At 41.5% G+C, this 288,358-nt stretch overlaps 3 protein-coding genes across 5 annotated transcripts in view; 1 reads left to right on the top strand and 2 right to left on the bottom strand.

The window, feature by feature from the left end:
- The window catches only part of LOC134357442 (tudor domain-containing protein 7-like), a 126,981-nt gene extending 107,125 nt beyond the window's left edge, over positions 1-19,856 (bottom strand). Inside the window, exons 1-2 of one of the 2 annotated variants that reach the window (XM_063069026.1) lie at positions 19,715-19,856; positions 176-395 (exon numbers count right to left, since the gene is read on the bottom strand). In XM_063069026.1, coding sequence (XP_062925096.1) covers positions 176-388 — 213 coding nt within the window. In that variant the 5' untranslated portion in view covers positions 389-395; positions 19,715-19,856. Of the gene's footprint in view, positions 1-175; positions 399-19,714 lie in introns of both variants that reach the window. The other variant, XM_063069027.1, reaches the window with a different exon arrangement.
- Positions 19,857-67,868: 48,012 nt separating this feature from the next.
- On the top strand, positions 67,869-245,591 carry dennd4c (DENN/MADD domain containing 4C). 2 transcript variants are annotated; one of them, XM_063069024.1, is made up of 33 exons: positions 67,869-67,971; positions 123,275-123,591; positions 131,821-132,073; positions 139,072-139,141; positions 140,141-140,310; positions 142,044-142,285; positions 146,506-146,572; positions 146,703-146,761; positions 152,313-152,457; positions 152,554-152,729; positions 153,346-153,446; positions 154,884-155,102; positions 168,651-168,796; positions 169,286-169,324; positions 183,485-183,612; positions 192,840-192,969; positions 193,259-193,465; positions 193,777-193,905; positions 197,949-198,096; positions 202,037-202,162; positions 208,119-208,235; positions 213,429-213,566; positions 214,222-215,357; positions 219,415-219,592; positions 219,984-220,093; positions 235,581-235,756; positions 236,113-236,289; positions 237,081-237,261; positions 238,374-238,625; positions 239,406-239,523; positions 241,681-241,834; positions 242,110-242,174; positions 244,428-245,591. In XM_063069024.1, exons 2-33 carry the CDS (start codon positions 123,287-123,289, stop codon positions 244,562-244,564), a joined length of 5,799 nt encoding a protein of 1,932 aa, XP_062925094.1. In that variant the 5' UTR covers positions 67,869-67,971; positions 123,275-123,286; the 3' UTR covers positions 244,565-245,591. The 2 variants fall into 2 exon arrangements, with proteins under 2 accessions (XP_062925094.1, XP_062925095.1); XM_063069025.1 differs by lacking the exon at positions 67,869-67,971 and adding an exon at positions 67,982-68,120.
- Positions 245,592-265,159: 19,568 nt separating this feature from the next.
- On the bottom strand, positions 265,160-277,149 carry rps6 (ribosomal protein S6). The gene is made up of 6 exons (XM_063069023.1): positions 277,055-277,149; positions 275,197-275,328; positions 271,681-271,891; positions 270,406-270,552; positions 268,355-268,512; positions 265,160-265,296 (listed from the first exon to the last, which is right to left on the bottom strand). Exons 1-6 carry the CDS (start codon positions 277,058-277,060, stop codon positions 265,201-265,203), a joined length of 750 nt encoding a protein of 249 aa, XP_062925093.1. The 5' UTR covers positions 277,061-277,149; the 3' UTR covers positions 265,160-265,200.
- Between the last annotated feature and the right edge of the window lie 11,209 nt (positions 277,150-288,358).

Genomic DNA, 288,358 nt, shown 5'->3' with positions numbered 1-288,358 from the left:
TAGTATCTGAGCAACATACAAGACAAATGGAAAGTAGCCCAGCACAAGAGAATTCCTTGCAAATTAGTAAATATGTGCTATAGAATTAAATATGCAAGTCTGGAAAATTAATGAGACGCTGGGGTCGGGAAAATACAGACTCAACTGTAATGATAATTTTCAATTCATATCTTACCTCTCCATTTTTATTAACTGCAAACTGCACAACTGAGGGAATGCTTTTCAAGTAGTTCTCAAGGGTGGGAAATCCAAGCTGTTTATGAGGGATCACTTCACCTGTGAGTTGCTTATATTCATCCTGCAGTCTTGTGAAAGCCACACCATCTTTGCTTGACTGCAGCACTGCTCGCAGCATCTTAGCCACCAAGTCTTTTTCTGCTTCTGACATCTTCACCCTGCTAAAAAGCAAAAAGGTTATTCAGCATGTAAAATGCATATTGCATGTACAAATTCTCAGAAGGTTTCTGAATTAAATGAAAGATACCATTAAAATTTAAGCCATTGGTCATTTGGTCTATCAACTGTAAAAAAAAACAAATATATGGTGATATTAAAACAGCAGGATACTCCCAACTGCCAATTGCACATCGCTAACCAAGAGATTGAACAAAAGACCAGCTTGAATTACCTTGGTAGCTTTATATCACAAGATGCTAGAAGTAGAGATAAAAAGAAGAATTGCCATTGCCAAAAACAACTTCCAGACACATTTCTATAACAACAAGGCTTAGGCTACTAAAATGTTACATCTGGTCAATCTTGCTGTATGCTTCCGAATCATGGACTATAACACCAGAACTCCAAAGAAACTTAGAAGCAACTGAAATGTGGTTTCTTAGAAGAATGCTGAAAATATCATATAGAGATAGGGTAACTAATGAGACAGTACTCCAACATGCCCATACAAAGAGATCTTTAATGAGAACATTAAATGAGAGGAAACTTAATTTCCCGGGCCATGTCATCAGAAAGGGTGAAATAGAATGCCTTACATTACAAGGCCGTATACCTGGGAAACGCAGAAGAGGAAGGCAAAGAAGAAAATATACGGACACTGTGAAAGAACTAACAGATCTAAGTGAGCGAGATATCATTGACACTGCGTGGGATCGCTCGATGTGGAAAGCCATGATCGCCCAAGCGCGTAACGCACAAGGCACATGAAGGTGGTGGTGGTCAATTTACTTTGCACACACAAAAAAATAATTGGCAGTAACCCTTGAAATGCTATCCTGAGGCTCTACACAATACAGAAGAGATTCAACAGAAAGCTGGCATGGAACAGGAAAATACTTAAAACTGTGTATAACATATGGTTAATTGACACTTTCCTTGTGAATGTTGCTTATGTGATACTATTGAAACTAAGTATTTCATCGCACCTGTGCGTCAGTTTATTTGATCATGTTAGGGATCATTCTGGAGTTGTGACATTATGGATAGCATAAATCATAAACACGAGATTTTGCAGATGCTAGAAATCCAGAGCAACACACAGAAAATGGAGGAGGAACTCAGCAGGTCAGGCAGCATCCATGGAAATGAATAAACAGTCGACATTTCAGGCGAGACTCTTCATCAGGAGTGATGAAGTGTCTCGGCCCGAGATGTTGACTGTTTATTAAACCAAAAGATATAGGAGCAGAATTAGGTCACTTGGCTCATCGAGTCTTCTCCACCATTCCATCATGGCTGATTTATTATTGCTCTCAGTGCTCTTCTCCTGCCTTCTCCCTATAACCTTTGATGCCCTGACTAATCAAGAACCTATCAACCTCTGCTTTAAATATACTCAATGACTTGGCCTCCACAGCAGAGAATTCCAAATTCACCACCCTCTGATTAAAGAAATTCCTCATTACTATTCTAAATGGATATCATCCCTCTATTCTGAGGCTATTCCTAGATTCTGCTCCTAAATTCACCCACTATAGGATACAGTCTCCACAGCCACACTGTCTAGGACTTCCAATATTTGATAGGTTTCAGTGAGACCCCTCTCATTCTTCTGAACTCCAGGAATTACAGGCCAAGAGCAATCAAAAGCTCCTCAAATATTAACCCTTTCATTCCCAGAATCATTCTCGTGAACCTCCTCTAGACCCTCTCCAAAGCTAGCATATCCTTAAGGGGCAGAAAACGGCTCACAAAACTCGAGGTGCAGTCTCACTAGGGCGTTATACAGTAAAACCTCAGGATCACATCTTTGCTCTTGTATTCTAGACCTCTTGAAATGAATGCCAACATTGTATTGCCTTCCTTACCACCTGCAGTTAACATTTATGGAATCCTGCACAAGAACTCCCAAATCTCTTTGAACCTCATCTTCTCCCCATTTAGAAAATTGTGTGCACCTTTATTTCTTCTACCAAACTGCACGACTGTATCTTTCCGACACTATATTCCGTCTGCCACTTCTTTGCTCATTCTCCCAGTCTGTCCAAGTCCTTCTGCAGACTCCTGCTTCCTCAACGCTGCCTGCCTTCCACTCATCTTTGTGGCCAAGTTTGCAGATGATACAAAGCCATCAATTTAATCATCTAAATCACTGACATATAAACATGAAAAGCAGTCCTGATACCAACCTCTGTGGAACACCACTGGTAGTCAGCCAGAACAGGCCTCCTTTATTCACATTCTTTGCCTCCTGCCAGTCGGTCAATCTTCTATCCATGCTAGTATATTTCCTGTTATACTATGTGGTCTTATCTTATTAAGTAGCCTCATGTGTGGCACCTTGTCAAAGGTCTTCTGAAAATCCAAGTAAGCTACATCCACGTCTCTCCTTTGAGGGAACAACAGTCAGGATAGACAAAGAACACCAACACATTTGTCAGGCAAGATTCACCCTTAAAGAAACTATACTGACTTTGGCCTGCTTTAACATGCATCTCCAAGTACCCTGAAACCACATCCTTAGTAATGGACTCCAACATCTTCCTAACCACTGAACTGACCTATAATTTCCTATCTTTTTATCTCAATCCCTTCTTGCAAATTTCCCTCTGGAAGCAGTCCAAACTCTACTGACTCTTCAAAGATCATTACTAATACCTCCAGAATCTCTTCAGCCAGCCTCTTTCAGAACCCTGGGGTGCAGTACATGTGGTCCAGGTGATTCATCTACCTTCAAACCTTTCAGCTTCCCAAGCACCTTCACCTTAGAAATAGAAACTACACCCACTTCTACCCCCTGACACTCTTGAATTTCTGGCATTCTGCTAGGGTCTTCAACAGTGAAGACTGACACAAAATACTTATTCAATTTGTCCGCCACTTCTGTCCCCCTTATTACCTCACCAGCATCATTTTGCAGTGGTCCTATATCCACTCTCACCTCTTTTACTCATTACACTGTATATCTGAAAAAACCCTTTTGTATCTTCTTTGATATTATTGGCTAGCTTACCTTCATGTTTCATCTTTTCTCTCCTTACTGCTTTGTAGTTGTTTTCTGCTGTATTTAAAAGTATCCCAAATCTCTGACTTCCCACTAATTTTTGCTATTATTTATGCCCGCCCTTGCTTTTATGCTGTACTAGACAAAGGGGTGACCCGTTGTGGCACCCTTTGACAGAAGGGTAGTGCAGTCTGATATGAGCAGAATGAACATTAAATTTTCCTGAATGCTATTGGTATCATTTTGCTTTGGAAACTGAAGTAGAAAACCTCAGGTTATTAAAGAAGAATGACGCGTAGCAAAGCAAATATAGCTGCTCCTCATTTAACAAAGGACACTTTTGATGGCATCATTTCTGGTTTATCTGCCACCCTTGTGACTCTCGTTATCATTCTGGAGATGTGCAGCCCTTTCATCCCCCATCTCTTAATCTCTTCTGCTGTTTGTTGTTTGTCTCTGATCCTGGAGATGTGCATGCCTCTCCTCCTCTGTCTCGTCTTCTCTCATCTTTTTTTGTCCTGGCTCTGACTTTGTCTTTGAAAATGCAAAACGTGTTGGAAACCTTGAGGGGGAATGAGCTGGTGTGCTCAGAACATCACGCCAACCAATGAATGTAAAGGAAAAAGTTAGGTACAAAACTGAGATTAATGAAGTCCAGGGAATGGTAAACAGTCAATTTACAGGATTTGCTGTCAATTTGCTGGATGTTTGTAACTTGATATTCGAATAAAGGTATAGTAAATAGTATGACTAAGAAAAGCAATAGAACTTCATGGAGGGAGAAGTAGCCAACCTAGTAGATGACAATACAGCTGTCTGGAGGACCTCAAAAAGCAAGTGAGAACTAGAAGAAAAATTGTGCCAAATGGAAACCTCAACTAATTTAGTGGAAAGAACATTTTAAAGTGGAGAATAGGAGCGGTACAGTGGGATAGCTGGTAGCTGCTGCCTCATAATGCCAAATACGTGGTTCAATCTCAACCACCAGTACCATCTGCCTGCAGCTTCCATGTTCTCCCTATGATCATGGAGTCCTCCAACTTCTGCCATTAAATTTGTGTTACAGAAGTTAGATTCTGTGAACTGTAGAATCCAAGGGGAGATGGATGAAAATGTAGGGAGAATAAATTAAGGAACTAATGCAAGATTAGTGCAATGGGATGCTGATGGTGACATGGAGTCTGTGGGCCAAAAGGGTCTGCTTCCATGTTTTGAGACTATATTTAAAAAGCCAAGACCCCGCCCCCCCCCCCCCACCAGAGCTAGCACAGATAAGACTAGAACTGGAGCAAAAGAGTCACTATAACAAGCACTGAAACAAACATGATTCAGACAACAAAAAAAGGATTAATCTACAAGTTGTGTAGTTGAAAAATTAAAAAACTGAAACTACACCAGTGGATTATAGAGGCAAATAGAGGATTACGTATTGCACACTAGAAAAGATCAGTAAAACTGCAGATACTAAGTGACAGATTCATAACAGCCATGTTTAACATTGGCTAAAGGAATCAATGTCAAGAAAATAGAAAACAACAGGAATTCTGCAGATGCTGGAAATTCAAGCAACACACATCAAAGTTGCTGGTGAATGCAGCAGGCCAGGCAGCATCTGTAGGAAGAGGTGCAGTCGACGTTTCAGGCCTTATATACTTCCATCCCCCATCAGGATGGTCTCAAAGCTCTACGCTTCTTTTTGGATTCCAGACCTAATCAGTTCCCCTCTACCACCACTCTGCTCCGTCTAGCGGAATTAGTCCTTACTCTTAATAATTTCTCCTTTGGCTCCTCCCACTTCCTCCAAACTAAAGGTGTAGCTATGGGCACCTGTATGGGTCCTAGCTATGCCTGCCTTTTTGTTGGCTTTGTGGAACAATCTATGTTCCGTGCCTATTCTGGTATCTGTCCCCCACTTTTCCTTCGCTACATCGTCGACTGCATTGGCGCTGCTTCCTGCACGCATGCAAAACTCGCTGACTTTATTAACTTTGCCTTCAACTTTCACCCTGCCCTCAAGTTTACCTGGTCCATTTCCGACACCTCCCTCCCCTTTCTAGATCTTTCTGTCTCTGTCTCTGGAGACAGCTTATCCACTGATGTCTACTATAAGCCTACTGACTCTCACAGCTATCTGGACTATTCCTCTTCTCACCCTGTCTCTTGCAAAAACACCATCCCCTTCTCGCAATTCCTCCGTCTCCGCCGCATCTGCTCTCAGGATGAGGCTTTTCATTCTAGGACGAGGGAGATGTCTTCCTTTTTTAAAGCAAGGGGCTTCCCTTCCTCCACTATCAACTCTGCTCTTAAACGCATCTCCCCCATTTCACGTACATCTGCTCTCACTCCATTCTCCCGCCACCCCACTAGGAATAGAGTTCCCCTGGTCCTCACCTACCACCCCACCAGCCTCCGGGTCCAACATATTATTCTCCGTAACTTCCGCCACCTCCAACGGGATCCCACCACTAAGCACATCTTTCCCTCCCCCCCCTGCATTCCGCAGGGATCGCTCCCTACGCAACTCCCTTGTCCATTCGTCCCCCCCATCCCTCCCCACTGATCTCCCTCCTGGCACTTATCCGTGTAAGCGGAACAAGTGCTACACATGCCCTTACACTTCCTCCCTTACCACCATTCAGGGCCCCAAACAGTCCTTCCAGGTGAGGCAACACTTCACCTGTGAGTCGACTGGGGTGATATACTGCGTCCGGTGCTCCCGATGTGGCCTTTTATATATTGGCGAGACCCGTCGCAGACTGGGAGACCGCTTTGCTGAACATCTACGCTCTGTCAAACATCTACGTTCTGTCCGCCAGAGAAAGCAGGATCTCCCAGTGGCCACACATTTTAATTCCACGTCCCATTCCCATTCTGACATGTCTATCCACGGCCTCCTCTACTGTAAAGATGAAGCCACACTCAGGTTGGAGGAACAACACCTTATATTCCGTCTGGGTAGCCTCCAACCTGATGGCATGAACATCGACTTCTCTAACTTCCGCTAAGGCCCCACCTCCCCCTCGTACTCCAACTGTTACTTATTTTTATGCACACATTCTTTCTCTCACTCTCCTTTTTCTCCCTCTGTCCCTCTGAATACATCTCTTGCCCATCTTCTGGGTCCCCCCCCCCCATCTTTCTTCCCGGACCTCCTGTCCCATGATCCTCTCTTATCCCCTTTTGCCTATCACCTGTCCAGCTCTTGGCTCTATCCCTCCCCCTCCTATCATTTTGGATCTCCCCCTCCCCCTCCAACTTTCAAATCCCTTACTCACTCTTCCTTCAGTTAGTCCTGACGAAGGGTCTCGGCCTGAAACGTCGACTGCACCTCTTCCTACAGATGCTGCCTGGCCTGCTGCGTTCACCAGCAACTTTGATGTGTGTTTCAAGAAAATAGAGTTCAGAAGTTAAAATCTAAGCAGAGTTCCACCCACTAATTTTACTTTATTTTAAGATTATGAAAATATACAAAATACAGAAGTTTTGAGAAAGTGTTGTTGGGGAATTTCACAAGTTTTTAAAATAGCAATTTAAAATTCAATTATGTATCTGCATAGAATTTGTTCCTAGACTGCGCAAGTGTAACAAGGCCAGCTATTAAGCACTGAATGCTGGGCATTCCATGAATACCAATACTGAATCGACATGTGAACGCATCAAAATTAATTTGTAAAAAATAGAAATGAAGTGATGAGTCTACAAGAGAAACATCAGCTTTAATCCCAGGATTTTAAAAGAGGAAACACTAAAAATCTTCTAAACCTCCTGAAATGGGAACAATTCCTCTTAATAGGAAACTGCAATATCACCCCTACTTATATAATGAGAGAAAATGAGAGGCAATACAAATCTTCAAACATGAACACATTTTGATGAATAAATTGTTCTCGGGTTTCCAGTAAGGTACAGGTATTGATTATAACTGATGTTTCAATGACAAACTCTGCCATCTTCATTCTGGAAGCCCTAATAGAGTTTATTCATTATGTGTGTCTGGAAAGCACTAGATCCTTTCTCATGAATACATTTTGTTTTAAAGCACATCCAGTCTAGTCCTGAATTTTACAGTGTACAGTGACTGCCACTGTTACAGCTATCCACAACACTGGATGTAGCCTCCTATGTGTTGGTCATCTGTCAAAATTTTGTTTCTCATCTGGGAAAAACCCACTAAACTGAATTCAGAACTCAGTTCTTCCAGCATTTTCTGTGTGTTACTCTATCTTTTTAAAAAGCAGCTTTCCACAAACTACTTCTAGCTATGACTCCACTTTCCCTTTATCTGCTCCAGCATTCAATAACACATTTAAATTAAGCATCAATTCCCTGCACCAGCTTACAATTCCCTTATAATCCTTGAATACTCCTTTGACAAAATACTTCTATCAAGAAATACATTTAACTCCACGTCATGAAAAATTTCTGCTGTGAACCACCCAATCTTCGTCTTAAAGCAAAACTTGGAAAGCAGACTTTGAGAAGAAGAGTTATTCTCAGAGTCGCAAACAAGACCAAATCCAGAACAAAATTTATCTTTGTGTCTCAGGAGTTTATGTGGCATGGCTGCAAAGAATTTCCAGCTCAACAGATAAGCATTCACAAGATTAAGAAGTTTAAGGTGCTGAAAAAGAATAATTTCTTTGCCTTCAAAGCATTTATAAAAATTTATGATGGGTAATTAGGCAAAGCAATTCATGCACATGTGGGATTACGATCAGTACATTGCATGATTAAAAAGACCACAAAACCACAAGACACAGGAACACAGCCCATTGAGCAGGTTCTACCATTCCAGACCCAAGGAAATCTGCAGCTGCTGGAATTTCAAGCAACACATAAAAGTTGCTGGTGAACGCAGCAGGCCAGGCAGCATCTCTAGGAAGAGGTACAGTCGATGTTTCGGGCTGAGACCCTTCATCAGGACTAACTGAAAGAAGAGCTAGTAAAAGATTTGAAAGTGGAAGGGGGAGGGGGAGATCCAAAATGATAGGAGAAGACAGGAAGGGGAGGGATGGAGCCAAGAGCTGGACAGGTGATTGGCAAAAGGGATATGAGAGGATCATGGGACAGGAGACCTAGGGAGAAAGAAAAGGGGGAGGGGGGGAAAGCCCAGAGGATGGGAAAGGGGTATAGTGAGAGGGACAGAGAGAGAAAGAATGTGTGTATATAAATAAATAACGGATGGGGTACGAGGGGCATTAGCGGAAGTTTGAGAAGTTAATGTTCATGTCATCAAGTTGGAGGCTACCCAGACGGAATAAAAGGTGTTGTTCCTTCAACCTGAGTGTAGCTTCATCTTGACAGTAGAGGAGGTCATGGATAGACATATCAGAATGGGAATGGGACGTGGAATTAAAATGTGTGGCCACTGGGAGATCCTGCTTTCTCTGGCGGACAGAGCGTAGGTGTTCAGCGAAACGATCTCCCAGTCTGTGTCAGGTCTCGCCAATATATAGAAGGCCACATCGGGAGGACTGGACGCAGTATATCACCCCAGCCGACTCACAGGTGAAGTGTCACCTCACCTGGAAGAACTGTCTGGGGCCCTGAATGGTGGTGAGGGAGAAGTGTAAGGGCATGTGTAGCACTTGTTCCGCTTACAAGGATAAGTGCCAGCAGGGAGATCGGTGGGGAGGGATCTTGGCTCCATCCCTCCTCCTCCTGTCTTCGCCTATCATTTTGGATCTCCCCCTCCCCCTCTCAAATCTCTTACTAGCTCTTCTTTCAGTTAGTCCTGACGAAGGGTCTCGGCCCGAAACATCGACTGTACCTCTTCCTAGAGATGCTGCCTGGCCTGCTGCGTCTACCATTCCATCATGGCTAATTAATCATTCCTCTCAACCCAATTCTTCTGCTCTTCTCCCCATTACTTCCGACGACCTTGCTAACCAAGAATCTATCAATCTCCACTTTAAATGTAACCAATGACAGCCTCCACAGCCATTTGTGGCAATGTGTTCCACAGATTCACTATACTCTGGCTAAAGAAATTCCCCTTCATCTCTGTTTTAAAAGGACGTCCCTGTATTCTCACCAATGCCTTATAAAGCCACAGCATGACATCCTTGCTTTTATATTTCTCGTCCTCTTGAAATGAATGCTAACATTGCTTTTATCTTCCTTACCTTGCAAGTAAGCTTTTAGAGAATCCTGCACATGGACTCCCAAGTCTCTGATTACAGAATTTTCTCATTAAAATAGTGTACATCTTTATGCCTTCCACCAGACATGACCATACACTTACTAACACTTCTTTGCCCATTCTCCTAATCCATGTCCTTCTGAAGACTCCCTGTTTTGTCAACACCTCCTAGCTCTCCACCAATATTGGTAATGTCCACAAACTTGGCCACAAAACCATCAATTTCATCATCCAAATCACTGACATATCACTGACATATAATATGAAAAGAAGCAGTCCCAACAACAGCCCCTGTGGAAAACCATTAGTCACCACAGCCAAAAAGAATATCTCCCCCCCCACCACTTTGTTCCTACTCTTTGCCTCCTGCCAGCCAATCAATCTTCTATCCTGTAATACCATGGGCTCTCATCTTGTTAAGCAGCCTCATATGGGGCACCTTCTGAAAATTCAAGTAAATAACATCCACTGACTCTCCTTCTTCTATCTTATTATTTTCTCAAAGAATTCCAATAAATTTGTCAGGCACACTTTTCCAAGAAGGAAAATAACTGACTTCAGCCTTTTTATTTTAAATCAAGTGCCTCCAAGTACCCTAAAACCTGATCCTGAATAATGGACTCCAACATCTTCTCAACCACTTTAGTCAAGCTAATTTCTCTACAATTCTGATGTCTACTATAAGCCTACGGACTTTCACGGCTACCTGGACTATTCCTTTTCCCACTGTCTCCTGCAAAAATGCCATCCCCTTCTCGTAATTCCCCTGTCTCTGTCACATCTACTCTCAGGACAAGGCCATTCATTCCAGGACGAAGGAGGTGTCTTCTCTTTTTTTTAAAAAAAGGGGCTTCCCTTCCTCCACCATCAACTCTGCTCTCAAATGCATCTCTCCCATTTCACGCACATCTGCTCTCACCCCTTCCTCCCACCACCCCACTAGGGTGAGGGTTCCCCTTGTCCTCACCTACAACCCCACCAGCCCCCAGGTCCAACATATAATTCTCTGTAACTTCCGCCACCTCCAACAGGATCCCACCACCAAGCACATCTTCCCCTCCCCCCCTTCTGCTTTCCACAGGAATCGCTCCCTTTGCGACTACCTTGTCCATTCGTCCCCCCCATCACTTCCCACCAATCTCCCTCCCAGCACTTAACCTTGTAAGCGGAACAAGTGCTACACCTGCCCTTACACTTCCTCCCTCACCACCATTCAGGGCCCCAGACAGTCCTTCCAGGTGAGGCGACACTTCACCTGTGAGTCAGCTGGGGTGATATACTGCGTCCGGTGCTCCCGGTGTGGCCTTCTATGTATTGACGAGACCCGACGCAGGCTGGGAGACCGTTTATATTCCTGCTGGAGGAAATGAACATTTCTGGTCAAGACTCTGCATCAGGTGTGAGGCTGTAGAAGGAAGATAAGTTCAAAGGTGAGATAGAGGAGTAATAGAGGTGCTGGCAGGCAATATATGGAAGGACAGGCAGATGAAGCCACTTGGGGGGGGGGAAGGGTGAGGGGGAGTTTAGAGACAGGAAGATGAATACAGACAAGGGAAAACAGTAAGGGACCCCAAAAAAAATTGTTTTTAAATAAATAAATCAGACTCACTACTGAGTCTTACGACAAATCAAGAACCAAAACCTTGCTTTATTATCCACGGTAACTACCATCTGCTTCCATCTCTTTCAATCAGATTTATTATCACCGTCATACGTCATGCAATGTGTGTGGGGGGGGGGGCAGACAGTCTGATAATGTTCATAGACCATTCAGAAATCTGATAACAGAGAATAAGGTCACCCTGAAACATTCAGTGTGGGTCTTCAAGCTTCTGAAACTCTTCCACGATGGTGGAATTTATTATATTTTTTTTGAAAAGGGCAAGTCCAAGGTGGTGAAGATCCTTGTTGGTAAATGCCGCGTTACTGAGGCACTGCCTTTTGAAGCTATCCTCAATGGTTGGGGGGGGGGTGGGGGGGGGGGGAATTGTGCCATGATGGAGCTGGCTCAGACTGCAGCCTCTTGCGATCCAGTGCCTTGGAGCTTCTACACCAAACTGTGATGCAACCAGTCAAAATGCTCTCCACTGTACGTTTGTAGAAATCTTTGGTGACAGACTAAATCTCCTCAAACTCTAATTAAATATAGCTACTGGCATGCTTTCTTCTGGTTACATCAAGGTGTTGCGCCGAAGCTAGATCCTCTGGAGATGCTAACACTCGGGAAATTGAAGCTGCTGACCTTTTCCGCTGTTGACCCCTCAACGAAGGCCAGTGCATATTCTCCCATCTTCCTCTTTCTGAAGTCTACAATCAGTTCTTTGCTCTTGCTGACATTGCGAAGCCATTTAACCAGCCAATCCATCTCACTCTTGTACACCTCCTCATTGCCATCTGAAATTCTGCCAGCAATAGTGGTGTCATCAGCGAATTTATAGATTTAATGGATTCCTTTGGTAAATTCTGCTGCCAAATGTCTTCAATAGACTTTGCTGATAACAGATAAATGCTGCAAAGGCAACTGTCATCATTCTCTACAATGTGTTGTGCTGCAAAAGCTGCAATATTCTTGTTTGTACAGACAAACAATTACCTTTATATAATTTCTTTATCATAAATGCATCATTAAATTCAAGGTCAAAAATTAAGACAAACAATTCTCAGGAATACTTTAACATTGTGAATTTAAAAACACTCTACTTAAAAAAATGAGGATTAGTATATATTTAGAGCACATTCAACATGGAAAAAAAGAGTAAAGTCTTCTACATAACACTGGAATCAGAACTTGTTGCAGCCTGCATCCAGGTCAGGATCTAAACCAATACTGGAGTATGGCAGAAAGGAGGTACCACACTTCATTTCAGAGTCAGTACCATCCTTCATAACTGATTTACAGTACTAAATTCAGCAGCAATGCAAGTTTAAAATAATTCAATTTGACACAAAGTAGTTGCAAAAGTAAAAGGACCCTTTAAAAGTGCTGCAGGAATCTTTAATGCAGTACCCCTCATAATCCACTGTACGCCAGCATGAACCTGATAGGATGAGTGGCCTTTCTCTGAAGATATTAGTGCTACAACAACACAAAAAGAATACTGGAAGAAATTAATTTTTAAACAACCTTAAGATAGTTAAAATTCCTGACTAGTCACCATGTTACCAATCACAATATTAAAGTAGGGGACCCAAAATGCTTTTGCAGAAGTTAAACTTTTGAGGTTTGCAGACAAAAGTTTCAGAACATTAAAACATAAATACTGAAGACTTTATTACAAAGTGGTTCGAGTTAATAGAATTGAAAAGCAAAATAGCAAACAAAAGAAAACTGGATCAAGGTCATGATGGAATTTATTCACATTGGCATTGGTTAAAAGATTAATTCATGACAGAGCACCAGGATATCACACCTCACAAAAGATAAATGAAGAGGACCAGGCAAAAACAAGGTGACACTAAGGCATACAATTCATGTAGTAATTGAACACTGAATTCCCAAAAGACAAGTACAAGATTAGCCCACGACTAAAAGTAAAAATCATGTCTTTCAGTTTCAAGTTCAAGTTCCAGTCAACATATGGCACATAGGTTTTAGTAACGACACAATACATAGGGGCAAGGTAAGCCACTTGACTGTCAGAGCTTGCTGGTAATTGGTTACAGTATTTGTCACTCTAGTTCAGATCAAACAGGAATGGAGTATGAGTATGTACACATGTACACCATCACACCCCCTAAAAATTGCCACTTCATGCCTCAAATTACCTTGCCCAAAAGGAAATATGACAACCTAGGTTATCCAATCACTTGGACTCATTTTGCTGACAGTGAAGGTGTCAATGTTAGCTCAAAGGCTGAAAGAGGAATGGTCTATAAAAGGGATCCCCAACCTTTATCGCACTGCGGACCGGTTTCATATTGACAATATTCTTGCAGACCGGCCGACCGGGGGTGGTGGTAGGGTTGCCAACGGACAAGAGTAGCAGTCAAATACGCTGGGTTTACCCCAAGAAAGACTACAATGACCATGAAGCCTTGCGCAGTCACCAGCGCGCATGCGTGACTTGTGCATGCGTATATGATTTTTTTTTCTACCAATCGTTTTTGGCGATTCTGTTCGGGGGGGGGTGTGTTAATCACGACCAGAATATCAGTGCTAAGTGGCTAATACACTCAATTTCCTTTCTAAAAGGGTTTATCTAACAAATTTAATATTAAACACACAGCGCAGATTTTCCTCGCATGAATATAGTGATAAGTCAATTATCAGGGGAGCTTGAAGTGTTGAACGAACTTCCAGTAGAAGTGGTAGAGGCATTTAAAGAAAAATTGGACAGCTATATGGACAGGAAAGAAATGGAGGGTTATGGGCTGAGTGCAGGTCGGTGGGACGAGGTGAGAGTAGCATTCGGCACGGACTAGAAGGGCAGAGATGGCCTGTTTCCGTGCTGTAATTGTTATATGGTTATATAAGTCACTTATAAGTCAATAGCATCATAACATTTTAAGTAACATTTGGATATTAAACACGCAGCGCATATTTTCCCCATATGAACATATAAAATCATTGCAACACACCAATATCGCTGAATCAGTGGGAGCCCGGGGCTGGTTTCCCTACAACGAGACTGACCCGTCGATGGGTGATGTGAGACAGCGATACTCGAAGGGGGTTCCTTGTGTCCAGTCTCTTCCGCAATTTAGTTTTCGTTGCATTCATTGCAGAGATATGTTGGAAATGGAAGCAACGTTTTCAGTGCTTTCATGGCTATCTCAGGATTTTTAGCCTTGACTTTGATCCAGAATGCCGGCAGAGATGTTATGTAAAACATACTTTCCAGCTCATCGTCATTTGCAAGCTCGAGGAGTTGATCTCCTTCCCGCGCTGACATGGATGACGCGCGGGTAATAACCTCGCATGCGTAATGGCTCAACAGTGGGTGTGACAGGGAATGAGGAAAGGTGCAGCTGACTCCTATCGCCAAATCATATCGCTTCCTCGCGGCCCGGTAGTCGGGGACCGCTGGTCTATAAAGTGCAATCACTAAAATCAGATCCTAGATTCACTTAATCATTAAATAAAGTTAAACAGTTAAATACTCTGCCATTTGTGCTGAGAAACTCGCAGGTAAACAGAAGCAATAAGCCTTCAACATTGGGGGTTCAGAAAATGAGTTAACAGAATATCAGTTTCAAACATTAACAAAAATGCTGTCTTCCAGTTTCAAGATATTGTCCTCGACAATAACCCAATAGAAATACTCAAGTGCTCAGAGTAAACATGCAGTAGGAACTCTCACACTGAGGCATATTACACAACATGAAACTGTTCTTTCACTTTCATTTCAGTACAGTGCATTGGGAATCCAGGAAATTGCCTATGGTAGTTTACAGTCCACACCTAATATACAATGAGGGGATCTGTTTTGTTTCTGTATTAAGGACTCATGAAATATGCTGCATACAAAAATAAGCTTCCTGAACTTTCATTCCACTACAAAATCAAGAACATTCTTTCTTGATCCCTAATGTAAACAGCCATTTAAACCCCTCTCCAACAACTACAAAGAGGTAATGCATTTTCAAAAGAAGGGTTAACCTTAGTGTCAAGAAAATCACAGACATTTGCCACTAATGTCCTCCCCAGCTAACAAACAAGTGACTTTGTACAGCGTGTCCTAACAAACATCTGTTCAGGAGCACAGTGGCATCAGTGGCTGCTGCAGGTCATTTTCTAGAACCTGGGAACTTAGTTCACAGCTACATTTCCAACCTGTGAACTGTTCAGATTATAAATAGTTCGTAGAAACTGAACTTTCCCTTAAACCTAACCTTTACAGGACATCAAGATATGACCTCCATAAAGCTATCAGAGATGCTAAGAGACAGTATTAATCCAGCCATCAGCTGTGACAGGGCTTACATATTATAGGTTAACTAAGTCAGGCACCATCGCCAACAACACCACATACCTTCCAGCAACATACATCAAAGTTGCTGGTGAACGCAGCAGGCCAGGCAGCATCTATAGGAAGAGGCGCAGTCGACATTTCAGGCCGAGACCCTTCGTCAGGACTAACTGAAGGAAGAGTGAGTAAGGGATTTGAAAGCTGGGAGGGGGAGATGCAAAATGATAGGAGAAGACAGGAGGGGGAGGGATGGAGCCGAGAGCTGGACAGGTGATAGGCAGAAGGGGATACGAGAGGATCATGGGACAGGAGGTCCGGGAAGAAAGACGGGGGGGGGGGTGACCCAGAGGATGGGCAAGAGGTATATTCAGAGGGACAGAGGGAGAAAAAGGAGAGTGAGAGAAAGAATGTGTGCATAAAAAAGAGTAACAGATGGGGTACGAGGGGGAGGTGGGGCCTAGCGGAAGTTAGAAAAGTCAATGTTCATGCCATCAGGTTGGAGGCTACCCATACGGAATATAAGGTGTTGTTCCTCCAACCTGAGTGTGGCTTCATCTTTACAGTAGAGGAGGCCGTGGATAGACATGTCAGAATGGGAATGGGATGTGGAATTAAAATGTGTGGCCACTAAAGAAAGGGGCTTCCCTTCCTCCACTATCAACTCTGCTCTTAAACGCATCTTCCCCATTTCACGTACATCTGCTCTCACTCCATCCTCCCACCACCCCACTAGGAATAGGGTTCCCCTGGTCCTCACCTACCACCCCACCAGCCTCCGGGTCCAACATATTATTCTCCGTAACTTCCGCCACCTCCAACGGGATCCCACCACTAAGCATATCTTTCCCTCCCCCCCTCTCTCTGCATTCCGCAGGGATCGCTCCCTACACAACTCCCTTGTCCATTCGTCCCCCCCATCCCTCCCCACTGATCTCCCTCCTGGCACTTATCCGTGTAAGCGGAACAAGTGCTACACATGCCCTTCCTCCCTTACCACCATTCAGGGCCCCAAACAGTCCTTCCAGGTGAGGCATCACTTCACCTGTGAGTCCACTGGGGTGATATACTGCGTCCGGTGCTCCCGATGTGGCCTTTTATATATTGGTGAGACCCGACGCAGACTGGGAGACCGCTTTGCTGAACATCTACGCTCTGTCCGCCAGAGAAAGCAGGATCTCCCAGTGGCCACACATTTTAATTCCACATCCCATTCCCATTCTGACATGTCTATCCACGGCCTCCTCTACTGTAAAGATGAAGCCACACTCAGGTTGGAGGAACAACACCTTATATTCCGTATGGGTAGCCTCCAACCTGATGGCATGAACATTGACTTCTCTAACTTCCGCTAGGCCCCACCTCCCCCTCGTACCCCATCTGTTACTCTTTTTTATGCACACATTCTTTCTCTCACTCTCCTTTTTCTCCCTCTGTCCCTCTGAATATACCTCTTGCCCATCCTCTGGGTCACCCCCCCCCGTCTTTCTTCCCGGACCTCCTGTCCCATGATCCTCTCGTATCCCCTTCTGCCTATCACCTGTCCAGCTCTCGGCTCCATCCCTCCCCCTCCCGTCTTCTCCTATCATTTTGCATCTCCCCCTCCCAGCTTTCAAATCCCTTACTCACTCTTCCTTCAGTTAGTCCTGACGAAGGGTCTCGGCCTGAAACGTCGACTGCGCCTCTTCCTATATATGCTGCCTGGCCTGCTGCGTTCACCAGCAACTTTGATGTATGTTGCTTGAATTTCCAGCATCTGCAGAATTCCTGTTGTTTACATACCTTCCAGATCAGGTCTCGAACAGAAGGGAATTGATTGATATGTCACCTGCAATCCCAACTGTCACCAATGAACCTGAATCTACTGTCCTCAACACAGAGCAAGATCAGTTTTCTGGAAGGTGATCCAGTGGAAAGCTTCAGGTTCAGAAGGTGTTTCTGGGTATGTCTTTATACTGTATCACATGCCGATCAACTGGCAGACACTCTTTAACCTCTCCCTGCTTCAGGCTGTGCTTCCTTCCTGCTTTAAGACAACTGCTATCATCCTGGTTCTCAAGAAAAACAAAATAATGTACCTTAATGACTGTCTCGTGGCTCTAACATCTGCCATGAAGAAGTGCTTTGACAGGTTTCTAATGGCACACTCCAGCCTTCCAGACAATCTAGATACACGGCAGTTTGTCTACCAGCAAAACAAGTCTATGGGAGATGCCATTGCCCTGGCCCTACACTCACCTATGGAACATCTAGACAGTAAAGACACCTCCATCAGTATTCTGTTCATTGACTCCAGTTCCCCCTTCAATACTATAAATTCCAAGCAAACTCTTCACCGACCTCCAGACCCTGGGAATCTATGCCTGTGCAACTGGATCCTGACCAACAGACCACAATCAGTACCAATAGCCAACAACTATTCTAAACACTGGTGCTCCACAAAGTTGCATCCTCACGCCCCACCCCACACCCTCAACTGCACAGCTAGATTCTGCTCCAACTTCTTTTTTTAAAAAAAACAGCCCACTATGGTGGTATCACCAAGTTTGCAGAAGATACCACCACAGTGGGCCATATCTCAAATAACAATGAGCCAGAGTACAGGAAGAAGTTAGAAAGTTTAGTGACATTGTGTCACGACATTAACTTCTCCCTCCATGTCAACAGAAGAGCTGGACATTGAATCAGAATCAAGTTTACTATCACCAACATACATCTTGAAATCTGTTAACTTTGCGGCAGCAGTACAATGTAATACATGATAAATATAGAAGAAACTGAAGTATATATTTCCATTAAATGGTTGAATTAAAATAAGTAATGCATAACAGAAATTTAAAAAGTAGTGAGGTAGTGTTCATGGGCTCAATGTCCATTTAGAAATCGGATGGCAGAGGAGAAGAAGCTGTTCTTGAATCATTGAGTGTGTGTCTTCAGGCTTCTGTACCTCCTTCCAGTGTGAAGAGGGCATGTCCTGGGTGGTGGGGGTTCTTAATGATGGAGGTCACTTTTCTGAGACACCACTCCTTGAATATGTCTTGGGTACTACAGAGGCTAGTACCCATGATGGAGCTGACTAATTTTAACCACTCTCTGCGGTCTACTTTGATCCTGTGCAGTAGCATACTTCCCCCGCACCCCGCCCCCCCACCAAGTCTCCTCAAACTCACGATGACATACAGGAAGGAGATGCATGCACATACACATCAGTGGCATTTATGGTTGAGAGTTGAGCTTCAAGTTTTTAAGACTGAATATCAATAATCTGTCCTGGTCCAACCACGTGTAGGTCTCAGACCCCAATTGCACTTGTTTATCCACAACCATTTCGCCTGGTGTTTCTAACCATAAAGGATCACACAGCTTCCAAGCCAATGAAAACATAGTACACCATCGGCAGCCAGCTACATATTTGTGAAGTGCTTTTACAAAAACTATTTAACAAAATAAAATCAGACTAATTGCAAAACAGTTCATACACTATATTATTCACGTTGATTAGATCTGTACATTTCTATATTTTATGGTTTGATTGTTTCCTTGTTGCAGCATCGTGTCCCGCTAACACCCACATTCCTTAAACCTGCTCCCTGCCGAAGACCCACTCATCCATTACTGCGAGTCTTCACCAACTACCAACTTTCTCCTTTCTTACGCTACAGGGGTCAGACACTGTGGTTGTGCTGGAGCCACGTTCGCAGAGTTCACCCACATCTTAAACTCTCCCACCCTCTGGTGATCTGCAGTGCCTTTATCTCTCGTTCAACACATTTCATCCCGTTTCTCTCTGTTTACACAGCGTTCACCACCCCAGACCGGAACCCTTCAGTTTTTAAATTAGTCCCTGGTAGATTGCCCTCGCCCAACCCCTGTCATTAGTGCCGGGCTCTCCTCAAGCCTCTCCGGCCCTCACTCCGACCCTACGTTATTCCTTTGCCCACCCAGTACTAACCTCATCCCCTCGGTTGCCAGGGATCTCTCACAACCCCTTGGTGATCAATTAGTCTGCCGCGCCGCTTCTCCCTCCCGATGATCCGATAATGCCCCGACACTGTCAGCGCTCCAGCAGCCGCCCGGCGATTCCCAGCCGAACTTTCCGGCCTCCCTAAACAACCTCCGTTGCCCTCCCAACACTCCCCGTGCTTCATCAGTTCGTCCCCGACACCCTCACTGCCCCGTCCAGGGCACTTCTCCGACGCTGCCTGCAGTTGCCCTCACAGGACTCTCCGGGTGCGCCCACGCCCTCGGGATTCGGCCGGTACTCACCGCGGGGCGCGCCCTGCAGCCGCGCCGCCACCCGCTCCCTGCCCAACGGTTGGACCGTGTCTGGACCACCGGCGTGCTGGTACGCAGCCGACTCCACGGCACCACGAGAGATGCGCATGTGCGCACACGCCCCGCCTGGGCACCTGCCGTTGTTATCGAGGAGGTTGCGCATGCGCTGCTGCCGGCCGAAGTGGGGCGGCTGCAAGTTACATTAGCGAACTTCCAAATTGTAAAGAAGTTCAACAGCTTGAATACTAGTGCGTATAACACAAAGTGAAACTGTTCTTGTCTATTTCACTTTTTTAAAAAGAAAGACGGTTGTCGAAAGATCCCGTGGAAAGTTTCATTGGGATAGGGAGGAAGTGTACTGTAAGGGTGCCAGTATTGGTCAATTAGTGGCAAAGTGTGGAGTTAGCAAATCCTGTGGAGAAATATCCGGAATACAAACGGAGTTGACAACTTCGGCTCCAACTATCTTTTCAAGCTCACAATTTTCTCTGTTTTTAATATGTTTTATCACAGGAAACAAAGCCTCCGTGGCTTTAACATTGGCGAGGGTGTTAAACTTCAAAATAAATGTTATTATCAAAGTACATACATGTCACCATATACAACCCTGAGATTCATTTTCCTGCGGGCATACTCAGCAAATCTATAGAATAGTAACTCTAACGGGATCAATGAAAGATAAACCAGAGTGTAGATGACAACAAACTATGCAAATGCAAACATAAATAAATAGTAATAAATAATGAGAACATGACATAACAAGATAAACATTCCTTAAAGTGAGATCATTGGTTGTGGGAGCATCTCAATGGATGGGCAAGTGAGTGTAGTTATCCCTTTTGTTCAGGAGCCTGATGGTTGTGGGGGTAGTGACAGTTCTTGAACCTGGTGGTGTGAATCCTGAGGCTTCTGATTGCAGATTGAGAAAAGAGCTTGGCCTAGGAGGTGGGGATCTCTGAAAATGGTTGCTGCTTTCCTCCGACAGCATTTCATGTAGATGGGCTCAATGGTTGAGAGGGCTTTATCGGTGATGTACTGGGCCAAACCAACTACTTTTCGTAGGATTTTCTGTTCAAAGGCTTTGGTGTTTCCATATCAGGCCATGAAACAGCCAGTCGATACACTCTCCACTACATATCTATAGAAGTTTGTCAAGGTTTCTCATGTCATACCAAATCTCCGCAGATTCCTAAGCAAGTAGCGGTGCTGCCATGCTTTCTTAATAATTGCACTTACATACTGGGTCTAGGAGAGATCCTCTGAAACGGTAACACTGAGGAATTTAAAGTTGCTGACCCTCTTCACCTCTGATCCTCCAATGAGGACTGGTTCATGGACCTCTGGTTTCCCTCTCCTGAAGTCTACGATCCGTTCCTTTGTCTTGCTAACAATAAAAGAGGTTGTTGTTATTACACCACTCAGCTAAGTATTCAATCTCCCTCCTGTATGCTGATTCATCTCCACACTTGATTCAGTCCAGAACAGTGGTGTCATCAGCAAACTTGAATATGGTATTGGAGCCACACAGTCACAAAATGCTGGAGGAACTCAGCAGGCCAAGCAGCATCTATGGAAAAGAGTATTATCGATGTTTTGGCCCAAAATGTCAACAGTACTTTTTTCCATAGATGCTGCCTGACCTGCTGAGTTCCACCAGCACTTTGTGTGTGTTGCTTGGATTGCCAGCATCTGCAGATTTTCTCTTGTTTGTGATATGGTATTGGAGCTGAGCTTAGCCACACAGTCATAGGTGTAAAGCGAGTAGAGCAGGGGTGAAGCACACAGCCTTGTGGTGCACCTGTGCTGATAGAGATCATGGAGGAGATGTTTTGCCAATAGAACCTGAGCAGCTGACCTAATAAAAACATCTCTCTTGATTTAAGATTGGGCTTGTTGTGATTATTTTGCTGATTAGCTAGTCACCACTTAGTATGGAAGATGAGCTTGGGATTGACAGCTATGGACAAAGTACAGAAGAATCAGAAACAGGTTTAATATCACCATCATATCTCATAAAATTTGTTGTGTTGTAACAGTAGTACATTGTAATACATAATGTTTTTTAAACTATAAATTGCAATAAGAAATATATATATAAAAAATTAAGTACTTTAGTAGTTCAAAAATAGAGCAATAAAAATACTGAGGGGGTGTTTATAGGTTCATTGTCCATTCAGAAATTAGGTGGTAGAGGGGAAGAGGCTGTTCCTGAAACATTCAGTGTGTGTCTTTAGGTTCCTGTACCTCCTCCTCGATGGTAGCAATGAGAAGTGGCAGGTCCTGGGTGATGGCGATGCTGTCCCTTCTCAGTGATGGTAGCCCATGATGGAGCAGGCTGAGTTTACAACTTTCTGCAGTTTTTTTTCTGATCCTGTGCATTTGCTTCCCCCCACCCCCCCACCCCCATTCCGGGCAGTGATACAAACAGTTAGAACACTCTCCGTGGAAATTTGTGAGAGTCTTTGGTGACATACCAGATATATGGCCACTGTCTTTGTAATTGCATCAATATATTGGACCCAGGATAGATCTTCAGCGATTGTATGACAATAATGAAGTTCCGAAGTCAAAAAAGTACATTCAATTCTTTATTAAGAAACCAGCAAAGACGAAAATCGTATAGTGATAAAAAACGAACAAAACTAAAACTAGTGATATTATGAAATAAGAGGTCTAATAATAATATAATGATCTGAGCATTAGTTAGCATTAGTGGTCAAGCGTTAGTGGACTACTCCCTGGCTCTAATCAGACTAAACTGAACTTGGACTAATCATGAATACAGAACTGTATCCACTCACTTCCATAACACCACAACCCATGTGACAAATTACCCATAATAAACGCACAATACAGAATACAATACAGACAAACAGAAAATAGATACATAGCTCCTACAGAGAAATTGACAGCCAGGAACTTGAAACTGCCCACTCTGATCAGTCAATGAGGACTGGTGCGTGTTTCCCTGACATCCACAATCAATTCCTCGGTCTTAGTGATGTTGAATGGAAGGTTGTTGTTGCAACACTAGCTGATCTACCTTGCTCCTACATACTTCCTCGTCACCATCTGAAATTCTGTTGACAATGGTTATGTCATCAGCAATCTTATAGATGGTATTTCTGCTGTGCCTAGCCACATCCTCGTGAGTGTCAAGAAAGTAGATCCGTGGGCTAAGCACACATCCTTGAGGTGCGCCAGTGTTGATTGTCAGTGAGGAGGAGGTGTTATTTCCAATCCACGTGGACTTTGGTCTCCTGGTGAGGAAGTCAAAGATCCAGTTACAGAGGGAGGTACAGAGGCCCAGGTTTTGGTGGTAGCTAATTAGAACTGAAGGTGTGATTGTGTTCAATGCTGAGTTGTGATCAATAAACAGCAGCCTGATGTAGATATTGCTACTTTCCAGCTGACCCAAGGCCGAGTAGAGAGCCAGTGAGACTGTATCTGCTGGAGACCTATTGTTGCAATAGGCAAATTGCACCAGGCCCAGGTCTTTGCTTGGGCTGGAGTAGATTCTGGTCATGTCCAACCTTGCAAAGCACTGCATCACAGCAGATGTGAATGCAACTGGGCAAAAGGCATTGAGGCAGCTCACCCTTTGGGCACTGGTCTGATTGTCGCTGCCTTGAAGCAGGTGGGAACCTCCGACTGCAGCACCCAGAGATTGAAGGAGTCCTTCGGCACTCGGCAGTTTCAATGCCCTACGAGGTACACCATCGGGGCCTGATGCCTTGCGACGGTTCACCCTCTTGAAAGATGTTCTGATGTTGGCCTCCGAGACAGAAACCACAGGGTCATCAGCCCATCTGGGAGCGAAGCATCACAGCCATTCATGACGTTAGGTTTCGCCTTGTAGGAAGTGATGTCCAGCAAACCCTACCAGAGCTGAAGTGCATCCAATTCTGTCTCTAACTTCAATGAAAATTGGGGGTTTTTTTGCCCTTAAAATAGCCTTCTGTAGGTCATACTTGGACTTCTTGTATTACTGTTCTTAAATGCCACAGATCTAGCCCTCAGCAGACAACAAATCTCCTGGTTCATTCCTGCCTTTTCATTTGGATATGCTAATATGTTTTTGAAGGTACACAGACATCCACACAGGTCTTGAGTGTTGAATGGTCCCAGTGACACTATGTTTCAGCACACTCTGGTGATGATAGAGATGAGATTCTCTCACTGCCTAAACTTTACGTACTGAAAAAGTAGATTGAGGCATTCTGGGGCAACAAACAAAATGCTGGAGGAACTCAACAGGTCAGATAGCATCTATGGAGGCAAATGGACAGTCAATGTTTCCGGTCAAGACCCTTTATCTGGACAAGATCCTTCCCTCCACAGATGCTGTTGGAGCTGTTCAGTTCCGTCAGCGATTTATTTGTTGCTCCAGATTCCAGAATCTGCAGTCTCATATTTCACATTAAAGCATTCCATTTATGCAAATATGGTTAATTAACATGAATAATATGCATAATGTGAAATTCCTGCTTTGCCTTTCATGTGCCACCATATGCAGTATGTACTGTACACCTTCTGCAATACACGTTTGCTGGTATGTTTCTGCTGCTTTGGGGTGCCTACAGTGGATACTCCAGATTTCAGAAACATACAGGAGGACTGAGATCACTGCTCCCAGTATATCATAAATATTGGTGAACATCATGGAATATATATCATTGTGGAGCAAATATTGCATGGAAACAAATACATATTTTGCTTAGAAACACTGAAGAAAGTTGGAAATTTCATCAATGAAATCTGCCTCTGCCAAGAGTTCTGGCTTCCGAGTTCAGGAAGCGGTCCACGTTTTCTTGGGTTTTATAGTAAGCAAAGGAGGATAGATTGGTAGAACAGGTTTGTCCTGCTGATGTTGGATCCGTCATCTAGTACTGTATACCTCAGTGACTGAGCCAATGATGGCTTGGAACTTGGTCTCCAATGTGCAAGTCATGTGCCTTATCCACAATCAACTTCAGACACCCCAACACTAAACTGATTCCACAACCTATGGACTCACTTCCAAGTATTCTGCAACTCATGTTCTCAATATTTATTATTTTGGTTTCTTTTGTATTTGCGCAGTTTGTTGTCTTTTGCACATTGCTTTGTGCAGTATTGCATCAATTCTATTGTGTTTCTTTGTACTTACTGTGAAAATAGAATGAATCTCAGGGTAGTATGTAATGATATACATGTACGTTGATAATGGATTTACTTTGAACTTTGAACCTGCACCTTGACTGCTGAGATCCAAGTAACATTGGCTCTTGAGTGTAGAGCCTGTTGAGTGAATCTGAAAATTATCTCTAGTCCCGGGGACATTTGTCAGAAGTGATGTGCAACATGATCATAAAAGAGGTTAGGAAATGAGTCAGCAAAAATGTAGCCTTGTTGACACCACTCTCCACTGTTGTAAACCAGTGTTTACCATCATGCCACACATACCATTGTGGAGCAAATATAAGATTGGAAATCATTCTGATGAGCAGAATAATGAAAGGGTTGTTTCTCTGATGATGTCCACTGTGGCAGATAGCATAGGCAACCCTCTATTGTTACCATTATCGGATGTTTCCTTTCCCGAAGATGACATACCTGAAGTCCATTGATCTATCTCATCTTCCCAAATGTTATCGATTTGAGAATAGAGGCAGTTCATGGATTTCAGCATGGGTATCATCTAGTCCTGAAGCCTTATTATTATGGCCTTTTTAATTTCCTGGTGAAGGAGGGTAGCAAGGCTGAGGGATAGAGGCATGCGTGTGTATGTCAAGCACAGTCTCATGGATGAGGGACATCTTTCAAGTGCTCTTTCCACTCAGCATTGACTGCCTCTCTGTGTCTGGTGAATTCACCCTCATTCATAGCTCTCAGTAGGCTCCTGTGGTCACACAAACGAAGTCTCTGGAGAGAAATACTGGTTGCTATAAAGTAGTCTCTTTATTCAACAAAATGAGACAGAGAAGGCATCATATTGAGACTATTTTTGGAGGATAAAGGCCTGCGCTACACATCATAACTGTTTATATGCTACAGATCAAAGTGCAATTCCACATATACAGTCTTCCTTTGAACTACACACCACCCTCATACCTCTCTCTTCACACCCACATGACAGACACCCAAAAAACAAATTTAATCTGCATTTTCTGCTCTTCCAATTAACTGTGGTTCACAGTTCTTAGGAACCCATTGTTCAGACCTGCATTTTAGATTTAATCCATGTTTCATATTCACATTTGAAGACCAGTGGCTGAAGTCAGTTGCTGAAGTTATTTGCTATATGTGCTAATCCCAAAATTGCTCTAACAGACCCTCCTCTTGGCTCTCCTGGACAAAAATAAATTGTTCCAGGAAAGGCCAACTTTAAGGAGGATGTACTCAAATAGTGTAACAAAAATGCCCTGCTTCGGACTTCCTCCCAGTTATTTTATGTGCCTCTACATCTACCCTATCATCCCTAATGGCTACCTACCAAACGCTAAACAGGGAGATTGTTCCAGAAATTTGAACAACAGTCTTTAAAACTGCAGCTTTGTTTGTGTGCCTGTTGGCTGCTTCCCAGCTGGCCGACTGCAGCTTAATCACATTCTTTGTCATCACCCCTTCATTGTCTGATAGATAAAACTCTCTTTCCAGGGTCAGCAGCAAGGTAAATGCCCTCGCATCGATGCACAGGAGCGGTTGGGGTGGTCTCGATGTGAATGACTGCAAGGACCTCTCCCCGGTGGTACCCCCTTCTGAACTGTCCAGCCGATCACTGGCCCAACCGCTGAAAGCATTCACTCCCTGTTCAGGCTGGGGGTGACTGCCTTCCGATGCTGTGTGCAGTCTTTCTCAGTCTTCCTTGCCATCGAAGTTGTGGAACCTGATGACTCTGCTTTAACTTAAATCCCTCCCCATCTGTTTTTCCCCAATATATATTTTCTACTCTCTGCTATTCAACTAATCATCTACCTTCAGTGATCAGACTTCAAGACAGAGTACCGTTACCAGTACACTTTAACATGCTATTCATGGGTTTTCGTCACACTCTGTGTCTTCACCTTCGCATCAGCTGTGGTCAGGTCTGGGGTGACCAGCTGGTGTTCATCTCTTAGGTTCTCTGAACCTACACAGTTACTGGGTACACTTGATCTCCCACACAGTCGGTGGAGGCAAGAGAAAGGTGATTCGTACGGTTTAACCTGAGTCCAGTGTTTCCACTGGCTCCCTCGCCGAGTCTGCACAAAGACACGAGTTAAAAGTACCACCTGTGGTCCTATCCATCTGGGAGCAAACCCTAACTTTTAAGGCAGCACCCTGACCAGAACTTGGTCACTCAGCTGTGGGAGGGGTAACTCCTTTCCTTCTGGCTCTCTCTGATCAGCAGTATGTCGCTGCTGCTTTGCTCGATCGCTCAATGTGTTACCACGGTTATAGTGGTCCTTCACATCTCCATGTAATCGTATTAAATTTGCCGTTGTAGTTTCTTCCTGTACACTTGTAATTTCTGTTGCTTCTTGCTGTTCTGCTGCCCTCCTCACACTGATCTCTACCCACTCGCCCCTTCTGCCCCATACTATCCCCTTTCCGGTGTGCCTTTACTTTAATCACTGCTGCTTCCTCAGGCAGCTCCACTACTTCCAACATTTCCTGCCTGTGCTTGGCCCCTACCCTTGGGACCTCCTGACACAATTCCTGCACGTCGCCCTGTCTCTCCAATCACAAACAAGAGAAAATCTGCAGGTGCTGGAAATCCAAGCAACACACACAAAATGCTGGAGGAACTCAGCAGGCCAGGCAGCATCTGCGGAAAAAAGTACAATCAATGCTTCAGGCCAAGGCCACATAAGCAAGGGAAAAGCTGCAGGTGCTGGAAATACAAGCATCTCAGTCCGAAACATTGATTGTACTCCTTCCCATAGATGCCGCCTGGCCTGCTGAGTTCCTCCAGCATTTGATGTGTGTTGCCCTGTGCCTCCTCCCTGCTTGGGCTGCTGTCTTTCTATGGGGCATTTTAGCTGCTTTGCGGGTCACACATGTTCAGTCCCTGTCTTGTCCATGTTATTTCTCCTTTTCCTGCCTTACTCAGTCAGTCCATTCCCAAGATAATACAATACCTTCATTGTTTGGGAACACCCAAAAATCTACAGGAAGCTGCACTCCATCAATCTCAAGTACCTGGGGCTGACTTCTCTCCACCCTCATTGTTTCACCTCCTTCAATGGTAATGTAAATCACCTCTCCGGTTGTGGCAAGGGTAGTTCAGTTATCAATGTGTCCACTAACATTTCACATTGCTGGCCCCCTAATAAACCTCGGGTGTACGTCCGTGGATGACCACCACTGGCAACAGAGGCGTCCGTTGGCCATTTGTCTGACCTCTCCAGCTCTATAATCTGGTCAGAAGTCTAATCAGAAAGAGAGGGCACTGCCGTGGATTCTGCCTGTTTGGTGAATGATTCTCACCAGATCCCCCTCTTTTGAGGACACTGCCTCCAAACATGGCCCAACCATAACAAATCATCTCCTTTTTCTTCCCACATCTATTCCAGCAGTTCCTTGCCAGCTGCCCCAGCTGCTGGCACACAAGGCAAGTTCTCTGTGACATCACAGCAGCTATGGTCGCATCAGCCACTTTGCGACTTTCCCTCCCCTTCCTCTGGTCTATGTCACAAGTCTATGACACTATCACTGTAGGTCGATCCCATCGCTATCCCCAAATCGAAACCTGCCTGGTGGGCCATCTTTCAGCATCTTCAGGAAGACTGGGTCATTCCTCCCTGGATTATCCAAACCTAAATAAACTGCATAATCCATGGCTGGCTCTTCAGCTCTTCGAATCATTGTCATCACCTCCTCCAGTCTCCGCCCCAATTCCGCTTTAAAGAAGCGAAACCTCTTTCATTGCTGGCATTCCCGATAGTTGCCCATGTACCTGCACCTACTGGGCCATATTGTCCACAAATTCCACGGACACTTCACTTTTACCAACACATGTATATCTTTAGGGTGCATCTGGTGAACTTCAACCATTTCCTCGAGCTTGCATCAGAATTCTGCATTCCCGCAAGCAACCTTAAATAAGGGCAGCTCTGTCAAAAAGCTCTGTTTCTTCCCGGGGTGAATGGTTGTAATCAGAGTCAAGGGCTTGCTCGGGTCATCAGGGTTCTTGACCTGATGTTGCCTGACCTCAATAGGTGCCATCCTGACAGATACATCTCGGTAAAACTTCTCCCTGAAATATCTCCACACTAATTCCCACACAACGCAAAACATAAGTGACGGTTACCAGTTAAACAGTTCACACTTAAAACTGCAGAGTATATACTCCACAATCTGCCACTTATACGTGTCTAAACTCACAATACCCACTGTATTCCTTTGCGTCTGTTACACCAAGGAGCACACACTCACAAACACGCGTGCTAAAATATAGTTCCCGGAATGAGTACTGTATTCACGCCTCCTACTAGCATCCTGAACTTTCAATAATCACCCTTCGCAACTGGTGGCCTCATCTCACCAAATTAACACACAAAGTTTAGTCTCTTAAATGAACACACATGTATGCACACACACAACTTTTATATCTACCAGTTCAGTTCACCACCGCGTTCATGATACCGAGCGATCCTGTAGCCACTGACCTAAACAGGTCCAAGTGTGCATTCTAATTTTAAAAATACTCACTCATTTAGACCGCTGAGATCGTTGGTCATACAACGGGTCACAAAGGTACCCCGGACAGGCCCCCAAATGTTGTCCCCAAAGTCACTGGAGGGAAGTACTGGTCGCTACGAAGCAGTCTCTTTATTCGACAAAATGAGACAGAGAAGGCATCATATTGAGACCCCTCTCTGAGGAAAAAGGCTTGCCTGACTCAATGCTACATGACGTTTTATATGCTATAGATCAAAGGTCAATTCAGGCTAAAGGTCAAAGGACAATTCCATATTTACAGTTCTTTCTTTGAACTGCACACCACCCTCTCACTTCCCTCTTCACATCCACATGACAGACCCCCAAAAAACAAATTTAATCAGCATTGTCTGGTCTTCCAATTAACTGTGGTTCATGGTTCTTAGGAACCCATTCTTCAGAGCTGCATTTTAGATTTAATCCAGAGTTCAATTTGCATCTGAAGACTTGTGGCTGAAGTTATTTGTGCTAACCCAGACATCCCACCCTGCAAAAACTCATTTCAGGGAGGTAGCACCATCAATTTGCGGGAGACTCCCGGGAGAGGTGGGATGACTGCAATAGAGTAGCTCCTTAGCAGCTAGCCAGCTAGTTTAAATAACGTTAGCTATGCCTAATGAATGAATGACCCCCTGTTAAACTCACCTCAACATGTCTTTTACAGACTTAACCCACCATGGGCAATAGAAAAGTCACTGTTGCAAACAGTGCAGCGAGCAACACTGTCATTATTTTGACCCCTATTAGGCAGGGGTACACTTTAGTGTAGTCTGGGCTGACGTACGTTTTATATTTTGTTTTGGAACACTCTGCCACTCTGACTTTTTTTGGAACTCTCTCGCTCTCGCTCTCTCTCTCTCGCGTGCACTTTCTCTCTCACTCTCTCTCTTGCGCTTGCTTTCTCGCTCTCGCTCTCTCGTGCGCACGCTCTCTCGCTCTCTCTCGCTTGCTTTCTCTCTCTCTCTCGCGTGCACTTTCTCTCTCGCTCTCTTGCGCTTGCTTTCTCGCTCTCGCTCTCTCGTGCGCACGCTCTCTCGCTCTCTCTCGCTTGCTTTCTCTCTCTCTCTCGCGTGCGCTCTCTCTCTTGCGCTTGCTTTCTCACTCCCGCGCTCTCTCGTGGTCGCTCTCTCTCGCACTTGCTTTCTTGCTGTTGCGCTCGCTCTCTCGCGCGCTCTCTCACACTCACTATCAAAAAAATCAATTTCCGGGACATTGTTAATAATTTGCGGGCATCAGGGAGCCACTATTAATTTGCGGGAGACTCCCGGACCTTCCGGGAGAGGTGGGATGTCTGGCTAACCCCAAAAATGCTCTAACAGTTGCCGCACTGGACACCTGCCTTCCACTGCCTGTACAGATGTTCCTTTTGTCTTTGAACACCTTACATTTTCAACTGGTAGTATCTTGAGTTCCTGATAATTGTTATCAATTGGAGAAGTTTTCTAAGAGCTAGAATCAGCAAGAGGTTTATTATCACTAGCAAACATCGCGAAATGTGTGTTTTGTGGCAACAAGACATAAAGATGACTATTAGTTACAAAAATAAATGGTGCGGAAGAGGAATAGTGAGGTCGTGTTTGTAGGTTCTTGGACAATTCAGAAATCGGATCCCGAAGGGAAAGAAGCTGTTTGAGTCTGGTTCTTCAGGCTCCCGTAGCTCCACCCCAATGGTAGTAATGAGAAGAGGACATGTCCCTTCAGTAAGGAGCCTTCATGATGGCACTGCCTTTTGAAGGTATTCTCACCAGTCCGGAGGCTTGCGCCTGTTCTGGATCTGCCTAAGTCCACAACCCTCTGCAGCCTTTTGCGATCCTGCACATTGGAGCCTCTCCACCGGGCGGAGACGCAACCAGTCAAAATGCTCTTCACCATACAGCCGTAGAAATTTGCTGGAGTCTGTGGTGACAGAGTAAACCTCCTCAAACTTAAGGCTCATTTATTATCAAAGAATGTGTAAATTATGCAACCTTAGTGAAGTATAGCTGCTGACATGTCTTCTTCGTGACAATTAAGGTGGTGGGAAGATGGAGTAAGCGCAGATGTTCAGGAAATAGAGGAGATGTGGGTGAGGACAACATCAATGGTAGAGGAAGGGAAACCCCATTTTTTGAGGAAGGAGGACATTTCTGATGCCCTGGAAAGGAAAACCTCATCCTGGGAACAGATGGGGTGGAGACAAAGGAACTGAGAAAAGGGAATAGCATTGTTACAGGAGACAGAGTGGGAAGATGTATCGTCATGATAACTGTGGGAATCAGTAGGTTTATAAAAGATGTTGGTCGACAGTTTGTCTCCAGAGATTGAGAAAGGGGAGGAAGGTGTCATAAATAGACAAAGTGAAGTTAAGGGCAGGGTGGAAGTTGAAGATAGAGTTGGTGAAATCGATGAGCTCAGCATGGGTACATGAAGCAGCACCAAAATGCTCGTCAACGTAGCAGAGGAAGAGTTGGGGAACATTACTGGGAAAGGCTTGGGACATAGACTGTTCCATCGAGAACAGGGAGGGAGGTGTCAGAAATAGTCTAAGTGTCCATGATATCCACTCCATCCATTAAAAGTGGTCTTCCGTCATCCCAGTGGCCAAAAATTTAAATTCCAATACCCATTCCTGTTCTGACATGTTGGTCCATGGCCTTCTCTTGTGCCACGATGAGGCCATCCTCTGGGTGGAGGAGCAACACCTTATATTCCGCCAGGGGAACCTCCAACCTGATGCCATAAGTATTGACTTTTTCTTCGGGTAAGTTTTTTTTCCCTTTTCTTTCAGGTAAAATATTTTCCCCTCCCCCTCCTCTCTTCTTCTATTCCCCACACTGGCCTCTTATCTTTTGTCACCTGCCTATCAATTCCCCCGGGTGCCTTCTTCCTTTCCTTTCTCCTGTGGCCCACTCTCAGCTCCTATTAGATTCCTCCTTCTCCAACCCTTGGCCTTTCCCACCCACCTGGCTGCTCCTATCACCTTCCAGCTATCCTCCGTCCCCCTATCCCCACCTTTTTATTGTGGCATCTTCCCCCTTTTTTCCCAGTCCTGAAAAGGGTCCAGGCCAGAAACGTCATCTGTTTATTCATTTTGTGTGTGTTGATTTGGTTTTCCAGCCCCTGCAGACTTTCTCATGTTCATGAAGAAACAGTGGTAGGCAGCCATCGATCGCAGGGGATCATGGGTTTGGGCCTCCGGTGGACTGTGTCCTCTCCAGGGTTCAGGCCTGGGTGGGAAGATTTGAAGGACCGGCTGTTGCCCATGCAGCAGGTTCCCCCTCTCCACGTCACTGATGTAGTCCAAGGGAAGGGCAAGTGCCAATACAGCATATGAATAGACAACTAGCCAGAAAATTAAGTGAAAAAACAGGCCTGTCCTGAACTGCTCTTAAAGCGGCAGGCATATATATTAAACAAGGTGCTCATCGTGCCGGATGATGCTGAGGATGTTCTACGAGTCTGTGGTGGCCGGTGCTATCATGTTTGCTGTTGTGTGCTGGGGCAGCAGGCTGAGGGTAGCAGACACCAACAGAATCAATGAGCTCATTTGTAAGGCCAGTGATGTTGTGAGGATGGAACCGGACTCTCTCACGGTGGTGTCTGAAAAGAGGATGCTGTCCAAGTTGCATGCCATCTTGGTCAGTCTCTCCCATCCACTACATAATGTACTGGGTGGGCACAGGAGTACACTCAGCCAGAGACTCATTCCACCGAGATGCAGCACAGAGCGTCATAGGAAGTCATTCCTACCTGTGGCCATCAAACTTTACAACTCCTCCCTTGGAGGGGCAGACACCCTGAGCCAATAGGCTGGTCCTAGACATTTCATAATTTACTGGCATAAATTACATATTACTATTTAACTATTTATTGTTCTATTACTATTTATTATTTATGGTGCAACTGTAACGAAAACCAATTTCCCCCGGGATCAATAAAGTATGACTATGACTATGGCTATGACTAATACAGGAACACGAGAAAATCTGCAGATGCTGGAATTTCAAGCAACACCCATAAAAGTTGCTGGTGGATGCAGCAGGCCAGGCAGCATCACTAGGAAGAGGTACAGTCGATGTTTCGAGCCGAGACCCTTCGTCAGGACTAACTGAAAGAAGAGCTAGTAAGAGATTTGAAAGTGGGAGGTGAAGGGGGAGATCCAAAATGATAGGAGAAAACAGGAGAGGGAGGGATGGAACCAAGAGCTGGACAGGTAATTGGCAAAAGGGATATGAGAGGATCATGGGACAGGAGACCTAGGGAGAAAGTAAAGGGGAAGAGGAGGAATAAAAGCCCAGAAGATGGGCAAGTGGTATAGTGAGAGGGACAGAGGGAGAAAAAGGAGAGAAGGAAAAAGAATGAGCGTATATAAATAAATAACGGATGGGGTACGGAGGGAGGTGGGGCATTAGTGGAAGATAGAGAAGTCAATGTTCATGCCATCAGGTTGGAGGCTACTCAGACGGAATATAAGGTGTTGTTCCTCCAACCTGAGTGTGGCTTCATCTTGACAGTAGGGGAGGCTGTGGATAGACATATCAAAATGGGAATGGGATGTGGAATTAAAATGTGTGGCCACTGCGAGATCCTGTCCACCAGAGAAAGCAGGATCCATGTTGTCCATGTGGTCAACCAATGCCTGGGTTGATGATTCCACCACAGAAGAACGGTCCCCTTTGTTGAAGTCACAGTTGGTGACTTTTAAAGGATTTCGGAGGAAAACGGGAAGATCAACGGCATCAGTTCATCTGAAGCCTCAAATCTCTCCCTCTCTCTCTCTCTCCATCACCACTCAACTCAATACCACGAACTGGACTGAACTTTACTCATCACCGTAAGACTGTATCTATTTACCCCTCGACTTGAAGAAGCTTGGTTTTCATATATATTCCACACTTACTTATATATAATCATTGCTAACCTGTTTGATTCCTCTGCATTTATATTACTGTATTGCGTAGTTACCAATAAATATTATTAGTTAATAGCAATACCAGACACCAAAGTGTTTTCCATCTCTGCTGGTTCTTTAACCCGTCATGGTCACCCTATCCACTGCTTATTTCTCAATGAGGACTGGATGGTGCGTTTAGCTTCAACTTCAGCTTCCTGAAGTCCACAATCAATTCCTTGGTCTTACTGATGTTGAATACAAGGTTGTTGTTGCAACACCACTCAACCAGCTGAGCTACCTTGCTTCTCATCACCATCTGAAATTTCGACAACAATAGTTGTGTCATCAGCAAATTTATAGATGCCATTTGAACTGTGTCTAGCCACCACAGTCAAGGGTGTAGAGAGAGTAGGGCAGTGGGCTAAGCACACATCCTTGAGGTGCACCAGTGTTGATTATCAGTGAGGGGGAGATGTTATTTCTGATCCATTCAGTCTGTGGTCTCTCAGTGAGGAAGTCAAGGATCCAGTTGCAGAGGGAGTTACAGAGGCCCAGGTTTTGGAGCTTGTTGATTTGAACTGAGGACATCATTATGTTGAACGCTGAGCTGTAATCAATATACAGCAGCCTGATGTAGGTATTACTATTGTCCAGTGCCAAGTGGAGAGCCAGTGAGATGGTATCCTCTGTAGATCTATTGTGGAAGTAGGCAAATTGCATCTGGTCCTTGCAGAAGCTGATTCTGGCTTAAACACTTAATCATCATAGATGTGAGTGCTGTTGAATGATAGTCATTGAGGCAGCTCACCCTGCTCTTCTTGGGCACTGGTATGATTGTCGCCCTTTTAGAGGTGGTGGGAACCTCTGACTGTAGCAACGCAGAGATTGAAAATCTCCTTGAACACTCCCGCCAGTTGATTGGCACAGGTTCTCAATGTCCTATTAGGTATACCATCGGGCCTGACTCCTAGCGAGGCTTCACCATCTTGAAAGATGTTCTGATATTGTCCTCTGAGACAGAGATTTCAGGATCATTAGATGCTGTAGAAATTTGCAGGGATCTCCTGAAGACAATAACCATTTCTTTGTTGACATTAAGGAAGTGGCTATTTGCCTGGCACCAGGCCTCGAGCTCTTCCACCTCCTTGATGTAGCCCGTCTCTTCGTTGTTGGTGATGATCCTCACCACTGTCATATCATTCATGAACTTGACAAAGTATTTGGCCATGCAGTCATGAATGATCAGAATGTACAGCAATGATCTGAGCACACAGCCCTGTTGGGGATGATGGGGAGGCACGAATGGTTGTGCATCCTGACTATCTGAGATCTGTTGGTTCGGAAGTCCAACACCCAGTTGCACAGTGGTGTATCTAGACCGAGAAGTAAGAGTTTGTTCATCAGGGTCTGTGGGACAATGATGTTGAATACCAAACTGAAATCAGAAACAGCATTCAACATTCAAAGTCCAAAGTAAATTTTATTATCAAAGTACGTATACAGTATGTGACCATATACAACCCTGGGGTTCATTTTCATGTGGGCATACATGACCATAATAGAATCAATGAAATCCCACACCAACAAGACAAACAACCATTGGTAAAAAAAAACAATAAATGGTGCAAACACAAAAAGAACGAAATAATAACAATGAATATATAATAAATAAATAAATATCATGAACATGAGATGAAGAGTCCTTGAAAGTGAATCCATGGGTTATGGAAAAATTTCAGTGATGGGGCAAGTGAAATTGAGTGAAGGTGTCCCCTTTGGTTCAAAAGCCTGATAGTTGTGGTGTAAGAGCTGTCCCTGTACCTGGTGGTGTGAGTCCTGAGGCTCCTGAACCTCCTTCCTGATTGCAGCAGGGAGAAGAGAGGGCGGTGAGATTCCCTGATGATGGATGCTGCTTTCCTGCGACAATGTTCCATGTAGATATGCTCAACGGTGGGGAGAACTTTACCCTGTGATGGTCTGGGCCGTATCCACAAATTTTTGTAGATTTTCCTTTCAAGGGAATTGGTGTTTCCATAGCGGGCTATGATCCAGTCAGTCAATGTACTCTCCACCACACATCGATAGAAGTTTGTCAAAATTTAGATGTCATGCTAAATCTTTGCAAACTCCAAAGGTAGTAGAAGCACTGTTGTGCTTTCTCTGTAACTGCACTTACGTGCTGGGCCCAGGACAGGTCCTCTGAAAGATAACACTGAGGAATTTAAAGCTGCTGACCCTCTCCACCTCTGATTCCCTGATGAATTCTGGCACATGGAGCTCTGGTATCTTCCTCCTGAAGTCAACAACCATTGAGTGAGAGGTTGTTGTTGTGGCACCACTTGTCCAGGTTTTCAATCTCCATCCTATATGCTGGTTTGATTTGGCCTATGTCAGTGGTATCATCAGCAAACTTGAATATGGCATTGGAGATGTGCTTAACCACACAGTTATAAGTGTGAATTGAGTAGAGCAGGGGACTAAGCGCACAGCCTTGTGGTGCACCTTTGCTGATGGAGATTGTGAATTGTGGAGAAGATGTCATTGCCAATCCTAACTAATTGGAATCTGCTGGTGAGAAAATCGAGGGTTGAATTGCACACGGAAGTATTGAAGCCAAGGTCTTGAAACGTATTGATTAGTTTTGAGTGGATGATATTATCGAATGCCGAGCTGTTGTTAATAAAGACCATCCTGATGTATGCACCTTTGCTGTTTAGGTGTTCTAGGGTTGACTGAAGAGCCAGTGAGGTGGCATTGCCTGTGGACCTGTTGTGTAGGTAGGCAAATTGGAGCGGGACTAAGTCACTCCTCAGGCAGGAGTTGATATGTTTCATTACCAACTTCTCAAAACATTTCATCACTGTGGTTGGAAGTGCTGCTGGATGATAGTCATTGAGGCAGGCTATCAGGTTCTCCTTAGGCACCGGTATATTTGAAGGCTGCTTGAAGCAGGTGGGTACCTCAGACAGCCAAAGCGAGAGACTAGAGATCTCAGTGAACACACCAGACGGCTGATCAGCACAGGTCTTTAGTACTCTGTCAGGTACCCCACCTGGGCCAGATTCTTTCCATGTGATGCTTCACGTCAGCCTCAGAGACTGAAATCACAGCGTCATCGAGGGCTGTGGGAGTTTGTGATGGATTCTCCATGTTTAGAGTGAGCATAGAAGGCATTGAGCTCATCTGGAATCAAATCCCTGTTGCCCTCTATGTTGCTTGATTTAACTTTATAACCATTGATAGTACTCCAGCTCTGCCACAGCTGTCAAGCATCCTTCATTGCTTCAGGTTTAGTCTGGAATTGTCACTTAGCCCATTGAGGTGCCTTTCTGGAGATTGTACCTGGACTGCTGCAACTTTCTTGGTCACCAGACTTGAATGCCTCTGATCTGGCTCTCAGCAGATTGTGGATCTCATGGTTCTACCAGGGCTTCTGGTTGGGGACAACCCTGAATGATATTGTGGGGACATACATTTCTACAACTGTTTTTATAGAGTCCGTGACAACCATGATGCATTCATTCAAATTGACAGAGGAGCCCTTGCCCGGCCCAGTCCACCAACTCGGAGGAATCTCATAGCCGCTCCTCTGCCTCCTGCGACCACTTCTTTATTGTCTTCATCTCTGGAGCCTTGCTCATCAGTCTCTGCCTGTATGCAGGAAGGCAAAGGACAGCCAAGTGATCAGATTTCCTGAAATGCAGTCTGGGAATGGAACGGAAGCCATTCCATATTTTGGAATAACAATGGTCTAGTGCAGGGGTCCCCAACCTTTTTTGCACCGCGGACCGTTTTAATATTGACAATATTCTTGGGGACCGGCTGACGGGGGTGGGGGGGTGTTCAAGTTCAACAGTGCGTGACAGGGAATGAGGAAAGGTGCAGCTGACTCATATCCTTTCATATTGCCAAATCATATCGTTTCCTCACGGCCTGGTGGTTGGGGACCACTGGTCTCGTGTGTTGAGGCCTCTGGGGCTGCACGTTACATGCCGATGGTAACTGGGCTAGGATTTCTTCAAACAGAAATGTATCGAGGTAGGCTGTTGCTTGTTGAAGACGGCATCAGGCAGTATCTCAAGTGCTTGATTTATAGACAGCCGCTGGAGGTGTGCAAACCGTGGTAAAGATCATGAAGGAGGACTTCCTCGGTAAATAAAACAGACAGCATTTGATTGTTAGGTGCTCAAGTTTGGGTGAACACGAATTCGACAATACCGCCACATCAGAGCACCATATAAGTGTCCTTGTTTTCTCGGTGTGTCAGAGCCAGCCGCAAGACAGATGCTATGCTATGGCATCTGTCATAGAGCACCTCTGTCAGTGAGCATATTGGTGAGAGTCCGATGTGGCTGGACTGGAGTTTCTGATGTGTGCTGCCATTACCAGCCATTCATGTTGATTGGTGTCAGTGCCACTGGGTGGTAGTCGTTCAGCTCTGAAGGTGTAAAGTTCGTTGGTACAGGGATAATGACGGCTCATTTGAAGCATGTGGGGACAGCAGCCTGGATGAGTGAAGCTTCATGGGGTCTGCCTTCAAGGAAGAAATAAAGAAGCTTTGGATTATTATTTGTCACATGTACCAATATACAATGAAAAGCTTGTCTTGCATTCTGTTTATAAGATAGAATCATTACACAATGCATTGAGGTAGAATAAGGTAAAACAAAACAAGGCAGATCAAAGTGTGAAAGTTACAGAGAAAGTACAGTCAAGGGAAACAATAAAGTGCAAGATCATAGCAAGGTAGATTGTGAAACCAAGAGTCCATCGTCTTGTACAACATACCTATCGTCTTGTACGAGACGATGAACTCTTGTACAAAAGGTCCATTCGAGACTGACAACAGCGGGATAGAAGTGTCCTTGAATCTGCTTTCAGGCTTTTGTATCTTCTGCCCGATGGAAGAGAGGGAGTATCTGGGGTGGTTGGGGTCTTACTGGCTGATTTACTGAGGCAGCAAGAAGTATAGACAGGGTCCGTAGAGAGGAGGATGGTTCCTGTTACATGCAGAGCTGTGTCTCGAGCATTCTGCCGTTTCTTGCAGTCATTTACGAAGCAGTCGCCACACCATAACATTATATATACAAACAGAATGCTTCCTTACGCATTAATAATTGCATCTCTGATAGCTTTATGGAAGTTATATCTTGATTTCTTTTAAGGGTCAGGGTTATCTGATTTGAATGCTGTAGACCTGTATTTCAGAATAGAGTGGATCTCTTGGTTCATCTATGGTTTCTGGTTTAGAAATACCCGGTTGTCCTCTTTGGTACACTGTCCTCAGCACACTTGCTGATACAGTCTGGGATGTTGATGAAGTAGAGAGGTGAAGGAGCTCCTGGAAGAAAATCCAAGGGTTGATGCGTGGATTGTTGGAAGTCTAACAACTGATGACAGAGTACTGTAATCGCAGTGAGAACCTGAACTGCAGAAATGGTGCACTCACAAAGGAGATCTGGGATGGGTACATTTATTAGATTATAATCTGTCAAATCAAAAGGTGGCATGCTATTTCTTGATGTATTGTTTTATCCTTCATTATAAGAATAGAGAAAACCACAGAGAGACAAGCAAGAGCGGGTAGAAGAAAAAGATGACAGGCTCCTGTACCTCCTCCCTGATGGCAGCAATGAGAAGGCATGTCCTGGATGGTGAGGGTGGATGCCACCTTCTTGAGGCACCGAGTTCTGAAGATGTACTTGGAGGTGGGAAGCAGGTGTGCCTGCGATGGAGTCAGCTGAGTCCATAACGTTCTGCAGCCTCCTGAGAACTGCATCTTGGTGCTTCCATACCAGACAGTGAGGCAGCCAATCCAAATACTCTCCTCCCATACATCTGTAGACATTTGCAAGAGCCTTTAGTGAAATACCGAATTCCTATTTTAGTAGAGCCACTGGTGTGCCTTGTTTCTGATTGATCAACATGTTGGGCCAGTGATGTATCCTGAGAGATGCGGAAGCCCAGGAACATGAAGCTGCTCACCCTCTCCACTGAGTCCTCAGTGAGGACTGGTGTGTGTTCTCCCAATGTCCCCTCCCTGAGGTCCTCAATCAACTCCTTGATCTTCAATTCTATTGCTATTACAAAGGAAAAAGTGTTAGGCAAACTGAAAAGTCTTAAGGTGAATAAGTCACCTGGACCAGATGGACTACATCCCAGAGTCCTGAGAGAGGTTGCTGAAGATGTAATGGATGCATTGGTCATGATCTTTCAAGAATCACTTGATCCTGGCATGGTCCCGAAGGACTGGAAAATTGCAAATGTCACTCCACTCTTTACGAAGGAAGGAAGACAAAAGAGAGGAAATTATAGGCCAGTTAGCCTAACCTCAGTGGTTGGGAAAGTGTTGGAGTCCATTATTAAGGACAAGGTTTCAGGATAATGATAAAATAAATCAAAGTCAATATGGTTTCTGGAAAGGGAAGTCTTGCTTGACAAATCTGTTAAAATTCTTCGAGGAAGTAACAAGCAGGGCAAAGTGAAAGTTGCTAGATTCCTGATTGGTCGAGCATCAAGGGATATGGTGAGAAGGCTGGTGTATGGGGTTGTGTGAGATCTGGGATCAGCCATGATGAAATGGTGGAACAGATCCGATGGGCTGAATGGCCAAATTCTGCTCCTTTGTCTTATGGACTTATCTTCCTGTTGTTGATTGCAAGATTGTTGTTGTGATATCGCTCAATCAGCTGAACTATCCCACTCCTGAAAACTTCCTCGTCACAATTTTAGATTATGCAAACAACTGTGGTGTCATTGGTGAATTTATAGATGATGTTTGAGCTGTGCTTAGCCACACAGTCATGAGAGTTGAGAGAGTAGAGCAGTAGGCAAGGCCCACACCTTTGTTGTGCAACTGCGGTGATAAGAGCAAGGAGATAACTTTACTATTGATCCTCATTGACCATCCAGTTCCATGCCCTTCACTCGCTACTTCATTACCGTCAGGAGGTACAGGATCCTTGCGTTCTACACCACCAGGTTCAGGAACAGTTATTACCCTACCACCATCAGGCTCTTGAGTTGGGGCAGATAATTTCACTCAGCACAACTCTGAACTGATCCCACAGCTGATAAACTCACTTTCGAGGATTTTACAACTCATGTTCTCAGTATTGTTTCTTTTTTTATTTGCACAATTTGTCTTCTTTTGCACATTGGTTGTTTGACTGTGTTTAGTTTATGTATAGTTATCGATAAATTCTGACATTTTTCTTTGTTTTCCTGTCAATGGCAGCAGGAAAATGAATCTCAAGGTAGTACATGATTTCATAACGTCAAATATGAGGGGCGGCACGGTATCGTAGTGGTTAACACAATGCTTTACAGTTCCAGCGACCCGGGTTCAATTCCCGCTGCTGCCTGTAAGGAGTTTGTACATTCTCCCTGTGACTGAGTGGATTTCCTCCGGGTGCTCTGGTTTCCTCCCACAGTCCAAAGACATACCGGTTGGTAGGTTAATTGGTCACTGTAAATTGCTCTGTGATTGGGCTAGAATTAAGTCAGGGGTTGCTGGGATGCATGGCTCAGAGGGCCGGAAGGGCCTATTCCACGCTGCATCTCAACAAGTAAGTAAGTAAGTAAATAAATAAATAAATCTCTCTGGCTATCCATCTCAAAGGATGATGATGGTTCCTTTCCGTCAGTTAGTGGGGTTTAGGATATTCCACTCTTCAGAAAGGAACAGCGTGTGTGTGAGTGGATTTTAGGTGAGTAGGGGGTTGCACAGGTCCAGACCCACCCTCTCGACATCCCCTCCCGGACCCAGCGGCATGGTGGGGTCCAAGATGGCTGGGGGAAGTTCTGTTGCAGTGAATATCCAGACCAAGCTTCGATGCAAGGGATGCCCTTTCCGCGCTTCACGGCACGTGTTTGCTAGATGGCCGTTGACCCTACGAGAGGGTTCATCCGCCCTTTGACAGGTCTTGTTTTTTGCCCTACAGGGTGTCTAGTCACCCTCCTCACCAGGCAAGCCTGGCGGGGGAGCCGGTTTAGTCTCCGACTAACCAACCATGCGACAGGTAGTACTGGGTTACCTGGTACCAGTAGCACTCAGACCAGTGACCTGACCAGAACAAATAAATAAATAAATAGACACACAAACAAACAAATAAATAAATTAGGTAGGTAGGTAGATAGACAGCTAATTCTGCTTCGACCTTGATCTCTCAATGAGGAAATCAAGAATCCAGTTGCAGAGGGAGGTACAGGGGCCCAGATTTTGAAGCTTGTCTTTTAGTACTGAGGGGTGGATGGTGTTGAACATGGAGCTGTAACTGACAAACAGCAGTCTGACACATCTTTAATGATATCTTCTCCAAAGCCCTGTGGACAGCCTGTCATGGTCTGGTCCGTGAAGTCCGCATTCCGGTTCATGGTCCGGTCCGTAGACTTAGGACTCCGGGTCTTCCAGCAGTCCCCCGTTTGTTTGAGTTAATCACAGGCACCTGATTCCCATCTTGAGGCTTGGAATATAAGTAGCCTTGGGGTTGAGTGTGGGCTGCTGGTTTGTCTTGGCAAGATCTCCTGAGAGTAACCTGCTGGTGGAAGGCTAGAGTAGCTAATTTCCATCTTTAGGCTGCATTGGGGAACCATTCCCCCATGGAGCCTTGCTGTCAGTAGTTGGAGCTGTCTCTGTGGTATGGATCTGGCTGTTTCCTGGGCCAGCTGAGTGGCTGCCAGCTACTCTGAGCTAGGTAGGGATCCAGCTGTTTCCATAGCCAGCTGTGGTTGCTGGCTGAACTGAGACTTGGAGTACTCTGGAGCAGAGATGGAACTGTCTGTCATTCTTTGGTGTTGTCTTGAATTGTCCTTGTCTTTGTGGGGTAAGTCAGGCTGTTTTGCTGTTGCCCTGCAGGGGGATCTGCCTTGTCTTTGTCTCTGGTGGGTAAGTCTGGCTGTTCTGCCATTACCCGACAGATGGTTCTGTCCCTCCTTGGTGTGGAGAAGTTGAGTCCTGGCTTGTCTAAGTCCTGGCTCTGTCTATGTACTGTCCAGTCTCGTGTTAGTGTTGAGTTAAGGATGAGTCCTGGCTTTTCAAAGGATAAGTCCTGGCTTTCTGTTGATGTACAGTTCCCAGTTTGTCTTCGAGCTCCAGCCGCTGAGTTAACAGCCTTTGCATTTCAGGATAAAGATCCTGCAGCCAAGCTCCAAGAACCCAAGCCTTGAAGGTCCTGCGGCCAAGCTCAGGACCCAAGACCCCAGCCATGTCCTGTCCCATAGTCATGCCATGTCCTTGGCTGGTTCTGGGGTCTGAGCCTGAGGCAAGACCCAGGTTCTGGGTCCTTGTCTAGTTTTGGGCTTGAAGTCCAAGCCTTGTCTCCTAGTCCATGGTTCCTAGTCCTGGTCCCACTTTCCCTAGCCCAAGTCTGTGTTCTTGTCCCTGCTCCTTGCCTGAATCCTGTCATGTCCCTACTCTAGTCAAGTCCTGCTCCTTGTACTTCAGTGTCTGTGTCTTGCATTGGGTCCGTTTCCAGTGCCCCACTGTGACACAGCCAGTGAGACCGTGTCTGCTGCAGATCTGTTCTGTGATCGGGACGTGGCAGCAGGTCCTGCTCCCTGCTCATGCACGCAGGAGTTAATTCAGGCCCTGACCAACCTCTCAAAGCACTTCATCACAGTAGAAGAGAGTATTATCGGTCAATCGGCATTGAAGTGGCTCACTCTGCAGCTCCTGGGCACCGGTATTATTGGTGCCCTTTTGAAGGACACATAGTGAGGCTCCCTTGAGGCTATCTGATGAGCTGAATATTTTCAGTATTTTTGATTTGATCTTTTAAGACTCAAATAGTAATCCCCAGGATTAATAACGCCCGAGGTTAAGAAGGCTGCTTTCTCTTCGGGTGGCCTTGACCAAGCGGGACGGACTTGAAGCAATTACAGTGACCACGACACTTGATCTTTTTAAAGCCATTATTAGACCTGAAGACAAGATCAGAAACAGAATTAGGTTTATTGTCACTGACATACAGAATTGTGCAGAAGTCGTCTGTGTCTGTGTATTATATCTGGCAGAAGCAAAGGATGTTGGGAATGGTGAGGGTGGAGCCCCACAGGGGGAGTGTGGGACAGGTAGAAAAGGACTGCCAGAGGCAGGGGTGTGTGTGCAGACACAACTGTCCTTGAGACACCAGGCGAGGTCATTCCATTCCAGACATTTGGCTTATTGATCATCACAGAACGTCTGCTCCCTCCTCTCTCCCTGTCCCCTTCACACTCTCAGCCCACAGTTGAGACCCATATCAGAATCAGGTTTATCATCGTTCACTTGAATATTTTTTGCGGTAGCAATACATAAAGATTACTATAAATTGCAACAAGAATATAAAAATGTGGTGTAAACAGAGAGAAAATAGTGAAATTGTTTGAACTGTCGATCACGGACTCCAACAAAACCACAATCACCTTGAAAAGAAATCTGATGGCAGAGGGGAAGAAGCTGATCCTAAATCATTGGAGTGTGTGCCTTCAGGCTCCTGCACCTTCTCCCCGATGATGGTAATGAGATGCTAAGAGTCCTTAATGATGGATGCTCCCTTTGAAGATATCCTTGATGATGGAGAATCTAGTTTCTGTGATGGAGCTGGCTGAGTTTACAGCCCTCTACAGCTTTTTCAGCTCCTGTGCTTTGGCACCTCCAGAGCAACAGACACACAAAATGCTGCCCCTCTACACCCCCTGTCTGGCTTCACCCATCACTTTGTCTTCCTTATCCCAACTTTTTATTCTGGCATCTTCCCCCTTCCTTTCCAGTCCCGATTAAGGGTCTCGGCCCAGAACATCAGTTGTTTATTCATTTCCATAGATGCTGCCTGACCTGTTGAGTTCCTGCAGCATTTTGTGTGTGTGTTGCTCTGGATTTCTGCCATCTGCAGAATCTTTTGAGTTATCATTGAAACATCCATACTAGATGGTGATGTAACCGGTCAGAATGCTCTCCAAGGTACATTCGTAGAAATTTGCTAGTCTTTAGTGACATAACAAATGGCAACATTTTGAATGTATTTTGCTTTCAAATTATGAATATTCTTGTATTATCAAGTTCAGTGTGGAGAGCAGCAGTGGCAAAGCCCAGCATGCTTTCAGATCAATTTGCTTTAGCTAACAGCAAGACCAGCTACTGTATGATTGACACAGGAGCTACTCAGAATACTTGTGGATCTCAGCTGCATCCATTTAAGGGAATAAACAGTCAACGTTTCAGGCTGAGACCCTTCGTCAGGACTGGAAAGGAAGTGGGAAGAAGCCAGAATAAAAAGGTGGCGAGAGGGGGAGGATTCCAAGCTGGCAATGGATAGGTTAGACCAGGTGAGGGGTGGGGAGGCGGGAGGAAGTAAGAAGCTGGGAGGTGATAGGTAGAAGAGGTAAAAGGGCTGAAGATCTCCCATTCTGCCTGACTTGTTGCGCTTTCCAGCTTTTTGTGTACAGCTGAGATTTATTTGTGGCCACTGTTGACACCTGCTGGTCACTAGGGAAATAGCATCATTCTGTGACCCAAGAATATCTGATACTCATCCACAGAACATGGATACAGTACTTAATAATAAAGGCTTCTCAACTGTGTGGCTATTCTCACCAGGGGACATGAATCATTGCAATATTCAAAAACGTGAAGGAAGTTTTTGTCTGTCTCTATCTCACACTGCCAATACAATTATTTGGTCAACACACATCAAAGTTGCTGGTGAACGCAGCAGGCCAAGCAGCATCTATAGGAAGAGGCGCAGTCGACGTTTCAGGCCGAGACCCTTCATCAGGACAATTATTTGGTGTATACATTTGCGTGCAAAATTATAATTAATGCTCTACAGCAATGCCAGCTATGCAAAAGAGGACAAAATAGTGTGTTGAGCTGAAATCATTACAAGATCGCTAAGGAAATTCAAAGCCACCATCAGGAAAGAAAGAATAATCCAAATCTCAGAGTGAGCATTGGCACCAAAACTTTGCAAAGACAGAAGTACTGCATGTGGTTGGCAAAAAAAAAGGAAAGAGAAACAAACTCCACAGCTTAGGCAAGAACTACGGAAGAGAGAGAATGATCTTTTTCAGGAAATTAACTTCAAAAGAGTCAGAATCACAATCAGGATCAGGTTTGTTATCACTAAGTTACTTCAGAAAATATTTGTTGCTTTGAAGGTGGTACAGTACAGCACAGTACAGACCTTTTGGGTCTTTTAACCTACTCCAAGGCCATTCGAACACTGCTGAAGGGTCTTGGCCTGAAACATCGACTGTACTCTTTTTCCATAGATGCTATCTAGCCTGCTGAGTTCCTTCAGCATTTTGTGTGCAGTGCTTGGATTTTCAGCATTTGTGGCTTTCCTCTTGTTTGTCACTCTAACTCTTCCCTTCCACACAGCCTTTAACTAGTCTTTCATCCAGAGTCCCTTAAAAGTCCCTAACAGATCTGTCTACCACCACCCCTAGCAGAGCATCCCATGGACCCACCATGCTTTGTGTGAAAAACATACTTGACATTCCCCCTATACTTCCCTCTTTTCACCTTAAAATTATAGCCTCTCATATTGGCCATTTCCACCCTGAGAAAAAGGCACTAGTGTGCACTCCATCAATGCCCCTTATCTTCTCATACACCTCCATCATATCCTCTTAACGTAGTCATTTAGGTTAGATTAGATTCAACTTTATTATCATTGGGCCGAGTACAGATAGAAAGCCAATGAAATGCATTTAGCATCTAACCAGAAATGCAAAGAATAGTGTTCTTTACAAAATAACTGTGAATAAAAAAAGTGCTACAGCACACACATATAAAAGTACTGAGACAGTACAATACGGATGCAATACTGCTTAGCGCTGTGATGTGAGGTTCAGCAGGGTCACAGCCTCAGGGAAGAAGTTCTTTCTGTGCCTGCTGGTGCAGGAGCGGAGGCTCCTGTAGGGCCTATCGGATGGGAGGAGAGTAAAAAGTCCATGGTTAGAGTGAGATGCATCCCTGATAATGCTTTTCACCCTGCCCAGGAAGCGTTTATGGTAGATGTTCTCAATGGTGGGAAATTGGGTGCCGATAATCCGCTGGGCAGTTTTCACCACACGCTGGAGTGCTTTGCGGTCCGATACAGGACAATTGCAATACCACACTGAGATGCAGTTGGTGAGTATGCTCTCAATGGCACAGCGGTAAAAGTCTGTCAGTATCCTGAGACAGAGATGAGCTTTCTTCATGCTCCGCAGGAAATAAAGGCGCAGTTGCACCTTTTTGATGAGGATGGAGGAGTTCAGGGACCAGGTGAGATCCTCGGAAATGTGGACACCAAGGAACTTGAAGCTTGATACACGCTCCACTACAGTTCTGTTGATGTAGGTGGGGATGTGAGTGTGACTTCTGGCATGCCTGAAGTCCACAATGATCTCCTTGGTCTTCTGGGTGTTAAGGGCCAGACTGTTGTCGGCACACGAAGCAGCCAGGTGCTGGACCTCGTCCCTGTAGGCCGTCTCGTCTTCCCCTCTGATCAGACCAACCACCGTGGTGTCGTCTGTGAACTTGATTATGGAGTTAGAACCACGTGCAGGAACACAGTCATAGGTGAAAAGGGAGTACAGAAGAGGGCTCAGCACACAGCCTTGAGGCACGCCAGTGTTCAGGATGAGAGAGGAGGAAGAGAGGTTATCTAACTTAACTGATTGGGGTCTGTTAGTCAGAAAGTCCAAGGTCATGTTTCGGCATGTTAGCCTGTTCTATACTGTCCTCACATTCATCAAGGTCCTCCTCACTGGTGAACACTGAAGCAAAGTATTCATTTCATTAAGGACCTTTTCTACTTCCTCAGACTCCAGGCATATGTTTCCCCTTTTAGCCCTGTTTGGTCCTACCCTCACCTAGTCATCTTCCTGTTCTTCATGTATGTGTAGAACACCTTGTGATCTTCCTTAATCCTACTCGTCAAGGCCTTCTCACGTCCCCCTCCAAGTCCCTTCTTCAGTTCCATCCTGGCTACTTTTTAACTCTCAAGAGCTTCTTTCTTCCTCTTGACTAAATGTTCCACTTCACTCGTCAACAATGGTTCCTTCACCCTATCACCCTTTCTCCGTCTCAATGGGACAATCCAATCCATAACCCCGTGGAAGTGCTTCTTAAACAATTTCCACATTTCCCTGAATATATATGTTCCCAATTTGCGCTCACAAGTTCTTACCTAATAGCATCTTAATTTGCCCACCTTCCCCAATTACTTTTCCATACCATGTGTTCCTATCCTCTCCAAGGCCAGGGTAAAGATTAGTGAGTTGCCCCAGTCTTCAAAATGCTTACTCGTCAAGAGATCTGTCATCTGATGAGGTTCATTGCATAGTGGGATGCTTTATGAGATTGGCGGTGTTGTAACCAAATTTCCAGAAACAGAGACTTGTAAAGGAGTAAACAGGAATTCTGCAGATGCTGGAAATTCAAGCAACACACATCAAAGTTGCTGGTGAACACAGCAGGCCAGGCTTACTGTGGCTTCATCTTTACAGTAGAGGAGGCCGTGGATAGACATGTCGGAATGGGACGTGGAATTAAAATGTGTGGCCACTGGGAGATCCTGCTTTCTCTGGCGGACAGAGCGTAGGTGTTCAGCAAAGCAGTCTCCCAGTCTGTGTCGGGTCTTGCCAATATATAGAAGGCCGCACTCGGGTTGGAGGAACAACACCTTATATTCTGTCTGGGTAGCCTCCAACCTGATGGCATGAACATTGACTTCTCTAACTTCTGCTAATGCCCCACCTCCCCCTCGTACCCCATCCGTTATTTATTTATATACACACATTCTTTCTCTCTTTTTTTTCTCCCTCTGTCCCTCTGACTATACCCCTTGCCCGTCCTCTGGGTTTCCCCCCACCTTGTCTTTCTCCCCGGACCTCCTGTCCCATGATCCCCTCGTATCCTTTTTGCCAATCACCTGTCCAGCTCTTGGCTCCATCCCTCCCCCTCCTGTCTTCTCCTATCATTTTGGATCTCCCCCTCCCCCTCCCACTTTCAAATCTCTTACTAACTCTTCCTTCAGTTAGTCCTGACGAAGAGTCTCGGCCTGAAATGTCGACTGTACCTCTTCCTAGAGATGCTGCCTGGCCTGCTGTGTTCACCAGCAACTTTGATGTGTGTTGCTTGTAAAGGAGTGTAAGTTTGATCATTTTTAAAGTGTTATATACACACACATGTAGGACCAGAACTCATTAGGTGAGAAAACACTAGAGTGGAAAGCAAACACACAAGAGCTCACACAAATTCAGAAGTCTAGAACAGACTGACCATGCCCTACCAATAAACTGTAGTAACAAGCTTTTTGTCACCGACTCTCATATTTCCATTTATGACTGTCAATTTTTTTTTTACTTTCAAACAAAAGTAAGAACAAAGACAGTTTACATTTAGGAAAGATCACAGAAGTATTGGTGAAAACATTAACATATGTAAACAGCAGGAATTTTAAATGAGAGGTGAACTCCAGATGGAGCAAATGTATGTGGCCAAGAAGAGAGGTAATCAGTAATCAGGAATTGACGTGATGTAGCATATGTGATCAGCACTTGGAGATGAGTTGATGTTTATGGATGCTATAGAGTGGGATTTCATGTTAGCTGTATCAATGATGAACAATATTAGCAAACCCAAAACCAACCACCTTTGCCTTTGACACCACTTCCATCAAAGCTCCATGCTTTATATTCCACAGACTGCTTGGAGGCTCCCTTTGCCCAAAGCCAACTGAGATTTCAATGTTGTTCCTCTGCGTCAAACAGAGTTTACTTCCAACTCTGAAAACTGATGTGACTTTCAGTCTAACTCAGCCAGACGCTGAAACTCTTGACCATACTCTTTTTACTTCCAGATTTAGTCAATCCAAAGTTTTAATCTTGTTTAAAGCATCTGTAAATCACAGTTCTTACTATTTTAACAGAGACTGCAGACAATAGCATCAGGAGGAAGAAAAAAAATTGTTGAAGGAACTCGACAGGACCTATGGAGGCAGAAGGATGGTTGACGTTTTGGGTTAAGGTATCACATCATGACTGAGTGTCAAAGGAAGGTCACTAATAAAAGCGGTGTGAGGGAAGGGGATGAAGCGGGCTGGCAAGACAGCTAGAACCAGACAGATGGAGTCAGGTGGTGGTAGAGGGAGGCTGGAAGACAATGAGTGGAGACATGAGACTGTAGATTCTGGAATTCTGGAAGTAAGGAAGATAAACTTTTCTATCCTCTAACTGGTTCTCGCTGCTTCTCTTCCCTCCATTACCTGCTTCATTCCAGTACCCGTAGCCTCTTATGACTGTACCTATCACCTTCCAGGTTCATCTCTACCTCCACAGACGCTGCCTGCCCCACTGAGTTCCTCAGCAGTTTGATGCCTACTTCAAGTTCAACAGATGTCACTGAATTACTATGCATTACTTTGCATTTCCAGCAACTGTTTACCCAGACACATACACTTGGGGGCGCTTGTGTTTCTTTACACTTGTGAACAGGTCTGCATATAAAGTCCAAATGAGTTACCTTAATTTGATGGGAGTGACACCAAAGTAATGTTTCTTGCAACTAAAGTTGTTCAAACTGCATTGCTATATGATAATTTATGAAGGAAAAGCAAAGCCAAGTTCAAATTTCACACATCAAAGTTGCTGGTGAACGCAGCAGGCCAGGCAGCATCTCTAGGAAGAGGTACAGTCGACGTTTCAGGCCAAGTTCAAATTTGACTGGCAATGCAAATTCTTTAATTGGTACCGTGAAATATTCAAAAGTATCAGAGGAAAAAATTCGGTGTAATTAAAATGGATAGGTTGTCAAACTGCTATTTATTTCAAAATACTGTATAATTATGTAGGATTATTTAATAGGAATAAATTCAACTATGCTGACACTGAAGCTTTGACAAATGTTTATAGATGTGTAGTGGAGAGTATATTGACTGGCTACGTCATAGTTTGGTATGAAAAGAATGGAAAATCCTATAAAAAGCAGTGGATTAGGCCCAGACCATCACAGGTAAACCCTCCCTGGCATTGAACACATCAACATGAAATGCTGTCATAGGAAAGCTGCGTCCGTAATCAAGGATCCCCACCCCCCAGGTCATGCTCTCTTCTTGCAGCGCCACCAGGAAGAAGGTAAATAGAGCCTCAGGACTCGCACCACCAGGTTCAGGGACAGTTTCTACCTCTCAACCATTGGGCTCTAGAACAAAAAGGGATAACTTCACTCAACTTCACTTGCCCCATCGCTGAAATGTTTCCACAATAAATGGACTTAGTTTCCAGGACTGTTTATCTCATGTTCTTGTTATTTATTTATTTATTTGCATTTGTACAGCTTGTTGTCATTTGCACTCTGGTTGAATGTCCTACCTGGGCAGTATTTAATTGATTCTGTAATGGTTACTATTCTATAGATTTGCTGAGTATGCCCACAAGAAAATAAATCTCAGCTTTATATATAGTGACACGTATGTATTTTGGCAGAGTGTCATATGTTATTTCCTGTAACACATGTTAAATGTCAAATATTATGGCTAGTAAAGGGTTCAAATTTATTGTCTTGAGCATACATACCCAGGGTATAAAGGCCACGAAAAGTAGCTTTTGCAGCAATAGCTTCAAACATCGACAAATATGAATTGTATAGAGTTCAGATTACCTGTCCTGGGCCCAGCTAATCATTATTATTATTTTCTGACAAATGTCTGCGGATGTGCTGTTGACAGTATCCTGACCGCATCATGGTCCGGTGCAGTAATTCAAATCTGCAGGAACATAGGAAGCTGCAGTAAGTAGTTGTCCCTGCCAATACATCAAGGGTACATCAACCACACCTTTGTAATAACTACTGCCTCAAAAAGGCAACGTCTATCGTCAAAGATCTCCACTATCCAGGCCATACCATCTTTTTGCAGCTACTATTGGATGGGAGGTACAAAATCCTGAAGTCCCACCAGTTTCAAAAACAGTTACTTACCTTCAACCATTTGGTTCCTGAACCAACGGACAAAACCCTAGTCAGTAAAGTTTAACAACATTATGCACAACTTGACCATTTTGTACTAAAATTGGATTTGTTTTTAATGTTCATTAATTTTGTAAAAAATGTATATTTTTTGTTTAATTTGTATTTACTTTACTTTATACTTTATTGTCACCAAACAATTGGTACTAGAACGTACAATCATCCTAGTGATATTTGATTCTGCGCTTCTCTATTTTTCGCCTCCTATTTTTCATTTGAGTGTTGCTTACGTGGTGCCATGTGACTGAGACACTGCTGCAAGCTTTTCATTGCTCCTAATAGTCCGTCAGCCAGTAGGGTTGATCAGTACCATCTGAGGGGAATAATGCTCATAGTGATTTTTGGTAAGGTATACATCTCTAGAGTTAGATAATATATGATAGCATTGCACCAGTGGTAGCTGTATGTGTGCTATCATGCATTTTATAACACCACCCTTAAAAAGTGAAAAGTGGCCAATATAAAGTACAACATATATATTCAACCTAGTGGTATTTTGCCATCGGTGATCCCTCAACATTGAAATTTGTCACAATGATAGCTGCGTTCAAGCACTTTTCAACAAATGTTGTTATAAAATTCTACATTGAAAACTATGTCATTGGTGGCACTCGCAGTACAGTGCCCAATTTCAGTAGAGTGAATCATTTCATTTTTAGAAAAATATTTCTGTTGTTTATTTTGGAAAAGTCAATAAAAACCCTAGGACACACATAATCACATGGATTTGTGGAGAATTTATTCAGGAATTCAAATAAGTAATCACTTTTTGTATATATTCCATATTAACATCAGTACAGCAGAAAATGTAACCCCACCCCCCAAGAGGTAAAAAACCTCATTTGGAGAGAGTTCTGGAGTATTATTAATGTCATATTTCCTATATTGTTGTATCAAAACAAAACTATCTTAAGGTTTTGTCATGGCATGTAGGATTACAGTACAATAATTCAAATGTGGGGTTTCACACCACCATAACCTAGGCCCCATTTGGCTGTAGAATGAATATATTTAATCAAAGACTGCTTTCCATACTTCATAACCTATTAATAATCATAATAATTTTCCAAGTCTTCCACATCTTCATCTGAACTTCCCACACTCTCTGAGGTGGATGCCTGGTTCTCACAGTCAGCCAGTCTACACGTGTCAGTACACCTGAGGCCATTTGCAACACACAGACATCTTGGGAGTGAACATTTTTTTGGACAGTTACAGGCCAGTAGATCCAGGATGGCATTGGGTGCTGGCAGGCCTTCCATCCAGTGCACCACCAACTGTTCAGCTTCCTCTTCTCTCTCCATCTTCCATCCTCTGCCAACAGGGCTTGGCATGTGTGGGTCCTTCTCCAAACATCTTCTCCATATACCAGCCTGGTAGTTGGCTCGCTGTACATGTTTTGTTAAGCAGTCCTTGCATGGTAGGAGTTGATGACTTTCAATTTCACCTTTTTTAGCACAGAGAAGGTGATACCTGAACTCATTGACCTTGGTGGCCGATGCTTTTTGGGACATAAAGGAGGCATGTAAATGCCTCCAGTTTGTCCATCAGTTCTGGGGAGAGGTCCCATTCCTGACCCAACTCCAAGAATGTGTCCTGAGTTTCCCTGTTGCTGGTCAGAAGTTTTAGGGCACTTGTCTTCCCTTTGCCTGAAAAAGCGCTTACAGTGTCACATCCTGTATATGCGTGCAACCCGATGAGAGCCCTACATACCTCTATGCCAACAGTGGCAGCAACCTTACTGATGTCTACAAGCCTTGTACGGGTTCTAATCTAGTGCCACACTTCTGGAACAATGCGGCCTCAATCTTGTCACAAAATGCTAAAGACATGATAAAGATATCTGTGTCTTCTAAGCAGATCCTACAGATTGGTATCCCTCTCTTGTTGCATGGGCAGCGTGGAGAAGTAGGCGGCCATCTGCTTCTTTTTGACACTGAAGAGCTGACACCTCTTCACTGTCTTGAGATGTGATTCTGTAACATTTGTCATTCACAGTTGCATACAGAATCTTCTCCTGTAGCTTTGCTCAGTACCCCGCCTTCCTCCATTCATGGACTATGAAGCTAATGAGACTATTTTTGTTACTGACTTTGGTAAGGAAGCTCCTCCACTACCTCACCATCTGTGTGCCTGTGATACCTTGCAACTCATGACCAGTCTCTTCACCCCATAGAGATCTTTCACTATTCTTGATAGAGTTCTCCTTGTATGTGTCGAACACAACATCTATTCTGCTATTCTGACTGCCTTCCCTCAAAGTTATAACCAGAATTGTTGTGGCAACGTCTCTGAAAGTAACTTGATCACCTTTCGCTCTTTGGACCAAGTTCATTCCACCAACCACTGTAGCAGAGTTTCCTGGGAGTTGCTCCTCCACTGCTACATTTTTCTGCAAGGTTGTGGCTAAAGTAGCTTTATTTGTCTTTCTCAGCAATCCTTCTGGTGTGGACAGGGCTCAGGGCAATGGTCCAAGGAGATGAGAAAGGATATCCTCCATACATAGACTGCGCCCTTGTGCCATCACTATGATGCGTCCAAAAAAAGACCTGTCTGCTTTCAAGATGATCGCCCTCCCATTTGATTTCACTTCTCTCTTCTCACACATATCACTGAATGTTTTCAGCTTGTTGGTTTTCATTGGGTCATGGAATTTCTTTGCTGGTGGGTCTTCCTCTAGTCTCTCGTCCTTGAAGGTTGCATAGCATTGCTCACCAATCTCATATGCCTTCATCAGGTCGGATACAATGTCCTTGGGGGCTGCCTTTGCCGTAGAGATGCTAATGAGGTCCCACTTCGCTGCAAATGGGTTGACCCATTCATGTATGAGGCTAACCACCGCTGAAACTGCTTCCTCATCTTTCTGTATTCTTGGCCGCTGTAGCTCTGCATGACAAAGCTCTGATTTGTTGCCTTGCACCATCTCCCTTAACTGTCCCAGGAATGCACTGTGGTGCTCAGCTGTTATGTAGTAACACTCGATAGCTCCAGCATTCAGGCTGAACCGTGATGTGCCTCCAGGAGTCTGTGTGTCTTTGTTCACTGTGGCTTCAATAGCCTGGTCCACAGGGATCTGCCCAGAGGGGTTGTTACTTGACAGCTGCACTGAGAGTTGACCTGTCTTGAAGGCCTCATACACAGAAGGATTCTTCTCTGAGAGGTTCATCATCTGAGCAAAGTAAGGGGACAGGTACCTGGTATAATTCATCTCATGATAGGCAGAGCACCATGGGATCATGGTTCTCGTAGTACGGAGGTGCAACTCCCAGTCCCCCTCACGAGAGGTGCGCAGAAGCCCAAGTACAGTACCACATTCTCTATCATGTCAGTGTATGATATCCAGAATGCAGATAGCTCTCCATTGTTGTGATGGAGGTGTTCCAGAAAGTCTGTCCACAGCTAAGAGTGGAATTTCCAGCAGATTGTTCAACTTCTGTTGGTTCAAGTCAATGACCATGTCATTCGCATGGTCTAAGAATGATTTGATCATCCCACTTCTCTCTGGAATGTTGTCCTCAACCCATGGTGTGAATTCTGCCCATGCGAGTCTCATCAGTGCTTCATAGATGTACTTGTGGACCCTGACAGCATGATTGTAGTGTTTGCCATCAAGGACTCCATTGATGGACCCCTCTGTGACAATTCTAGCCTCTATGCATACGTCCTTTAGACTGGCATCCCGAAATCGCTTTCCTAGGATGGCTAAGGGATTACATATGGTATGGAATGTCCCCATCCTGAGAAGAATGTTGGAGAAGTGCTCTTTGTGCTTCCAGGCAATCTCAGTGGCTTTTGCATAGAGTGCTTGATCCATGACTACCACAATTCTAGATGAAGTTCCTTCCTGATCAGCTCTGATTGGTTCAGGATTTCAAATACTGTGGTCAACTCTGTGGCTGGTGAATTGATGATTGGCAGATACCCAATAATATCTTGTGAGACTGGTTCTTGGTCCCTGGTGCTGATATTAAAACCAGTCCAGCTTGGGATTGTTTGATTCTCTGGATCTGTTTGCCTTGCAAGTGTCCACACCAGGTTCTTCTTGCAGGCAGTAAGAGCAGCTTCCTTGGCTTCCTGGACACAGTGTTCCCTGGTGGGGAGAGGCTGTGGGCCCACACGTGCACCTGCTACATATACTTCCAGTTCTTGGTCCTCAATGGTGACTGATCTCTGCTTCAGTTTCTCAATGTGTGGAAGCTCAGCTCTTGGCAGATGTGGTCCATAGACATTGGCCTGTACCACTATGCCATTGACTCTGTGATGTACCCTTTACAGTGAGAGCTTCCTCAAGTCTATCGATATTGTCCCATGCAAGATTGGTGAAGACCTGAGACTTGAATGGAGGCTGGAAGTACAACTCTCTGGTTGGAGACTGTTGCTAGCTTTTGGAGACACAGAGCAGTGTCATTCTCTTCAAGTTGGGAGTAAGAGTGTTCTAAAATTCAACCCTTTTGGATAAATTTAAGAGTCTTATTGGAACAAATTACTGGAATTCAATTTCCACATAACCCTGTATTATTTCTATTAGGTGATATTGAAGGGATAAAACGGAAACTTAAATTGAATAAATATCAGAAAGAATTTATAAAAATTGCATTGGCAGTAGCTAAGAAGACTATAGCAATTACTTGGAAATCTGATTCGTATTTAAGTATGGATCGTTGGAATAATGAAATGGCTAGTTCTAGTCTACTCAAAAAAATTACTTATAATTTAAGAGATAATTATCCAACATCCTTGAATATTTGGCGCCCTTATTTACAAAAGATAGGATGTCATATTTAAGTGCTCCGACAAAGAATTTGGTTAGTTGGGGAAAATAACGAATAATTATACCAAATTTATTTTGAATCCCATGGAGCGTGTGGAAACCTTCCAATACCCAGGCGGCTCTTCTTTTTTTTCTCTTCTTTCTTTTAGGTAGGACTATATATATGGGGGGGGAGGGTTAAGGGGAGGGGGGGTGGGTAGATTTTATCTTTTCATGTATTCTTTTTGAAAATTCAATAAAAATTATATATATAAAAAAAAGTTGGGAGTAAGACACCCCATGCCCAAGCCTGTTCAGTGTTTGGATGAGCTCAGTGTTACCCATCAGTGTTTTTACTGCGTAAGGAAGTAGAAAGTGCTTTGGTGGTTTATGTTGACTACACATCACAGCATATATTATGTCCTGACTAAATAACTGACCCTCTGTGTTTGAGTCTTGGTGTCAGGATGTCCAGTGAGCAGTCCAACAAGAAACCGCTCCAGTTGATCCGGTATGGAGGTATGAACACCATCTTTCACATCAGATGGATGGAATGGCCAGGGAGTCACAGTCATCTCCTGTCTCATGATTGATCTGATATGTGATGAAGTCTGATCTATGATCTTGTCAAAATTGGCTGCCTTGGGCCTCCAAACTTTGAGTTCCCTCTGTAGAGTTTGATTTTCCAAGACAATGTCCCTTAATAATATACTTTTAGGAACCATTAACAATTTTCCTTTGCCATCTGGAAATACATCTACTGAATTGCCCAGCTCAGAATCCAGTTTCCTACGAAGGTGCTTCCTTGTAGAATCTTGCAGGAGTGTAACTCCACCAGATAGCATGAAAGATTCAAGTTTTGTGACCAAAGAGGTGACTTGTACAATCATCTTGTTGGGTACGATATCAGTTCTGATATACTTGAAAAGGTTCCCTTTCAATCCTTTTATACAGTTCATCACCATCTGTTCATCATCATTCTCTTTGTACTCAGGTTCCTTTTTCTTGATTCTCGCATGAAACATGATCGTGGGCCTCTGCAGCAACTATGTCTCTGCTTGTTACTGCTAGAATCTTTTCATCTCCCTTTTCGGCTTCACATTCTCGTAGTGTTTGGTCAGCTCTGAGTTGTACAGCTTGTGTAAAGTTTTCATGTGATTTGGAGCCCTTCAGAAATTTCACCTTATTACAGAAAATGCAGATTTGATCATACACCCTTGGTTCTGATGAAGATCTCCTACTTGGCCTTTTTGATGTACAGGTATTCTCAGCAGCTTCATCAGTAATGCTTTCCTTGGCTTTCCTTTTCAGCGTCTGAGTCTCTCTACATGGTGAAGGGGCTTCGGCATTTTTGGTAATAGTAGATTCTTGGGACTGCTTTCTCTCCAAGTTCTTTAGCAACGTCTAAAATAGGGACATAGTTTCTCACTTTGGCTGCTTCAAGTAATGTTTTCCAGGATTCATAGTCTTGAGGACTAACTAAATAGTCATCATCTTCTTTTGATGTTTTCCAGTGTATGATACACTGCTTCTTAATAGATTCTTTGTGCTTATGGCTCTCCATTCTGAAGCAAAGTGATTCAGCTACTGCAGATCTAAATCTACTCGACTTTTCTCTCTCCTCTATTGTGCAGGACTATCCCACCACCACAGTACCTGAAACAGAAAAAAATCACATTAACATTGCTGGTGAAAAAAGCACCTGCTACAAAGGTGATATAAATGTATGTATAAATGGTGATATACAAGATATAAATGTGAAACAGAACATGAAAACAAAAGTACATCCTATGTGATGTATAGTCACTGTGTTTTCACTGCCAGTAATAGATAACATTTGTAGAGATGCTAATTTTAACAACTTCTCTGAAAAACATGTTGTCTGATCTATATTCCCACCAATTTTCAAAGACAAAGCATCAATAATAGGACAGAACCATCAGTTTGAAGTAGAATGTTTTATTCTGTGCTATGTATAGTTTTGAAAAGTGTGTTTTGGCATGGGGTTATAAATCGAGTGATAACACACAGAAAGCTACCACCACTGCAATGCTATCACATATTTTCTAGCACTAGGGGTGTATACCTGGCTAAAAATCACTATAAGAATTATTTCCCCCGGATGATACCAGTGGCCCAAATTTGGGGTCCTGGCTCACGGACTATATTGCATAATTGTGCATATGGCAATAAACTCGACTTCAACTTTGAAAAATTAACATAATGAAAAGGAAACACAATAACTATGGGTGGGACTAAATGTACACAACTATTTCATTGAGAACTTCCATAATAAAATATTTCAAAAATTTTTTTTGCATTAGTTCTTCGATTAATGATTGAAATGATGCCGAATGAAGTGGGCCAGGACCTATTGTCAGTAAAGCTGTCACCTCTCTTTCTTTCTTTTTAAATCTTTTTATTGAGTAAGTATACAAAAAAGGTAAGCCATATAAACATTAATACAATGTTAAAGTATAATAAAATTCCAAAAGATAACAATACCAAAAAGAAAATACTACAAACAATGTAATTTAAGCATAAGAAACCAAGATAACATAATAGTATACTAAATTTTATATATATCAATGGAAAAAAAGAAAAAAAAAACCCCAAAAAAAAAACCCACCGTGCAACTAACTAAAAGCAAAGCAAAGCAATGGGCTAACTTGAAACCAAACAGAGTTAAACTTAAAATCACGTCCTCAATCCCGACCTCCATTAAAACAGTGAAAAAAAAAACAAGAAGGGTAAATATTACATTAAATGAAAATATCGAATAAAAGGTCCCCAAATCTGTTCAAATTTAAATGAAGAATCATAAAGGTTACTTCTAATTTTCTCCAGATTCAAACATAAAATCGTCTGAGAAAACCAAAAAAAGGTAGTTGGAGCATTAAGCTCTTTCCAATGTTGTAAAATACATCTTTTCGCCATCAAAGTAAGAAATGCAATCATTCTACGGGCTGAAGGGGAAAGATTACTAGAAATTTTAGGTAGTCCAAAGATAGCAGTAATAGGGTGAGGAGAGATATCTATATTTAATACCTTAGAAATAATATTGAAAATATCTCTCCTGTCACCTCTCACTGTCACTGCTGGGCGACATTAACAGCAGCCTGTGGTATTGGCATTTATGACACTAGATCCTGTCAGTGCAATCTTGCTTCCCCCACAGGGAATGGTAGTGCTTTATTTGCCAATGGAGGAAAAATTCTTCTGCAAGATGGCTGCAATAAAGACACTATATCATTTATTTGTTCTGGTGTGGCATCTGTTGCTAATAGATTTGCAGTTACATATTTGTTTTCTTCCCTCATGCCATGTTTCCAAAAGTAATAATGCAGTGTGATCTGAGTATACAGGACAGTTATTCAAACAGTAAGCATGAGAGGTTGTGAAATTAACAAAAAAAGTTTTAATAAGGAAATGAACACTATCAGGGCTGAATTCAATGTCAAAACAAGTTCAGCAAGAGAAGGTGAAGGCAAGGATTCTATTAAGAGAGCAAGACAGAGACAAAGAAACTTTAACAATTAAATTTAAACTTTCTATAAGGTTTAGAGATTTTTAATATTTCCAACCCAATTAAAATGTACCTTCACACTTAATGGTTATTTTTCATTATCAGACATGTTTTGACATTAATTAATATATAGTGTTGTTAAAAGCTAAACACAGAAAGCAACGTTGAATACCTAAGTTAATGTACCTGTCCCTTACCCTGAACCATGCATATATTTTTGCCTACATAGCTAATTTTAGTGCTATTAGCTTCATTCTTGCTTTAACAGCAAAATTTGATATATTGATTGAACGTATTTGCTCTGTGGTCTAAGGACTGTTTATTGCACAATAGAAAACTGAATCATTTCATTTAGTATTTTTATAATTTTATGTATTGTATATTAAATTGCCCTGTGAAATATATCTAGTTGAAATTTGTAAGGTTCGAGATATCTGATTTTTTCTTATGGATGAAGATCATTCACGTCACATGCCGGTGATAATAAACCTGATTCTGATTCTGATTCATCTAGACTTGCCATGACATCTAACTAATTTTAATTAACTACAATGCTTATTCACAATTTTTGTTGGACTGTGAAAATTGTTTATTCTGTTATTTTTCACCGAATTCTCCAATTTCATTGCTGCAATTTCCTTGGAAAAGTAGAATATCTAGTTTATAAAACTGTGCCCTGACGAAGGGTCTCAGCCCGAAATGTCAACTATACTTTTCCTATAGATGCTGCCTGGCCTGCTGCATTCACCAGCATTTTGTGTGTGTTGCTCATAAAATCAATATCACCTTAGCTCTAATGTTGAGCTACTCCGAAATCAAATAGTGCAAGTAGTGCAACTGCTCTTTTCAAAGGTTACATTTCTTTGGATAATTAGAAATAAAGGAATTTAAAGTAACTTTTGAAAGTCTAATCATCTTGGATATTATGAAAAAAACAGGTTGTCACCCCCTCCTCTTTGTCTTTCTTCCCGGACCTCCTGTCCCATGATCCTCTCGTATCCCCTTTTGCCTATCACCTGTCCAGCTCTCGGCTCTATCCCTCCCCCTCCTGTCTTCTCCTATCATTTTGGATCTCCCCCTCCCCCTCCTACTTTCAAATCCCTTACTCACTCTTTCTTCAGTTAGTCCTGACGAAGGATCTCGGCCTGAAACGTCGACTGCACCTCTTCCTACAGATGCTGCTTGGCCTGCTGCGTTCACCAGCAACTTTGATGTATGTTGCTTGAATTTCCAGCATCTGCAGAATTCCTGTTGTTTGAGGTTGTACTATTTGCTTGTCTCAATCTAACTTTGGAGAGAACTAGTATCCAATGTTGACCGTAATTTTTTCCTTAGATGCTGCCTGGCCTGCTGAGTTCCTCCAGTATTTTGTGTGTGTTAATTGGATGATTTTGGGTTTATATATTTTAATAATAATTATTGTTGACCTGAAAAGTTCCAGAGTCAATTTCCTGCTTTATCAGCTGCTCTCAGCCAAGGTAAAAGTAACAATGCTGCTAAAGGCTTTTGTCGTGATCTTGTCTGAGCAAAAATGAGTAAGGTTTTAAGTGGTTATATTTGAGAGGTTTGTCATTTTTCAGTTTAATAGTTTCTTATCAAGTAGTTGCAGCATTTCGGTTTCGGTTTTAAACTTTCAGTGTTTCTTTTTTTAAAGTTTATATTAATAATAGCCACTCAGTGATCTCTACATCTGTCACTCTAAGTTAAAAGAAGCAATGCTGCACTTGCACTTATCAAAAAAGGTCTGCCAGTTTTCAATGTTTAGGTTTGAAGAACAGCCACTTTAGTGTGTGCAATTCCACGTCTCAGCATGAAGCACCACCTTAAGTACAGCAACAGAGATAAGCTGATAACATATACAGGAGAAAGGTAATTCTGTTCATTCAACAGTTGTTGTTGAAAGTCAATGATTACTTTATTATTAGCATTTTAGAAAATAAATACTATCTGTTAATATTGGCTTGTGCCTTGTGAACTAATGGTATGGCAAGACACTGCCTAATAGCTAACAGGATAAATTTTCTGTTATGACGTCACTTATAGCAAGGCCAAATTATTGACAAAAAACATCAGGATCTATTTATATTGAAGGTAACCTTTTTGAATTAATTTTCCATTGAACAGTGCTGGAGTTAAAAGAAGCTTTTGGGCATTTAACCAAAAAAGTACATTTAATATTTAGAAAAGATTTGAACAAATGTTGATTTCCATTACATACAGCATTGCAGTGAACATATTCTGGAAATTATGCTACTACCTTTCCAGTGATGTCCAGATCGACTTAAATTTTGCGTAGTCCTTAATTATGTCGAGCAATGTATTAATGACTGCTGAGAACTGTCAAATTAGACACAACTTCTGATACATGCATGATAAAATGTTTACTGCTGACATGCATCAAAAATACCAATAGAGCAGCACCATTACCACACCAATAACATTCCTTGCAGTGTAGCAATATGTTTTTAAGGGTCAAACATTGCAAGTGCATTATGAGAGCTTCTCAAAAAAAACTTAGTTAACAATATGATGTAAGTTGGCAACAGTTCAGAATGTCAGAAGTTGATGAACCAGTTCAGTTTTAAGCAATGTCTTGAAGGACTTAGAGAGTTGAGGAAAGTGTGTTGCTGAGGTTCGAGCTTAGACAAGTGAAGGGCAAAATGCCCTTCAAAGAATATTATTTCTGCAGAAATGCCCGAAGTTAGATGCATACAGAAATCTCAAAAAAATGTAACTCTGGTCAAAATTTCAGACACAGGGAAGGACATGGAGTTATTTTAAAGGATAATAATTTTAATACCAATGCATCATCAGAGTGTGAAGCAATATAGGTCAGTGCAAAGGAAAAAATATGAGCAGCAATAGCCCCTATAGTACTGGTGCCTGAGAAGAAGATGGTAACCTGCCGTAATGACTATCGTCTAATAGCACGTACAGCAACTGTGATGATGTGCTTTGAGAGGCTGGTGATGAAACATATCAACTCCTGGCTGAGAAGCGATTTGAATCCTCTCCAATTTGACTACCAGAAAAACAGGTCCATATCGGATGCCATCTCATTCACTCTTCACTCAATCCTGGCACACCTGGACAGCAATGATGCATACATCAGGATGCTCTTTATCAACTAGAGCTTGGCATTCAATATTATCATCCCCTCAAAACTCATCAATAAGCTTTGAGACCTTGGCCTCAGTACCTCCTTGTAAAACTAGATGCTCAATTTCCTCACTTGCAGACCTCAGTCAGTTTGGATTGACAACAACAGCTCCTCCATAATCTCCATCAGCACAGGGTACCACTAGACTCTGTGCTTTGCCCCCGTTCGACTTGCTTGACACTTATGACTGTGTGGTTAAGCACAGCTCCAATACCATATTTAAGTTTGCTGATGACTGTTGTTTAACAAATCAAAAGTGGTGACAAATCAGCATACAGGAGGGAGACTGAAAATCTGGCTGTGTGGTGCCAAAACAACCTCTTGCCCAAATGTCAGCAAGATCAAGGAGCTGATTATTAACTTCAAGAGGAGGAACCCAGAGGTCCATGAGCCCGTCCCCTCTGGGGGTTCAGAGGTGGAGACAGCCAGCAGCTTTAAATTCCTGTGGCATCGGTGGAAAAGAGTACAGTTGACGTTTTGGGCCAAGTCCTGCCGAAGGGTTTTGGCCTGAAATGTCAACTGTACTTTTTTCCATAGATGCTGCCTGGCCTGCTGAGTTCCTCCAGCATTTTGTGTGTGTTACTTGGATTTCCAGCACCTGCAGATTTTCTCTTGTTTATGATGAGATTTTGAAACTTGAATTTAAGAACACAGGAAATAAAAATTGAATTAAGCTACAGAGTTTCTCAAAATTGACTGGCAATTGATATTATGACAGGGTCTCTATCTAAAGTACACTTCACACACAATTTTAATCTTCCTTATTCAACTTAGCCTTAGAATATGTTTAACAAGATCGCTTCCATAGCCTTTTGAGTTAGAGGATTTCAAAAGTTTACATCCTGTTGAATAAGTATTTTCTCTCTAAGTCTGAAATAGCTAGTTTGTTGTTGTTCAGTCGAATTCGACTCTTCGTGGCCTCATAGACGCCTGCAGACCAAGCATTCTTGTTGGAAACTGCCTCTCTAAGATCCCCCAAGCTCATACACATTGTCTGAGTAATATTATCTGTCCATCTCCTCCTTTTACCTTCTGTTTTACCTAACATGAGCATCTTCTCTAAGGAATCCTGTCTCCTCATGGTGTGGCCAGAATACTTGAGCTTTCGTCTCATAAGCAAGCCTCCTAATGAGCAGTCTGGCTGTATTTCTTCAAGTATGGACTTGTTGGATCTCCTCGCTCTTAACACTTTCCTCCAGTATCCAAGTTCAAGGGCATCAATTCTTTTGTATTCAGCCTTACTAATAGTTCAGCTCTCACAGCTGGTACCTTAACCTAAACAGCTGAAAGTGGGAGGAGGAGGGATGGAGCCAAGAGCTGGACAGTTGATTGGCAAAAGGGATATGAGAGGATCATGGGACAGGAGGCCTAGGGAGAAAGAAAAGGGGGAGGGGGGAAAAGCCCAGAGGATGGGCAAGGGGTATAGTGAGAGGGACAGAGGGAGAAAAAGGAGAGAGAGAAAAAGAATAAATATATATTATAATAAATAAATAACGGATGGGGTAGAGGGGGAGGAGGGGCATTAATGGAAGCTAGAGAAGTCAATGTTCATGCCACCAGGTTGGAGGCTACCCAGATGGAATATAAGGTGTTGTTCCTCCAACCTGTGTGTGGCTTCATCTTTACAGTAGAGGAGGCCGTGGATTGACATATCAGAATGGGAATGGGATGTGGAATTAAAATATGTGGCCACATTGATTTCTCTAACTTCTGTTAATTCCCCTCCTTCCCTTCTTACCCCATCCCTTATTTTTATTTCTCCCTTTTTTTTCCTTCTCTCACTGTCCCTCTCACAATCACTCCTTGCCTGCTCTCCATCTTCCTCTGGGCTCCCCCCCCCCACTTTCTTTCTCCCTAGGCCTCCTGTCTCATGATCCTCTCCCTTCTCCAACTCTGTATCCCTCTTGCCAATCAACTGTCCAGCCCTTAGCTTCTTCCCTCTCCCTCCTGTCTCCTCCTATCATTTCCGATCTCCTCCTCCCACTCCCACTTTCAAATCTCTTACTATCTCTTCTTTCAGTTAGTCCTGATGAAGGGTCTCGGCCCGAAGCGTGGACTGTACTTCTTCCTATGGATGCTGCCTGGCCTGCTGCATTCCACCAGCATTTTGTGTGTGTTGCTTGAATTTCCAGCATCTGCGGATTTTCTGGTGTTTGCAATAGAATGTTATACGTTTAGTGAAATACGCCCTAATTCTTCTGAACTCTAGTATGTATATGACAATCTACCCTCTTCATACACCTTACTGCGCAGTCACATGGCTTTTTTGAAATTGGCTTAGTTTTATTTTACAATGAGCCTCAATGCATCAACAAAAATAGCTGCCAAGGAATGCATTGCCTGAACCAAAAGTGGACAATTCAGTTAAAATGACACTGATCAAGCAATACTGAGCCATCGTCGTCACCACCAAGCAAAATCCATTGCAATCAACTTTGGGAAATAATTTAGTGTCAGCTTGGCCTCCAGGGCCAAGGGGATAAATCTGGGAACTCTGTTGCATGTGCTTTTGTGAAGGCCCAGTGGCTGCTTTCATGATGGGAATTGTTCAGCTGCATAATGTCTCTGTGTTGTTATTTATTCCGTGGACTTTGGAACACATAATATAAAAACAGGAGATTCTGATTCTGTAGAGGCCGGAAATCCATAATGCTGCAGGAACTCAGCCAGTCAGGCAGAGTAGCAAAGTGGTTAGAACAACGCTTTACAGTACCAGCGACCCGGGTTCAGTTCCGGCCATTGTCTGTAAGGGGTTTGTATTTTCTCCCCATGACTGTGTGGATTTCCTCTGGGTGCTCCAGTCTCCTCCCACCATCCAAATACCCACTGGTTGGTAGGTTAATTGGTCATTGTAAATTGTCCCGTGATTAGGCTAGGGTTAAATTGAGGGTTGCTGGGCTGAAAGGGCCTACTCTGTGCTGTATCTCAATAAATAAATAAAAATCTGTGGAGGGGAATAATCACCTGACCTTTCTGGCCTGTCTTATATATGCTAATAACAACATTTGGACTTAAGAATATTATCTTTACTTTTTCTTGCACCTATTTTCTATGTTTCCTCTCATAGCAGATATGATTCTTTCCTAAAGGCCAGCATTTATTAAAAACAAGAGTAAATCTGCAAATGCTGGAAATCCAAGCAATACTCACAAAATGCCAGAGGAACTCAGCAGGCCAGGCAGCATCTATGGAAAAGAGTAAACAGCCGACGTTCTGATGAAGGGTCTCGCCTGAAACGTCGACTACTCTTTTCCATAGATGGTGCCTGGCCTGCGAGTTCCCCTAGCATTTTGTGTGTGTTGCCAGCATTTATTGTTAACTTTCATTTACACTGGAGGAGGAGGAGGAGGTGAATCAGCTCCCTGAGCCAGTTGTGAAAATACTCTTACCGATTTTATTAAATAGGATTCGGTGCTAAACGAGCAGACTGCTTAATGCTGCTTGGCCTGCTGCGTTCACCAGCAACTTTGATGTGTGTTGCTTGAATTTCCAGCATCTGCAGAATTCCTGTTGTTAGACTGCTTAATACGATTGGACCTGCACTCATGCAGACAAATAATGAGTTATTCCGTCACTCTTCCCCCCCCCCCACCTTGCGCGGATAGAAAGGGCCTTCTAATGTTATATTGAGCGTTATTTAAGCTGAGTGGTCGTGTCCCAACAGGGAAGTTTGGTGAACTTGGTGCCGCCAGCAGAGCGTTTGCCCCCCGCAGCGCTACCAGGCGCAGCGAGCTACAGCCACTGTCAATCATCCCGGGAGGCGGGGCTAAACCTGCCCGATCGCCCCACGCAGCGAGCTACAGCCACTGTCAATCATCCCGGGAGGCGGGGCTAAACCTGCCCGATCGCCCCACGCAGCGAGCTACAGCCACTGTCAATCATCCCGGGAGGCGGGGCTAAACCTGCCCGATCGCCCCACGCAGCGAGCTACAGCCACTGTCAATCATCCCGGGAGGCGGGGCTAAACCTGCCCGATCGCCCCACGCAGCGAGCTACAGCCACTGTCAATCATCCCAGGAGGCGGGGCTAAACCTGCCCGATCGCCCCACGCAGCGAGCTACAGCCACTGTCAATCATCCCGGGAGGCGGGGCTAAACCTGCCCGATCGCCCCATGCAGCGAGCAACATCCACTGTCAATCATCCCAGGAGGCGGGGCGAAACCTGACCGATTGAAGTGAAAAGTCACAAACAAATATGGCGGCTGCACTGTGGCTGTCTGCCGTGTCGCAGTGACGGTCTGGACGGGCCCAGGGCAGGTGAGCCAGGCCTCGGCAAATAAATAGAGCGGTACTGAAGGGCTCTAGTTGCGCCGCGGAGAGACGGGTGTTGGTGGTTTGTTGGTATTGCGACGTTACCACTTGTGGCGCTTTTTGCCTGCCGCGCCGGTGAGAGGCAGCGGACACAGGTGAGGAGGGAAGCGCTTCACCGGTAGCCGGCCAACTGCAACCTATTGCACGGTCGAGACTCGGCGGCCGGGCACGGAAACTGCTCAGGTCTTACTCCACCGATCCGTAGCAGGATAGGGGTTTGCTGTCCGAGAATCGAGGGCCCTGTCCTGGTCGAGTGCCGAGTGCGCGCTCCCGGCGTGCTGGTTCCCTCTTTGAACCCACCCGCACAGCGACCCACTTCCTTGTCCCCTTGCCTCTTCGCGTTGCAACTGTGCTTTCATCTTGCGTCCTGGATTTCTTCTTCCACCCAACATTCTCCAAGACCCGGAATTCTACTTTCCAGATCCTTTCCTGAGCACCTTTGCTTTCGTCTTCTCCTTGCCCAACTTTCCCTTTTCTCCACCCTGGATTTCCTGCTGCTTTCCCCAGCCTACCGCATAGCCAATGTTTTGCTTTTCCAATCTGTGTTTTTTTTTACATTTTCCCTTCCATATGTATGGCATTCTGCCCATCTCTTGCCAGCATTAACTTCCAGCTCCTTTTTTCCCCTTGCCTTGCCCTTCTATGTATAGCCAGAATCCTGCCCTTCTCTGTTCCCTTCAGCAAACTTCTGACCCTTGAACTCCATCACTATTTCCCTCATACTGACCTTCTCACCCCATGGCCGCCCTCCTGACCCTCTGCGCCCACCCAGGCGGATGCATTCCTGGCCCTTTTGCACCCACTCCTCCCGCAGCTGTGCTCCAATCCCTCTGCGCACCCTTTGCTACCACCCCCCCCCCCGTGATTATCCCGCCCCTGCTACTTTTCTATCCGCAGTAGCCATTTCCCTGTACCTCTTAGCTAATAGCTAGACCTCCCCATACTACAGCCATCATCCTGCCCACCTTACCCACACCAGCTTTTTTCATCATTCTTTCATGGCTCCTGTCCATGCAATTCTTCGTTTTCTTTTGGCTTTCTGATAATTTTACTGTGCTTGAGATATAAAACACTGCCAGTGATCCAACCTGTTGGCTGATCTGAGACAAAACCATTCTTTCCACGTCATTGTCTTTTTTTTGGTCTTAAAAAAATTCAAGCCATGCCCTTTCCTGGAATAATGGAGTGAATTTCATTCCTTTCGTTAGTCAAATATATTTCTTTGGTAGTGAAGTGAGAAATACTTTTGAGCTGATAACTGGGTAATTTTTTCTTTTCCTTAAACCGGTGATGGGTGGCACTGTATTAAATAAGGTCTTCTTCATTTGGTTGTTTTGGGAAAGGAGATGATTTGGGAATCTGTTCATCGACTTCAGTTACAACATTTTTCTCAACAGAACTGTGTAATAAACTCAAACTGTATAGGATGGAATCAGAAAATTTACAGCTTGAGAAATGCATTTGTCCAATCTTCCTGCTCACTTGAATGCCAGTAGAATTGGTGAAATGTTTAAATTTATGTTTTTAAACTCGTGTTAATGATTTTCATTGCGTATTCCTCAGTACTCATGACATGAGATTAGTATCCTCAGTGTTTTTCCAATGTTCCTTTGTTATTCCTGAAAGTCCTAATTTTTATTGTAGTCTTGTTTACCATTACCCACAGATGCCTTTTATCTGTTTAGCTGTTCGTATAAGCCTTGGGTAAGCTGTTTGGTACTGTAGATTTGTTGTGCATCTTTTGTGGCACCAAATTCAGAATGCTGAAAAGCAGTTTTCAACCTTATTCTCTTCAGAGATCTGTGGGTTAAAGTTGTCTCACAGTTTAATAAAGCAGCATTGACAGAATAGTATTCAGAGAATCGCACGTGATGACAAACAACATGTGAAGCTACCCCAATGTCTTGTTTCACCAGTAGGCTATACCCCTCATGCAGAAAAGTACAGTACAGGTGAGTGATGGAGCCTTGAGTGTCTTCAGAATTAATTCCAGACCCAATAACTGTTGTGGCAGTTATGCCAATTCAAATCTAACATCCTCCATTGCTCCTGCACACTGAATAGCACTTGAAAGAAGAATTGGAAGTTCCAAAACCTCAGCCCAATATCACCCATCATCAACTCTCTTCACAGCAACATTCTGGATAAACTTGCCTTGCTTTTTCCTTGTCATTCTATATGTAAAAGATGCCCTTGATGACAGCATTGGCAGGAATGAGGTCTGTTATCTTTGTACTGATGATATTCTCTATTGTGTGGTCAGACTGAGCAGATGGGGCAAATACAACTCCAATTGCCATGGATTGTCCGCAGCAATTGTAAATTACCACAAATTAGATACCATGTGGTCTAGCACATCGCTAATTGTAGGAACAAGCTGATGAATCATTGCTCCTGTACACAGACCAAAGTACAATCCCCTGGCTTCAATGAGAAAGGCCATGCCACAAGCAGCCTCAAGTCTACTTAAAGTGAAATGCAGCACAGGTCCACAAGTGCTAAATGGCAAAAGACAAAACTAAATGATCTCACTACTATTGTCAGATCGGTGTTTCGCCTGCTTCGTCATCGACTTTCTTTCCCTTTACTGCAGCTCCAGAGAAGTGGAAATCATTGCCTACGTACAGGATGGTTCAAAAAAAAAATTAGGATTGAGCAGTTAAATGCTATGCAGTGAACATACTCAACACTACATTAGTGCATCAGCATCATTTCATTTCCCACTAGTAACATTCAGGCCACCGCTGGATCAGTACAGGTCATAACTGACTTATCCCCTAACATAAACCTATTGCTGGATATATGGTAGAATATTTGCCATTTTTCTGAATAAATGCAACTTTAATATATGGGGTGAAGAGTTCCAAAATTTGGATACAGAAATCGAGGAATGACAGTTCGTGTCAGAATTGTGTGTAATATGGAGGGTTATGCTCCCCTTGTCCTTGGTAGCAGATGTTTACAAGTTTGGGTTGTGATGTAGGTGTCACTAAAGTGAGTAAATGCTGTGTACTCTGTAAATGCACAAATTACAGAAATCAGTGTGTCAGGCTGTTTGGTGATAAGCAAGCAGGTTTGTTGATGGAAGATATTCAGCTCCTTGGACTGAGTTGATGTGCTTGAATGGTGTTGGAACTGCAATTATCCAAACTAGTTGAAAATATTCTATCATGCTTTGACTCTGACTTGGGTGTTGCAGACTTTGTATCAGGAAGTGAGTCAGTCACCACAGGATGTCTAATCTCTAACCCTTTCTTATAACCACAGTTTGTGAATACCTGGTTCAGTTCAGTTGTTGATTTGTGGCAGTACCAAAGATGTTGAAGATCTGGAATAGGTAATGAATACCAAGTGTGAGTGGTTGTGTTATCTTATCGTCATTGGCAACGCCTGGGTGCAAAATAACCTTAGTCCCATTTGTCAGCCCTGCCCCAGTTTTACCTTGGTCTTGCTGCTTACAGATATGGAGAGCTTCACTTGCTGAGGAATTAAATAATTTTGCAACTGTAAGTGACCATCTCACTTCTGATCATTTGAGCAAAACAAGATCATTTATGAAACAGTGAAAGATATTTGAACCAAGGGCATTGTCCTGAGGAGTGTCTTCTGGAGCTGGAGCCATCAACATTTTGGGGATCATCTTTTGCCCAGAGCTCAGCTGAACTGGGTAATTACAGACTGCAGCTGCAGAAACAGGTCAAAGGCTAGGTATCTTTTGGTGACTTACTTCTGGAGAATCACAACCCCCAGATACAGCCATCTTCCTTTGTGCAGTGTGTCACTCTAATCATTGGAGTATTTTCTCCTTGATGCCCTTTGATTTTGACCATCTTTATTACACGTGGTCAGATCTCGCTTTGATGCAAAGTCACTGATTACTGTATGGGCTCTGGATTTTTTTAAAAAATATATTTTGGTCCTTGTGAAATCCGTAGTAGGATTCTGTAAGTAAGTTATTGGAGTTCCTCTTGATAGGAATGTTTGTAACAGATGTTTGAGTGTTGTTTGACTGGATCTTTCCGGCTTTTAGTCGGTCAGTTGTACGTGGGCAGTTTTCCTCATGTATTGCCTAATGTTAGTCTTGCTTTTATATCGGAACAGTTCAGTTACAGTACAAATGCTTAGTGCTGCAGATCAAGATTTGTCTGTGTCTTTGATGCCCTTTGCTGTATCTAGTGCTTTCAGCCATTTTTTTCATATTACATGGATTGGGTTGAGTTGGCAGAAGAATGACTTCTGTGGGTTTCAGAGGAAGCCAAGATGAATCATCCATTCAGCATTTCTGGCTGAAAGTGATTGCAAATGGTTTAATCTTTGAATTGTTGGTTTAACGATACAATGCAGAGTAGGTCCTTCTGACCCTTTGAGCCGCTCTGCCCCAGCAAACCCCAACAACCCCGATTTAACCGTAACCTAATCGTGGGACAATTTACGGTGACCAATTAACCTACCCGTTGTGTCTGTGGGACTGTGGGAGGAAAACACATGCATTCCACAGGGAAGACATACAGACTCCTTGTAGATGATGGCGGAATTGAACTCTGAACTCCGACACACCGAGTTATAATAAATGGCATCACGCTAACCGCTACACTACCATGGCCACTGGGAATGTGAATGAATGTAAGAAATAGAAGCAGGTTTATACCATTGTGGCTGGTCTTTTACCTAATTTTCTGCACAAATCATGTTATTTCTTGATTCCCTTAATGAATAGTCTCCCTTTTTCTGCCTGAGTATATTCACAAACTGTCTCTTGGCATTTGGGCATAGAATTCCAAAGAGTCACTAGAAACTTTTTAGAAATCTTTTCATATCTCAGTCCCAAGCAATCTATCTTCAAATTTGAGGCTTCACGTTTTAAACTACACTCATCTTTGAATTTAACTATCAAAACTGTCAAGCCTGACAAGAATTTTGTTTACTTCTGTGATATTGCTTCCATTGTTCTAAATTTGAGTGTTGGCTTATACATACACATCTCTAAGTGTCAGTCCCTTGCTTGTGAGATCATTTAGCATACTGTTTATTATTGAGCATATCAGTGTACTGAAATTTAGTCAGGCATGCTTCTGCAAACTCTCCAAACTCCAAGCTCTGCTTCTGAGCTCATTATTCTCCTCGGAGATCAACTTCAGTTCAATAGTAATGATAGAGAGGGATATGCAGGACTGAGGTGTTCCATATTGTGGTCTATATCTCTCGTTTTTGGTAGCCTACAGTAGTTTAGCATGCCAAGGTTTAAACTGACACATCTATTCATACAGCATTGTCTTGCTGAAGAAAGGATTTAGCTCAAGGGACAGTACTATTGTTATTCTTATGAATATAGATGAATATGCAGTAAGTAAATGGGTGAATCATTAGTCCCGACCTAACCTGAAAGATGTGTGTCAGGCCTCTGCTAGCCTTATCTTTGCTGGTAAAAACCTAGCCAATCCTGGTGATGTACAACCCTTACCCACTAGTTAAATTCCACTATTAGAAACAGAATCAGGTTTTTTATCACCAGCTTGTGTTGTGAAATTTGTTAACTTAGCAGCAGCAGTTCAGTGCAATACATAATATAGAAGAAAATATATAAGTAAATCAATTACAGTATATGTATATTGAATAGATTAAAATCATGCAGAAACAGAAATAATATACAGTGTACATTAAAAAAGTGAGGTAGTGTTCGCGGGTTCAATGTCCATTTAAGAATCAGATGGCAGAGGGGAAGAAGCTGTTCCTGAATTGCTGAGTGTGTACCTTCAGGCTTCTGTACCTCCTGCCTGATGGTAACAATGAGAAAAGGGCATGTCCTGGGTGCTGGGGGCACTTAATAATGGACGCTGCCTTTCTGAGACACTGGTCCTTGAAAATGTCCTGGGTACTTTGTAGGCTAATACCCAAGATGGAGCCGACTAAATTTACGACCCTTTGCAGCTTCTTTCGGTCCTGTGCAGTAGCCCCACCCCTACCCCCCATACCAGACAGTGATGCAGCTGATCAGAATGCTCTTCATGGTATATCTGTAGAAGTTTTTGAGTGTTTTTGTTGACATACCAAATCTCTTCAAACTCCTAATGAAGTATAGTCACTGGTGCATTTTCCTTATGCTAGGTCCAGAACAAGTCATCAGATATGTTGAAATTTAAGGCTCTGATACTCTTCCATAACAATTCTTCAATGTAGATGGGCATATGTTCACCTTCTTTCCTCATCCTGAAGTCAATAATTTCTTTAGTTGTGCTGATGTTGAATGACAGGTTGTTTGTTGTTATGGCACCACTCAACCAAGTGTCCTAGGTCACTCCTGTATGCTGAGTCATTGTCACTTGTGATTTATCCAATAGTCATGTCATCAACACATATGAAGCTGGCATTAGAGCTGTGCTTGGCAACACAGTTGTGTGTGTGTGTGTGTGTGTGTGTGTGTGTGTGTAGAGAGTAGAGTAGGGGGCAGTCTTGAGGTGCACCTGTGTTGAGGGCTAGCGAGGAAGAGATGTTAGTAATCCTTATTGAGATCTGCTAATGAAGAAATTGTGCATCTTGTTGCAGAGGAATGTACAGGGGCTCCGGTCTTGAAGTTTGAGCATGGATCGGTAATTGTATTGAACCTTGAGCTATATTTGATGAACAGCAGCTTGATATGAGTTCCTGTGGAAGGCAAATTGAACTGGATCCACATCACTGAGATGGGAGTTAATGTAGTCCATAACCAGCCTCTCAAAGCACACTATTACAGTTGCTATATGTGCTACCGAAAGGCATTGATGCAGGTCACCATGCTCTTATTGGGTACCAGTACAATAGATGCCTTTTTGAAGCAATTGGGAACCTCAGAGCATGGAAGCGAGAGGTCAAATATGTCTGTAACTGCTCCAACCATTTGGTTTGCATAAACTACCCAAGTTCATTTAGCAGCATCCGGTCCATGGCCTTCAATGCTTTAACAAATCAAATACTCATCCAGATACTTTAATTGCTGTGGGAGTACCTATCTTCACCTCCTTTACAGGCCCTGTATTCCACATTCAGGTGGACTGATTTTAGGAAAATGTCAGAGGTATGATTTTGTAGGAGACATACAAATTGGTGTTGATGGTAAAGAGGATGACTTCAGATTACAAAGTGAGATTGATAGATTGGGTAGAGTTGATAGATTGGATGGAGCAATGGTAGCTGGAATTGTGATAGGTGTAAGTGTATTATTTTTGTAGGGCATACATCATGGATGGTAGAGCACTAGGGAATATTGAAAAGCAGAGGGATCTTGGTGCCCAAGTCCATAGTTCCCTAAAGCTACAAGTAGATAAAGTAGTGAAGGAGGCACACAGAATGCTATGTGAAGATTGTGAGCATGGTGATCATGAATTATCTTTAAAATCTTGTTATTGGAATTGGTTTATTATTATTATGTGCCAAGGTAAACAGCTTGTCTTATTGTTCATGCAGATCATTTCATTACACAGTGTACTGAGGTAGAACAAGGTAAACATTCTATATAATGCAGAATAAAGGTAACAGCAACAGAGGAAGTACAGTACAGGTAGACAATAAGGTGTAAGATCATGAAGTCAAGAGTCCATTTTATCATTCCAGTAAACTCTTAATCTTGTAATTGTGGGTAGAGACTGTCCTTGAGCCTGATGTGTGTGCATTCAGGCTTTTATAGCTTCTGCTTGATGGAAGAGGGGAAGAGAGAATATCCATAATGGGTGGGGTCATTGATTATGCTGGCTCCTTTACTGAGACAGTGAGACATATAGACAGAGTCCATGGAGAGGAGGCTAGTTTCATGAAGTGCTAAACTGTGTCCACAACGCTCTGCAATTTCTTGCGGTCATAAACGCAACAGTTGCCAAGATGCATCCTTGTAGGACGATTTCTATGGTGCATCAATAAATGTTGGTAAGGGTTGATGGGGTATTGCAAAATTTCTTTAGTTTCCCATGTAATTTGAGGCATTGGTGAATTTCCATGGCTGTGGTAAACACATGGCTGGACCTGGATAAGCCATAGATGACATTCACTTGCAGGAATTTGAAGTCCTCAATCCTGTCAACTTCAACACCATTGAGGTAGACAGGAGTATGTGCGCCACCCCCTTCCTGAAGTCAATGATCGGCTCTTTTGTTCTGATATTAAGGGAAAGGACGTTGTCATGACACCATTTTACAAAGCTCTGTTTCCTTCCTGTACTTCAACTCTTCTGAGATACTGTCCACAAACTTGTAGGTGGAACTAGAACAGAATCTGGCTAAGCAGTTATGTGTTTTACAGGGAGTAGAGTAGGGATTGAGGATGCAACCTTGTGGAGCACTAGTGTTGAGAGTAATCACAGCATATTCATTTGCAGGTGATGATTCCCAGGTTTTGGAGTTTGATATTGAGGTGGTGGACCAAATCAATGTTCAAAGTTTGAAGTAAATTTATTATGAAACTATGTTAAGTATATGCACCGTATACTGCCGAGGTTCATTTTCTCGTGGCCATTTGCTGTAGAACTAAGTAATACATTAGAATCAATGTTAAACAACAAAGACTGACAAACAGTAATAAGCAAAAGACAATTTGTGTAAATACAAAAAAGAAACACAAATAAAAATAAGTAATATTGAGAACAAGGTCCTTGAAAGTAAGCCCATGGGTTGTGGAATCAGTTCAGTGTTTAGGTGAGTGAAGTGATATGCACTGGTTCAGGAGCCTAATGTTGAAGGGTAATAACTGTTCCTAAACCTGGGGGTGCAGGAACAGTTATTCCTTCCTTCCTGATGGCAGCATGACGTGGATGTTGGGATCCTTGATGATGAATGCTGCGATCCTTGTAGGTGTGCTTAATGGTGGGGAGAGCTTTTCCTGTGATAGACTGAACTGTATCAAATACATTTTGTCAGTTTTTCCATTCTTAGAATTGGCATTTCCATACCAAGCTGTGATACAACGAGTCAGGATACTCTCCACTATGCATCTATAGAAGTTTGTCAAAGTTTTAGGTGACATATAGAATCTGCGCAAACTTCTAAGAAACTAGAGTACTGCCATGCCTACTTTGTAATAGCACTTGCATGCTCGTCCCAGCACAGATCCTCTGAAATGATAATACCAAGGAATTTAAAGTTACTGACCCTCTCCGCCTCCGATCCCCTAATGAGGACAGACTCATAGACCTCTGGTTTCCTCCTCCTATAGTCAATAAACAATAGTCTATTGTAGGTGTCTTTACTGCTCCACATGTGTAGGTCACAGCTGGAGTATTGTGTTCCCACGATATTCGGAAGAGTGCGATTGAAGATTGATCCAATTTGTAATATAAAACTATCTTCCTTAGTGTCCGAGGGTTTTATTTCACCCAGTGGGTAGTTGCAATGTCTGAGAAAGTGGTGGAGGTAGCTACTCTCACAAAAATTAAAGCATCTGGATGAGCACTGGAATCGTCAAAACACTGAAGTCTATGAACCAGGTGCTAATAACTAAGTGTAATATATATGGGTACCTGATGCTTGTCATGTCATTCTATGAAGTATGTTTCTGTCTATAATTCTGAGTATGCTTCTGATGACTTGGAGCTGTTTAATTTAATTGGGTGGATAATTCACATTTCCATTGGACTGCTTGATGTGTAAAATGGAAGCCTTTAATCCTGATGTATTCTAATAGCTGGATAATTTTGTAACCTAAAATGGTTTGAAGAAGCTGACATTGAAGTCAGGAATTGCAGTCAGTGTCATTGAATTTTGTGATCTTGTGAAAATGTGCATTTGCTTCACTTTTAACATTATTAAATAGTACGGTATATCACGACTTAAATTTGTTGACATTCTTGTTGAAACTGTTTTGTCACCAATACCATTGTTACATTTTTTTTTACTTAAGCCTTTTTCTTTATGACTTAAACATACAAGTCATTTTTCCAGCAAAGTCATGTAATCTGTTACTAATTTGATTCACCCATATCAAAAAATGTCTTTGTACATGGACTTGCCATTGTAAGAATTCTGTACATTGTGTGTTCGAACATATAATGACAACCTGACACATTGGTAACAACAAAGATGATGTACTAAACCACACTGAACAGCATTTGTAAAAAAAAGTGTTGCTTCCTTAGAGTATTTTTTATTTGATAGACCACTTGAAGCTAACCATAAGTATTATGTTTGTGGATCATAATACATAAGTATTATGATCCACAAACCTGCCTGTCCAGGTAGACCCATTGTCTCAGCTTGCTCCTGCCCCACCGAACTCATTTCTGCATACCTTGACACTGTTTTATCCCCCCTTGTTCAATGCCTTCTCACCTATGTTCGTGATACTTCTCACGCTCTGGATTTTTTTCGATGATTTTAAGTTCCCTGGCCCCCACCGCCTTATTTTCACCATGGACATCCAGTCCCTATTTATTTCCATCCCCCACCAGGAAGGTCTCAAAGCTCTCCGCTTCTTTTTGGATTCCAGACCTAATCAGTTCCCTTTAACCACCACTCTCCTCCGTCTAGTGGAATTAGTCCTTACTCTTAATTTCTCCTTTGGCTGCTCCCACTTCCTCCAAACTAAAGGTGTATCCATGGGTACCCTCATGGGTCCCAGCTATGCCTGCCTTTTTGTTGGCTTTGTCCATGTTCCAAGCCTATACTGGTATCCGTCCCCAACTTTTTCTTCGCTACATCGATGACTGCATTGGCGCTGCTTCCTGCACACATGCTGAGCTCGTTGACTTCATTAACTTTGCCTTCAGCTTTCACCCTGCCCTCAAATTTACCTGGTCCATTTCTGATACCTCCCTCTCCTTTCTTGATCTTTCTGTCTCTATCTCTGGAGACAGCTTATCTACTGATATCTACTATAAGCCTATGGACTCTCACAGCTACCTCGACTATTCCTCTTCTCACCCTGTCTGTTGCAAAAATGCCATCCCCTTCTCGCAATTCCTCCGTCTCCGCCGCATCTGCTGTCAGGATGAGGCCTTTCATTCCAGGACGAAGGAGATGTCTTCCTTTTTTAAAGAAAGGGGCTTCTCTTCCTCCACCATCAACTCTGCTCTCAAATGCATCTCTCCCATTTCACGCACATCTGCTGTCACCCAATCCTCCCACCACCCCACTAGGGATAGGGTTCCCCTTGTCCTCACTTACCACTCCACCAGCCTCCGTGTCCAACATAAAATTTTCCATAACTTCTGCCACCTCCAATGGGATCCCACCACTAAGCACATCTTTCCCTCCCCCCCCACTTCCTGCTTTCCGCAGGGATTGCTCTCTGCGCGACTCCTTTGTCCATTCGTCCCCCCCATCCCTTCCCACCGATCTCCCTCCCGGCACTTATCCTTGTAAGCTGAGCAAGTGCTGTACATGCCCTTACACTTCCTCCCTTACCACCATTCAAGGCCCCAGACAGTCCTTCCAGGTGAGGCGACATTTCACCTGTGAGTCGGCTGGGGTGATATACTGCGTCCGGTGCTCCCGATGTGGCCTTTTATATATTGGTGAGACTGACGCAGACTGGGAGACCGTTTCGCTGAACACCTGCGCTCTGTCTGCCAGAGAAAGCAGGATCTCCCAGTGGCCACACATTTTAATTCCACGTCCCATTCCCATTCTGGTAAGTCTATCCACGGCCTCCCCTACTGTCAAGATGAAGCCACACTCAGGTTGGAGGACCAACATCTTATATTCTGTCTGGGTAGCCTCCAACCTGATGGCATGAACATTGACTTTTCTAACTTCTGCTAATGCCCCTCCTCCTCTTCTTACCTCATCCCTTACTTATTTATTATTTTTTCTTTTTTTTTCCCTCTCTCTGTCCCTCTCACAATAACACCTTGCCTGCTCTCCATCTTCCTCTGGTACTCCCCTCCCCCTTTCTTTCTCCCTAAGCCTCCCATCCCATGATCCTCTCCCTTCTCCAGCCTTGTATCCCTTTAACTGATCAACTTCCCAGCTCTTAGTTTTATCCCTCCCCCTCCTGTCTTCTCTCCTATCATTTTGGAGCTCCCCCTCCCCCTCCCACTTCAAATCTCTTAATATCTTTTCTTTCAGTTAGTCCTGATGAAGGGTCTCGGCCCAAAAGGTCAACTGTGCTTCTTCCTACGGAAGCTGTCTGGCCTGCTGCGATGCACCAGCATTTTGTTTATGTTGCTTGAATTTCCAGCATCTGCAGATTTCCTGGTGTTTGCATATTATTTTAGACTACTTGTATCATGTAGGAATTTGGAGAAACAAGAAATAAACTTTTATTGAATATAATGCACTTAATTGCATAATGGTGCTGACACATTGCAATTGTTCAACTAAGCTAAAAATGTTTTGTTGATGATTTTTGTTTGTACTCATTGTCTGAGGCTTCTCCCTTAAGTGTCCAGCAATAATCAGTCAGCATTGATGGATTCCAGTTGCCCTGAAGCAGTTTCTTCATGGTCTGAATGCCCTGGTAAAACCATTCATCATGCTCGTCACTGACAATGTTAAGATTTGCAGGGAAGAAATCTAAATGGGAATGCAGAAAATGAATCTTTGAGACATGTTGCACTTCATGATTTTGAATGCTTGACGCATGTTGTCAACCAGCTGCAAGTAGTTTGGTGCTATGGAGTTGCCACAAAAAACTTTCAACAATATCGTTGAATGCCTTTCATGCGATTTTTCTCCTGTACCACTGAAAGTTCTTAAAATTGCCTGTTGATGACCTGTTTGACTTATGGGTCAACAAAATTGATTGCCTTAATCTTGACATCAGTTATTCTGGGAAACAGTTGTCTCAAATATTAAGATCCTTTATGGAAATTGTTGTGCCTGGTGACAGCAGATTCCATCCTTGCAGTCTAGAACCCAGTAATTCTGCTTTTGACTTTGGCAAACCCAAGTCTATGACCAGGTCACTTAACTCAGATTGAGTTATCGGATGAGGCTCATCCGACATAACGGGTTCAAAATCTGTATCAGTATTGGTGTCGTTTTTCATTCATGGCTCCTGCATCGTGGTATCTTTGCCTGCCTCCTCTAGACTCCATGTCTCTGGTGAGTTCAGTATTGGAAGACTATCGTCATGCAGAACCAGTCTCATGGCTGAAGGGGGATTGGGGTATTTAATGGATTTCTTGTTTTTAGCAGCAAAAAATGTACACTGGTCAGACAGAAGTAGCAGTCTGTCCATGATCTTTCTGCTCTTGCCATATCATCAGGACAGCGAACAGCATTGACTTCCAAGTTCCTCTGAGCCAAGCTCTAAGATCGACAGTGCATGTTGCGCAACAAATGTGAAGAGCCCAGGCTTTGTCTTTGTCACCAAATTTCCACCCAAAATGGAGCTCATAGGCTTTCTTAATAAGGTGCGTCATACTATGTCCTTGAGATTTAGGTGTACGCTCGCCACGTATATAGTAGAAAGTATCGTGGCTGTTGCAACATTAGTGAGACATTTTGCCATCACAAATGCTTCTGAAAATGCAATTACTTTATTATTATGAGTACACAGTATTCTATGAGCATAGATCATGCACATTAACATGATCACAACTGATGTACTGTATATTAAATGCAGTGCCTAGAACAGTGTGTTGGTGATGCTTCTATAGCCTTTCTAAAACCTGTCCTGCAAAGCAGCATCCTCCCTTCTAAGCATGCCCAGGCATGCCTGGTCAAGATGGAAAACTTTTCAGCTTGCATTGTGGCCAACATTTTATTTGACTGGAATTATAATTGAAATAAAATATATAGGTGATTTTTTTTTTAAAAAATGTGAGTGGAAGGGAAACTTCATGGTGATTTTCATGATTAGCTGCCCACGATCCATAAGGTACACTAACAAGTACTCGGTAAGCAAAGTCTTTGTCGTCCAGTGCCATCGATTCTGTTGTGATTGTGGCTAAGTCACTGGAGAAGTTCTGGTTATGAAAGTTGTAGGTATGGGGGGGAAAAAAAGTGGAGAAATTCGTCAAGTTGACCAACACTGTATGGCGAATGAGGCAATCTCTACGCTTTAAGGCAGTTTTGGATGGAATAACTGGCACCGATGGAGAAGATGTCTCGAGGAATATAACTCACTTGTAAGTGTGTAGAGGATGTCGGTACCTCAAGAATGGTCATCTGATGGCTCAACCAGAAGCCTGGGTTGAATGCAGAGGTGTGTTCTCTGAAGAAAGCCTGGGATGCTGCCTTCAAGTCTGGAGAGCGAACAGTTCTCAGTGCAGCCAGGAGAAACCACCTCTAGCGCATTAAGAAGGTAAAGACCACCTGCGTGCGAGATCGGGGGGGTGGGGGTGGAAATCAGGAACACCTGTTCAATAATATGTTTGGGGATCAAAAGCATTACTGATTATGTAAAGGAAAATAGCATTGACTGTACCAGTGATGCCTTCCCTCCCTGATGCCCTAAGCAATGTCCGTACATGCTTCAAAGCAAGTAGCAGGCGCCAACCATAAAAACTACCTCTTCCAGGTGAGCAGCCATTGTCTGTAACAACAACAGACTTGAGAAGGACTCTGCAGACAGTCAACCCCCATAAGGCTGCTGGGCTTGACAACATCCCAGGCCGAATACTTGGGGAGTGTCCACACCAGCTCACTGACTTCTTCACGCACTATCTTCAATACTTCATTCATTAAGGCTGCTGTTCCCACATGCTTCAAATTAGCCACTACCATCCCTATTCCAAAGAACTCTACACCTTCAGAACTAAATCACTGATGTCAATCACCTGGCAGTGACACACATAGGAAACTCTGTTCATTCCACATTGGACACTCAATGCCTCTGCTTTCAGAGGAGGCTGAAGTGATCTAGACTGTGCACATCAATACTCATGACCATCTACAGATGTGCAGTAGAGGGCATTCTAACATGCTGCATCACTGCATAGTAATGGAGCTACACTGTGGCAAATAGTGGGTAGTCAAAACTGCCCAACACATCACTGGCAGCAGCCTAACCGCCATCAAGGACGTGTATAGGAGTAGGAGAAGATGGCGCGACGGCAGCGCATGCGGCCTCTCCGGTGAATGATTTCTGTAACTTATCAAGTAGGGGACCGTGCACAATTATGATTTGATGGAGACAGACGTGAAAGTATGGAGGAACATCTGGAAAACCTCTGAAATGCCCGCTTTGCTGCCACTGCTACTGTGTGGTAACCGGAATCTCCAGAGCAGAAGGCCCTGAATTCTCGGCTTTGGTTGTTTTAGCGGCCGGGGCTAGGTCGAAGGCACTCGGCAGAGGATGGCGCTTGGGAGGCTGTATCGGAGGGGCTGGTTGGAGGCTCGAAGTTTTTGGATGGACGGACTCAGTGTCAGCTGTGGTTGGCTGCTTCCAAGGCATCGGCAAGTTGACGGTGCCTGGAGGTTTATGGCAGGGAATTTCTCTCTTTTGCCGCCTGTTGTTGGGGACTGGGGAGTTGATCGACTCAGGGACTTTGAGACTTTTTTTTTACTGTGCCCATGGTTTGTTCTTTATCAAATTGTGGTATTGCTTTGCACTGTATTTACAGTGTAGTATCACTTACCGGAATCGGGACAGCGCCAAGCAGACTGATGGTGTGTTAGACCAAGTCATCGCAGGCTGGGTGGTGCAGTGGCTCCCACCCTCCGGGCCACCAACCGATACCGATCCGCGAAGCACGCAGGGGTCCAGCGGTAGCCGGGGGGGGGGGGGGGTACACAGCACATCTTTAAGAAAAAAGCCGAAACAAACATGCTAATTAATTAGGTGCCACCCGTAATTGTCGGCCCAGATCAGTGCTGATTTCCGATTGCGTCGTCTCTGATCTGGGCCGACAATTACAGGTTGGCAGCACCTAATTAATTATCATGTTTATTTCGACTTTTTTCTTAAAGATGTGCTGTGTGCCTCCCGGCTATCTTTGCATTCTCCGCGAATCGGTATCTGTCCGTGGCCTGGGGGTTGGGGTGGTGGGGCACTGGGGTGTCATCTCGTCATCTGTTTCCATTAGAGAAGGCAGCTCATCTTCTATCTCTGCCCGCCTCGATGGTCGAGTTTCGTCGTCTGCTGTGGCTGATGTGGAAGGCTTGCTTGACTGCTGAGCCTCGCACATTTTTCTATCACAGTTCTTTAATAAGGACTCAAACCATCCTGCAAATATCTCCTAAACCGACGTACCCTTTCAAAATTAAAGTTGTACTTTTCATTACTCATTCAGTTTTGATTGTTATCCTTTTTTCTTCCAATTGCATCAGCTCTTCATCTGTCAGTTCTTGGTGATGGGATGCCAAAACCGCTTCAACATCATGTTCGTCAGCTTCCACAAGCCAAACTCATGTTGTCCTTACTTCATTCACCACGATCAAAACGCTTAATTATGTCTAGTTTTACCATAAGTGTAACGCCCTTACGAGCTCTTTCAGGCTTTTCTGATACCGTAGAACTCATCTTGCTAACGGCTGCTCAATGCAACGTGTTAAAGCAATTCTGTTCCAAATCCGAGGGAGAACGCCTGCTTGGGGCGCGCTGCCTTTTATCGCGCGCTGAATTTTTTTTTCGTAACAGTGAAAACACCTTCTGAAAGCGAAAACAGGGTACTAATGTAGGTCTTTAGTGAGGTTGCTTAAAGTGAACGTTCGAAAAGCGGGGGATACCTGTACTGGAAATTACATTTCCAGTATACAAGTGTAAAGGAGATGGGGAGTGTAGGGAAGGGCAAATTTAGTGGGGTGGTAGAGGTGAGGGTGAAGGTTGATATGAAGGCTGGAGAGTGTTGAATGTGGAACCACTCGGAAAGAGATGAAAGGCAGATTGAACCAGAGGTAGAGAGGGGATAAGGTGGGTGAAGTGTGTGGGTAGCAGGTTGTGGAAATGGGAAGGGAAAGGTTTTGAAAATTGGCTGATAGGAGTTATGGGAAAGGAAACTAGAATGGGAGGCCTGAGGTGGATCAGAAGAAGAGACAGAAGGGTGTACACAAGGGGTAAGGGTTGCCTGAAATTGGAAAATTCAGTATCGATACCATTGAGTTGTAGACAGCCTAGTTAGAATGAAGTGGTGTTCCAACTTGTATTGGGCTTCACCCTGGAAGTGGAGAAGGCTGAGGGTGACTGGTTGGTATGGGGAACGGAGTTAAAATGTCATGCAACCTGGTATTCTGGCCATTAATCTACTCTTGGTCTTTCCACTCTAGATGTGACCACATCAGGAGTACTGAATGCAGTTGATGAGGTTGGAGGAGGTAATGTGAATCTTTGCCTCAAATGAAGGACTGTTTTGGTTCCTCAGTGGTGAAGGAGGAAATGTAAGAACCTCTTGGGAAAGTGCCAAGGGTTAGGTTAGAGAGGCATAATTGGGAGGGGATGAGTGGGCCATTGAACTCTGGAGGGTGTGGACCCTGTGGAAGGTGGAAACAGATGAGGAGGGAAGACAGAGCTAATAGTTAAATCCTATTGCAACTTTTTAAAAGATGGTGCTGGCTTAAATTGTAAAATACATCTACAGCAATAAATGCAGTTTGGTCAAAAGTTTCCACGTTAGTAGTCCCATTACATGCTGAAAAGCTGCCACATCAAGATTTTTAAGGAAGTTTCTTAAACTTTTCAAATAATCTTTCAGTATGTTTCTGTGAAATTGTTAATTAAGTATGGTTGAGTGTCGGTGAGTGTTAACATTTTAATTGGAAAAGGATAGAAAATTTCTTGGAGCGGGTTTCTTTTTCTCCACCCAAATCCTGTGAGCAACATGTGACTATTGTATTTATGGTTTTAAAAATTGCTAGGCAGGTGTACTCAGATCTCGTGTTTTGAAGACGCATGCATACTCTTTGGCTTTATGAAATAGTGGGATGAGAAGCAGTTTGTCATTTTATCTTTGTGCTTTAGTTCGTTGATTAATGCTGATAATTAAATTTGTTTCAGTTATGTGTTGGTGCTTATGCAATGTTTTACTCTAATTAGTACATAATTGAAGTGGATAAAACTATGCTGTTACAGACATGGATGACCGGTCCAGAATTCCATTTGGCAGTTTTGATCTCTGGCCGTGAATGCTGCTGTTGAAGTTGAAACTGGCCAACCTGGTATATTGAATGGTCACCTGCAGTTCAGTTAAGGAGCCCACGGCTTGTAATTCCTACAGACTTGTAAGGTTTTTTTTTGGTTCAGTTGAACTGATGTCCTTATTTGCTCCCTGCCTACTGTTTAACAACGTCTCCCAGATTTTACTCGGACTGCCCAACTCTTTTGAAACATGGAATAATGCTTGCAAAATTGGTCAATATTTCACAAGCTTAAAGTTCGAGTTAGTCAAAATTAATTGTATTGTGGAGAGCATTCTGACAGGCTGCATCACTGTCTGGTATGGAGGGGCTACTGCACAGGATTGAAAGAAGCTACAGAAGGTTGTAAATGTAGTCAGCTCCTTCTTGGGTACTAGCCTACAAGTACCTGGGACATCTTCAAGGAGCAGTGTCTCAGAAAGGCAGCGTCCATTATTAAGGACCTCCAGCACCTAGGGAAAGCCCTTTTCTCATTGTTACCATCAGGGAGGAGGTACAGACGCCTGAAGGCACACACTCAGCAATTCAGGAACAGTTTCTTCCCCTCTGCCATCCAATTCCTGAATGGACTTTGAATCTTCGGACACTACCTCACTTTTTTTTAACATACAGTATTTTTGTTTTTGCATGTTTTTTAATCCATTCAATATATGTAATTGAATTACTTGTTTATTTATTTTATTATTATTTTTTCTCTGCTAGATTATGTATTGCATTGAACTGTTACTGCTAAGTTAACAAATTTCATGTCACATGCCGGTGATAATAAACCTGATTCTGATCAGTTCATGATGAGCTGTCAAAAGTTTTGGGTGTTAAAGGACTTTGCATGTGACCTCTATGTATGGAGCTGCAGATTTTACGGGCCTTCATATCCAAAAAAAAAGTCCCATAGCAGATGAGGAAGTGTGTCAAGGCAGCATACAGGTTGAACATGATAATTCCCCAAGTATTTTGTGCCTTTTGAACTCACTTTAGAACGGCTGTCAGCATCTGCGTTCTTAGCTTTGGAACTGACTGAGGTAAACACTTCTAATTCAAACTTTCTCCTTTAGGACACCGCTTAAACCTCGCTCTGAGACCAAGCATTTGTGAATTTGCCCTAACATCTCCTTTATTTAGCTTGAATAATGTATTAAATAAAGGCAAATAGTAAATGTAAGAATATTTCCTGAAGTACTTTAAATGTAATTTATTAAGACCAGTGTAGGTTACTTTGGTTTGTAATGTACCCCTTGCTTGTACAGTAGTGTTTTACCCCTTCAGTTTCAGCTGTTTCTACAAATGTATTGAGGGTGCACAAATCTCTTTATCTGCAACCAGTAATTGGTGTTGTTTTTCTCAGATGGTGTTTTTGTGAGCAGTTAAGCATGATGAACAGACTCATTAAGTGTTCACATGTGCTGTTACATTACCTAATTTTAGTGTAACATTTTTGTATAGTTCTGTTTGATCAAACTTTAACAGAAGTAGGTAAGTTTAAGAATTCAGCAAATATACTTAAGCATGTAAAAATTGAAAAAAAAAATTGAACTACTTTGTGAATCAGTCACCCGTAAGCTCCAAAGTTTGCAAGAACTGCCATGACTGATGTAATTAATTCAGTTGATGCAGCTTTCTTGTGAGAACTGAAAGTCTAGTTGTGGGGTGGGGTGACTCTTAAATTATTAAGCAACACTGAATTGTTGAAAGAACATCAAGCTCCTCTTAACGGTTAACCCATTAATTACTTTTAAATTTGAGTTTTTCCACAACAGAATGCACAGCTTCAGGCTCAACCTTTTTATCAGTTAATTCTGTTGACAAATTTTAGATATTTTCAAGAGTTGCTATACATCAGTTAACGTACAGATTGATTTGTGGCAAATCTTTATTTTGACAAGTCAGCAAGCAATTTAAATTGGGGAAAACAATATAATTTGTAATATCAAAACTTGTGACAGGATGGCGGTGATATATGTGCATTTTTAAACTCTACAGGCCACTTGTGTTTATTGTGAGAAGCGGCCTCTGCAAAGTCAAATGCAGATGTCTCAAGAATGTTAGGTAATTGCTGTGGTTATATGTATTTTAAAACAAAGTGGAATTTCAGCTTTCATTGACTCTGGTCGGTCATTAGTTTTTAAATTGATGACAATTGGAGCAGGAACACAAAAACCAGCAAGAGTCAACCACCTGCTCCATTGAGCCTGTCCTGCTACTTGGATGATCTACTCTAGGCCTTGAGCTGGTTAACGTAGCCACCAATTTTGCAGTCTTTCAAAACTTTACCTACTTTGTAATTAAATACTCTTAATGATCTTGCATCCACAGCTCTTGGGGTAGACGTTTGAAGGTTGACTAACTTCTGCTCAAAGAAATTTCTATGCACCTCAGATTTAAATAACCACTCAATAATTTTATAATTCTCTGCCACAGCAAACTGTTGAGGCCAGTTCATTGGCTATGTTTAAGAGGGAGTTAGATATGGCCCTTGTGGCTACAGGGGTCAGGGGGTATGGAGGGAAGGCTGGGGCGGGGTTCTGAGTTGGATGATCAGCCATGATCATAATAAATGGCGGTGCAGGCTCGAAGGGCCGAATGGCCTACTTCTGCACCTATTTTCTATGTTTCTATGTTTCTATAACTATATCCACCTTTCCCACTACTGAAAACCTTTCAGTATCCAGATCTAGCAACTTTAGATCTTGGGTTTCAGTGAGACCATGCTCGTTCTTCTAATCTCCAAAGAATACAGATGTAACCTTTTCAGCTGCTTGTGATGGATTAGCTCTTGTCAGTGAATGTTTTGCATTCTTCCTCCAATATTGATATACCCTTTCATAAATAAGAGACAAAATCTGTACACTGCATTCCAGAAGCAACCTCACAATGTGTGCTTCCTCTTTTTCTCCTATATCCGAATTATGCATGGGTTTATAAGTTAATTAGTCATTTTAAATTGCTCTAGTGGGTAGGTGAATGTGGATTGTAGAGGGGTAGAGGTGAAGAGTTCAGGGAATGGGGAAGTTTTAAATGGGTTAGGATTGGATTCATGTGAAAATGGATATTTGATGCTTCATACTATGGTGTTTTAATATACGATCTGTGATGTGTTTTAACTGGCAGTAGATAATTTGTTCAACTCTGATTATCTAACAAAACGTAGGCCTACTTCAATCCACTTGTGGTCACTAGCAAGATGATGGAATACAAGGTGACAGTGTCAACCATGAGCACTTAGCTTGCAATGCTCTCTTATATGTAGTTCCACCTGGGTTAAGTTAAACTAGATTATTTTCTGTTACAGGAATTAAACAATGGTAGCTGATTAAATTGGAGTAGGTTTTCAAGGAAGTCGAGATATTTTGACATTTAGTATAAAGAGGATTAGAGGTGTGTTAACATTACAGAACTTTGCTTTTATGGATTAATCAATTCATTAGCCTTTTCTAAGGATTTTTCTTTAAAACATTTTATTATATGGGATCTGCACTTTGCTGTCAAAGCTATTTATTGATGAACCTTGTGAATTGGCATTGGTATGAATCTTCATTATTGCTTACTTGAAAGTAACAGTTTGTAATCCTTATTATTTCAGTTTACAGTATTTGAATTTGAGTGTGATGAGTTTAAAAACTAGAAAATAAGCTTAAACTGAAGTTGTAAATTTAAAAATTGTTTCCTCGTGAATTCTTTATGCAATCAGTGCAGTGCTTGAGAAGTAACAGACATCAAAGTTGCTGGTGAACGCAGCAGGCCAGGCAGCATCTATAGGAAGAGGCGCAGTCGACGTTTCAGGCCGAGACCCTTCGTCAGGACTAACTGAAGGAAGAGTGAGTAAGGGATTTGAAAGCTGGAGGGGGAGGGGGAGATGCAAAATGATAGGAGAAGACAGGAGGGGGAGGGATAGAGCCGAGAGCTGGACAGGTGATAGGCAAAAGGGGATACAAGAGGATCATGGGACAGGAGGTCCGGGAAGAAAGACGGGGGGGGGGGTTGACCCAGAGGATGGGCAAGAGGTATATTCAGAGGGACAGAGGGAGAAAAAGGAGAGTGAGAGAAAGAATGTGTGCATAAAAATGAGTAACAGCTGGTGTACGAGGGGGAGGTGGGGCCTAGCGGAAGTTAGAGAAGTCAATGTTCATGCCATCAGGTTGGAGGCTACCCAGACGGAATATAAGGTGTTGTTCCTCCAACCTGAGTGTGGCTTCATCTTAACAGTAGAGGAGGCCGTGGATAGACATGTCAGAATGGGAATGGGATGTGGAATTAAAATGTGTGGCCACTGGGAGATCCTGCTTTCTCTGGCGGACAGAGCGTAGATGTTCAGCAAAGCGGTCTCCCAGTCTGCGTCGGGTCTCACCAATATATAAAAGGCCACATCGGGAGCACCGGACGCAGTATATCACCCCAGTCGACTCACAGGTGAAGTGATGCCTCACCTGGAAGGACTGTTTGGGGCCCTGAATGGTGGTAAGGGAGGAAGTGTAAGGGCATGTGTAGCACTTGTTCCGCTTACACGGATAAGTGCCAGGAGGGAGATCAGTGGGGAGGGATGGGGAGGACGAATGGACAAGGGAGTTGTGTAGGGAGCGGTCCCTGCGGAATGCAGAGAGGGGGGGGAGGGAAAGATGTGCTTAGTGGTGGGATCCCGTTGGAGGTGGCGGAAGTTACGGAGAATAATATGTTGGACCCGGAGGCTGGTGGGGTGGTAGGTGAGGACCAGGGGAACCCTATTCCTAGTGGGGTGGTGGGAGGATGGAGTGAGAGCAGATGTACGTGAAATGGGGGAGATGCGTTTAAGAGCAGAGTTGATAGTGGAGGAAGGGAAGCCCCTTTCTTTAAAAAATGAAGACATCTCCGTCGTCCTAGAATGAAAAGCCTCATCCTGAGAGCAGATGCGGCGGAGACGGAGGAATTGCGAGAAGGGGATGGCATTTTTGCAAGAGATAGGGTGAGAAGAGGAATAGTCCAGATAGCTGTGAGAGTCAGTAGGCTTATAGTAGACATCAGTGGATAAGCTGTCTCCAGAGACAGAGACAGAAAGATCTAGAAAGGGGAGGGAGGTGTCGGAAATGGACCAGGTAAACTTGAGGGCAGGGTGAAAGTTGGAGGCAAAGTTAATAAAGTCAACGAGTTCTGCATGCGTGCAGGAAGCAGCGCCAATGCAGTCGTCGATATAGTGAAGGAAAAGTGGGGGACAGATACCAGAATAGGCATGGAACATAGATTGTTCCACAAACCCAACAAAAAGGCAGGCATAGCTAGGACCCATACGGGTGCCCATAGCTACACCTTTAGTTTGGAGGAAATGGGAGGAGCAAAAGGAGAAATTATTAAGAGTAAGGACTAATTCCGCTAGACGGAGCAGAGTGGTGGTAGAGGGGAACTGATTAGGTCTGGAATCCAAAAAGAAGCGTAGAGCTTTGAGACCTTCCTGATGGGGGATGGAAGTATATAAGGACTGGACATCCATGGTGAAAATAAAGCGGTGGGGGCCAGGGAACTTAAAATCATCAAAAAGTTTAAGAGCGTGAGAAGTGTCACGAACATAGGTCGGAAGGGATTGAACAAGGGGTGATAAAACAGTGTCGAGGTATGCAGAAACGAGTTCGGTGGGGCAGGAGCAAGCTGAGACAATAGGTCGGCCAGGACAGGCAGGTTTGTGGATCTTGGGTAGGAGGTAGAAACGGGAAGTGCGGGGTGTGGGAACTATAAGGTTGGTAGCAGTGGATGGGAGATCCCCTGAGCGGATAAAGTCGTTGATAGTGTGGGAGACACTATCAACACATTTTAATTCCACATCCCATTCCCATTCTGACATGTCTATCCACGGCCTCCTCTACTGTAAAGACGAAGCCACACTCAGGTTGGAGGAACAACACCTTATATTCCGTCTGGGTAGCCTCCAACCTGATGGCATGAACATTGACTTCTCTAACTTCCGCTAGGCCCCACCTCCCCCTCGTACACCAGCTGTTACTCATTTTTATGCACACATTCTTTCTCTCACTCTCCTTCTTCTCCCTCTGTCCCTCTGAATATACCTCTTGCCCATCCTCTGGGTCACCCCCCCCCCGTCTTTCTTCCCGGACCTCCTGTCCCATGATCCTCTCGTATCCCCTTTTGCCTATCACCTGTCCAGCTCTCAGCTCTATCCCTCCCCCTCCTGTCTTCTCCTATCATTTTGCATCTCCCCCTCCCCCTTCAGCTTTCAAATCCCTTACTCACTCTTCCTTCAGTTAGTCCTGACGAAGGGTCTCGGCCTGAAACGTCGACTGCACCTCTTCCTATAGATGCTGCCTGGCCTGCTGCGTTCACCAGCAACTTTGATGTGTGTTGCTTGAATTTCCAGCATCTGCAGAATTCCTGTTTTAGTGCTTGAGAAGTGATCAGTATTGATGATGTATAGCTAAAAAGAATTAAAAATGTATGATGAAGTAGAATGCAGAGGTTCTGAAATTTTGTTTGGAAGAATTAATCCACTTTGTCAGAATCAGATTTAATATCACTGGCATATTTCATGGAATTTGTCAACTTTATGGCAGCAGTACAGTGAAATACTTGATAAATATTGAGAAAAAAACTGAGTTACATTAAATATATGTTAAATAATCAAGTTAAAAGAAGTAATGCAAAAAAAAACAGGAAAAAAGTAGTGAGGTAGTGTTCATGGGTTCAATGTCCATTTTGGAATCGTATGGCAGAGAGGAAGAAGCCATTCCTGAATCACTGAGTGTGCCTTCAGGCTTCTGAACCTCCTTTCTGACTGTGTGAAGAGGGCATGTCCTGGGTGCTGGGGATCCTTAATGATGGGCGCTGCCTTCCTAAGGTACCACTCATTGAATGTGTCTTGGATACTATGGAGGCTGGTACCCATGATTGAGCTGCCTAATTTTACAAGTTTGTGCAACATATTTCAATTTTGTGCTGTAACCCCCCCCCCACACGTGATGGTGATGTAGCCAGTCAGAATGCTCTCCTCAGTATACTTGCAGAAGTTTTCGACTGTTTTAGTTGACAAACCAAATCTCCTCAAACTCCTAATGAAATGTAGCCGCTGTCTTGCCGCCTTTTGGCTTTATCAATATGTTCCATTCAGTTTAGGTACTTTGAGATATTGACACATAGGAGCTTTAAATTGCTCACTCTCCCCACTTCTGATCCCTCTGAGGATTGGTTTGTGTTCCCTCATTTTACCCTTCCTGAAGTCCACAATCAGTTCATTGGTCTTGCTGACATTGAGTGCAAGGTTGTTGCTGACACACCACTTGACTAACTGGTATGTCTTTCTACTGTGTGCTCTTTTGTCACCCTCTGAGATTCTGCCAACAATGGTTCTATCATCAGCAAATTTATAGATGGCATTTGAGCTATACCTAGACACACAGTAATGGGTGTAGAGAGAGTAGCTTGTAACTTAGGTTCAGATCTGTTGGCCTTCAAGCATCATAACTCAAATAATATAAATGAAGATTGCATATTTTTATTACTTCTGATATTACAAATATTAGATTATTAACTTTACTGAGATTTTTCGGTGAGGAAGTAATACTAAATGTGTTCAAGATTTCAATTAAGTACCAGATGTTAACTTGTATGATGATCTTCACTGTACAGTGGTTAAGGAAGATTATATTCAATATCAAACAACAGGAATTCTGCAGATGCTGGAAATTCAAGCAACACACATCAAAGTTGCTGGTGAACGCAGCAGGCCAAGCAGCATCTGTAGGGAGAGGTGCAGTTGACGTTTCAGGCCGAGACCCTTCGTCAGGACTAACTGAAGGAAGAGTGAGTAAGGGATTTGCAAGTTGGAGGGGGAGGGGGAGATCCAAAATGATAGGAGAAGACAGGAGGGGGAGGGATAGAGCCAAGAGCTGGACAGGTGATAGGCAAAAGGGGATACGAGAGGATCATGGGACAGGAGGTCCGGGAAGAAAGACAGGGGGGGGGACCCAGAGGATGGGCAACAGGTATATTCAGAGGGACAGAGGGAGAAAAAGGAGAGTGAGAGAAAGAATGTGTGCATAAAAATAAGTAACAGATAGGGTACGAAGGGGAGGTGGGGCCTTAGCGGAAGTTAGGGAAGTCGATGTTCATGCCATCAGGTTGGAGGCTACCCAGACGGAATATAAGGTGTGGTTCCTCCAACCTGAGTGTGGCTTCATCTTTACAGTAGAGGAGGCAGTGGATAGACATGTCAGAATGGGAATGGGATGTGGAATTAAAATGTGTGGCCACTGGGAGATCCTGCTTTCTCTGGCGGACAGAGCGTAGATGTTCAGCAAAGCGGTCTCCCAGTCTGCGTCGGGTCTCGCCAATATATAAAAGGCCACATCGGGAGCACCGGACGAAGTATATCACCCCAGTCGACTCACAGGTGAAATGTTGCCTCACCTGGAAGGACTGTTTGGGGCCCTGAATGGTGGTAAGGGAGGAAGTGTAAGGGCATGTGTAGCACTTGTTCCGCTTACACGGATAAGTGCCAGGAGGGAGATCAGTGGGGAGGGATGGGGGGGGAACGAATGGACAAGGGAATTGCGTAGGGAACGATCCCTGCAGAATGCAGAGAGAGGGGGGGAGGGAAAGATGTGCTTAGTGGTGGGAACACCGTTAGAGGTGGCGGAAGTTACGGAGAATAATATGTTGGACCCGGAGGCTGGTGGGGTGGTAGGTGAGGACCAGGGGAACCCTATTCCTAGTGGGGTGGCGGGAGGATGGAGTGAGAGCAGATGTACGTACATCTGGTTCCCCTGGTCCTCACCTACCACCCCACCAGCCTCCGGGTCCAACATATTATTCTCCGTAACTTCTGCCACCTCCAACGGTGTTCCCACCACTAAGCACATCTTTCCCTCCCCCCCCCTACATTCCGCAGGGATCGCTCCCTATGCAACTCCCTTGTCCATTCGTTCCCCCCCCCCCATCCCTCCCCACTGATCTCCCTCCTGGCACTTATCCGTGTAAGCGGAACAAGTGCTACACATGCCCTTACACTTCCTCCCTTACCACCATTCAGGGCCCCAAACAGTCCTTCCAGGTGAGGCAACACTTCACCTGTGAGTCGACTGGGGTGATATACTGCGTCCGGTGCTCCCGATGTGGCCTTTTATATATTGGCGAGACCCGACACAGACTGGGAGACCGCTTTGCTGAACATCTATGCTCTGTCCGCCAGAGAAAGCAGGATCTCCCAGTGGCCACACATTTTAATTCCACATCCCATTCCCATTCTGACATGTCTATCCATGGCCTCCTCTACTGTAAAGATGAAGCCACACTCAGGTTGGAGGAACCACACCTTATATTCCGTCTGGGTAGCCTCCAACCTGATGGCATGAACATTGACTTCTCTAACTTCCGCTAAGGCCCCACCTCCCCTTCGTACCCCATCTGTTACTTATTTTTATGCACACATTCTTTCTCTCACTCTCCTTCTTCTCCCTCTGTCCCTCTGAATATACCTCTTGCCCATCCTCTGGGTCACCCCCCCCCCCGTCTTTCTTCCCGGACCTCCTGTCCCATGATCCTCTCGTATCCCCTTTTGCCTATCACCTGTCCAGCTCTTGGCTCTATCCCTCCCCCTCCTGTCCCCTCCTACCATTTTGGATCTCCCCCTCCCCCTCCAACTTTCAAATCCCTTACTCACTCTTCCTTCAGTTAATCCTGACGAAGGGTCTCGGCCTGAAACGTTGACTGCACCTCTTCCTACAGATGCTGCCTGGCCTGCTGCGTTCACCAGCAACTTTGATGTGTGTTGATTAAAACTTAAGTCGGATCCAACATCTCTCCCCGCCACTCCGCCCCCTCCCGATTCTAAATCATGTTTAGAATCATTACATCTGAAAATTCAGAGGCAGAAAAACTTGTATCTATATTATGTATAAAATAATTAAAGAGAACACAGAAACACGGAAAAAATGGCTCAATTATGATTGGGCATTTTGGTATGAGTAATATGACTCATAATATTGAGTAACCCCAACTTCCAAGACTTCAATGAATCCAATCAAAGAAATGATTTTTAGCTGCTTTATGAATATGATTAGCCAAATTAGTTATGGCTTTGAACTTGTCAGGTATATAACACTCCTTGCCTATAACTGCACTTCCCCCCCCTTAACTGCTATGAGAAAATCTAATGCCATATGATTTTGAAGAACTATCTTGTGCACGGTGACCATTCCTGTTGTTACCTTTCCCAAGGCTTCAGCACTGTCATTGTTACTCTTTCTAAGGCTGCAGCAATATTTTTAATCTCTTATACTCCTTGCAACACCATTAAAATTGAGCAAACTAATCTCCTGCTGAAATGTCTTATTTACTTCTGGACTTTGGAGGTAAAGTTAAAGTGTGTATGTCTCATGGCAGGAAAAGCATACCCAAAATAACAAGAACCCAACCAATTACATGGGGAAAAGTGTAGGCTGCATTTCCACGCATACAGTACACCCTGCTCTCATGACTATACCCCTTCCCCACATGAAACCACCACAGTGGGCTTCACAGCTGAACAGGTGAGAAGACAACTGAAACGTTTCAACCCAAGCAAAGCTGCAGGATCGGATGGTGTCAGTACCAGGGTGCTCAAAGCCTGTGCCCCTCAGCTATGTGGAGTACTTTGCCATGTCTTCAACCTGAGCCTGAGGCTTCGGAGGGTTCCTCTGCTGTGGAAGACGTCCTGCCTCGTCCCTGTGCCGAAGACACCGCGCCCCAGCGGCCTCAATGACTACAGACCGGTGGCATTGACCTCCCACATCATGAAGACCCTGGAGAGACTTGTTCTGGAGCTGCTCCGGCCTGTGGTCAGGTCACACGTAGATCCCCTCCAGTTTGCCTACCAGCTCCGACTAGGAGTTAAGGATGCCATCGTCTATCTGCTGAACCGTGTCTGCACCCACCTGGACAAGCCAGCGAGCACTGTGAGTGTCATGTTTTTTGACTCCTCCAGTGCATTCAACACCATCCGCCCTGCTCTGCTGGGGGAGAAGCTGACAGCGAATGTAGGTGGATGCTTTCCTGGTGTCATGGATTCTTGATTACCTGACTGGCAGACCACAGTACGTGTGCTTGCAACACTGTGTGTCCGACAGAGTGATCAGCAGCACTGGGGCTCCACAGGGGACTGTCTTGTCTCCCTTTTCTCTTTACCATTTGCACCTCGGACTTGGATAGATAGATATACTTTATTGATCCCGAGGGAAATTGGGTTTCATTACAGCTGCACCAACCAAGGATAGAGCATAAATATAGCAATACAAAAACCACAAACAATCAAACAACAAAATGCAAACTATGCCAGATGGAAAATAAGTCCAGGGCCAGTCTATTGGCTCAGGGTGTCTGACCCTCCACGGGAGGAGCTGCAAGTTCGATGGCCACAGGCAGGAACGACCTCCTGTGCCGCCCAGTGTTGTATCACGGTGGAATATGGCCGAAGTTCAACAGTAAAAAGTTCAATATAAAAAGTTCAATAGACTTCAACTACTGCACAGAGTCTTGTCATCTTCAGAAGTTTTCTGATGACTCTGCCATAGTTGGATGCATCAGCAAGGGAGATGAGGCTGAGTACAGGGCTATGGTAGGAATCTTTGTCACATGGTGTGAGCAGAATTATCTGCAGCTTAATGTGAAAAAGACTACGGAGCTGGTGATAGACCTGAGGAGAGCTAAGGTACCGGTGACCCCTGTTTCCATCCAGGGGGTCAGTGTGGACATGGTGGAGGTTTACAGATACTTGGGGATACGAATTGACAATAAACTGGACTGGTCAAAGAACACTGAGGCTGTCTACAGGAAGGGTCGGAGCCGTCTCTATTTCCTGAGGAGACTGAGGTCCTTTAACATCTGCCGGACGATACTGAGGATGTTCTATGAGTCTGTGGTGGCCAGTACTATCATGTTTGCTGTTGTGTGCTGCAGCAGGCTGAGGCTAGCAGACACCAACAGAATCAACAAACTCATTCGTAAGGCCAGTGATGTTTTGGGGATGGAACTGGACTCTCTGGTGGTGTCTGAAAAGAGGATGCTGTCCAAGTTGCATGCCATCTTGGACAATGTCTCCCGTCCACTACATAATGTACTGGTTGGGCACAGGAGTACATTCAGCCAGAGACTCATTCCACCGAGATGCAACACAGAGCGTCATAGGAAGTCATTCCTGCCTGTGGTCATCAAACTTTACAACTCCTCCCTTGGAGGGTCAGACAATCTGAGCCAATAGGCTGGTCCTCGACTTATTTCCTGGCATAATTTACATATTACTATTTAACTATTTATGGTTCTATTACTATTATTTATGGTGCAACTGTAACGAAAACCAATTTCCCCCGGGATCAATAAAGTATGACTATGACTATTGCTCCCATGAACTTAAATCATTATTTATTATATGACAGGAGCTTTGAATTGTAATATTTCTGATTGTCAATTAGCAAGTATGCATTGAGTCATTTCAACTGTCACATTGAGTGGGGGAAATTTGCAAAAATAGAACAACAAATAATATTAGAATAAATTTCATAATGTCCAGTAGTTGTCGACTTTCTTGAAGTCTTCTAGCTGGTTAGTGATTTGTGTCCAGCAGCTCAGGAATGTAGACACTGTGAGCAAGAGGATACTAGCATATTAACCACAGCACTTTTTGTCTTTGTTGGGTATCACTTTAGCTCATTTGCAGTGGTGGTGTGTATCCACTTTTATCTTCTACTTTTACCACCGAATTGGTAATTAATAGCACTTGTTAGGGACGTTCCCATCAAGCTCCCTGTCTTTCCTTCTGCACTTTCTTAATCAGGACTCACTTGCCTGGAAACGGTGTGTCATCCTCCTGCTGGGTCTTCCCAAGTGGCAGAAACCTCTTGAGAAGCAGACTGGAATGCCTGGGTTAATTTCACACAACAGTTAACTAAACTGACTGTATAGTGTGTATATCAGCCTCTCTGAGATTGAGGGCTCCCCTGTGTAATTACTATGCTAACTTTCCTCGGGTACAATACTTACCAACTCACCCAATTTGTTGATGTAGAAAATTGGAGGATAACCTATTTTCAATTAATTCATAAGAATAAATAACCCCTTTACCTGTAAGATCCAACAGTATGGTAGATCTTCAACAGAACAAATCCAAATGAAGACAAGAACATTCAAGTCAGGGATATTAGAGAAGCACACATCTGGGAAAAGGGTACAAGACTATCTCAAAGGTAGAGCAGTCCATCGTGAAAGAGTGGGGGGGGGGAATATGAAAGCACAGCTACACTGAGTAGTCATGTTGAGAAGATACTATGATACTAGCAGTCACTGTGAGTGAACTGCAGGAGTTGGCTGCTAACCTCTGCCAGAAAGCTAAACTGGGGAGGAATTTCATCTTTCAGCAGGACAATGACATGAAGTGCACTACCAGAGCAACCATGGAATGATCTCAAATGAAGAAAATAGATGTTCTTGGGTGGCTCAGTCAGGGTCCAGACCGTAAACCCGATCGAACATCTCTGGCAAGACCTCAAGATTGCTGTCCACCACCGCTCCCCAACTTAACTGTCACAGCTTGAGCAATTTTACAAGGAGGAATGGGTAAATCTTGCTCCATCACGTTGTGCAAAGCTAATGGAGACTTATCCAAAAAGACTACTGGCTGTAATAACTGCAAGAGGTGGTTCAGCTCAGTACTGAGCCAAAGAGGATGAATATTTTTGAAGTGATGACATTTCAGTTTTTGAATTTTTAGTTTCTCATGCTTTACAATTTTCCCTGGTTTTTTTGGGCTCTACTGTGAAAAAAGCATGTGATTCACAAATAAAAATGCTCAGTTGAATTGATTGAAATCCTTAGTTGTGATGTTCATTTTTGTGAGCAAAGGTTTGGGGGCTGAATACTTTTACAAGGCACTGTAGGTTGCCCTGTTACCACATCAAATGGACTTGCCTTGTTCGGTGTTGCTCTGATGTTACACAAGACCACAGGAGTTGTAGGCCATGGTATGCCTTCTTCATGATACTTAGTCATTGTTTAATGATTCCATTCATTCATACAACTTGTGCTGATAACTCCAGGTGATATGGACAATGAAAAGAAAATTCAATGTTCATCAATTGACATTTCCTGACAAATACTCCGAGCAAAATGTTTTTTGGTCAGAGTCAATGTGACATGGAAATCTCCATCTAGGGATATAGTCCTTGATCAGAGTTTTTGCTGTGTGTGTAGCTGTAGCTTTCCTTGCTGGAGTAGCTTGTCCACTATTATCAGTATGTCTGAGTATTGTTGACACCTTGGTAAAGAAATGTAGTCCACTTGCAAGTTTAAAAAAAAATGGACCAGGTGGGGCAGCAGCACTTGACGTGGTAGCTTTTCCACTGTTCCAGGATTTATGCATCTTTCAGTTTCTCGAGCTTGTTCCCTGAACTTTGGATTCCACCATCATTGGGAGAATCTGATCATCTTTTGCACTCCAGTGTGTCCACTGGTGTGTATTTGCTGTACCAGATTAGGAAGCAACATAGTTGGGGCTACTAGTTTATGACTAGAATTATAACTCCATACTCCATCACTGTTTAACCTACCACCATTCTCCATCTAGAACTACTTTTCATGTCTGGAACATTGAGCTTGCATCTCTCGGATATCTTGTATGTTTGTTCGTGATTGAGTTCAACTTCGTTTCCATAATTCCAGTTGTCAGGTTCGTGTATATGATCAGTATTTCTTTTACTTTTATTGCTTCCCATGCAGGCTTAGCATAGGGAGAATTGGTGTAGATACTAGCTGATCTTCCTTCTGGCAATTTCATCATCATCAGGTGCCGTGCCCAGTTTGAGCTTTGACTGCCATGGCCCACACACTCCTGTTTCGGGTCAAGTGGATCAATTCATTAGTATTCCTTTTCAGTTCTCTGGCTGCTGTCTCTATCATCATTTGTCTTTGTCTTCCTCTTGCTTTCTTCCCTTCAATCTTTCTCATAATTACAGTGCATTCTACTCCTCTTTCCTAATCACATGTCCAATGAAGCTGCATTGCCTTTTCATGATCTCATACATTATCTCTCATTTTGTGTTTGCTCTGTTTATGACATCCTCGTTAGATATTCATTTCGTCCATGATATTCTTTGCATCCTCCTCAAAAACCACATCAGCCAATTTACAGGCTTCAGTCAGAGCTTTTAGTTCTGCCTGTTGTGTGGAGATACCAGGAGTCATGATTCCTGATGCCAGCACTTCATTTCCAGAAATCACCATTTAAATTCCCCTCTCAATCATTGAGGAGCCCTCAGTGTGCAGAATCATATCTTTGGTAGAGTAATAAGCTGTCTGTCTCCATGTTCTTGAATTATAACTTCAATCATGTGCTTCTAACTGACATACAGGGTAAATATTTACCTGTATGAGGGATCCCTAATGCAGGTGCATTAGCTATGGTTTCATCTTCATTCCTGCATGTCTTCACTCTCTTGGTTTTAATCGGAGCAAGTTGTGACATAGTCATGAATCTTATTGTTTCATCACTGTCACCCTCAGTTGAGTTGCTTGGGGCCCCACTAAAGTCCATGTCATGTCCATCCTGTAATTGTCCGGAGTTTGGATGGTGGCACTGTATAGTGATATGGTTTGATGTTTCCCAAGATGGAGCTTCAAAAGTAGGTGTTTCCTTGCGTGAAGTGTCAGCAGTACTAGTGTCACTAACATTACTGCCCTCTTGAAGTCGAGGCTGTCCTTCCTTGCATTGTTTCAATCCTCTAACGGTGCGCTTCAATTGAATTTAAAAATACAAGAGATTCTGCAGATGCTGGAAATCCAGTGCAGCACATCCAAACACATGTTCCTTCAGCATTTTATGTATGTGACTTTGAATTACATTGTTGGTGTATTTTTTGCTTGTTTGGTTAATGCAAAAATTCACTCTTTACACATTTTACTGTCTCTATCATGCTGTTTTTGTAGCTTATCGCAAGTTTCATGTTTCTTTTCATTAGACTTTACTCATCCTGTTAACTCATTACAATCGCTGACATATTTGATCAAACTGACCTCTGATCTCTAAGTCAGTTGAAGCCATTTTCTGGATGATCTTGTTCTTAATAAACTAAACATTGCTGGTATTTTTTATCCCGACTTTTTTCATTGTTTAACAAGCAGATGTTTTATTCAAGTAAGAGCTCTTTCGAGGTTTCACCACTTTGGCCATTGTTTTGTTTGATCTCATTTAGTACCTGCTTTTTATTACTTTGACAGCGATTTTGAAATTTTAATAGTTTGCAGCCAACATTTTTTACAGATTGTCCTGCAACCTGAATTTAATTCTTTTCCCCCATGCTCTGCTAGCTTGAACATTAAGTTTTCTCATGCACTCGAAGGGCTTGCAAAATATTTTTATCTTTTTATCTGTGCTGCACTGCTTAAATGAATTTAATTTTTGATACTACCGGCTTATTTAATTAGTGCTGCACTGGTTTGCATGTGGCTTTATCAGCTTGTTTCTTTTTACAGATCTGTTTATTTTTAAAATATCAATGCCACAGTCCTCAATCCTAACTCCCATCTGATATTCGAAGTAAGAATCTGTTTTTTTCCTCAGACAATAATCGGAAATTCTTGCCCCTTTTGTGCACTAAAAATTCAATTTTTTGTCTTCAAGTGTAACAAATTCTAAAGCTTGATAATATCCTGCCGATTACACTAGTTGTTGGATTCTGGTGTTTAAATCGAAGGTTCTTTTAGAAGTCAGGAATGAGGCATGAACTCTCTTGCTTCACAGTCATTTTATTCAGAGTTGATTGAACGAAAAGAACAAACAGGACCGTGACGGGTCACTACTACTTGAAGACAGAAACTAAAGATGGTGTCTAGAATAAAACAGCTACTTTGATGCCCAAAGATAAGAAAAATTCCATTAAAATATAGATAATGAGCCAATTAGAGCATACTTAGGACTGCAACAAAAATTAACCGATGAGAACACACACATTCACTTAATGAAAGAATAAAGAATCTTTCAGTGTTATACTCTGTATTGCCACTAGAGGCATATTAAACTGTTATGCATTTAAAGACTGCTTAAAATACAAGCAGATAATTCTTAAACTGCAAAGAAAATGACAATTAAAATTAAACAGTCGGATACAATAGAGGTCATTGGAGGTTTTAGCTTTATTACACCCTTTTCCTTTGCTGCATATTGCTTTTAAGTGTATTGTGAAACATGAGGATTTATGAGATTTGTTAGAACTAGCACTTGGGGTTGATTTTTTTTAAAGAAAGCTTTATGGTGTAGTTTCTGTAGTCCAAGTTTAAAGGTTTCAAAGATATATTTAATGTCAGAGAAATGTATACAATATACATCCTGAAATGGTTTTTCTTCACAACCATCTATGAAAAACAGAGGAATGTCCCCAAAGAATGAAAGAAAATTAAATGTTAAAGCCCAAAGCACGCCCCCCCCCCCCAGCTCCCCTTCCTTCTGCACATAAGTGGCAGCAAGCAACAATCCCCCCCCGGCAAAAAAAAGCATAGGCACCCACCACAGAGCACTCAAGCGTGAGCAAAGCAACAACAAAGACACAGACTTGCAGTACTCCAAAGACTACTTGTTCACTCGGTATTTGACATACCACAGGCATTCTCTCACTCTCTCTAATAAGGGAGAAAGAGGTGTCTCTGTTTCACAGCGAGGGGGGAGACATGACAAACAAATCACTGGTTGATGATGTTAAAAGTCTGTTGCATTGCATTTTCCAAGCTCTGTGCCCAAAGACCTTGAGTCTCCGGAGCCATGAAATCTCGAACCTCTGAAGACAAGCAGAGCTCTTAGGCCATGCCCTTGGTGTGCGGAACAATGGCCAGTCCTGAAACCCCAAGAGCAGGTCCCATTCCTGCAAAGAACCATAGTCAGCATGTAACTCCAGGTCAGGATCTTCAAAAGAAGCCTGAAGGGGAAAAATAAAGATATTAAATATGGAAATAGAGCTGTTTTTGAAGATGCAAGCAAAGGAATCGCAGTTAGGCGCCATCACATCAGTTTTAAAAGCATTTTAAAGCTGAGTAAAATAACTTATGGAAAAGGATGCAAGTAAACAATTCATCTTTCATGGCAACTTCCCTATATAGGCTTTATTGAAGGGTGTATCATTCAGTTTTTGTTGTGGAGATTAGGCCTATCATCAATTTCTGAACAATCTTAGCCTTTGTCTGTCTGAAAGTCAATGTGTGGTTTGCTTTGTAGGCTGTACTGAATTGATGTGATGGGGACAACTTTAAACTTACTGGAAAATGGGTTTTGGAATACCAATTTGCATGTCTGAATCTTTGGCATTTAAACGAGATTCAAGATTGGAGGAACACTCTGGGCTATGCAGTATCTGCGGAGAGAAATGGACAGGGAATGTTTTGGGTCAAAGTTGAGTTTATTGTCATGTGCATTTGAAGATGGTAGAATCTTGACAGAAGAGGAATGTAGAGCATCGAATCAAAGGAAGAAGGTGAGGAGGCTGGGCAGATGGAGAGGGAGGAGAGGCTGATGGTGTCTGGGTAGATCAGGAGAGAAGAGAAAAGGGGCAGAGGTTGGAGAAATCAATGTTCATGCTGCTCAGCATGAGGTGTGGTTCCTCTAATTTACATTTGGCCTCATCTGATAGTAAAGGCTAAGAACAGACGTGTGTGGGAATGGTGAGGGTTTTTAAAATAGCTGGCTGGCAATCAGGAGATCGAGGGCCACAGTGGAGAGAGTGCAGATGTTTGGCAAAGGCAGTCTGTGTGTGGTATCTACAACGGAGAGGAGGTCGCACCAAAAGCACTGTTGCAATAAATAAGAGTGTGTGTGAATGGCTGCTGCACCAGGAAGGGCTGTACATATTGCTGAATGGTGGTGAGGGAGGTGGTGTAGGGACAGGTGTTAAAACTCTTACGGTTGCAGGGGGTGATGCCTGTGGGTGAGTGGGGAGGGATGAGTGGTTCAGGGAGTTACAGAGACAGTGATTCCTGCAGAGGCTGAAAGGGAGATGTGGCTGGTGACGGGATCCCATGGTAGCTGGAAGAATTTTCAAAGACTGATGTGGATGTGTAGGCTGGCAGGGTGGTAGGTAAGGATCAGAGGATCTCTGTCCCTTTTCTGTGTGGAGGGTGTGCAGGGTTGGGGACTGGAAGGTGCACGGGGAGGAGATAGGGACAGGGGTGTGGGGAAATAGAGGCGATACAGGTAAGGGTTCCATCAGTAACAGTGTAAGGGGGGAAGCTCCACTTTCTGAAAATGGAGGACATGTCAGATGCCCTGGAAAAGAAGGCCTCATCTGGAGAACAGATTTGGAGAAGACAGGAACTGAGAAAAAGGGAATGATGTCGGGTGAAAGAGTGAGAGGAGCTGTAGTCGAGCTAACTGTGGGAATTGGTGGGTTTGATCTGTCTCCATTTCAGAACACAGCCCACTAACATCATCTACAAACCCACTGAACTGTGCATCAATCTTGGCATTGAATGTTTTAAAAATTCATCTATTCTGAGCTGCTGGATATTTACTTGACTTGTAGGGTTTGCTATTAGAGATGCTACCCCGGCATGTAAGAAAAGTTCTTCTTAAAATTCAAGTGCCAACAAGGAACTGAGAAAACTGTAATAATATGATAGTATTGGTTGAACAACAGCTCCTATTGTAATAAGGCCGTAAGGAGCATAATTAAGCCATCGAGTCTGTTTGCCATTTGATCATGCTAACTTACTTTCCCTCTCAACCCCATTCTCCTATTATCACTCATCCCAGCTATCACTTTACACATTGCCTGTACCTACATCCTAACCTCTCCCTACCTGGCTCTATCTGCTCTGCCCTTTTCCTCGATCTGTTCCTACAGATGGTAATGACCCACCAGCCCTAGGTAGGAAATTGAAGGCTTGGCTTCGGCTGTAGGAGTGATTGAAATACTGTGTGGAGGAAGTCAGAAAAAAGATGAGCACAGTCACCAGTAGGTTGGCTGGCCTGAGGAAGTTGTACAGGGATTACAATTGCACGTGGAGATCATTGAAACAGTGTTCAGGAATTTTAGCATACATTCCTTAACTGTGAACTTTGCAGAGCAGTAATTGCTTGTGCATAAAACTTGTGGTCCTGTGTGCAAGAAGAATCCAGGACTCTCAAGCAGTTAAGTTTATCAGACTTCAAATGTATGGGATACACATCAAGACAAGTGGATCAGGATTTGTAAGAATCATCATTTCCAATGGTGATGAGGGTTTTGGCAGCAATTGTGAGGGGTGTGGAGAGAATTAAGAGGTGGAAGTTGGGGGCATTGTTAGCAGTGGCATAGATTTGTGGACTGAATTGTTTCAATCTTGATCTGGTGCTGTTTGTGTGGAGATTGCATATTCTCTCCCATAACTTCATGGGATTCCACTTGGTGCTCCTGTTTTCTCCCACATCAAAAAGATGTGCAGGTTGGCCACTATAAATTGTCTCTAGCTTGTAGATGAGTGGCAGAATTAATGGAAAGGTGATTGGGGTAAAAAAGTTATGTTGGATTGGTAAAGTTTGGTCAACTTGGATTGTTTCTCTTCACTATGGCAATGACAAAGAAAGATTAGACTTGAAATTCAATCCCCATAACTGAAATTGTAGAATAGTAAGTTCTGTACCAAAAATTAAATTTTCACCTATCAAAAATAGCATTTTCAAGATGCAAAATTGTATTTCGTGTGTACGCATGTTTATGCTTAGCTACTGTCCTGTGATTTTTATAAATTAAATTAAAATTGATCATGATTGTTGTGGATTTGCTGATGGAACAAACACCTGTTAGAAACATAGAAAATAGGTGCAGGAGAAGGCCATTCGGCCCTTTGAGCCTGCACCGCCATTCAGTATGATCATGGCTGATCATCCAACTTGGAACCCTGTACCTGCCTTCTCTCCATACCCCCGATCCCTTTAGCCACAAGGGCCATATCTAATTCCCTCTTAAATATAGCCAGTGAACTGGCCTCAACTATATCCTGTGGCAGAGAATTCCACAGATTCACCAGTCTCTGTGTGAAGAACTTTTTCCTCATCTCGGTCCTAAAAGGCTTCCCCTTTATCCTCAAACTGTGACCCCTCATTTTGGACTTCCCCAACATCGGGAACAATCTTCCTGCATCTAGCCTGTCCAATCCCTTTAGAATGTTATATGTTTCAATCAGATCCCCCCTCAATCTTCTAAATTCCAACGAGTATAAGCCGAGTCGATCCAGTCTTTCATCATATGAAAGTCCTGCCATCCCAGGAATCAATCTGGTGAACCTGCTTTGTACTCCCTCTATGGCAAGAATGTCTTTCCTCAGATTAGGGGACCAAAACTGCACACAATACTCCAGGTGTAGTCTCACCAAGGCCTTGTACAACTGCAGTAGTACCTCCCTGCTCCTGTACTGGAATCCTCTTGCTATGAATGCCAGCATACCATTCGCCTTTTTCACCGCCTGCTGTACCTGCATGCCCACTTTCAATGACTGGTGTATAATGACACCCAGGTCTCGTTGCACCTCCCCTTTTCCTAATCGGCCATTTAACTGTTCTATGACGATCACTTGTTTTGGGCATTGATTGAGACACTATTGTAATGCTCAGGAAACTTTCAGATGAATTGGGAAGTTAATGTAGAAATAAGTAGAATGCTGGTATTGTTTACCTGCCCTGTAAGCATTTCTATAAAAGTGCATTGGATTTCACTATTGATTCACATGAATGTTACATGTTAGTGGCAACTGAACTCTGCCATTACCAAATGCAAACCCTGCTCTCTGAAACGGCCTTCACCTTGCTACCTTTGGCATTATTGATCCTCATAAAGAGTTAAGATTATTGATCATTTGTTTGATCAAGAGGAATGGTGCTCTTTGCTTAATTAATTTCTGTACTACAATAATCTTTTGATTTACATGTTTGTGTATGAATTATAGATATATATCTTTATATGTATTCTGTATATAAAAGGAAATAAATTCAGGCCATTTTAGCGCTTTACATTAATGCATGTACCAGAACTACAAGGGTGCATGGAAAATAGAAATGTTACATCTGTACAGTTTGAACTGATTTCTGTTACAGGTTGATTTGATCTCAGTAAAATAAAAGGTAATATTGAAATATTTTGATGGGGAGGAGTAATTAGAGACCAGAGATAGAACCTAGTGTTATATTCACAACTGATTGTTAATCTTGGCATTGAGAAAGAAATACAGGTATATCAACATCTATTCAACTGCCCCTCTCTCTGCTGAAACCCTCACCCATGCTTTTATTACCATACAATGTATTGCATTCGGTTTTCCCATTTCGTCATTTATCAGCCTTAGTAAAGTTGAGCTTATCCAATGCTTAGTTTACCTATCTGGCTCTACCCATCACTCTTGTGTTGACATCAAAGTCAAGTAATAATTGTTTTATATTTACTCTCTTCCTTCCCTTCCCTTTATAATCATTAACTATCCTGCAACTATTCAAGACATTTGTATTCCGATTCTTGTCTCTTGCCTTAATTTTATTGTCCGATTTGGCTGTTATTATCAAGGCCAAGGCCAACTTTGCTTGTACTTTTTTTAAGATGTTTCTTAAAATGCTCCTGCTTGACCAGATTTTGCTGAGTTTCCTAATATATTTTGCTGAGAGTATTAAAAAAAAACACCATCTTGCAGCACTATGACACATCGTATATTAATGGTGCTACAGCAGTGCATGTAGTTACATAGCAGAGTTTTGGTCAAGAATGTAATGTTGCATGAAACATTGATCAATAGGGTACATTTGTTTAGCTAGTTTCTTGATTGACTTAATCAAAATATTGATCCAATACTTAGTGCTGCTTTGTGGAACATAAAAAATCCCGGAACCGTTTATCTAATAAAGACACGAGAGACTGCAAATGCTGAAGTGTGGAACAATATGCAATCTGCTGGAGCAACTGCATGTTGAATAGTATAAGTGGCAGGAAAGAAACTGTCAGTGCTTCAGGTGGAAGCTGCATTTAGACTGAGAATAGAGGAGCGAGATGACCAGCACAGAAAGGAGAAGGGGAATGGAAAAAGAAGGATTTTGAGGTGAGAAGTAGGTAAGGAAGACGGATGCAAGATTGCAAGTAGGGAAGGTAAATTTGGGGGAGGGTAAGGAATATTGACATTAAATATTTTGTTATAACATTGATTCAATACTGTCCACCTCCCAAGTAATTCTCTCATATTTTACCTTTTCTGACCTGGATCAGAATATTTAAATTGGAAATAATTGTTGCATTAAGACCTGTTCATATTCATTCATCCTTATTTAAAGAAATGAACAAGAATTATTTAAACAAAATGTTTTTCAGAAATGGTGTTTTCCAGATAAATCTTTAGATGACATGTAGTAGGATTAGAACTAAAGTAGAATAAATAATCAGCCAAATCAAAATATTAAGCTCTGCAATGTAATATCTGAAACCTTTGAAGTAGATGTGCAGTGAGTCATCAAGATCCAAACAAAATTTTGCTGGTAATTCATTGGTAAAAAACCAAAGTGACTAATATTTACTATGTAGATGATTCATGAACTGCATGTGCAGTATTTTAGGCATTAAACTGAATTCTGATTAAGCCAAGCCCAGCCTGATACAAATTACTTAAATAATACATTCACTCCATGCCAAATTGTTTTCTGTCAAAATCTAGGAAAAAGCTTAATTCTGAAAATTAGTTCAGATTTTGTGGCAGAAAGTTGTGGAAGAAAGTCCAGTAAGTAAAATCTGATTTTAGTAAAACTCAAAAACAACTCAAGTAATTCAGAACTCACTTGACTCAAATCTTCTAAACTATTGGTTGTTGCTCCTCGTAAGGTTTTAATTCACTATCAGTTCACATGGATGTTACATGCTAGTGGCAACTTTCCGTGAGCCAGGAATTTTTAAGTGTGTGGAAACCAAAAGCTAAGTTTGTGAAAGTGCTGGGAGCAGATGCTGAAACATGCATATTTCTTCATGATCTTGTAGCAGATTTTAGGAGTCTTACTGCTCTTACTTGCTGACTTCTATTGTATGCATAGTAATGTCCATTAAATACACGATGATTAACTGCTTTTTAAGATATCATCATACCTTTTATAGTGAAGTATATAATTTCAAGCAAGGCTGACAGTTTGGAAAATCCTGAGTGGCAAGTGTTAGTAAGAATTGCTTTTATGATTCAGTATTTCTCTGCTCTTAAAATGATTTTTTTTAACTACATTTTTAAATATATGAGGGGTGATTGATAAGTTCGTGGCCTAAGGTAGAAGGAATCAATTTTAGAAAACCTAGCACATTTATTTTTCTTACATTTACACACTTAGTCCAGTGGTCGTGGAGCATACGAATCCCTCCTTTGTAGAAGTCGGCGTCTTGGACCTCCAGAAGTGGTCTGCAGCAGGGTTGCTTGTTAAGTTCGTGGCCTGAGGTAGAAGGAGGTGAGTTATTAACTTTAGACTTTCTGCAGAATCACTCAAAGGGTTGAACTGCATGTGCATGTAACGAGAGCTGTATAACTCATCATCTACCGTAGGCCACGAACTTATCAATCACCCCTGCTGTGGACCAATTCTGGAGGTCCAAGACGCCGACTTCTACAAAGAAGGGATCTGTATGCTCCATGACCGCTGGACCAAGTGTGAAAATGTAGGAGGGGACTATGTTGAAAAATAAATATGCTTGGTTTTCTAAAATTGACTCCTACCTCAGGCCACAAACTTATCAATCACCCCTCGTAATTTAAGTATTTTTATTCTAATATTAGAGGATTATTGCTCAAATTCATCTGCATTGGGAGTGCATCACAAAGCCTGAGGGAGATAGGACTGGAAAGAGAAGTTTGCTGGGGATCAGGAGTGGGGAGGGGTAGGGATAATGGGAGGTGGGAGATTGGGCATGACATTGACCTTTGAATGTGAGTGGCAAGGACGGGGAGTAAAGGGCTCCGGATAGTCTGTACACATGAGAATTAATTCTCAAGGTTTTAGCTAATGTGCTGCATGTTTATTTTTTAGAATATTTTGCCATTGCAGTTTTTCAGAACTCTTACATTGCCTGGGCTTTTATTTGTTTAATAAAATGGCCTGAGTGGTTTTAATATTTGAAATGCTTGTATCTTGTCACTGTTCTATATTACATTTGATTTTAATGCTGTTCTAATTTGTAGTTCTTGCGTGTTATGCTTTGTTTCCAAGATCATAATTTCTTTGAACTGTTGCCTTTTTGCTCACGTGTTTTGGGACATGGACTCATGGACTTCCTAGAATTCTATTCTAAACTTAGTTGTGGTTTCCTCTTTTTTATTAAGTATTTACTGTTCAGCGTTGGAGAATGCTAAAGTAAAATTTTCATTGGCGCAAGAAAGCCTCAATTGTATGTCAATCAGTAGACTAATTTTAATGAGTATTAGTCACAGAAATGAATCTCTAGATTTAGTAGAGTTTTAGATGGTTTCAATACCAATAAGAGCTGAAATAAAAATGCTGACTGTTCAGGGAATTTATGTATAAAATAGCAAAGCCATTTCCCAAGACCAAAAATAATTTGAAGTTCGAAAGCAAGAGGCAGCAGCGAGGAAGTTCATTGAGGGATGTGATCAGTGATGCTGGTAATCTGAAAACACAATACTGGAGCTGCTCAGTTGATCAGACACACATCTATGAAGAGTGAAAATTAGTGCTGGTGAGAAGTTGTTGACCTGAAAATTTAATTGTCTTTTTCTATATATACTGCCTAACCTGAGTATCTGCAGTATATTCTGTTTTTATCTCGAATACCTATCTGCCTTGACCAGAATATTATACTTTGTTCTGTGGACTTTATTTTACCTCCTCCCCCTTCCCCCCCCCGAAGGTATTCATAGAACAGTCCCACACAATACACAGGTCCTTTTGCCCTCGATGTTGTGTCCCTTGTGTCCCATATGGCCTTCCATTTTTCTTCCACCCATGTGACTGTTTAAGAGTTTATTCAATTCCCCCTAATGTATCTGCTTCTACCTCCACCCCTTGCAGCTCATTTCATGCACCCACTATTTTTTTAAAAAACCTGTCTGATATTACCCCCTCCCCAGACTTCCCTCCAAACTGCTTAAACTTGTGCTCCCTTGTATTGAGGTCAGTGAATGTCCCAAAGTGAATGCCCCATTGAACCTGCCCTAACAGCCTCCAATGCACTTGCACCAACAGTCCTACGTCAAGAAGACCACACTCATATTGGTGGTAAAGATAAATAAGGTAACATGCCTTAAAGCCTATCGCCCAGTAGCTTTGGCATCCACCACCATGAGGTTCTTTGATTTCAGTCCTCCAACCTCTACCCACTGCAGTTCACCTACCACTGAAACAGGTCCACGGCAAAAATCATCTCCCTGACCCTACACTCATCCATGCAAGAAAATTCAGTTTGTCAAATATTTTTATTGTTCATCAGATGGCTTTGGATGAAGTTTTCTTTGTGACTAATAAAATGGCTGAGATGACTGCAGTGTAACTTTGTGGTGTGATAACTTTCAGTTAAGTAGGAAGTGGCAAATGCTCAGTGTTCGTTTTGCATTTCCTGTGATTTTGGTAAATCATTTAACCTGGTTTCTGCCAATATTCCATTTTTTTTTTCTTTCCCTTCTTGCCATGAAGTAATTGGCACTGCAAATAAAGGTAAATGCATTTTCTTTTCCATTTCTGAGTAATCTCTTACTGGTGACAGGTAGAGTTGGTAGAAATCAGTAACAAATTAATAATATAAATGTTGCATGGGGTGTTATAAGGTGAGGGTGGTAGAGATGAGATGTGTTGAATAATGCTCTTGAATCAAAAAATAATTCTTTTCTGTCTCACTATTTTAAAATGCATGTACGTTTTGCTTTTATTTTAGGATAATGCTCATGTAAGTTTTTTAAGCAAAAGATTGACTTGATATTCTATGATGGCGGGTCTGAGTTGTGTGAAACGTGTGCATTTTGAGTGTTCTCAAGGTTTATATCTAGAAGAATTGAAAACACTTTGGTTGAGATTGAACTGGTGATTAGAGATAAGTATTCTTTGATACTTCACTGCAGTTGAGTCTCACTTATTGAATGTAACAGAAGACAGTGCAGGCCTTAAACACTTCAAGAATTTGTTGCAACATGTTTATTAATTAATCGTTGTTTCATTGACCTGCTGTTCTTGTACCAGTTTGACTGTAGCACTCAGAGATGATTTTTCATGCAAGGATGTGGCATCTTGCTGCTTAATGTTTGCGGATGAGGTTTTCTGTTAGAAACCTGAAGCAGTTGAATCAGATATTCTTCCTGTCTTTCACAAGACACAGGTCCTGTAATACCCACTGAACTGTGTTATCAGAAAGCTGCTCAGATTCTGGTTCATGGCCATGGTTATTCAGTTTCTGCAGAGATATTTTGAACTTCATTTATTGCAAAACCACTGTGAGGCACATTGCTTAAATTTTTTGTTTGAATCACTGTCAGAGTTTAATTGTATTAAGTTTTTGCTCTATTTGATCAGTCTGCTTGATTTCTTTGAACCATACTCTGCCAGTGTGATAAATTCTATCCAAAATGACCAGCTAATTCCAAAAAGATAATGTACAGATCCCTTCTCCAACATGTTTTTGAAACAGTCCTGATTAATGATTCTCTGTTGGTTGGTATAAAAAGTTGACCGTACATCAGTTTCTTCTGATGAAAGAAAAATGTGATGATATAGTGATGTCTAGTAGAATTGCTCCCTCACAGATTTAATGATGTTGGTTCAGTCCTGACCTCCATTATTGTCCATTTAGAGTTTGTACATTCACTGTTACTGCATGGATTTCTTCAGAGTGCTCTAGTATCTTCTCCCATCACAAAGAATTGTGGTTTGATAAGTTAATTGGCCACTGCAAATTACCCTTCATCTGTATGTGAGTTGATGTGAAAGTGTTGAAGAAAATTTGTGGATTAGTATAATTGGATGTCTGGTGGTTAACTTGGATTTGGTGGGCCAAAGCACCTTGTGGGGTGACCAACTGCCAAATGTTTTGTCACCATACGAGGAGTCATCATCAGTGCACTGTTAGTTGTGGTGTGCTCCGAATGCTTGGCCTTTATATACTTATCAGCTGATTGGTCATCATTATGGAAACTCAGTTGTGAAGTAGGGAGGAAGTCTCGTTGCTGATTGGTGGTGTGGCGAACTTCATGCGTTGCCTCGTAAATAGGTCTGCATGTCTGTTCTGTTTAGAGTGGTCCGTAGAAAACCATGTTCCCAGGAATTCTCTTTTATGCTGTGTCTTTGCTTGCGCCTTGACTTCCACTGATGCCCAGTTGAATTTATGCCCCTCTTGATCTTCATGGGTAAGAGGCTAGAGTTGGTCATGTCTCTTGACAGCCAGTTGATGTTCATGGATCCTTGTGGATAGTTTTCTCCCAGTCTGGCTGACGTAATTATGTGCTGCAGTCCCAGCACTGGATTTTGTAGACCACATTGGTCTTGTCCGGTAGCCTGGTTCATTCTTTTGGTCTGCAAAGTACTCTCCTTAACGTTGCTGTTGGCTTATGTGTAATTGAAATTCTCTGTTCTTGGAGCAGTTGGGTCATAATTTCTGAGATATTTTGAATATCTAGAAGGCCATCCTTTTTGGCGCTGTAGTGCGTCTCTGCTTCATGTTTATAGCGGAGGCTGTCATGCAAAAGTTTTTTTTAAAAAAAAGACAGTGTTGCCAATTATAAATCCTAAAATTTGGGTCTGTTACGTTGATGATAACTTTGTTATGATAAAATGTAGTGAAATTGAAAGAATTTATAAACTAATTAACAATATTAAGTTCACAATGCAAGCAAACTAAGGGTAAACTAGCATTCTTGGACATGCTTGTCAGTAGAAACACAGATGACACTTCAGAAACTTCCGTTTATTGTAAACGATCCTAAACTACCACCCAAATGTACACAAGAAGAGCTGTATCAAAACTTAATTCCGAAGAGCATAGACATACTGCAGCATGATGGAACGAAAGGATAAAGAGGAGAGACAACTCTAAAGTTTTCAAAAGAAGTGGATACTGATGGAACTTCATACAAAGATGCCTACAAGGTTGACAACATACCCGCCAAGAAGTGACCAAACAGGTTGTCCTTCCCTACATTTGAAATACCTCAGAAATGACAGCCTGACTACTCCAAGAACAGAATTTCGGTTGCACGTAAGCCAACAACAACATTGAGGAGAGTACTTTGCAGATCAAAAAAATGAACTAAGCTATTGGACAAGACCAATGTGGTCTACAAAATCCAATGTGGGCACTGCAGCAAATATTATGTCGGTCAGACTAGGAGAAAACTATCCACAAGGATCCATGAGCGTCATCTGGCTGTTGAGCAACATGACCAACCCCCCCCCCCCCCCCCAGCTTCTACCCATGATGATCCAAAGGGACACAAATTTGACTGGGTATCAGTGAAAGTTATGGCGAATGCAAATACCCAGCATGCAAGAGAATTGCAAGAAGAGTGGTTTTCCACAAACAATTCTATAAACAGACTTGGATCTCAATCTTATTTGAGCCAATGTGAGCAAAATTCCAGACCACAACGCATGAAGTTTGCCACACAGCCAATCAGCGATAAGATTCCTTGCTAAATAACATTTGAGTTTCTGCAATGATGACCAATCCGCTGATTGATAAGTATATGAAGCACAAGCATTTGGAGGACACCACAAATAACATGGTGACAAAATACTTGCAAGTAAATTGCCAAGATTGGACCAGTTTGAATTGCACTTCTATCTCCAAATCACTTGCTCTGAAATTGTGGAATGTCAGGTAATCAGAAATGAAATTTATGACTTGTTTAAAAAATACCATTTTTTTTGAGTTGTGTATATAGCAAAATGGGTAATGTTTCAAGAGTTAGCCAAGATTTGATGAACGAGTGGCCACTTGCTATGTTGTGTGAAAACACGAGGGAAAATCTTTCTCGGCCACTATTTGAAAGCTGATTTCCATCTGAAGTAATCTAGGTATATTATTGATCTCAGTTCGTTTAAGTGAATGCATTGTCACATATACAGATGAAGAGTAGCGTACAGTGGCCAATCACATGGCTTATTTAGCATATGTACACCTCTTATATTTGCACAGTGCATGAGTATTATCCTCCACAGTCTGGAGGTCTTTGCTCAGTCTCAAATTCTAAGGTTTGTAAACATTTCCAATGAAGCCCATTTTTATCTGCATTGCAGATCTGTTCTGATAATCATTTTCTGATGAATACTATATTCCTCTTGGAAGTTAGCAACTCATAAGCAGCTGTGTTTCTCCTGATGATGGAACTTGTGGGTGTGATGTCCTTTTATAAAAGCCAGTCTGGCTTTCAGCTGAAGCACTAAAATTTCATCGACTCTTTGTGTCTGATCAAAGTGACTTTTTCACAACCAAGTTCTGACACTAGTGTAGCTTCACCTGTTTGTTGATTGAACTACCACAGCATTGCTTTGTCCAGATCTTTGTATTGATTGGTTTTCTAATAGAGGGATCATTTGAAGAGCTAATTGGATTGGAAACCACCACTGCTTTTTACATATCATAAAACGTAAGTGGTTTTGCAGTGGTAGCTTTTTTAGCTTCTCAGTCTCTCACATTCCTATGCAATGGTCAAAACCATTGCTTGCACACATTTGTAGCATTGTATGACTTAATTGGAAACCATAGTATTTAAGTATGGGGGTAAGGTTCAATAATTATTTTACCTGTTATAGTTAACTGACTCTTGTCCACTCATTGTAATGACTGTATTTGTCAGCTGGAATCTGGTTTTTGAAAATTAGTTTTTGTTCAATCTGGAGTTGGCTATATTTTCTCAAACAGTTTTGCAGTATGCTCTCTCAATAATGATGGGATTAAAAATAATTGCAGACTGGAAGCCAAAATCTGGAAGCACTCAAGTTTGGCAACATCTGCACAAAGAGAGAGAGTTAAGGTCTCTTTCCCCCCCCCCCTCCATTTCCTACCACTCTTGAAACATGTTTGTTTAAACCCTCACACACTTTATCAGTAGTGGAGTGCCATTAACTAGAAGCATTGACCCTTTGCTGCTGCTCGACATATTTGTCGTACCCGTTTTTAGTACACGGTCATTGTTCCATAATGCACTGCAAATAATTTTGTGTTTTTTTTTAAAGATTGGCTTTATTTGTAACATGAACATTGAAGAATTCAGTGAAATGCATCATTGTGTTAAATTTGATCAGCAAGGATTATGCTGGGCTTCCAGTGTGCCTACAACTCACTAACCCTAACCTTTGGAATGTGGGAGGAAACCAGAGCATCTGAAGGACACTCGCATAACCACAGGGAGGATGTGCAGACTCTGTACAGACAGCAGCAGGAATTGAGTCCTGATCTTCCAGCTCATGCTGTATTTGTACTACGCTAACTACTATACTACTATACTACCATGCCATTCCATTCCATTCCATAGACTGCTGATAAATTAGAAAATGGTTAACTTTTTTAATATTGCACAATGTTATGAATGCCAACTTGTGTACAACATGTACATTAAAAAAATAAGCATTTAGAAGACCAGTGGGATTGATTTGCCTGCTGCTACAGACATCTCTTGCCACTTGGTAACTTGCTTTGTGGTCACCACACCATTTTTAACTTAGACTTCTAATGTTACGAGCAGGTCTTGGGAACAGAACTCCATTGCAATCTAGGGGAGACCAGTCTTGGGAAATATATTTATCATTTTGCATCATTAAATTCTTCCTGCCTATTACCACCAGCACAATGGTCATTTCTGACATGTTCAGTTTTTCTGCCAATAAATTTCATATCGGTGATACGATAATCTCTTGGCTTTAATCTTTCGTAATACTCTTCTGCCTGTCAGATCATCTTCCTTGCTCTGTGTAGATAATGCCACCCAAAACTCAATTCTAAAAGCTTGGTTTAAATTGCACCAGTTCCATTAAATCACCTCACTTTAATTCTTTGATGATGTGACAATCTGAGTTCACAACAATCTTTAAAATTTAAACAAGGCCTCAAACTATCCCTGCGACATTATGGCCTTCAAACTTAAATATGTTTCAGATAAAGATCAGTGCTTAATCCACATTTATGCTCCCAAAGATTCCATAACTTCTAGCCAGATTAATGAATTAAATAACCAATGCCTTTTTAAATTTTCATTTGCTATGGAAATTAATTGTCATTTGTTCCTTCACTGATAAAGTCACTAATTATTTTTTGCATTTGTATTTACTTGGGAGACGAGAGTCTGTAAAACATGGGCAAAATAGTAGTGAGGTCATGGATTGTATCTGGATTACGGAAGAGGAGTTGCTTTGTGATCTCGTAGCACATTAGGGCGGATAAGTCCCCAGGGCCTGACAAGATGCTTCTTTGGACCCTGCAGGAGGCTGCTGCAGAAATTGCTGGGTTAGGTGAATATAGCACATGTTGTTCCATTGTTCAGGAAAGGCTCTAAGAATAAGGAGGGGAGTTACAGGCCAGAGTCTGATATCAGTCATGGGTAAATTATTGGAAGTTATTGTAAGGGACAGGATATGTGAGTATGTAGATAGACAGGCCTAAGACTTTTGCAAAGTTCCACATAGGAGGCTGGTTCGGAAGACTAATTCACTTGGCATTCAGGTGGTAAATTAGATTCTGTTTTGCCTTGGCAGGAATGAATAATGCTACATCAAAGAAAGCCTCTTCTGCCCCTAAGGACCAGGCACCATGTGTGGCCGCAGACTATGTGAGGAAGATCCTAGCCAGGATAAACCCATACAAAACTGTGAAGCCGGGCAATGTGCCTGGTCAGGTGCTGAGGGATTTTGTGGCCCAGCTCATAGAGGTCTTAACGGATATTTTTAACATCTCTTTGTTATTGTTCCTTTCGGCTTCAAGGCAGCTGCCTTCATTCTGGTACCCAAGAGATCAATAACTGGCCTAAACAATTGCTGTCCAGTGCCACTGACCTCAACAATTATGAAGTGCTTTGAGTGGCTAGTAATAGATCGTATAAAATCCGACTTTCCACCTACATTGGACCATGTTCACCTACTGCTCAAACCAGTTCACTGATGTCTTGCCCTACCCAGAAAACAATGCCTCAGATGCTGGGGTGTTGTTCGAGTTCAGCGCTGTGTTTAACATGAACATCCTTCAGAGGCTGGTGGGTAAGCTGTCCTTGTTGGGACTCAACTAACCACCCTGTACTGGATCTTGGACCTCTTGATAGAAAGGCCTTAGTCTGAATTGATGGCAATATCTCAAGCTTTGTCCCATTGAGTACTGGCGCCCTCCAGGCCTATGTGCTCAGCCTGCTCCTGTTAAACTCACGATTGCACTGCCAGATGCAGCTAAGGCTACGTCTACACTACGCTGGATAATTTTGAAAACACCGGTTTCAAGTACAAACGACAGGCATCCACACTAAGCGTTTTTCAAAGTATCTCTGTCCACATTAGACGGATGTTTGGGTGAATCTCCTCCTACTGGGCATGCACCGGACACACAGAAAACAAGCGAAGAGGAAATGATATACTTGGTGCGCGCTTGTCCAGTTACAGACTAGAAAAACTTTAAAGGAATTGCTCCTGGCTCTCGCACAGGAGGACTTAAAACTAAAAAAAAAACAAATACTGGAGCGTATGGAGGCAATTGACAGGGAGTTTATGGACAGTATGACCCAGCTGACAACGAACATTGAAATACTAACGCTGTTGCATTAATAAAGCACCTTGTTAAATGTTAACTCTCACGCTGTTCACACCGACTGCGCGTTATAACAGCCGTACGCGGTGCAAAGCAGAAGCAGAGAAAGCATTGTTGTTGTGGTGTTGTCATGACAGCGTTTTTAAATCTCTCCGTTTACCCTGTACATACTACAATGGATATTGGGCGTTTTCAGATTTATTCACTCTGGAGACCGTTTCTGAAAATCTCCGTTTTCAGGGGATGAAAACGCCATTTTAGTGTGGACAGAGGGTCAAAACGAAGAGAAAAGACTTTGTTTTCAAAATTATCCGGCGTAGTGTGGACATAGCCTAAATCACACCATCAAAGTTTGCTAATGATACAACAGTGGTTTGCCTCTTTGGCAACAGAGAGGTTTGTCAGGTGGTGTGAAAACAACAACTGTCAAGACAAAAGAGATAATTATGGACTTCAGGAAGGTGCAGATTAACCACTCTCCATTGCATATCAATGGCTCTGCTATGGAAAGAGTGGAGAACATGAAGTTACTTGATGTGCATGTAACAGATGATCTAACCTAGACACACACCACCACCTCATTAGTCAAGAAGGCACAGCAACATTGAGGATCCCTACCATCCATTTTTCAATTTCTTTGACCTAATACCATCAGGAAGGAGATGCAGGAGCATCAGGAGCAGGACTGCCAGAGTGAGTAACAGGTCCTTCCCTTAGGCTAATGGACTAATGAATGCCCTGCCACCCCTGAGGTTGTCATTAGGACCCGGAACTGTTTACCTGTGCTGTGTACTTCACATGCATTTTGAAACTATATTATTGACTTGTGATAATCTGTTTTATGAGCTGTGTGTGATTATATGTATTGCAGGTGCATCATGGTCTGGAGAAATGTTGGTTTAGTTTGTTGTAAACATGTACAGTCAGATGACTGTAAACCTGAACTAGCCATTGTAGGGCTTTCCTGTCTGCCACAGTGCAGTTTTTGTACCAGTGATGTAACTGTTAGGATGCTCTCAACTGCGTGTCTGTGGAAGGTCGCGAGTATTGATGTATGTAGTCCAGCTCTTGTCAGCTTCCTCAGAAAGTGGAGGCATTGCTGAGCTTTTTTGATTGACGAGAATTTGATTTGAGACCATGAGAAGTTGTGTAAGATGTGCATTCATAAGTGTTTGAAACCGCTTGCAGTTTCTGCTGCTGTGCTACCGATGTGGTGGGTGTGAGTGGTGCGAGTTTTCCTGAAGTCGATAACCCTTTCCTTTGTCTTGTTGACATTGAGCTTCAGTCCTGGAGCTCTTCCACCTCCTCTCGTTGTTGGTGATGAACTCCACCATGGTCCTGCCATCGACGGATTTGACAGTGTGATTACTTGGGTGTTTGGCTGTGCAATCGTACGTGAGCAGAGTGTACAGCAATGAGCACAGCATACACTCCTGGGGAGCACCCGTGTTGAGCATGATGGGGATTTAGAAGCGGTTGAGCATCCTGACTATCTGAGGTATTCTGCTCAGAAGGAATAGTTTTCAATTGCAATCTTAAAGTCTGAAGACAATACTACCACGTGTTGCTTTCAGTGCATTAAATCCAGCCTTGTGCTGAACTTGTAATGCTTTATCAGATTCAGTTAAAATTTCTTCGCAAAATAAAACAGAATACAGTGGGCATTCAGTGAAGGAAGAGCTTAAGATTTTGTGTAATTATGATAAAACTTGTTAAGTCATGTGCTTTCTTTTCGTTTATGCGGCAGAAACTGACATGATGTGTGTTCTGGCATTTTATGGGTTCCATTTTTGCAACCCCTACCCCAATCATGGAGGTGGGGAAAAAACTGAAAATTATGTAATTCAAGGAAGTCTTGGCGATTGCTTATTGCTGCTGAAGAAAACACAGCACAATAGGAGGAACACTCTCAATACGCTGGAGGAACTCAGCAAGTCGGGCAGCATCAATGGAAACGATGAGTTGACGTTTCCACTGATGCTGCCCGACCTGCTGAGTTCCTCCGGCGTATTGTGAGTGTTGCTTTGATCCCAACATCTGCAGATTATTTTGTGTGCACAATAGAAGGAGTTGGCTGATCCAATCTGAGACAACTCTCCTGAACAAGACTGATGGATTGTGACTGAACTGGAGGGGAAACTATCCTGATGTAGAGATTTGCTATAACTGTTTGGAAGAGTTTAAACAAGTCTGGCAAGATGTGAAACTCAAAACAGTGGTAACACAGATGAGAAGGCTGGGGCAAATACAGAAGAGAGAGCAAGTTCAGTAGACAGAATGGAAGCCAGGAGTGAAGGATGACTGACAAGATTTACCTTGTTATGCACCTTTAATATTTTGTACATTAGATTGCAACTTAAAACTTTTCTGCTTTTAAGCTCCAGTCCACTCAGCAACAAAGGCCAAAATGCTGTTTGCCTTAATTACTTGCTGTACTTGCATGTTGACATTGTTTCATGCCCAAGAACACCCTGGAACCCTCTGTACTTAGTCCCTTTCCATTTAGATGTAAATAAACTGCCCTTTCATTTCTCCCCTAGTAACTTTTTAATATCCTTAACTCCTGAGTTTTACCAACTCAGTTAACCTATGTCCAGTTGCAGATTACAAATATCCTCATCACATTATGCTCTCCTACCTGTTTTCATGTCATGGCCATAACTTGGCTGTCTTGCACTAAACTCCTCACTTAAATTATTAATATAGACAATTAATAATTAAGGGTGAAGGACTGATACTTGACTCCTTCATCAATTTCATGTTTTCTTAAAAAGTCTGAAAAAGAAATATCTTGCGACTCTTCCATGTGATAACTTGTCTTCTCCTTACGTTGACACTCTTGCTCCATTTATCTTGTAATCCTTGTGTAGCTTATGGAATGGATTTTGGAAATCTAAATATCTATCTGCAGGTTCCCTTCTGGAAACTCTGCTTGCTATATCCTCAAAGAACAACTGAAAATTTGTCAAGCTTTATTTGCCTTTGATAAAACAAATTTAAACTTTTTTGATTTAACTTGCATTTGGATTTTCTTCTAATTCACCAGATATTTTTTCCAACTCAAATTATTTTCCCAAAAAGGTATGTTAAACTAAATGACGTGTGATTTCCTGAAAATTTTCCCTTTCTTCCTCCCATTGTGAGGTTTTCCATTCAGCAAATTCTAAAAATCTTCAACCAAAGGCTTGATTCGCTTTTTGGTCATGGTTTTTTGAAAGGTTTTGATCCTGGCCTCTTGCTTGCTTTAGCCCCATTTATTTTTATTCACGTTGTCCTATGTTTCAAAGGATTGTTACAAGTCCTCCCCTCCAATTTGAAAACGGCTTGTCTATTGCATTTGGAATATCTGTACCATGAAGCAATTAAAACACCAGCTTGTGTGCTGCAGAGAAAATAATAAAGGTGCAGTCACCTGCGTTTTCTGCCCTAATTTGTGTGCCTTGGGAGGAGGATTCATTTCTGGTATCATCTATAATTGGTGAAATAGACACGTGATTTCTCAGGGTGGGATTTGGTTGCTGGGGGGGGGGTGGGATGGCTACTTTACCATGAATAACTGAGGTTCTTTCCTACTTTTTTTAGGATCACGTAACCATGATTGAAGATAAGGGCCCAAGAGTTAGCGACTACTTTGTAGTTGCAGGACTGACTGACACATCTACACCATTGGAACAAGAAATCACAGTGGTGGAGCCCAAGTCAACAAAGCCGAAAGCACCAATAACAGATATTGCTGTCATAATCAAATCAGCAGGAGAAAATGTTCCTGAAGGTTATACCTGCATTGAAATTACACCAACAGGACTTCCAGCAAATTTAAATTTTGGGAGTTTGAAAAGTCCAGAGATATACCTTTGCTATAAGAGGGGACTTGATGAGCCACCCCTTATTGATATTGGGTAAGTTATTTGGAAAATCATCTTGATCTCTAGGCAGTGTTGGTATATTGATAATTTGAATCTTAATGTATTTAGCACGTCAGACAACATTTGTGGAGAGAAATGGGCAGTGGACATTTTGGGCTGAAACTTTTCATATGGTCTGTATGATAGAGGAGAGATGGCCAATATAAAGAAGTGAAGGAAAGAGTTGGAGCAAGATTTTGAATATTTGTACCATGAAGCAAGTAAAACAACTGCTTGTATGCTGCGGAGAAAATAATAAAGGTGCAGGTGGGGTGGAGTGATGGACAAGTGGAGAAGAGTGGACACGGCACCAAGGCTGGGAGGAGTTGAAAGGAAGCAACAGTGGAGCATGTGATAGAATCTGATAGAATGGAAGCAAACAAGGGAGTAGGGCAGGGAGATGGAAACAGTTGAGTGCAGAGACAGCATAAATGATGTGTGGGTGATGGGTAGATGGAAGGTAAGGACTTCAGGTTGTATACATTCTCTGATAGTAAATTGAACCATTGAATGATGGAGGAAGGGAAAGAATCACAGCGATAAGGTGTTGGGATGGGTGCAGGAGAAACTGGATCAATCAGAAAGGGAGAGGGGGAGAAAGGAAAATGAGGAAACTGTTATCTGAAAGGAGAGAATTCAATGTTCATGCTGTGGGCTGTAAACTAACCAGGCAGAATACAAGATTCTGCTGGCTTATAACGATTGATGCATGAGGCACCAGCAGGGAGCAATTTAGTAGTGGTTTGAGGAGGTTGAGTTTGTGGACTGGAACATGTTCAATGCCACTTCATCCCACCTAAAGGAGTATATCACAGACATCACGAGTTCATCAAGAATTGCATTTGCAACTGTTTCACTGAAAACAATTAGCATTTCTCCTAAATGGAAGCCTTGGATATACAGGGAGAGTTCTGCCAAAAGTCCAGAACCAAGACTTTCAAGATAAAGACCCTCTTGTAAAAGGCGGCCAGTTATGTTCTTTACAAATCTATCTGGGATGCCAGGAGAGAATTCTAGAATGAGTGAGAATCTCAAGTCTGTCAAAGGACTTCCAGAGCCTGATTACCATCATAGGCTAAAAGTCAAAATTGGGGCAGTCTCTGGCAACGATGCATCTGTCATGTATACTCAATGCTTTTTACACCAATTTTGAGCAGACAAACTTCCATCGAGGTGCTCCCACTATGCCCTGCTGCCTCTGTCCCATTCATTTCGCTGGTAGAAAATAGATTGACTTTCATAAGGTAAATCTCTTTGAAGGCAGCTAGCTCAGAATGAGTCCCTGGATGGGTCTTGGAATCATGAACTTACTGACTGGCCCTCGTTTGCGTGAAGCTCTTTGAGTAAATAGCATGTGTGGTAATAATAAATACAACATTAGTACAATAATGAGCACAAAAACATGAGAATGGTACAAAGATTGTAGTGCAATTGGAAGTAGTGCAACAAAAAAATACCAGAGTGACAGTTGTGGAATAACCAAGAGAAGTAGAGCATGAAAACGTGGCATTCTCATACTCTTAAGTTGTTTCCAACCTCTCACTTCAGCAGTCTACTATCCTCACTGCTTCAAGGAATCTTCCTTCCAGTCCCAAGAAAAGTAGTGACCTGTGTCAATGACCTGGTCAGTAGCTCCAACATCAACCACAATGAAGTGTCTTGAAAGATTGGTAACGGCCCACGTCAGTACCAGTCTCCCAGATAATCTAAAACACTTGCATTTTGCATACAAGCAAAGTCAGTCTATGGAGAATGTCATCTCCTCTGCACTACATTCAGCTTTGGGGCACATCAACAACAAGAATACCTACACTCTCAATATCAGCAAAATAAAATAATTGGTTGTTGACCTAAGGAAATGTGGTTGGGGCGGGGGGGAGGAGAGGAATGGCCTGTTCTCATCAGGAGCTATAAAGATGGTGGACAACTTCAAGTTTCCTGGGAGCCATATTTCAAGTAACTTCCCCTTCACACTAATAAAATGATTAATGATTTCACTTCGGCATCTGAGAAAATTCAAAATGTCCATGAAGATTCTATTAGGCTTCAACGGATGCATTTTAAAATGTATTCTGACAGGTTGCATCTCCCCCTGCTGTGCCAGCTGCTCTGCTGTTAACTGTCTGAACCTATATAGAGTGGTAAACATGGCCCAGGCCATCTCAGACTCATCACTTCCATCCAGCCAGTCGCTCTGGTATTTTTCATTGTACTAAAGATTGCACTAAAATCGTTGTTCCCTTCTATTATTTTTGAGCTCATTGTTGAGCAAATGTTTTGTATATCGCTACTACATATACCACATATACTTTTTTGTCTATGACAATATACTTATCTAATCTTGTCTAATCCTGAGCCGTGAAGAGGCAGAGCGCAGACAGGCTGGTGTAGGAATGGGGATGTATTCCATTAAAACGAAAGGTTCTCAGACAGGCCCAAATAGGCAGAAAGACACACTCCAATTATGTACTTGCATCTGTGTATGCTAGGACGCAACAGATCAAGCATTAAAATACTTGTATGCATAGTCCCTTCTCACTGTAGCACACCTCCCGTTCTATCAGTTCGCGACCAGTTAATTGTTGGATGCTCAGACATACCATTCCCTGCTTTCCCAAAAATGCCACTCACTGCATAGTGCCTGGCCCCCGCACCCCAATCGTCTTTCTCTCTTTCTCTCTTTCTCTCTTACCCACCCCCCCACCCCACCCCAAGCCTAGCCCGGCCCGACAGTGTGTTTAGTTATATCCACAACTCTTCCAATTCCACTTCTACTTTTGGGATTCAGACACTGGCAAATGTTGGGACATTGGGGACCCTCCATGAGCTGAATATCTGAAGTTCAACTTTACACTAGTCAAATCTGCCCCCCCCCAAAAAAAACCTCTCTGGGTTCATATCCAGGGACCCACCTGCCATGCCCTTTGGCTTTGCCCCTAGATTCCCATTCAGATATGTACAAATGGCCAAACAGCTCTGATCTTCCTTCCCTGGGGTGGTCATGGCTATCATTATCTGAGCTGCTCTATCAACAACAGCACTATGTGCTGCATTCTCCATGACATGAGAAATGTAGGCAACTACATGGTAGGTGGTGATCTGTCACCACATTGTCTCATGTGTTTTCCCAATAGGATGGCCCCCAAAGGGGCTGTCCAGGTATCTCTCAATTTTGCCCATGTCATTTGGGCATCCATACAGACATCCCATTCACCATGGTGTATTTTCACACCTGCACTTTAACCTCGAGTAGGGGCAGAGTTGCAGCCACCAGTTCTGCCAGCTGGCTGGATCCTCCCTCCCCTTTGGCTGTTACCACTTTCCCCTTTGCAGCCATCGATGAACTGCACACGCTGTTTCTCCTCCAGGGTTAGGTCATCATATGGTTTGCCCCATCGTGTAGGTTAGGGGTCAGGGGCTGCAACTTCATCTGCAGTGCTATGGTCATTGGCAGGTAGGGCCATAATCTACTCATGGAGGCAGCTCACCCCATCAGGGCTGTTCTCCACTGATCTGCTATGTACCATTTCCATTTGACTACAGAGGAGTGCTCAGCTCAGCCTTCTTCGTGGGCCACATTGTTAGATTTCATCTGTTGATCACCAAGTGGTCATTGTGTTGCTAAACTGTAATGATTAGAGTTATGCCAGATGAATGTTTAAAGGGAATTGGCTGTTCTTGAACCTAGTGGTGTGGGGCTTCAGGCTTCTGTACCTCCTGTTAGGTTGAAGTTGCAAGAAGATGGCATGGCCTAGGCAGAGATCCTTGATAGATATTGCCTTCTTGAGGCAGTGCCTCCTGTTGATACTGCAGTGGTGGGGAGGGATGTGGCAGTGATGTATTAGGCAGAGTCCACCACTTTCTTCAGTTTCAAGCGCTCCTCTGTGTTCGAATTACCTTATCAGATAAGTCAGGATGCTTAGAACAGTACATTTGTTGAAGTTTGTCAGAGAGTTCAGTGACAACTTTGATCTTCTTGATCTGAGAAAGTAAAGATGCTGGTGTGTTGTTCTCATAATTAAGTCTATGTGCTGGGCTCAGGACAGGTTATCTGGTATGTTAACATCCCTGAATTTAAAGTTGCTGACTCTCTCCATGCCGTATCCCTCAATATAAGTTGACACACGTTCATCTGCTCGTTGACCTGTTACGGCAGCAGACAAATTGGAGTCGATCCAGGTCACTTTTGTACCATAGAGAGCATTCTAATTGGTTGCATCACAGTCTAATATGGAGGGGCCACTGCACAGGGTTGGAAAAAGATGGAAACTCTGCCACCTTCATCATGGGCACTATCCTCCCCAGCACTGAACACACCTTCAAAAGGAAATAACCTCAAAAAAGGCAGCATCTTTCATTAAGCCCCCCCCCCCCATTCATCCAGGACATTCCCTCTTCTCATTGCTATCATCAATGAGGTGATTCAGGAGCCTGAAGGCACATACTCGATGTTTTAGGAACCGCTTCTTCCCCTCCGCCATCAGATTTCTGAATGGGCAATGAACTCATGTACGCTACCTCACCCTTTTTTCTTTTGCTTTTTGCACTACTTTATTTGTATATTTTTTTCTTATTGTAATTCATATTTTTTTGTTACTGTTTTCCACTGTACTGCCACTAAACAGTAAATTTCATGATACAGTGCTTATATAAAAAAAATTCAACCCCACCCCCTTGGAATTTTACATGTTTGATTGTTTTACACATTGAATCACTACTACTATGTCGACTCAGGCCTAGGGGGCCGGTGTCGGGCATGATGACAGACTCTCCACTTCTCCCTCACTGTCACCAGTGTGTTCAGTTCATCTACATTAGCTGCACCGCTGTCTTCTAGGAGCGTGTTGACCGTAGTCTTGGGAGGGCACAGTGGATTTAATTTTTTGGCACTGATCAACGGAAAAACTCGTGTCAAAGTGAAAACAGCTCTCTACAAAGTGATTTAAATTAATTAGAAATATAAAACACAATAATTGATTGCATAACACTGCACACCCCCCCCCCCAATCATCACTGGTGCAGCCAATTGGGTTTTAAGTCATGTAATTAGTTAAATGGAGATCCCCTGTGTGCAGTCAAAGTGTTCAATTGATTGTGGTACACCTGTATCTGGAAGGTCCATCTGCTGGTGAGTCAGTATCCTAGCAAAACTACACCATGAAGACAAAAGAACACTCCAAGAAACTCCATGAAAAGGTTATTGAAAAGCACAAATCTGGAGGTGGATACAAGAAAAATTACAAGTCACTGACTATCCCTTGGAGTACAGTTAAGTCAGTCATCAAGAAATGCAAAGAATATGGCAAGCTGTAAATCTGCCGAGAACAGGCCATCCTCAAATTCTGAGTGACCGTGCAAGAAGAGGACTAGTGAGGAAGGCTGCCAAGAGACCTGTGACAACTTTGGAAGAGTTACAAGCTTCAGTGGGAGAGACTTCACATAACAACTGTTACCCAGGTGCTTCACCAGTCACAGCTCTTTGGGAGAGTGGCAAAGAGAGAACCACTGTTGGAGGAAAAAACCCTCACATGAAATCTCAGCTAGAGTTTGCCAGAAGGCATGTGGGAGATTCTGAAGTCAGCTGGAAGAAGGTTCTATGGTCTGAAGAAACCAGAATTGATTGCTTTGGCCATTGGACTTAACACTATGTTTGGGGTAAGCCAAACATTGCACATCATCAAAAGCACAACATCCCTACCACGAAGCATGGTGGTGGCTACATCATGCTGTGGGGATACCACTGCAGCAGACCCTGGAAAGCTTGTGAAGGTAGAGGGTAAAATGAATGCAATAAAATACAGGGAAATCCTGGAGGAAAATCTAATGTAGCCTGCAAGAAGAATGGGGAAAAATTGCAGTGTCCAGATGTGCAAAGCTGACAGAGACCTGTCCCCACAGACTCAAGGCTGTAATTGCTACCAAAGGTGCATCTTCTAAATACTGACTTGAAGGGGGTGAATACTTCTACAATCAATTATTTTGTGTTTTATATTTGTAATTAATTTAGATCACTTTTTATGTAGATCTGTTTATATTTTGACATAGAAGCTTTTTTCTCTTGATCAGTGTCATAAAAGCCAGATTAAATCTGCTGTGATACAATGTTGTAAAACAATAAAACATTAAAACTTCCAAGGGGGTTGGATACTTTTTATCGGCACTGTATATGCCAGTGGTATTAAATCTGATTCTGATTCGTGCTATACCCAATCTCTTGAAGCACTTCAGTATGGTTGATGTAAATACTAATGGATGGTAGACATCGCCACAAAGTGTTGTCAATCTGGAGTTACTTGCTCTAGTTTGGGTTTGACTGCTGAATCATGATTTTGGCTGAATATGTCATTGGTGGAGCTAGGTTGACAGATCAATGGAGCATTTGGTCTCTGAACTGGATATACGAGCCAGCAGCATGAACATCTATAAGGAGGCATAAACACAAAATAATCTGCAGAAGCTGGGGTCAAAGCAACACTCACAACATGCTGGAGGAACTCAGCAGGTCGGGCAGCATCCGTGGAAAAGATCAGTCGATGTTTCGGGCCGGAACCCTTTGTCAGGACTCCCATCTATAGGGAGGTTTCAGAGTATTAAGGCCAGCTTTAAGGTTACATGGCTGTCCAGCCAAATGCTCTCAGGCTAACATCTTGGTCATTGACTGAGGTTCTCTGGGATTGTTTACAAACTTGATTTTCATTTTTGACTCTTGAACTTTCTAACTATTACAAAGAAGTCCATTCCCTCTTGTGTAACATTGATTGTATCCATAACTGGTTCAACATGTGCTAAAATGCTCATCCCTTTTATTTAAAGATGTGCACCAGGCTCTCCTAATCAGCTGCTCACCAAGAATTTTCTGTGAATTTGTGTTCATATGAAGTTCTCACCAAATCTTTTCATCTCATTCATGTATTTGCATCTGGCACACCATCACCTTTTTATATTTAAAAAAAGATAAGTAACTTGATCCCTGACTTCTTTGGCATCAGCCCTCTCAATATTTTACTCGACAGTTCTGAACTCCCTGATCGTAATTCCTCTGATCTTAAATGTCTCTGCCCTACCTCTGGAATTCCATGATATTTCATGATATGGCCATGTGAAGAGGTCTCATGTTATTGAGCAGATTTGCTTTGAACATGGTCAGTATGATTAATAAATTATATCTGTTTTTCCAGCCAATACATTGAATAATGATTTGGTTTGTGGAGTATTTCGGTTTGATTACATTTAAGCTGTTTCTCCTGCATGGTTATTTAATTATTTATCTGTATAAGTGTTGGTAAAGTTGATGCTTTAAATCCATCTGCATGTGCTTTTGCATTGATCAATGATCAAAGGCAGCAGTCATAAGAGTTTTTTTTTGGAAGTTTAAATACTTGAATAGTTGGTAATCCCATTAACTTTATTTCTACTTGGTACTGTAATTTTTTTTTCAAGATCTTGTGTTTATGCTTTTGACCTAGTTGGTTTTTAATGTGGCATGATATTGTGTGCATTTGCAAAGGGAACAATGGGTGGGAGTTTGTGGGTATTGGACTAGGTAGGAAAAGGGGACACAAGAATGGGAGGGCATTTAGAAGTAAGGGATCTGTGAGAGGACAGGGGTCAGGTGGGGAAAGAAATGTACAGAGGAAGAGTGGGTCACCTGAAGTTGGAGAATATATTCAGATTTTGCATTGTAGATTACCCAGATGGAGTATGAGGTAAACACGAGATTCTGCAGATGGTGGAAATCCGGAGTAACACTTAAAATGCTGGAGGAACTCAGCAATTTAGGCAGCATCTATGGAAATGTATAAACAGTTGCCACTCTAATATTGATGCATCCTTAAAGTTTTGGAATTAATAATGTCAGGAAGTAAATATCGTTTTAAACTATCTTCTGCTTGAATAGAAAGATTTTGAGTAGAATTTCATTCCTGAATTCCCATTAACCTTTTCTTATAAAGTGCGTTCGGATCTTTGGTTAATCTTGGGCACTTCTATAAAATTGCCATTATTTACCTATTGTGTATCGGTTGAGATCCTTTAGAAAAATAAACAATGATCTGCAGGTGTTGATTCTGATGTGAGTGAAATTCATTTGAAGCAATTCAAATCTGCTTGCTGGCTTGGCTAAAGTAGATGATCACAGTGTTGGCTTTAATCAGGATACCAGGTACTGTATACATTTTGATCAAGATTACCAGCTGGAATAATGAATGTATCTTTTTTTATTAGGGTTTTATATGAGGGGAAAGAGCGCGTCATTCCAGGCTGTGAAATCTTACAAGCAACTCCTTTTGGCCGTTGTGCCAATGTTAACAACAGTTCAGCCAGTTCTCAGAGAATCTTCATTACCTATCGAAGGGCTCCTGTGAACAGGCACCAAAATTCTTTAGCTGTGACTGACATTTGTGTTATTGTTACCAGTAAAGGAGAAACTCCACCCCACACTTTCTGCAAAGTTGATAAGAACTTAAACTGTGGCATGGTAAGAACAATTTCTTTTCTTAAATTAATGTATCTTAAATGGTAATGAAAATTTCAGTGTTTTCTAGTAATATGCTTTAAAGATCAATTCTATTTTCAGGACTGTTTGGAAGATAGTCATTATGTGGTTATAGTTCTATGTCATAGCTTTTGGTCAAGATGGTGCCAGTGAACAACTATTCCTCTGGCAACATCTTCCAGATAGTCAATCATTTCAGTTTTTCTACGCCTTCTACTTATTCTTGTTATCTTAATTTTGTTTTTGTAACTATTGGAGCCTGGGACTTGGAATCTGTAGTTCAATTGAGTGAGCTACTGCTTTGCTGTCCCCGAGAAAGCTCCAGAAGAGAAATGTGAGCGCGAGCTACCATGAGAAGAAGTTCAGAGACAAGGTGAAAGGCCATGATCGATTTCATTTCTTGCTGATTAAAGTGTCGAGGAAGATTGAAACATCGAGGCAAAAGCAGAGGAGAGCAAGTGGTTCTCGAGGGGGCTGCTAGTTCAAGTTGCTTGTCCTTGGAGGGAGCTGCTGAGATCCTGATCCTGTGTGCATGCGTCCATGATGATGTCTTTTTCATGGCTTTTTACAAGGTGTGGAATGAGAGAGAGAGAGAGACTGTGTGGCACACCACTCCACACACAGACATTTTCGCTGCATTTTCCCTTTATTTTTTACGAGGTCGAGTTGCGATCTCCACGGATGGAAAGCGTACTCGGGAGTAGACCCGACTGGTTTCGAACCCGGGAACTTCCACTCCCGGGTCCAGCGCCGATGTCATTGTGCCACCAGCCGGCCCATCCTATAAAATGTCTTGATGGAATTTTAAATTCATTGTTCCCTCAATGATTGCAAGCTGTTCAGGCCCTGTGGCAGCAAAGCAGCCCCAAACCATGACGTTCCTTCCACCATGCTTCACAGTTTTGGTGTTGGTGTGCAGTGCCCTTTTCCCTCCAAACATAGGGTGTGCATTTCTGCCAAAAAGTTCAACTTTATCTCATTTGTCCACAGAACATTGTCCCAGAAGCATTGTAGAACATCCAGGTGATGGTTTGCAAACTTGAGACATGCAGCAATGCTTTTTTTATTTCGGAGAGCAGTGGTTTCCTCCATTATGTCACCATTGTTCAGTGTTTAGATTATGAGAACACTCAGTCCTCTTTTATTATCATTTAGAAATGCATACATGCATTAAGAAATGGTACAATGTTCCTCCAGAGTGATATCACAGAAAACAGGACAAACCAAAGACTTAACACTGACAGAACCACATAATTATAAAATATGGTGACAGTAGTGCAGAACAATACCATAATTTGATAAAGAACAAACCATGGGCATGGTTTTAAAAAAAAAAGTCTCAAGTCTCAATTGACTCCCAAGTCCCCAATAGCAGGCAGCAAAAGGGAGAAACTCCCTGCCATAAACCTCCAAGGCACCAACAATTGCTGATGCCTTGGAAGCAGCCGACACCAAGTCTGTCCATCTGAAAACTTCGAGCCTCCGACCAGCCCCTCTGATACAGCCTCCTGAGTGCCTACGACCTAGTCCCAGTTGCCGAAACAAGCAAAGCCGAGGATTCGGGGCCTTCTGCTCCTGAGATTGAGGTTACCACACAGTAGCAGTGGCAGCGAAGCAGGCATTTCAGAGGTTTCTCCAGATGTTCCTCCGTACTCTCACGCCTGTCTCCATCAAATCAGAATTGTGCATGGTCGCCTACTTGACAGATTACAGATATCATTCTTTCACCGGAGGGGCCGCGTGCGCTGCGTCGCGTCGCCATCTTCTCCTCCTCCCCTTTAGCAAGTTCTAGAGGTTTCTGTAGATCTTTTGTTGTTACTCTTGGGTTCTTTAGATCATTTGCTGTTACTCTTGGGTTCTTTTTCACCTTCAGCATTGCATATTGTGCTCTTGGTGTAATCTTTGCAGGATCTCCACTCATGAGAGTTGCAAGAGTACTGAATTTCCTCCATTTGTAGATGATTGCTCTTACTGTGTACTGATAAGCACTCAGGTCTTTAGAAATGCTTTTGTAGCCTTTTCCATCATCATGCATCTCTACAAATCTTCTAAGGTCCTCAAAGTTGTTTTGATCGAGGCATGGTGTACATAAACAGATCTTTTTTGAGAAGAGCAGACTGTGTTGGTAGCCTAATTTTGTGTCCTTTTTTTATAGGACGTGGCACCTCTACAACTCTCACCTTCAATCTCATCGAGTCCACCTGAAATCAAATAGCTTTTGTTGATGGCATTAATTCAAAGGTTCACATTTTTTGAACCCAGACTGTGATTGTTTAAATGGTGTGTTCAGTATTGACGAGAAGTACAATTGTTTGTGTGTTATTAGTTTAGGCAGATTGTGTTTGTCTGTTATTGTGACTTCAAACCACATTTTTATGAGTAATTAATGCAGAAAACCAGATAACTGCAAAGGATTCACAAACTGTTTCTTACTAAGGTAGGTGTAGCTTAGAGCAGTGGTCCCCAACCACTGGGCTGCATGTGCTACTGCGCCACGAGGAAACAATTTGATTTGGTGATATGAAACGATATAAGTCAGCTGCACCTCTCCTCATTCCCTGTCACTCACTGTTGAATTTGAACCCCCCCCCCCCCCAAGTGTCGGCCCGTCTGCAAGAATATTGTCAATATTAAAGCGCTCCGCGGTGCAAAAAAGGTTGGGGACCCCTGGCTTAGAGGATGCATTCCTGGAATGCATGTGAGATGGATTTTAGATTGATATGATCTGAGAGTGGATTATTTTAGATCTAGCATTATTCATCATGGAAGGGTTAAAAATATTGAAAACAAGCTGTAAGGAAAAATAATCACTCAATTTTTAAAAAGTGCTTTTTTGTTAAAAAAGAAAGGCAAAATCCCATCTGAAAATGGCGTTTTCACTCTGAAAACAGGGATGACAATGTAAGTGCGAGCAACAGATTGGAAAACTACATTAAAAGATACAAGAGTGTTCAAGCAGTGGCTATTTATTATTTAAAGGAAAAAAAACATGATTTGCAAAATTTTGGCATTCCTTCAATATTTAGAACTATAACCGGAAAATGCGTGGCTTACAGGAGAAATTAATGGGAGTATTTTTTCAAAGTAAATGTTGATCAAATGGCTGAACAGGAGTAAACCTGAGGATCAGAAGCATTTTTGTATTTGAAAGAGTAACTTAGAAATTAAAAGGAAATATTTTTTCAGAACAGACTAGTGAGAAATGTATAAACAGACTGCTATCAAAGTTATATAAAATAGAAAAAGACGTGTCTGTACCTAACAAATAGAATTTACAAAAGGCAAATGGTATATTTGGCTTCACTGCACAAAGATGTGAGGATATCAGTAGTGAAGTCTAGTTACAAATGTTTTGGGCCTTTTGTGAAACCACAGTGAGAGCACTATAAATAGCATAGGGGAAAACACAATGTTTGTCTTCACACAAAAAAGTGGCTGTAAAGATACTGGGTGCTTGGGTTATCACAATCCTAAATTCCTGTTGGTTGGAGATTTAAATATGATCCCATATCTAAGAGAAAAAGCACATAGAGAGTCATTTAGTCTGACAATGGGGGAAAATGCTGGAAGCTGTACTATGCAACATGTTGTCAAGAAAATAAATTGATCCAGCTCTGATTCTATTCAAAGGAAGTCATGGTTGATTAATCAAATTGGAGTTCTTTGAAGATGCATTTAGTATAATGCAGGAGGAGTCAACAATGTATATTTGGATTTTAGAAAGATTGTGAATGAGGCAACTGGAGATGATGTATTGGCGAGATCAAGAGTATGAATAAACGTGACCTGACATTAACAGACTGTAACTACTGGGGATACTGTAAGGATTAATGTTTTCTCTAACCATCTATAACTGCATGAAAGAAGAAATCTGGTTTTAAATGGTGAACATGGGTATTGTTAACATTTAATGGGACCCACCCATTGCCCTATCGCTGAACTGTTCCCACAATCTATGGATTCACTTTTGGGGACTCTTCATCTCATGTTATCAATATTTATTGCTTATTTATTATTTTTACTCTCCTCCCATCCGGTAGGCCCTGCAGGAGCCTCTGCTCCCGCACCAGCAGGCACAGGAAGAGCTTCTTCCCTGAGGCTGTGACTCTGCTGAACCTTACATCACAGCGCTAAGCAGTATTGCACCCATATTGTGCTGTCTCAGTACTTTTATATTTGTGTGCTCTAGCACTTACCTTTTATTTGCAGTTATTTTGTAAATAACACTATTCTTTGCATTTCTGGTTAGATGCTAACTGCATTTCATTGGCTTTATATCTGTACTTGGCACAATGACAATAAAGTTGAATCTAATCTAATAATTTTTTTCTCTTGTCTTTGCAAAATTTGTTGCTTTTGCACATCGGTTGTCTGTCTGTCCTATTAGATGCAGTCTTTCATTGATTCTGTTATATACTGCAATTTGAGAGACTGCACTAGCTACATTATGTGCATTCCAGGTGTCCTTGGCTAAAGTTGCTGAGGCTCTGTCATCAAGTTAATTCAAAACAACTTGGGAAATTTCTGGATAATGGAGAAATTGAGTGTATTGGGATAGTGCAGGAAGGCAGTGTTGAAGTAGATCAGATATGATTTTGTTGAATGAGGGTGCAGGCATGACCATCTGAATGGTGTGTTCTTGGCTCTGTTTCTTGTTTATGGTTTAACAGATTATGGGTTCATTCCCTTGAGGATACTGACTAACTGAAGCGACAGGTGTCACTTGTTCTGGAGCTAATTAATATGCTCTTTTTTTGGAATGTGTGCACTTTGCTGGAAAGGCCAGAATTTAATGCCTATCCCATAACTTCCTTGAATGTAGTGGTGAAGAAGCACCTTGAACTGCTGCAGTCTTTCTGGTTAAGGTACATTCAAAGTCATGTTTGGCAGTAAGTTCCAGAATTTAAATCCAGTGATAAACAAGGGTTGATGAAATATTTTCAAGTCTATATGGTGTGTGTCTTGAGAGTGAGTGTGTTTCCATGTTCCTGCTGCTCTTGTCTTTGGTTCGTACTGGGAGGTGATGTGGAGCAGTGGGGTGAATACCTGTCATGCATTTTGTAAATGGTACACACTGGGACCACTGTGTGCCCATGGAGGGAGTGAATATTTACAGAGGTTAATGCTGTCCAATCAATTGCCAAAATCCTACACCAGTAGGTTCAGTAAAAGTTATTACCCTACAGCCATCAGGCTCCTGAACCAGCATGGCTAACTTCAATCATTGGTACTTTAAGCTATTCTATGACCTACAGACTCACTTCAAGGACTCTTTACAACTCATGTTCTCAATATTATTTTTTATTTGCACACTTTGTCAACTTTTGCACATTGGTTGTTTGTCAGTTTATGTGTAGTTTTTTTCAATGTAAAATTTTATTGTATTTTTCCCCTTGTCTGCATGAAAATGAATCTCAAGGTAGCATAAGGTAACATATATGTACTTTGATAATAAATTTGCTTTGAACTTTGAAGTACTTTCAAATATTGTAACACATGGGGAAAATACCCAGCTTTTAAACTTGAAACCTGTGGTGCTGCACATGTTTCTTCAAAGTTCAAGGTACATTTATTGTTAAAGTATGCATACCATTTACAGGCGTGAGGTTCACCTTCTTGTAGGCAGCCACAAAAAAGCACGATCGAATCGGTGCACAACAAAGACGGTCAAACAACCAATTTGTGGGGGAAAAAAGAACAAATCGTGCAAACAATTAAAAAAAAAAGTTAACAAATAATACACAGAATCATGAACTGCAGAGCCCTTGAAAATGAGCCCACAGCCATGGAGCCAATTCAGAGCTGAGGCGAGTGCTTCATGCACGTCTCCATGAGTGCTTCACAAGCGAACATGTCATGGCTCACATGAAGAAGCGATACTTAATGTGAATAAAGACGTTGATTATAAGCTGGTCGCGTGAACTTGGGGTTTTATGTGGCTGAACTAGCATTCTTGTGTTTTGGAGTATCCATACTTGTTTAATTTTCCCTGCGGGAAAGATACAAGTACCAGCCTTCAATGGCTATTTCATCAATTTCAGTCATTTGCTACTTAAGGCAGTTAATTCATCCTCCCCATTTTTCAGCTAAGATTAGTCAAATTTAGATCTACCCAACCAGATATCAAATAGTGAACCATTCTGTTCTGTTCCAAACCTGCAGTTGTCATTTGAGGTAGCTGGAAATATACTTGGGCTATCTCCCAAAATTTTGTTTGGCAGTGTTGTAGTAAATTGAACTTCCTGTATTTGGCAAAGTATCTATGTATTGACTGTGAAATATGTGTTCAAATACAGTATGTCATTAGGATACAGTACAATAATATGTTAGAATTGTATGCTTATAATCATTAGCATGCAGACAATACAACTACAGAGTCATTTATCATACATTTTGTTGGTTTAGAACTGGTGTTTTCCTACACAAGATAAGTTTGGACTTCATTCATTTAGAGATATATTTTTTAAAAATGTGTATATCCATGCTGTGCTTACAGCCTATTTGGATTCAGATGGAACTGCCAAGTGTGAATATAACTGCTCTGGTTTATGTTATCGGAGTTGAGCTTTACTCTTTGTTAAATTGTCCCACCTTGGCTTTTTGAATTATTAAGTGGAGGACTGAAAGTGGCTGAAGTACAAGAAATATGATAAAGAATTTTGCTGAATCCTTAGTGAAAACTTTAAAGTTGCTGAAGTGCTCAATGTGGTTTATTTTGTTCTGGGCTGGGTGATTACTCATTATTTGTCACTAGACTGGTAAAGCATACTGCTGTCAAATCAAATAATGTAACTGCTGGATTTCTGCCATGACGTTATTTGCTTCAGCAGTTGCTAGCATCTGGAGCTAAACTCTAGAAAAGTGAGTAATTTCCTCTGTTTCAACATATCACATACTTCTTGACACAAAAGTAATTAGTGTAAGCCTTTATTTAAGTAGTAAAGCTAGGGCTATATATAACTTTGTGTTTCTATTAACAGTGGGGTTCCAGTGTCTATCTTTGTTACAAGAAGTCTGTTCCTGTTTCCAATTCGATTGCATATAAGGCCGGTATGTTATCTGATTCATAACCTTTGAAAGTTTTTAGGAAATGCACAATTTGTACTTTTCATTTTCCCCTGCTGTAGCTTTAAAATGGAAACTTGAACATGGGTTTTGCATTATTAATTTGGGAGAGTGCCTGAAGGTCAAGCTAACTGTGGAAGTTGCAGGACAGATGTCCTCCTCATTAACTAGATAAAATCACCTCTAATTCATTGGCTAAGCACTTACTTTTTGCCCATGATTTACCTCCTCCAGTAGTTTTGACAAAAATGAAATTAGCTCTGGTCCTGTTCGTGTTTTTTTTAAACAGTATGGTCTTTGAATTGGCTACAAGTAACTGTGTTCATTAAAATGCATATCCCTGTGAAAAACAGAAATTCAAACACTGCATTTTGTTCGCATGCCACAGCAAAATGGTTTGTTGTGTACCTTAATGGGTTCTTCTAATTAAAAATAGTTAAAGTGCTATCAATAATCAATTTATGACTATGTATACTGCATAATTTTTAGATTATCATACCATGATAAACAGATAGCTTTCTGTTATTAATATTTTAGCCATATTTTTAGTGATTACCAAATAAGACATTTAAATTGGGCTGCCAATTGTGCCTTTGCTGTTTGACACCTCGAGTAGTGTTTTTATGCAAAGTAATTTATGTGCTAAATTAAGTATTGTGTTCTATTGTGAGCCAATGACATTTGGTGTTTGGAAATGGTCTGGTGTGTTATCTTTTTCAGAATGATCTGGCACAGAATATTTTTCAAACCAAAACATTAAATGTTCTGAAAACTGGTACCAAGTTACATAGGCTTTCTAGTAATTGTTTTTTGGAGCAGCTATTGTGCCTTTTGTAATCTTTGATTTGGAGACTTGCAAATTTGTAAGCAAAGGTTTATGATACAACAGTTAAATAAATTTGGAGAAAGATTTTAAAGTTGAGCTACATTGTACTTTGTTTCCTTCAAGCATTTTGTATTCAATGCTACATTATCTTTTTTCAGGATTAATATGCCGATATCCTGAAGAGGACTATGAGTCGTTCCCACTGTCAGAGTCAGTGCCTCTCTTTTGCCTTCCAATGGGAGCTACTATTGAATGCTGGCCTCCCCAGACAAAATATCCATTACCAGTTTTCTCCACCTTTGTGTTAACTGCTTCATCAGCAGAGAAGGCAAGTTCAGAGAGAAAAAAATTGCATTGTATTTTTTGTCCTGGTTCAATCAGCTTTATGTAAACATATAGGATTATAAACCCCCAAACACGAGGAAATCTGCAGATGCTGGAATTTCAAGCAACACACATAAAAGTTAACAACAGGAATTCTGCAGATGCTGGAAATTCAAGCAACACACATAAAAGTTGCTGGTGAACGCAGCAGGCCGGGCAACATCTCTAGGAAGAGGTACAGTCAACGTTTCGGGCCGAGACCCTTCGTCAGGACTAACTGAAAGAAGAGCTAGTAAGAGATTTGAGAGGGGGAGGGGGAGATCTGAAATGATAGGAGAAGACAGGAGGGGGAGGGATGAAGCTAAGAGCTGGAAAGTTGATTGGCGAAAGGGATATGAGAGGATCATGGGACAGGAGGCCCAGGGAGAAAGAAAAGGGGGAGGGGGGAAAAACCCAGAGGATGGGAAAGGGGTGTAGTGAGAGGGACAGAGGGGGAAAAAGGAAAGAGAGAAAAAGGAAAGAGAGAAAAAGAATGTGTGTATACAAATAAATAATGGATGGGGTATGAGGGGGAGGTGGGACATTAGCGGAAGTTAGAGAAGTCAAACCCTTCAGTAATCTAAGCTTCTGTTTTCCCAATGAAATGTTGAATCAGGGTGCATTTCCCTTGGTTGAATGTTAAAGATGGCTTGTCATTAAATTCGCAAGTTTTCCCTTTGTTCCAATGTTTATTTGTTCCTCACTTGAAACTGTTATTTTATCCCTTTATTGCTTGTTGAATGGCAGAACAAACTAGATGGCCTACTCTCAATCTTTTTTTTAATGTTTTTGCCTTTACAGCTGTGACATTTCAAAAGTTAGGTTATTGATAGACTGATAGAAATTGATTATGTAAGCATCAGTCTAAATTGACAAAGACTATTGGGTGTAGCTTTCATATTTGAGATTGAGGAACAGGGATGTTAAATATAGATTATTTTTCATTTTGATCCATGTTCCCGGTGCAGCAAAACTTTGTAAATCTACTGTATGACTGTGTGGCATCTGCCTCAGCAGGTAATGTTTCCAACATTCCCTTATGACTTACTGCACTCCCTTGAAATTTACATTTGTTTACTAGGAAGTATATTCTGTGAAATATCTAAAAATGTGTTGATATAAATAACATCCAATATTTCAGAAAATTCCAGCACTACCAACGTCCAAAGCTTGCAGTGTTTTTGAAGTTTTGCTGGTTTATGCTATATTAATTAGCTTTTCTTAAGCCAAGCATGCCTGCAAATATTAACTCATTATCTTGTATGTACTGAAGAACTGAGTACGTATTCTGAAGTTTAGAATGTTAGAAAATATGGATTTGGAGTTGAGACAAAATGGGAACAAAGTTCAAACTTTAGGGCTATTACTGATATAAAAAAAATTTGTTATCAAATATTATGTCTGTTCCGACAATCAAAAGTTTTTTAAAGAGGAAGTGGTTCAGTAAACTGTAACTACTAAGCAAGAGGAAAGCCTGCTTTATCTTGGGAAAGTTGATTATTTCAAGTATGCTATGAAATCTTAATTCTTTTACCAACTGCCAATCAGTTTGAAAAGCTGCTGTCTTGATAGACTTGCTCAAAGATCATTCGTCCATTTTGTCCAAAATCCATAATACTGAATTGCTAATTTGAGTAGTCTATTACCTCTTTTCTCTAATTTGAGGAACTAATTTTTGACTGTGATTTAATACAATAGGTTTATGGTGCTGCCATCCAGTTTTATGAATCATATCCAATAGAGCAACTTAACGAGAAGCAGCTTGTGCAACTCAGCCTCATCACCGCTGTGGGGAAGAAACTAATCACCTCCAAGTCTGTGCACACCAATAAATGCATCTGCCTTCTGTCCCGCTGGCCCTTCTTTGAGGCATTCCGCAAATTTTTGATGTTTCTGTATAAACTTTCAGTCTCAGGACCTCATCCTTTGCCAATTGAGAAGTATGTACAATTTTGAGTTTGGGTTTGCTTTTCCAAGTCATAGAATTGAAAATACAGTAAATTTTGAAGTAACCTCATCTTAAAATTGAGTTTTTCCTTGAGTGCTAACGCAAATTAAACAAATCAGATCAAACTGATCACAACAAGAAGTGTTGGTACTTGCAAAAAGAAGAATAACTTTTAATTTGATGTAATAGATGCACGCTTCCATCAATGTCTTTGAATAGTGAATAGTTGTGGATGATTTTATGTCTGTGACGGTATCCTTTCTTCAATCTACTTAAATTTGAAGTTGCTGTGTCACTCAATTTTAATGTTGTGCAGTTATTTGCTTAATTCCATTTTCCTTACCTATGCTTCCCATAACAAACGAACGGCTTCAAACTACTTTATTGTTTTTGAATCATAAAGGACTGATTTTTCAATATATTGATTTAAAAACCAGTCTTGACAAGCCCTGTCATGTTTCTTGAACTATTTTAAGAAAACAAAATTAGAACCTGTATTTTTTTTTACTAGATTTTATGTATATTTTTCAGACTTGATGCACAGTGGAGCCTAAGGAAGTTAAGAAAATTATTCACTAAAGTCATGTGTGCAGGCTGAATTGGACTGTGACTGTTGTTTGAGTTGTTAAAATAATTAAAACTATATATTCTGTTGGGAAATTGGTTGTTTTCCAGGAATTGGAATTGTAGGCTTCCCTAGATAATGAGCATTAAGTTCAAATTGAAATATGGGTTCCCAGAACAATGTTAAGAGATTCTTCAGCCAAAGTCCAACACAGTTTTTTTCCCAAAATTGTTTGAAGGATTGTTCTTGGTTTCAAGCTTGGTGATGGAGAAAAGGGTTTCAGATGGATGCAGAAGTTGTAGCAAACATGGTTTGCAAGAGCTTCAGTTGAAAACCACATTTAAAAATCTAGTTCATTGTAGCTTTGTATTTATCTGGAAGAGAGAAGTGGAGGGAAAACTGTTATGTCTGTTACATGCTTAAATCATGTGAACTAGCAAAATACTGCTTGCTTTAAGCAATGAAGTTCTGTTCCAACAGAAGACATCTATCCTTTTTTTATTTGCATGAGAATTGTGCAGGAGGAAAGAGCTGTGATTTCAAATTATTTGGGATTTACAGTCTTTTTGAACTGTTGATGACTTTGACTTTCAAACTTACTATTTCAATTACACATGACAGAGAGGTATCATGGTTCATTTTACCCAAGGGTTTTGTATTTACAGCTGCACTGTTTTTGTTAGTAATAAGGGTTCCCAAAGTAGTGAAATCAATGGACCTATGTGATATGTAGAATTATCGAAAGGAATGCTAAAGGTGACCTTAACAAGTATTTTACAGTTTTCAAGCCAGAATTCCCATTAAGCTGTCCTGTCTCTTATATTTAATATAAATGGGCTAAAAGCAATTGTGCATCATGTTTTGTAACAGTAAAATTCATGCAGCAAAAACACTTCGGGATTTTGTTGATATTTTTGGCAATAGACAAAAGGAGGGAGAGTAGTTTTGTTAAAGTGTAAGATTAGCTTTGTAATGAAATAATCTGGGTTCAAAGATCAAGATGGAGGATGATTTTGGATGCAGATGAGATAAAAAGAGAAATAATTTGGTGCCGAGAAAGGGAGTTTCTTAACCAGTAGTTACATTTCAGGAAAATTAAACTAAAAAAGTAACAGTTTCTTGAGATTTTACAAGTCTCTTTATCAATCCTGGACTGAGGGGGGAGGGACCGTTGACTCAGACCATGAGAGGCCTGCATTGGGCATTTTTATGCCTTAGAAGGCGCAGATTGGAAGTCTGTGTGGGGTGCCACTCCACTGGGCTGAATGGACTGAAGTGCATCCATTTTACCTCATTCTTCCCCATTATTTACATTTCCTCACCACATTAACAAATCTTCATTGCTTTCTTGCAATCATCACCACCACAATGTGTGTTGATCAGTTTGTCTTGGTCTTCATCTCATTTCAGGTATATTTTTTTATCTTCAACTTTCACTCTTCCTTGCAACTTAAATGTTTGATACCTAAGGTTCCTGGTTCTGGTGTAAGATAACCTGAAATATCAGTGCTGCTTATGTAGCTAAAAATGATGCTTAACATGCTGAGTATTTCTAGCATTTTCAAATTTTCAACAATGGAAATATTTTGTATTTTGTTTTCAGTGTTTAAAATGGTTACCGAGAATGTCCAAGCACTCTTCTTGCTCTTTCATAAAAACAAAGTAAAGGAAATGCAAAAGATCTGAAAAGTAGTACTGGAACTGCAAACTGCACCTGTGACAAGCAAGAGAATTAATGTTTTCTATTGATGAGTTTGCAAGTGCTAATTTGATTTTGGTCAAGTTAATAGTCTGATTTGAATCATCTTCTCATTTGCCAAGAATTTGTGCCAATTGAATTTTCAATTCTGGCAATGCTTTTAGTAACATGTATTTTTGCTGCTTTCATTTTTTTTGGTTGTTTGAGTGTAAGCAGTTGATAGGGCAGTAAATGCAAACTGTACTGTATGCTGTCAGTATGTAAGCAGTAACAGTTTTGTCAAAGCTCCAATCCTGCAGTAAGTGCACTGCCCAACTGAAATACTAACAGTTACACCCAGAAGTGGATTCCAAAGTTCTAGTTGTATTTCCTACCTAGCCCCAGACCCTTATCTTTTTCCTGTTTTTCATCTAGCTTTTACCTCTATCTTGTTTGGGTTTAATCAGGTGACCCTTCTGCACTTTCTGTTTTCCCCTTCCAATCAACCAAAGTTAATTAGTTAAGCTTTGTAAATTAAAATGTTTGAAGTGTAATTTCGACTGTAGGGACTTTGTGCACCCAACCCACTTGAATATGATGCTGCTTTTGATGATTAACAATTGGACAGGTCTAAATTTTTTAAAGACTAAATTTATTTATACATTCTGCGATGTTACAAATGATTGCTAATTAAGATCCTTTCCCCGGTTGGTCCATTAGTTTGTTCTGAGAAGTTTTTTGGCTTGGTGTAAAAATTGTATAATCAATCTTGTTTTTGAATTTTTTTTAGCCTTGTTCAAGCATTCCTGGTGATCAGTTATCCCAAACGATTTATGCTATAGTTAAACAAAAGTCATAAATATTACCTGTTGTGGGATCACGCAATGCTATTATCACTGCATTGTCTGCATCTTGCCAAATTTAATAATTAATATACAGAATTAAATAAATTGAATAATTACACTACAAATTGTTAGTTTAAGTAATGTAGCCATAACAGCTCAAGTTTTTCTGGAATGAATAAATGGAAGTCTTGAAGGTTACAAGTTGAAATGTGGAGTATAACTCCAGTTTAGTAAAAGTCTGTTATGCTGAGCAGGTATATTTTTCACTGCCCCTATGACAATAAATTTGACCTTGACTTTGAGGAAAATGGCAAAACCCATAGAAAGGTATAAATATAGAAAGCTGAGCTTTGTGTTGGACTTAGTGGACAAGTAAGGGTCATCAAGGATGGGAGTGACGGTGGTGGATTGTTTCACTTCTGGGATTTTTTAAGCATCAATGATCACCATTTAAATGTTGGAGGATTCTGATGTTCCCAAGCAGCTGGTGGATTTCTTGCCCTGGTAACTGCTCATTCGCAACCTTGGATATCGATTGAGAATGGCTTCATACTCCACTGTCATTATACTTGAGGCTTCATAAGCTTTGGCAGGATTTAAGCCCATGAGTGAATAGAGCAGAAACAAACACTTGTAGTGCTTTTTGTATTTGCCATTAAAGTTGTCACAATCACAATTTGAAATTGCTTAAAAAAAAGACTTCTCATTAACAGCCATTAGTTTGGACATTTTACTGTGAAAGAAATTTCCTGTCTCAAGACAGATGTAAAGGATTGCATGAGCCCAGCATTTTCTGTTAATATGAGCAGTCACTTTCTCAGCATTTAAAACTACCAGGTAGTTTCCTGTACCCCATGGCTTTATATTTATTTGTCTTCTGGCTTAGCTAATACCTAGCCATTTTGTTTTTTTTTTAGTTTGGTTAAATTAGTTGATAATCGTACACAACAGTACAGTCAGTATCAGATCTGGATCATAGCATATTAATATTGATACTGTCTGGAGCCATTTGTTGTAATAGCACTATTTTTATGTTTGTTGCCCTTCTGTTTACTGCGAACTAACTATAGTCATTTTTGTTTTGCCATTTATCATTTTTGAGACTTTTCTTATATTGTTTATAGGCATATATCCCACTTCATGCATAATGTTCCCTTCCCATCAGCCCAGAGGCCAAGAATCTTGGTTCAGGTAATGTGTATGCACATTGCTAGTTGTACAAAATTAGCTGTGGAGAGTTGAGCTTTTTATTTTTTACGAATATGATAATATTAGCTTGATTTCAGTTTAACTGGGTACTGAATGTTTTTCCATTTTGTAGCTATCTGCACTTGATGCATTGATTCTGTCTCAGCCGGTTTCAACACCCTTGCCTTTAAGGTAAGTAGAACTAAGAGGAAATAAAAGGTAATGTAACAATAACCTTTTGCCCTTATTCATGTAATTTGTTACTCCTTATTTCTGCATTTAACCCTTTGTTTTTAACCTTTAACCCTCTTAAGACCTCACTTATTTTTAAAACATTTGTTTACATGTTCCATATGCCCTCATGTAGCTTGGTCTATAATTTTGCTTAAAAAATGTGTGATAGAAACATAGAAAATAGGTGCAGGAGTAGGCCATTCGGCCCTTCGAGCCTGCACCGCCATTCAGTATGATCATCCAACTCAGAACCCTGTACCTGCCTTCTCTCCATACCCCCGATCCCTTTAGCCACAAGGGCCATATCTAACTATGAACTGGCCTCAACTGTTTCCTGTGGCAGAGAATTCCACAGATTCACCACTCTCTGTGTGAAGAAGTTTTTCCTCATCTGGGTCCTAAAAGGCATCCCCTTTATCCTCAAACTGTGACCCCTCGTTCTGGACTTCCCCAACATCGGGAACAATCTTCCTGCATCTAGCCTGTCAAATCCCTTTAGAATTTTATACGTTTCAATAAGATCCCCCCTCAATCTTCTAAATTCCAGCGAGTATAAGCCTAGTCGATCCAGTCGTTCATCATATGAAAGTCCTGCCATCCCAGGAATCAATCTGGTGAACCTTCTTTGTACTCCCTCTATGGCAAGAATGTCTTTCCTCAGATTAGGGGACCAAAACTACACACAATACTCCAGGTGTGCTCTCACCAAGGCCTTGTACAACTGCAGTAGAACCTCCCTGATCCTGTACTCGAATCCTCTTGCTATGAATGCCAGCATACCATTCACCTTTTTCACCGCCTGCTGTACCTGCATGCCCACTTTCAATGACTGGTGTGCAATGACACCTGGGTTTCGTTGCACCTCCCCTTTTCCTAATCGGCCACCATTCAGATAATAATCTGTTTTCCTGTTCTTGCCACCAAAGTGGATAACCTCACATTTATCCACATTAAATTGCATCTGCCATGAATTTGCCCACTCACCTAACCTAGCCAAGTCACCCTGCATCCTCTTAGCATCCTCCTCACAGCTAACACTGCCACTCAGCTTCGTGTCATCCACAAACTTGGAGATGCTGCATTTAATTCCCTCCTCTCAGTCATTAATATATATTGTAAACAACTGGGGTCCCAGCACTGAGCCTTGCGGTACCCCACTAGTCACTGCCTGCCATTCTGAAAAGGTCCCGTTTATTCCCACTCTTTGCTTCCTGTCTGCCAACCAATTCTCTATCCACATCAATACCATATCCCCAATACCGTGTGCTTTAAGTTTGCACACTAATCTCCTGTGTGGGACCTTGTCAAAAGCCTTTTGCAAATCCAAATATACCACATCCACTGGTTCTCTCCTATCCACTCTACTAGTTATATCCTCAAAAAATTATGTAAGATTCGTCAGACATGAATTTCCTTTCACAAATCCATGCTGACTTTGTCTGATGATTTCACCGCTTTCCAAATGTGCTGTTATCACATCTTTGATAACTGACTCTAGCATTTTCCCCACCACCGATTTCAGGCTAACCGGTCTATAATTCCCTGGTTTCTCTCTCCCTCCTTTTTTTAAAAAGCGGGGTTACATTAGCCACCCTCCTATCCTCAGGAATTAGTTCAGAATCTAAAGAGTTTTGAAAAATTATCACTAATGCATCCACTATTTCTTAGACTACTTCCTTAAGCACTCTGGGATGCAGACCATCTGCATACCTAGATGTACCTAGATGTTTTTACTATATTCAACCTGTATATAAATGGGGTGGTTTTCTTCCTTTGAATATTCTTCAGATTGTATAGCCCAGGAACAGGCCCTTCGGCACACAATATTGTGCCGAGCCAACTGGACTTGTAATCATATGGCCATCTAAATGAATCCCTTCTGCCTACACAATGTCCATATCCTTCCATTTCCCTCGTGTTCATGTATCCTATTTAAATATCTCTTAAAACTCTCTACCACCATCCCAGCTAGTGCATTCCAGGCACCCACCATTCTGTATATAATAAAAACAACAACTTGCCCCTCACTTCTCCTTTAGACTTACCCACTCTCACCTTAAATTCATGCCCTCTGGTGTTAGACATTTCAACCCTGGGAAAAAGATGCTGTGTGCTCTATCTATACCTCGCATTACCTTATAAACCTCTATTAGATCTCCCTTCAGCCTCTTCTGCTCCAGAGAAACCGACCCAGGTTTGTTTAACCTTTTGTTATAGTTTATGCCCTCTAATCTAGGCAACATCCTAGTAAATCTCTTATGCACCCTCTCCAAAGATTCGACATCCTTTCTATAATGGAGTGGCCACAACTGTATGCAGTACTCCAGTTGCAGCCTAACTAAAGTTCTCTAAAGTCCAACATAACTTGCTGATCTACTTTTGATTTCTTATTTTTCATTTTGCACAATTCTTCAATATTTAATTTCCAGTTGAAAATTTTAAGTAAAAATATTTTATTCAAATGTATGAACCTTACTGATTTTTATATAGTTTCAATTAGCTTCAAACTTACGAAATTTATTGATCAAAATGAATATCCAAAGAGGCATGTTACATGCTGTTTGAATGTTTGCAACTTTTTTGTTTCCACTTGTGAGCTTACCCTGAGGATGGTTTGTGTTACTAATCATATTGACTGCTATTGGTTCTCTAATATATTTGCACTGAAACCATAATTTGTGAAAAACATCATGACATTAGTTTGATTTTTTTTTTGCCCAGTCTTCCCAAAGGGGAGACTGCAGTGATTCCCTTTGCAGTGTAATTTTGAGCAATTTGGAATGTATGTCTGTCTTTGTTTTACCCCAACTTTCTTTGCAGAGAAGCAGAGGCATTAACTGTAGCACTTCTGTTCTGGTCCTAGTTCTAAGTTCTGGTGACTAGTTCTAAGTTTAAACAGAATAGCAAGTTATTTTGTATTGTCTTCCCCAGTTATACTCGCCAGCTCTTCTTCCACTATATTGATGAATACATTGGCGCAGAGCTCAGCAATTTTACCAACTTTGCTTCCTACTTTCACCTTGCCCTTAAATTCACTTGGTCCGTCGCTGACACTTTCTTCCCCTTTCTCGATCTCTGTCTCCATCTCTGAAGGTCTCCTTTTTTCAGTTTTTTACTTTTCTCAGTTTCTTTCCCTGCATTGCATCTGTTGCCAGGATGTGACTTTCTGTCCCAGGATATCAGAGATGTCCTCCTTTGGGGGGTTCACTCTTGCCACTATTGATCTGTCCTCACCCATGTCTCCTCCATTTCCCATACATCTCTGCTCACTCCATCTTTCCACCACCTTAATAGTGATAGTTCCTCGTGTCCTTGCCTCCTTACCCAACACATTTGACACATTATCCTATGGAATTCCACCATCTCCAAAGGGATCCTACCACTAAACATCTTTGCCTCCCCACTTGCTTTCCACAGGGGCTGCTCCTCAGCAATTTCCTTGTCTATTCGTCCCTCCCCACTAATCTCCCTCCCAGCACTTATTCCTCCAAACAGCCTAAGTGCTACACCTGCCCATAAACTACCTCCCTCTCTTCCTCATCTCCATTCAGGTCCCCAGGCAGTCATTCCAGATGAGGCAATACTTCACTTGAGAATCTGCTGGGGTCATCTATTGTGTCTGGTACTCCTGTTGCAACCTTCTCGACAGTGGTGAGACCTGTCATAAACTGGGGGACTGCTTTGTTGAGCACCTCCACTCCATCTGCCAGAAGCGGGTCTTCCTGGTGGCCAAACATTTTAATTCTGATTCCCGTTCCAACTTGTCGGTCCATGGCCGCCTCTTGTGCCAAGATGAGGCCGCACTCAGGGTAGAGGAGCAGCCTCCATGGTCTGTTTCCCCTCCATCACCACTCTGACCTTTTACCTCTTCTCACTGCCTATCACTTCCCCCGGGTCTTCTCCTCCTCCTCCTCCTTTCCTTTCTCCTACTGTTCACTCTTCTCTCCTATCAGATTCCTTTTTCTCCATGTCACCTTTCACACCCACTTGGCTGCACCTATCACCTTCCAGCCAGTCTCCTTCTCCTCCTCCCCCCCCCCACCCACCTTTTTAATCTGACATCTTTCCCCTTCCTTCTCAGTACTGAACAAGGGCCTTGGTCTGAAACATCAACAGTTTATTCTTTTCCATAAATGTTGCCTGACCTGCTGAGTTCCTCCAGCATTTTGTGTGTGTTGGTTTACATTTTCAGCATGTGCAGACTTTTTTTGTGTTTGCATTGTGTGTGTATATATGCACTTAAAGGTATGACTTTATGAAAAGCTATTTTTATTTCTATGCCCAAGCTAAAATGCTGATGATGTGCCTTTCCCACATTGCGTAGCCAATATCAACATTTGGCATTTCCAAATAAGGTACAACAAAATAAAACTTTAGGTCCTGCTGTGAGCCTTATGCTTAGTCTTCCTCCTAACACACTTACCTTACAATAGAAGCAGCTGCAGATTTGGAGTGAAGTTGGCAATTGTTGAACTTAGATTAGTTTGGATGTGTGATCAAGTTTGTCACAACTCATTGCAGAGACAAAATGTTGTAACTGACCAAGTGTCATTTACTAATATTATGAAATGGAGTGTATTGAGCAGTTTTGTCAGTGAATTTTGCCACTGGTTTATTCCAACATTCACTTTAAAAAAAATCAATAGGTTCAGTACAGAATATGATTTGACTTTATCGGCTGAAGTGCAAGGCTACCAGTCAGAGTGTTAATGTCTTAGTGGTAAGGTGAATGTCTGAGTTTTATTGACTAAAGTCGCAACTACACAAATTTTCAGTTAAATTTATCTGATCCTGTTTGAGTATGTTTGAATTAGCCGCTGTTAACAGCAGATTAGTATTTACAGTTGAACCCTGGTCACTGGAACCGTGAGGCAGGAATTCTATTCGCTGCACCATTGTGCCACTAGCTGTTGAGTTTCATGTTAAAACTTAAAATGTTTCTTTCCCATAATTTACAGCTTTAGTTGATCTTATAAAGAGATCACTGCTTGAGTTATTTAGCATTAAGTTGTTGCATTGCTAAACTACATATGTGCCATTATCTTAAAATCTTCAGTTGCTATTCAAAGGCATTGTCTATGAATGATCTATTCCTAATGTCTATCTTGGAGAAAGCAGAAACAGTGGGGGCTGAGAAGGAAGATTGCAGAAACTGAAGAGTTGGAATTGAATTTCTGGAACTGGTTTTGCTCAGATGATCATTTTGGAGTTTAAATATTATAGTGCATCGTGAAGTATTGTTGTATGCTAATTTATCATGGCATTTTGTGTTAGTTGCTTTGCATAACTTTGTTAGCAATAGCATGAATAATTGCTTGCTTTGGAAAATTTACTTGGGTAAATGTTTCCAACTTTAATCCACGAAAACATCTCATTCGATATATTTTCCAATGTACGCTCCTTGTGAACTCATGACTTTTTTTTAAAAAAAACACCAATTTATAACTACATTTAATTCTTTTTAAAGAAAACTACAATAGCACAAAAATGCTTATTTTTTTCTTTCTAGAGGAGCAAACTTTAGCACTTTGCTGATGAACTTGGGTGCTGAAAACTGTGCAATTCTACTGTACTTAGTCTTGATGGAAAACAAGATTTTGTTGCATTCTCTCAGGCCTGCTGTATTGACAGGTGTGGCTGAAGCTGTTGTGACTGTAAGTATTGGTATATTAACATTAAACTGTCTGGATTTTTATTACCATTTTTCATTGGAAAGAAAACTAATTAATTTTTTGTACTTTCTTTTTCAGATGATTTTTCCTTTTCATTGGCAGTGTCCGTATATTCCACTCTGTCCATTGTCCCTAGCTGGAGTCCTCAATGCACCAATTCCATTTATTGTTGGTGTTGATTCGCGATATTTTGATCTTAATGACCCACCTCTGGATGTTGCGTGTGTGGACCTAGATACAAATACGATATATATGTAAGTATTTTTATCTTTGGGGTAACTTGTGATAAAGCTAAAATGTTTGTATATTTTCATCAGGGCAGGAATAAATGCAAGTGTTGTCTGTATTGGTGTTAATCATCTTACACAGCTTTGACTTAAATATTTCAAGTAACAGACTACCAACTACTCAGTGAGTTGAGCTTGGGGAATTGTCTCAGTCTTGGCAAACAGTTAAGCTGTACACCACATAAAAGTGTATCCAAAATTTTACTTGGGGGGGGGGAACACACACACACACACACACACACACACACACACACACACACACACTTGTTGTAGAAACTTCAGGGTATCTCTCAATACAAGCTTGGTGATAACGCAAGAAAAATGCATTGACTGGCTGCATATGCATGATATATGTTTAGGAGTGAAATAAAAAATTGTGGAACCCAGGTACCAATGCACGTGCAAATGAAGATGTTCGAATCATGTTAAATACAATGAAATGAAGCTGAGCATTAGAGAGTAATGAACTGGTCTTAAACCAGACATTGTTAGATTAAGAGTTTTGTAAGTTTGCTGCATTCTTTGGTCACCATGCCAGCTGTATGTTGGTTTAACTTTCATTGTTTTTGCTTACTTTTTTAAGATCTGATGACAGGAAGAACTTAACCTGGAAGCAACTCCCAAAAAAACCTGGGAAGAATCTCTTCAGTTCTTTAGTGAGTCTACAAAATCAGCTTTCATTAAGTAAGTAAAAAGTATTTTCATTAAGAATACAGTATCTTGCATGCAAGTTTGATTTAATATCTTTAAAAATTGCTTTTTATTTCCCCTTAAATTGCAGATGAGTAACTCAAAGGGGTAATCTCTAAATATGTTATTAATTCAATCATTAAAAAACAAAAACTTCATTTTGCATTACTTTACAAATAATTTTTTAAAAATCCAATTTATCCTTTGAACTAAACTAGTAGTTTTACATTTAAAAATATTGTTCATTTAGTTTCAACAACAATGCAGTTGCCAAATATGAAGTGGTATTAAACTTACAGCAGAGGGCTCTCGGTGTTATGTTCTTGGCCCAGATTATCAAGATTTAGTGCATGTACTGAGCATAAACCTAATCTGTTCCCTTGTCCAAACTTGCCTTCTGTGGCCACAAGGCTCTCACTAACCTGCATGTTGTGGCTGATCCTGAATCGCTGCTCTGGACCACCGTGATGGCTTTTATAAATGATTTCTAAGTGCCTGTCATTAGCAGGATGCTCCAGAATCGGGTTTTGTTATCACTGACGTATATCATGAAACTTGTTGTTTTGCAGCAGCAGTACAATAAGACATTTTAAAAATTACTATACGTTACAATAAGAAATGTGAAGAAACTATGTACAAGTAGTGCAAAAAGTGAGTAAAGCAGTAAGGTAGTGTTCCTGGACCATTCAGCCCTCTGAGTGTGAGGGGAAGAAACAATACCTGAAACAATGAGTGTGTGTCTTCGTGCTCCTGCTCCTCCCGGATGAGAAGAGGGCATGTCCTGGATGGTGAGGATTTTTAATGATGGATGCCACCTTCTTGAGGGATTGCCTTTTGAACATATCCTCAGTGGTGGGGTGGCCAGTACGATGATGAAGGTGGCTGCTTAAAACCCTTTGCAGCCTTTTCTGATCCTCTGCGTTGGTGACTTCATACCAAATAGCAATCCACGGTGCATCTGTGGACGTGCCGATGAGAACAGGCACAGTTTTGGGCACTAAATCGGAGTGAGGGAGAAGGTGTAGGGGCAGGAATGGCACTTGTTCTACTTGCAAGGATAACTACCAGGAGGGAGATCAATGGAGAGGGATGAATGGACAAGGGCGTTTCACAGGGAGCAATCCGTACGGAAAGCCAGGAAGAGGGGAAAGGTGTGCTTGGTAGTGGGATCCAGTTTGAGATGGTGGAAGTTTCAGAAAATTATGTGCTGGATGCGGAGGCTATTGGGGTGGTATGTAAGGACGAGAGGAACCCTATTTCTGGTGGGGTGAGGGCAGATGTCATGGAAGTTGGACTGTTCTGTTGACATTCACAAATTCAGATAAAAATGATACACTTATTAAATTTATTTCCTTTTTCTCACTTACTTCCTTACTTAAATTACATACTGTTTGGCAAATTGATTTGGATTAATTCTTTTTTATGGTTTAGTTCACAGGAGAGCACAGGAAGGGTCTGCTATCGAGATGACACCAATAGAGGCCGATTTTTCCTGGCATAAAAAGATGATATCACTGGAGATGGAAATTCAGGAGGCCTTTTTGCGATTTATGGCATCAATATTGAAAGGATATAGAACATACCTCAAACCAATCACCCAGGCTCCTTCTGAAAAAGCCACTTCTGCAAATTCACTATATGACCTACAAGGTATATTTAATTCTAATTCATGCCAGTCTATTAACGCATCATCTCAAAAGGCACCAAACAAGAGATCTGCAGATGCTGGAAATCCAGAGTAACACAAATTGGTGGAGGAACTCAACAGGTCTATGGAATTGGAAAAAACAGCAGAGTTTTCGGACCAAGACCCTTCTTCAGGGACTGGAAAGGAAGGGGGAGTTTGCCAGGATATGAAGTTGGGGGCAGGGGAAAGAAGATAACTAGAAGGTGATAGGCGAAGCAAGGTGGGTAGGAAAGGTAAAGGACGGGAGAGGAAGGAATCTGATAGGAGAGGAGAGTGGACCATAGGAGAAAAGGCCTTTAAGAATGAACTGCATAGGTAAGTTGAAGTACACCTTTAATCTGATTTGTTTTACCTTGATTTGCCCAGTATGGTAGCGTAGCATTTAGTATAATGCTATTACAATACCAGTGACCTGGGTTCATTCCTGCACTTGTCTGTAAGGGGTTTATACTTTCTCCCCGTAACCACATGGGTTTATTCTGGTTGCTTCAGTTCCACCTCACATTCTAAAGAACAAATGGGTTAGTTTGCTGTGTAATGGTCAGTGCAGATTGTTGGGCAAGAAGGACCTGTTACCGTGCATGATCTGTCAATAAATAAAACCAAGTGTTACCTGTGTACAAAGTAAAATTCCATTCCATCCTCAACCCAGTTGGTCTGATGCATTTCAGTGTTAGGCAAATAACTTTACAGGTTCAGTTTTTAACTTCCATGAAATGAATTTCTATTTTTGTGTCCATTTATATGAAAGGGTCTATTCCAAGAATTTGACCTAATATAAGACAAAGTGGGCATCTATTTACGAATCATGTTTGGCCAAATTGTACTTGATTGGCTTGTCTTTACCTACCCCAGTTCTTAGCTAGGTTAAGTGTGGATGGTTACGTTTAGCAGTAAGCTCCTGTTTGTGTAAATCTCTGGTGTAAACATTTGAGGCCCACAAAATTCTCTTAAGGCCTTTGCCAGAAAGTGACATTGAGAGTAAAGCTGAGAGGTTTTTTTCTTTTATTGTTTTGCAGATCTAAACAATTTTCATATTAGAGATATTTAGAAGCTATTTGAGTTGTAGCAAGCTTCAAAAATGTAATCATAGGTTGATAAAAAGCGTGGATAACTCAATATACATATAGTCTTGAAGTAAAGTAACTGAAAGTTAATATCAGCTTTTCCCATTGAAGAACCCTCCAGCCTTTAGTGGCATGGGATTAAGTAATGCATTCTTCAGCATAACACTAGAGAAGCCTATGAAGGGAGGGCTTGATGCGGAGTGCCTTCATTACAATCCAAGTATGAGAATGGTTAAATATTTGGGACACCAGCTGCAGTTTGGCCCTGCTTCTGATAAATTTACAGTCATTATGAGAAAATGAGGTTAATCATGCTCGATGAAAATTCATAAGTCTGTGATACCCACACAATTATCAAGTTTGTTAACCCTTGTTGTCTTGGCTCGTACTAACTTGTAGTTAGATTAAGCACCAGATATTAATAAGCTTGTGTTTACTAATTCAGTACCTCAAACACCGTAATGTTATTGGAGAGAAGTATTAAAGCTTTATGTATTTACTGCATTCCTGATGAAAGCAAGGAGATGAACTATACACATACAGATGTCAGCACCAGGTAGTTATGGAGTCGTATAACATGGAAACAGGCTTTTCTGATACCATGTCCATGCCTGCAGTTCTACTCATTTACATTAATCCTATTTGCCTCTGTGAGTATACCTCCCAGCCGATTGAAGTGTGGAACTGAATACCTCTTGAATGCAATAATTGTATCTGATTCTACTACCACCTCTGGCAGTGCATGCCAGACATCAGTTGTGTTTTTTTTAAAAGAGGTCAGAGAGTTATTCAGTACAGAAATGGGCCCTTCGGTCCAATGACCATAATACCTGAGATTCCCATCTAAGATCATCCCATTTGCTTATGTTTGGCCTACACTGATTTCAGTTTTGTTAATGTACCTGCTTTGACCACTTCCTCTGGCAGCTCAATCCTCTGACAGATGATCCTCTGGGTAAAAAAGGGTTCCTATTAAATCTCTCCCCTCTCCACCTTAATCCTAAGCCCTGAAGTTCTTGATTTTTGATTCTTGATTCTCAGCCCTGCAAATATGCCTGTGTATATTCACCCCTATGTATGTCCCCCATAATTTTATACACTTTTATAAGATCACCTCTCCGGAGACTTCCGGTAGCGCTCATGGAGTGAAGTCGCGTTCTTGACTCGCTCCATTACCTCTGAGTTTTTTCTCTCTATGGTCAGCTATACTTTAATATCGGCTATGTCTAAGAACGGGAAAGACGGCAAGGATGGTAAACCTCCGGTTAAACCGAAAGCTACGGATCTCCCTCCGACTGAATCACCGGTGACTTTGAAAGCGATATCGGAGTTAATTCAGAGGGAAATTTCAACCTCTGTTAGGGAGATGATTCGTACAGAAATTATGGGCTTTGTTAAAGACCTGATTCATACGGAAATCTCAACTAAGTTCCAGAAAATTGCCGATTTAATTGATAAGATGCAAACATGTATTGCGGAACATCAGTCGGCTATATCTGATCTTCAAAAATCCGCGCAACAAAGTGAGCTTAAGATGGGGAAAGTCGAAGAAACAATTAATGTAATGAAGAAGAAACTTGACTTTTTGACTTTTAAAAACTCTGACTTGGAATCTAGAATGCGACGGCAGAATTTACGAATGATTGGCGTCAGGGAAGCCGTGGAAGCTAACAACCCTATGAAATATTTCTCCCAACTTTTAAAAGATGCATTCCCTACTGTATTTCCTGACCAACCACCGTTACTGGATCGTGTTCACAGAATCCCATCATACTCGTCTAGGTCAGATAGACCGAGGCATGTTATCTTACGTTTTCATTACTTTCAAGACAAGGAGAGACTGTTTCGATTCGCTCGATCTAAAGGTTTCATTGATTTTTCGGATCTTAAGTTCCGATTCGTGGAAGATTTCAGTAAACCAATCTGGGACCAACGGGTCCGTTACAGATCCGTGATGTCGGAATTCTATAAGATGGATTTAAGACCAGCGCTGCTGTACCCTGCACGTCTAAGGATTCGCATGTTAGATGGAGCCCTTCGTTTTTTTGATTCTCCATCGGATGCCCAGAGTTATCTGGATCAACTTTCATCTTCAACATCTTAATTGCCTTTTTTTAAATTTTCTCCGTTGATCGGAGGCTGTGAATTGGTTGGTTTTAACTTTTCTGTGCCCTATTTGGGCAGAAAAGTTTACTTTCGATTTCTTAATATGGCTGCTAAACTTTCTTTTTAACTGCGTCATTTCTTTCTTTTCCCAGGGGATTCTGAGTGGTTACTTCCCTTTTGTCATCTTACGTATTTCCTGTGCGGCCTTAAATTTTGTAGTTTTTTTTTAAATTTTATTCTGTTTTGCTTTTTATAATCATTTTATGTTAATAATCCTATTTTTTTTCTGTTGCTGTGTCTATTCATGAGTTTGAGGTTTATTGTGGTTTTTTTTTAATATATACTTTCCGGCTTTTGTTCTGTTCTGTGTGTATTTTAATTGAGCTAACTTTTTTTTACTTATTTTTTTACTGTTTTACAATTAGCTGACCCTTTTCATATTTATACCTTTTTTTTAGGGAGCGTATACCGGAAGTCATGGGGGTAGTTTTAGCGCTTGCTTCTTTCTGGCGGGTCTGCTTTAGATTTCGCCTTGGGGTCTTGGGGTGGGGGGTGGTGGGAGGGGCTTCACGTTTTAGTTTGTTTCTCTTTGGGCTATATACATTATTGAAGTATTGGTTGCGTCCTTTTCCCCGGTATCTTTTGTATGTTCTGTTTCCTCTCCGGGTTTGTGGGTCGCGCCTATTGTCAATCCTCCTTGTTATGGGTTGACTTTAGGATTTATGGAGTCTATTATTAATTTTGTCTCCTGGAATACTAATGGTCTTAATCATCCTATTAAAAGGAAAAAAGTTTTTAAAGTGTTCCGGAGACTTAAAGCACAAATTTTATTTTTACAAGAGACCCATGTACGGAGGGGGGACAGACTACGTTTTTTCAAATTCTGGAAGGGACAACAATTTCATTCGAACTCCAATGCTAAGATTCGAGGTGTCTCTATTTTTATAGACTCCTCAGTTACTTTTATACAACAGGATATTATCTCTGATCCGAATGGTAGATTTTTACTGGTTAGTGGTTTACTATTTAATAAAAAAGTAGTTTTGGTTAATGTTTATGCTCCTAATATGGATTGTCCGGAATTTTATAAATCATTGTTTGATCAGTTTCCGAATTTGAACGAGTTTTCATTGATTTGGGGCGGAGATCTTAATACCTGTTTATCTCCAGCTTTGGACCGTTCGGCTCCTTTACGGACTTTACCTAATAAATCTGCAAATTTGATAAATTTTTTCCTTTCTGATTCTGGGTCGACGGACATTTGGCGTTTTCTGCATCCTCAGGAAAAAGATTTTTCCTTCTTTTCACATGTTCATCATTCCTATTCAAGAATTGATTATTTTTTCATTGATTCTCGTCTCATTCCTTCAGTGATTAAATGTGATTATGATTCTATAACCATTTCGGATCATGCTCCACTTAAGCTTTCTATTAAAATTATGGCCAATATACCAAACAATAGACAATGGCGTTTTAATTCGCTGTTGCTTCAGGACTCGGACTTTGTTAATTTTATGAATGAACAGATTGAGCTTTTTTTTACAATTAACCATACAGAAGATATTTCGGTTAACACTCTTTGGGACACTTTTAAAGCCTATATTCGGGGTCAGATTATTTCGTATTCCGTTGCTTTGAGGAAGAAACAGAAGCAGGAGGAGATGGCAATTGTGGACAAGATTAAAGAAATTGATAAGAAATATGTTATGGCTCCTTCTGAGGAGCTATACAAACAAAGAACTGAACTTCAAATGGAACACAGTTTACTACTCTCGTCCTCGATTGTAAACCAATTAAAGAAAACAAGAAGTGATTTTTATGTTCACAGTGATAAAATTGGCAAGCTGCTGGCTAATCAATTGAAATCTAATTATGTTAAATCTCAAATCAATCAGATTTATAACCAAAATGATCGATTGATATTGGATCATGTGGGGATTAATCAAACCTTTTGTGATTTTTATTCTTCTTTATATCAATCAGAGTCTCCTCGAGATTCTAAATATATGAATGATTTTTTAGATAAGTTAGACTTCCCTCAGATTTCACAGGATATGTCTTCTTTATTAGATACTTCCATTACAATGGATGAGATTAAGAATGTTATTTTTTCTATGAATCTGGGGAAAGCTCCTGGCCCTGATGGGTTTACCGTTGAATTTTATAAATGTTTTGCTTCTTTATTGATTCCTTGGCTCTATAAGGTTTTTGAGGCTTCTTTGAAACTTGGTAAACTTCCGGAATCTTTTAATAGAGCATCAATTTCTTTAATACTAAAGAAGGATAAAGACCCTGCTCAATGTGCATCTTATAGACCAATATCTTTATTAAATGTTGATTCTAAAGTTTTTTCTAAGTTATTAGCAAATAGACTAGAAAAAGTACTTCCTTCTATTATTTCGGAAGACCAAACGGGTTTTATTAAAGGTCGTTACTCTTTTTATAATATTCGTACATTGTTAAATATCGTTTATACTCCCTCACAAAATGTTCCTGAGTGTGTTATTTCTTTAGATGCCGAGAAAGCTTTTGATAGAGTAGAATGGCCTTATTTATTTAAGGTGCTTGAAATGTTTAATTTTAGCTTGAAATTTATATCCTGGATTAAACTGTTATATCACTCCCCTGTAGCCTCGGTTCGTACTAACTCCTTAAACTCACCTTTTTTTCCTCTCTTTCGTGGTACTCGACAAGGCTGTCCTCTTAGTCCCCTATTATTTGATATTGCATTAGAACCTCTTGCAATTGCTATTCGAGAATCTTCAAATATTACTGGGATAACTCGGGGATTAAAGTCCCATAAATTATCACTCTATGCTGATGATTTACTTTTATATATTTCTAATCCTGAGAGATCCATTCCTGCTGTTTTAGAGTTATTAGCACAATTTGGTCTTTTCTCAGGTTATAAATTAAATCTTAGTAAGAGTGAACTTTTTCCGATTAATAAACATCTTCCCTTATATTATAAATTTCCATTTAAATTGATTAATAATTACTTTTCATATCTTGGGATTAAAATTACTTGTAAACATAAAGATTTATTTAAGACTAACTTTTTACCATTAATAGACCATATTACTCAACTTTCATCTAAATGGTTTCCCTTATATTTAACTTTGATTGGTCGTATTAATGCAGTTAAGATGTTTTTTTTGCCAAAATTTTTATATGTGTTTCAGGCATTACCAATTTTCGTTCCTAAATCTTTTTTTGATAAAGTTGACTCTAAAATTTCTTCATTTATTTGGCAGAATAAGAATCCGAGACTGGGTAAAATACATTTACAGAAAGCTAAGAGAGATGGAGGTTTAGCATTACCTAACTTTAGATTTTATTATTGGGCTATTAATATTCGACATATGAAATTTTGGTTACTTGACCGGGACATACTATCTATTCCTAAATGGGTAGCATTGGAATTACAATCTGTTCAGGGTTATACACTTGGTTCTATTTTAGGTTCCTCTCTTCCTTTTGATTCGAAACGCCTTAAGCAGGTCTCTAACCCGATAGTTAAATATGCTTTGCGCATTTGGTTTCAATTCAGAAAATTTTTTGATCTTAATCAATTCGGGTTAGCGATTCCTATTTTAGGCAACATATTTTTTCCTCCCTCTTTTACGGATCGCGCTTTTCAAACTTGGAAGACTAAGGGTATTTTACGGTTTTTGGATTTATTTTTAGATGGTTCCCTTATGTCTTTTGAACAATTATCTAATAAATATAACTTATCAAGAATACATTTTTTTAGATATTTACAAGTTAGAAATTTCCTAAGTACTATACTTTCTTCCTTTCCAATGCTTCCTCCTATATATATTTTAGATTCGATAATTAACCTTAATCCATGTCAGAAAGGTGCATCGGCTATGATTTATAATATTATTATGAAACTTAGGAAAGCTCCATTTGATAAGATTAGGGTAGATTGGGAACAGGAATTGGGGCTTACCATTTCTGTGGATGATTGGGGGCAGATTTTACAATTAGTTAATACTTCCTCTATTTGTGCTAAACATTCCCTAATTCAATTTAAAGTGGTTCATAGAGCACATATGTCCAAAGATAAGTTAGCGCGTTTTTACTCGCATATTAATCCTTTCTGTGATAGATGTTCGGGGCAGATAGCCTCTTTAACTCATATGTTTTGGTCTTGCCCTACTTTGGAAACTTTTTGGAGAGATATTTTCAATATTATTTCTAAGGTATTAAATATAGATATCTCTCCTCACCCTATTACTGCTATCTTTGGACTACCTAAAATTTCTAGTAATCTTTCCCCTTCAGCCCGTAGAATGATTGCATTTCTTACTTTAATGGCGAAAAGATGTATTTTACAACATTGGAAAGAGCTTAATGCTCCAACTACCTTTTTTTGGTTTTCTCAGACGATTTTATGTTTGAATCTGGAGAAAATTAGAAGTAACCTTTATGATTCTTCATTTAAATTTGAACAGATTTGGGGACCTTTTATTCGATATTTTCATTTAATGTAATATTTACCCTTCTTGTTTTTTTTTCACTGTTTTAATGGAGGTCGGGATTGAGGACGTGATTTTAAGTTTACCTCTGTTTGGTTTCAAGTTAGCCCATTGCTTTGCTTTGCTTTTAGGTAGTTGCACGGTGGGATTTTTTTGGGGGGTTTTTTTTTCTTTTTTTTTTCCATTGATATATATAAAATCTAGTATACTATTATGTTATCTTGGTTTCTTATGCTTAAATTACATTGTTTGTAGTATTTTCTTTTTGGTATTGTTATCTTTTGGAATTTTATTGTACTTTAACATTGTATTAATGTTTATATGGCTTACCTTTTTTGTATACTTACTCAATAAAAAGATTTAAAAAGAAAAGAAAGAAAGATCACCTCTCCTTCTCCTATGTTCCAGTGAAACAAGTCCCAACCTGCTCAATTTGTAAAACTCCTCTGGATTCTTTATCTCTCACATTCCCTTTAAAACTCTTCCCAGTGACTTTAAAGCTACGCCGTCTTATTTTTAATTCCCTAATTATGAAGAAATATTTTGACTATCTTCTCCAGCTGTGCCTCTCTCAATCGTGTATGCTGCTTTAAGGTCACCTCTCGGCCTCCTTTACTCCAAGCTCAGCCTATTTTGTATCCTCATGACTGAAGTTCAACAATCCAGACGACATCCCAGTGAACCTCCTCTGCACCCTCTCCAGTGCTGTGTTTTAGAACAGGTCAAAGTCTGCTTTTAAGTGATGCTCTTTCTGTGTCATCATCTGCTCAGACTCCTGTCCCAACCTTGCAGGATAATGTGCACTCTCAATGGAATGCCATCAGTTTGTACTGCATTGGCTCTGTCTTTGATTTGCCCTTACTTTGTGAAAGGAGTAGTAAACGAGAAGCTGTGGTAACTGTGTATGGTCATTGGTGTTGAGGGGCCAATGCTCAAGGTGTAGTAGTTATGAGATGGACTGCTTGGACTGATTAAAATCTGGTGCTTCAAACTTAACTGAAAATATTTTCAACTTTTAAGAATGAAAGCAGGACATGTCAATATGCGAACTGCCAATTTGCATGGATACTAACTAATAGAAAAATGCCACTAATTTTCTGAAGTGTTTTTCCAGTGCAATTCCATGTCTCAAGTTCAGTTTTTTCCATAATTTTCTGTTTCAGCTTATCTTTTACTTTATATACCATAGCCCAACTATTTGTTTCATATTAACTTCAATCTTCTTTCCCGTCTCCAATTACAGTTGTGTACAAAGTGTATCTTTGATTACATCACATAATGCTTTCATAATGTGGAAGGACTCAGCAAGCATGTTATTGCAACAAGCTTTTTACGTTCTAATAGATGTATTGATTGGAGTTGTTTTCATGAGTGCATGAAAGCTTGTGTCTTGGTCTAAAGCTTGTAAAGGAAGGTATCAGTAATTGTTTTTTTGCTATCCACAGTGTTGTATAAGTGAAGATTGAATATGATCTGAATGCAGATGCTGGGCAGAGTCATCAGAATGAGTTGATAAATTTGAAGCATTACTAGTTGTGGTTTAACTCTGCAAGCCAGGGAGGCTTGTTTACTTGTTTACATTTTCATTTTGTTTATAGAAGACTTGCCTCTGGGTTGTGGAAAAATCTATTGAAAGATGTTTCTTGATTTTTGCTGCTATTTATTGATCTTGTGATCTGATTTTGTTTTGAGTTATGACTTAATGCCCAAACAACCCTAATTGAAGTTGGATACCCTTTTCACTACTAAAAAAAATTATTCTTTACATAGAACAGTTCAGCACAGTAAAGGCCCTTTGCTCATGATGTTGTGCCAACTTTTCTTTCTTTCTTTTTAAATCTTTTTATTGAATAAGTATACAAAAAGGTAAGCCATATAAGCACTAATACACTGTTAGAATATAATAAAATTACAGGAGATATTAATACAAAAAAAAATACAAACAATGTAATTTAAACATAACCTACTAAGGTAACATAATAGTATACATATATAATGTGTGTGTGTATATGTGTGTGTGTATATGTATATATATGTATGTGTGTGTGTGTGTGTGTATATGTATGTGTGTGTGTATGTGTGTGTGTGTGTATATATATATATATATAGAAAAAGAAAAAAAAACCCACCGTGCAACTAACTAAAAGCAAAGCAAAGCAATGGGCTAACTTGCAACCAAGCAGAGTTAAAGAAAAAACAACTTAAAATCACGTCCTCAATCCCGACCTCCATTAAAAACAGTAAAAAGAAACAAGAAGGGTATATAAATATGGAGCAAAAAAAGAGGAGAAAAAAAATTACATTAAATGAAAATGTTGAATAAAAGATCTCCAGGTCTGTTCAAATTTAAGTGAGGAATCATAAAGATTGCTTCTAATTTTCTCCAAATTCAAGCATAATATCGTCTGAGAAAACCAAAGAAAGGTAGTTGGAGTATTAAGCTCTTTCCAATGTTGTAAGATACATCTTTTCGCCATTAAAGTGAGAAATCCCATCATTCTACGGGCTGAAGGAGAAAGATTACTGGAAATGCCAACTTTTAATTACTCTGAGATCAATCAAACCCTTCCCTTCCACATAGCCTCCATTTTTCTTTCATCCATATTTCTATCTGATTCTCTTAAATGCCCCTAATGTATCTAACTCCACCAATCCTGGAGGCATATTCTATGCATCCATAAATCTGTTTTTTAAAAAAAAAATCTGCCTCCTGACAGCCTTCTATACTTTTCTCTGATCACTTTAAAAATACGGCCTGTTGTGTTAGCCATTTCTGCCCTGTGGAAATGTCTCTGTCCACTCTATCTGTTCCTCTAAAACACTTCTATCAAGTGACCTCTCATCCTCTGTCACTCCAAAGAGAAAAGCCCCAACTCGCTCATAAGACATGCTGTCCAATCAATGCTGCGTCTTGGTAAATCTCCCCTGTACCCTCCCTAAATTTTCCACATCCTTCCTATAATAAGGTGACCAGAATTGAACACAATACTCCCAGATGTGGAATAACTAGAGTTTGATAGAGCTGAAACATTACCTTGTCGCTCTTCTCCCCAACACACTATGCACCTTCTTAACCACCAACTGCGCAGCAATTTTGTGTGAATCTATGGACGTGGACCCAAATATTCCTCTGTCTCTCCACGTTGCTAAGAATCCTGCCATTAACCATGTACTCTGCTTTCAGGTTTGACCTTCCAAAGTGTATCACACTTCCAGATTGAACTACATCTTCCATTTCTCAGCCCAGCTCAGCCTCCGATCGATGTTGTGTTGCAATCCATAACAACCTACACTATCCACACATCATCTATTAAAGCCATAGAAAAGTACAACACAAAAACAGGCTTGTCAGCCCATCTAGTTAGTGCCAGACCGTTTAAGCTGCTCCCATTGACCTGCACCCAGACTGTAGCCCTTTATAACCCTGCAATCTATATACCTGTCCAAACTTCTCTTAAATGTTGAAATTGAGCCCGCATGCACTACTTGCACTGGCAGCTCATTTATTCTCGTGACACTCTGAGTGACGATGTTTCTGCTCATGTTCCTCTCATATCACTAGAGTGCTATGCATCTCTTTTATTTCGTAACCAAGGCATCAATACCTTGAAAACCAAGGTTCCCTAAACCTGTTATCTTTACCTTTTATTCTGACAGGCACATACTGTACAAGCTTTATCTGTACAAAATTTCAGTTTTGAAGGTCTCCCACTTAGCAAGTACACCCTTGCTAGAAAATAGCCTGTCCCAGTCCCAATTTTGAGAGTATAATAAACTTGGGGGAGGGGAGAATCTAGCTGCAGCTTTCTCACTTTATCACACAAGCCTTTTGCTGAAGTCTCGAATAGCTAAAGACTTCAACAATAGCCGCTTTGCTTGCTGCTGCCGTATTTTAATTTGTTCTTGATGATCTATCTCGATCGCTGATTGGCTGCTTCTCAAAACACCAAATTGCCGTGAATCAATGTCTTCTGTACTCAGTTTGCGAACCTGGGTGAGCTGCGTCTTCTCATGCTTCTCAGAAGCTGATGGGCTGCTTCTCAAAAATCCCGATCACTGTGTCATCTGCAAACTTAATAACCTACTCTTGCACTTCCTCATCCAAGTAATTCATAAAAACCACAAAGATCAGTTGTCCCAGAATAGATCCTTGCGGAACACACTGGTCACAGACCTCAAGACAGAATGTGCTCCATCTACTTCCAACCTCTGCCTTCTGTAGGCAAGCCGATTCTATATCCACACAGTCTTGTTTCCCTAGATCCCATCTCTCTTGACTTTCTGAATGAGCTCACTATAGGGAATCTTATCGAACACTTTACTAAAGTCCATATGCATCACATCCACTGCTCTACCTTCATCAATTTGTTTTGTCACTTCCTCAAAGAATTCATTCAGGTTCATAAGGCATGACCAGCTCCTCTCAAAGCCAATCTGACTATAATTAATCAGACTGTGCTTCTCAAAATACTAATAAATTCTGTCTCTAAGAATTCTCTCTGAAGGTTTGCCCACCACTGACGTAAGACTCTATACTTCCCAGGATTATCCTTGTCACCTTTTTTGAACAAGAAATAACATTTGTCACCCTCTAACCTTCCTTTACTACTGTGGCCAGTGAGAATGCAAAGATAATTGCCAAAAGCATAGCACTTGCCTCACCTCCCACAGTAACCTACGGTAGATCCCATCCGGCCCAGGGGACTTGTCTATCCTTTTTCGAAAGTCCCAGCATATCCTCTTTCTTAATGTTAACATGTTAGCGTTTCTGACTGTTTTGTGCCGTCTTCACATTTGTCAAGGTCCCTTTCACTGATGAATACTGAAGCAAAGTAATCATTTAGGATCTCTCTTGCATCCTACAATTCCAGGCACGTTTCCTTGTCTCTTCCTGATTGGCCCTACCCTCACTCTGGTCAGCTTCCTGTTCTTCACATACATTTTGAATTCCTTGGGGTTTTCCTTAATTCTACTCACCAAGGCCTTTCACATGTCCCTTTCTAGCGCTCATAAGTCCATTCATAAGCTGCTTCTTGGCTACCTTGTAACTCTTGAGTGCCTTCTGATTCTTGCTTCCTAAACCTTAAGTCTGCTTCTTTCCTCCTCTTTTGATGTTCCACATTTCTTGTCAATCATAATCATAGGATCCTTCACCCTACCATCCTTTCCATACCTATCAAAGCAATGTATCCAGATCCCCATGCAAGTTCTTCCTAAACAACCTCTATATTTCCATTGCATATTTTCCTGAGAACATCAGTTCCTAATTCACTTCCTGCAATTAAATGCTACTTAATACCATCTGTTCCTATCCCTGTCCAAGGCTGTGGCAGAGGTCAGGGAATTGTGGTCACTCTCCAAATGCTCACCCACTGAATGGTTTGTCACCTGACCAGGTTACTTTCCTGGTACCAGATCCAGTATGGGGCCTCTCCTCTAGTCGGCCTGTCTATATATTGTGGCAGGAATCCTTCTTGGACACACCAAACAAATTCCTCCCCATCTAAACGTTTTGCACTAAGGAGGTGCCTATCAATATGAGGAAAGTTGAAGTCACCCATCAGAACAACGTTTCCAAGATCTAGCTCCAGGTCTGCACCTCAGTGTCTGTTGCTGTTTGGGGTTCTATAGAATACACCAAATAAAATAATGGTTCCCTACCTGTTTCTGACTTCTACTTTCTTTACTTTCCCACTTACCCTGTAACTGGCTTGGCTGGAATAAAACAAATGCTTAACAGCTCATTTTTGTACATGACAGTGCATGGCTGCTCTTAAGTACGAGGTACCACACCGAAACAAATTTTAGCAGAGTGTGTTGTTTCATATGTAATTGGTGGTGTTATTTTTGGTAGGATTCTTGAAGTCTCGTGATCGAACACATCAGAAGTTCTATGTTCAGTTGACTAAAACACAGATGTTCATTCGTTTCATTGAAGAGTGTTCTTTTGTGAGCGACAAAGATGCCAGCCTAGCATTTTTTGATGACTGTATAGATAAGGTGAGATTTTGCATGTAGTCAAATATAGTACTGACATTTTCAACTTTAGTTTTTCTGATGCTTTGATGTTTTCCTGTGAAGACCGAAAGATATTCTTTGATCATCATGGGTTGAGTTCCAGGTGAACATAATTATGAAGAAGTTCCGAAGTTAAGAGAACTTTACTCAATAGTTTTAATGTAAAGCCTCTAATTGGATGCCAGATTGAAGAATTTTGGTCAAACTATCTGTGTTCATGTGCATTATAAATTGAGAACACGTACTGAACAACTAATTTATATATGGCGGAAATTTATAATGGAAGAAAATGTTTTTTATTATAATTTGGAGATTATTAAGTGCAGGGGTATTCTATAACCAATCCAAAGTGTAATTGAATTCAGAAGTTTTTAGCCGTATACATTGTGGCTGCTTTCTAATGTGATTGAAATATACCTGTAGAATCGAGGGGTTTTTTTGTTCCACTAAATAGTGTGTATTTTTCCCTAGCTTTTTCATTCTGACAAGGGCACAGAGAAAGGAAATAAGGTTAGTACTTTTAATTATGCAGTTTGTTTGATTTATTGCCTTAAATAACAGCACTGATATTATGGTACAACAATTGTCTGAAAGTAGTATTAGAAATTGAAATTGAGCATCAGCTCAAACATGTAGATAGATAGGGTAAATGAGTCAAGGGTTCAATAGATCAAGATGTCATATTCTAGAATGAAAAGGGTGATTATCGAATTTGTACAACAGTATTAAGACTGCACCTGATGTCAACAGTTGGGAATCTTTGAGGCTGTGATCTCTGACAATTAATTAGCTTTTGGAAAAAATATAGATCTTTTAAAAGAACAATCTGTCAAACCATCCTGAGAATTCATTGGTGGGGGGAACAAAAGGGAGAGGGTTGTTGAAATATGTCTGTGTGGCTTTGAAGAGGCATTTGCCAAACTACTACGTAGCCATTGACAAGGTACAATTAAAGAGATGGTGGCAATATTGATATGAAGATCCCCAAGAAGCAATCAGAACAAAAGGATGAAAGTAAAGCAGTCTCCCACCTGCTTTTAAAAAGTCCACCATTCTACTTATGCCAAAGAAAAACAGTGACCTGCCTTAATGACTATCATCCAGTGGCTTTCACATCCATCATCTTGAAATGCTTCATGAGACTGGTCATAGAACAGGCCTTTTGGCCTAACAAGTCCATTTGGACCATGATGTCCACCCAGCTGGTGCCATTTCTTGTGTTGAGCCCATGTCCCTCTCATCCCATCCCTCCATGTATCTATCCAATTGCTTCTTAAATGATACTATTGTACCTGACTCAACCACTTCTGGCAACTCGTTCCATATGTTCATCACTCTGCATTTATCTAAAAAAGAGTTTGCCTCTCAAGCCCCACGTGGCAGACATCAATTCCAGACTCCAAGGTCAACTCAGTCCACTGCAATTTGCTTACTGCCAAAACAGGTTCACGGCATCTGCTGTCTTCCTGACCCTACACTCATCTCTGGAACATCTGAATAACAAGCACACTAATGTCTGCCTCTTTATTGTCCATCCTTCCACCTTCAACACCATAATTCCTAACAAACTCATCTCCAAATTCCTAGATCTGGGACTCTGCTTCCTCGCCTGCAACTTGATACTTGACTTCTTGACCAACAGATCTCTATCAGAAGGAATACATAACACCTCCATGTTGTCCTTAACACTGCTGACCGCCACTCTGCATTGTCAGCTCCATACTATAGTCTTATACACACAGTTATGTAGCCAAATTCTACTCTTAACTTCATTCACAAGTTAGCAAATGCTATTTTGATAGTGTGCCAGATCTCAAATAGTGAGTCCAGGAAGGAATTGGAGAGCTCAATGGCATGGTGTCATGACAACAGACTCTTCCTCGGTGTTAGCACTCATGGACTTCAGGAAGCAGAGTAGAGTACACACCCCTATCTACATCAGTGGTGCTGAAGTGGAAATCGTTGAGTTTCAAGTTCCTCAGTGCAAATATCACCAACAATTTGTCCTTGTCCAGCCACATTAACACTACAGATGAGAAAGTATGCCAATATCTCTTCTTCAAAAATGAAATTCTTCATGTTCTTGAGAACTTGCTGATTTTGTTTTTACAGATGCCCTATAGAAAGCATAGTGTAGAGATATATCATGTACATGAGAAAGTCTGAAGATGCTGGAAATCCAAACAACACACACAAAATGCTGGATGAACTCAGCAGGCCAGGCAGCCTCTGTAGAAAAGAGTAAACAGTGGACTGATATCAGTGTCCTGATGAAGAGTCTCGCCCCAAAATGTCCACTGTTTACTCTTTTCCATAGAGGCTGCCTGGTCTGCTGAGTTCCTCCAGCATTTGTGTGTGTTGCTTGGGTGCGTCGTATCTTGGTTTGGGAACTGCTTGGCCCCAGACCAGATCAGATTTATTATCACAAACGTATGTCATGAAATTTGTTGTTTAGTGGCAGCGGTATACTGTGCAATACATTAAAAATACTTAACATTACAATAGGGATATTGATAAAAATGCAAAAGGAGAACAAAACAGGGAGATTGGGTTCATGGTTCATTCAGAAATCTGATAGTGGAGTGCGTGTCTTCGAAGTTCAAAGTAATTTTTTTTTATCAAAGTACGTACGTCACCTGAGATACATTTTTTTTGCAAGCATTCACAGTAAATAGAAAGAAACACAATAGAATCAATCAAAAATGTACAGAAACAAGGACGGACAAACAACAAATTGTGCAAATACACAAGGAAACAATAATTGATAAATAAGTAATAAATGATATTGAGAACATGAGTTGGACAATATTCAGGGATTCATCTTCGAATCTGAATGAATACACCCAGTTGACATTGACTTCATCATGACCTTTGCCTTTTGAGAACCTACTGGACATACCCACACCAAAAGCCAAGTATGAACCAGGAAATTTGTGGATGTCATTTGTAGTATTCAAGACTGCAGACTCAGAACGATACAAGAAGTCCAGGTACAACTATGGAATTTATTTTAAGAGCGAAAAAGCAATTCTGGCTGAAGTTGGAGACTGAATCGGATGCACCTTAGCTTTGGCAGGGTTTGCTTCCTACAAAGCAAAACCTAACATCATAAATGGCCATGATGCTTCACTCACAGATGAGCTCAATGCCTTTTATGCATGCTTTGACAAGGAGAATAAAACTATACCTATGTGAATCCCTGCAAAATCCTGTGATCTCTGCCTTGGAGGCTGACATCAGAACATCTTGCAAGAGGGTCAGGCCCTGCTGGTGTTGCTGGTAGGGCTCTGGAAGCCCGTGTCAACCAACTGGCAGGAGTGTTCAAGGACATCTTCAATGTCTCCCTGCTACAGTCGGAGGTTCCCACCTGCTTCAAAAAGGCGACAATTATACCAGTGCCCAAGAAGAGCAGGGTGAGCTGCCTCAATGACTGTTGTCCAGTTGTACTCTCATCTACTGTGATGAAATGCTTTGATAGAGTGATCATGGCTAGAATCAATTCCTGTTTAAGCAAGGATCTGGACCTGCTGCAGTTTGCCTTTTGCCACAATAGGTCTACAGCAGGTGCAATCTCACTGCCTCTCCACATAGCCTTGGATCACCTGGACAGTACTAATACTTGCATCAGGCTGCTGTTTATTGATTGCAACTCAGCACATAACACAAATCATACCCTCAGTTCTAATCAACAAGTTCCAAAACCTGGGCCTTTGTTCTTGCCTCTGCAACTGGATCCTTGACTTTCTCAGCAGGAAATAACATCTCCTCGCTGACAATAAACACTGGTGCACCTCAGGGATGCATGCTTAGCCTACTGCTCTACTCTCTGTACACCCAAGATTGTGTGGCTAGGCACAGCTCAAGCACCATCTATAAATTTGCTGATGCTAGCAGTATTTCAGATGGTGACAAGCTGGTATACGGGAGCAAGCAGGAAGACCAGGGAATTGATTGTGGACTTCAGGAACTGGAAGTCGAGGGAACACAAACCAGTCTTCATGAAAAGCTCAGCAGTGGAAAAGGTGTGCATTTCAAGTTTCTGGGTGTCAATATCTCTGAAGATTATTCCTGGGGCCAACATAGTGATGCAGTTACTAAAAAAGCACAACAGTGGCTATAGGAGTTTGAGGATACTTGGTGTGTCACGAAGGACACTTGCAAATTTCTAAAGATATACCGTGGAGAGCAATCTACCTGGTTGCATTCTCTTCTGGTAAGGAGGGGCTCCCGCACATGATTGTAAAAAGCTGCTGAAAGTTGTAAACTCAGCCAGTTCCATCATGAGCACTGGCCTCCGCAGCATCAAGGACACCTTCAAAAATGTTAATACCAATTAAATTCATGTGGTAAAGGCCAATAATACTTGAGAATTGATAAAATAATTGCCCAATAGTAAGTGTTACCTTAGGCTCCTTCACTTACATCTTTATCTCATCTTGGTCTGGTTGGTAACTGGTACCCAAGCTCAGCAGGCTGTACAAGAGTTAGACTTTCAAGGGCCACGTTCAGCTTGGGTGACTGCACTGTCTACACAGTGTGCCTGTCAACTTGTCTTGATTGTTGCCTTAGTAACAAACAAAATGCTGGAGGAACTCAGCAGTTCAGGCAGATTCTGTGGAAATGAATAAACAGTCGATGTTTCAGGCTAAGAATCAGGACTTCAATCAGTCCTCATGGTGGGTTACTGCCTGAAACGTCAACTGTTTATTCATTTCCATAATGCTGCCTGGCCTGCTGATTTCTTCCAATTTTTCTTTATGTTGCTCTGCATTTCCAGCATGACATTTTAACCCTTGCTTTGGGGCAATTTCCGCAATTCCCCCTTTTTGACCTATAAAGGACAACACCCTACTGAATAGTTTTGTCTGGGGTATTTGACTGATGGAGTGCATTGGACTGTTGGATCATAAAGGAGGCTGTTGCCTGGTGAGTGATCACTCTACAAAGTGATCTCAGGCAAGAGACTAAAACAAATAGCATAACTAGTAAGAATATAGCCCCCTTGCCCACTGTACAATGGAACTACCCCAACCTCCCAGAAGGGAGTGGAGCCAGGTGGTGACCAGCTCCAGTGTAACACCTACATAATCGTTTTGACCTTGTCATATTCTAATTAGATCACAGATTTGCATACAACACTCCCAGCCGATGATGTCTCAAGTACCGTTTTCCTTAGCCAGTATGAATTCCAATGCCAACTAGTTCTGAAGTACCACAGTATGAATCACTACCATCTCATCTGTTATACCCTCAATGGCCTGGCTTGTTTCATGTAATGCTTGGGGTGTCTCTTTGGCCAACCTTTCCATGGCAGAGAACATATTAATAATTTCTCAAGCAAGTCTTGGAAGTCCTCAAAAGGGGATTCCAATTATCCAGAAGCTTTCAGCCTCTAATAGCCTTTCAGTGGAGATTCTGCACAGCCTGATGCAGAGAAAGTGACTGTAGCTGGTGAATATGTGGTGGTATTCTTAGGCCAAATAACAAAAGCCTTTCCATCCTACAGGCAACCATGCTTTTATACAGTGCTCTGCAAAAATCTTAGGCACATATATAGGTACTGTAGTAAGTTTATTTTTTGCACTGTACTGCTGCCGCAAAAAAAACCCAATTTCATAACACAAGTGATGTGGAAGAGGGGAGGGAGCAGGAAGCACCAGAGGAACATTCTGTAATGATCAATAAACCCATTGTCTGGAATCAAATGACCTTGCCTGGTTTCTCAGTGCTGGGTATGCTTGCACCCATGCCATCCCCTACCTCTGCACTCCTGTGCCACCTGTCCCACACCCTTCCTACAGAGCTTCACCCTTGTCACTCCTGATCTCCTTTGCTCCTGCCAGATTTGCAAACGCGCTCTCTGCTGCACATTGACAAATACAATGCAGTGCAAAAGTCTTAGGCACGTTAGCTATATATACTACACCTAGTATGTTTTACTAAGTGACATTAGCTTGTTACTAAATGTACATGTACTGTTTCCAACCAAGCTGGTACCTTTCTATTGGCAGATACATTTTTCGCCCCCCTCCCTTTGCCCTATCAAGGTTAGAGGATGGTAATAAGGTGCAGTTATATAAAAGAAAATACCATCCATCAAAGCCAGTGCCCATTCTGAGGGATTGCATGCATACCTCCATCCTCCTTCCTGCTTTCTAAAACAGTCAATTTTAGGCTTCACTTTACTTCCCTCCGTGACTGCTAGGCAGCGTTATGCTGTCTTAGTTTTGTTGTTGAAGTGATGCTAAGTTTTCCTTTCTGGGAAATTAAAAAGGATGGGAACACCTCCCCCTGAATGTGTGGGCCCATTACAACATACCCAACAACTTGACTGATTGGGTTGCAGTGTGTGTTTGTAACTAAGATGTAAGCAGGCGTTGTAATAATGTTCTGCATTTGAGTGAAGGATAAGCACAAAGTATATCCTCAATCTAAAATTCATTATAACTACTTAAGGCTTCTAGTCAATGAGTTGGTCCTTTCTCCAAGATAATTTTTGCCTCAAGTTCCCTGGGATTATGTCTCTGGCAAATCATGCAGTTTGCCACCGCTTTTCCTGCAATAGTTGGGAATCCTGGTACATCCCACTCATTTCTAATTATATCCATCATTGGATTCTTGCACTCAGTGCGTTTTAGTCCAAAAGTCTTCAAAGTTTTAAGGGTTTGGGAAACATGGAAGCAAATCATCCACATACTGAAGCAACATGGAAGGATTTTTGTAAGATCTATTTGCACTTTTAAGAGTTCAGCAGACATCATTTGCCCCACATCATTACCTCCTTTTGCCAGTGGGTTCTGTGCTACTTGAGCAAGCAAGTGCTTTATTATCATTCTGTGTTTGGGAAAGAAGGCTCAGGATTTGTTCAGATTGAATGCCATGGGTTGCAATTTCACTACATATAAAGAGTCACCTGAAAAATACTGAAAGAGTTCCCTTTGGAACTCTTGTGGCATTTTACATAAGAGATGGTAAAACAATGAATCTCAAATCCCTTGAGTGGTATGGCAGTGTAACATGTAAATTGTGTGTGGGCTTGTATTAGGTGACAATTAAAAGCAGTTCAGCATGAGGTGGCAACACATTGGTAGAGGATGAAAAGAGCAAGAGAGGACTTAACGTGATGGTCCAGCAGTAGTTGCTTTGCAGATTTTCCATATAGATGATCTGAACCTTCTCCAGTGTATGCCAGTGGATGTCAGACATAATTATTTCTCCAACAGTATGGTCAATTGTAGCAAATGTTTTGGCAGACAAAAAATTGTTAGTAAACTTTCACCACCAAACTGGCTTTTACCTGAACCAGTTCTTCTAACAGGGCACAGTTGGGTATACAGTCTTTGGGACCTTGAGTTGTACCCCTTCAGGGGAGCATACCAATGTGCATCACAGTTTACAAAGGAAATCCCATCTCCACAGATTAATCAGTGGATCTTGTGCTGCAAGCAGCTGATGTTTCTCCTTCATATCTGAAAAGGTGATAAATAACTTTATAAAAAAAACTGGTAAAGGGACTGCCTGTCCTGTTACCACAACAATTAACTGATCCTTTGCTTAAGGGTGCTTATGGTCAATCAGAAGCAAGAATTCTGGAAATGGGGGTTCCACTATCAACCAGGAAAGCTAATTGTTTATTGTCAGGTTCAGAAATCTTTAAAATGGGCAGAATTGTAATTGTACAAGTTCTTGAGTACAGTTCAGGAAAGGATTATTTAAAGTAAACTATAGTCTGTGGTATTGGTAACTTATCAGCGTTGCCTTAGAACCAAGGGCATCTTCGAGCCCAGTGGCCAGGCTGTCTGCTAGTAAAAAATCTTTCAAGGACATCCCCCTCTTTTACCCCTACGCCGTCCACTGCCCATCTCCATGTTGACATGAATCATAGAACTGTTAAAACCCAATATTTAGAATATTTTCTAAACAGTAAATTATGCTGTTCAAACAAAAATTGTACCATCACAAGTAGCCAAAAGCATACAAAGCAGGTAATGTTAAAGCTAAGTTTACAGTGAAGTTACAAGCAGAATGATAACCCAAAACTTGGTCACTGTCATTTTAGTTAAATATACAGTGTTGGCGCCTGGCCAAGTGGTTAAGGCGTTCGTCTAGTGATCTGAAGGTCGCTAGTTCGAGCCTTGGCTGAGGCAGTGTGTTGTGTCCTTGAGCAAGGCACTTAACCACGCGTTGCTCTGCGATGACACCCAAGCTGTATGGGTCCTAATGCCCTTCCCTTGGACAACGTTGGTGGCGTGGAGAGGGGAGACGTGCAGCGTGGGCAACTGCTGGTCTTTCATATGACCTTGCCCAGGCCTGCACCCTGGAAACCTTCCAAGATGCAAGTCCATGGTCTCACAAGACTTAACGGATGCTTATATAAGAACAGTAAAACAATATGACAAATTAAAATAACATTCAAATTGTATAGGACAGTTGTCGCATTTCTTTAACAATATGTACAGTATTTTGTCCCAACTCCCTAGGCAGGTTTAACTCTCTGATGTTTAAACTAGTTCTGTAAGGATGAGCATGGCGCAATAGATTAAAAATGAACAAATGCCATACAAAGTGTGAGGAAAGTCTAATAGATTAAATTGCATTTATATTATTGTAAGAAGTCAAACAAGTGTGGCAGATCAACTCGGGTACATGGGGTTGTGATTTAATAGCTATTATAGAAATATGGTTGAGGGATGGGATGCGCTGGTATCACAATGTTCCAGAGTACAGGTAATAAAGGTTGATGAAGGCCAATGCACTGTATGCCACCTTAACCACAGAGTCAACCTGTGCATCAGCTTTGAGCGTCCTATGGACTTGGACCCCAAGATTCCTCTGATCCTCCACACTGCCAAGAGTCTTACCATTAACACTATATTCTGCCATCATATTTGACCTACCAAAATGAACCACCTCACACTTAACTGGGTTGAACTCCATCTGCCACTTCTCAGCTCAGTTTTGCATCCTATCAATGTCCTGCTGTAACCTCTGACAACCCTCCACACTATCCCTAGCACCCCCAACCTTTGAGTCATCAGCAAATTTACTAACCCATCCCTCCACTTCCTCATCCAGGTCATTTATAAAAATCACAAAGAGAAAGGGTCCCAGAACAGGTCCCTGAGGCACACCACTGGTCACCAACCTCCATGGAGAATATGACCTGTCCACAACCACTGCTTGTCTTCTGTGGGCAAGTCAATTCTGAATCCACTAAGCAATGTCCCCTTGGATCCCATGCCTCCTTACTTTCTTAATAAGTCTTGCATGGGGTACCTTATCAAATGCCTTGCCTGAAATCCATATACACTATATCTATTGCTCTACCTTCATCAACATGTTTAGTCACTTCCTCAAAAAATTCAATCAGGCTCGTGAGGCACGACCTGCCTTTGACAAAGCCATGCTGACTGCTCCTAATCATATTATGCCTCTCCAAATGTTCATAAATCCTGCCTCTCAGGATCTTTTCCATCAACCTACCAACCACTGAAGTAAGAATCACTGGTCTATAATTTCCTGGGCTATCTCTACTTCTTTTCTTGAATAATGGAACAACATCTGCAACCCTCCAATCCTCCAGAACCACTCCCATCCCCATTGATGATGCAAAGCTCATCGCCAGAAGCTCAGCAATCTCTTCCCCCCACTCCCACAGTAGCCTGGGGTACATCTCATCCAGTCCCGGCAACTTATCCAACTTGACGCTTTCCAAAAGCTCCAGCACATCCTCTTTCTTAATATCTACATGCTCAAGCTTTCAGTCTGCTGTAAGTCATCCCTACAGTTGCCAAGATCCTTTTCCGTAGTGAATACTGAAGCAAAGTACTCATTAAGTACCTCAGCTCTCCTCTGGTTCTATACAGACTTTTCCACTGTCACACTTGATTGCTCTCATGTCTTACCTCTTGCTCTTCACATACTTGTAAAATGCCTTGGGGTTTTCCTTAATCCTGTCTGCCAAGGCCTTCTCATGGGCCCTTCTGGCTCTCCTGATTTCATTAAGCTCCTTCCTGCTAGTCTTATCTTCTAGATTTTGATCATTACCGAGTTTTTTTTTAAACCTTTCGTAAGCTTTTCTTCTTGACTAGATTTACAACAGCCCTTGTACACCACGGTTCCTGTACCCTACCATACTTTCCCTGTCTCATTGGAACGTATCTATGCAGAATCCCACGCAAATATCCCCTGAACATTTGCCACATTTCTGCCATACATTTCCTTGAGAATATCTGTTCCCAATTTATGCTGCCATGTTCCTGCTTTATGGCTTCGTATTTTCCCTTACTCCAATTAAACGCTTTTCTAACTTGTATGTTCCTATCCCTCTCCAGTGCTATGGTAAAGAAGATAGAATTGTGGTCACTATCTTCAAAATCTCCCAGTCTCTGTAATGGCCACAACATCACAGCTCCAAGTACTGATCCACGCTCTAAGGTCATCCACTTTGTTCATAATACTCCTTACATTAAAATAGACGCATCTCAAACCATCAGTCAGAGCACGTCCCTTTGTTATCACCTGCCTATATTCCCTCTCGCACTGTCTACAAGCTTTCTGTATTTGTGAGCCAACCGCCCCTTCATCCATCTCTTCAGTTCAGTTCCCAACCCCCAGCAATTCTCGTTCAAATTCTCCCCAACAGCCTTAGCAAACCTCTCTGCCCCAAAAGAGATTCCAATGATCCAGAAATCTGAATCCCTGCCCCCTGCTCCAATCCCTCAACCACACATTTATCCTCCACCTCATTCTATTCCTATACTCAACTGCATGTGGCACAGGCAGTAATCCCGAGATTACTATCTTTGAGGTCCTGCTTCTCAACTTCCGTCCTAACTCCCTGTAGTCTGTTTTCAGGACCTCCTCCCTTTTCCTACCCACGTTGTTAGTACCAGTATGTACCATGACCCCTGGCTGTTCACCTTCCTACTTCAGGATATCGTGGACGCGATCAGAAACATCCTGGACCCTGGCACCTGAGATCCATGTTTCTCTCCTGTGTCCACAGAATCCCTTAACTATAGTCTAATAAAAATAGGTGATTTTTATTTCTATTAAGCTACTGCTTTGAATCATCCATATGAAACTAGATTAAACCTGCATCAGCAGATCTAATGAATCTCCTTGCCAGGATTAGTCCTTTTCTAGATCGAGTGTAACTCATCCTTTGTGCAGTCCCTATTGTGCTGTCACCATTGCCAATGTTTCTCAGAGTCCATTTGTAGCTTCAGCCATTCTGTGTGGTCAGTCAAGAACAGCATTTGTACATACTTCTCACAAATGTAGTCGCTAGGGAAAGAAACTTTCCATCATCCTAACATTCTGGAAAAGAAGCATGTAACTGCCCTGATTATCTTCTCTCAAACATTAAGCCTACAGAGGAAAATTAAGCTCTTGCCTTGCAGTTGCTCAGGCTCAACTTATAGAGGAGATCTTATAGAAACATATACAGTTATGAAAGGGATAGACAGGATAGAGGCAGGAAAGTTGTTTTCACTGGTTAGGTGAAACTATTACCTGAAGATTCAGGGGAGTAGATTTAGGACGGAGGTGAGGCGGAACTGCTTTTCCCAGAGAGTGGTGAATCTGGAATTCTCTACCCAATGTAGCCCAATGAATTAAATATAATGAATATATTAAGACAAAGTTGGATAGATTCCTGCATAGTAGGTGAATTAAGGGCTATGGGGGAAAGGCAGGTAGGTGGAGATGAGTCCATGGTCAGAACAGCCATGATCTTATTAAATGGCTCAGTGGGCAAGGTGGCCTATGCCTGCTCCTATTTCTTATGCTCTTGTGTCTCTCAATAAAACTTCAGCACTTTTACTTCAAAGCAGCTAAACTCATAAAGGCTGTTCCTTTAAGAAAAAAGTGGGGAACTGGACAGACCATCCAGTCAGTTGGGCTACCTGGACCTGAGTGAGTGGAAGTCTGAGGACAGTGTGAGGCAGAAAAAATAAATTGGGTATGTGTCATTACAGGAACAACTGAGGCAGCATATCATAAACACAAGAGATTCTGCAGATGCTGGAAATCTAGAGCAATTCTCACAAAGTGCTGGAGGAACTCAGCAGGTCAGGCAGCATCTATGGAAATGAATAGACAGTCAACATTTTGGGCTGAGACAGTCTTCAGGACTGGAAAAGAAAGGGGAAACCACCAGAATAGAAAGGTGGGAGGAAGGGGAAGGAGGAGCAGATAGAAGGCAATAGGTGAAACCAGGTAGGTGGGAAAGGTAAAAGGCTGGAGAAGAAGGAAACCCATAGGAGAGACAGCATATTTTGCTACTGGTGTTTGGGCTGAGGATGATGTTCCCAAGAGTAGTAGGACTTAAATGAATCAGTGGCTTGCATTTGCAACATATTTTCCATGACCTGAAAATCTTGCAGTGTTTTAGAGTTGACTTAACATGTACACTATGGTAACATAGTGAAGTGCTAATTCATACGTCTTTAAGATCACACACATGACCAGATGATATCATAAATAGCAGAGGTTCTGCAGGTGGACATCCAGAGGAACAAACACAAAATGCTAGAGTCAATCAATACGATGGGCAATATCTGTGGAGAGGAATGAATAGTCGATATTTTGGGCCAAAACCTTCATCAGGACTAGAAAGGAAGGTGGAAGAAGATGGGGGAAGCAGAAAGGGTACAACCTGGCAGTTGATAGATGAAACCAGGTGATGGCGAAGCTAGCTGGGTGGGAAGGGGAATGAAGTGAGATGCTGGGGAGGTGATAGCTGGAAAAGGTAGAGCTAAAGAAGAGATAATCTGATAGGAAAGGAGGGTGGTTCATTAGAGAAAGAGAAGGAGGAGGGGCATCAGAGGAAAGGGATGGGCAGGTGAGGAGAGGAGAAAAAGGGTATGAGAGGAGCCAGAGTGCAGAATAAGAAAAGAGAGAAGAGGGAGAGGAAAGAAAATACCAGAATTTAGAGAAATTGATGGCTTGTGACATTAAGATGGAAGCTATCCAGATGGAATATGAGGTGTTGCTCCTCCACCTGAGAGTGGCCTTGTCATTAGCAGTAGAGGATACCATGGACCAACATGTCAGAATGGAAATGAGAAGTGGAATCAAAATGGGTGACCACTGAGAGAACCCTCCTTTTGTGGCAGGCAGAGCGAGGGTACTCAACAAAGGGGTTCCCCGATCTTATGTCTGTTCTCACAATGTAGAGAAGTCTGCTCTGGGAGCACTAGACCCTGGCAGATTCGCAGGTGAAGTGTTGCTTCACCTGGAAGGACTGTTTGGAACTCTGGTGGTGAGGAGGAAGTGTCGGGGCAGTGTAACACTTGATCGGCTTGCGTGGGTAAGTGCCCAGAGGGTCATCATATGATAGCATATGTTTTCTAGTATTTGAGAAGCAAAAACGATGGTGAGGGGGATGTTAGCTGATGTGATGGTAATGTTGGTGTGTGATATTTTTGTCACAGAATAAGAACTTTATGTTAGGGAATATGCAGCACTGTGCACATATATATAGCAAGGGTGTCTAAGACTCTGCACAGTATTGTAGCAATTTTATGCATTGCACTGTACAGCTGCCACCAAAAAATATATATTTTAATGATGAGATTGATCATAAACCTGATTGTGATGTGGGTCTCTGTTGTGGACTAAGATTGGGAGAAGGACAGGGAGAGAAGAATCATGGTTGGAGGGAAAAGGGAAGGTGGAGGGGAGAGAGCAGGAAGCACCAGAGAGACATTCTCTAATGATCAGTAAGGCAATTGATTGTAATCATATTACCTTGATTCATGTTTCAGGACAGATGTATCAGCACCTGCACCATCCGCACCCTGGCACTCCTCCTCTGCCATCTGTCCCACGCTCCACCTGCAGGGCTGCACCCTCGCCGCTCCCAACGTCCTTTGCCCCCACCAGATATACAAGCTTGTCGTCTGCTCCATGTTGACAAATACTGTACTGTGCAAAGATTTTAGGCATCCTAGCTATATACAGTATGTGCATAGACTTTTGCGCAGTACTGTATCTCAAGGAAGCTCAAGCCAAGTTCTTGTCTGCCATTACGGTGAGATACAATGCAATGAAAAGCTTACAGCGAGACCTTAGTGGGGGGAAAAATGCAAAGATGCAATAGAAGACAAGTCCATGGTGGTCCATTGTGTTCCATTGCTGAGGTGAAGTTAGGGTTATATGAGTAGGTGCAAGAACCTGATGGTTGTAGCAATAGCTGTTCCTGAATTTGCTATTTTAGGGCTTCAGACATCAGGTCTCCTGCCTAACAGTAGCTATAAATGGTTTTTTTCTCTTAACTGTCATTAAAGACAGAGAGCATTAAAAGGGGCAATTTTATGCATTGCACTGTACAGCTGCCACCAAAAAATATATATTTTAATGATGAGATTGATCATAAACCTGATTGTGATGTGGGTCTCTGTTGTGGACTGAGATTGGGAGAAGGACAGGGAGAGAAGAATCATGGTTGGAGGGAAAAGGGAAGGTGGAGGGGGTTAAAGACAGAGCATTAAAAGGGGCAACTGGCTGAAGATTGTAAACTGTGTGATCAAGTCTTCTAGTGCAAAAGGTCAAAGATTGTTTAAACATATGGTGTATTTTTGTACAGTAAATGACTAAACAAAGGTAGGAGGCCAGTAAGGTCACGAAGATGTGCTAATTTTTCTTTTGTTTGCCTACATCAAGGTTGATGCTGACTGCACTGAAGATACGAAGCTCATTGAACTGGATGAGTCACAAAGAAGTGAGCACACTGTCTTCATCATGCCTCTGGAACCTGCTTCTGACGAGCAAGATCTAGAAGGGAAATTTAGGTATTGTTCCATGCTCTTACTCAAAATCAGTTTTGTGTGCCTGAGGATGAAATTGTTTTGTTTAATCCTTTCACTTTGGTTGCTTATCACCGTAACACTTTGCTTCCACAAACTCAACCCAAAAATACTACAGTGAAAACTATTCCTATATTAACAATCACTAACTTTAAAACTAAATATGTGTAATTAACTACAAAACTTAATCAGTTTGCAAAAGTCATTAACTATGTTAGCACAAACACGAGAAAATCTGTAGATGCTGGAAATCCAAAGCGACACACACAGAATACTGAAGGAACTGAACAGGTCAGGCAGCAACTACGTTAGCAAATGTTTTGTCTGATTTTTTCCTGGTATGTGTTATTTCCAATGTGTAAAATTAACGTCAGCTATCGAGCAGGCACCTACTCTTGAAATACCCCAACAATAGCTCAATCACCTTGTATTGAACTACAGAATGCATCACAGTGGTTAAATTGCTAGACTAATGATCCAGGGATCAGAGTTTCAGCTGTGGACTTCCCGTTTGGTTATTATTCTGGGACAGCAAATCTTCCAGATTGAATTGCCAAGCATACCACTTTGCTCATGGGCAATCAGCAATGTTGGCTTTGCTGACATCCCAAAAAATGATTATTTTATACAAAAAGGGAAAAATGGTTTGAAAAAAGAATTTTAGGGTATAAGAACATAGGGGAAAGGTCATTCAATCCTATTTTCCCATGCTGGTCTCTGACTTTAAAAAAAAAAATCCTTATCCTTTTTCAACCAACACACACAAAATGCTGGAGGAACTCAGGCCAGGCAGAATCTATGGAAAAGAGTACAGTAGACATTTTGGGTCAAGACCTTTCATCAGGACTGGAGAAAAACGATGAGAAGACAGAGTAAGAAGATGGAGGGAGGGGAAGAAGTACAAGGTGGTAGGTGATAGGTGAAACTGGGAGGGAGAGGGGTGAAGTAAAGAGCTGGGAAGTTGATTGGTGAAAGAGAGAAAGGGCTGGAGAAGGGGAATCTGATAAGAGGGCAGGCGGCCATGGAAGAAAGGGAAGTGGGAGGAGCTCCAGAGGGATGTGATGGGCAATTAAAGAGATAAGGTGAAGATATGGGGAATGGCCAATGAAACAGAAGTATAGGTCTTGTTGTACTTCTATTGACTTTTCGATAATATTCCTGAGAATATAAGTGGCGTTTGATGTTCCCTTGCCTTCGACAAAGCCGTACTGTTCTTCACTGATTTCTGGTTTAATTTTGTTTCTTATTCTGAGCATGATGATTCTAAGTAGAATTTTTGTGAGGTGGCTCATTAAACTAATTGTTCTGTGTTGTCCACATGCTGTTGCACCTGGTTTCTTTGGCAGTGCAATGAATACTGTCTTTAAAAGATCATCTTGTACTTTACCACTGTTGTGTATCCTATTCAATAAGATTGTTAATTTCTCTACACCAAAATCTTCTAGCGCTTCATACAGTTCAACTGGAATGTTATCTGGTCCTGATGATTTGCCCTTTCGCATTTTCTTCATAGCACGTTCCACTTCTTCTTTCAGTATTGCTGGGCCCTCGTTGTTGCCAATATCAAAGTTGTACTCTTGGTCTTTGTTGTCGTATAGGTCTTTGATGTATTCTGACCATCTTTGCATTATTTTTCCTTTTTCCATAATTGTAGAGCCGTCTTTTGCTTTTATACATCCTGTTGTTGCCCACTTTTCTTCCGATTTGCGACCTCTTTGATCTCGTCATGCATATGTTTGTTGTTGTTGGTCTTCTGCAATTGTTAACTCACATTTGTCCTTAAGCCACTTTTCTTTTGCTTCCTTGCACTCGGTTGTTATCTGTGCATGCAAGGATACGTAGACTTTTTCATTGATTATACAAAAGCCTTTGACACAGTGAAACACCAAGTCACCATGAAAGTGCTTAAAGATATTAATATCGATGGAAAAGATCTAAGAATAATTAGGAATCTCTACTGGCAACAAAGTGCAACCATACGGATAGACAACGAGATCGGTGAATATCAGCCAATAAAGCGAGGAGTCACACAGTGTTGTGTTCTATCACCAGGCCTGTTCTCCCTGTACAGTGAAAACATCATGAGAACCATACAAGACCTACCTGGAATAAGTAGAGGAGGATACAATATCAACAGCCTCCGCTATGCGGATGATACAGTACTGATAGCAAACAGTGAAGTAAATTTACAGAAACTAGTATCAACATAGTGAAAGACTTGGCCTAACCTTAAACAAAAAGAAAACTGAAGTACTGGTAATATCAAAGAAACCTGATATCCCAAACTGTAGGATCGTAGTGGGAAATGAATTCCTGAAACAAGTTCACAACTTCAAGTACCTTGGATCATGGGTAACATCTGATGGCAAATGCGAAACAGATGTAAAAGCAAGAATAGCAATGGCAAGAACAGCATTTACAGAAATGAGAAACATCCTAACGAACAAGAAAATAGCAATTGACATCCACCTTAGAGCTCTCAGCTGCTACATTCTTCCTATATTGATGTATGGCTGCGGGTCATGGACCATCACAAAGGCAATGGGAAAGAGAATCAATGCAGCAGAGATGTGGTTCCTCAGAAAAATGTTATGCATATCATATACGGACAGGATAACCAATGAAGAAGTTCTACAGAGAACGAAAACAAAATGTACATAAAAAAAAAAATCAGAAAACAGCAATCAAAATTCTTTGGACACATGCGAAGAGAGACATTAGAGCATTTAGTTATAACTGGAAAGCTGGAAGGAAAAAGAAGCAGAGGCAGACAGAATGAAAATGATAGATAGAATAACATCATGGTTAGAAGCGGGAGACAACAACTACAATTCGGAGGGTCAAGGACCGTGATGGATGGAGAGACATGATCGCCCACGCCGAATGACAAGGCACCTGAATGAATGATGGGGAATGGTGAAGAAAGAGGCCATTACTGGAAGTTCAAGAAATCAATGTTCATGCCATCAGATTGGAAGCTATACAGATGGAATATAAGATGTTACTCCTCCAACCTGTGTATGGCCTCATCCTAGTTTCACCTATCACCTACCACCTTGTATTTCTTCTTCCCCTTGCTCCATCTTCTTACTCTGTCTCCTCATTTTTTTCTCCAGTCCTGATGAAGGGTCTTGGCTTGAAACGTCAACTGTACTCTTCCATAGATGCTGCCTGGCCTGCTGAGTTCCTCTGGTATTTTAAATGGGAAGTGGAAATAAAATGGGTGGCCACTGGGAGATCCAGTTTTGTCTGGTAGACGGAACGTAGGTGCTTGACGAAGCAGTCTCCCAATATACGTTGGCTTTTCCCTTTTCTTTGGTTTCTCTAATATCCAGAAATTGGTCAGTTTTTGTTTTGAATACAATCAAAAACATACTCCATTGAATTCCAAAGATACATTACCCTCCAGGCAATTTCTCTTCATCTCAGACCTAGATGTTCAATATCTTGCTTTGAGACACTGAACTTATCAGCCAAAGGCAACATGCTCCCTGTATCTATCAATAATAACTGTTTTTCTCTTTTCATAAACACTGCCAACGTGTTGGACATTTTGCACAGCTCCAATCTGCATTTCATTGCTTTTCTTGTTCCTTTGTTATCTCTTTTTCACTCTCATTCTCCACAGCAACTCTGGCATTAATTTATCAGAGAGATTATAAGCAGTTGATGGAACAGTTGCCTTATTTACCTTGTTTACAGACACTCCTGCGGCTAGTGTCACTTTATGGACATACAATCTATCTATGTATATAAACTTGTGTATTTATATATTGTTTTTTTTTATTATTTTGTCTTTATTTTATATGTTTCTTTATGTGCAGTATCGGATCCGCAGTAATTATTCAGTTTTCCCTTACAATTGTGTACTGAAAATGACATTAAACAATCTTAAATAAACTGTTTTTCTATTCACAGATTCTTCTGACTTGAGTGTATACAGTTCTGTTTCCCTTTCAAAAATCATATTGACTCTCCTCAATCAGTATTTTCAAAGGATCTTGACAACTCTTTGTATTATTTTCCAAGCAACTAATCTCATGCAACTGGTTGATAGTTTCCGTATCACCTTCATTCTTTAATAGTGGCATCGTATTTGCTACCTTCCAATTTGCAGGAAACACTCTAGAATACCTGTGAAATTTTGGAAGATGATGGACAAAAGCATTCACTTCATAAACTCTGGCAAGTGATTTGTCAGACCCTTATGATTTCTCCAATTTCAGGTTTATTAATCTTTTCACTAATGTATCTAATATTTTACTTCATTAATACTGGACCCTTGATTCTGAAGTATTTCTCGGAAGTATTTTGTCACTTCCTAGTAGGTGTTTACAGTAGAACTCTTTGCAGACTTTTTTTGATTTATTGATTTATTCTTAAGATTACTTTCCTGCTTCAGGGCATTTTGTTGTGATGGTTATAGAAAAGTACAGCGCAGAAGTAGGCCCATCAGCCCACCTAGTCCATGCCAAGCCATTTAAACTGCCTACTCCCATTGACCTGCACAGGGACTATAGCTCTCCATACCCCTACCATCCATGTACCTATCCAAACTTAAACGCTGAAGTCGAGCTTGCATGCACCACTTGTGCTGGCAGCTTGTTCCACACTCTCACAACCCTTTGAATGAAGAAGTTTCCCCTCAAGTACCCCTAAACTTTTCACCTTTCACCCTTAACCCATGATATCTCATTGTAGTCTCACCCAATCCCAGTGGAAAATGCATGCTTGCATTTACCCTATCTATATCCCTCATAATTTTGTATGCTTCTATCAAATCTCCCCTCAATCTTCTACATTCCAAGAAATGTGGGTCCTGTTATAATATTATTGATTGCTCTATAAAAAGCTATGAACAGCGCCTTCAAGTGCAGTCGCTGCAGCCGAGACTGTCACTCCTGCGTGGACCTCTACAGCCACAACAGACGCTGCTCTAACACAGACTGAAGCAAGACTTTCCAGGCGCAGATCCATGGTCTCGCGAGACTAACGGATGCCACCACCATGTAAAGCTACCAAATGCATATCACTGAAGAGATAATTGGAGCGGTTATGTATTCAAGAATGCCATGGTGTGTTGCATTTGGTGCTTAGGATGTGGAAGAACACAAATGCAAAATGGGTGGCCACTTTACAAAATACCTGTATTCAGTCTCCAGAGTTGACTTCAAACTTCCAGTCATCTATCACCTTAATTTCCCCTCCCATTCCTCCTCTAACCTTTTGTCTCAAACTCTTTTAGCTGTTCTAATAAAGCTCTATGTAATGGAGCAGCCCCCCCCTCCCAAATTAGGGCATAATGGAACCCTGGTCTATATTGAATTTCACATCATCAGCTTTTCCTACAGATCCCTGGGTATTTCCAGCACTGTTTCAGTTTTCTAATAACAACTGTGTTTTCTCTCTCATTGTTTCAGAGTGTTCTCGTTTTTTTTAGCTCTCGCTCTCTAGCTTTTGCAATTCAACTAGATGGTTCTGAAAACAGTGTCAAGACATCCCTGACCTCTGTTAACACAAACTTTTGTTTTGCTGTCTCCACCCCTTCCCCCCTCCCCCTTCCCCCACCCACCCCACCCTGCAACTTCAATCACACTTGTAGTCATAGGAGTGTGATCACTCAAGTGGAGTTTGATATTCTCCTGAGGGGTTGTGTATTGGTGGGTCCTTGGGGGCCGAGTCAGGAACCACATAATCTGGTGTAGTGTGGGCTGGTCAAAGTGGTGGCTGTGATTAGTGGTAAGCGCTTTTTGGTCGTTCAGCCTCTCGTTTCACAGTTGCTGCTTGTTCTCTGTGGCACAACAGAGATTGCTCTTGTGTAGCACAGGTCCCTCTTGAACAGATTGAGTGAAATGTTTTCCAAGTTTTTAGATGTAATGTTGAATTTATTCAGGCTGATCTTGATGTTATCTTTGAAGCATTTCCTTTGCCCACCAGGGGCGCATTGACCTTCCTTCAACTAGGAGTAAAGAATCTGTTTGGGGAGACTTGAGTTTGGCTTGCAGATGATATGACCCATCCATTGGAGTTGGTGTTGCTTTATCATTGTGGAGATGCTGTTCATGCTTGTCATACAGCATGGAAACAGGCCATTTGCCTGTCATTTCTATGCTAGCGGGTGGTCCCCCATCTGTATTAATCCTCATAATGTACCGGAAAAGATCCTTGTAATATACTCTTCCTGTATTCATAATTTTATATACCTCAGGTAATGTTCTCAGTTCCGTGGGGGGGGGGAATAGATAGTCTCTCCAGTTTTACTCATAACTGAGATGCTTCATCACAGACAATGTCCTGGTGAATCTCCTCTGCACCCTCCTTCAGCACTTTCACATCTGTCCGAAAGTTCACATCATAGTCCAGATGAAGTCTGATCAATGTTGTTTAAAGTTAGAGATTAACCTCCCTGCTCTTGTACTTAGTGCCTTGATTAACGAAAACCAGCATCCTGTATGCACCATTACCACATGCTCTGTGACCATCAATGATATTTGGACTTGCACATCAAGGTCCTCTGTTCCTCACTACTTCCTAGGATCTTACTGTTGTGGATTGTCACCTTGTCGTGGTGGAGAAGCTTGTGTGGTTCTGTGATCCCGAGAGCAATGCCGTCTGGAGCTCTATGCTCCTGGTAGGGTCACCCATGACAGTAAGCTCGAGGGTGAGGTCCCTGACAAAGAACAATCCAACGAAGACCTCAACGATGGAACAGGCGGTCGAAGTTACTTCGAACTCAACGGCTGTGAAGGCGGATGAAGGCTGCAACAAATCCACCAGCTCCAATAGTCGTGGTTTCCATGCTATCGGATTCAGTTGGTTGATTTGTGAAGTATTGTGTGCTTCTTGGAATGCAACATCAAGTACACATTAAACAAATACATGCACAGGCATCTTCACTCTGTGGGCCACTTCTTCAGAATGAAGACCATCATCCTCGACCTCGAGGGATAGCCACAACAATGTGCTAGCCTCATTAGTACTCTCAAAGTGCATTACCTTATATTTATCAAGATTAAGCTCCAATCATTTTCCAGCCCATTTCACCATGCTATTAATATCAATGGTTCAATTTAATGTCAGAGAATGTATACAAAATACAACATAATACCATCCTATAGCCTAAAACAACTCTCAACACTGTGAACAACACTACAGATCTTTGTGCCTATGAACCTACTGATCATGTGGCCTACATCCACATCTAAATCATATTACAAACTGCAAGGATTCTAATACTCTTCCCTGTAACGAGCATACAATCAGGAAAAACAATCCTCTACCATTGCTCTGTTTCCTACTGCCAGGCCATTTTTTTTTGGATCTAATATCATTGAAAGGTTATTGACCTCGAAAGTGAAAGGTCTCTCTTCACTGCCTGAATTCCAAAGCATTTTCAGTACTTTGTTTTTAGTTCAGGTTTTCAGCTTTATTAGATGAGCTCCCTTTTTGCACAAGTTTCAGACACTCGAGAATTTCATTGTTTCCTTTCAGTCAGAGACTGTTTCTTGGCTTTATTTACTTAATGGACAACTTATAAATGAAGATGTAACTATTCAAAAATTCTTATGTATTGTGGTATCTGTGATTTCAGCAACTGGAAAGCCTCAGCCAAATTTTAAAAGATTTGGTTGAAGTACTGTTTGAATAAGCATTTAGTAGTTCAAAGCACTGAGCAATCCCCTACTTCCTCCTCACTTCCAACTCTCACCCCAGCACTGATCAGCTGCTTAAAATTTATACTACTTTGTTGAAACTCGTCATCAGGTTACCAGCCAAGTTTTTTGTCTTCAGTGCATCATGCATCAGGTGAAGGAGGTTACCGGACAGGAAAAATAGGAATTACATTTCTAATGCTTTTGATGTGTTTTGAGTTGAAACCCAAAATGTTTTGAAATGCCCAGCAAATGTTGTAATATAACTACTCCAATGATTACTTCCCTTTTCATTTTAAACTTCCATTAGTACAGTGGTTGCTAAGTTATTGATCAGGTTTATTGGCATTACCTGCTCAAGCTGTGAAATTGAATTGTGTAGTGAGCTGGTGAACAGTGGTAGTTAAGTTTATCTGGTAACTTGAGAGATGAGGGTATGTAGATAGCTCATTTATTTCACCTGGTGACTTGCTGAATACAAGGTAGAATTGATCAGTAACTGAGCTACAGTTATAGTAAAGTTGAAATGTAGTTTCGTGACAGATAACTTTTCCCGTTTTGATCCGAGTGCTGTCCGTACCAAGTATATTTATTCATTATTTCTCTCTTGGTTAGATATTGTGGAGATTTTGCCTCTTATTTTGCTGCTCTTGTGCAATCACTTCCAGTGGGTTTCCTTAGTTGGCTAAAATGACAAGTTCCATTGTTTGAACAGTACTATCGTTGGTAGCCAACCATTGTGTTCGATTTACGTCACTGGGTATTAATCAAGGCAAATATTGATTCAAACTATATTTATTTGTGGAATGTTTCAAATAAAATTTCTATTTAATACCTGTATTGAGATACAGGATTTTGTCAAGCTAAGGCCATATTCTTGTGACAATTTATTAAATTTGTTGCGTGTCTTTAAATTGGCTATCTGAAAAATTGATTGGAGATGAACTGAAACACGAGAAAATATAAATGCAAGCCCCTTAAAGTACAATTAACATTTTTGGAACAAAGAATTTCAAGTGGGGTATATGTAGTTTGCCATTAAATTCTGTTTATTCATGAGTTTTCTACTTGGACATCAGAAGCATGCTGATTTGGTGTATATGTTAAATCAATGGTTATTAAAACGGGTATAGATTTTATCTTTCTGGTTAACTTTAATATCTCCATAATATAATTGAACTGCATATATGATGTTTCATTGTTAGATTATTGTTAATTGGTTCTGTTATGGGTAAGCCTGGTTTCAGGTATCTATTGCAGTGATCAACAGTAGCGATATTACACCAATGAAGAAGTATGCTGCTATATCTTCCTTTAAGAAATGTGAAACATTTTGTGATGGTACTTAACTACCTTATGTAATTTACAGCCTTAATTTTTTGCAGGAAAGAGCATTTGATTGGCTGTTAAATTAAACTTGTTGATTTGGAACGTTATAAGGGCATTGAAAATTGTTTTGAAACAATTAATTTTGGGCACATGTTGAAGATACTTATTGTAATTATAATTGAATTAGAATTAACAAACAGTTTTGGAGAGATTATGTTATTTTTATTTTAGCTATAAAACATTCCCAGTGCTTAAACCAGAGCTATTTGACAGACCACAGGAAATGAAAATGCCTGTTAGGCTATTAGTTGGAGGTCCTGTTCCCAGCAGTCCAGCCCTCATGGCAAAACGAACTAAGCAGGTGAGAGGTGTTTAAATATACTTGGTTTGCACAGAAATATGATTTGAGATTACACCTTGTTCTTTAATAATTTGTATGCACAAGCCAGTTCATAAGTATAAAAGGATACTGACGTGTTTTGTAGAAATGGTAATACCAAAATAAAATTAAAAATTATTATAATGCACCAAAATTTGGTATTGTATCTTAATTTATTAAAAATAAGAATTAACACTAATTGAAAAGTTTGTACTGTTATATTTTTGCATTGCTGGAAACTGGAAGAAATGATCAATATTTTACTTTACAGGAGATGAAAGCTGCTCAAAAAATTGCTAAGAAATACTTCTCAATTCCTGCACTTTGGTTCAAATGCTTGTTCAGCCATTGTTACAGTCTTTGGTTCATTTGCTTGCCAGCATATGTTGGAGTTTCTCATTCTAAGGTCAGAGCACTGCAGCAAGCATATGGTGTTCTCATGAAAATGAGAAATTTGAAGGTTGATCCACTCGATGAGGCAAGTACACATTTCACCACAAAAAATGTTGTGATTAAGTTGAAGCAAGTAGTTTAATTACCTTTGTAACCATCTCTAGAATTGAGTGTTGACAGCAGTGAAATCCAAAAAAATGTTAGCATTTGTGAATAGTTCTGTCACTAATTCAACTAATATAAAATTCTTCAAGTGATTTGGGATGGGGTTTTGTGAGATTTAGAAACATTTAATTAAATGTGCTGGAACCAAGATGAGTTATCTTTATTTTATTTTTGTTCACTTTTTATTCTATTGAAATCACAGATGGATTTTTATTTCCTTACCATATCTAGGTGTGCTACAGGGCTTTGATGCAGTTGTGTGGACTCTTGGGACACCCAGTACTTGCTGTTCGAGTTCTGTTTGAAATGAAAAATGCAGGTGTGCAACCAAATGCCATTACTTACGGTTACTACAACAAGGTAAGTTGCAAACCAGGTCCATTTTCACAGTGGTTCAGGAATATTGTATAGAATTTTTTTCAGGATTTCAAAACTGCTGTAACAAAATCAAGATGAAAAATAATGGAAACAACAGGAATTCTGCAGATGCTGGAAATTCAAGCAACACACATCAAAGTTGCTGGTGAACGCAGCAGGCCAGGCAGCATCTCTAGGAAGAGGTACAGTCGACATTTCAGGCCGAGACCCTTCGTCAGGACTGTCTCGGCCTGAAACGTCGACTGTACCTCTTCCTAGAGATGCTGCCTGGCCTGTTGCGTTCACCAGCAACTTTGATGGAAAATGGACTAATTTTGTTCTGCAATTTTAAAAAAAATTGTGAACTGTGAGCAAATTTCTATCACGGAATTTATTAAATTAATTTTATTTAAATCTTATATCCATCCCACAACGTGAGGGAGTAAAAATCTTTGCGTTATGACTCTGTCACAGTGTACAGACGTGAACTTATAAGGCTAATGGTTTGTAGAAAGAAGCTGTCCCATAGCCTGTTGGTCCTGGTTGTAATGCTGCAGTACCATTTGCCAAACAGAAGCAGCTTGGAACAGTTTATGGTTGGGGTTGGCAGGTGTCCCCAATGATCTTCCACGCCTTCTTTCTGCACCTGCTGCTGTAAATGTCCTCAATGGAGGGAAGTTCACATCCACAGATGTGTTGGGTTGTACGTACCACTCTCTGCAGTGCCCAACGATCAAGGTTGGTGCAGTTCCCATACCCAGTGGCGATACAGTCAGTCAGGATACTCTCAATGGTGCCCCTGTATAAGGTCTTAAGGATTTGGGGGCTCGTGCCAAACTTCTTCAGTCGCCTGAGGTGGAAGAGATGTTGTTGTACTTTTGTTGCCACACAGCCGGTGTGTACAGTCCAGATGAGGTGTTCGGTGACGTGTATACCGAGGAACTTGAAACTACAAGCCCTCTCACCTGCAGTCCCCATGGTGTTGATTGGGGCGAGCCTGTCTCCGTTCCTCCTGTAATCCACAATCAGCTCTTTTGTTTTTTTGGACATTGAGGGAGAGGTTGTTATCTTGGCACCACTGTGTCACGGTGTTAACCTCTCCTGTAGGCTATCTCGTCACAGCTAGAAATAAGGCCAATCAAGGTCATGTCATCTGTGAATTTGATCAGATTGGAGCTGTGGGTGTAAAGGGAGTAGAGGAGGGAACTCAGGGCACAACCCTGGGGGCACCTGTGTTGAGGCGCAGAGGTGAGGGAGTCCATCCTTGCCAACCTGTCTAGGATCCAGCTGCAGAAGGTGGGTGCAGGCCGAGGTCTCCGAACTCAGAGTTTGAGATCTTTGGAGATGTGGTCACAATGCAATTTCACCCCAAAGTGCTGATTAAGGATTGTTGCACAGTAGAAGCAGATAACTATTAGTCTTGTCAGCTTTATGTCACATGTCTGAGTGGCAAAGGGAGGATGTAATCTTGGATATAGTTTAAAACAGAATATATTTGCAACAAGTAAGTGTCAGCCCAAGGTATTGCCCTGAATCTTCATAGTGCATATTACTTTTCATATGAAGGATATTGGGACATTATACCTACTGTTGTCAGTTACATTTAGGCCATCAACAAGTCACTGTGTCCCAGTTGTTTTGTGTTTTTTTTCAATTAGTGCTACCAGTATAATTGGTACAATTTCAGTCAGTTATTACTTGGATTAAAATTTCCCCGGCATCTATTTTGCCTGCAGTCTCACTCTCTCACCTCCCCTGTTTTGTTTCTACCATCTTCTTCTGCCCTCTATTTCTCCCTTTCAACAGTCCCAAGGTGGTGTCCTGAATCTGTAAACTACTTTCATTATAGCTGCTGGTTCAAAGCAAAGACAAGTTCAACAAGGATTCAATTTTGAGCTAACTGCAGTGATATTTTGTAGACCTGCAGGAACATTTCTAATCAGGTGATATGTGGAAGTTAAAATCCCATATATTAACAGCCTTCCGTTTCTTCCAACAGTCTGTGATCTCTCTTCAGATTTGTTGGTCTAAATCCCTCAGACTGCTGGGTGGTGTTATGTAGCCCTATTAATGTGGTCATAACCTTTCTATTACTCAAATCCACCCATAATGCCTCACTAGACGAGTTCTCCAGCCTGTCCTGATTGAGTACTGCCATGACATTTTCCCTGACTAGTAACACCACCACCACTCTTTTAATCCCTTCTGCTCTGTCGCGTCTAAAACAACAGAGTCCGGAATATTGAGCTGCCAGTCCTGCCTCACCTGCAACCAAGTCTCACTAATGGCTACATTATCATAATTCCAAATGTTGATCCATGCCCTGAACTCATTTGCCATTCTTATAATACTATTTGCATTGAAATATATGCAGCTCAGGAAATTAGATGCAACATGCTCAACCTTTTGACACCTGACTTTGTGTGCGGTCCTAACAATATCTTTCTCCACAACCTCTCTACTATCTGTTCTGGCTCTCTGGTTCCCATACCCCTGCAACTGTAGTTCAGGGCAAACTATCTCTTCTGTACAGGGCCCACCCTCCCTGGAAGAGAACCCAATGATCCAAAAATCTTATGCCCTCCCTCCTACACCAACTCCTTATCTATGTGTTAAACTGTATGATCTTCCTACTTCTGGCTTCACTAGCACCTGGCAGAGGTAGTAATCCTGAGATCACCATCCTGGAGGTTCTGTCCTTTAACCTAGCACCTAACTCCTAAAACTAACGTTGCAGACCCTCATAATTCTTCCTACTCAATTGGCAAGCCTGAGTGAGCTGCGTCTTCTCACGCTTCAGACCGCTGATAGATGCTGCTCAAAAACAGTGCTCTGTTGACATTTTGAGTTTGAGTTCTGAGATAACAAGTCAACCCATGTTTTTATCATGTTTTCTTGAATCATGTTGATTTTTTTTATTGGAATGAAAGTTGATTTATAAAAAAAAATCGAGACATGCAGTGCTAACTTAGTGATTTTTCCCAGATCACTGGTAGCTAGGTTAGGATTAAATAAATAAACACCTCTAACCCACTTAATGATCACCTCACCCTTGGATATTTTGAAAAAAAAGGAACGACAAATGAAACACAATTCTTTCACAAATTCCTGTATTGGTCTGCCAGACTTAACTACACTTAGTAGCCACTTCATAAACGGGGAGCAACATTTAGCCTTCAAATAGCATAATATGCCATTGTTCAGGGGTTGAATCAATGGCGACAGTTAGCTGCAGGTTACTGTAAACATTATTCTTTACCAAGAGTTCTGCTTTTGGACGGTGTTTGCGCTTCTCACCATGAGAAGTATTTCCCTTATTCAATGAAGACGTGACTGGGACTAGGTGAGCCCAGGTTATAAAAATAAATGCAAAATAACACTGAGGAATGATTTGCTTCTTATAAAGACCATTCCAGCAGCTGATTCTGCTGATGATGCCACCGAAACAGTGGCGACTGGTTTGTGCGACGACACAGGAAATCTGAAATTAGGCTGGCGAAAATTATATCTGAACCAGCGGTGGAACTGGATTACTGATTGCCGTATTCGAGATGGTTGACCTGTATTTATACTTGTGTGCGGCCAGGCTGGCGTTCAAATTTGGGACATGTTCAAGTTAGTTACGTTTTCATTGCCATGAGTGGTTTTAAAGTTTGTTTTATAGATTAGTTGTAATGCATCTGGTGTTGTTCGAGGAGAACATGAGGTTGCAGTGCCTGCATTCCATTGTCATCAGATCGGTAACTTCTGTGTCAGAGTGCTGCAGAACTTGCTGATAAATAACAAATTGAATTATTGTTGGTATGGTTATATAGCCTGGTTGTATTTGGAGGTGTTAATGGTTAAGTCATTGGAGTGTAACCCAAAGCCTGGGCTATCAGTCCAAAGCTAAATACTAGTGAATGATGTGAACTTCCTGATAAATAAACTAAAGACAAAGATTTATAGTCTAGGACTGATTGAGCACATGTTAAGCAGAAAAAAATTAAGATAATGACAATTCTAAGATTTTTTGTTTATTAGTGTTGCGATGAATGTTACTACAGGCTGTTTTGGAGAGTCCCTGGCCCAGTAGTAATCGCAGTGGTTGTTTTCTATGGACAAAAGTGCGGAATGTGGTTCAAGGTGTCGCACAATTTCGCCAAGCTTTCAAAAAGTCAAGCTCTTCAAATGCTCAAGTTTCGTTGACCTCAGGTAATCTTTATTAAAGAGCAAAATTAGTTGGTGTATTTAGAAACATTAAAAACCTACAGCATAATACAGGCCCTTTGGCCCACAAAGTTGTGCCGAACATGCCCCTACCTTAGAAATTACCAGGGTTACCAATAGCCCTCTATTTTTCTAAGCTCCATGTACCTATCCAAAAATCTCTTTTATAATAAAAAAAAAAGGCCCTATAGTATCCGCCTCCACCACCGTTACTAGCAGCCCATTCCATGCACTCACCACTCTCTGCGTTTAAAAAAAACACTTACCCCTGACATCTCCTCTGTATGTACTCCTAAGCACCTAAAATCTGTGCCCTCTTGTGGCAGCCATTTCAGCCCTGGGAAAAACCCTCTGACTATCCACACGATCAATGCCTCTCATCATCTTATACACCTCTATCAGGTCACCTCTCCTCCGTCTCTCTAAGGAGAAAAGGCCGGGTTCACTCAACCCCTTTTCATAAGGCATGCTCCTCAATCCAGGCAACATCCTTATAAATATCCTCTGCACCCTTTTTGTGGGAATGGTTTTTATGCAACTAATTCTTGGCTTGACAAGAATCAACAGTAGAATTTCTCAGTTTCTGTTACAACATTCTATCATGATAGTTTGCTGAATAATAAAAAGATTATGCAGATCTAGGATGTTAGAATGTGTAATACACTAATAATTGTGACAGCCTGATGGGGCAACTAGGGCTGGAGTTGGTTGATGTAATTAACACTTTTACAAATATTGTGCCATCATTAATGTGTTTAATTTAAAGTACCTGCTGTTTTGGGCACCTAGTGAAGTCAAATAGCAGACTGCACTATATATTTGAGCTATTAATTTAATTAGTTTTTTAATAAAAGTTGACATTAAATTGAAAAAAGTTCCTGATAATCGTAAACTCCATTGTATTAGGTGCTCAGGGTATTTTCAGTTTGGCTTTCTGCAAACTGCTGTCAACTTGATAGCAAGAAGAAAACTGTAGCAGAGTTATAGAAATCAGAAGCATATTGTATTTGGGGAACTAACTCGACAGGAATATTTCAGCGATGATTGAATTTGTAGGTCAAGTTGCATGGATAACCAAATGATACATCATGGATTTGAGCAACTGAACCATTTAAACTGGGGAAGAACAATCACTGCCTTTTTTGTTCAGCAGTATTTTCTGCAGACTTCAAGAATATTTCTTTGGTGCATTTTGGTCAACTAGATCCTAGTTACTAGGAGACTTTGACATGCACTGGGTTAATTATTTTCCTTGCCAACAAATGAGATTTAAAGCTAGAAAGAAACAGGAACTGTGGAGAAGGCAATAAAGTTAAATTGGTTCTTTATAGAAAAAGAGAATATTGCCTTCATAGCTCTTCCATTTCTCTACAGATAGTATTTGTAAAATATCAGACAAACTTCAGCAGCTGTTTTGTCAGTTGTTCTAGAATTCTAATTAAATACATTTGAGAGCAGGAGGTTCATTGTTTACAAAGAAATTTGAGCAAAACATAAATTATCACTTTCTTTTGCTGGGTTGCTGTGGTACAAAACTGGAAATCTGAACTCAAAAATGCTGGAAGTATAAAGCAGAACAGAAGCATCTGCCTGATTTGCTGAGTATTTCCAGCATTTTCCGTTGCAAACTCCCACAAAGTTAACAAGATCTTTTTTACGCTGAATTCTTGCGTGCTGTTGGTGCATGAAGCGCCCGCAAAAGAAATTGAACAAATGCAAGTAATTGAGATATTTCACTGAGTATGTTTTTAAATTTAGTCTATGCATATACATTCTAGCATTAATCCTGAGGTAGTTTAGTTTTGGAATTTCAATTAATCTTACAACTTAATGCTGTGTCAAAAGGCTCATTAAATGTACATTTCTACCCTGTCTCCTCTTAATGCCTTTCATTTTGTCATAGATTTGAGGTCATCACTCATCCTTTTATTAGTGGGGTACTACAGGTTAGATTGTGAGCTACTTTTAAAAAGACCTGTATCAATGTCTAGTCTTAAAACGTGGTACAGATTAGATGTTTGTAAGCTGTAGTTGCTCAAACATGGGGAAAATGTGGATGGGAACTGACTATCAATTGGTCTGCATGAAGAAGTTAATGTTATTAGGTAATGCTTGCAGTTCTTATTTTTGATAAATCATGTTCTGACCTGGTAAGTCTGTACATTGCTAATCAATGGAACAGTGCTACTTATGAGATTTGTCAAAGTGATAGTTATCTGTTTTGTTATTGACTACATTTAATGAGGCTAAATATTGTTATGACATTCTTGCAAAAGTCTCGCAAAACAGTTTTAAACAAACCATTTTGTGTCTGTTGCTTCTCAAAACTAATGTTTTGTCTGGTTTGGCATTCCGGTGCATGGAAAAGCATGTGTTCTCTTTCTAGGCTCATGGGTATGCTCAAAGGTCTCTTGATAAATTTATTTTTTTACTATTCGAAAGCAAGAACTACTTTAACACAAGTTGACACTGAAAATTGGTATAGATAGATAATTTACTGATCCCAAAGGAAATTACAGTGCCACAGTAGCATTACAAGTGTACAGATATAAATATTGGAAGAGAAGTAGAGAGAATAAGAAAATACGTCACCACAAACAGTCTTAACCCCCCCCCCCCCCCCCATTCCTGTTATCACTTCCTCGGCCATAGGTTGTCTCATTATAGACCTAATGGCCAGGGGTAAGATTGACTTCATATATAGCACTCCTTGGAGCAGCACAGTTGTCTTTACTAAAAGTGGTTCTCTATTCAGCCAAAGTGGCATGCAGAGGATGAGAAACATTGTCCAGAATTGCCAGGATTTTCCGTAGAGTCCTTTGTTTTACCACAACCTCCACTGTGTCCAGTTGTGTTACTGACTCCAATAACAGTGCCAACCTTTCTAATCAGTTTATTGAGCCTGTTGGCATCACCCATTTTGATGCCATTGCCCCAGCACAACTCCGCATGGAAGATTATACTGGCAACTACAGACTGGTAGAACATATGAAGGAGAGGCCTGTATACGCCAAAGGACCTTTGTCTCCTCAATATTGAGTTCCGTCGTTTGAACTTTGTGTTAATTGGTATTTTAAGAAGTTAATTTTCAGTTTGTATTTTTTCATCTGATTGTCCTTCTCTCTTCATTTTGCTTTCTTTATGAAATTTAATTTACTTTTCTCATTATACAAAATACTCTGCAGTTACCTTTATTACTCTGACAGCCTTTTATCACCACCAAGAAAGGCAGGAGTGCCAGGTGCTTAGAACAGCACCACCTGCAGATTCCTCTTGAAATCACACACCATCTAACTTGAAACTATATTGCTATTTCTTAGTTGTCATTTGGCTAAACCCTGGAATACACTCTTCCAGGATTATTCTCTCAAGAACTCAAATTTCAGAAGGTAGTTCAGCACCACCTCCAGGTAGGCAGTTACAGAGGGATAATAAATAGTAACTTTGTCAGCATTGCTCACGTCCTGAGGAATGAATCAATGACAAAGATGCTGCCTAAATAACTTTGCTTCATCAAAGATGTGCCCAGTTGAGTATCTTGGTCACACATTCCAGATACTCTTTATATTATATATTATTTTGGCACTTAGCTAAAAGTAGCTTGCTATGCAAAAACCCAATATCTATTTAAAAATGTACTGACTGGCAATATTTAGTCTTCACAAAATTCAGTCCTTTGTAATATGCTCTAAGCTCAATCATTCTTCCAGAGGGTTTATTAAGCTGTTCGTAATTTTCCATTGATTATACTTTGTTTCAATAAAGAAATGGTCTAAGAATTGATATTTTCATTTTCAGAGGGTTAAATTTTGCTTTGCATCTTTTTTTGTTGTCAGGCTAGTTTAAAATAAAATGTATTGCAAGAGAAAATTGTTTTAGATAATATGTTTATACTTTTCCTTGCCTCATTTGATATTGTGAACAGGTGGAAGTGATACGGATGCTGTGAGCCATGGTAGCGTGGATAGTTCTAATGATGCTAACAATGGGGAGCATGTGTTCGTCCGAGACCTAATCAGACTAGATTCCACTGATAATCACGGTAGCACAGGTATTAAGTTCTGAATTGCAGTAGCTTCAATAATTATCTTCATACAATCCATATTGACAAAGATTTGATGGTAATCACTGATATCATCTGGAATCCTCATGAAACTTTATTTTCTTCTGAAACTCTTCTAGCCAGGAAACTTCGACATGGACTCACGGTATACTGTAGCTTTTGAACAAATTACCATATCCAAATTGTTGGTTTGAACATTGGAATTTCCTTGATCTAAAACTTGGGTTTTCTTATTTTTGTTTTTCGTTATCACTGAATTGTGCTGCAGAGTTTGTTTCATGACTGTAGTTCCTCCTTAATTTGCTGTGAGTATTTGACTTTCCATGTAGGGTACTGACTTAGCAACTGCATTACCATCTCCTTTGCTTCATTCTTGTACACATGGTGTATTTCTAAGTTATTTTGCTGTTTGTGCTCCTTTGTCTTTGTTCCTAATAGAGCAACTTCATTTGTAATGTATATTTTTGTAGGAAAAAATGACAACTCCAAAGAGCCCAATGTTTGGACTAAGTCAGTGTCAGTTTGAAAAGAAGAAAAAAAAATTTGTTTTAGTGTTTGTAGGCAGACTGTAATTTAGAAAGGGATTATTATCAGTGAACAAAAACAAATTTTCTTTATTTAACATGAGACAGATTTCAGTTGGAAGCCTATAAATGAAGAAAATGAATATTCAGTCTTTTCCTTGAATTTGTTGGTCAATTTTTGTCTTTAAACATGCTTTTGGATTGGCCTAAGGCTGAGGTCAAGAGCTCTTAATTTTTTCAAAGAGCTTCTGAGGAATGTGGTGCAAAGATGTAAGTGATAGATCCCTATAGACCCTGAGGTAATTCAATATTTTTTTCCAAATAAGCCGCCATTTTCTTTTGTAATAGTCAACTTTAGGTAAGTGTCCTAAACTGAAATGTTGCAATCTTTGCTATTTTGTGCAACTGTTAAGGAACGTATGGAATTATTGTTAAATTATTTCTTTTTGTTTTTAGAAGATAATAGAGGAAAAATAGGTACAACTTGGAAAGTGTAGCTGAGTCAGTCTAATTTTGTAAAGACTGATTACAGAGCAACTTCTTTACTTTTGAAGTTTTAGGTGACTGGCCATTATTTGCATGCTGACCGGAAAAATGTTCAGTTTCCTAAATTAGATGCTGAAAGGATGTTTTCATTCATAGGGGAACTAGAATTAGAGAGCTTTCTTTGGGATTGATGGGTTGTCTGTACGTCATCAGGGAGGAGGTACAGGAGCCTGAAGGCACACACTCAATAATTCAGGAATAGCTTCTTCCCATCTGCCATCAGATATCTGAATGGACTTTGAACTAGGCCATTAGGCTGTTTGGTTCATCAAGTCTGCTCCGCCATTTCATCATGGTTGATCCATTTTCCCTCTCAGCCCCAATCTCCTGCCTTCTCTCCATATCCCTTCATATCCTGACCAGTCAAGAATCAATCAACTTCTACCTAAAATATACTTAAAGACTTGGCCTCCACAGCCATCTGCAGCAACGAATTCCACAGATTCACCACTCACTGGCTAAAGACTTTCTTACTCGTCTCTGTTCTAAAAGGACACCCCTCTATTCTGAGGCTGTGTCCTCTGGTCCTAGACTCTCCCACCATAGGAAATATCCTCTCTACATCCTCTCTGTCGAGGTCTTTCAACATTCAATAGGTTTCAATTAGGTCACCCCTTGTTCTTCTGAACTCTAATGAGTACAGACACAGAACCTTCAAACGCTCTTTGTATGACAATCCTTTCAGTCCCAGAATCATTTTCACGAATCTTTGATTCTTTTCCAGTGTCAGTGCATCCTTTCCTAGATAAAAGGCCCAAAACTGCTCGCAATACTCCAAGTGAGGCCTCATCAGTGCTTTATAAAGCCTCAACATTATATCCTTTCTTTTATATTCTAGTCCCCTTGAAATTAATGCTAATGGTGCATTTGCCTTCCTCACTACAGACTCAACCTGCAAATTAACCTTTAGGGAATTCTGCACAAGTACTCCCAAGTCCCTTTGTGCCTCAGATTTTTGAATGTTCTCTCAATTTAGAAAATGATACACCTTTTTATTTCTTCATGACCATACACTTCCTGACACTGTATTTGATCTGCCACTTTGCCCATTCTCCTAATCTGTCTAAGTCCTTCTATAGCCTCTCTACTTCCTCAAAATTACCTGCCCCTCTACCTGTTTTCATATCATTCACAAACTTTGCAACAAGGCCATCAATTCCATCATCCAAATCATTGACATAATGTAAAAAGAAGCAGTCCCCACGTGGACCCCCGTGAAACACCACTAGTCACTGGCAGCCAACCAGAAAAGGCTCCCTTTATTCCCACTCTTTACCTCCTGCCAATCAGCCACTGCTTTATCCATGCAAGTATCCTCCTTGTAATACCATGGGGTCGTAGCTTGTTAATCAGCTTCATGTGGCACCTTGTCAAAGGCCTTCTGAAAATCCAAGTACACAACATCAACCGATTCTCCTTTGTCAATCCTGCTTGTTATTTCATCAAAGAATTCCAGCAGATTTTTCAGGCAAGATTTTTCCCTTGAGGAAACCATGCTGACTACAGCTTATATTATCATGTATCTTCAAGTACCCCGAAACCACCTCCTTAACAGTCGACTCCAATTTCTTCCCAACCACTGAGGTCAAACTAACTTTCTTTCTTTCTTCGGCCTCTTTCCCTTCTTGAAGAGTGGAGTGATATTTGTCAGAGCCAGGCCAGATTCCATTGATAATTTGAAAGATCATTTCTCTTTGCCTGCACAATTTCTTCAGCCACCTATTTCAGAACCCTGGGGTGTACACCCTCTGGTCCAGGTGAAAATCTACTTTCAGACCTTTCAGTTTCCCCGGAACTTTCTCCCTAGTAATAGCAACTTGACATTCTGGAACTTCCACCATACTGCTTGTGTCTTCCACAGTGAAGACTGATGCAAAATACTTTCTCAGTTTGTCTGCCATTTCCTTGCCCCCATTACTATCTCTCCAGCATCGTTTTTCACCAGTCCAATATCCACTCTTGTCTCTCTTTACACTTTATGTCTCTGAAGAAATATTTGGTATCTTCTGTAATATTGGCTAGCTTACTTTTGTATTCCATCTTTACGTTCTTAATTACTTTTTTAGTTGCCTTCTGTAGGTTTTAAAAAGCTTCCTAATCCTCCAACTTCCCACTAATTTTTGCTCTATTATATGCCCTCTCTTTTGCTTTTTGGTGGCTTTGCCTTGTTAGCCACAGTTGTTTCATCTTGCCTTTAGAATACTTCTTCCTCTTTGGGATGTATATATCCTGTGCCTTCCGTATTGCTTCCAGAAGTTCCAGCGTTCTACTCTACTATCATCCCTGCCCATGTTTTTTCTAATCAATTTTAGCCAACTCTTCTCTCATGCCTTTAATTCCCTTTATTCCACTGTATTACTGTAGCTTCTCTTCAAATTTCGGGGTGAATTCCATCACATGGTCACTTTCCCCTTGGGGTTCTTTTACCTTGAGCTCTCTTAATCAATTCCGGTTCGTTGAACAACACAATCTAGAATAGCTGAGCCCCTAGTGGGCTCAATCACGAGCTGCTCTAAAAAGGCATCGCGTAGGCGTTCTATAAGTTCCCTCTCTTGGAATCGTGAACCAATCTGATTTTCCCAATCTAACTGCATATTGAAATCCCCTATGACTATTGTAACATTGATCTTTTGACATGTATTTTCTATCTCCCATTGTAATTTGTAGACCACAGCCTTACCACTGTTTTGAGGTCTGTATATAACTCCCATCAGGGTCTTTTTACCGTTGCAGTTCCTTGGCTCTACCCACAATGATCCTACACCTTCTGATCCTATGTCATCTCGTTCTAATGATTTTATTTCGTATTTTTACCAATTGCAACGCCACCCCCTCTGCCTTCCTGCCTATCCTTTACAATGTGTGTCCTTGGACATTATACTTCCAGATATAATCTTCTATGAGCCATGACCCAGTGATGCCTACAACATCATAATGCCTATCTGTTACTGTGCTACAAGTTCATCTCCCTTATTCTGCAGACTATGCACATTCAAATATAAGGCCTTCGGTCAAATATAAGGCAATTTTGTCTGCCTTTTACATTGCAACTCATCTGTTGATTGCAATTTTGATCTAGCACCAGCCTCTCCTTGCTAGGAGTTTCATGACACATTGCCTTTGTTTGTAAACCAAGTACTTCATCCTCAGCACTATCATTCTGGTCCCATCCCCCTGCCAAATTAGCTTAAGCCCTTCCAAACAACTCTAGCAAACCTGCCCAGGAGGATATTGGTCCCCCTCGGGTTCAGGTCGTATCTTCCCCAGAAGAGATCCCAATGATCCAGAAATCTGAACCCTTGCCCCCTGCACCAGTTCCTCAGCCACGCATTCACCCGCCAAAATCATCCTATTCTTACCCTCATTGGCACCTGTCACAGGCAGCAATCCAGAGATTATGCAGGAGGTCTTGTTCCTCAGCTGTCCACCTAGCTCCGTAAAATCTCTTTTCGGTACCTGCTCACCTTGTCTACCTATGTCATTGGTGCCAATATGTACCAAGACTTCTGGCTGCTTACCCTCCCCCTTGAGAATGCCATGGACCTGATCCAAGACATATCTGACCCCAGCATCTGGGAGTTAACATACCATCTAGAAGTCTGTATTGTGTGCACATAATCTCGTCTTTGTTCCTCTGACAATAGTCTCTTATCAATACTGCAGTTCTCTTCACCTCTGCTCTTCTGAGCCACAGCATCAGACTTAGTGCCAGAGACCTGGTCACTGCCACTCCTCCCTGATAGGTCATCCCACTCAACAGTATCTAAAGTTATAGACTTATTATTGATTCCGATGTCGATTAACTGATCGGAGGGTTTTGATTTTTTTTAGATGTTCCTGTTGGGAGAGCATTAGAGGTTGAATTGTTGCATATGTTCCAGGAAAGTGGAGTTGAGGCCAGCCTCAGATTAGCCATGATATTGGAATATGGAGCAAACTCCAGGAGCTGCGTGATCTCCTTTTCATTTCTTGTGGTCTTTATACATGTTAAATATTCAGTCTCCTTTTATTTCCCCCACTCTTCTAGTTCAGTTTTTGTTCAAAATATTTGTGATTTCTGTTCAAGTAAAATTATATTCAAAGCAAATGGTTTTATGGTTGCATACATTGCTCTTGTAGTGTGTTTATAATTTGTGGAGAGTGATACAGCACAGAAACGAGCTCCTCAGCCATAGTGTCCTTGCCAGGCTTTTTGCTCATCTGGACTAGTTCCATTTGCTTGTAGAAGGGTGGTAGTCTTCTATGCTCTGCTTATTTGAGTCTGTTTAAATAGCTGTTAAACACATCAATTGTAACCACTACCACCAGTGCATTCCAGATAGCAGCCACTGTAATTAAGAAAAATACTGGCCCTTCACATCCCCTTTAAATCTCCCTTCTCTCACCTTAAACCTAAGCTCTTTTGTTTTGATAGCTGTATCTGAGAAGGTGGTTTTAGCCATTCATTTAGCTATTTATGCCTCTCATAATCTTGTATCTCTATCACGTTACCCCTCAGCCTCCTTTACATTAGGGAAAGCAAATGCAGCTTCCTATATCTTACATTCTCCAGTCCTGGCAAGATCCTAATGAATCTCTTTTTCACTCGGTCAATGCAATCACATCCTTTCTATAATGTAACAACCAGAACTGCAAATAATACTCCCATAGTTGTCCTAACCAGTGTTTTGTAAGGTGTTACTCTCTTATGGTAAAAGCTTGTTCTAAAATGTATATGTATAAAGGGTGTTGACAAGGGAGAGTTGTTGAGTATTTCTAGTCCAAAGGACATTTAATTTGTAATGGATGAGGTACAGTGGGCTTTATGATACTTGTATGGTTCATGCATTAAGAACCACTTATTGTGTTCAATATGTGTATTTGCTTCTTTACAGGTGTTCAGTCAGACCAAGGTTATGGATCTAAAGATGAACTTCGGCGTGATGGCATTGACCTGCAAGAAGATGCATTAGTAGAAGTTAGCTCATCTGGTCTAATTACAGAGCAAAAAGGCGAGTATTATGAGAATTGCCTTGACATTCCACTCTGTTTTATAAATTTAGTCACCTGATTAACACACTCACTCACTTTAATTGAACATGTCACACACTGCCTGGCTGTGAAAAGCAAGACTCGCGTGGTAATTATTTGCCTATTTTGAGATAAAGCACACAATGGGAGGAGATCAGTTTAATTTGGTTGTTTAGTTGCTTATATTTAATTTGAGCAACATCGTGACATTTTTCAGGGTTATAATGTTTAAACTGTGATTGGAGCAGGTTGAGTTTATCTGGGAGACTTTAATCACTTGATTAAACTCTTCTGGATTAGTAAATTAATGTCCCTTCCAGTATCTATTTAAAACACACTGCTGTGTGCAGGTCACATGATCTGTCCTTTCCCAAATAGACACTACTGTTAGCCTGCTTCCCCTGGTGTTTTATGACCCAGAGTGTTCTGAAGTCAAGAATGAGGTATTAAACTTATTGGTAAGCAATTTTATTAGGTGTAACAAGAAAGAGGAAGAGCTGAGAGAACAAAGAAGGATAAACTAATCATGGTCATCTCATACTCAGATTAGAAATTACAAAATTCTAGTGGTAACAATTAACCTATAAAGTAGCCAAAATCTAGTGGTGTGACACCTGCTACAGAAAACTAAGAAGCTTGTAGAAAAAGTATAGAAGCAACTATACAGTAATTGCTGGAAATTTCACTGAAGTTACATGTATATATGTTCATGATTAAAAATAGAAGCAGGCATAGTAAAGTTAAGCCACAAGGAAATAGAGAAAAATAGCAATTCTACACCCTCATCCAACATATCCTGCCCCCCTCTTTGATTCTAAATCACATATTTAGAACCATTAGTAAAACTTGCGGTACCTGCATTAAATATAGAACAATCAAAAATTCTCCATGTTATGAAAACATCAAAAACACTTATGTCATTGTCAAATGAATTGTCTTTGAGTAGGTACACTTACATGAATTTGAAAAGCTCTATTAAAGATGGCCTTTATACAATTAACTAAGATGTACAGTGTCATGCAAAAGTTTGGGCACCCCGGTCAAAATTTCGGTAACTGTGAATAGTTAAATGAGTAGAAGATGAACTGATCTCCAAAAGTCATAAAGTTAAAGGTGAAACATTCTTTTCAACATTTTAAGCAAGGTTAGTGTATTATTTTTGTTTTGTACAATTTTAGAGTGGGGGGAAAAAGGAAAGGAGCGCTATGTAAAAGTTTGGGCACCCCAAGAGATTTGAGCTCTCAGATAACTTTTACCAAGGTCTCAGACCTTAATTAGCTTGTTAGGGCTATGGCTTGTTCACAGTCATTGTTAGGAAAGGCCAGGTGATGCAAATTTCAAAGCTTTATAAATACCCTGACTCCTCAAACCTTGTCCCAACAATCAGCAGTTATGGGCTCCTCTAAGCCAGGGGTCCCCAACCTGTTTAATATTGACAATATTCTTGCGGACCAGCCGATGGGTGCGGGGGGGGGGGGGCGGTGTTAATCACGACCGGAATATAGGTGGTAAGTCAACTATAAGTCACTTATCAGTGGCTAATACACTTAATTTCGTTTCTAAAAAGGGTTTATCTAACGAATTTAATATTAAACACACCGCATATTTTCCTCGCATGAATATAGTGATAGGTCAATTATAAGGGGGTTCCTTATGTCTAGTCTATTCCGCAATTTAGTTTTCGTTGCATTCATTGCAGAAAGCTCCACTTCGCAGAGACATGATGTTGGAAATGGAAGCAATGTTTTCAGTGCCTCGTGGCTATCTCAGGATATTCAGCCTTGACTTTGATCCAGAATGCGGGCAGAGATGTTATGTCAAACATACTTTTCAGCCTGCCGTCATTTGTAAGCTTGAGGAGTTGATCTTCTTCCCACACTGACATGGATGATTCACCGGGGACATTCACAAATGGGTCACGGACCCATTCCTTTGCATGTCTTGGGTCATTTGTGGTTGGGAAGTAACGCTTGAATTCTGTCGACAGCGAAGATGGGTGATCGCACACCAGCTGTGAGAAAGACGGTGCAGCCTCAGTCTCTCCCAAATTCCCAGCTAATGTTGGGAACATGTCAAATATGCCCCTGTCCACTCGCCGTCCCCACAGTTCCAGTTTGGCTGTGAAAGCAGACACTTTATCTGCCAACTTGAAGACAGTTGTCATTCTCCCCTGAAGTGACAAACTGAGTTCATTGAGCATGTTGAAGATGTCACACAGATAAGCGAGTTTTGCTATCCACTCCTCGTCACTGAAGTGTGCTGCCAGTGGTGACCTTTTTCATGAAAGAAATCTCTGTAGCTGCTCTCATCTCAAAAGCCCTGGCCAGCGCTCTCCCCCTTGATAGCCACCTGACTTCAGTGTGTAAGAGAAGGCGTTTGTGCTCTGCATCCATTTCCTCGCAAAGCTGCTCAAACAGATGTGAGTTCAGGGCTTTTGCTTTGATGTGATTGATAACTTCAACAATGTCACTCAATACACTGTTTTTCGGCTAGCCAGCATTTCCCTGTGTGTGACACGGTGTGTAGACTGGCATTCAGGAGCAACCTCTTTGACTCGGGTAGGGAAACCAGACTCATTAAGCTGTTCCAGCAGCTTTGCTTCCATGTCCTCCACTACGTCATCGATTCTCCTTGAAACTGTGATAGCTGAAAGAGAAACCTGTGCCATCTTGTTAGCTGCAGCTTCTCCCAACAGTTCCCGGCACATGTCCTTGGCAGCAGGCAGAATCAGTTCTTCACCAACAGTAAAAGGCTTCTTTGCCTTAGCAATACAGCTAGCCACTAAGTACGACGCTCTCAGAGCAGCAGCGTTTGTGGAGGTGATGGCTCTCAGCACTTGCTTCTGTCCCACTTGCTCACGTTTTCTTCCACTCAGAAAACTCAACAGATTTGTCTTTAAATGCAGGGTGCTTGGACTGAAAGTTCCGAAGCAGATTTGAGGGCTTCATTGCCTTATTAGACAGCTTGTCTCCACATATCACACACAGGGGGCCTGGAGCGTGCGAGTCACTGGTCACAATAAAGCCATATTTTATGTATGATTCGTATTTTCTGTTGAAGGAAGCTTTTTTTTTGCAGTCTCGGCCTCAGCTGTCTCTGCGTTATCATCATCGTTAGGCCTTTTATGTCCCCTACCATCTCTTCCAAAGAAACTCTCAAGCGACGTTTTTTTACTCATGGAGTAGTTGCAGGTTAATGACTGACTGATGACCTCGTGTGAGTAATGACCTCGCGTGCGTTCAAATTCAACAGTGGGCGTGACAGGGAATGAGGAAAGGTGCAGCTGACTCATATCGTTTCATATCGCCAAATCATACCGTTTCCTCGTGGCCCAGTAGCACATGCTTTGCGGCCTGGTGGTTGGGGACCACTGCTCTAAGCAGCTGCCTAACACTCTGAAAATGTAAATAAATGATGCCCACAAAGCAGGAGAAGGCTGTAAGAAGATAGCAAAGCGTTTTCAGGTAGCCGTTTCCTCAGTTCGTAATGGAATTAAGAAATGGCAGTTAACAGGAACAGTGGAGGTCAAGTTGAGGTCTGGAAGACCAAGAAAACTTTCTGCGAGAACTGCTCGTAGGATTGCTAGAAAGGCAAATCAAAACCCCTGTTTGACTGCAAAAGACCTTCAGGAAGATTTAGCAGACTCTGGAGTGGTGGTGCATTGTTCTACTGTGCAGCGACTCCTGCACAAGTATGACCTTCATGGAAGAGTCATCAGAAAAAAACCTTTCCTGCGTCCTCACCACAAAATTCAGCGTCAGAAGTTTGCAAAGGAACATCTAAACAAGCCTGATGCATTTTGGAAACAAATCCTGTGGACTGATGAATTTAAAATAGAATTTTTTGGCCCCAATGAGCAAAGGTATGTTTGGAGAAAAAAGGGTGCAGAATTTCATGAAAAGGGCACCTCTCCAACTGTTAAGCACGGGGGTGGATCGATAATGCTTTAGGCTTGTGTTGCAGCCAGTGGCACGGGGAACATTTCAATGGTAGAGGAAAGAATGAATTCAATTAAATACCAGCAAATTCTGGAAGCAAACATCACATCGTCTGTTTAAAAAATAAATAAATAAGTCAAAAGCTGAAGATGAAAAGAGGATGGCTTCTACAACTTTCTCCTTCGTCTGGGATTCTTCCATATCCTTAAATCTTCAAGCTGTTGGATCCTGATGCTTTTATGATCCAGAGGTTTTTTGGAAGTCAAGAGTGAGGCATTAAACTTATTGCTAGGCAATTTTACTAAGTGTTACAAAAACAAAGAACAAACAAATAAAGAGGAGCGGAGAGAACAAAGGAAAGACAAAGAAAAAGCAGTTGTGGTCATCTCAAATTCATGCTAGAGAAAACAAAACTCCAGTGGTAACAATAATCTGTAAAAAAAGGCAGATTCAAGTGGTTTGACACACTGCAGAAAAATACAGAACTAACTGTACTGTGATTGCCAGAAGATTTACTGAACAATTTAATCGGTGATTATATAAAAATACAAGCAATCATAGGAAATTTGCACTACAAGGAAAATGCAAGAAAAATAATAATTTTACTCCCTAATCCAACATCCTTCACAAGAACTTATCTCTTTCCAATTCATTTGAAATGTTGTTTTTCATTTAAAATTCTTATTTATTTATCTCTTTATTTAAAGATACAGCAAGGAACAAGCTCTTCTGGCCCAGCGAGCCACACTACCCAGTAACCCACCTACTTAACCCTAACTTAATCATGGGATAATTTAAAATGACCAGTTAACCTACTGGTATGTCTTTGGACTGTGGGGGAAAGCTGAAGCACCCAGAGGAAAACCACATGCTCACGTGAAGGATGTACTAACTTCTTACAGACAGTGTCGGAATTGAACTCTGTACTCTTTGACACCCGAAGTTTTGATAGTGTTGCATTCACTGCTATGCTTCCATGACACCCTTGATATAGTCTTTTTAATTTTGATCTTTGAATACTTATAACATTTTATTCCCGCACTTGTATATATTGTATATTATTTCTCTGTGCAAAGTGACTACTTATCAACATCAGTCTTGCTTTGGATCTGTTTTTATTTTATGTTTCTTCACCATTCATTATCAGCATTCTTAACATAGATTTGATGTTTGAATTTTGAATCTCTTGAATGAGAAATAAATACTTTCTTCTAAATTTGATTTTGTACCTTATAGAAAAAAGTCCAGACAGTGCTGGTGAGAATTCAGCAATGAGTAAAGAAATGAAGAGTTCCAACTCCCCAGAAAGACTTCACTCAAGTAGCAGCATTGTGAAACTTCAGTGTTCTCCTGTTGGCAACAATGGGAGCAACTGTAAGTCATTTTGATCTCATCAGTAATTTGTAATTCATTGAATTGCAGTTTGCTTTATTATTACTTATATTTTAAATGTATTGTTTTGGTTGATGAATAATAATGGATGTATTTGTTTGTAAGTTCCTATATGGTACTAGAATTGGGTAAAGATGGTAGAATTAGGTATTGTTTACACATTGTAAATCACCAAGATGCTTTGAGGGTAATCTACAAGAAAGTTGAGTCTTTCAATGATCTGAACAATTTAAAGAATCCTATATCAAAACGAAGTTCATCTGATTTTTAAACCCTGCCTCATTACCTTGGGTTTAAAACAAAACTGTAATGCACAGAGGTGTATTTAGAATTAACCACCTGGTTTCAGTAAAATTAAAGAGACAGAAGTGGATGCAAGGTTCCGCTCCTGTGAACTGTTCATAACCTTTTCAGTTTGTAAGTAGAAATGTGGCTGCAAACAAACTTCCTAGGTGGCAGAAGATGTCTGCAGCCTTTTAATTTTCACAAGTCTCCTAAATACCCATTTATGTGTATATGCCAGGTATTCATAACCTAGAGAGGACCTGAACATTTCCCTGTCATTCCATACTCATTTTTTTCATTGCTGCTTAATCATAACTTGTCAAAATTTATATATTTTTTTACTTAATTTTAGGTGACGTAGCGAACTTGCTGATGGTAAAACATGATCATTACCATGGTGGTGATGCAGTTGATGACTCCAGTACACAAATGCAGCGAAAAAATAGTGAGAAAATTCAGCAACGGCAAAAGCGCTGGGCAGAAAGGAGCTGCAGCTTCAGTACTGATTCGCGGCCTAATATGTTACTTCAAAAGGGAAGCCTTGAAACTGATCCTAACGAGATAGCAGAGATGATGGGTGCTGATGCCAAGATCCTAACTGCTGTTCTTTGCAGTGCCAAGGAGCCAGATTCAGTACTTAAGACCCATTCAAACTTGGATCATTCAGCTAAGCAAACAGGAGAGTGTCAAGGTGAAGACGGCACAACTACGTTTGATAAATTCTCTGATATTTCAGAGAATAGTGACTTAAGCAAAATAAAAATATCAGATAAACACCCTAGAAATGTAGTACTTGAGGACCTGCAGGTTGAGCCAAATTCTTTTCTTCCAATTGATGAAGAACAGGAAGTTGAAGGCCCTATGCACAGAAGGACAACTGCTTGTCCCACAGTTAAACCTGTAGAAAGAGAAGATGTTAGGGTAGGCTTTGATCCATTGTCATTGCTAGCCTCAGAGACAGAGAAGAAAATCTCTTCCAATGTTGAGAAGAATGTTCCCACCGTTGTCTCTCGAAAACTTGCAGATGAAATTGAAATGTATATGAATCTTAAAAGCCCTCTTGGGGGAAAATCTGCCAGTATGGAACTGCACAAGGCAGAGAATGAAGAGAAGTCATTAGGTGACAGCAGTGATGTGCACTGTCATGCACCGGAAAGAAGGTCAAGTCTCCCATCTAGCCCAGTACCACCAGAAGCTGCACAGTCGATATCTGTATCAGTGTCCAGATCAAAAACATTTGCTGGGCAGCCTAAAGTGCAAAAGGCCATTTCACAGAAGATGCGTTCAGCTTCATTAACTGCCTTAGTAAGAAACACTCAGCATGGCTCCTTGGGATCCATGGTCACGTCAATTTCAGGATTTAAGCTTGACAATCTGCTCTCAGGACCCAAGATGGATGTACTTAAATCTGGTATGAAACAAGCAGCAAATGTTGCCAGTAAAATGTGGGGAGCTGTGGCATCAGCATACTCCTATTCTGATGACGAGGTTTGGCACTTAATTTTGTTCTTGTGCATTTATTTTGAGAGGTAGTCGGATAAGAAATTTATTTTGCATGTCTCTCTTACAGCATTTTTTGAAATTTATGACCAACCACATTAGCGTATATGCAAGGTTACAGCAAGTTATGGAATTTCTTAGTACACCTCAGGGACTGAACATCTTTATATAGAATGAGGAATAAAGTCAAATATGTAGTTCAGTTTTTTTCCCTGCTTTTGTAGCTATCAGGTAGGTTTAAATATATTACATTTTTTCTTGCAAGCACATTCTTTGCATAGTTACTGCATATATCTCTAAGATGCATATTTTAAATTCCTTTTTTTCTGGAGATAGTAACATTTCATCTTTTTCCATGTCAGCAGTGACTTGGTTGCTTTCTCACCTGAGTTAGAAGATTTGCTTTGGGTCTCTCTCTCTCTCTCTCTCTCTCTCTCTCTCTCGCTCGCTCTCGTATTCCAATGCAATATATAAGGAATCCAGCACTGAAGGTGCCACGTTTTGGATGAGATAGAACGCAGAAAATTACAGCGCAGTACAGATCCGTTGCCTCGTGATGTTGTACAAACCTCTTTATGGGATCAATCCCACATAGCCCTCCGTTTTTCTTTATTCCATGTGCTTAAGAGTCTTTTAAATGTTCCTAATTTGTCCGCCTCTTCCACCAGCTCTGGTAGTGTGTTCTACACGCCCATCACTCTGTTTTTACAAATAAACACAATCTGACGTCTGACATCCCCCTAAACTTTCCTCCAATCACCTTAAAATTATGGCCTCTTGTATTTGCTATTTCCACACTGAAGAGGGGGAAGGCGCTGGCAGTCCTTATACTGTATATCTCTGTCAAACCACTTCTCCTCATCCTTTGCTCCTAAGAGAAAAGCCCTAGCTCGCTCAACCTTTCTTCAGGAGGCTTGTTCTCTAATCCAGTCCACATTCTGGTAAATTTCTGCACCCTCTCTAAAGCTTCCATGTCCTTCCTGTAATGAGGCAACCAGAATGGAGCACAATACTCCAAGCGTGGTCTAATCAGTTTTATAGAGCTGCAACATTACCCCGCACCTCTTGAACTCAATCAAGATGCGCCTTCTTAACCACTCTATCAACGTGTGAGATGTATTGTTAAATATTTTACACAGATTGAAGAACATAGGAGTTGTCCTATTTAGCATGTGCCATTATTGATCCCTAGATCAAATTCACTCTAAGATTGTCTAGTTGTTACCACATTGCCCTGTAGGAGCTGCCTCCTTTCTCGCATGATAATGGTGTCTATGCTTTGACGTTGCTTTTGTTTTAGGTATTTAGAAAGTGATGTGAGATGTTCTGTATTTTCACATTCTATAGTTGAGATCTTCAATATGTAAGCTGATGTTGTATTTACAAAATGGATAGCTGGCCACTGTATGATTAGTGGAAAGTTGAGTAAGTGTTTTAGTTTAGTAACTACCTTAATTTTAGTATACATGCTGATAGCAAGAACCCATACATACTTCCTCTGATTCAGCATTGCAATGTCATTTGGCATGTATTACTTTTCGATTGGAAAAAGAAATATAATTACTGTTCATAGTGTTATCTGTATCAGTGGGATGAGTGAGTGGGCATGGCATTAGCTGGTACTGCAAAAAGGAGAGTCAGGGTTCTTATCACTTTTCCCAGAGTAATATTTCAAGAGAACATCTGTAAATGTTTGTGCAAGTTGGCTTCTGAACCCTGCTGAATGAAACATAGAAATATAGAAAACCTACAGCACAATACAGGCCCTTCGGCCCACAATGCTGTGCCAAACATGTATGTACTTTAGAAATTACCCATAGCCCTCTATTTTTCTAAGCTCCATCTACCTATCCAGGAGTCTCTTAAAAGACCCTATCGTATCTGCCTCCACCACAGTCGCCGGCAGCCCATTCCACGCACTCACCACTCTGTTTTAAAATAAATAAATAAATAAATAAATTACCCCTGATATCTCCTCTGTATCTGCTTCCAAGCACCTTAAAACTGTGCCCTCTCATGCTAGCCATTTCAACCCTGGGAAAAAGCCTCTTGACTATGTACACAATCAATGCCTGTCATCATCCTATACTATGAAGACTGAACAACTTCATAACGTCAAGAACCTCCAACTAATTTGGCAATAGTTTTTTTTTCCTATTTTCTGCCACTTTTAATTTTAAATTACTGAAAAGAGAATTATGGAATACTTGGCATATTTTTATGTTAAGGCATATTGACAAAGGTATTGCATTTTATCTAGTTTCAAATATTGTTGCAGCTGGCAGTGTTGTAAATAATAAAAAACTGCACAAATATCATTTCAGAGATCCTTTTGTTAAAATATTAGTTAAAAATGGAGAGTTTTGTGTTTATATAGATTTTCAAGTTCTCTGTATCCCATTGTGCTTTACAACTAATTACTACTTCTGCGGTGTAGTCACTGTAATAACATCAGAAGTGCAGCAGCCAAATTGTGCACAGCAACCTCCCTTGCTGAACAGAAAAGTGATCATCACCAGAGCTGTTGTTTTGCTGATGCTGATTGAGAGGCTGAAATCATTGTATGGGATCGTTTAATTCTATTTGCAAAATGATTTGACATTTAGGCTGAAAAGCAGCAAATCCAACGGTCGAAAGTTAGTAGGACCTGAACGCATAATGTTCTACTTATAGTTACAAGTGTTACTAGTTGAGTTACAGCTGATGTAAAGATAAAGTCAGACACAAGTAATAAATTGTGGTTATCTGTAAACTTATTTTGTGCAGTTAATTTTAAACACTGCACTTGCTGATCATTGTTATCTTGTGCGTGTGTAGTATGAGATATTGTGCTTCGTGGAAGAGTTTCAGGCGTTTTGAGGAGGTAGGGGGATGAGAGCAAAATGAGCTAATTTGTGATTAATATCCAGTGGCTAGACCCGGCTGGTGCCGCAGTGGCATTAGTGCCGGACTTCAGGACGAAAGGTGCCCGAGTTCGAATCCAGCACGCTTTCCATCCGTGCTGGGTTTCGAGCTGGTAATCTCTTTGGAAACTCACCCAGCAGAAGACAATGGCAAACCACTGCTGTAACTTGCCTCGTACGTGGTTCCCCACTACGTCACAGAGGCGTGGAGGGAAATCGTCCGCTAACCGGAGAAACTCCAATGCAACGTACCTTTCTTTTCCATCTAGTGGCTAAATTTGAAGTATGTGCATTGATATGTTTAGGAAGAAATGTGCATGGGAAAGAATTAGAATGACAAACACAGGACAGGATATCCAACGTGAAATATTGGATGTTGCAAATTAGAAGCAAGAGTAGACCCTTATCCCTCATGTATACTGTGATCAAATAAAATTTTACTGATTGAGTTGAATGATGGAAACATGGTTATCAGCCTATATACGAAGCATCAAGAATAACCAGCCAGACACAAGACCAAGAGCCTGTATTTTGAGTTCCAGGAATGCATTGTGTAAGGTCAAACAATTCCATGGAGTGGACAAGAAGTTAGAGATCTTGATAGGCTTATCAACAAGTGGGCAAGGATTAATTAGTGTTTTCAGTAGTTGCAGTTTCAAGTTATAAAATTTGTGACAGTGTACAATGGATTAATTTGTGGCTTGCTGCAGCGTGAAGGTGGGAAAGATGCAGTGAATTGCCGTAAGTTATCCATAAGTCATTTTTTTTTTAAATCTTGGCAGCTAAGAGTTTTCCAAATGAAAATGTGCAATTAAAATTCTTGCTTTAGAAAGCTTTAGTCTATTTGCTTGTAGCCTTTTTAACCTAGTCAAAAAAAAGAGTTATAGACCTAAGCACATTGGGTGACAATGCTGTAGTTCTTTTACCACTTGAGGGTTTGTTAGTTATCCAGAACCTCTGGCAAGAAGGTAAAAGGATGAGTTGAAGATGAAAGCTTCCACATAACTGATCTCAGGATACTTGAAATAATTTAACTGTTAGTTATAAATCTGTTAGGAATAATATAATTGGTGCTTGTAGTGTTTGGTATTTTCTCTGTGAGCTGAATAGTATTAATATTAATTACTTGCTTTTTCTTTAAGGATGAGCCACATGATGACTCAAGATTCAATTTTCCTTCTGGTGTTCAAGATTATCATTATAGCGGCAGTCCAATGGAAAGAATAGGTCTACCTGCAATGGCTACAAATGGCCTAAATCAAAGCAGCACTAGTCTAGGCAGCAGCACCAGCAGTGATACTGGTAAACATCCTCTGACAGGTTAGTTAAAATTACTAGTATAATGGATTTGCATTTTTAAAATACCACTTTAAACACTTCCTAAGGAAAAAATGTATATTATGTATTGTCAAACAAATATTTTGGTATTTATGAATTGCATCTGCTTGAACTTTATAGATCACAAAGTACTTTTCTGAATAAGCTCTCCCTGCTAACACCAGAAATTATTCTATTTATTGAGTAGTGCCATCCATAGTGGGGTTCACTAGGCAAGTGCCACCTGTCGAGGAGACTAATGACTCTATGTAGCCGCATGAAAAATACTTGGGGGATAAATTATTAAAACTAAAGTTGCACCAAGTTGCAAGTCAATGTCAATTTGAAATATAAAGTTTGTTATTTAATCTCTTAATGCTGTCTGCTTAACTAGGCGCTGCATATTCATCTAAAGTAGGAAAAGGTAATGAGCCTGAGAAATCAGATCTTGGATCCTCCCAGTGTGTCAGTACATCAAGCATCTTCCAGAATTGTGCTTTGGAGGTATGAAATGATCACTCTTGTGTAATATATGAGGATAATTCTTCAAACTATAAATTAAAATTAATCTCAACTTTTGATTTCTGAGATGCATTTTGATACAGTAATAGAAATCTGTAACTGCATTTGCTAGATGGGGCCATTTAAAAATGTCATTTTCAGCTTTGTAGCATTTCCTCGCGGTCATGTTGAAGCATTATCCTGGATGTTATGTTCAATTTTTAGGTGACCTTGTGAATACTGATTCTGGTAGGATTATCACCACCATATCGTTCAGGCACTGTACTAAAGGCATACTAAACTCGACTGAAGGTTTTCTGTCTTGGAGATGATCAGTTATGTGTAATTGGCCTAGACCAGGATATTTGTTGTCTAATCATTATTCTGACAAAATTTGTGAAATTAACAGAGACATCGGTTTATGAATCGAGAGTTTTGATTTGTAGATTCAAACTTTAGTGTGCAGGTCATAGATATTTTGTATGACTAAAACTAAAAATAAATTTTAATTAAAGCTAATTTAAAACAATAACAATGTCAGGCACTTTCCCTCTTTTCTTAGGACTGTAGACTGCATTCAAATGAATATTTGGTGTGAGTGAGGGGCAGAATCATGGGGGACATTGATGAAAGTGTGAGAAAATAAAAGGTGTGGCTATTGTAGGATTAGTGTTGTGCTGAATGACCTTTTCCTTTGTTGTAACGCTCTAAATATGATTACTGCTTACATATTAGCCCTTTTTGGCATAGAGCTGAGGACTGAATGCAGAGTGCATTTGGACTCTCTTCTGTATGTTACTCCTTTGCTGCTGGGCTCATTGGAGAGTCTGGAAGTGAGTTGACCAACACCAAAAATGCTGGAGGAACTCAGCAGGCCAGGCAGCATCTATGGAAAGAGTACAGTCGACATTTTAGGCTGATACCCTACGACAGGAGCATCTGTTGCTTGGATTTCCAGCATCTGCACATTTTCTCTTGTTTGTGAATGAATTGGCCAGTAAGGTTTGCCACCATTTGACATCCTGTGCATTGTAGACTTCGACCTTTCACATATGTGCAGAAGACCAAAATGAACGATCACAAACAGCTGTGGGCATTAGCTGTGAACCAGTCAATTCAGAGAGAGCGAGCTTCACACAGGTCAGAGAGAAAACTTTAAAAAAGGAGTGTTTTAAGGAGCTCGGCACATTTGCAGCGGGCCAGTCAATTCGCAGAGACAGAGAGCTTTGCACAGGTTGTGGAGAAAAGTTTTAAAAAAGAGTGTTTGGTGGGGCTTGGCACATTAGTGGCAGACCAGTGGAGTCGAAGAGAGCTTTTCACAGGTCGGGGAGAAGAGCTTAGAAAGGAGCTCGGCATATTAGCGACGGACCAATCAATTTGCGAATCATTAGCAGGAGCAAATAAAAGTAAAGCGGGGTCAAAGCAGAGCGGCCATTGTGTGAGGGGACCAGTTTAGGAGTGGGAACTTGAGGCTTTGACGAAGAGACAGAGGTAAGTAGCAAGTAAGGCTTTTGTAGTGGTTGAATTTAAAAAGTCACTAAATTACAGCTAATTAAGTAAAAGGATGATGCAGGATGGATCAGGTGATGAGCTGTAGCTGCATGATGTGGGAGCTGGTGGACACCATTGTGGTTCCTGGTGACCACATCTGCAGCAAGTGTTGGCTGCTCAAGGATCTCGGGCTCAAAGTTGATGACCTGGAATCTGAGCTTCAAACACTGCGGCACGTTGGGGAGGGGGAGAGTTACCTGGATTCTCTGTTTCAGGAGGTAGTCACACCCATTACATTAGCTGCCTTAAGTTGGTTCTGTGGTCAGGGACAAGAGGATATGACTGCGAGTGAGGTGGCTAGTGGGATCCAAGAGACATCGCTGGAGGAGCCTCAGCCCTTGAGCTTGTCCAACAGGTCTGAGATTTTTGCTCCCTGTGTGGATGACGGTGGGGGCTGTAGGAAGGATGAGTAACCCAACTGTGGCACCATAGTTCAGGGATCCATTCAAGAGGGGGGGAAAGAGACGTGTAGCAGTAATTGGGGATAGTATAGTCAGGGAAGTAGAGTTCTTTGTCGTGAGGATAGAGCATCTCGAAGGCTGTGTTACCTGCTTGGTGCCCGGGTTCAGGACATCTTATCTGACCTGCAGAGGAATTTGCAGTGGGAGGGGAAAGATCCCGTTGTCGTGGTCCATGTGGGATGCAGAACCAAAAGGTAGTAATCTCTGGATTATTAACTGAGCCACATGCAAATTGGCATAGGGTCAAGAAGATTAAAAAGTTAAATGCGTGACTTAAGGATTGGTGTGGTAGAAGTGGATTTGAATTCATGGGAAATTGTCATCAGTATTGGGGAAGGAGGGAGCTGTTCCAATGGGACGGGCTCCACCTGAACTGTGGGACCTGGATCCTAATGAATCGCATAAATAGGGCTGTGGATAGGACTTTAAACTTAATATTGGGGGAGGAGGGGGGGTTTCAACAGATTGGGGTATGGATTAAAGTCAAAAAGAAGTGTGGGGGAGAAAAAAAGAGAAAAGTGAGAAGTGAAGAAAAGTCGAGTGCAAAAGAATAAAAGATTACAGGATTTTAAAAGCACAATGACTGTAAGGGCACTTTATTTGAATGCCCGTAGTATTCGAAACAAGGTCAGTGAACTTGTGGCTCAAATCAGTACAAAGAGATATGATTTGGTGGCTATTATAGAGGCGTGGTTGCAGGATGGAGAGGATTGAGAATTAAATATCCAAGGATATCGGGTAATACGGAAGGATAGGCAGGAAGGTAAGGGAGGTGGGGTTGTGCTCTTAAATAAAGATGAGATCAGGGCGATAGTGAGAGACAATACAAGATCTAAGGAGCAGAATGTTGAATTCATCTGGGTAGAGGTTAGGAATAGTAAAGGGAAAAAATCACTGGTGGGAGTTGCCAGTGGCACAGGTAATAAACAGAAATATCTGAGGCATGTAAGAATGTAACAGCAGTTATAATGGGGGACTTTAACACACATAGATTGGGTGTCGAGTTGGTCGAGGCAGTCTTGAGGACTTCATAGAATGCATCCGTAATGGCTGTCTTGAACAGCATGTTACTGTATGTACAAGGGAACGTGCTATCTTAGATCTGGTCCTGTGCAATGAGACAAGTAAAATTAGTGATGTTGTAGTTAGGGATCCTCTTGGAAAGAGTGATCACAGTATGATCGAATTTCTCATACAAATGGAGGGTGCAATATTTCAATCTATAACCAGTGCATTATGCCTAAACAATGGCGACTACAATGAGATGAGGAAATGGATCCATCAGGCAGACGCAGCATGGATTCAGCAAAAGCAGATCCTGTTTGACAAACTCACTGGAGTTCTTTGAGGATATAACGAGCATAATCGATAGAGGGGAACAGATGGATGTTATTTACTTGGATTTGCAGAAGGCGTTCGAAAAGGTTCCACATAGAAGACTTACCCATATGATAAGGATGCCTAGACTTGGGGGTGATGTATTAGCATGGATAGAGGATTGGTTAACTAATAGAAAGCAGAGAGTTGGGATACATGAGTGTTACTCTGGTTGGCAGTCTGTGGTGAGTGGTGTGCGGCAGGGATTGGTGCTGGGCCACAACTGTTCACAATATACATTAACGATCTGGAAGAGGGGACCGAGTGTAGTGTATCTAAATTTGCTGATGATACTAAATTGAGTGGAAAAGCAAATTGTGCGGAAGATATGGAGAGTCTGCAGAAAGATTATATATTAGTGGGCAAGGGTCTGGCAGATGGAGTACAATGTTGGTAAATGCAAGGTCATCCACTTAGAAGGAAAAATTAAAGAGCAGATTGTTATTTAATTGGTTAAAAAGTTGCAGCATGCTGCCGTGTAGAGGGACTTGGGAGTGTTTGTGCATGAAACACAAAAGGTTGGTTTATAGGTGCAGCAGACTATCAAGAAGGCAGATAGAATGTGGGCTTTCATTGCTAGAGGGATTGAATTTAAGAGCAGGGAGGTTATGCTGCAATTGTACAGGGTACTGGTGAAGCTACATCTGGAGTACTGAATGCAGTTCTGGTTGCCTTACTTGAGGAAGGATATACTGGCTTTGGAGGTTGTGCAGAGGAAGTTCACCAGGTTGATTCCAGAGATGAGGGGTTTAGACTATGAGGAGAGATTGAGTCACCTGGGACTGTAGTCACTAGAATTCAGAAGAATGAAAGGAGATCTTATAGGAATATATAAAATTATGAAAGGGATGGATAAGACAGAGGCAGGTTGTTTCTACTGTAGAACCAGGGGAACACACAAAATGCTGGAGGAACTCAGCAAGTCAGGCAGCATCTATTGGAAAAAAGTATAGTCAATGTTTTGGGCCAAAACCCTTCGGCAGGACTGGAGAAAAGAAGCTGAGGAGTAGATTTGAAAGGTGGGGGGAGGGGAGAGGGAAATGCCAGGCAATAGGTGAAACTTGGAGCGGGAAAGATGGTGGTGTTCCTCTGACCTAAATGTGTCCTTATCCCGACAGTGGAGGAGGCCATGGATGGACATATCGGAATGGGAAATGGAATTAAAATGGGTAGCCACTGGGAGATCCTGCTTGTTCTGGCGAACGGAGCGTAGATGCTCAGCAAAGCAGTCTCCCAATCTATGTTGGGTCTCATCGATATACAAGAGGTCACACTGTGAGTACTGAACACAGTATATGACCCCAACAGACTCACAGGTGAAGTGTCACCTCACCTGGAAGGACTGTTTTGGGCCCTGAATGGTGGTGAGGGTTTTACAAAACTACTCATTTCTGTATCTGAATGACCAAGAACATGAAAGACCAATTTTCTGCATTAAAATTACCTGGAGGGGTGATTGGTGGATCAGGTTCTGGCAGAGATTAATTAGTAATCAGTACATCTCTGAGCTGATGCAGACACTGCAGCAAGATAGTAAAATCAGGAAAAAAGAATCATGCCAAGGGAATATAATACCATCTTGGATGCCAGCTGCAAAATAATTTTGGAGATGAGGTCATGAGTCAGGGTCTATCCAAACCCGAAACCCTGGATCAGCAGTTCTGTGTGTGCTGCTCTTACCGCGTGAGTCAGAGCTTACATTGCTGGTAACCAACAGGAACTCAGATGCAACTATGATCTACGCAAAGTCGCCGAGGCAGTGAAACAACAATACAGGAACAAGATCCAGACATAACTCTCCACAAACAACACACGCAGCTTATGGCAACATCTACACACCATCGCAGCCTTCGAAGCTAAACCCAGCTCGTCTGGGAGAGAGGCAGTGATGTTGGCAGCACTACTAAATCTTTTTTATGCTCGGTTTGTTGTCACCAACACTGAAGCCTCGAGAGCTTGGTCATCTTTGAGGCTGAAATATGCAGGTGTTTCCAACTCGTGGACAGTCGCAAGGCTGTGGGACCAGATGGCATCCCAAGGTGGGTACTCAAGGGTGTGCGCAGCACAACTGGCAGGTGTGTTTGCAGACATTTTTAATCTCTCCCTTTCCCAGTGTAGAGTGCCCTCCTGCTTCAAAACATCCACCGTTGTTCATGTACCTAAAAAGACCAAGAAAACATGTCTGAATGACTGCCGTCCTGTCGCACTCACCTCAATAATAAGCAATACTTTGAGAGGCTGGTCAAGGAGTACATCTGCAGCCTGCTGTCGCCTACACTGGACCACCTACAGTTTGCCTAGCGACACAACCGATTGACAGATTACGCAATAGCCACATCTTTACACACCATCCTTACACATCTGGAGAAGAAGGACGCTTATCTGAGAATGCTGTTCTTGGACTACAGTTAAGCATTCAATACTATAATTCCCTCTAGGCTTGACATGAAGCTCAGAGACCTTGGCCTTTACCCTGCCTTATGCAGCTGGATCCTGGACTTCCTGTCAGATTGCTGGCAGGTGGTAAGAGTGGGTTCCCTCACCTCTGACCTTCATCACAGGAGCCCCACAGGGCTGTGTCCTAAGCCCCCGCCCCCCCCGCTCTCTGTATACCCATGACTGCGTCGCCATTCACAGCTCCAATCTGCTAATTAAATTTGCTGACAGTACTACATTGATTGGCTTTATCTCAAATAATAACATTTTTAATCTCCTTCTTGCAGTATAGAGTGGTCTCCTGCTTCAAAGTATCCACCATTGTTCTTATACCTAAAAAGACCAAGGTAACATGTCTGAATGACTGCTCTCCTGTCACACTCATCTCAATAATAAGCAAATGCTCTGAGGGGTTGCTTAAGGACCTACAGAGAAGAAGTCATCACCCTGACACAGTGGTGTCAAGAAAACAATCTCTCCTTCAATGTTGTAAAAACAAAGGAGCTGGTTGTGGACTAAAGGAGGCATGGAGATGGGCTAACTCCTATTGACATCAGTGGATCCGGGGTTAAGAAGGTGAACAGCTTGTAAGTTCCTCAGCATAGATATCACCAAAGATACCGGCTATATGGTGAAAAAAGCACAACAGCACCTCTTTCACCTCAGAAGATTGAAGAAGTTTGGCACGAGTCCCCAAATCCTAAGGACTACAGGGTCCTACAAGGTCAAATTCTACAGAGTTACAATTGAGGGCGTCCTGTCGGGCTGCATAACTGCCTGGTATGAGGACTGTACTTCCCTCAATAACAGGACTCTACAGAGAATGGTGTGGACAGTCCAGTGCATCTGTAGATGTGACCTTCCCACTATTCAAGACATTTACAGAGGCAGGTGTGTAAAAAGGGCCCAAAGGATCATTGAGGACCTGAGTCACCCCAATCACAAACTGTTCCAGCTGTTACCATCTAGGAAATGGTAAGGTTCGTCCATGGTCATCGATGAAGACCTCAACACCATTAGTACTTTTTATGAGGTCGAGTTGCTATCTCGACACTCACCCTGGCACGGATGGAAAGCGTGCCCGGGAGCGGCTCAACTGGATTCAAACTCGGAAACCTTTGCTCCTGGAGTCCGGCGCTGATGTCACTGCGCCACCAGCTGGCTTTGATGGTTTCAAGACTAGCGCTTGATTTGGATTTGGGTGAGGGAGAGTTGCGCAGCGTCAGCCTCACTCTCTCTTCCCAATTCCCATCTTGATCTAGTGGCAAGACGAGAGTTGAGACGGCTGGAGATGGGACTAGGCGCAGTGGATAACCGGGACATCTTCTGTGTCTTGTGCTCTACGCGTTCCATGACGCTTGCAGAGACCGCCTTCTTGACCGTTGGACCTTCCATTGATCTGTCCGCTCAATCCGCTGGGGTCTGTCTTCACATGCTGGGATAGACAACTCCCTATCTCACCGAGGGTTTGAGACCCGTCAGCTACCTTCACCTGGTTTAGTCGGCTTGTCAAAGCCGTTGCCCGGGGTGTGGCCGCTGTCGCATGCAAACAGCGATGGGGAGCCACAGGTGAGAACTGAGTTCCAGGTGGGCACCAAAGGTGGACAACCCGCCCTGAAAGGGGCGCGACTTGTTCCCCCACCAGAGGTGCTACCCCTCCCTGACGCCCCATACACCCCAGGTACTGCAGCATTAAAGGTAGGACCAACAGGCTCTGGGACAGCTTCTTCCACCAGGCCATCAGACTGATGAATCAATGCTGATAAATTGTATTTCTATGCTAAATTGATTGTCCTGTAGTGCATGCTATTTATTACAAATTACAATGAATTGCACATTCAGACAGAGATGTGACGTAAAGATTTTTACTTCTCGTGTATGTGAAGGATGTAAGAAATGAAGTCATTTCAGTAAAGAAAACTGTAATAATGAATCCTTAGTGCTTTACTATTTTCCTATTTAAAACTGTTCTTCAAGTTATTTTCTTAAACCAGCCATTTGCATTAGCTCTGGCAAGACTGGTTTATAATCTCTGGACTGAATATGTAATGTCATGCCTAAATCCAAATAGTCATTGAGTTGTCAGATTAATTTGTGTTGCAAAATCTTGGAAGTACTTAAGCCAGACAGCATCTAATAATAAGATCAAAGCAGAAATTTAGGAGGCAGTAAGTTGAAAATATGTTGTGTTCATGGACTAAAAACACCACTTAAAACACAAAGACTTAACAAAAAGGAGGACAGAAATGCAACAAGACCATAAGAGCCACTGTAGTGTAGTGTTTAGTGCGACACTATTACTATTTGGGATGTCACAGTTCAGAGTTCAATACCAGTGAGAATCTTTAACGAGTGTTTATCTCCTCCCCATGACTGCATGGGTTTCCTCCAGGTGCTCCAGTTTGCTCCCACAATCCAAAGACGTACCAGTTAGTAGGTTAATTGGTCATTCGGAATTGTCTTGTGATTAGGCTCATGTTAGGTAGGTGGGTTGCTGGATGGCATACCTTGTTGGATTGGAAGGGCCCGTTCTGCACAGTATTTCTAATAAATGAATAGAAGCAGGATTTGGCCGCTTGGACTTTCAAGCCTCTCCCACCATTCACAGGTTATCTGCACCTTGCCTTATCTCTTCAGTCCCAGTTCCTTAATTCCCTGGTCTTTCAAAAATGTATCTGCCTCCTCTTCTAAACCCCCATTGGTCTAGATTCGATAATACTCTGGGATAGAGGATCTTTGTCAAAAATATGGTCAATTATCATCGTCCTCCTCCATAATGGCATGCAACCAATGGTTTTTGTGCACCCATCATTGATTAGGTGTCAGTACAGGTGGGGTTTGAGCAAAGCTGCACTATCAGAGTAACAATCCCTGGGCCAGTAAACTGGCTTTTTCACAGACTGCGTGTTCGATTTCTCTACAGTCTGTGTAATTTCAAGGCCAATTACTGCTGACATTTGAAGACTGATTCTTGTTAGTATGACTATAAGTGGCCTAATTTTAGTTGCTTCATTGCTAATGCTGCCCTTCTTGGATAAAGGCACCATGATTACTGTCAACGAATCACCTAGTACTTCATCTGTGCTCAATGAAGATTTAGAAATGTGTTTGTAAGAACCCAGCAATTTCCTCTCTTGGCCTCCTGTGAGATGTCAGGCCTTAGGAATTTATCTACCTTAAATCCTTCCAAGCTAAACTGCACCTCTGGAATTTGTATGGTTTTTATATCCCCCTCCCTGAATTCTTTGACAAAGTGAGAAAATGAAGGTAGTGCAGGTCTTTGACTAATATGTGCTACCACAGAACACCAACTCTATCAATGGACATCTGTGTTGGGACCATGGTCAGTGTTAATCACTTTCTTGGCAGCTGAGAAGAGATACTAGTGATAAAATCAACATCCTCTTTGGCCTGGAGATCGCCCTCAGCTGCCTGAAGAAATGTTTGTGAAGGCCAAGATCTCAGGCCCAATACTGAGCTTGTGGTCTAGAGAACGACAGTGATCCTTGCCCTCCTGTTTGAATTGGAGACATAACTTGCATTAGGCACTTGAAAGCACTGGTGAAGTATGATCAGTGTTTGTAAAATCTTCGGTATTTATTGGATAAATTGTGGACTACAGAAAGTTGTAATATGTCAGCTCTATCATGGGTACTGGCTTCTGTACTATCCAAGACATCTTCAAGGAGCGGTGCTTCAGGAAGGCAGAGTCTGACATTAAGGACCCCTACCACCCAGAACATGCCCTCATCTCATTGTTACCATCAGAAAGGAGGCACAGAAGCCAGAAGAGGCACACTCAGCAATTCAAGAACAGCTTCTTCCCCATTGCCATCTGTTTTGTAAATGGACGCTGAACCCATGAACACTACCTCAATACTTTCTTTTAATTTTTGTTTTTGTACCAATTTTAAATTAACTATTTAAATACATGTGTTTAGTGTAATTCAACTATTTTCTATATCATGTATTGCATTGTACTGCTGCCACAAAGTTAACAAATTTTACAACATGTGCCGACGATATTAAACCTGATTCAGGGAGATTTCCGGTAGCGCTCATGGAGTGAAGTCGCGTTCTTGACTCGCTCCATTACCTCTGAGTTTTTTTTCTCTATGGTCAGCTACACTTTAATTAACCATTAAGGCATCAATTTTTACAATACTTTGAATTAAACTGAATTCTCTGACAATTGGAAGATACTTAGATCTGCTATGTCTAAGAACGGGAAAAACGGCAAGGATGGTAAACCTCCGGTTAAACCGAAAGCTACGGATCTCCCCCCGACTGAATCACCGGTGACTTTGAAAGCGATATCGGAGTTAATTCAGAGGGAAATTTCAACCTCTGTTAGGGAGATGATTCGTACGGAAATTGCACGCTTTGTTAAAGACCTGATTCATACGGAGATCTCAACTAATTTCCAGAAAATTGCCGATTTAATTGATAAGATGCAAACATGTATTGCGGAACATCAGTCGGCTATATCTGATCTTCAAAAATCCGCGCAACAAAGTGAGCTTAAGATGGGGAAAATCGAAGAAACAATGTAATGAAGAAGAAACTTGACTTTTTGACTTTTAAAAACTCTGACTTGGAATCTAGAATGCGACGGCAGAATTTACGAATGATTGGCGTGAGGGAAGCCGTAGAAGCTAACAACCCCATGAAATATTTCTCTCAGCTTTTAAAAGATGCATTCCCTACTGTATTTCCTGACCAACCACCGCTACTGGATCGTGTTCACAGAATCCCATCATACTCGTCTAGGTCAGATAGACCTAGGCATGTTATCTTACGTTTTCATTACTTTCAAGACAAGGAGAGACTGTTTCGATTCGCTCGATCTAAAGGTTTCATTGATTTTTCGGATCTTAAGTTCCGATTTGTGGAAGATTTCAGTAAACCAATCTGGGACCAACGGGTCCGTTACAGATCCGTGATGTCGGAATTCTATAAGATGGATTTAAGACCAGCGCTGCAGTACCCTGCACGTCTAAGGATTCGCATGTCAGATGGAGCCCTTCGTTTTTTTGATTCTCCATCGGATGCCCAGAGTTATCTGGATCAACTTTCATCTTCAACATCTTAATTGCCTTTTTTTTAATTTTCTCCGTTGATCGGAGGCTGTGAATTGGTTGGTTTTAACTTTTCTGTGCCCTATTTGGGCAGAAAAGTTTACTTTTGATTTCTTAATATGGCTGCTAAACTTTCTTTTTAACTGCGTCATTTCTTTCTTTTCCCAGGGGATTCTGGGTGGTTACTTCCCTTTTGTCATCTTACGTATTTCCTGTGTGGCCTTAAATTTTGTAGTTTTTTTTTAAATTTTATTCTGTTTTGCTTTTTATAATCACTTTATGTTAATAATCCTATTTTTTTTTTGTTGCTGTGTCTATTCATGAGTTTGAGGTTTATTGTGGTTTTTCTTAATATATATTTTCCGGCTTTTGTTCTGTTCTGTGTGTATTCTAATTGAGCTAACTTTTTTTTTACTTATTTTTTTACTGTTTTACAATTAGCTGATCCTTTTCATATTTATACCTTTTTTTTAGGGAGCGTATACCGGAAGTCATGGGGGTAGTTTTAGCGCTTGCTTCTTTCTGGCGGGTCTGCTTTAGATTTTGCCTTGGGGTCTTGGGGCGGGGGGTGGTGGGAGGGGCTTCACGTTTTAGTTTGTTTTTCTTTGGGCTATATACATTATTGAAGTACTGGTTGCGTCCTTTCCCCCGGTATCTTTTGTATGTTCTGTTTCCTCTCCAGGTTTGTGGGTCGCGCCTATTGTCAACCCTCCTTGTTGTGGGTTGACTTTAGGATTTATGGAGTCTATTATTAATTTTGTCTCCTGGAATACTAATGGTCTTAATCATCCTATTAAAAGAAAAAAAGTTTTTAAAGTGTTCCGGAGACTTAAAGCACAAATTTTATTTTTACAAGAGACCCATGTACGGAGGGGGGACAGACTACGTTTTTTCAAATTCTGGAAGGGACAACAATTTCATTCGAACTCCAATGCTAAGATTCGAGGCGTCTCTATTTTTATAGATTCCTCAGTTACTTTTATACAACAGGATATTATCTCTGATCCGAATGGTAGATTTTTATTGGTTAGTGGTTTACTATTTAATAAAAAAGTAGTTTTGGTTAATGTTTATGCTCCTAATATGGATTGTCCGGAATTTTATAAATCACTGTTTGATCAGTTTCCTAATTTGAACGAGTTTTCATTGATTTGGGGCGGAGATCTTAATACCTGTTTATCTCCAGCTTTGGACCGTTCGGCTCCTTTACGGACTTTACCTAATAAATCTGCAAATTTGATTAATTTTTTCCTTTCTGATTCTGGGTCGACGGACATTTGGCGTTTTCTGCATCCTCAGGAAAAAGATTTTTCCTTTTTTTCACATGTTCATCATTCCTATTCAAGAATTGATTATTTTTTTATTGATTCTCGTCTCATTCCTTCAGTGATTAAATGTGATTATGATTCTATAACCATTGTAACATATTTTTTCCTCCCTCTTTTACGGATCGCGCTTTTCAAACTTGGAAGACTAAGGGTATTTTACGGTTTTTGGATTTATTTTTAGATGGTTCCCTTATGTCTTTTGAACAATTATCTAATAAATATAACTTATCAAGAATACATTTTTTTAGATATTTACAAGTTAGAAATTTCCTAAGTACTATACTTTCTTCCTTTCCAATGCTTCCTCCTATATATATTTTAGATTCGATAATTAACCTTAATCCATGTCAGAAAGGTGCATCGGCTATGATTTATAATATTATTATGAAACTTAGGAAAGCTCCATTTGATAAGATTAGGGTAGATTGGGAACAGGAATTGGGGCTTACCATTTCTGTGGATGATTGGGGGCAGATTTTACAATTAGTTAATACTTCCTCTATTTGTGCTAAACATTCCCTAATTCAATTTAAAGTGGTTCATAGAGCACATATGTCCAAAGATAAGTTAGCGCGTTTTTACTCGCATATTAATCCTTTCTGTGATAGATGTTCGGGGCAGATAGCCTCTTTAACTCATATGTTTTGGTCTTGCCCTACTTTGGAAACTTTTTGGAGAGATATTTTCAATATTATTTCTAAGGTATTAAATATAGATATCTCTCCTCACCCTATTACTGCTATCTTTGGACTACCTAAAATTTCTAGTAATCTTTCCCCTTCAGCCCGTAGAATGATTGCATTTCTTACTTTAATGGCGAAAAGATGTATTTTACAACATTGGAAAGAGCTTAATGCTCCAACTACCTTTTTTTGGTTTTCTCAGACGATTTTATGTTTGAATCTGGAGAAAATTAGAAGTAACCTTTATGATTCTTCATTTAAATTTGAACAGATTTGGGGACCTTTTATTCGATATTTTCATTTAATGTAATATTTACCCTTCCTGTTTTTTTTTACTGTTTTAATGGAGGTCGGGATTGAGGACGTGATTTTAAGTTTAACTCTGTTTGGTTTCAAGTTAGCCCATTGCTTTGCTTTGCTTTTAGTTAGTTGCACGGTGGGTTTTTTTTGGGGGTTTTTTTTTCTTTTTTTCCATTGATATATATAAAATCTAGTATACTATTATGTTATCTTGGTTTCTTATGCTTAAATTACATTGTTTGTAGTATTTTCTTTTTGGTATTGTTATCTTTTGGAATTTTATTATACTTTAACATTGTATTAATGTTTATATGGCTTACCTTTTTTGTATACTTACTCAATAAAAAGATTTAAAAAGAAAAGATATTAAACCTGATTCAGATTCTGATTCTAAATCCGTGTTGTCATCTTTCCAGCCACGGTCTTACAGCGTTGAGATTCTGATTACACTCAAGTAGCTCATGGCTGGGCTGCATCATCACAAGCCTGACATGAGATTCCCAAAATGTACAATCCTGTTTTGGGTGCCGTCATGGTACGTAGCTTCCAGAAAAGCAGAGCGAAAGTTTCAAGGGCATTTTCAAAGCTGCCTTAAGGAGAAAAAAATATAGACTTATGGAAATTTCAGGGCTAACAATTCATGATCTGACAGAAGCATCTGTAAAGATGTTTGGAATCTCTCCAGGAGCATGTAGAAGCCAAATGCAAATGGTAAAAGGAGTGTATGATGAGCAAAGCAACTCACCCACTCGTTTCATCGAAGTCACCGCCCTCACATGGCAATTAGTGGATCCCATAGAAGACTTGAGCTGCCTTGGACACTCTCGAACTGAAGGGGAAACAGTTCATTTTTGACCATATGGTTCTCTAGAGAAAGAATTAATTAATGCTTGAAGTTGGCTATTTGTTTCAGAAAACTGGGAGAATTTGGGTAGGAGGAGTGGTTGTGGGAAACAGTTTTGGGTATGCGGAAGTGAGGAGGAAGCAGAAAAGATGAATTGAAGAAGCAGCAATGGTGTAAAGCAAAAATGGAACAGGAAGTACAACACAAACTAACATGCTGGAGGAACTCAGCAGGTCAGGCAGCATTTAGAGAGCGAAATGAACTGCTGAACTTTTCAGGTTGTGACCCTTCATCCCAGTTCTGAGTTCCTCCAATATTTTGTGTCTTTGCAAAAAGCTCAACAATTGTTGAAAGTATGCATGAATGGGAGAAATAATCATTCTTTGAAATTAGGAAAACTGAAATATAATTTATTGTGCAACCTGATCAGCTGAATATTTCAAAATTTTTCTGGCTTCATTTTGGATTTCAAGCATGCATTCAAATTTGATTCTACCAGTTGTACGTAATGTGTCTCAAGTGTGTATGTTATTAACTATTTGTGTTGTTGAGCTCTCAGGCTGTCATGTTTAATAGTGTGTTGCCTTTTTCTGAGAATTCAGTCATGCAACAAACTCCCAACTTGCAAACGTGTACAAAACGACTTTTCTACAACAGGATTTTTTTTTTTGTTGCTTAATAGTTTTTGCTTGCTTCACTGAGGGGTAGGGAATTCATTTGGAGATCAAGAGGAGTTCATAAACATGAGCCACATTTAAATATTTTAGATTGAGTTTCTGGAAAGGAGCTAGTTTTACGAATAAGTTGTTCACATTGAGCAAGAATGAGCTCTTGTGCACATGTGCTCTTCCATTGGGTAATAATGGCCGTAGGTTATGGCACGTGTGTTTCAGCTTGTCAAAACAATGAAGTTTGCTTTTGATTTCTAGAAGAAATTGACTCATTTTTCACCATACCTGGCAGATTGTATCCATCATGAGTTGTTTTTATGGTAGCTCCTGCCATATGAATTTCTGCATAATTACAGGTCTTTAGGAATGAAACTTCCTTCACTAACTAGGGAGGGCTTCTAGAAATCCTAGCAACAAGTAATTTAAAATTGAGTAAGTTCAGGAAAGTGGCATATATTAGGTCTTGGGTGAAACTCCAGCCATATAAAATTATCTGTTACCTTCAGTGAAACTCCTTCCATTTTAGCCAGTTGTGGTAGTGTGCTGTGAATTTGATGTTTGAAAGTAATTTTAATCTGCATTTATTTGCTGACAAATTTGTAGATTTTTTTAAAATTGTAATTCAACACAACTCCTCAATTGATTCTCTGTTCTCAACCAAATCTAAATTCCTAAATCTTTGTAACAAAAATAGTTGAAATATCAGTTTTAAAAGTAGTACTTGATTAACCTATCATTGTGCAATTTTTTTCTTTCCAAAGGTGTTGATGTCCAGCTGTTCTCAGTGTCATGTCTGTGAAGCTTTGGTTTATGATGAGGAGATTATGTCCGGTTGGAGTGCAGATGACTCTAACCTTAACACCACTTGTCCATTTTGTAAAAATGCTTTCTTGCCAGTGCTAAATATTGAGTTTAAGGACTTGCGAGATACTGGAAGGTACAGCACTGTTAATTTTTTTTTACTTGTATGTAGTACTGAAGGTTCTTAATTTTTTCCAAGCCTTTCTTTGATGCAGAAGGCAAGAGTATCTGCAGCAGAAATTTTCAGTGTGCTGGCAACCTGAATGTTCAGAAGAAAATGATGATTCTATTGCTTTGAGTTCTGATAAAGACAATGTACTTTTTTTAAATTGTAATGGTGTGTGTATTAGTTTCAACTGTTTGTGACAATGAGATGTGGCAAATCCAAATTGGTATTTATCTCAGTAAAGTTTTTTTGTTTTAAAGTTACAAAATCTGTTTGCACTTTCATAAATTATGCAAATTAAAGATCATGATATTTGTTTTTGTCAGCTTTTATTTGAAATCCAGTGTGTCTGGTGACAGTTTGCACAACCAGCATGTAACCACTGCAGCAGAACCTGTTGTGCAAAACACTGACTCTGCCTCTGATACCTCAGATCTTATTAACATGGAAGAATCACCACTGCCTCCTGTGGAACAGAAGGAAACCAATTCCGAACATAAAAGGTAGTTACAGTGAAATGCAGATGACATCTTTTGCCTTGTTTTATTGTAATGTTCTAGGACACTTATTCCAAATCACTTGCTAGTTTAAAGCATGTGTTTTTATTCCTAACGTATCCCTTGAAATTACAGAGAGAATATTTTGCTCCCAATATTCCCAGTAATCACTCAGGAAAAGATTGAGATTACAACCCTGTTCCTTTTCACTCTAATGTTTGGATTTTTGGGTTTCAAATTTCCCTCTTTCATTATGGTCAATTGCCAGTTTTACAGTCTCTGGGAAATGTTTTTTTTCTGCAACAGTAAAATACAGCTAAATACATTTAATCTGAAAGTTTTGATATGCAGATGAGATGCCTGGCAGTTGGAATAAGGTGTGAATGCCTGGTTCTGCATGTATTTGTCTTAGGCTACGTCCACACTAGACCAGATAAATCCATAAGCGAAGCTTTTTCTCTTCGTTTTGACCCTCCGTCCACACTGACCGAGGTATTTTCAAAAATGCTTGGTGTGGACACCTATCGTTTTTATGCGAAACTGGCGTTTTCAAAATTATCCGGTCTAGTGTGGACGTAGCCTTAAGTTAGGGTTTGGCACGGCCCTTTCAGAGTAGGTGATGGGAACATATAGTTTTCAAAGTGGGTGAAGAGGGGGAATTGATGGATTTTGGGAAAGTGATAAAGTGGAATTGTCATTTTGATGAAACTTCTAGTTCTACTGAACCAAATGACTTTTTATGCTCTGTTACTATCCTATATGAGGATTTACTTTTTTCTTTACCCCGTTTGGCTCAGTGCTTTATCTAAAGGTCCTCACGAACTGGCAAATAATGGAAGTAATGAAGCCCCTCAACGGACAGGATCTTTGATCCGAAGTTACAGTGTAGGTGGCCCGCTACAAAACTTGGATGTGTCTCAGCGGCCTGCACATGGTATTTCAACAACCAGCCTACCAAGCAGTCTGCATGAAAGTGTGGTAAGGATATAAAAGAATTGATGCAATAGAATTATTTCTTTGAAAATAAAATGAACTTTTCAATAGGACTTCTTCAGATTGGTGCCATTGAATTGTAGAAATAAAATTAATGTAATTTATTATGTTTTAATAATTTTAAAACAGAAGCATTCAGTTCAAAGATTTTCAATTGTAATCTTTATTTGAAATGGCATTTGGTGCTAAGTAACAGATTATTTACTGCCTGTCAATCTCAAGGTTGTATAATTTATACATTCTTTGATAATAAATGTTATCAAAAGAAGCCAAATGTTCCTTGAGTAAACTGATTTAATTCTGTCATTCAAAGGAAGGAAAATGAGGTTCAGATTATGGACATCTTCTAAAATAGGGTCACAAATCAATTTTTTTTTGTTTTAACTTGTGTGTCACTCTGGAATTATTGATTTTATTTTCTGTCCAATTCAGTGCTGTAAGATGGAACCAATTTTTTTTTCCTGCAGCAAGTCTGTATTGGTTTCCTATAATTAATCCATTTTCCTCTGAGCAACAATTAATCCTGCCCTGAATCAAAGTTTTTAATAGCTTTCCATCATCAAGGTGAAGCTGACTGGCTTGTAGTTGCTGGGTTAGAGTAGGGATTTCTAGAGCACAGTTCTCAGATAATGTAAGGCAATTGTAGAATGGATAAAACATAGAATACACAAGACCAAAATTAGAGGAATGTAGAATTTTTAGAGCTTTGTGGGGTTTGCAAAATTGTACAAGGTGGTTTGTGGCTACTCAGATGATCTTGAAGTTTGTTGTATGGAAGTAATGTGCGAAAGGGCTTGATGTGAATTTGGGTTTGAGTTGGCATAGTCTCAATTTTAATTGTTTCCCAAGGTACTGTGATTGGCTAGGTCAAATACAGATTAACTGAGTCAGTTTTCTAGATTTACGTCACCTTGAAGCCTGATCATATTCTATATAATTTCTCATCCCTTTGTCCAGAAAGATGTTACTTGTTTAGAAGATTCATCTCTTTTTTTTTTACTTAGTAAGCCAGACTATACCCTTGTTCTCTGGAGAGTGATATTTTGTAAGAAAGTATGGATTGGATTGACCATGCCCATTTTTGCATTGTATTCTAGGATCCTACGGGTCTGCAGAAGAGGCCTAACCCAAAGCCTGTATCTGTTCCATATCTAAGTCCATTAGTACTGCGTAAGGAGTTGGAGTCTCTGTTGGATAATGAGGGAGATCAAGTGATACACAGTTCCAAATTTATTAACCAGCATCCAATTATTTTCTGGAACCTTGTCTGGTATTTCAGACGGCTAGACTTGCCAAGCTACCTGCCTGGACTCATTCTGACTTCTGAGCATTGTAATAAAGGAATGCAGGTATGTCAAGGACTGGTGATCATGTGGTTAAATGACACGTATAGGTGATTGTTTATGAATATTACCTTAACAAAACACAGTTTGTCGGCACACGGCAGATTGTGTTTAAACCAGCATTTACAGTCTCTTGGAGTTGAAGCCAGAGTTATTCGCATGTTGCCAATGTAATTTTGGTTTTGTAAGTTATATAAAAGTAGCACTTTGGATCCTGGTACAATAAAGGATAATGTGCTACAGAAAGTTTCAGTGAGTTTATGATCATTACCACCAGTACTACTAGTGTTGCTGTTGTTATTATTTCTGACTACATCCATTTAATTAACTTGACCAATCTGTGGGTACTTAAGAATCAGAAAAATAGCTTGTAACTGTAACTTCTGAGTAATTATTCATTTCTTATGATCATGAGGCAATAGAATTGTAATATTTCTGCCATGCTTCAAAATTAAACACTGAAATCTTCCCATGAGTTAATTACCTTGCTACTTTACTATACCAACACCTGTATTGTCTGAACAATAGTGGACAGAGAGTGGAGTTTGTGTGGGTGCTGAAAACAATGTTTTGTAGAAATATGCAAAATGGTATTTGTAAATAATTTATTTTAAAATAGTTTTTAATACCTTACAGATTATATATTTTGCTGCTCTAAATTTATGTAATCCCTTATATAATTCCAATTTTCTTTATTGTTCTGTACAAATAAATAGAATAGATATGTATTTTCACTGGCAAATATTTTTCATTTGGTAAAATATTATCATACTTCTCCCCTTCCAGATGTCTCTGTCAGATCTTTCACAGGACAGCAAATTGGTGTATATACAGCTTCTCTGGGATAACATTAATCTTCATCAAGAGCCTGGTGACCCATTGTATACACGTTGGAGAAACAGGAGTAAGTGACAAGCTGTCTAACTCACTCACTCCCCCCCCACCCCTTTGATCCCTTCATCCCTTCCACCTCTTCTCATTAACACCCCCCCCCCACCATCCCCAGCCTCAATTATTACTTCTCATTTTGGTGTTAATGGGCAAAAAAATTCTCAGATTAAATGAGAATTATTTCTGTACAAAACTAAATGTAAATGTGCAAGTTCAAGTGGATGGAAATAATTCTACGTTTAGAAATCTGTCATTTTTAATGCAGAAAAGTGATGTGCAACATGACAAACACAAGTATGGACCTTTTTAATGGTTTCATGTAAATTGGAGTGTGTGTGTAATGGGTTACTTATTTTATTCATTTCACTGCTGCTGCATTTATTTTCAAATTCCAGTCTGTTCTGGTATTTTTGGGAGGGCACAGAATTATTATTGCAGTTCAAAGTAAAATTATAACGGAAGTAAATGTATGTCACCGTATACAACACTGAGGTTCATTTTCTTGCAGGCATACTCAATAAATTCCATAATAGAATAATAACCATAATAGAATAAATGAAAGATCACACCAAGATGGGTGTTCAACCAGTCTACAAAAGACAACATACTGTGTAAATACAACATACTGTGTAAATACAAAAAGAGCCCTTGAAAGTGAGTCCATAGGTTGTGGGAACATTTCAGGGATGGGGGTGAGTGAAGTTATCCTTTCTGGTTCAAGAGCCTGATGGTTGACGGATAATAACTGTTCCAGAACCTGGCAGTGTGAGCCCTGAGGTTTCTGTACCGCCTTCCTGATGGCAACAGCGAAAGGAGCATATCCTGGATGGTGGGGAGTCCCTGATGATGGATGCTGCTGTTGTGTGACAGTGTTTTGTGCAGATATGCTCAGTAGTGGGGAGGGCTTTACCCTCCCTACCATTGGACTGGGTCATAATCACCACTTTTTGTAGGAATTTCCATGCAGGGGCATTGCTGTTTTGACACCAGGCAGTAATACAGCCAGTCAATATACTCTCCAATACACATCAATAGAAGTTTGTCAGAATTTTAGATGTCATGCCAAATCTTCACAAACTCCTCAGGAAGTGGAGGCACTGCCTTGCTTTTTTTTGTAATTGCACTTAAGTGCTGGGCTGAGGACAGGTCTTCTGAAATAATAACACTGAGAAATTTAAAGTTGCTGACTCTCTCCACCTCTGATCCACTGATGAGGACTGGGGACTGATGAGCACACAGCCTTGTGGTGCACCTCTGCTGATGGAGATCATGGAGAATATGTTGTTGCCAATCCCAACTCCCTGGGGCCTGGAAGTGACAAAACCAAGGATCCAATTGCACAAAGAGGTATTAAGCTTATGTTTTAAGATGGTGATCCCAGCAAAAACAAAACAAAGAAAGCTACTAAATGACATTAACACTATTAATAACGATCAACACTAACAATGGAGAGGTGAGCAGTGGCGCAGGTGAGAAATGGTCGAGGCAAGTGGGGGCAGAGGTGCAGGAAAGGCATTATCGAGGCAAGCAGAGGCTGAGGTGGGGTCAAGGCAGAGATATGGCATCTCCAAGAGCAAGGAATGACCCGATGTTTGTATGGTTTAAGCACTAGGCCAGATTGAAAAGGTCAGGGTATCAAGGCGAGGCACAGTATTGCTTATTGCTCTACAACGTTTACTCAGCTCCACGCTGAACTGAGGTTGTGGCCTGCTCTGGCTGCAATGATGCCTGACTTTGCATCGATGGTCTCGTAACGTTTACTCAGCTTTGCGATGAACTTAGGCTGTAGCGTGCTCCAGCTGCAGTGATGTCTGGCTCTGTGTTGTTTGTAAAACTTCAACTCTGAAGCTATTTGCTTGCTTTGATTTTCGCTTTTTTTTTCTCTCCGCGTCTTGGGTGTTTGACGATATTTTTAAAAATATTTTTGAAGGTTTTGTTTTGTGGCTCCCTGTAAGGAGACAGATCCCAAGGTTGTATATTGTATACATACTTCGATAATTAATGTACTTTGAACTTTGAGGCCCAAGTCTTGGATTATTATCTTATTTTCAAAATGCATTTGTTGTGTGGTTAATTTTGTGTGCACTGCAGGAACAAAATACATTCAATGGTGTCTTCAAAATTAACATTCCTCTATTTAATCTCTCAAATTAATCTTGTGTATCCACAGATAAAAATTTGATTGGTGGATTAACTCCTGATAGTCAGGTGGAGAAGAGTCCCCTGCACATTATTGTGAGAAGTATTCAGACTAATGATGTGTTTGGACCTATGTGTCTACTGCTGAAGGAGATCAGCAAACATCCTGAAAACAAACGACAAAGGTTAGATATTCATGATTATTGCTTGCAAAATAGAAAATTTGGGAGCTGTTGTCTATGCCTAAATCTGTATTTTGTTATATAATCTCTAAGAACAGGTAACTTTTGGTCCAATCTGTGTAACTTGTTCTTTTGCATATTACCTGGGAATAACGTGAAAGCAGACATTACCTCAAGTCTAGGATAGTTCATATTGATGACTTTAAGATGTGAACCCAAGTGTATACAGTACAAACAAGTGGTAGGAAACTCATTGGAGTTGTTTCCTTTATCTACAGGAGTATGTATAGGGAAATTTTGTTTCTTTCCTTGGTTGCCCTCGGGAGAGAGAATATTGATATTGGTAAGTAGGATTGACTTCCTAATTGTCCAAAAGCTTTGAAACCAATCTTGAAACTTTCTGCATTAAATCCAGAATGTATGTTAATGTTTTTTCTTAGCAAAATCTTCAGAATGTCTACAAAGCACTTGGTTCTAAGTGTAAAGCAAAAGTAAACTTAAAATATCTGCATCTCTTGCGGATGAAAACCTAAGGTAACATGGCACCTGACAAGTGGTGAGACTGTCAATGTTTAAGTGGTTCACTTTATTGTCCAGTACAAGAAATTGCCTGGCATCTTTAACTAATCCAAGTTGAGCATCTTTTAGCAATTTGCAGTACTCGAAGATAGGATCATCTTACCCAGTTTGCAAGATATTTATTCATTCATTCTGCATTGCTTTCAAAACCTTTATCATAAATTATAGCACCATAGAGTCAAAGTAATATAGCACCAAAAGAAGCCCTATGAGCTATCATGCTGATAATGAAGCATGCACTTACCCAGTCCCATTTTATTCAAAGTTCAAAGATACATTTATTATCAAAGTATGTATACTATATGCAACCTTGGGACTTGTCTTCTTGTAGGCAGCCACAAAACAAAGAAACAGAATAAAACTCATTTTAAAAATCTCTCACAGCAAAGACTGTCAAGCACCCAGTGTGTGTGTGTGTGTGTGTGTGTGTGTGTGTGTTGTGGGGGGGGGGGGAGGAATCATGCAAACACTGAAAAAAAGTAAACAAAGCACAGAGAACATGAAACACTGCTTCGATCCAGCACTAGGTCCACTCCAGCAATGACCAAACCGGTTCATTTTTCTCTCTCTGGCCCAGGCTCCACTGCATTTTTTTCCTCCCATGTTATTATCAATCTTTTCAGATTCTATCGCTCACCTATAAGTTAGGGGTAAATTACTATAACCACTTAATTGGTCAATCTGCACCTCTTCAAGCTGTGGGAGAAAGCCCACATGGGGTAAGGACTGAACATAGGTCCCTCAAACTCAGACAACAGCTTTACCTTTGTGCCACCCAAACAATGTAGTACACTTAAAATATTGTGCAAAGAATAAAATTCCATGTGAAATTTTGTGGGAAAGTAATTTTAAGCATTTTTCTTATAATACTAGGGACTAGCCTTTTATAAGTATGGAATAGAAATGAAAGTCACTAAGATATTTAAAATGAATTAATTTGATTAATTTGTTAATGCTCTTTTGAAGTTAGCAACAATAGTGTAGGGAGTATTCTTTAAATGGATTTTAAGTTATTTCATTCAAACTACACAATAGGTTAGTTTGTAGATTTGAAGTAGATGGGAGTGAATGCATGGACACAAAATTGGTTTTAAAAAAAACAAACCTGAATGTCTTTGAAACAGCTTTTCAGACCAGATGATGCCGAACAAGGGTGAGCTCCAAGAGTTGTTATATTTTTAATAAAATATCATTATACTGCCATTATACAAAACTTAATGTCAACAGGTGCAATTGGTTCAATTTCTCCAGTGTAAACAGTGAGAAGGATGACATTGACTTCAGGAGGAATCCTCAGAAAATGGGCATATGTGGCAAATAATCTAATCAGAGGCAGTGGAAAGTAAATGTGTTCATGCATCCTGTTTTAAAATTGAACTATGTCTTTGAATGTGGTAGAACAAGTCTACGTTTTTTAAAAGTGGTATTATTTTACTCATAGAGAAATTGGAATACTAATGTAAGGGGGTTGTGCAGAAGAGCTGATTCTGCCTCAGCAGAGGTATTATGTATTAGGACATTAAAAATTTTAAGTAACACAAAGGAGATTTACTTGAATGGCCTTCTATTCAGTGGAGTGAATGATTAAGGTATTATTTACCCCCTTGAAGTAGCAAGTGCTATGGGGCGATGGATAAAGGTGTTCACTCTCGTGTTTCCATGGCAAAAAGGTTGTAATCAACGGAAATGGATTCAAGGTTATTAACAGGTTCACATGAAACTTTATAAATGTGCAGTGAGCTGGAATGATTTTCCTGAAAGTGTTGGAAGTAGATTCTAAAGAGAATCAAATATTTACATGGGGAGAACCCTAAGAAAAGAACAGAGGGATGGAATTGGACAATTCTATTAATGACTTGACACCGGCACAATCGGTTGATTGACCACCTCCCTGGTCTGGTCTAGTCTAGTCTAGCCCTTTGTTGACTTCCAGCCATTTTAACAACTTTGGAAACAAAACACAAGATCATAATATTTAATTCTGCACCCTCATCTAACCTGAAATTTGTGAAAACAGATGCTTTCGATAGAGAATACAGATCAGCATATGAGCGCCTGACAGAAGAACAGTTGAATGTAGCACAAGCTATCGATTTGCCACCCTGCAAGAGGATTGAGTGGTGTCGCAAGTGTTTTGAGCCTCCCTTCATCTAACAAAAGTGCAACATCTCTACAGAATTGAACCACTATGACGATGTCCGGAGTGTGACTGTAAACATTCAAACTGTATGTGTGCCTAGATGGTTAGAATTAACATGATATACATGAAAATATGGATGGACAAGTGCTATGTCATTTTGAATGATGAAGTGTCCAGTTCTGTTCTGTGCTTTATGGAAAGGAGATTCTTTGGAATGTAACTGCTGAACACTAAATGTCTTAAGGCAGTTCTGCCATTTTTTTACCAATGGTCTAGTAGTGCAGTGTTTTGTACAAATTTCACAAAGGATGGTTCTGACCATATTGTATTTTTTTAGTATCAACTGGATTTTGTTTTGGATGATTTCCTTATGATGTAAATGTGTTGAGATTCTACAGTTCTAAATGATTTATTATATACTGTATATATAATAAAAATGCCCCACCAAGTCATAAAACATCACCCAATTGGACTGCAGAGAAGAAAGACAATTGGAGAGGATTGCACATTCATAATTAACAATCCATTTGACTTCTTTCTGTGCAAAGACCAGCTCCTGCTTTATGTTTTGGTGGTTATATTGAATACCTGCTCTGATATCTGACAGTCCTATTTCTCTGTGCTCCATATATAAAGGGATCTATAATTTTATGGCGGTATTTTTGATATTTTCCAGTCAAAGCCCATTCAGAGCCTTCATACTCTGCCCAGATGATAACACAGTTGTTCTATGTAAAATATGACATATTGCTGACACTTTTTCTTCAGGATTTATATTGAGAAATTATAAACGCACTGGGTGAATCATGGTAGTACAAATGAATTGAAGGACGAAATTTTGATTCTGGTACCTAAATATGCAGTAATCTATCAAATTCTTCACCATACTGAATTGTAAAATGAGTAATTTTTATATTTTAATATCTCTAGTAAGCCAGATTTCATCTATCATTCAAATGTACAGCTGCACAGTTGTTTAATATGACAGCAGTTAGTACAGTTCTCTAAATGTGGTAATTTAAATAAAAATTAATTTAAAAATCTTGTATGAAATTGTCATTTTTGTCAAAAGGGCTTGCATAGAATATACAAAAGACAACTGGTTTATTGCCTTAGCAACTTGCTTCCCATTGCTTCAGTCATTCCATCTACCAGCTTCTCAGCAAATCTCTCTCTCAGGTACAAATAGTCTGTCTTTTGCAGTCACTCACCTAGGCTGTTTTTGTTAATGTCTTTCCAGTGGTTGAGCGTTTGACAGTCAACAATTCTGAAGAACTTCCTTGCTGTTGTCCTAGTAGAAAAACTTTTGGAACTACTATGTTAATGCTCTATTAATTTTATATTTCCCTTACATCAAACAGTAGATGCATTTCTAGAAAACCTTTAAGCCTCTTGGCTCAAGAAAAATTTTACAGCATAAATTTTAAGGTTTGGAATTCCTTCTCTAAATATTTTTATGGTATACCTTGGAACTCATCAGTCTGATCAGGTTGTGGAACAGCTTCCCAGCCTCATCACATCTTTTAGCACTTAGTCATAATACTGCAAGTCTCAGTTATTCAAGTGCATATCTAAATACTCTGCCATCCTTTGCTACTGGTTCCTACCCCACTCTTAAGTGAAAAGATCTTTCCTAATGCGATGCCCTTTGGTTTTCAATCTTTCTTCTATGTTCTAGAGTTCTGCAGCATTGTAACTGTTCATCCCGTAGAATCCACACAGGCCATCAAGAGTCCATTTACTGTAATCCCATTTTGTTCAAGTGGATTTTATTGTCATATGCACAAGTACTTTGAGGTATCGGTACAATGAAAAGATTGTGGCAGCTTCATAGCCATGTGGATTCAGATAACGCACGTTATATAAGCCAGTCACGAAGACCCTACACAGTGCAATCAGAAACAAGTCAATAGTAGTGCTCTCCCGCAAATGTTCATTCCTTTCTCTGTGGCAGTGAGGCTGTGAACTGACCCGGCTGCTGTGTGTTGGTGTGATGAACTGGGGCCTCTGGGAGTGGACCTGGGGACTCATCCTGATTTGGAATGCTGTTGGCTTGCTTCTGCTGTGTGCACAATGTGTTTTCTTTCTCTTTCTCTGCACAGTGATTTTTGTTTTTTTTAATTGGGTTATTCAGGTTTTTTGCCTGTAAGCAGACAAATTTCAAGGTAATTTATACATTCTTTGATAATAAATGTGCTTTGAATCTTTGAATCTTGAATCTTCATGCAGTTTGGATTCTCCTGCTCATGGTCAATAGGTCAACCATGCATTCATTTATTATACCATCTACCAAATCCTTATTGTGCTTTTACAATAATGCCTTGTTATTTACATATGCTCCAAAGAACAAGGAACTGAATACTCCTTTGTTGCCCCACTGATAACTGATATGGTCCCAAGAATACCTATTGACCTTTGCTTTCTGTCCCACTGACTAACCTTTGTTTCAATTTGGTATTCTCCATGAATCTCATGCGCTTCCTTTTGACCGACCTGCCATGTAGGACTTTGCTTAATACCTCCTATATTCACATGCACATTAATAACATACATTACAATTTGTTATACAAAAATTAAAAAAATAGCGAAATCATCTGAGTACTTGGGTAGGCTGGAAACACCCAAAACAAGTATTAAATAGGAGTAGGTTGTGTTTGGAAGAAATTGTCGAGAAGATATCTGCTCAAGATGTATGGTTCATTTACTTATTAAAGCAAAGCACTTAACAAGGGATTTGGTTCCTCTGCATCTCAACTTGAAGATGCAGCGCAGGCTGCGATTACCTGCATGGCAAGTAACGTGGCTCTAAAGTCATCCTGCAACTATATCTGGGAGAATACCACAGCCTGGATTATAGTGATTGTTGCATTCTGTTTCTGCAAGAAAAAGTTTAGGACTTCTACGCAAATGTGTGGCTCCCAAATTTGTTGAGTGGTGATTAGTGGAATCTGCTTGCATAGGAGCTATTAACAGCAACAGAAGTTCTACAAATACGGGACATCAGTGGTAACACAAGAAACTGTAGGTGCGGTGGTCTGGAACAAAAAAACAAACTGCTGAAGGAATTCAATGGGTAGACCAGCACCAGTAGAGGCAAAGGACTAGTTGATGCTTTGAATCATGTTCCTGTATCAGGGATATGTGCTAATAATTTAAGGCAAGGGTTCCCAACCTTTTGCTTTATGGTATAAGAGGTCCAGGTTGGGAAACATTGATTTAAGGTGATTCCCTGTTTACAAAAAAATTTTTAGTGAACTCATTCCCATCAGAACTATCTCACTTTTTATCCTTCAGACAGCCTGAAATGTAACACATTCCTGCATATGTTGCTGTTGAACCGCTGAGTATGAGGGCTGCTAAACAAGTTAAAAGCCAATGTTATTACAGGAAGATACTAGCATGGATAGAAGAATGACTGACTAGCAGAAGGGAAAGAGTGAGAATAAAGGTCATTTTCTAGCTGGCTGCCGGTGCTAGTGGTGTTCCACAGGGGACCAATTCTTTCACATTATATGTCAATGATTTGGATGATGGGATTGATGGCTTTGTGCTTGATGGGTTTGCACAATACAAAGATAGGTGGAAGGGCAGGTAGTATTAAGGAAAGCAGGGAGTCTGCAGAAGGACAGACAAATTAGGAGAAGTAGCAGATAGAGTATAGTATGATTCTGTTCTTCGACAGAAGTATAAAGGTGTAAACTATTTTCTAAACGGGGAGAAAATTCAGAAATCGGAGGTTCAGAGGTTCATTTATTTATTATCAAAGTATACAACTCTGAAATTCTTCAGGTAGCCGTGAAACCAAGAAAGAAAAGAAAGGCAGCACAATCATCAATCCCCAAATCCCTCCTCCCCACACAATAAACTAAAACAGAACAGGCACATTGACCCCCAAATCCCCCTCCTGCACACACAAAAAAGCAAGAAAGATCAGGCAAAAAAAAACGCAGAATACAAAAATCCATAAGATGAAAGTCCACATCCAAAATGCAGAAAACCTGGGCAACATTCTCCCTCTCTGTAGTACAGCAATCTCACCAGTGATAAAAAGGCAGTCTCCCCTCTCCACAGCAGAGCGATAAAATGGTGGTTTCCTCTCTCTGAGCAAAGCGATCTCACCAGCGATATAAAGGCAGTGTCTCCTCACTGCCAGTAGACCAATCTCCAGTGATAAAATGGCAGTCTCTCCTCACTGACAGTAGACCAATGCCCAGTGATATAAAGGCAGTGTCTTCTCACTGCCAGTAGATCAATCCCCAGTGATAAAAAGGCAGGCAGCTGGTGTTTCAATCTCCCTCATCCCTTTAATCAGCAAACAATGGAAGCTTTAATTGGCGAAAGAGAGTTGAATATCAGCTCGCAGCCTTCTCACCACGAGGTTCCCACACGCTGCTCTGACTCCTGGAATCCACCCCCGAGACTGCAGAGCGCTGAAACACTCAAGACGATCTTCAAATTGTCAATTATGGGCTCCAACAGTTCCAGAAGTACATTAAAGATGAAAAACAAGCATAAAAGACATAAAAGAAGTGACATAAATAGTTTCATGATCAATCCAGCAGATGTCAGCTGAAGGAGCATTGTATGCAGATGCCATCTTGACCGGAAGGCACAAAGGGATTTGGAAATCTCTGTGCAGGATTCCCTAAGAGTTAACCTGCAGGTCGAATCAGTGGTTAGGAAGGCAAATGCATTCATTTCAAGAGGATTAGAATATAAAAGCAAGGATGTAATGTTTATTTATTTAGCGATAGAGCACAAAGAAGGCCCTTCAAGATGTGCCGCACCAGCAACCCCCAACAATCCCCATTTAACCCGAACCTAATCACAGAACAATTTACAATGACCTTTTAACCTGCCCAGCATATCTTTGAACTGTGAGAGGAAATCAGAGCACCTGGGGAAAACTCGCACATTCCACAGGGAGGATGTAGGGAACGCCAGAATTGAACGCTGATGCCCCGAGCTATTGCGCTTACCACATGAACGTGGTGTCTGTTGAGACTTTGTAAGGCATTAGTCAGACAGCACTTGGAACAACGTGAGCAGTTTTGGGGCCCCTTATCTAAGAAAAAATGTGCTGGCGTTGGAGAGGGTCCAGAGAAGTTCATGAGAATGGTTATGGGAATGAAAGGGTTAATGTGTGAGGACTCTGGCTCTGGTCCTGTACTTGCTGGTGTTTAGAAGAATGGGTGGGGGGAAATTACATTGAAATCTATTGAAAGGCTTAGATAGAGTGGATGTGGAGAGGATGTTTCCTACAGTGGTGGGGGGGGGGGGCGTCTAGGCCTCTCTTTAGAACAGAGATGAAGTGGGATTACTTCAGCCAGAGGGTGGTGAATGTGTGGAATTCATTGCCACAGATTGCTGTGGAGGCCAAGTCATTGGGTATATTTAAAGCAGAGGTTCATAAGTTCTTGATCAGTAAAGGTATCAAATGTTAGAAGGCAGGAGAATTGGGTTGAGAGGAATGATAAATCAGCCACGTTGGAAATGCAGAGCAGACTCAATGGGCCAAATGGCCTAATTCTGCTCCTATGCCTTCTTGTCTTATGGCCTAATATCTTCTTGCCAGCCTTGGTCACTGCTACAGTGGTCAAATCATAACATATATATATATACACAGTTCTGTGCAAAAGTCTTGGTACATGTTAAAAAAATCTGTAAAATGAAGATGCTTTCAAAAATAATGAAATGAAGCTCCTAAATATATATTAAAAAGTAAAGAGTAATAAACAGTAAAAAAAAACTAAATCAAATCAATATTTGGTGTGACCAGCCTTTCCCTTTGAAACTATCAATTCTCTTCGGTACACTGTCATGAAGTTTTATAAGAAAATTGGCTGCTAGGTTATTCCAAGCATCTTGGGGAACTTGCTACAGTTATTCTGCTGTCTTTGGCTGTCTGACTTGCTTCTGCCTCTCCAGGTAATGCCAGACAGCCAAAGTGATGTTGAAATCAGGGTTCTGTGGAGGTCATACCATCTGTTGCAAAACTCCTTGTTTTTCTCGTTGCTGAAGATAGTTCTTTACAACTGTCCATGTGTTTGGGGTCAGTGTCCTGCTAGAGAATGAAGCTGGAACTGATCAGACACCTCCCTGATGGTATTGTGTGATGGATATGAATCTGCTTGTACTTTTGATCATTGAGGATTTCATTAATTCTGACCAACTTCATTTGCAGTAGTGCAGTCCCAGAAATGCAGGAAACCTCTGCCATGCTTCACTGTTGACTCCAGACTCATCCATGTAGCACTGTCCAGCTTTTCTATGGACACATTGCCCCCTATCTGAACCACAAATTCCAAATTATGACTTGTCGGTCCAAAGCGTTTGTTGCCGTTGTTCTGTCCTTGTGTTTTTGTGTGGAGGTGAGTCTCTTGGCTTTGTATCCACTTTGGAATGGCTTTTTGGCAGCAACTCTTTCATGAAGACCACTTCTGACAAAACTTCCTCAGACTATAGAGGGGTGTACTTGGGTTCCAGTGGTTTCTGTGAGTTCAGAGCTGATAACAGGGCTGTACTATTTCCGATTTAACAAGAACATCAGTTTGATGTATCTCTCATCTGCTGCATTCAGTTTCTGTGGCCGACCACTGCATTTCCAATCTCCAACCTTGCCCATTACTTCAGAAGAGCTTGGACACCACATCTAGAACCTCCTGTCTACTGCTTGGGAGAGACCTTGCTGATGCAGGTTGACCACCGTGTGTCTTATTGCTATGCTCACTGTCGCCATGGTGGAAGAACTGATGATTTTAAAGTTAAATTGTCCCATCTGCCACACCCTCAGCTTTTAGTTTGGTTGTCCTTCACCCAGTTTGATTCCATCCGCACCTGTTTCTCTTTCAGTGAGCGCAGCAGGCCAGACAGCATCTCTAGGAAGAGGTACAGTCGACGTTTCAGGCCGAGACCCTTCGTCCTGACACGTCAACTGTACCTCTTCCTAGAGATGCTGCCTGGCCTGCTGCGTTCCCCAGCAACTTTGATGTGTGTTGCTTGAATTTCCAGCATCTGCAGAATTCCTCGTGTTTGTCTCTTTCAGTTAATCAGTTTAGTTCATTCAACCCAGTATGTCAAAGGGCGAGTCGCTCCCAACCACGCTAGCTTCCAAGATTTAAACTCAATATCTCTCCCCAGAGTATGGATACGTTGCGCGGTTTCTTTAAAGGCTTAAGGCATTCCCGTTAATTGATAATTATGTTTTGGGCACCAAGAATTGAGTATTTAAGAAATACCCGAACATAGGTTCGGTGTTCAATAGTAAGCTTACCAGTGATTTCGTCTAGCGTTTGTTTTGTGTGCAGGTCTCGATTCCAGCCTCGAATACTACAGCATCCTTGCCTTCCTCACAGTCCGACTGAGCCAACGTCGACACAGCGGAGTATCAGAATCTATGACCGGCCACAGCGGAGATATTTCCAGACAGCCTGGAGATTCACGACCTCCAGGTAGCTATTGATCGTTTTTTTTCCAAGGAGGAAGCTCGAGTCACTCGGGAGAGGCAGTCGGCCCTGCTCCGGAGCCAGTGCATCTTCCAACCCCAGGGAGGTTCGACGGTAACCTGAGCTCTTGCTGCGGCTTCCATATTCGGCGCTCATTAGTATTTGAACCTCAGCCATTCCGGTTCCCTTCAGAGCGCGGTAAAGTGGCCTTCATTATCTCTCTCCTGACTGGAAGAGCCCTGGCCTGGGCCACCACGCATTGGCAACGAAGGTCGGATTCGGAAGAGTTTGTGGCTGCCATGAGGAAGGTGGTTTCATCAGGCCACCCCCTCACCAGCCCGCCGAGCCTCGGCCCGCCTGATGAAGATTCGACAGGGGCGGCTGACTACGCGATCGAATTTTGGATCTTGGCCCAGGAAAATGGTTGGGAGCAGGGAGGTCTTGGCTGTGCTATACCCATGGATTCCGAGACAAACTGAAGGATGTCCTTGATTTGGGAGAGGCAGCAGAAAACTTGAAGGTGCTCACCGACCAGTCCATCTGTCTTGATTATCGTCTGGCAGAGCAAAAGTGGGAACACTGCAGGAGGTCGAAGAGAACAGGTCCAGGCCCGATCCCTATGCATCACAGTTCCATTCCCCAACCTTGGGCCGTGACCAACCCATCGCCTGCTCAAGATCCAGTCGAACTCACGTAGGTCAGTGGCACTGAACAACGTGGCGATGAGAGGTCCCGGCGTTGGAGTCAAGGCTGCTGCTCGTACTGCAGCGAAGCACCCACCTGTGGGCCGAAAGTCCGAAGCTGCAGCCAGCTGGGGAACTGCTAAGACCGTCCAGTGTCGGGAAGGGCTCTGACAGTAGCAACCACGGCACACAATCCCACGGATTCTGGTTTCAAGCTGAAGGCGGGGTTCACCTTGGGTGAAGGCTTTTGTGGACTCGGGGGCAGCAGGTAATTTTCTGGATTTAGAAACCGCCTGTCTGTATGACATACTACTGTGAGAGTTGAGCCAGTCCTTGCTGGTAACTGTCTTGGACAGCTGTCTCCTAAGTTCCAGACAGATCCAGTAGCAGAGTGGAATTTCAGATGAGGATAGGGGATGTGTGGAAAACATTAGTTTCTACATTATTGACTCTTCACTCCTTGGGCACCCTTGGCTGTCCCAACATAACCCACCCCTGGAATGGAGAGAGGGGGAATAATTGCTTGTCTAGACATTGAGGTTTTGTTTTGGCGTGGAGTTCCCGGACTTAGATTCTCTAGTGACCAACGGCCTATAAGGGGGCAGGCTTCTATGCATGAGACCTTCTGGAGACCTAGTCCAGACCTCAAGAGCAGACAAGGTTCTGGCCAATGGCAGAGTGAAAGTCCTGACATGATCTAGTCCGAATCTCACAGGAGCTAGAGAGAGAATCTCTAGATCAGGAGATTCCGGAGCAGTCTGGGAGACTAGCTGCTCAACTGAATGGAGCCAGCTGTCAGGTTTCAAAGAAGAGAGACTGCTTTATGCTGATCGTTGAAGACTATTCCCGGGGATGCAAGAACCCTCTAGCACCTTGCTGCTGTTGCCTGTGGATACAGACAGGGAGTCAGACTCTGATTTGGCCACCGTTCCACGGATGGACTTTGTGAGCTCGGAGAGAGAGGACTCAGAAGCACATCAAATCAACCCTGTCATCAAAGGAGTCTCAAAAATCCTCAAAGGAAGATCTACAGAAGATAGCAACACCCAGACCGGCTGAAATCTCCTTTGGTTACATGGGCTCAGTGCTAATGTACCTTTAAGTTGGACTGCCAACTGCCATTAAAAGTCAGGAGGAGGTCAATCATAAGCCTACCAGTGATTTTGTCCAGCATTTGTTTTGTACTCAGTTTCTAGACCCCGTTTGAGACAGTGTCTTGATCCCACCTCAGATACTCCAGTGTTTGTGTCCAAGCCATCCTCAAAGACTCTTACCACATGGGTCTCTGGCACTGAGTCTGGCTCTGTGACTCTGAAGGGAAGGGGGGAGAAGAAGCACACTGTGTTGACAGGTGATTTGTTAGTCAGGGGAACAGAAAAGTGGTTCTGTGTGCCAGGGTCCAAGACATCTCAGATCAAGTCCTCAGCATTAAGTGGGAGGGTGAAGAGCAGAGGTTGTGGTCCATGTAGATACCAATCAAGTGAAGGAAGAGTAACAAGGTTGTGCAAAGGGATGTCAGGGAGCTAGGTGCTAAGTTAAAGGACAGGACCTCCAGGTTTGTGATCTCAGGATTGCTACTTGTTCTATATGCTAGTGAGGCCAGAAATGGGAAGATTATACAGTCTAACATGTGGCTAAGATGTTGGTGTAGGAAGGAGGGTATAAGATTTTTGGATCATTGTGCTCTTCCAGGGAAGATGGTTCCTGTACAGAAGGGACAGTTTGCACCAGAAGTGGGACTAATACCCTCTCAAGAAGGTTTGCTAGTGGAGACGTGCAGGCGGATGGGAACCAGTGTGCCAGAACAGTTAGTGGAGATGTTGTCAGGACAGATCACCGACTCCTTTGAGGTAAGACCTTCGACAAAAGTCAGGAATCAAAAGACTGTGCATAGTGCGACTAGTGTCCCGAGCTGTATATATTTCATGCAAGAAGGAAAGGCAGATGAGCTCAGCGCATCGATCAACACCTGGAGTAATGATGTTGCAGCCTTGGATGCAGGAGGGGCAGGACTGGCATCTCAGTATTCCAGGGTTCCAGTGTTTTAAATGTGACAGAGCTGGAGGGATGGCATTACTAGTCAGGGAAATGTCAAAGCAATGAGAAGGACAGACTGCAGAACTCATCTAGTGAGGTGTTATGGATGGAACTGAGAAATAAGAAAGGTATGACCACATTAATCTTTGTCTGAGGGATTTAGAGGAATAATTATGCAGAGAGATCACAGACTGTTGCGGGAACGTAAGGTTGCTATAGTAGGTGATATCTAACTTTCCACATACTGACTGTGACTCCAATACTATAAAAGAATGGGATATTTTATTAAGTGTGTCAGGAAAGTTTCCTTAATCAATACATAGAAGTCCCAATGAGAGAGTATACAATACTTGATCTGCTATTGGGGACTGAGACAGTGCAGGTGACAGAAGTCTGAGATCCTAAACTGGAGAAAGGCCAATTGTGTAACTGTCGGAATAAAAGGTAAAGATAACAAATATAGGGAACGCAAACACAAGGAATTCTGCAGATGCTGGAAATTCAAGCAACACACATCAAAGTTGCTGGTGAGCGCAGCAGGCCAGGCAGCATCTGTAGGAAGAGGTACAGTCGACGTTTCAGGCCGAGACGTCCTGAAGGGTCTCGGCCTGAAACGTCGACTGTACCTCTTCCTAGAGATGCTGTCCAGCAGCTGCGTTCACCAGCAACTTTGATGTGTGCTGCTCAAATAAAGGGAACCTTTGCTTTCAAGGGATATTGAGGTTGTGTTGCCCTTAGGGCATTTATTTGACTTTGTTGGGTCTACGTTTTAAATGATTTGTTTGTAACTATTTTCTAGTTAAAGTTAAAGGTTGACAATTAAGTTACAGTATAACAAAGGTAAATTCATTGTCTGTGGTATATCGCGGCAAGTGATGACGTCACCTCCAGTTTCGCCGCGTCTTATGTGTAACCTCCGGTTCAGGAAGATGTAAAGCCAGGTGCCATGCGTGCAGCATGATCGTGAAGAGCTCCGTTTCTACCCACAAAGAAACATTATAGAAGCAACGCCGTAAGTTCCTATGCAAGTATTTGAGTAAAAATATTTCAAATGCGGGGTGGGCTCGAGCCCGATGGCGGCTTGACGGGACCCCCCTCACCCACTACTCGGGGCCGCTAGAGACACTCACTAAAAAAGAGAGCGCGCGCGGTCTCCAGAATGAAACAGACGCTGTACATGTTTGTATTTTTTTTATCAACAGTTTTCACCATACGATGTTAATGTGGAAGAGTGCACAGTAAATGGTTAACCTTACTACGACTCTGTCTTCATTGGCTCCGGTTTAACTTGGTGTTTAGTCAGAGGTTCAACACACAGCATGAGAACACTATAGAGGTCCTGCTTAGAGGAAAGAAAGGAGCTGCATAACAGGTATCAGCAAGTAGGAACAAATGAGATGCTTGTCAGAGTATAAGAAATGCAAGAGAACATTAAAGAAAGCAGGAATTAAGTTGCCCTAGCAGACAGGGTGAAGAAGAATCCTAAGGGATTCTACAGAGATGTTTAAAGTAAAAGGATAGCAAGGTACAAAATTAATCCTGTGAAAGATCAGAATGGTAATCCATGTGTGGAGCCAAAAGAGATGGCGGAGATGTTAATTTTTTTTTGCATCTGTGTTTACTCAGGAGATGGACACAAAATCCATAGCAGTGAGACAAAAGAGCATCAACCAAGATGTTGAACCCTTGTGAATTGAGTTACAAAACTGCAAGGGTAAAAGGACCCTGATGGCAGTTATATACAGGTCTCCAAACAGTAGCTCGGATGTGGACCACAGATTACAATGGGAAATAAAAAAGGTGGATCGAAAGGGCAATCACGAGGAAATCTGCAGATGCTGGAATTTCAAGCAACACACATAAAAGTTGCTGGTGAGCGCAGCAGGCCAGGCAGCAAAAAGAGAAAAAAAATAAATATATAGCCTCCAACCTGATGGCATGAATATTGACCTCTCTAACTTCTGATAATGCCCCACCTCCCCTTCGTACCCCATCTGTTATTTATTTATTATTATTATATATATTTTTTCCTCTCTTTTTTTCTCCCTCCGTCCCTCTCACTATACTCCTTGCCCATCCTCTGGGATTCCCCCCTGCCCCTTTCTTTCTCCCTAGGCCTCCCGTCCCATGATCCTTTCATATCCCCTTTGCCAATCAACTTTCCAGCTCTTAGCTCCATCCCTTCCACCTCCTGTCTTCTCCTATCATTTTGGATCTCCCCCTGCCCCTCCCACTTTCAAATCTCTTACGAGCTCTTCTTTCAGTTAGTCCTGACGAAGGGTCTCGGCCCAAAACGTCGACTGTACCTCTTCCTAGAGATGCTGCCTGACCTGCTGCGTTCACCAGCAACTTTTATGTGTGTTGCTTAGAAGGGCAATGTTATGATAGTCATGAGAGATTTCGACAAGCAGGTCAATTGGGAAAATCAGCTGGGTAGTGGATCTCGAGAGTGAGTTTGTTGAATGCCTACAAGATGGCTTTTTAGAGCAGTTTGTCATTGAACCTACTACGGCATGGGCCCCCAAGTCCTCAAGACCTTCTACAGGGGCACCATTGAGAGAATACTGACTGGCTATATCACTGCCTGGTATGGGAACTGCACCAACCTTGATCGATGGACAGCCCAGCATATCTGTGGATGTGAACTTCCCTCCATTGAGGATATTTATGGCAGCAGGTGCAGGAAGAAGTCCCCAATGACTTTGTAGGCCACCAGTCACCCCCAACCATAAACTGTTTCAGCTGCTTCTGTCTGGCAAACGGTACCACAGCATTAAAGCCAGGACCAACAGGCTATGGGACAGCTTCTTTCTACAAGCCATTAGACTTATAAATTCACATGTCTGTACATTGCAATAGAGTCATAACTTCACTCCCTCATATTGTGGGATGGATTTAAGATTTAAATAAATTCTAAATTCTGGGGGATCAGCTAAATTAGATTGTGTGTTATGTAATGAACTTGAGGTAATTAGGGAGTTTAAGGTAAAAGAGCCCTTGGGAGGCAGTGATCACATCTGGAATTTGATAGGGAAAAAGTAGCAGTATTTCAGTGGTGTAAATGAGATTACAGTGATACAAGAGAGGAGTCGGCCAAAGTAAATTGGAAGGGGCTGCTGGCAGGGACGACAGCAGAGCAGAAATGGTGTGAGTTTCTGAGAAAAACAAGGAAGGTGCATGATAGATGTATTCCAAAAACAAAGAAATAGTCAATAGCAAAATAGTACAACCGTGGCTGGCAAGGAAAGTCAAAGCTAATGTAAAAGCAAAAGAGGGCATACAACAAAGCAAAAATTCGTGGGAAGATAGAGGATTGGGAAGCTTTAAAAAGCCTACAGAGAGCAACTAAAGGAAGCATTAGGAGGGAAAAGATGAAATATGAAAGCAAGCTAGCAAAATATCAAGGTGGATAGGAAAAGCTTTTTCAAGTATTTAAAACAATAAAAGGGAGATGAGAGTGGATATAGGATCGCTAGAAAATGAGGCAGGAGAAATAATAATAGGAGACAAGGAGATGGTAGATGAACTAAATGAGTATTTTGCATCAGACTTCACTGTGGAAGACACTAGCAGTGTGCCAGATGTTGAAGGGTGTGAGGGATGAGAAATGAGTGGAGTTACTATTGCAAGGAAGAAGGTGCTCAAAAAGCTGAAAGGCCCAAGGGCACATAGGTCACCAGGACCAGATGAGCTGCACCCTAGGGTTCTGAAAGAGGTAGCATTAGAGATTGTGGAGGCATTAGTAATGATCTTTCAAAAATCATTGGATTCTGGCATGTTGCCAGAGGACTGGGAAATTGCAAATGTCACTCCACTAAGAAAGGAAGAAGGCAGCAGAAAGGAAATTATAGACCAGTTAGCCTGACCTCTGGTTGGGAAGATGTTGGAGTCAATTGCTAAAGATGAGGTTATAGAATACTTGTTGACACAGGGCAAAGTCAGCGTGATTTCCTTGAGGGGAAGATCTTGCTTGACAAACCTATTGAAATTCTTTGAGGAGATTACAAGTAGGATAGAAAAAAGAGGATGCAGTGGATGTTGTATATTTGGAGTTTCAGAAGGCTTTTGACAAGGTGCAATGCATGAGGCTATTTACCAATTTAAGAGCCTATGGTATTACAGGGAAGTTACTGGTATGGTTAGAGCATTGGCTGATTGGTTGGAAGCAGTGAGTGGGAATAAAAGGATCCTTTTCTGGTTGGCTGCCAGTTATGAGTGGTGTTTCATAGGGGATGGTGCTGGGACTTTATATGCTGTATATAAATGATTTAGATGATGGAATAGATGGCTTTGTTGCCAAGTTCACAGATGATACGAAGATTGGGGCAGGTAGTGTTGCGGAAACAGGTAGGCTGCAAAAGGGCTTAGACAGATTAGGAGAATGGGCAAAAAAGTGGCAAATGAAATACAATGTTGGAAAATGCATGGTCATGCATTCTGGTCGAAGAAATAAATGTGCAAACTATTTTCTAAATGGGGAGAAAATCCAAAAATCTGAGATGCAAAGGGACTTGGGAGTCCTTGTGCAGAACACCCTAAAGGTTAACTTGCAGGTAGAGTTGGTGGTGAGGAAGGAAAATGCCATGTTAGCATTAATTTCAAGCAGTCTAGAATACAAGAGAAGGGATGTGATGCTGAGGCTTTATAAGGCACCAGTGAGGCCTCACCTTGAGTATTGTAAACAGTTCTGGGCTCCTCATCTAAGAAAAGATGTGCTGGCATTGGAGAGGGTTCAGAGGAGGATCATAAGGATGATTCTAGGAATGAAAGGGGTTACCTTGCAAGGAACATTTGACAGCTCTGGGTCTGTACTCACTGGAATTTACAAGGATGAGGTGTGGGGGTCCACTGAAACCTTCTGAATATTGAAAGGCCTAGACAGTAGATGTGGAAAGGATGTTGCCCATATTGGAGGAGTCTAGAACAGGAGGGCACAACCTCAGGACAGAGAGGCATCCATTTAAAACAGATGTGGAGAAATTTCTTTAGCCAGAGGGTGGTCAGTTTTTGGAATTTATTACCACAGGGAGCTGTGGAGGCCAGGTTGTTGGGTGTATTTAAGGCAGAGGTTGATAGGTTCTCGATTGGCCATGGCATCACAGGTTATGGGGAAAGGCTGGGGAGTTGGGCTGAGAAGGAAAAAAAGCACAAGGGTTGGAAGGGACAAAATTGGTCCTCTGGAAGATCAGAATGGTAATATATGTGTGGAGCCAAAACAGATGGTGGAGATCTTAAATGAATTATTTGCATCTGTATTTACTCAGGAGATGGATGCAGTCTGTAAAAATGAGGCAAAGAGGCATCAACTTCATAAGACCATAAGATATAGGAGCAGAATTAGACTATTTGGCCCATTGAGTCTGCTCCTCCCTTTCATCATGCCTGATCAAAGTTTCTTCTCAGCCCCAATCTCCTGCCTTCTCCCTGTATCTATTCATATCCCGACCAATCAAGAATCTATCAGCCTCTGCCTTAAATATATATAAAGACTTGTCCTCCACAGCTGTGGCAAAGAATTCCACAGATTTGCCACCCTCTGTTTAAAGAAATTCCTCCTCATCCTAGTTCTAAAAGGGCACCTCTTCTGAGACTGTCCTCTGGTCTTAGGCTCTCCCACCACAGGAAACATCTTCTCCACATCCACTTTGTCAAGGCCTTTCACCATTTGATATGTTTCAATGAGATCACCCCTTATACTTCTGAATTCTGGTGAATATAGGTCCAGAGCTATCAAATGCTCTTCATATGACAAGCCATTCAATCCTGGGATCATTTTTGTGAACCTCTTTTGAATCCTCTCCAGTGTCAGCACACCCTTTGTAAGATTAGGGACTCAAGACTACTCAGAGTACTCCAAGCAAGGCTTCATCAGTGCCTAATAAAGACTCAACATTACATCCTTGCTTTTATATTCCAGTCCTCTCAAAATGAATGCTAACATCACATTTGCCTTCCTCACCACAGACTCAACCTGCAAATTAACAGTCCCATTCCACCTCAATTTTTGTATTTTCTCCTTTTTGTTTCTTCTCCAAAGTGCATGACTATACACTTCCTGACACTATATTCCACCTGCCATTTCCTTGCCCATTCTAAGTCTTTCTATAGCCTCTCTACTTCCTCAAAATTACCTGCCTCTCCACCTATCTTAATATCTTTTGCAAACTTTGCAACAAAGCCATCAATTACATCATCCAAGCAACACACATCAAAGTTGCTGGTGAATGCAGGCCAGGCAGCATCTCTAGGAAGAGGTACAGTCGACGTTTCAGGCCGAGACCCTTCGTCAGGACTAACTGAAGGAATAGTTAGTAAGAGATTTGAAAGTGGGAGGGGGAGGGGGAGATCCAAAATGATAGGAGAAGACAAGAGGGGGAGGGATGGAGCCAAGAGCTGGACAGGTGATTGGCAAAAGGGATACGAGAGGATCATGGGACAGGAGGCCCAGGGAGAAGGAAAAGGGGGAGGGGGGAAAACCCAGAGGATGGGCAAGGGGTATAGTCAGAGGGACAGAGGGAGAAAAAGGAGAGAGAGAGAAAGAAAGAAAGAGTGTGTGTATATAAGTAAATAACGGATGGGGCACGATGGGGAGGTGGGGCATTAGCGGAAGTTTGAGAAGTCAATGTTCATGCCATCAGATTGGAGGCTACCCAGACGGAATATAAGGTGTTGTTCCTCCAACCTGAGTGTGGCTTCATCTTTACAGTAGAGGAGGCCGTGGATAGACATGTCAGAATGGGAATGGGATGTGGAATTAAAATGTGTGGCCACTGGGAGATTCTGCTTTCTCCAACAGATTTGTCAGGCAAGATCTTCCCTTGAGAAAAGCATGCTGACATGCCTATTTTATCATGTGCCTCCAAGTACACCGAGACCTCATACTTAATAAACGACTCCAACATCTTCCCAAACACTAACTGGCCTATAGTTTCCTTTCTTCTACCCCTCTTCTTTCTTGAGGAGTGGACTGACATTTACAATTTTCCAGTCTTCTGGAACCATTCCAAAATCTAGTGATCTCTTCAGTCACTTCTTTCAGGACCAGATTATACCATCTGGTCCAAGTGACTTATCTACCTTCAGACATTTCAGTTTCCCAAGAACCTTCTCTCTGGTAACTTCATGACCCCTGTCACCTGAACTTCCACCATACTGCTAGTGTCTTCCACACTGCAGACTGATGTAAAATACTTATTCAGTTCGTCCGCCATTTCCTTGTCAAATTACTACCTCTTCAGCATCCTTTTCCAGCAGTCTGACATTCGCTGTTGCCTCTTTACACTTTATGTACCTAAAGAAACTTTCGGTATCTTCTTTTAATATTATCGGTCAGCTTACTTCTATATTCCATCTTTATTGAACTTTTTAGTTACAGTGTTACAACTTATGGTATTGCAGGGAAGATTTTTGCATGGATAAAAGCCTTCCAGTCTTCTATCTTCCCACTAATCTTTGTTTTATTATATGCCCTCTTTTTTGCTTTTATCCTGGCTTTGACTTCTCGTTAGCCACATTTGTGTCATCTTTCCTTTAGAATACTTCCTCTTTGGGATGTGTACATCCTGTGCCTTACAAATTGCTTCCCGAAATTCCAGCCATTGCTACTCTATCGTTCTGGCCAACTTCTCTCTCATGCCCCTGTAATTCCCCTTACTCCACTGCAATGCTGATATCTGACTTTAGCTTCTCCTTCTCAAATTTCAAGATGTATTAGATCATATTATGATCATCGCCTCCTAAGGTCTCTGATCAATTCTGGTTCATTGAACAACACCCAGTCTAGAGCGACTGATCCCCTAGTGGGCTCAACTATGAGCTGCTCTAAACAGCCATCTCTCCAGCATTCTAGCAATACCTCCTCCTGTAATCCAGCACTAACCTGATTTTCCCAATCTATCTGCATATTGAAACCCACCCCCCCCATGACTATTGTAACACTGTCGTTTAGGCATGTATTTTCTATCTCCTTTTATAATTTGTAGACCACATCTTTACTACTGCTTGGGGGTCTGTATACAACTCCCATCAGGGTCTTTTTACACTTGCTTTTTCTTAGCTCTATCCACAATGATTCAATACCCTTTTTCACCTCTTTATAATTACCTATGATTTCATTCTTACCAATCGAGAAATGTCGCCCCCCCACCCCGCTTTCCTTTCAATACAATGTGCATCCTTGGACCCTGAGCTCCAAGCGTTAATCTATCAGCCATGATCCAGTAATGTGCACGTCATCCAGCCAATCTGCAACTGTGCTGCAAGATCATCGGCCTTATTCCGTATACTGCGCACACTCAGATATAACACCGTCAGTCCTGTTTGCCCTTTTCCGTTGTAACTCATCCTGTTGGCTGCAATTTCGCCTTAACAGCCTCTCCTCACTACACATTGCCTCTGTTGTAAACCAGCTCCATCTTCAGCACTCTCACCAGCCTTGCCTGTAATTTTTGCATTGAAACATACACAGCTCAGGACACTAGTCACACCATGCTCAACCTTTCGAATCCTAACCTAGAGGTCTCGCCAACATCTGTCTCCATAACCTCTCCACCAATTGTTCTGGCACTCTGGTTCCCATCCCCTGCAGCTCTAGTTTAAACCCCACCGTGCAGCATTAACAGACCTTCCCGGGTTAGGATATTAATCCCCCTCTAGTTCAGGTGCAAACTGTCTCTTCTGTACAGGTCTCACCTTCCCTAGAAGAGAGCCCAATGATCCAAAAATCAAGAATCATCTGAGGTAGCCCGGACCATGGCACTCGGGGGTAACATACCACTTGGGAATTTCCTTACCTTCCACAGAACCTTCTGCCCATTCCCCAAACTAACAAATCCCCTATTGTCACAGCGTACCTCTTCTCCCTTCTGAGTCAGAGGCCGACTCGGTGCCAGAAACCTGACCACTGCCTTTTCTGTTAGGTCAGCCCCCCAACAGTATCCAGTGATGGGTACCTGTTGTCAAGGGGGTGGCCACACGGGTACTCTGCATTGGTTCCTTAACCCCTTTCCCGTTCCAGCCACCCAGTTTCCTGTCCTGCTCCTTGGGTTTAACTACCTCTTTAATTGTCCTATCACCTGCTCAGCCTCCCGAATCATCCAGTTCCAGCTCCAACTCCTTAATGTGGATTGTTAGAAACTGCAGCTGAATGCACTTCTCGCATTTGTAGTCGTCAGAGACAGAGGGTCTCTGCTTTCCCATACCTGCCTTTTTTCATTTACTCTTGCTAATCAATCCCAAAAGCCGATTGGTCACTTGTCAAGGCTCCTTTTCGCAAATTACCACAGAACTGCTTTTAAAACCGTCCTGTTTAAAGTAGTTCTGACACACTCCCTGTCGTGGACTGCCCAACTCATGAGATTGGGGGTGTAGTGGACAGCGAGGAGGCTATTGTGGCTTGCAGAGTGATCTGGATCAGCTGGAAAAATGGCAGATTCCATTTAATGCAGAGAATTATGAGGTGCTGCACTTCAGTAGAACCAACCAGAGTATGTCTTACACAGTGAACAGCAGCAGAAGGGGATTTGGGAATATACGTCCATAATTCATTGAAAGAGGCATCACAGGTAGATAGAGTTGTAAAGAAAGCATTTGGTATATTGGACTTCATAAATCAAAGTATTGAGAACAGGAGATGGGATGTTATGTTGAAGTTGTATAAGATATTAGTGAGGACTAAGTTGGAGTATTGTGTGCAGTTTTGGTCACCTTTCTGCAGGAAAGATGTAAATAAGGTTGAAAGAGTAGAGAAGATTTACAAGGATGTTGCCTGACCTGGAAGACCTGAGTTTGAATGTTAGGACTTTTGATAAAGGTATACAAAATTATGAGGGGGTATAGATAGGGTAAATACAAGCAGGCTTAACACTGGGTTGGGTGGGACAGCAACCAGTGGTCATAGGGTTAAAGGTGAGAAGTTTAAGGGGAACATGAGGAAAAACTACAGTGTGTGGAATGAGCTGCTAGTGCAAATGTTGCATGTGAGCTCGATTGCGATGTTTGGATAGGTACATGGATAGTAGGGGTATGGAGGGCTATAGTCCCAGTGCAAGTCAATGGGAGTAGGCAGTTTAAATAGCTTTGGCATTGACTAGATGGGCCTGTTTCTGTACTGTACTTTTCTATGACCTGTTATCTTTGTTTGAAAACTTATATCGGGACCTGGAATCTTTAATCCAATGGCTGCATACGTAATTTAAAAAAGGAATTGCAGAGACATTCAGTATGTGAAACTCAAAAGGATTAGACAGAAACATGGCTGAACAAGAGACGAAAAAAAAAGCCCCAACTGTACTCCCATGTTTTCATGAAACATTAGATGCTCCCTCCACCAAGATCGATAAATGGAAAGTAATGCCTTTGTAGTGACCAATACCCACAAGAACACTGTTGAACCTGATACCATTCGTTGAAATCGAAGTTTTGAACAAAAAGACACTAAGCAAGCTTCAACAAAATCTTTTTAATTTGTCAATCCAGCCAGCATTTTTACTTTTGGCTAGATTCAGATTTTGACGTTGAGGCCCTGAGCGAAGAAAGACGTCGTCTCTTTGCAATCTGCTCCTGACGTTTCTCCTTAGCCTCCTGCAACAAAATTAAAGATTAATTATTGACAACATTCCATAACCCATACGACCCTTTAATAATCACTGTTGCCCCTCGCCCTAAATATGTAGTAATCAAAATAAATCCAAAGAATGCCATACTAAATAGGATGACCAATCCTGGATCAAACACAACTCAAAGAGGATTTAAAACAGAAAGATACAACACCCTTTGGCTGAAAATATTGCTTTCCTCCCACAAACCCTCCACTTTTCATCCATTCTACACAAAAAGCTGTCCCAAAGCTGATCCCCAGGGAATACCAGCAGTCACTGGCAGCCAAACAGAACAGGCCTCTTTTATTCCAACTGTGGTGCCTGACAATCAGCCCATCTTCTCTTAAACACCTGAAACCACTTCCCTATTAATGGACCCCTACACCTTCTCAACCACTGAAATCAGACTAATTCCTTTTCTTCTGCCTTCCACACTTCTTGAAGAGTGGAGTGAAATGTACAATTTTCCAGTCTTCCAGAACCTTTCCAGAATCAAATGGTTCTTGAAAGATCATTACTAATGCCTCCACAATCTCTTCACCTTCCTCTTTCAGGACCCTGGGGTGTCACCATCTGGTCCAGGTGACCAGCTTCCCAACTACCTTCTTCTTGGTAATAGCAACTACACACTTCTACCCCCTCTCAAACTTCTGCAATACTGCTAGAGCCTTCCACAGTGAAGACTGACACAAAATACCCAAGTTCGCCCTCCATTCTTTGTCCCCATTACTACCTGTCCACCATCATTTTCCAGCAGTTCAATAGCTACCCTCGCTTCTCTTTTACTCACGTCTCTGAAGCTTTCAGCATCCTCTTTGATATTATTGGCAAGTTTACCTTCATATTTCATCTTTTCTCTCCTTATGGTTTTGTTGGTTTTTAAAAGCTTCCCAATCCTGTAACTTTCCACTATTTTTTTATGCTATATTTTATGATCTCTCTTTTGCTTTTATGCTGTCTTTGACTTTTCTATCAGCCACTGTTGCCTCATCTGCCCTTTATGATACCTCACCTTTGGGATATATTTATCCTACATCTTCCAAGCAGAAACTCCAGCCACTGCTGTCAATCCCGCTAGTGTCCCCTTCCAAGCAACTTTGGCCAGTTTCCCTCTCATGCCTGTAATTCCCTTTATTCCACTGTAAAACTTTTATCTTCTCAAAATGCAGAGTGAGCTGTATCACAATGATCACTGCCTCCCAAGTGTTCTTTTACCTCAAGCTCCCTAATCAAATCTGGTTCATTACACAATACCCAATCCAGAATTACCACAAATTTTGCTAAAAAGTAATCACATAAGCATTCTACAAATTCCCTCTCTTGGAATCTGGCACCAACCTGATTTTCCCAATCTACCTGCATAATGGAAATCCCCCATGACTATCATAACATTGCCCTCACTACAGATCTGTTTCCTGTTGGAATTTATATCGCACATCTTGGATACCGTTTGGGGACCTGTATATAACTCCCATCAGGGCATCTTTACCTTTGCAGTTTCTTAACTCTACCACAAAGATTCCCTATCTTATCTGATGTCACCTCTAAGTATTTGGTTTCACAGTTGATTTTAACCAGTCACACTATCCCTCTGCCCACTGCCTGTCCTTTCAACACTATATATATATATGGATGTTCAGCTCCCAGTGGTGATCTTTCAATCAGGACCCACTGATGTCCACAACATCACACCCGACAATCTCTAACTGCGTTAAAAATCATCTACCTTATCTAGACACCCTGGACTCTATCACATGGGAGGCAGCACATCATCCTATCTTCTCTTTTGCAGCCACAGAATCTGCTATATCTGCCTTTATTCTTCCTTGCTGAGCCTTAGAGCCTGCCAAAGTGCCACTGACCTGGCTGCTGTTGTGGTGCCCTGATATGCCCCCACCCCACCACCCAGCATTATCCAAATGGGTATGTATACTTGTTGCTGAGGGAAATGGCCACAGCAGAACCCTACACTGACTGTTTAATCCCTGTAATTTTCCTGGTGGTCCCCCATCTACTACCTGAAGCTTGCTCTTTTGAGTCCAGTTTTCAGCCTCCCAGATGGCCCTGAGGGCATCCAGCTCCAGCTCCTTGACTTTATGTCAGTCAGGAGCTGATGTTGGGCACACTTCCTGTACATGTAGTCACCAGGGAGACCGCTGGGTATGCTGAAATCCCTCATCTCACAGGAGGAGCATTCTACTGCCTAAACTACCATCCTGCCTGTAGTTGTTAAACCTCCAACTTCTTGAACAAGTTCCAGCTCAAGTCGGACCACTCTTAATACTGTCCACTCAACAATGGCTGATCCAAAATATGCTTTAACAACTTTTATCAATTTGTGGGGCAACTTTGAGGGAAAAAACTACAGACATGGACCCCAAGATCCCTCTGTTCCACCAGACTGTCAAGAATCCCCTATTCTGCCTTTAAGTTTAATTTTCCACCTCTGTAAAATTGTGGTTAGTGTAGAATGCTGTCATAGGTTATTGATTGGATACAGAGCTGGGCTGATATATATGTAGGCAGACTTAGGGAGTGGGCTAGACATATTTTAAATTATTGTCTTGAACACAGGCCCGAAGACCAAACGTTGCAGTTGCACTTGAAACTACAATCCTGTCATTTCACTGGCCAAGTAGAATATGCCAGAGGCCATACAAAGATGATAAATTGGGGGGGGGGGGGGGGGAGAGAGAAACTAATGACAGGCACGATTAGATGCTTTAGATAATGAAAAATAATAGCTCCAAATGTTAATTGCTTATTTATCTTGCATGGACGATGGCTGACTAAACCTAATAATTTTCTGTTTATCTTTTAGGTTTGCCATGCTTGCAGTTTTAGTTTTAAATGATAAACATACAGGGATACAGTTTGTCTGCAAGATTCTATTCAAGGTCATGCTTTGGAGAATCCCAGCCTAAACACAATTAACTTAGGTCCAAATAGCAATATTAGCTGAGTTCTCATACATTGACAAATTGGGACATGAACTAGCAAGATGCAGAAAACCAAGCAATTCAAAAAAAAATTCAACCAACCTTCATTCTCTTGGCCAGAAGTTTGGCATATTCTGCTGCAGCCTCCTTGTTCTTCTGGGTACGATGTTTCTTCAGGGCAATGCGTCTACGTTTGTGCTGCAGAACCCGAGGAGTTACCAAGCGCTGAATCTTAGGAGCTTTAGTTCTAGGTTTTTTACCTGGAAATTAAAGACAGAACACAAGATAACTACAAAAAGAAAATTTTAACAGAATTCAAACTTTTTTAAAGCATGAATGTCATTAAGTTCTAGTAAATCTGCTTCTCCATCCTCTAGAGTGGCATATATTATGAATGCCCAGTCCACCATAATTATACAGACCTTTAATCTAAAAAGCAATTGGTCCACAGGACATCAAAAAAGCACAACAATGCTTTAAATAGGGTTTTCTGGATATTATTTTATTAAGCTACAAATAATGATGAAATGTTCCACTATACAGCACAGAATTATTGTCAAACAACTTCCATAAAAATCTACTGAAGATATATCAAGGAATGGCAAAACAGCTGGTAATTCAGTAGTGCCTTAGAAGAAAGGGGCAAAGGGAATTCAAAACTTTAGGGTTGCCACTAGTGGAATGATTAAAATTGGGGAAAGCCAAGAGACCACGAAATACAGACCATATAAAACATATAACCATATTAACAATTACAGCACGGAACAGGCCATCTCGGCCCTTCTAGTCCGTGCCAAACTTCTACTCTCACCTAGTCCCACCAACCTGCATTCAGCCCATAACCCTCCATTCCTCTCCTGTCCATATATCTATCCAATTTAACTTTAACTGACAGCATCGAACCTGCCTCAACCACTTCTGCTGAAGCTTGTTCCACACAGCTACCACGGTCTGAGTAAAGTTCCCCCTCATTTTACCCCTAAACTTTTGCCCTTTAACTCGCAACTCATGTCATTTGAATCTCCCCCACTCTCAATGGAAAAAGCCTATCCACGTCAACTCTATCTATCCCCCTCATAATTTTAAATACCTATCAAGTCCCCCCTCAACCTTCTAAGCTCCAAAGAATAAAGACCCAACTTGTTCAACCTTTCTCTGTAACTTAGGAGACGAAACCCAGGCAATATTCTAGTAAATCTCCTCTGTACTCTCACAATTTTATTGACAACTTTCCTGTAAATTGGTGACCAGAACTGTACACAATACTCCAAATTTGGCCTTACCAATGCCTTATACAATTTCAACATTACATCCCAACTCCTATACTCAATGCTCTGATTTATAAAGGCCAGCATACCAAAAGCTTTCTTCACCACCCTATCCACATGAGATTCCAATTTCAGGGAACTATGCACCATTATTCCTAGACCACTGTTCTACGCAGAGGTCTGTATCATATAGGGTTATGGAAAGGAGGGGACAAGACTTCAGAAGCACAAAACAAAACTGATAAATTTTAAAACTTGAGATGCTGGTAGACTGGGAAGCTAAAGGCTTTGGTTAATCTCTGTTTAGGACAGGAGACTGAAAGCAAGCAGAAGAGCACCAGAATTCTCACAACATAATAAAGACAGAAGTTTCAGCAGCAAAAACAGCCAAAGCAAGAGCAATGTCAGGAGACTGAGATAATTAGCCTCTGATGGAGCAAATGTCATTAGGCCTCAGCTCAATACCAATTATGCATGAAATCTGCAAGTGGTTAGGTTTAGCATGAGACGAAAGGAACACAGATTATAGTTGGCGGGGGGGGGGGAGAAAGATGACAGTGAAGCATGGGCAATGACCATTAGCATCCACGTGGCACTTGACATTTTACAGACAAAGGCACCGAATGCAATGGACAGTTGAAAAATCAACTTTAGGGCAGATTCGAGTGCTTAACCAATTTTATTTGATGGTCAATGGAATTACCTTTGCTGAGCCTGCCAGCATCAATACCAAAAAGGTAGGCCACAATATGCATGTGAAATTGGAGGACACGCCGCTTGCCATTTTTGACATGGATAAAAACAAGGAGTTAGCTTACCAGTGATCAGAGCACATCACTTTTGCCAAGGCTGCTTCTATGCAAAGCTCTGGGAAAATGAACTTACCTTCCTTGGTCAGAGGTCTCCGTACAACGTACTGGCGCACATCATCCTCCTTAGACAGGTTGAACAGCTTGCGGATTTTACTAGCCCTTTTGGGCCCAAGACGACGGGGTACTGTATTGTCTGTTAGCCCAGGGATATCCTTCTCACCTATTCAGAAAAAAATACTAAATTGTTCTGTCAAACACTCCTGTATAACGTGTAGCATCAACAAAATTATTTAAGCCCAAATGTAATCCACTGCTGTGTTTTGAGTTTTGCTCAACTCCCCTCAAAAATTGTTCTGGAAATATCCATTCTCACTATGACCAGTGGGTGTAGGCGTTGCCATAGTCAAATAAATATCATCAAAACAACAGTGTGACCACGGCTATGTTTTCATAAACCATGAATCTGAAGCTGAGAACCAGGCAGATTATTCATTCAAGCTCTCAGCAATAACCAAACTAAACCATATAATTGACAAAACCTGAATCATGTACATACTAATGTACTTTTAAAGTAGCGTTCAAACACAGGACACATTAATGCCAAGAGCTATTTTCTTACTTCCAGCATCAATTTACAGTCAGCCCTACTGAAAAAGCCACCAGTCTGTAAGTGCCTTGCAGTATATGGCCAGCAGGTGTTTCTGTTTTGCATACTCTATGCTACATAATGTATTGATCGGTGCTCAAGAGAAACATAGTCATGGACTGAAGATCAAAACCTGAAATAGGCTGTGGTCTGGAGAGGGAAAGATTGAAGGGAAGAAAGGGTCTGGCAGAAGAGCACCAACCTAATTTCCCAGAACAAGACAGGCAATGCACAAGCATTGAAAGTGCCCTAATAGAGATGCTTTTCATGAAGAGTCCTGCATGATAATATTTCTGAGATCAGTAACTCTCACCACTCCAATCCTTAAAGCCATCATACTTTATCAGTAATCAGTCAATACAGTACAAGTGAACCACCTCACTACCCAAAATACGCGAGTTCTTCAGCTGACTTCTCCCTTTTGCCTTGGTGATCCCACCCCCTTTCCGTAACTCTGAAGTTGGTAATCAAACTTGACTCCAGAGCCTGTACGGTTACTGTGCTGCATGCACGCTTACCACTTTTTTCCCTGGACAATAACAGATAAATATGACATTCACTGCTCATTAGAGAACACAATAAATTGTTGAGCTATTTTATTGCAATGAAATTACAGCAGTTCCTCAGAATAAAGTGGCAAATTTAACATTTACAATTAGAAGGGTTCTCTTCAATTGCTAGTAGAATGCAAAATTCACTCACCTTTCTTAATGATAACCAAATTCAGGACACTGAGATTGGCATCAACAATGCATCCACGGACAGATTTGCGTTTTCGCTCACCAGTCCTCCTGGGGCGATAGCAGGAATGGCCCTTGCTCAGTAGCAGACGCACACGGCCATTAGTTAAGATACCTTGTTTCATGGGGAAACCCTGCTTATCGTTGCCACCGCTTATCCGCACAACATACCCCTGTGAAAAGAATGTACAAAATGGGAGGAGGAAAGTAGTTAGCATCCCAGTATTACCAGCAAACTCAGCAGTTGCAGTGCCTGTAAAAACTATTCATTCCCTCAGAAGTTTTCATGTTTTAATGTTTTACAACATTGAACCACAGTGGATTTAATTTGGCTTTTTTTTGACACTACTTTTCCTGTTGAAGTGAAAACAGATAACCACAAAGTTGTCTAAATTAATTACAAATATAAAACACAAAATAATTGATTTCATATGTATTCACCCCCTTTAATATGATACACCAAATCATCACTGGTGCTGTCAAGGTGCTTCAATAGATTGTGATAAAAATGCACTTTTATCTGGAAGGTCTATTGTTGGTGAGTCAGTATCCTGGCAAAACCTACACCACGAAGACAAGAGCAACATCAAACAACTCCGCAAAAGGGTTACTGAAAAGCACAAATCAGGAGATGGATACAAGAAAATTTCCAAGTCACTGCATATCTCTTGGAACAAACACAAAATGCTGGAGCATCCAGCATCTGAGGATTTCCTCATTTGTGAGTATCCTTTGGAGTACAGTTAGGATAATCATCAAGAAATGGAAAGAATATGGCACAGCAGGCCGTCCTTAAAAATTGAGCAACCATGCAAGAAGGGGACTGGTGAGGGAGGACACCAAGAGACCCATTACAACCCCGGAGGAGTTACAAGCATCAGTGGCTGAGATGGGAGAGACTGCACATATAACTGCTGCCCGGGTGTTTCACCAGTTGCAGCTTTATGGGAGAGTGGCAAAGAGAAAGCCACTGTTGACAAAAAATTCATCAAATCTTGGACTAGTTTGCCAGAAGGCACATAGGAGACTCCAAAGTGAACAGGAAGGCTCTATGGTCTGATGAAACCAAAATTGAGGTTTTTGGCCATCAGACTAAATGCTATGTTTGGCGTAAGCCAAACACCGCACATCAAAAACATACCATCTTTACCATGAAGCATGGTGGTGGCTGCATCACAGCAGCTGGCCCTGGAAAGCTTGTGAAGGTAGAGGGTAAAACAAATGCAGCAAAATACAGGGGAATCATGGAGGAAAACCTGATGCAAGAGAACTGCAACTTGGGAGATTTGTTTTCCAGCAAGACAATAACCTCAAGCATAAAGCCAAAGCTACACAGGAATGGCAACAAAGTTAATGTGACCCTTGGAGGGTCAGACACCCTGAGCCAATAGGTTGGTCCTGGACTTATTTCCTGGCATAATTTACATATTACTATTTAATTATTTATGGTGCAACTGTAACGAAAACCAATTTCCCTCGGGATCAATAAAGTATGACTATGACTATGTCCTGGAGTGGCCAAGTCAGAGTCCTGACCAAAAACAAACTGAGAATTTGTGGCTTGACTTGAAAAGGGCTGTTCACTCATGGGCCCCATGCAATCTGACAGAGCTTTAGCAGTTTTGTAAAGAAAACTGGGGGAAAATGGCAGTGTCCAGATGTGCAAAGGCAATGGAGACTTAACCACACAGACTCAAGGCTGTAATTGCTGTAAGGTGCATCTACTAAATACTGACTTGAAGGGGGTGAATACTTATGCAATCAATTATTTTGTGTTTTATCTTCGTAATTAAGTTAGATCACTTTGCAGAGATTAGTTTCTAGTTTAACATGAAAGGTTTTTTTATGTTGATCAGTGACAAAAAACCAAATTAAATCCACTGTGATTCAATGTTGTAAAACAACAAAAGCTTCTTGGGGGTGAATACTTTCTACTGGCACTGTGTATTTGGTGGACAGCAATCTTTTTGAACCACTTCATTATTTTCGTTGAAGGTTGGGCAGAATTCCAGGATTTGGACCAGCAAGCAACAGCAATACATTTTCAGACCAGCACACTGCATGGTGTGGAGGGGACCACAAGGTGGCAGAGGGGGAAATTAGGGAGGCACTGTCAAAGTACCCCAGATGAGTAACTTCTAGATGCACTGTAGCCAGTGGAGGAGAAAATGTACATTTGGAATGGTGGACGTGATGACAATCAAGAAAGCTGCTTTGTCCTGGATTATGTTGAGCTTCAAGTGTTGGAGGGGTATACTCAATCAAGTGAATGCAGAATACTCTATCACTCTTGTGCCTCATAGGAGTCGTCACAGTATTTAAATAAAACAATTACTATTCTGAAGAGCCATATTTTTGGTTTTGAAGTGTAGCCCAAAATGCGCTGAAACAGCCCACACAGTAATGTGATAATAACCAGAGAACTTCTTTCCAACTGTTGTGAAGTATATTGTCATAAGAAGTTTTACATTGCAACCGAAGACCAGAATGGAGACTGTATTCCATAAATTGAATGGAGATTGTAACCATAAATTTCTCCTGACAATGCAGTACCAAAAGACATGATGTAAGACAAATTTTGACTCAAAATCTAATTTGATGTGTAAGCTGGAAGGCACTGCATGGGTATGGGAAGAGTTATAATCAATAATATCTTCTCACTGAAGCTATGCCATTCCACAAATAAAGTCTAAAACGGTCCCATTATGTGAATCACATAAGCAAAATAAATTTATAACAACATGATGTGCACAACTATTATCTTACATGGATTGCAATACCATAGGTGTCACCTAGAAACACAAAACCAACACACCCACACCTTTCCTGAAAGCTAGGTGCTAAATAACAGCAGCGCCTATATCTGTCATAGATTTTGATCTTGCAAGCAACTGGCTTCCAAGGTTATTTATAATGTGAAATGCAGCATTTGCGTCAACAACCAACTAAGCAGAGGTGTGCTGGGGCAGCCTGCAAGTGTCACCACATATTCCAGTGTCGTCGCATGCACACGTTTGGCAGAACAATACAGAACAAGCCCCTTTCCTCCCTCTCACCCACATATATACAGTACATACTCAGTCCTCTAACCCCAGAACAGACAGTCTTCTTCAGCCTCCAGTGAATTCAGAAATGCAGACATTGGGGGTTCATCCACCCCAGTAGCCGTTTGCCACTGGTCTCCCGGTCTGACATCCGGCTGGACATCGCGGCCCAGCCAGCGGGTGCCCATGTCACTGGCTTTCAAATGCAGAGTTGAGACTTACGAGTCCAGCCTGTCCTCTAATTTCCCCTCACTCATGTCCTAAATCCTAAACTTCCCATTCCTTTCCCTAAAACCCCATGACAAAAAAAAACAACCAAAACTGAGGCTGCAGCTCAGTGCCATCTTGAAAGCAAAATGTTAGGACACTCTGAATTTAAGACATCACAAGATGCTTTGGCAGTTGATGGATGCAAACACATTACTCAGACTCACCTTCCACTCATCCCCCAAGCAGTCAGCAGCAACCTCAGTAGCCATACGCTTCTCATAAAAGGTACGCAGTTTACGCTCATCATCCACTTCGATCAGTTTCTGACAGCCAGTGGCTGGGAAAGAAATGTTTAACTGCAGAAAGAAAACATAGTGCCACTTTAGTCTGTGCAAGTAATCAACATTCCACCTCCTCTGCTCAAGAAAGGCTACAGGGATAAATTAACCAGTTACAATCCTAGGAATGCCAGAGAAGTCATGGAAAACATACTCAGTGTGGATTTGCTCAGTGCAATCCATTCAAATCAACCACTGAAATTTCTAACGCGAACAGTGCAGCTACCACATACATGAACCCCAATACGGTCCAGGAAAGGGCCCCACATGGGAAACTGGTTCAGTACGTCAGAGCCCATGGCATCCAAAGCAAGTTGGCAAATTGGACCCAAAATTGATTAATAGGAATAAAGGTAATAGATGATCATAGAGGGTTGCTTTAGTGTTGGAAATGTGGGATAATGTTGCACTAATAGATCAGTACTGGGCCATTTCCTGCTTGTCTTTAGAAATGAACAGATTGTAACTTTGCATGTGACTCAAAAAATTGGTGTAAAGGATAGCCACAAGACAATGATACGAATCAATTGCTAAGATGCAGAGAAACTCAATCTTATTTAAGCGCACTTTGGGAGAACCATTAATTTGAAGATGATACACAAATACCAGTGAATTTCAGTTAATTCAGCCATTAGTTAACAGGGACAAACATAGAAAATAGCAGGGATTCCGTTTATTTATTTGGGACACTACACCACTTAATTGGGACAGGAGACTGTTACCGAACAGTTTCTAACTAGCACCAGTTGCGTGTGTTTGTGTTCAAAACTCAAGGGGCTTTTGTCACTGATCGAAGCAAGCAGCAAAACAGTTCAGAACTGTTTAGCCCACCCTGGTTTCAAGCATTCAGGTTTGGAGATGCCAGAAATGTCCGGAAGGGAAAATGAAACGATTTCACTACTTTAAGTTTGGAATTATGAATAACTTGAAGGTATCTTGAATATCACAATGAAAATGAATACTTGAAGGCAATTGTTTAAAGAATTGTATGACATTACTTGCACTAGGCATCTGAACTAATTTGGATAACTGATGCACCGTTTTATAGCATTTCAGAGGCATTGGTAGCGTTTAAATTTGTCCTCTATTTCATTTAAATACATAAATTGTTACTCAGTTAAGCGGTAGTCTTTTTTTAATACCCTTTAAATGCTGCCATGTAACTTCTGCTAGTTGGGCCAAAAGGTACTGGTCCCGAAGAGCTCCAGTTAACCGGCATCCTCTGCATTACATTCAGTACTTAGAGACTACTGAAGTCCAACAATCCCTAAATGTGGCGAAAAAGACATACTCCTTTATTGGTAGTGCATTCAATGCAAGATAGGAAAGCTACAGTTAACTGTGTGAATCACTGGTTAGGCCACAGCTAAAGGTACTGACTACAGCACTGGTCACCACACTTCCAGACGTGTCTACGGGCAAGACTATTCCTTGCCACTGCCAACACCACCAAAGCCAACGGCCCACTCATACAACGCTGCAGCCGGTGCTGGGTTGAGCTGAGTCCCGGACCTGGCCGCCCCTGCCCGCTGCCGTAACGCTGCTTTCTCAGACCGAGTCAACCAAGGCCCGAGGCCTCGCAGTTCCTCCCTCTCCACCGGCCGCAGCATCTCAATCCACCGCCATCCGAGCCACGGCGGACGCTGATGCCCGGCTCAGTATCTCTGCCGCCTATAGAGATGATGTGACACGGAGAGACACGAGTATGGGAGCGACTGCTGGCAACCCGGCACCGCTGGCTCACCTTCATGTCGAACCAGCAACACCACGTCCTTCAGCCACCGTCAAAAAAGAGGCGGCGCTTCCGCTCCGCGCGGACACATACGCCCAACGTCTCGCGAGAACTTGTGGTTTCCCACGCAAGCGCGGTGCTATGCTGGGGTCGGCGGGCTGGCGCGGTTCGCTCTGTGTGCTGCATCGCCGTCTCTGAGGGAAGAGTGGCGTTCCCAGTCACCGAATATACTCCTTCTTCTTCAAGAGGCAACAGTTCTGAGGTGCATTACCACCACCTCTGAACTGGAGGGTGGGGTAGAGTATGTACTTATAAAATTCTATGAAAAAGTCCTGTATTCTTCAGGAGCTGTACTGCATATTTGAAACAATAATCTGGTGATCCTTTCTGCAGAATGCTGTTAATGTTCAATTGTATTTTATTCCGTGATAACTTTGAAATCAACCACCTCTTAATTATATCTTGAACATCTCACCCGTACATGTTCAACCGTTTCTTGTTGATTACAATACTCACACCTCGCATTATTGAGTTTCTTCATTAAAAACAATGTACTATTTAACCATCAATCTCGATGTTATATCACCTCTTCACACCTGCTCTCTCCTGCATTCCTCGACCGTCCCTCTTCTTTCTGGATATTGTAAGGATGCCTTCCTGTTCTCTCTTCGTTCATTGTTTCCTCCACATTTAAAAAAAAATCACTTTTAATAATACTTTCCATTTCTCCTTTACTGTGTAATTTATTCAAATGTCCACGACTAGTTGCCCCTTTGCTAATTTACCCCCTATTCCCTCTAATACTAACATGTGCTGGGATCCACATAAAGCATACACAGCGTCCCATCATTTTAAGTCTAAATGAGGCTTGTGTTATCTCACACATAATGTTTGGTCTTGCCTCTGAATGTAAATCGTTTAGACTCCTGATTGTTGTGCTTGAATCTGACAATATTACAACTCTCATTGGTCACACTTCCTCCACCCACTGCAAAGCAAATAGTCCAGTTGTCATTTTACCCGTATCCACTGAGAAATCATCATTTATCCTCACCTGCTTTTTCATGTTAAAATCAGGCACTACCAATCCTAACCCTCATCTACTATTACCATTTTGAAGCATCTGTGTACACTTGTAAATATCTATAATACTTATTATCTACATAACATTTGACCATATATTGATTTTAAATCACTTACTTAATTTTTCTGTCTACTTTTGAATGATTTAAGATCCACCTCTGGTGCTTCACAAAGGCACCGAAGCACCCCAGGAAAAGGCACTGTGGCATTCACTACCTTATTTCTAATTCCTGTCCTTTCTACTTTTCCTTCAATAGTCAATGAAAAACTTCTGATTACCTTTCTTTCCTTTTCCCAGCATCTATCTAAAAGCTGTTTGGTTGAATGATTTTCTCCAGGTCCTTGGAGGTTTACTCAATATGTTAACACAAGCTGTGTATTTTCAGTTCCAGAGGTGTCTGTCCCAACTCCACCTGCATTGCCACCACTGCTGTTGTCCTTATTAACCTTAAAATTACATCCAGTTTTTTGAGGATACTGTGCGATTCTGAACCATATACCATACTTCCATGATCCACTATAGATCATATATACTGTACTTTGTACGTATATGATCCTGGTGTCTCAGCTCCAAATGCTCCTATCACCACTGGGATTACTCTGGCTTGAACCTTCCACATCCTTGTTATCTGCTTTTTCAAGTTCTGGTATTTCTCCAGCTTCTCATATTCTTTCTTCCCGATGTTACTATAATTTGGGATGCCACATATGTTACTATTGCTTTCTTCTGTTCCTTGTCCAGTATTACTATGTCTGGTTGGTTTGACAGTACCTGCTATAGTCTTTCAAGGATTTCATATCAGGTCCCTCATTCCTATTAAACACCTCAGAACATTTAGCACTTTCTCACTTTTAGTTATTATTTCCTTAATATGTGTTGACCATGAGAGCCTTATCAAAACAAATTCCTAAAAATTTAAAAGAATACACATTTTCTAATTTCATACCATTAATTTTTAGTTTTAAGTGTTGTTCTATCCTCTTCCAAACGAAAAACATTATTTTGGATTTCTCTGCTGAAACTCTGAATCCCCATTTTAATGCCCAGTCTTCCACCTTATCTATTGCCCATTGAAGTTTCCATATTATACATTCCACATTCCCATCCCTTTCCTACATTGCTCCATCTTCCACAAAATGAAACTCCAATACTACTATTTATATTAGAAAACATATCTATCATTATAGCAAATAATAATAGACTAACAATACTCCCCGAGGGGTTCCATTTTCCACAATTTGTTTGCTTAATGTAGATTTCCTTACTCGCAACAATTTAAAAAATCTTTCATCCAATTTAGCATTCGATCTGTAATTCCCCCAATTTATATAATTCAATGATCAAACTTTCCTTCCACATATCATATTCTTACTCTACATATTCAATATTCAGGAGGGATAGACATGAAAGAAAAGGATGTGGGGTGGCATTGCTGGTTAGAGAGGAGATTAACACAATAGAAAGGAAGGATATTAGCTGGGAGGATGCGGAATCGATATGGGTAGAGCTGCATAACACTAAGGGGCAGAAAACGTTGGTGGGAGTTGCGTACAGACCACCTAACAGTAGTAGTGAGGTTGGGGATGGCATTAAACAGGAAATTAGAAATGCGTGCAATAAAGGAGCAGCAGTTATAATGGGTGACTTCAATCTACATATAGATTGGGTGAACCAAATTGGTAAGGGTGCTGAGGAAGAGGATTTCTTGGAATGTATGCGGGATAGTTTTCTGAACCAACATGTCGAGGAACCAACTAGAGAGCAGGCCATCCTAGACTGGGTATTGAGCAATGAGGAAGGGTTAGTTAGTAATCTTGTCGTACGAGGCCCCTTGGGTGAGAGTGACAATAATATGGTGGAATTCTTCATTAAGATGGAGAGTGATATAGTTAATTCAGTAACAAAGGTTCTGAACTTAAAGAAGGGTAACTTTGAATGTATGAGACGTGAATTAGCTAAGATAGACTGGCAAATGATACTTAAAGGGTTGGCAAACATTTAAAGATCGCATGGATGAACTACAACTTGTTCATCCCAGTTTGGCAAAAGAATAAACCAGGGAAGGTAGTGCACCCAGGACAAGGGAAATTAGGGATAGTATCAATTCCAAAGAAGAAACATACAAATTAGCCAGAAAAAGCGGCTCACCTGAGGACTGGGAGAAATTCAGAGTCCAGCAGAGGAGGACAAAGGGCTTAATTAGGAAAGGGAAAAAAGATTATGAGAGAAGGCTGAAAGGGAGCATAAAAACTGACTGTAAAAGCTTTTATAGATATGTGAAAAGAAAAAGATTGGTTAAGACAAATGTAGGTCCCTTACAGTCAGAAACAGGTGAATTGATCATGGGGAACAAGGACATGGCAGATCAATTGAATAACTACTTTGGTTCTGTCCTCACTAAGGAGGACATAAATAATCTTCCGGAAATAGTAGGGGATCGAGGGTCTAGTGAGATGGAGGAACTGAGGGAAATAAATGTTAGTAGGGAAGTGGTGTTAGGTAAATTGAAGGGATTAAATCAGATAAATCCCCAGTGCCAGATGGTCTGCATCCCAGAGTGCTTAAGGAAGTAGCCCAAGAAATAGTGGATGCATTAATGATAATTTTTCAAAACTCTTTAGATTCTGGATTAGTTCCTGAGGATTGGAGGGTGGCTAATGTAACCCCGCATTTTAAAAAAGGAGGGAGAGAGAAACCGGGGAATTATAGACCAGTAAGCCTGACATCGGTGGTGGGGAAACTGCTGGAGTCAGTTATCAAAGATGTGATAACAGCACATTTGGAAAGCGGTGAAATCATCGGACAAAGTCAGCATGGATTTGTGGAAGGAAAATCATGTCTGACAAATCTCATAGAATTTTTTGAGGATGTAACTAGTAGAGTGGATAGGGGAGAACCAGTGGATGTGGTATATTTGGATTTTCAAAGGGCTTTTGACAAGGTCCCACACAGGAGATTAGTGTGCAAACTTAAAGCACACGGTATTGGGGGTAAGGTATTGGTGTGGGTGGAGAATTGGTTAGCAGACAGGAAGCAAAGAATGGGAATAAACAGGACCTTTTCAGAATGGCAGGCAGTGACTAGTGGGGTGCCGCAAGGCTCAGTGCTGGGACCCCAGTTGTTTACAATATATATTAATGACTTAAGACGAGGGAATTAAATGCAGCATCTCCAAGTTTGCGGATGACACAAAGCTGGGTGGCAGTGTTAGCTGTGAGGAGGACGCTAAGAGGATGCAGGGTGACTTGGATAGGTTAGGTGAGTGGGCAAATTCATGGCAGATGCAATTTAATGTGGATAAATGTGAGGTTATCCACTTTGGTGGCAAGAACAGGAAAACAGATTATTATCTGAATGGTGGACGATTAGGAAAAGGGAAGATGCAACGAGCCCTGGGTGTCATTGTACACCAGTCATTGAAAGTGGGCATGCAGGTACAGCAGGCGGTGAAAAAGGCGAATGGTATGCTGGCATTCATGGCAAGAGGATTCGAGTACGGGAGTAGGGAGGTACTACTGTATAAGGCCTTGTATAAGGCCTTGGTGAGACCACACCTGGAGTATTGTGTGCAGTTTTGGTCCCCTAATCTGAGGAAAGACATTCTTGCCATAGAGGGAGTACAAAGAAGGTTCACCAGATTGATTCCTGGAATGGCAGGACTTTCATATGATGAAAGAATGGATAGACTAGGCTTATACTCTCCGGAACTTAGAAGATTGAGGGGTGATCTGACTGAAACGTATAAAATTCTAAAGGGATTGGACAGGCTAGATGCAAGAAGATTGTTCCCGATGTTGGGGAAGTCCAGAACGAGGGGTCACAGTTTGAGGATAAAGGGGAAGCCTTTTAGGACCGAGATGAGGAAAAACTTCTTCACACAGAGCGTGGTGAATCTGTGGAATTCTCTGCCACAGGAAACAGTTGAGGTCAGTTCATTGGCTATATTTAAGAGGGAGTTAGATATGGCCCTCGTGGCTAAAGGGATCAGGGGGTATGGAGAGAAGGCAGGTACAGGGTTCTGAGTTGGATGATCAGCCATGATCATACTGAATGGCGGTGCAGGCTCGAAGGGCCGAATGGCCTACTCCTGCACCTATTTTCTATGTTTCTATGTTTCTACATCAAAAAAAGGCTGCTATTGTGTTTTCTCTGTTCAACTGAGCTCTCCTTACCTAGACATCAAACTGGATCCATGGTTCCTCTTCCTCTCCTAAACCCACTCTGATATTTAAAAAAATAACCCATCCTGTTTCAATGTAGCGTGTCGATCTCTTATTAATCATTTTTCCATGGTTTCACACAAATACGAGGTTAATACTATTGGTCTATAATTGGCTGGATTGTTAGGATTTTTGCCTGGTTTACATATTGGAACTATGATTGCTTTTTTCTGTGCTTTAGGAAATGTTTCTTTTAACTAATTAAATAACTTCAAAGTAACCTTCTTCTCTTCCTCACTCAAATTAGATAACATAACATAACCTATCTGATTCTTCCCAGGGGATGTTTTCTTTGCCTTTCTAAGAACACTATTTATTTCTGTCATGGTGAACATCACATTTAATGCATCCTCAAAATTTCTATCTGTCTCTAATGCTTCCAAGTTCTCTAATAAGCTTCCTCTCTTTTCCTTTTTCCTTCATTACTCATTGTCAGAACCGTATTTTAACAAAAGTATGCATTAGCATTTCTGCTTTCTCTACGTTCGATACTGCAGCCCTCTCCCCATCACATTACACTGGGTATCCAATTTCCATAGAGATACCATTCATTCTCTTTATCATCTTCCAAACTCTTTCAAAAGGTGTTTGTATTCCTCCGGAGTCACAAAACTTACTTATTTCAATATCCTGTTTCACCTTTCCAATTGTTTTTCTTACTATTGCTTGCATATTTATATACTCAATTTTTGAAAATCGTGTGTCCTCTTTAACATTCTAAATGCTCGATTACAGTGTCTTATTGCTTCCCCACATTTTGTCCACCATGGTAGCATTTTCTTTTTAGCTCTATTCCATTTTCTTGGTATACTTATTGTTGCCGCTGTCATTATCCCTTCTACAATCTTGTTGCATAAAAGATCCACATCCTGATATTCTGCAATTCCTGATCACTTATTTCTTTACATTTTCCCCAGTCAGCCTTTTCAGATAACCGGAGTTCCAGTATACTTCCCTAATCTATCACAATTTATATTCCTATTCTACATAATACAGGCATAATACTGCCTATGGTTTCTTTCAAAACCTCCCATCAACATTTTCCTGCTAAAGGTGCCGTAACTAATGTTAAATCAATTGCTGATTCAGAACCTGCATTAAAATTTACTCTTGTCCCACTTCCATCATTTATACATACCAGAGTGTCCTTTTCCATAAGCTGTTCTATCACTGCTTCATTATGTTCTCCCCACAATGTGCTGTGTGCATTAAAATCCCCACACTATACTCTATTTCCCTGTGGACCAATTTCTTCCACTAAACCTATTTATAAATTTTTACACAGATTATTGATATTAGTGATTTTAATTGAACCTTCCTTTGTCCATACTCTGGTTCTTCTCCTTTCTTTAGTTCTCTTTTGTAAACCCCTCTTAACAAGAGTTGCATCCCCACCCTTCCTCCATTAACTCCATCATTTCTTATACTATCATAGATATTAATTACAAAATCTAGTGTTAGGCTCTCAGCAAAATTTCTCACATAGCACTTAAATTCCCGTCCATTAGCTATTAAACTTCTAGCATTCCACTGAAGAATTATCAGGACTTGTGTTAGTTACCTTGTAAATAAGCCTGAAGACTTGGATCATTCTGACTCGATTCTACCTGCTGCTGCTCCCATGATAGCAATCTCAAATTCAAAAACCTCACCGCTGCCTTCAATATCATTTTTTATCTCTTCTGTTTTAGTTTTTGCTGCTCAGAACATTTAATAATATTTGTCATGAAGAAACAAATTTATCTGTACTAATTGCTAATGTTGGATTATCTCACTGACCTGTCTTGCATTTGCATTTGAATCAGTTCCTTCTTCAACTTCTTTCATTATTTACCATTCTATCTCCTTCCACATATGACACATTATGCTCTACCCTCACTTTTTTGGATTTCCATTGCTTTTATTTCTAATTTCACATCCCCCACAGGCTACAGTCTGGGCCCTACACAATGACAACATATACTCGGTTCATCTTGTCTGCACTGCTCATCCATTATGTTCTTCTCCATATCGACCACATCTCTGCCTTCCTTTACACACTGCTGCTACATGCCCATATCTGACATTTATTGTAACACTGAAGTAGTGGTGGAACGTAGGCTCTGACATTAAAGCACATAAATCCAATTGTTACTTTTTCTGGTAAGATTAAACCTTGAAATAATAACAGACGTGCTATTGACCTTTTCTCCATTCCTCGCTGCTTTCAATCTTTTTACCTCAGTCACCAATCCTCCTTTAATATTTTTCTTTAGTTTCTCTAAGTTTTCTCCAATTGGTTTTCTTGTTATCACCATTTTAACACCATTTTTTTCCTCACACTCTCTTTTCTATAACCTCTCTTTTGCCAATATTTAGAAACTTCATTGCTTTGTCCCTCTGGCAGAGGGGAAGAAGCTGTTCCTGAAGTGTTGTGTGTGTGTCTTAGGCTCCTGTACCTCCTCCTTGATGATGGCAATGAGAAGAGTCCTGGGTGCTGGGGGTCCTTAATGAAGGACCCCAGCTTTTTGATGCTTGTGGCATGATGGAATTGGCTGAGTTTACAACTTCCTGCAATTTTTTCCAAACCTGTGAGGTGGCCTCTCCATATCAGAATTTGATGTAACCAGTTAGAGTGCTCTCCATAGTACAAACGTTTGTACATCTTTAGAAATCTGTGAGTGTTTTTGATGACATACCAATTCTCCTCAAGCTCCAAGTGAAATATAGCCACTGTCATGCCTTCTTTGTAATTGCATCGATATGTTGAGCACTCAGGTTTGTTAACAACCAGGAACTTGAAACTGGCCACCCTTTTCAGTGCTGATGCCCTGATAAGGATTGGTGCTTGTTCCCTCAGCTTACCCTTCCTGAAGGCCACAATCAGTTCCATGCTCTTACTGACGTTGTGCAAGCTTGTTGTCATGATGCCACTCAACCAGTTGACCTGTCTTGCTCCTGTATGCCTCCTTGTTACCATCTGAAATTCTGCCAACAGTAGTTGTGTCATTGGCAAATTTATAGATGGTGTTTGAGCTATGCTAGCCACAGTCATCAGAGAGTAGAGCAGTGAGCTAAGCGCACATCCCTGAGGGACGACAGTGTTGATCATCAGCGAGGAGGATATGTTATCACCAATCTACACAGACGGTGGTTTACCGGTGAGGAAGTCAAGGATCTAGTTGCAGAGGGAGGTACAGAGGTTAAGGTTTTGAGTTTTTTTGATCAGAACTGAGGGTATGATTGTATTGAATGCTGAGCTATAGCTAACAAACAGCAATGTGACACAAATATTACTATTATCCAGGTGATCCAAGGCCAAATGGAGAGCCACTGAGATTGCATCTCCTGTAGATCTATTGTGGGTCCAGTTCCTTGCTTAAGCAGGAGTTGATTCTAGCCATTACCGACTTCTCAAAGCACTTCATTGCAGTAGATGTGAGTGCAACTGGGTGATGGTTGTTGAGGCTGCTCACCTTGCTCTTCTTGGGCACTGTTGTGATTGTCGGCCTTTTGAAGCAGGTGGGAACCTCTGACTGCAGCAGTCAGAGATTGAAGTGTCCTTCAACACTTCTGCTGACTGGTTGACACAGATTTTCAGAGCCTCACCAGGTACACCTTCAGGGCCTGACATCTTGTGAGAGTTCACCATCTTGAAAGATGTTCTGACTTTGGCCCCTGAGCCAGAGATCGCAGAGTCACTGGCTGCTGCAGGGATCCTCATAGCTGTAGTTTTATTCTGTCTTTCAACGTGAGCAAAAAAGGTTTTGAGCTCATCTGGGAGTGAAGCATCACTGCCATTTATGATGGTAGATTTCACTTGGTAGGAAGTAATGGCCTGCAAACCCTGATGCAGTTAGCAGTTAGCCTTAATCAATATTCAGGCAAATCCCTGTCCAAAACTATTCTTTTTCCTGTCCCATTACTCTAATCCATTAGCTTCAACAACCTATTAGATTCAGTATTTGAAACCTGTTCTACTTTCTATAGACACATTCCATTTTCCTTCCCAAGCACTCCTGCATTCATTCTGTTCGTTTAATTGTCATTCAACCGTATGTGAATACCCCTGAATAAGCTAAATTACTCCTGGGATTGGATGAGGACAAATTGTTGGTAATATTTACACGTAGGAATTTGAAGCTTTATACCTTCTCCACCTCGGCACCATTGATAAGATATGGACCCGCACTCTGTCAGGCTTCCTTAAGTCAGTGACCAGCTCTTTTGCCGACATTGAGAATTAGGTCATTTTGATCTGCAGCCACCTTAACCCGATCCCTGCTTTCTATCTCTTGACTTCCAGGTCCTAACCACATAATTCAAAAACAAACCCTCTCCCATATCCAAAAAGCCAGTCGCATTTCCAACTCTCTCAACTACTTCAACCCATGGATTACAACCCCCACTCCTTCAAACTCTCCTCCATTGGCAAACACAGCCCCTTCATACTCTGGTATTTCATGAATATCGAATGGATGCCCTCCACCCGAATTCACATGCCCACGTTCATCAGTTGGTAGCATCTAACCCTCAGTCTGAGTTCCTTTCCATCCCAGATCTTCTTTGTATACCTGGGCCTTGCTTCCACTGTGAACTTCCGCACATGGCCGTTGTCCAGAACTTGGACAATAAAATACCCAGAAACGTAAATATTTTGGCTATTGAATTATGAAATGGCATCAAACACAGCAAAGGTGCTTCTACCTGGATGATCTTCCAAAGTTCTCCTCACAAACATTTCTCACTGATGTCTAAATTCAGGTAGTCAGCCAACAGTCCCTGCTTCTGCTAGGGATATTCAACATCAAATTCATAACCGTAGGGTTTTTGCTTGTCTGTGCTTGACCTGATTTCTTACTCATGGATCTGGCCAAAGCTGAGCACCAAAGGGCCACAGCATCCTGGCTGACGACCACTGCACCCCACTTCTGATGGACCTGTCCTAACAAGTGGCCATTCAATGTATGTTTGTGGTATTCTGCTGCTGTAGACATCCACTTCAAGGTTCAGCATGCTGTGCATTCAGAGATGCTCTTATGCACACCATGGTTGTATCATGTAGCTATCTGAGTTATTGTCACTTTCCTGTCAGCTTGAATTAATCTCATTCTACTCTGACTCTCTCATTAACAATGCGTTTTCACCCGCAGTTCACTGGATTTTTGATTTTGTTTTTCCACACCATTCTCTATAAACTCTAAAGACTGTTATGCATGAAAATCCCAGGAGATCAGTAGTTTCTGAGATACTCAAACCACTGTACGTGGCACCAACAATCATTCCACACTCGGAGTCACTTAGACCACATTTCTTCCCCGTTCTGATATTTGGTCTGAACAACTGAACCCCTTGATGATGTCTTCATGCTTTTACGCATTGAATTGCTGCCACATGATTGGCTAATTAGATATAGGTTGTGTATCCTTATCCAAAATACTTGGAGCCGGAATGGTTTTGGATTTTTTCGGATTTTGGAACCTATAACGAGATAACTAAGGATTGCCATCATTTCCAACTCTGAATTTATGTGCTGCCAGTAATCAGTCTTTTTCTTACACTTGTTCATCACGCATACATACTTAATAGTAAAAATATTACATACCATTAATATAATTAAAATATAATTTGTGCAGGGTAACAACAGCAAAATACCAGCATTGTGAGAATACCAGAATCAACTATTGAACAATAAACAAACTTAACAGCAGACTTTCCTCCACCTATAATGCCATGTTTTGATTAAAAGATCACAGTACACTCTATTTGTATTTTACATTTTTTTTTAGGTTTTATGTAAGGTATAAAAACCAATCAGCATTGTAAACTTCTTCTGGTGTTAGATTTTCATCAGCAATGATCTTGCAGATCCACCAATGAATTTCTCTGCTGCTTCCTGATGAGCGGATGCTTTATCTTTACAATTTTTTAAATATTTAAAAAATTACCGCCATGTCTTCTCTTAAATTTCTGCAACTGTCCTGCTGAATATTCACAATTACCTTCAATTTTCAGTTTGTTGTGATAGATCTT

This window comes from Mobula hypostoma, chromosome 16, assembly GCF_963921235.1.
Source record: "Mobula hypostoma chromosome 16, sMobHyp1.1, whole genome shotgun sequence".
NCBI classification, from domain to species: domain Eukaryota; kingdom Metazoa; phylum Chordata; class Chondrichthyes; order Myliobatiformes; family Myliobatidae; genus Mobula; species Mobula hypostoma.
The sequence above is the reverse complement of the archived record's forward strand: the minus strand, read 5'-3'. Positions and strand labels throughout refer to the sequence as shown.

Excerpts from the sequence above, each read along its gene's own strand:
- dennd4c (XM_063069024.1), top strand. The coding sequence starts at position 123,287 with ATGATTGAAGATAAGGGCCCAAGAGTTAGCGACTACTTTGTAGTTGCA. Across the intron at positions 215,358-219,414 it reads ACTCCTATTCTGATGACGAG|GATGAGCCACATGATGACTC; the intron begins GTTTGGCACTTA and ends TTTTTCTTTAAG. Across the intron at positions 219,593-219,983 it reads TGGTAAACATCCTCTGACAG|GCGCTGCATATTCATCTAAA; the intron begins GTTAGTTAAAAT and ends CTGCTTAACTAG.
- rps6 (XM_063069023.1), bottom strand. Across the intron at positions 271,892-275,196 it reads GCTTGGGGGATGAGTGGAAG|GGGTATGTTGTGCGGATAAG; the intron begins GTGAGTCTGAGT and ends TTCTTTTCACAG. Across the intron at positions 268,513-270,405 it reads GAGACCTCTGACCAAGGAAG|GTAAAAAACCTAGAACTAAA; the intron begins GTAAGTTCATTT and ends TTTAATTTCCAG.